Source organism: Mobula hypostoma, chromosome 15 (genome assembly GCF_963921235.1).
Source record: "Mobula hypostoma chromosome 15, sMobHyp1.1, whole genome shotgun sequence".
Classification (NCBI taxonomy): Eukaryota; Metazoa; Chordata; class Chondrichthyes; order Myliobatiformes; family Myliobatidae; genus Mobula; species Mobula hypostoma.
Window position 1 is genome coordinate 20,548,119 of NC_086111.1, and position 288,358 is coordinate 20,836,476.

The following is a 288,358-nucleotide window of genomic DNA, read 5'->3' on the forward strand; positions in this document are numbered from 1 at the left end:
CCACTTCCCTTGCTTGCTTAACTCTAGTCCTAGTCCTGTTCCTAGTACGTCAGTGTCTGTGTCTTGCATTTGGGTCCGCTCCCAGCAGCCCATTATGACACAGGGTGGGAGGAGTTTTTGATTATGTTGCTGCTTCCCAAGGCAACAGGAGTGTAGACAATGGCTATGGTGGGGGGGGGGGGTGAGGGCTGGTTTTCGTGATGGTCTGAGCTGTGTCCATAACTCTCTGCAATTTCTTGTGGACTTGGGACTTAGGCAGAGGAGCTGTCAAACCAAGTTGTGGTGCATCCAGAATGTGTTAGAAAATAGTAAGTGTCAATAGGAACATGCTGCATTTTGTTTTTAAGCTTTCTGAGGAAGTAGCCATCCCTCCTCTTCCCCTACATCTTTATACGGGCTATCTCCCCTCTACTCTTCCAGTCCATGGGTAAGGTCTCAGTCCAAACATCAATCAACAGACGCTGGGTTCCAGCAGCTAATTTGTTGCTCCTGATTCCAACATCTACAGATTAGGTGGAGGTGAGTCCGTGGTCAGATCAGCCATGATCTTATTGAATGGTACAGCAGGCTCGTCGGGCCAGATAGCCTACTCCTGCTCCGATTTCTAACATTCTTATCTACAGGTTATTGTCTCAAAGTACTGCAGTGAGGTAGTCAACTGTGGCTATGGAATCCTGGTACCTCGTGGCACCACAGCTTTCTCCTCAGATATTGCAACATTCGTGCTCTGTATGAAATAGATTGGAGGGTGGGACATGAGGTGAGATTGCGTGAAATATTGATAGGTTGCAATAAAGGCAGTGTGAAGATATGTTTGTTAAGAAGGCATATGGAATGTTGGCCTTCATTAGTTGGGGAAGTGAGGTAATGTTGCAGCTCTATAAAACTCTGGTTAGATCATATCTGGACTATTGTACATAATTCTGATTGCCTCATTATTGAAAGGATGTGGAAACTTTAGAGATGGTGCAGAGGAGATTTACCAGGATGTTCCCTTGATTAGAGAGCATGTCTTAAGAGGAAAGGGTGAGCAAGTTTAGAGTTTTCCTCTTTGGAATGAAGGAGGATGAGAGCTGACATATACATGATGACGAGGCATGGATCAAATGGACAGCTGGAGAGTCTTCCCAGGAAATGTGTAGCACAAATCGGCACAATTTTCAGGTGATTAGAAGAATGTATGGGGGGATATCAGGGGAAAGTTTTTTACACAAAGAGTGGTGGGTGTGTGGAATGCCCAGCCAGTGGTGGCTGTGGAGGGAGATACATTAGAGACAATTAAGAAACTCTTAGATAGGCACATAATGATAGAGCGGCGGAGGGCTATGTAGGAAGGATGGATTAGATTGATCTTAGAGTAGGTTAAAAGATCGGCCAAAGGGCTTGTACTATGCTGTAATATTCCATGTTGTATGAATACACATCCTGATTAGATTTTCTGCAGGGCCATTGCAATATTGCTGAGTGCATCTAGACTCACAGGCAAGACAGAAGGAATGCTGGTCTCTTCCTGTGGACTTCAGTGAACTTGTAATTTTAATGATACTTCCATAGTTGTGCGGTTATGTTGTTCATAAGCAATATTTTTACTTAAATGCTATTGTGCTGGTATTTGAGATAATGTCTCCGAATTACTGGTCTAATAGCCGAACCCCTTAATGTTCCCCATCCCCGTTAATGTTTTGCACCAGAATGTAGATCAGCTGGTCAATTTGGATTCCTAACCACTTCCCTACTGTAACCCAGGTAAATTAAACCCAAAGATGTCAAGTTAGGAAGCTCCACCTGCGGAGGTATGAAAAGAAGGTTTACCGATTTTAAAAAAAAGAGAATTTGGAAAAAAAGTGCTATGTGAGGAGGTGGACAAGGAGAAAACATAGCAACGATTAGAAGCTGAAGATATGAACTGTTAAGAGTGGAATTGGTAGTGAGTATCTTTACCCTACAAACTTGAAAACCTCAGGATGAAACCCCTGGAGTAGAGACAAGAGCGATAAAAGATTTATTAAAGCTACGGCTATAATATGCAGCAGCGATGATGAGATAATATCTGCAGAGATGAGTGACCAAAATCCCTACCGTGTAGTCAGGAATTAATTCCGTAAAATCATACCAAGGGATTTGGTCAAGATTTTGTACAAGTTTGTGAATTGACTTGCTGCGGATGATCAACTATTTCATCCAATAAACCAAGAAACAAGATGACGAGCCACCCAAGGTGAAGAACCAGCGTGGGAATGAAATGTGTAATGACGCGGAGGATTTAATGCAGTTGGATGTATCAGTTTATTTTCATTCAAAGAATCCAAATTTGATTTTCTGCAAGAACTGATTATTTTTGCAAAGACTTTGATAAGTTACTGAGTGAGATTTACTTTGTTTAAAAGTTGTGATGTTGGAGAATTGCTGTGAAAGGAGTTAAACTGTATTTATATGATTTTTGAATCTGAATTTAAACTTGTAGATATATTGCCTGGAACTGAAATTGAAGTAAACTATAATATATGAGAATAGGAATTATATATATATTAATGACTTGGATGAAGGAATTAAATACAGCATCTCCAAGTTTGCGGATAACACGAAGCTGGGCGGCAGTGTTAGCTGTGAGGAGGATGCTAAGAGGATGCAGAGTGACTTGGATAGGTTGGGTGAGTGGGCAAATTCATGGCAGATGCAATTTAATGTGGATAAATGTGAAGTTATCCACTTTGGTGGCAAAAATAGGAAAACAGATTATTATCTGAATGGTGGCTGATTAGGAAAAGGGGAGGTGCAACGAGACCTGGGTGTCATTATACATCAGTCATTGAAAGTGGGCATGCAGGTACAGCAGACGGTGAAAAAGGCGAATGGTATGCTGGCATTTATAGCAAGAGGATTCGAGTACAGGAGCAGTGAGGTACTACTGCAGTTGTACAAGGCCTTGGTGAGACCACACCTGGAGTATTGTGTGCAGTTTTGGTCCCCTAATCTGAGGAAAAACATCCTTGCCATAGAGGGAGTACAAAGAAGGTTCACCAGATTGATTCCTGGGATGGCAGGACTTTCATATGAAGAAAGACTGGATGAACTAGGCTTGTACTTGTTGGAATTTAGAAGATTGAGGGGGGATCTGATTGAAACGTATAAAATCCTAAAGGGATTGGAAAGGCTAGATGCAGGAAGATTGTTCCCAATGTTGGGGAAGTCCAGAACGAGGGGTCACGGTTTGAGGATAAAGGTGAAGCCTTTTAGGACCGAGATTAGGAAAAACTTCTTCACACAGAGAGTGGTGAATCTGTGGAATTCTCTGCCACAGGAAACAGTTGAGGCCAGTTCATTGGCTATATTTAAGAGGGAGTTAGATATGGCCCTTGTGGCTAAACGGATCAGGGGGTATGGAAGGAAGGCTGGTGCAGGGTTCTGAGTTGGATGATCAGCCATGATCATAATAAATGGTGGTGCAGGCTCGAAGGACCGAATGGCCTACTCCTGCACCTATTTTCTATGTTTCTATGTTTCTATATTTGGTTTTCTAATTAACTAGGGATAAGTAAAAAGGAAAGTTTAGACTGTAAACTTTTAAATAGGGAATAACACTATGGGCTGGGTGGTGGAGACAATAGACGTGAGGTTGATGATTGTGCTCTACAGACGGAATTGTGTCCACCTTTCCAGGATTCAGGTGGAACACGGCTTTTCCTGACCCAGGACAGACAATGAAATATGTTTGATGGCACAGTAGTGTAGTGGTTAGTACAATGCTTTATAGTATCAGTGACCAGGTTCAAATCCCGCCACAGTCTGTAAGAAGTTCTCACGTGATTGTGTGGGTTTCCTCCAGGTGCTCCAGTCTCCTCTCACAATCCAAAGACATACCAGTTGGTAGCTTAGTTAATTCTTGTAAATTGTCCCATGATTAGGGCAAGTTTAAATCCAGGGATTTCAGGTCTGCATGGCTTGAAGGGCCGGAAAAGCAAATTTGATATTGTATCTCAATAAATAAACAACTAATTAAATAAATAAATAGAAACAGCATCAACTCCATGCTCAGCTGGTTTCATAACCAACATAACCATCAGCTATTTGCTCCATTAATGACAATTGAAGGACAAATTGTTGGTCTAATTCAGATTAACATTTATTGATTACAGGCTTTGTGAATCAGCAATAACACCTCCTCACTGATGATCAACAATGTCACACCTCAGGGCTACGTGCTTAGTCCACTGCTCTACTCTCACCACACCCAAATTGTGTGGATTGGCACAGCTCAAATGCCATCTGACACAACTATTGCTGGCCGGATTTCTGATGGTGACGTGGAGGCGTACAGGAGCGAGATAGATCAGCTGGTTGAGTGGTATCACAACAATAACCTTGAAATCAATGTCAGTGAAACCAAGGAAATGATTGCAGACTTCAGGAAGAGGAAGTCGAGGGAGCACATACCAGTCCTCAGCAAGGGACCAGGATTGGAAAGGGTGAGCAGTTTCAAGTTCCCGGGTGTCAACATCTCTGAAGATCCATCCTGGGCCCAACATATTGATACAATTACAAAGAAGGCACGACAGTGGCTATATTTTATTAGGAGTTGAAGGAAGCTTGGTATGTCAACAAAAACGCTTGCAAATTTCTATAGATACAGAGTGGAAAGTATTCTAACTGGTTGCATCACTGTCTGGTATGGAGGGGCCACTGCACAGGAATGGAAAAAGCTGCAGAAAGTTGTAAACTCAGCCAGCTCCCTCATGGGCTCTAGGCTCCCCAGCATCGAGAATATCTTCAAAGGGCGATGCCTCAAAGAGGTGACCCCCATCACCTAGGACATGCCTCTCCTCACCACTACCATCAAAGAGGAGGTACAGGAGCCTGAAGACACACACACAGTGTTTCAGGAACAGCTTCTTCCCACCCCTGCCATCAGATTTCTGAATGGACAATGAACCGGTGAACACTACCTCAGTATTTTCCCCCTCTTTTTGCACTACTTACTTAATTTAGTTTTTTAATATATTTCTTATTGTAATTTGTAGTTTTTGTAATGTACTGTTGCCGCAAAACAAGTTTCACTACATATGCCAGTGATATTAGGTCTGATTCTGAGTCTGATTCACACCATTCATTCCAGGATTCCTGATCCCAACTGTACCTCCCTCATTCCATGGTATAGGAAGAGAAAATGAAGCCCAGAGCTTCAGAAGTACACACCTGCTTTAGTAACCAGTTCCTTGTTCTGGATTTAACAAAAAGCTACCTCAAGACCATTTGAATCAAAGCTTCAAGGAGCCACAGTCTCTTGAAGAGAGTCTGAGGGAATGAGCCCATGTCCGGACATTAGCAGAAGAACGTGCCCCTTTATATTTGGTTTCATGATTCCATCAGGGGCTGGTCAATTAGGGAGCTCTGAGCTCCTGAAGCATTCGGCTGGATTTACTCTCCCCACACACTGGAAGGAGAATGTTGCAGATGGGATTGGGAATCCTGGAAGGAAGTACAATGCGTCTGGTGTCCCAATGTTATTCATTCTGCCGACCAATAACCAGGAAAGTAATTCAATTCTAGGAATCCGACATGTGGGAGCAGTTTAGATATTTAGGGAACCCAGGGTCAGTAGGGTCAGAGATTGGTCAGACTAGAACTGGATCAAGTGTAGACTACAAATAGGTAGGAGATCTGGGGCGCAGATCACTGATTGGCAAATTGAGCAGGGATGTGAGCTAACGCTGGGTGGGGTGAGGGAGAGTGGGAGGTGGTGAACAGTTGGTGGGTGGGTCAATCTCAGAGTCAGGCAAGGTGGAAGGAAGAAGAAGTGGTGCAGGGACCTGCTTAGAATGGTCTTGCTTTTTTTTCAAAGGTAAAAAGTTCAAAATTCAAAGTAAATTTATTATTGAAGTATATATATATAAAACCCTGAGATTCATTTTCTTGCAGGAATTTGCAGAAGACAAGAAAATACAATAGCATCAGTGAAAATCTACTCACAAAGACTGACAAGCAACCAATTTTCAAAAGAAGATAAATTGTACAGATGCAAAAAAAAAGTAACTAATATAAATAATACCAAAAGTGTGAGTTGTAGAGTCCTTGAAAATGAGGCCTGTTATGTAACTGGCAACAATGAATATCAATCGAGTCAGGTTATATAAAAACAACCAAACAGTTATTAAACACGGATAAACAATAAAAAAAAACAAATGAAAACCTTAACTGGAAGTTAACTGCTATGCGGCCATTCAACAAATCGCCCCTTGGTACTGGTTCTTAAAGCGATAAATGCGAAAACAGTTCCTAAAGTGGTAAATTCGAAAGTCCAACATATTTATACATTCAATTGGGAGAGACTTCTCTAGAGAAGGATTTCTTCATAGACGCGACTTTCCTGATGGTTCTATCCAAAAGGATTCACGATGAAGGAAATAAACGGCTTAAAACAACTGACCTTTCTTCTGGCGAGCAAATCCTGCATGAACTACCTTGCTCTTTTGGCAGGAGTTACCTTACAATAGAATGTAACACTCCATTTCAAAAATGAAACTGCGTCATAAAACGAATACGCAACGGAACGGAGACACTGACTAACGTTCTAGCTGGAAAACTAACTGCGTCACCAGGGGTCTTCCCATTTATACCCATGGTGAACATGTCATCATGTGACCTCACATCAGCAGGAAAATTACATCAGATGACCTCCAAAAGACCATTACATCATTCTCACAAGAAAGTCACAAGATCTCCTTGAGATATGTAACACCTCCCTCCAAAAAAAAATTTGGTCTCTTAAGGAACAAAATTTTAACAATTAATAATTTACACAAAAAAAATACAAAGGTATAAAATTTACAACATACACAATATGCACAGTATTATCTTTCAGCACTTTACAAACTAATATACAGTAGGAGTGTTACAAATGTTAAAATACCACTCCATAAAAAAATTTTCATTGTACATTTAACATCTAGATAGACAATCAGTGATCACATTATCTTTACCTTTAATATGAGTGATCAAAATATTGTACTCCTGTAACATTAAACTCCAATTTAATGATCTTCTATTTTTGTTTTTCATCTTACTCAAAAACACTAACAGATTATGATCAGTATAAACTGCGAGTGGTTTATGAGTAGTACTAACATACACTTCAAAATGTTGTGAAGCCAAAACAAGAGATAATAATTCCTTTTCTATTGTTGAATATTTTCTTCGATGGGCATTAAATTTCTTAGAAAAATAAGCTACCGGACAATCAACTTCATCACCATCATCTCTTTGAAGTCACTGCTCCTGCAGCTTCAACACTAGCATCTACAGCTAATAAAAATGGTTTTTCAAAGTCAGAAGATTTGAGTACAGGTTGACTATATATTATAGTTTTCAATTTATTAAATGTTTCCTGACAAGTCCAAACAAATTTTTCATTTTTCTTCAAGAGATTAGTTAATGGAAGAGCAATAGTCGCAAAATTCTTACAAAAATTTCTGTAATATCCTACCATACCCAAGAATCTTCCAAGAGTTTTCTTACCAGTTGGAGTGGGTACTTCTAAAATTGCCGGAACTTTTGCTTGAACAGAAGCTAATTTTCCTTGACCCACAACATAACCAAGGTAAGTCACTGTGGCATGGCCAAATTCACTTTTAGCAAAGTTAATAGTTAAGTTAGCTTTCGAAAGTCTCTCAAATAGTTCCTCCACTGCAGTAATATATGCTTTCCATGTATTATTTCCTGTAACTAAATCATCAATATAGGCATCTGAATCTTTTAATCCATCTTTTAACGACCTGGATGTGGGGGTAGAAGGGTGGGTTGGCAAGTTTGCAGATGACACAAAGGTTGGTGGTGTTGTAGATAGTGTAGAGGATTGTCAAAGATCGCAGAGAGACATTGATAGGATGCAGAAGTGGGCTAAGAAGTGGCAGATGGAGTTCAACCCAGAGAAGTGTGAGGTGGTACACTTTGGAAGGACAAACTCCAAGGCCGAGTACAAGGTAAATGGCAGGATACTTGGTAGTGTAGAGGAGCAGAGGGATCTCGGGGTACATGTCCACAGATCCCTGAAAGTTGCCTCACAGGTGGATAGGGTAGTTAAGAAAGCTTGGAGTGTTAGCTTTCATAAGTCGAGGGACAGAGTTTGAGTCGCGATGTAATGATGCAGCTCTATAAAACTCTGGTTAGGCCACACTTGGAGTACTGTGTCCAGTTCTGGTTGCCTCACTATAGGAAGGATGTCAAAGCATTGGAAATGGTACAGAGGAGATTTACCAGGATGCTGCCTGGTTTAGAGAGTATGCATTATGATCAAAGATTAAGGGAGCTAGGGCTTTACTCTTTCGAGAGAAGGAGGATGAGAGAAGACATGATAGAGGTGTACAAGATAATAAGAGGAATAAATAGAGTGGATAGCCAGCACCTCTTCCCCAGGGCACCATTGCTCAATACAAGAGGACATGGCTTTAAGGTAAGGGGTGGGAAGTTCAAGGGGGATATTAGAGGAAGGTTTTTTACTCAGAGTGGTTGGTGCGTGGAATGCACTGCCTGAGTCAGTGGTGGAGGCAGATACACTAGTGAAGGTTAAGAGACTACTAGACAGGTATATGGAGGAATTTAAGGTGGAGCTTATATGGGAAGTAGGGTTTGAGGGTCGGCACTACATTGTGGGCTGAAGGGCCTGTACTGTGGTGTACTATTCAATGTTCTATTTTCTATGTTCTAAGAATCACACTATTAGTCATCCTCTGAAAAGTACCTGGTGCATTCTTCATCCCAAATGGAAGAACATTATATTCATATAACCCAGATGGGGTTACAAATGCAGAAATCTCTCTACCTCTATCCGTCAATGGAACACACCAATAACCTTTCAACAAATCAATCTTTGTAAGGAATTTGGCTTGTCCAACTTTATCCACACAATCATCTACCTTAGGGATTGGATATGCATCAGTTTTTGTCACAGTATTCACCTTCCTGTAATCTGTACAAAACCTAATACTATTGTCTGGCTTAGGCACCATAACACGCAGTGAACTCCAATTCGAATTAGAATATCTAATAATATCATTCTCTAACATATACTTAATTTTTTGTTCGGCAAGTTCACATTTTTCCCTGTTCATTCAATATGGATGTTGTTTTATGGGTTTTGCTTCTCCAACATCTACATCATGTGAAGCTACGGTGGTTCTTCTAGGAAAGTCTGGAAGTAAATCTCTATATTTAAAAATTAACTGTTTCATCTGCTCTCTCTGCTCTGGCTGTAAATGAGCTAATTTCTCATCAATATTTTCTAGAATTTTTGAATTTGGTAACTTGGCTGAAATAATGTTGGGTTTAAAATGAGTTTCAGATGAATCATCCATTAAGTTTTTATAAAGATCAGACTCATTATTGACCACAACAGTTATGGTAGCAGCTTCTCTCATAATACGATTTTATCATATTTATATGACACAGCTGTGTTGGCTTTCTTTGATCTGGGGGTTTTATCACGTAATCCACATCATTAGTGCACCCGTGGCTGACAAGGGAAGTTAGGGATAGTATCAATTCCAATGAAAAAGCATACAAATTAGCCAGAAAAAGTGGCTCACCTGAGGACAGGGAGAAATTCAGAGTCCAGCAGAGGAGGACAAAGGGCTTAATTAGGAAGAGGGAAAAGATTATGAGAGAAAACTGGCAGGGAACATAAAAACTGACCGTAAAAGCTTTTATAGATATGTGAAAAGAAAAAGATTGGTTAAGACAAATGTAGGTCCCCTACAGACAGAAACAGGTGAATTGATTATGGGGATCAAGGACAAGGCAGACCAATTGAACAACTACTTTGGTTCTGTCTTCACTAAGGAGGACATAAATAATCTTCCGGAAATAGTAGGAGACAGAGGGTCTAGTGAAATGGAGAAACTGAGGGAAATACATGTTAGTAGGGAAGCGATGTTAGGTAAATTGAAGGGATTAAAGGCAGATAAATCCCCAGGGCCAGATGGTCTGCATCCCAGAGAGCTTAAGGAAATAGCCCAAGAAACAATGGATGCATTAGTGATAATTTTTCAAAACTCTTTAGATTCTGGACTAGTTCCTGAGGATTGGAAGGTGGCTAATGTACCCCACTTTTTAAAAAAGGAGGGAGAGAGAAACCAGGGAATTATAGACAGGTTAGCCTAACATTGGTGGTGGGGAAAATGCTAGAGTCAGTTATCAAAGGTGTGATAACAGCACATTTGGAAAGCGGTGAAATCATCGGACAAAGTCAGCATGGATTTGTGAAAGGAAAATCATGTCTGACGAATCTCATAGAATTTCTTGATGATGTAACTAGTAGAATGGATAGGGGAGAACCAGTGAATGTGGTATATTTGGATTTTCAAAAGGCTTTTGACAAGGTCCCACACAGGAGATTAGTGTGCAAACTTAAAGCACATGGTATTGGTTGGTAGACAGGAAGCAAAGAGTGGGAATAAATGGGACCTTTTCAGAATGGCAGGCAGTGACTAGTGGGGTACCGCAAGGCTCAGTGCTGGGACCCCAATTGGTTACAATATATATTAATGACTTAGATGAGGGAATTAAATGCAGCATCTCCAAGTTTGCGGATGACACGAAGCTAGGCGGCAGTGTTAGCTGTGAGGAGGATGCTAAGGGGATGCAGGGTGATTTGGATAGGTTAGGTGAGTGGGCAAATTCATGGTAGATGCAATTTAATGTGGATAAATGTGAGGTTATCCACTTTGGTGGCAAAAACAGGAAAACAGGTTATTATCTGAATGGTGGCCGATTAGGAAAAGGGGAGGTGCAATGAGACCTGGGTGTCATTATACACCAGTCATTGAAAGTGGGCATGCAGGTACAGCAGGCAGTGAAAAAGGCGAATGGTATGCCGGCATTCATAACAAGAGGATTCGAGTACAGGAGCAGGGAGGTACTACTGCAGTTGTACAAGGCCTTGGTGAGACCACACCTGGAGTATTGTGAGCAGTTTTGGTCCCCTAATCTGAGGAAAGACATCCTTGCTATAGAGGGAGTACAAAGAAGGTTCACCAGATTGATTCCTGGGATGACAGGACTTTCATATGATGAAAGATTGGATCGACTAGGCTTGTACTCACTGGAATTTAGAAGATTGAGGGGGGGATCTTATTGAAACATATAAAATCCTAAAGGGATTGGACAGGCTAGATGCAGGAAGATTGTTCCCGATGTTGGGGAAGTCCAGAACAAGGGGTCACAGTTTGAGGATAAAGGGGAAGCCTTTTAGGACCGACATGAGGAAAAACTTCTTCACACAGAGCGTGGCGAATCTGTGGAATTCTCTGCCACAGGAAACAGTTGAGGCCCGTGCATTGGCTATAATTAAGAGGGAGTTAGATATGGCCCTTGTGGCTAAAGGTATCAGGGGGTATGGGAGGAAGGCTGGTACAGGGTTCTAAGTTGGATGATCAGCCATGATCGTACTGAATGGCGGTGCAGGCTCGAAGGGACGAATGGCCTACTCCTGCACCTATTTTCCATGTTTCTATGTTTCTATTTACCTTAGATTTGATCTCATAAGGACCATGAAATTTAGCTTGTAATGGGTTCGTTTGCACCAGGAGAAGAACCAACACCTTATCTCCAGGCTTAAATAACCTTATTCTAGCTTCCTTATCATACCAAGTCTTCATTTTCTCTTGAGCTAGTTTAAAATTTTCCTTTGCCAAGCTACAAACTTTATATAATCTTTCTTTAAATTTTAAAACATAATCTAGCAAATTAGGGTGTACCTCTTTATTAATCCACTGTTCCTTCAACAAGGCCAAAGGTCCTCGAACTCTATGCCTAATCACAAGTTCAAAAGGACTAAAATCTAATGATTCCTGTACTGCCTCCCTTACTGCAAAAAGTAATAAATGCACACCTTCATCCCAGTCCTTTTCATTTTCCACACAATATGTCCTAATCATAGTTTTTAATGTAGAATGGAATCTCTCCAAGGCTCCTTGTGATTCTGGATGATAGGCTGATGAGATAATCTGTTTTGCCCCCAGTTTATAAACTATCTGCTGAAACAATCCCAACATAAAATTACTACCTTGATCTGATTGTATTTCCTTAGGCAACCCAAAATAAGTAAAGAATTTTATAAGAGCTCTTGTCACAGTTTTGGCTGTTATATTCCTAAGAGGTATTGCCTCTGGAAACCTAGACGCTGTGCACATAATAGTTAACAAATATTGATATCCGGTTTTAGTCTTTGGCAAAGGCCCTACAAAGTCTACAATGATTTTTGAGAACGGCTCACCAAATGCTGGAATTGGTTGCATTGGGGTCGCTGGAGTAACCTGATTAGGTTTACCCACAATTTGACACGTATGACAAGTTCTACAAAATGTCACCACATCCTTTCTTTCTTTCTTTTTAAATCTTTTTATTGAGTAAGTATACAAAAAAGGTAAGCCATATAAACATTAATACAATGTTAAAGTATAATAAAATTCCAAAAGGTATCAATACCAAAAAAAAATACTACAAACAATGTAATTTAAACATAAGAAACCAAGATAACATAATAGTATACTAAATTTTATATATATCAATGGAAAAAAAGAAAAAAAAACCCCCCCAAAAAAAACCCACCGTGCAACTAACTAAAAGCAAGGCAAAGCAATGGGCTAACTTGAAACCAAACAGAGTTAAACTTAAAATCACGTCCTCAATCCCGACCTCCATTAAAAACAGTGAAAAAAAAACAAGGGTAAATATTACATTAAATGAAAATATCGAATAAAAGGTCCCCAAATCTGTTCAAATTTAAATGAAGAATCTTAAAGGTTACTTCTAATTTTCTCCAAATTCAAACATAAAATCGTCTGAGAAAACCAAAAAAAGGTAGTTGGAGCATTAAGCTCTTTCCAATGTTGTAAAATACATCTTTTCGCCATTAAAGTAAGAAATGCAATCATTCTACGGGCTGAAGGGGAAAGATTACTAGAAATTTTAGGTAGTCCAAAGATAGCAGTAATAGGGTGAGGAGAGATATCTATATTTAATACCTTAGTGTTTATAAATGTTTTGCTTCTTTATTGATTCCTTGGCTCTGTAGGGTTTTTGAGGCTTCTCTGAAACTTGGTAAACTTCCTGAATCTTTTAATAGAGCATCAATTTCTCTAATACTAAAGAAGGATAAAGACCCTGCTCAATGTGCATCTTATAGACCAATATCTTTATTAAATGTTGATTCTAAAGTTTTTTCTAAGTTATTAGCAAATAGACTAGAAAAAGTACTTCCTTCTATTATTTCGGAAGACCACATCCTTTCTTAAACTAGGCCAATAAAAATGTTTAAAAACCTTGTTCATAGTTTTCTTTACACCTAAATGACCACCCAAAGGAATACTATGAGCCATAGTTAAAATCTCATTTCGATAAACTTCAGGAACTACTACCTGGTGATTAACTTCCCATTCCTCACTAGCAGGAATTGTAGGCGATCTCCACTTTCTCACTAATACTCCCTTTTCAAAATAATATCCTACTGGCACTTTTTTAATTTCACTATCTGGAAGAGCTTGCTCCTTTAATTTAACTATCTCAGGATCTCTACCCTGCTCTGCTATCATCTCCTTCCGAGATAAAGACAAATTTTCATGGTCAGACTTACTACCAAAATCCTGATCAAATAATGTAGGTAAGAAAGTTTCTGATACATCCTCAAAATTCGAATCTTGAGTTGAACAGTCATGGGTAACAACCTCATCCTGAACATCAGTCTTTTTAGCCAAAGCTCTTGTTACAACACAGAAAGAATCTGTGTTAGAATCCCTCTGTGGTTGCTCAGAATTAGGATTTATTGTCAAATGCACTTCAGGAAAAACTTGTCCACCTGCTAAGTCATTCCCTAACAAAAGAGAAACATCATTCACAGGTAAACTGGATTGTAGTCCTACTTTAACAACCCCTTTAATTAATCCTGACCTTAAATTTACTCTATGTAAATGTACTGGCATAAGGGCACTCCCAACTCCGCCTATATAGTTTACCTCGCCGATGTCAGACTCATCACTAAACTTTAGCACACTGTCTAATATTAGTGATTGAGAAGCTCCAGTATCTCTAAGTATCCTCATTGGTACTGAATTGGATCCTTCTTTCAAGGATACAAATCCTTCTGTTATAAAAGATTCATATCCCCTCTTAACCTGGTCAGACTCTGACAAATCTTCATTAGTATTTATCCAACTCTGTGGATTTACAGGTGTTTCAATATGCTGCACACAAGCATCTGGAACTGCTTCCTTCTCTTTCTTTTTCAATCAAAAACAGCTATTACATGTCCAGGTTTCTTACAATAATTACAAATAATACCAAGATGTCTTTCCTTCACATGTTTCCCTTCATCCTTACCTTTCTCGCGAACTTCAGATTTAATTTCTGGTTTACCTTGACTCTCTGTGCTATTTTTCCTTTTAAAAGTTCTACCCGGAGAAAATTTATACTTATGAATTAAAGCATACTCATCAGCTAATTTAGCAGTCTCCTGCAATGTCGCAGTGTCCCTTTCATTTAAGTATGTTCTACTTCAACAGGAATGCTTCTTTTAAATTCCTCCAGTAAAATCAACTCTTTTAATTTATTATGCTCCCCATTCACATTTTTAGAGGAAACCCGTCTCTCAAAACCCACAGATTTCTCGTAGGCAAATTCCACATAAGTTTTTTCCACAGATTTCTTCAAATTTCTGGATCTTTCTCTATATGCTTCCAGAACCAACTCATATGCCTTCAATATATGCTGTTTAACCATATCATAATCCAGTGCTTGCTTAGCATTTAAAGCAGTATAAACTTGTTGTGCCTTGCCTTTAATTACACTTTGTAACATCACTGGCCATTGCTCTTTCAGCCACCCTAAACTCAGAGCAACAGGTTCGAAATGCTGGAAATATTTGTCCACTTCAACTTCATTAAACAGAGGAGCCAAAATAACCTCACGACTAGCAATAAACTGTTTCTTAGGACCAGAAGACTGATTCCCGGACTTTAGTTTCTCCATCTCTAGCTCAAATTTCTTCCAGTTTTTGGCTTCTCTTTCTTTAAATTCCTTTATTTTATGGGACTCTCTAGCCTCAAATTCCTTCTGTTTACTTTCAGCTTCTAACTGACTTTTTTCCCAATCAGCTACTAATTGATTTAACTTTATTTGTTCAAGATGTAACTGCATTTCCAGATTACTCATTGGAAACTTATCTAACACCTCATCATCAAACATTTTCAAACTTATATAATGCTCAGCGATTTTTCTTTGAATTAAGGCCTTTGTGGTACTCTTTGTAATTCCCTTAATATCCAACCTCCTAGCAATCCCCTATACAACAGGTTTTCTCGCATTCTCTAAAAACTCCGGGTCAGGTGAATTCATAAAGTCATCAATATTCATTGCAACCGAATACCACTCACACACCAATCAAACTAAAAAAAAAAATCGGGTATTTCCCTTTTCCAAATTAGAATGGCAATTAAACAAGCACTTAAGCTCAAAAATTTGAAACAAAATCTGGACGAGCCCCCCACAATCTATGTTATGTAACTGGCAACAATGAAAATCAATCGAGTCAGGTTATATAAAAACAATCAAACATTTATTAAACACGGATAAACAATAAAAAAAACAAACGAAAACCTTATCTGGCAGTTAACCGCTATGCGGCCATTCAACAAATCGCCACTCGGTACTGGTTCTTAAAGCAATAAATGTGAAAACAGTTCTAGCTGGAAAACTAACTGCGTCACTAGGGGTCTTCTCTTTTATACCCGTGGTGAACATGTCATCATGTGACCTCACATCGGCGGGAAAATTACATCAGGTGACCTCCAAAAGACCATTACATTATTCTCACAAGAAAGTCATAAGATCTCCTTGAGGTATGTAACAGTCCGTACAACACACACAAATTGCTGGAGGAACTCAGCAAACCAGGCAGCATCAATGGAAAAGAGTTGACGTTTCAGCCCGAGACCCTTCATCAGAACCATACATTGTGCTCAATGATCAGTTTAATGTTGAGATGAGTGAAGGTATCCACGCTGGTTCAGGTCTCTGATGGTTGAAGGGTAACAACTTTTCCTGAACCTGATGGTCTGAGACCTAAGTCTCCGGTACCTCCTTCATGATGGCAGCAGTGAGAAGAGATCATGACCTAGGTGGTGGGGGTCCTTGAAGATGGATATTGCTTTCTTGTGGCTGTTCTCCTTGAAGACATGCTCAATGGTAGGGAAGGCTTTTCCTGTGATGGTATAGGTTGTATCCACCACTTTTTGGTTGGCTTTTTGTTCTTGGGCATTCCTGTTTCCATACTAGGCCATGATGCAACCTGTCAGGAAACTCTCCACCATGCATCTATAGAAGTCTGGCAAAGTTTTAGATGCCATGCTGAAGCTTTGCAAACCTCTAAGAGTAAAGATGTTGCTATGACCTCTTTGTAATGGCAGTTATGTGCTGGTCCCAGACAGATCCTCTCATATTTTAATGCCAAGGAATTAAATGTTACTGACCCACTTCACCTCCAGTTCCCTAATGAGGGCTGGTTCATGGATCCCCATTTCTTCCTTCTGTAGTAAATAATTATCTCTTTGATGACATTGAATGAGAGGTTGTTGTGGTAGCACCATTCAACCAGAGTTTCAATCTCCCTGCTATGTTAATTCAGATTTGTCATCACCTTTGATTCAGCCAACAACAGTGGAGTCATCAGCAAACTTAAAAATGGCATTGACGTGTACTTAGTCTCTCTGTCATAAGTATAAAGAGAATAGATCAGTGGGCTAAGCATATAACCTTGAGGTGCATCTATGCCATTTGTGGAGGAGATGTTGTTACAGCCCAAACTGACTGAGGTCTGCACGTGAGGAAATTGAGGATCCAGTTGCACAAGGATGTATTGAGGCTACGTGTTGGAGCTTATAGTTTAGTTTTGAGGAGGTGATAGTGTTGAAAGCTGAGCTGTAGTCACAAAGAGCATCTTGATGTAAGCATCTTCACTGTCCAGATGTTCCAGAGCAGAGTGGAGAACTGATGAAGTGGAATCTGCTACTGACCTGTTGTGATGGTAGCCAAACTGGTGCATTTCCAAGTCACTTCTCAGGCAGGAGTTGACATGCCTTGACTAATCTGTCGAAGCACTTCATCACAGTGGATGTCAGTGCTACTGGACAATAGTCATTAAGGCAGGTTACCACATTTTTCTTGAGCGCCAGTATGATTGAAGCCTGTTTGAAATAGGTGGTACCTCAGAATGCCGAAGTGAGAGGTGAAAGATGTCAGTAAAGTCTCCAGCCAGTTGATTAGTTTTGTCTCCCCTGCTCGAGACTGTGAGCACTCACGAGCGGTGGACACCACCTCTGTGAGGGCTACAGATGGATGGATAACCCTCCCAGAGGTGGTGTCCAGTGCTGCGCCGTCCACCAGATGTTTAGAGAGCCAAGGTGAAGAGCCACTGACATTACAAAATGGAAACTGACCTGCAACAGGGCATGGCACTCAGTGACGCAATTTCTGGACGAGTGATGTCCTTGTCTCTAACCAGAGCTGTTGGCCCAAATAGCTAATCAATTCCCTGAAGTGGTGTTGGAGCATAACTTTCTGTCTCAGAGGCGAATGTATGAACATTGAGTCAAACTGACACTTGAAGGTAGTGTGACTGGGATAAAGTTATCAGAGAAGTGGGGCGGGAATATAAATGAGCCATGGTCGAATAGGAGAGCAGACCTGATGAGCCGAATGACCTAATTCTGCCCTTACAGTCTAAAAGAAATTAATGCTAAACTTAGACCGTGAGGTGTCTTATGGTCTAAGTTTAGCATTAATTCCTTTTAGGGTAAAAAGGGATTAAATTGAATCAATAAAATTCCAGCTCATCGCTTAGCCTTAGTTAAGCAGAAGTTTCCCTGTGACTGATCAACCCTTGTCATAGTGATTTGAATGTACACAGAGAATTAATTAGTGTAGTAATAAAGGTTCTCCAATAACTAGACATCATTAAGAAGATAGCTGCTAGCTGGCACATACATTAACTTCAGAGATTCTGGTGTCAGCTGAAAGCTCTGGGATTTCAAGCTGTTAAAGTCATTCCCATAGGGGAGCCACGGTGACAGAAGGCATCCATTATCCTTTGAGACAAGTCAAAGCATTTCCAGAGTTTGGCCATGGAGGTAAATAATAAGAACGCTCCATCACTTTTATCCTTGGGGTTGTCAAAGCAGTGAGTAAATTATATTAATCTCTTGTGGCTTTCACCTGTCTCTTATCTTCGGTCAGTACCCAGGTCATGAGTGAATCTTCAAGCTGTTCATCACTGCTTCCAACTCCCCAGCATCCCCTGAGGTTTTCCATTTCTGACCCTCGTGCCTTCTGATCATAGTGGCTCTGGCTTTTAGGATGATGTACAGGAGTACTTGTGAGTCTGCACATGCTCTGGTCCACAAGGCGTGGCACAGTAGCGTAGTATTTAGCACAACGCTTTACAGTACCAGCGGCCTGGGTTCAATTCCCGCCACTGCCTGTAAGGGGTTTGCACGTTCTCCGTGTTTCTGCGTGGGTTTCCTGCGGGTGCTCCAGGTTCTTCCCACGTTCTAAGGATGTGCCAGTTTGTAGGTTAATTGGTGATTGTAAATTGTCCTGTGATTAGATTAGGGTTAAATCAGGGATTGTTGGCTCAAAGGGCTGTATCCCAATAAGTAAATAAACAAGGTAACACGTAGTTGCCCTCAGTCTCAATTACTGAATACAAATTGCATTCTAAGAGGTTATGTAAATTGAAGAGGGTGCATTAACACCAGTTAATATCTAATTGGTGAGTGATTGGCTTAGTTGCTAAACCATCATAGAAAGTCAGTCATTAAATTCCCCTCTGGGGTATGCTATCCGGCGAGAAGGATTAGTCTAGTTGGTTATAGCGGAGCCCTTTGGGAGGTCGATACATTCATTACCAATGTATTGTGTCAAGACGTCAGAGCGTGAGAGATTGACAATTCTTTTCCCACAGAAGCTGCTCAACCCACTGTGTTCCCACAACAATTTCATTTTTGCTCCAGATTCCAGCAGCAGTGTTAATGTGCCCTCTTTAATGTACATGACCTCTTGGAATGCAATTTGTATTCAGTAATTGTTATCTTGTCTGTCTGTCTATCTGTCAGTCTATCTATCTATTCCCTTCTGTGGCTCTGTATATTTATTCCTGGGGAACCTCCCCAGTTATTACCCTTGTAACATTTCATTTACGTTTCTTGATTAATTGCTTGATGTACCTAGGTGAAGACCGTTAATCCTTTCCAAGCACCAACATTTAATAGCCTCGTGTTATTGTCAGAATTTCTCCCTTTTATACTTCATCTATGATAATTATTCCACATTTCTAATCATTCAGACAGTGTTTGAGGAAAAGAATATTTGAAGATCAAGACTTTAAATCTGGCAATGAACTCCTGGAAAGAAATAAACAGTCGACGTTTTGGGTCGAGACCCTTAATCAGGAATTGACTGTTTACTCCCCTCCAGAGATGCTGCCTGACCTGCTGAGTTCCTCCAACACTTTGTGTGTATTTCCCTAAATCTCTAGCAACCACAGAAGCCCTTGCCTTTAGGTTTATAATGGTTTACCAAGCAGGAGTGATCTGGCTCTCCAATATATCCCTGAGTTCTGGATTGCCTATAAAAGGCACCACCAATGTTGTCTCCTCAAAATCAAACAAATTCACTGAAAGGAAGAGCAAACCAATGCCAATGCCTTCCCCCAGTTCAACATCCACATCTGATGTCCTAGTTACATGCATTGAGCAGGCCAACTAGTTTAACTCCCAAAGCAGACATCCTATTCAACCGCCCCCCTCTGAAAGACAGAGGAGAAAATTTAAATATCATCTCAAACTCACCTTGAGGAAATGCAAAATTCCCACTGACTCCTGGGCACCCCTGGAACAAAAACCCCGAGGTACTCGAGTCAGCAAGACCAGAGTTCGAGGCCTAGTGATCAGGGCCTGGTCATCAGAGTCCAGAGTTTAAGGCCCAGCGTTCAGGGTCCCGTCTTCAGCAAGTCAGGAGTTTGAGGCCTGAAGTTCAGAATCATCATTTGTCAGCAGTGGTGAGTCCTAGGGTTGACACCGAAGGTTGAAGCCCAAAGCTTGATTGGAAGTCCGGAAGTTGAGGCCTGATGGACAAAGCCTTGGGTCTGCAAGGCTGCAGGTCACTGGGGAATCAAAGGCTCAATGTCAGTGAGTTTGTGAGTCCATTGGAGGCTGAAGCCCCGAAATTGAAAGACTTTCTGTTTGTCTGTGTGTGCATGGGTGGGTTGGTGTTAGGGAAGTAGGAAGGGGACTTGTTTTGCTATTGTTCTTTTGTCGTTGCTGATGTTTTTGCTGTTCTGCTGAACCTGGTGGATTTGCTATGTTGGCATCCGGATGTGTGGTGACACTTGCAGCCCGCCCTCAGTGCATCCTTGGGTTGTGTTGGTTGTAACGCAGTTCACCATATGTTTCAATGTACTTGTGATAAACAATGAATCTGAAACTGAATCTGACCTCGCAATGTGGAAAAGGAGCTTTTCCTGAGACCCTTAAGGATGTATTGGGAGCCCTAGTATAGAGGGAGAAGTTCACACCTGTCCATCCCATAAGGCACCACCTGCCTCACTGGTCTCATTAGTCACCCTATAAAAACCCCAAAACCAACGAGAAAGAAAGGCATATCTTCTATTTGAGAATCTGCCGAAGAGAAAGAAGATCCTTTGGGCGATGAACAATAGCAACCAGATCTTTCCATTAGGTGTCATCATTTGGAGAATTGAACATAAGAGGCAGGAAGTCACAGTACGGCTGAATAAAACTTTGTTTCAGCCATGTTTAGAGTATTGTGGTCACCCTATTTACTAAAAGGATGTGGAGAGCTTGGAGAAGATGTAGAAGGGTTTTACGAGGCTGCTGCCCGGATTAGAGCATATTAGTCTTGAGAGGTTGGGCAAACTTGTGTTATTTTCTCTAGAGTGTCAGAGGCTTGGCGGGGGGGACTTAATAGGAGTTTGTAAAATGATGGGCATGGATATGGTAGATAGAATCCTTCTATTAAGGTAGAAATATCAAATACTAGAGGTATTTAGGTGAGAGGAAGATAGTTTAAAGGGGATGTGCAGAACTAGAACTGTTAATGAGAACAGATTTGCACAGAATGCTTGTTGTTGTGGCTCTCCACGCCTTCATCTGTTTTTTATGAGGCTGTTACCAGTTTGATGCTCAACCCAGCATGGACGGGAGCCGGCCGGATTTGAACCCGGGACATCTCACTTCGAAGTCCTGGCTGATGCCACTATACCACCGGCTGGCTCACAGAGAGTGGCAATTGCCTGGAATGAGCTGCCAGAGGTTGTGGAGGAAACTGACATGGTAATGGTGTTTAAGGGGCTTATAAATAGATACATGAACATCCAGCGAATGGAGAGATATGGACAGTGTGCAGGCAGATGGTATTAGTTTCATCTGGTACCATGAGCCTAAGAGCTTGTACCTGTTCTGTGGTGTTCTGCATTACCTGTATCATGAGGTGTGTACATGATAGCTTACACTGGAAGTTTACCTCATCTTCCACCGCCTGAACAGATTGGATTGTTCCTTTGCTACTTACATAGGTCTATATCACCTGTGTGAGGGGTGATTGATAAGTTCGTGGCCTAAGGTAGACGGAGTCAATTTTAGAAAACCTAGCACATTTATTTTTCAACATAGTCCCCTCCTACATTTGCACACTTAGTCCAGCGGTCATGGAGTATACGGATCTTGGACCTCCAGAAAGTGTCCACAGCTGGGGTGATTGATAAGTTCGTGGCCTAAGGTAGAAGGAGATGAGTTATACAGCTCTCGTTACACGCACGTGCAGTTCAACTCTTTGAGTGATTATGCAGAAAGTTTGAAGTTAATAACTCATCTTCTTCTACCTTAGGCCACAAACTTATCAATCACCCCTGCTGTGGATACTTTCTAGAGGTCCAAGATCCGTATGCTCCATGACCGCTGGACTAAGTGTGTAAATGTAGGAGGGACTATGTTGAAAAATAAATGTGCTAGGGGTTTCTAAAATTGACACCTTCTACCCTAGGCCACGAACTTATCAATCACCTTTCGTACATAGGGCTTGCTGAGCAGAATAGTTTTCTAACAAGCTCCATCTTTGGGTGCTTTTAAGATTTGTTTCTCTAGACTTCAGTAATTGCAACAAATCATCTCCTAAATCTCTTTGCTCTTCACTATTCTTAGACATTTTCTGGTTGTAAATTGTTCTCATCCATCTTTCAAATGTCCAGTGAGAGTGACTTCACCGTTCATCATCCCACGCTCTTCACTCTCTTCATCTATCAGTGCAGCTTCCTGCATTCATTCTACACCACTTACTGGCTTGGTTCAGTGACAATCTCCCTGCCTTAAGCAGCACCTTTGGAAACATGTGAATGAGACTTCCCAGACTATAGGCACCCAAAGTGTAGCTGTATCAGAGTATTCGCTGCCAATGAGCCCAGATTTGTGACCAGATGTGACGGCATTTAGTGGCAACCTCAACAAATGTGCAGAGGCATTGTGAGCAGAGTGTGAATATGAATGTTAGGTCGTGCGTTTTGCAGCAGGGAAGAGTAAGCTGTAGCCAATGTACTTATTAATGAAGGCAGAGGATGAGGAGATCGGCCAAAATAATGTCGAAGAGAGAGGGCAGGTTTGCAGGGTCAAGTGAACAGTCGACACGTTGGGCTGCGAATCTTCATCAGGACTGTGTGTTTGCCTAGATTCTTGTGAAATGGAAGATTCAGTCAGCATGAGGTAGCCGAAACTCAACACTAAATAACCCTTCATCGTCAGATGACGAGCGACTTCTTGATGGAGTTTCTACTCTGTAGGAGGACACATTACGGTCGATGAGATTGGTAGGGTTCCTGTCATAGTGGGGCTCCCTGCAGAATAAAATCTCCATCCTGGAATCAGACAGTTGCTAAGCACAAGTGCTAATGGTATCATTAGGAGCCCAGCTCCAAGTTTAACCCAGTACTGCATGGGAAGAATCTTAGTCAAGACTTTGAAACAGTCCAGACAGACTGAGATACGGGGTCGCCCAAGAAGGTAAGTTTCAAATTTGTGGATTGGGAAAGCAATTTCTGGGTTTACAGAGCTTTCTCATTCCTGCTCCCTATTCGTACAACACAGCACAGTTACATCAATCCCCATCGACCACACACCACATCGACCGCACACCACACCCACAAGGAACAACATCCACAACATACCACACCCACACCCAACAATTCACCACACCCACTACACACCACACCTATGACACACTACACCATCAACACAGCACTCTATCTATCATCAACACCCACAAAGACTATGACTATGACTATGACTAACACACCACACCAACTGCATGCTACTAATACTGCACACCACAACTACAGTACACCACACCCAATACACAACACAACACAACCCACCACACTATATCCACAGCACAATACGCCCACAACCAGCAACATACAGAACCAACTACAGCCACAAAACACTGCACTCATAACCAAAATCTCTCACAACACACCACACAGACTATACACAACACCCCCACAATACACTACAATCACAACATACCACACCCATAACTAGCCATACCCAAAAAGCACAACACCCACAAACAACAACAGACACAAACCACCACACCCACCGTCCATCACACCTACAACACACCACGGCCGTTACACACTGCACCCAAAACACGCCATCCTTATGACCCACAATACCCAGAACCAACAGCACCAACTACACACCACATTCACAACACACCACACCGACAACACATCACACTGACTACACATCACACCCAAAACACCAACACACCACACCCTCCACACACCACGCCCATTACACAACTCACCCACAACCACAACACCCAGAACCAACAACACCCACAACCCACCACACCCACAACACGACACATCCAGAACTCACCGCACCCACTATACACTGCACCCACAATACACCATCCCTATGACCAACAACACCCAGAACCAACAGTGCCCACTACACACCACACCCACAGCACACCACAACACACCCACTACAAACCAGACCCACTACACACCACACCCTCAACCCACAGCACACCACACCCACTACAAGTGGCATTCAAAACAGTCCCCATCCATAACACCCTCCATCCTCAGCACAACACACTCACAACATTGATGCATAAGACCACTGAGATCTCTCTGTGTCTCAGACCTTCACAATTACTCACCATTTTGTTCGCATTTATTTTTCCTGCTAAAATAAAGGATTTCAGACTTGTTCTTCATATTATATTCTGTTTGTCAGATCATTGCCCACACATCTAGCCTCCCCATTACTCTTCTTGCCCTTGTCACTGTTCTCCTTTTACTTGTGAGTTGTCGGATTGGACTTTGACCCTTTAGGTCCAATTGTGATGAGACCGGTTCAGTAATATGCTTATCTGAAACTTATCCAAAGCTTTATATATCTCTGAATACAGTGCAATGAAAAGATAGACAGGAATCCAGAGATAACGAGGATTTGTGAGTGAAACTGTGACATGGAAAGAGAATAAAAGTCTGAAAGGGAGCAAAAGAGCTAAAGGCAAGTGAACAAGGAAACTAGAAGCAGTTCTGACTGAAGAAAATAGTGATTTAATGGAAAATATGTAAAAGGAGATATGAAAGGGACATCAAAATATAATTAACCCAGAGAAGGGAGAGGCACTTGGCATTGATTAAATCATAACTAAAAAGTAGTGTCTAAATATTACTGGGAAATGCTGGAAGCAGAATTAGTGACCTGCCGTGCTAGCCTGGTGATCTGTGGCCTCTGTGGATGTCACAGTTGGTGGATGATTACACTGAGAATAGTACACCATTGCTCTCCATATCCATCTCACTCCACTCGGCATTGACTGACCTTGGGGATGCCCAGAGCTCTACTCTTGGAGAGGTGAGTGGACTTGCTGAGGGAGATACTCAGTGATGGTAAAAATAACTGCAATTTTGGTGAGCAGAGGTTAATCAGAACATGTTGAATTCTGCCAAAGTTATTCTGTGATTGATTTCCCTTGATATGTTTTTAAATTTTATTGTGAAGCAGGGAAGTGTAAGCCAGCTAGTTCCCTCGATAAATTAATTAAAAAGCATGCTTCGTATATTTCCGTGAACTTTAGAGCAATTAATTCTGTGAAAGACTAGAAGATTGATTTGAAAAGGCATATACTTATAATTGGAAGTTATACTTATTGAGAACAAAACTAAAAGTACTATTAGGTCAAGAAAGTTCCTAGTTGGAAAACTTTAGTGAAAGATTAGCCTGTTAAAATTTTGAAGTCACAGAGTCATAGAAAAGTACAGCACAGAAACAGGCCCTTAGACCCATCTAGTCCGTGCTGAACCATTTAAATTGCCTAGTTCCATCGACCTGCAGCTGGACCATAACTCTCTATACCCCTCTTATCCACGTGCCTATCCAAAATTCCCTTCTGCTTACTGTGTAAGACTTACCCTGCTGGTTCTCCCAAAGTGCAACACCTGCCATTTTTCAGCCCATTTTTCCAGCTAGTCCAGATCCCACTGCATACCTTGATAGTCTTCCTTGCTGTCCACTACACCCCCCATACTGGTGTCATCTGCAAATTTGTTGATCCAGCTAACCACATTATCACCTAGATCATTGATATGGATGACAAACAACAATGGACCCAGCACCGATCCCTGCAGCTCTCCACTAGTCACAAGGCTCCAGTCAGAGAGGCAACCATCTGCTAACACTCTCTGGCTTCTCCCACAAAGGCAATGCCTGATCCAGTTTACTACCTCTTCTTGAATGCCGAGCAACTGAACCGTCCTGACCAACTGCCCATGCAGGAACTTGTCAACAGCCTTGCTGAAGTCCATGTAGACAATATCTACTGCCTTGCCTTCATCAACATCCTCAAAAAGACTCATAAGATTGGTTAGACACAAACTACCATACACAAGCCCATGCTGACGATCCCTTTCTATCCAAATACTCATTCGGTATATCTGGTCTCTTAGAATATATTCCATTAACTTTCCTACTACTGCTGTCAGGCTCACCAGCCTATAAATTCCTGGTTTATTCTTAGAGCCTTTCTTAAATAGCGGAACAACATTAGCCATCCTCTAATCCTCCGGTACCTTTGTTGTTGCTAAGGATGATTTAACGATCTCTGCTAGGGCTCCTGCAATTTCTGCACTTGCTTCCCTCAGGGTCGAAGCGAACACCCTGTCATGCCCAGAGATTTTGTCCATCCTGATGTGCCTCAAGACTGCAAGCACCTCCTCCTCTGTAATCTGTTTGGGGTCTATAAAGTTGTTGCTGCTTTGTCTCACCTCTATAGACCTTGTATCCATCTCCCAAGTAAATACAGATGCAAAAAAAATATTTAAGATCTCCCCCACCTCTTTTGGCTCCACGTATAGACTGCTGTTCTGACCTTCCAGAGGACCAACTTTGTCCCTTGCAATCCTTCTGTTCTTAACATATCTATCGAAGCCCGTCAGATAATCCCTCACCTCGTCTTCTAGAGAAACTTCCTGCCTTCCTTTAGCCCTCTTGATTTCTTTCTTAAGTGTTCTCTTGCATTTCTTATACTCCTCAAGTACCTCATTTGTTCCTACCTGCCTATGTATATCTGCTATGCACCACCTTGTTTTACTTTCTTTACCAAGGCCTCAATATCTCTCGATATACCAAGGTTTCCTAAACCTACTATCCTTGCCTTTTATTCCGACAGGCACATACAAGTTTTGTACTCTCAAAATTTCACTTTTGAAGGCCTCCCACTTACAGTACCAAGTACATCTTTTCCAGAAAACAGCCTGTCCCAGTCCACACTTGCCAGATCCTTCTGATACCATCAAAATTGGTCTTTCTCCAATTTAGAAACTTAACCCAAGAACCAGACATATCTTTTTCCATATTTCCTTTGAAAGTAATGACATTATGATTACTGGATGCAAAGTGTTTGCCTTACACAAACTTCTGTCATCTACGCTGTCTCATTCCCAAATAGGAGATTAAGTTTTGCACACAGTCTCAGTAGGGCTTGCATGTACTGATTAAGGAAACTTTCCTGAACACATTTGATAAACTCTAGTCCTTTTACAGTATGACAGCGCCAGTCAATATGTGGAAAGTTAAAATCACCTACTATCACAACCTTATATTTCTTGCAACAGTCTGCAACCTCTCTACGAATGTGTTCCTCTAAATCCCACGGACTGTTGGGTGGTCTATAGTATAGCCCCATTACTGCGGTCATATCTTTGTTATTCCTCAGTTCCACCCATAAAGCCTTGCCAGATAAGTTCTCCTGACCAAGCAGTGCCGTGATATTTTCCCCCACTAGTGACGCTACCCCTCCCCCTTTAATCCCTCCCTCTCTATCACTTCTAAAATAACAGAACCCTGGAATATTGAGCTGCCAGTCCTGCCCCTCCTGCAACCAAGTCTCAATAATTGCTACAATATAATAATTCAAGGTGTTGATCCATGCCTTGAGCTCTCCTGCCTTTCCTACAATACCACTTGCTGTCACGAGTGCAGAGCACGGGTGCACTCAAATGCAGGACACAAACACGTTTTGTAGCATTAAGAAACAGAGTTTATTAATAGTTACTAGGAAATCAGGGAAGCAAGGATTGTACAGGGAGACATCAAGGAGTGAATGAAGCGGAAGCGGGAATATGCATGGCTGGATTTGGGCTCGGACCCTGGACTTAGACTGGGCTTGGCCTGGGACTCAAGACCCAGAGTTGGACTTGGATTGGGACTTGGAACTCAAGATCCGGTCTTGGACTTGGACAGGAACTTTGAACTCGTGATCTGGACTTGGACTTGGAACTCGGAACGTTGAAATACAGAGCCGGAACTCTTCTTTGGATACAGGACACAGAGCTGGGACTCTCTGGGGACAGAAGACACAGTGCCGGGACTCTTCTTGGACACAGGACTCAGAACACAGAACGTGAAGAGACAGTTCCCCATTCAGGGTAGCGGCAAATGGCCGGACCTACCCAGCGGAGACGAGGACATGAAGAGACAGTTCCCAACACAGGGTAGTGGCAAACGGCCAGACCTACCCAGCAGAGGCGAGGACACAAAGAGACAGTTCCCAACTCAAGGTAGGTGAGGTAGCATAGCAGGCTCGCTGTGGTGTGGTGACAGGCTGGCTCCGGCTACAGAACCCAAGAAACATGGGGAAACAATGAATTAAAGGAAAACAAGGAGTCAACAGTCCCGATCGTGACACAACGGAAATTTAAAGGGAACCGGGAAATAACCGATCAGGGCCATGACACTTGCATTGAAATATACACAATTCAGAATATCAATTCGACCATGTACGACCTTTCGCTTCCTGACTTTGTCTGACATCTTACCAACATCTGTCTCCACAACTACTCTACTATCTGTTCTGGCACTGTGATTCCCATCCCCAACCCCGGAACCTCTAGTTTAAACCCACCCCCACCCCCATGCAGTATTAACAAACCTTCCCGCTAGGATATTAATCCCTCTCCAGTTTAGGTGCAAGCTGTTTCTTCTGTACGGGCCTTACCTTCCCTGGAAAAGAGCACAATGATCCAAGAATCTGAGGCCTTCCCTTCTGAGCTGGAGAGCCAGAGACCTGACCACTGTGACTTCCCTCTGTTTGGTCATCTGTTGAGGAACAACAGGTATGGTATTGTTTAAATGCAGGATGGAACGAGCATAAAATTAGAAGAATGTTCTTACAAGTGCATGTATTTTTGGTGTCATTTTTTAGGGAAGATATTTGCATTGGTGGAGGTTCAGCAAGGTTGATTCCTGGTGCTAAAATGTTGCCTTCTGAGGAATGATTAGACTGGTTGGATACTGCTCATTGGAGTTCAGGAGAACAAGAGGAAATCTTGTCGTCACAGGCTAGATTCTGGGACTTGACAGGCTGAAAGGATTTTCTGCCTTGTGAAGGAATCTTCTTTCAGAATAAGCAGTTGCACATTTACAGCTGAAGGTTGTGACTCTTTCGAGACCTTTACTCCAGTAAGACTAGGTGGCAGAGCATTCGAATATATCCAAAGTCAAGATGAATAAATAGATTTTGACCTTTTGGAGAGTTCAGCATTTTGAAGGACAGGAAAATGAAGATCAGATTGTGATTGCATTGAAAGATAGAGGGAGGAGAATAGCTTACTCATGTACCACAGAGAGGGAGAGGGAGAGATATCTGAACTGCAATCTTTCATAACCTGGAGAGTCATAGTATTCACAATACTATTGCAGGATAAGCTCCCTGTATTGCAAAACCTCTAGAAATAGCATCATTGAGAAACTGTCTGTTTACATATGGCATCTCACATCAATATGGGGCTAATTTAATTCAACAACAGAAACATTTGCTGGGAAGTCATGAAAATTATGAAGATTTTATTTCCCCACCATTGCGAAAGTGTGATTCACTCGAAGCAGCCTTCAATTCTGAAATCTAATTAAAATAACCCATTGCAAAGACTGAAAGTTGCACTTGGTCATCTGGTGTAATTCAGAATGAAGAGGTTGTGGCACGAGGAATTATATCCAAAAGGTGGCGTAGAAGCTACAGTGACTCCTTCAAGCTCAGCTGCTGAAACAGCTCAACTTCTGCCTTTAATGTCTCTCTTTTTCCCTCTTCAAGGTGGATGACCCTGACCTACACTCAAACTTTGGTTCTTTGTGGTGGTAGGACATGATTCCGGAGCTCATCGACTGGCTGTTTTTTGATATCTCAAGGACACAGCCTAGAAGATGAGCGCGCCTTCGGGGATCTGAGGCTTTGTGACCAACTGAGTCTACGCCAAAGCCACTGACTGAAGTGTAGCAGGAGAAACACAAAGAATAAGGTCAGGAGTAGGCCATTTGGCCCATTGAGCCAATCCAATAAGTTCATAACTGATCTGACCATGGACTCAGCTCCACATACCTGCCTTTTCTCCATGACTATTAAGTCCCCTGCTACGCAATAGTCTATCCGTCTGCATCTTAAATATATTTAATGAGCCTCTACTGCTTCCTTGGGCAGAGAATTCCACAGATTCACTGTTCTCTGGAAAAGCAGTTTCTGCTCATCTCTGTCTTAAATCTACTCCCCCAAATCCTGAGGGTATGTCTTTTGGTTCTAGTCTCACTTACCAATGGAAACAACTACCCTACCTCTATCTTACATAAGCCTTTCATTTTCTATATTTCTATAAGATACCTCCTCATTCTTCTGAATTCCAGCAGGTATAGTCCCAGGCAACTATCTCTCTTCAAAGATGAATCCCCTCATCTTTGGGATCAGCCTAGTGAACCTCCTCTGCACTACCTCCAAAGCCAGTATATCAGCCCTCAAGTAAGGAGACCAAAACTGCATGCAGTACTCCAGGTGGGGTCTCACCAGTACACTGTATATCCCTGCTCTTAAATTCAATTCCTGTCACAAAGAAGGCAAAAGTCTATTTGCCTTCTTGATAATCTGTTGCACTTGCAAATCAACCCTTTGCAATTCATGCACAAGCACTCCCAAGACTCTTTGCAGAACAGTATGCTGCAATCTTTCACCACTTAAATAAGAATCTGATCTTCTAACTTTCTTTCCAAAGTGGATGACCTCACATTTACCGATGTTGTACTTCATCTGCCAGATGGCTCATCTTAGTTTGAACTTCAGTTTACTGCATCATGATCCTGGTTATTTGTGGACTGATGTACCTTATAGACCATTGGGCAGAAAGTAAAGGTAAGATGTCAGGGGTGAGGTATTCTTTGGTGATATCACACCACATCCAAAATGAAGCAGCATTCCTCCAGACCATGGTGCAGCCACAATACATATATCACGCACAGGACACAAAACAGAATATTACCACAAATAAGTTAATAAAGTATAATTCAAAGTGTGTGTGTGGTGTGCAGCACAGGTAAACAGTAAACAGCAGGGTTGTGGCAGGCTGTTCATTAGTTTCACAGTCAGGGGAAGAAGTTGTTACCCAGTCTGCCAGTCCTTGTCCTGATGCTCCTGAACCTCCTCCCTGATGGTAGTGGGTTCTAGTAAAGTAGGCTCATAATAAAGTGGCCACTGAGTTTATATGTATATTGACTCCAGTATCCACATACTAAATGGACACCTTACAATAGACAATAGACAATAGGTGCAGGAGTAGGCCATTCAGCCCTTCGAGCCAGCACCACCATTCACTGTGATCATGGCTGATCATCCACAATCAGTACCCTGTTCCTGCCTTCTCCCCATATTCCTTGACTCCGCTGTCTTTAAGAGCTCTATCTAACCCTTTCTTGAAAGAATCCAGAGAATTGGCCTCTACTGCCTTCCGAGGCAGAGCATTCCACAGATCCACAACCGTCTGGGTGAAAAAGTTTTTCCTCAACTCCGTTCTAAATTGTCTACTCCTTATTCTTAAACTGTGGCCTCTCGTTCTGGACTCCCCCAACATCGGGAACATGTTTCCTGCCTCTAGCGTGTCCAATCCCTTAATAATCTGATATGTTTCAATCAGATCCCCTCTCATCCTTCTAAATTCCAGTGTATACAACCCCAGTCGCTCCAATCTTTCAACATATGACAGTCCCGCCATCCCGGGAATTAACCTCGTGAACCTACGCTACACTCCCTCAATAGCTAGAATGTCCTTCCTCAAATTTGGAGACCAAAACTGTACACAATACTCCAGGTGTGGTCTCACCAGGGCTCTGTACAACTGCAGAAGGACCTCTTTGCTCTTATACTCAACTCCCCTTGTTATGAAGGCCAACATGCCATTAGCTTTCTTCACTGCCTGCTGTACCTGCATGCTTACTTTCAGTGACTGATGAACAAGGACACCTGGATCTCATTGTACTTCCCCTTTTCCTAACTTGACACCATTCAGATAGTAATCTGCCTTTCTGTTCTTGCCACCAAAATGGATAACCTCACATTTATCCACATTAAACTGCATCTGCCATTCATCTACCCACTCACCCAACCTGTCCAAGTCACCCTGCATTCTCATAACAGCCTCCTCACATTTCTCACTGCCACCCAGATTTGTGTCATCTGCAAATTTGCTAATGTTACTTTTAATCCTTACCTGAAGTTCCAGGTGTTTTATTTGTAAGATGCAGATTTTGCAGGCAATGTCCAGCCTGAATTATCCCTGAATTGGGAAGGCAGGTGATACTCAAACACATAGGTGGGTCTGGCGTCATGTGGTGACTGGAAGCTGGAACCTGGGACTGGAAACATGGGCCAGTTGCATACACTGGGTTTTGAAGGCAGATTTCCCTCCCTGCAGAACATTAGCGCACCATATGGTTTATACAGTTCTCCAGAGGAGGCATGGTCACTGCTACCAAGTCCACCCTTTTGTTGAAATTCCAATTTTACTTAATTATGAAGACAGCCAGATTCATTTCTCCCAGGGTAGATATGTCAAATACTAGAGGGTATGGCCATACGCTGAGAGGAGTAAAGTTCAAAGGAGATGTGCAGAACAAGATTTTTTTTCACATAGGATGGTAGGTGTAGTGTACTACCAGGGGTGGAGGTGAAGCAGGGACAAGCAGAAAACAGAGGCTGCGATCTCCTCTTGCTGCGGCCATCGGGAAGGAGGTACAGGAGCCTTAGGATCAGAAACATTTAAAATCCTTCAACAATCTGGCTCCTGAACCAGTGTGGATAACTTCACTCACCCTCAACACTGAACACAACCAAAGACTCACTTTCACGGACTCTCCAACTTACCTTCTCAACATTCTTTCTTTCTCTCTCGCCCTCTCTCCCTCTCTCTCCCCTCCACTCTCTCTCTTTCCCTCTCCTCTCTCTTTCTCTTTCTTTACTTAATTATTTATTTATCTATTCTATTTATCTGTTCTTTTACCTATATATTCATTATAATTGCCTGTTTATTTATATGTTATTATTTTTTGTAATGGTACATTTTGTCATCTTTTGCATATTGGTTGTTTGTCAGTCTTTGTGTAGTTTGCTATTGATTCCATTGGAATTCTTTGTATCTACTGTGAATGCTTGCAAGAAATTGAATCTCAGAGTAGTAGATGATGATACATATGTACTCTGATAATAAATTTACTTTGAACTTTGAACTTTTGGTGGTGACATTCAAGGGCTTTTAGACAGGCACGTAACCATATGGACCATGAGCAGGCAGAAGGGAATAGTTTAACTTGGCATCATGCATTCGCCACCGTGTGCCAAAGGGACTATTTTTGGGCTGTGTTGTTGTACGTTCTATGTTCTGTCTGAGATTAGATTCTGCAGGTAGTCAAGGATTCAGAATTCCTTGGGAGTCACTGTTAAATGTCTGTGTCTTTGTGATTTACTGCACATCAGTGCAGCATAGCAACAGCTCACTATTATTTTAAGACCATTCGTTAAGTTTCATGAGCCTAGAAATTTGATTCATTAAGAGTAAATTGAATGAAAATTGTCAGATAATACTGCTGATCATTTCTTGGTAAAATTGTGCCCAGGCTGATAGAAACACGTTAACATAGAACAGGAACATGCTCTTCGGCCCACAATATCTGTACCAACCATGACGTCAATTTAAATTAATCCTGTCTGCCCGCACATGGTCGGCATTCCTCTATTCCTTGTATATTCATGTACCCGTCTAAATGACTGTTAAACATTGCCATTGAATGTGGAGAAGGAGATTGTCTAACCTGAGTTACTCCTGCTCTGGATATGTACCGAAGCACAGTGAAAATCTTCTGGCTGCATACTATCCCAACAGTTCATTGCATAAATAAGTTAGAGGCCGGCACACTAGCTGTAGTGGCCAGTGCGTTGCTTTACAGTGTCAGTGACCGGGGTCCAACTCCCGCCGTCGTCTCTAAGGAATTTGTACGTTCTCCCCATGGCCACGTGGGTTTCCTCCGGGTGCTCGGGTTTCCTCCCAGACTGCAAAAGAGATGCATGGGATCGTAGGTTAATTGGTCACATGGGTTTAATTGGGCAGTGTGGGCTTGATGAGCTGAAAGGGCCTGCTACTGTACTGTATCTCCAAATAAAATTTAAAATCAGAATAAATAAATATGATGAGAGAGTGAAGATGAAAGCAAAGTTAAGAATATAGTAGTGGGTACACCGAATGCCCTGCCAGGGGTGGTGGTAGAGGCAGGTACAACAGGGGCATTCAAGAACCTTTTAGATAAGCACATGGATGATAGGAAAATGGAGGGCTATATAGGAGGGAAGGGTTAGATTGATCTTAGAGTAGGTTAAAAGATTAAGACCATAAGATATAGGAGCAGAATTAGGCCATTTAGATCATCAAGTCTGCTCTGCCATGCAATCATGGCTGATCCGTTTATCCCCTCCTCAGCCTTCTCCCTGTAATCTTTGAGGCTTTGTCCAATCAAGGACTTATCAAGCTCTGCCTTAACTGCACCCAACAACCTGGGCTCCACAGCTGCCTGTAGTAACAAATCCCACAAATTCACCGCCCTCTGATTGACACAACATCGTGGGCCGAAGGGCCTGTAAGAGGCTGTAATCTTCTATGTTCTATGTAACTGTTTTTAACATCCACCCAGGTAGCACATTCCAGACACCTATCACTCTTTCCATGTAAAATACCTCTTTCAGACTTCTCCTCCAAGCTCCCCTCCTCTTCACCTTAAACCTATGTTCTCTAGTATTTGACATTTGCACCCTAGGAAAAAAATAAACTCTGACTACCTACCCTATCGAGACTGCTCATAATTTTACACACTTCTCTCAGGTCGCCCATCAACCTCTGCTGTTCCAAGTCAAGTCAATCTTATTGTTCTCTGCACAAGTAAGGTGAGGTGCAGGTGCAATGAAATTCTTGCTTACAGCAGCGTTACGGGCACATAGATCCGGGCATCCCGAGTAAACTATCCAAATTTGTCCATCCTCTCTGTCAGAGGTGTCCAACCTCTCAATCAATATGTCAGCCAAGGGAATGGGATGATGAATTATCTACTCCAACGCAAATTGCTGGAATAACTCAGCAATCCAGGCAGCATCCATGGAGAGGAATAAACAGATGACTTTTTGGTCTGAGATCTTTTATCACCCGATGACTGGTCTCAGCCAAAGAACACCAACTGTTCATTCCTCTCCATAGATGCTGCCTGACCTGCTGAGCTCCTCCAGCATTTTGTGTGTGTTGCCCTGGATTTCCAGCATCTGTAGAATCTCTTGTTTTTATGACCTACTCCTACATGTCCTTATACCACACCAGATAAGGACTAGGCGGGGAAACAAAAGGGTAAAGGTGCTGTGTTGAGAGGTGGGGTGGAAGGAAGGGCAGGATAAGGAATGGAGCAGAGCAGGGGAGGGAGAGTGTGAGTGAGAAAGAGCAGGAGAGCGAGAGTGAATGAGAAAGGAAAAAAGAGGAGAAATGGAGAAAATGAGAAAGAGACAAGTGGAAAAAGAGATGGAAAGAGAGAAAATAGGGAGGCAAATGAGAGAAAATTGAAAGGGAGATGAGAGAGATGATGGGAGTGGGACAGAAGGGAGAGAACTAGGAAGACTATGAAGACATTATGCTACTTGGCACATTGATCATGGATGATTTATTATCCCTTTCAACCCCATTCTCCTGCCTTTAATTATTATTTGTTTTTTTTGCTTGCACAGATTGTCTTCTTTCGTATGTTGGTTGTTTGTTAGTTTTCATTGATTCTATTGTACTTCTTTGTACCTAGTGTAAATGCCAGTAAGAAGATGAATCTCAGGTTAGTATATGGTAACGTCTACATACTTTGATATAAATTTATTTTGAACTTTGAACTTTCTCCCTGTAACCTTTGACGCCCATACTAAACAAGAATCTAGCAGCCTCCGCATTAATGCACCCACTGACTTGGTCTCCACAGCTGTCTGTGGCAATGAATTCCACAGATTCACCACCCTCTGGCTAAAGAAATTCCTCCTCATCTCTGTTGCAAAGGGATGTCCTTGTACTCTGAGGCTGTGCGCTCTGGTCCGAGACTCCCCTAGTGAACCAGTGATACCAAAACTATTAAAGAAAAGGAATAAAGATTAAAGGGTGTCCAGCTAGTCAGGCTACTGACCCCATCTGCACTGATATCCACAAACAAAGTTCCTATTTTCAGAGCACAAGGATCCTGGAAGCAAGTAACACAGCACAATACTTCGAATCAGTGCATGGACTGGGAACACTTCAACACCCAGCTGAGCCCAAAATGAGCTGAGTGCAGCTACTGAGGCTGGGCTGGCTGTAACAAATGAGGAATAATGTGCAAGATGCCAAGCATTGCTCTCCAGCATGGGAACACACAGTGGGTGGCTGCAGGGCTATCCATCTCCCAGTGTGCTGAAATGAGCCTGGTTACTGGCGGTCCAGGATCATTGTACAGTGCATCCAGACCTGAAGCATTTGAGATCCCAGCTCCTGATGCAATCCATCACATCTATGGATTTCAGAAAGGAACCCTTACCACAAAATACTGCTGACATCCTGAAATTGTCAGTGAACCACGCGAAGTGATCGTTGCAACTTAATTGTAGTAACATCTGCAACATTAACATAATCCATCCACTTGGATTGCTGTATACTACAATTTAATGGAGCTTCAAAGTGTCTGTGTTGGAGATTTGTAATTGCCCAGGTGTTTTTCTTTTCAGAATAAACTTTATTCATAAAACCATATGTCCTTAGTAATCAAAAACCTATCAACCTCCATTTTAAGCATACTCAAAGATTTAGTTTCCACAGTCTTCTGTGTTAATGAGTTCCACAGATTCACCAACCTCTGGCTAAAGAAACTCCTCCTCATCTCAGTTGTAAAAGGATGCATTTCTATTCTGAGGCTGTGTCCTTTGGGCCCGGACTCTCCCAATATTGGAAACATCCCCTCCATGTCCACTCCATCTTGGCCTTTCGACATCTGATAGGTTTCAATGAGATCCCTCGCCCCCTTCTTCTAAACTCCAGTGAGTACCGATACACAAGAAATGGAAAACAATGAATGGTTTTCTTTAGAGTTATACTATTATCCAGTGTTGCCAAGTCAATACATTCGGAAGGTTATCATGTCAATAGATGTAATTTACAAAGCACCATTGATCTGAGCCATTGTTACACAGGACATTGTCCTTCAATATACAGTGACAGAGAGTCCTTAGATTGCTTTCATCTTGAACTTCCAGTCAAGCTGACACCAATTAGCGATCTCCATCGAGGTCATATTTCAAATGCAGTGGACTTTTGGGATTGTAGTGATTGTTAGGGATCTGTTCAGGGTTTAGGGACAGCGATGTGGGAGAAATTAAAGTTCAGTGAGCAGTCTAATCCTCCACTCCATGTTTGAAGACCAGCAACATGGACATGGGACATCCATGGTTGGATGTCAGGCTGGCAGACCTGTGTGGATGAGGACTGGAATCCCCACTTTCCACTGGCCAGGGCAGCGAGTCATAGAAACATAGAAACATAGAAAATAGGTGCAGGAGTAGGCCATTCGGCCCTTCGAGCCTGCACCGCCATTTATTATGATCATGGCTGATCATCCAACTCAGAACCCCGCCCCAACCTTCTCTCCATACCCCTTGACCCCTGTAGCCACAAGGGCCATATCTAACTCCCTCTTAAATATAGCCAATGAACTGGCCTCAACTGTTTCCTGTGGCAGAGAATTCCACAGATTCACCAATCTCTGTGTGAAGAAGTTTTTCCTCATCTCGGTCCTAAAAGGCTTCCCCTTTATCCTCAAACTGTGACCCCTCGTTCTGGACTTCCCAACATTGGGAACAATCTTCCTGCATCTAGCCTGTCCAATCCCTTTAGGATTTTATACATTTCAATCAGATCCCCCCTCAATCTTCTAAATTCCAACGGGTACAAGCCCAGTTCATCCAGTCTTTCTTCATATGAAAGTCCTGCCATCCCAGGAATCAATCTGGTGAACCTTCTTTGTACTCCCTCTATGGCAAGGATGTCTTTCCTCAGATTAGGGGACCAAAACTGCACACAATACTCCAGGTGTGGTCTCACCAAGGCCTTGTACAACTGCAGTAGTACCTCCCTGCTCCTGTACTCGAATCCTCTCGCTATAAATGCCAGCATACCATTCGCCTTTTTCACCGCCTGCTGTACCTGCATGCCCACTTTCAATGACTGGTGTATAATGACACCCAGGTCTCGTTGCACCTCCCCTTTTCCTAATCGGCCACCATTCAAATAATAATCTGTTTTCCTATTTTTGCCACCAAAGTGGATAACTTCACATTTATCCACATTAAATTGCATCTGCCATGAATTTGCCCACTCACCCAACCTATCCAAGTCACTCTGCATCCTCTTAGCATCCTCCTCACAGCTAACACTGCCACCCAGCTTCGTGTCATCCGCAAACTTGGAGATGCTGCATTTAATTCCCTCATCCAAGTCATTAATATATATTGTAAACAACTGGGGTCCCAGCACTGAGCCTTGTGGTACCCCACTAGTCACCGCCTGCCATTCTGAAAAGGTCCCGTTTATTCCCACTCTTTGCTTCCTGTCTGCTAACCAATTCTCCAACCACATCAATACCTTACCCCCAATACCGTGTGCTTTAAGTTTGCACACTAGTCTCCTGTGTGGGACCTTGTCAAAAGCCTTTTGAAAATCCAAATATACCACATCCACTGGTTCTCCCCTATCCACTCTACTAGTTACATCCTCAAAAAATTCTATGAGATTCGTCAGACATGATTTTCCTTTCACAAATCCATGCTGACTTAGTCCGATGATTTCACCACTTTCCGAATGTGCTGTTATCACATCTTTGATAACTGACTCCAGCAGTTTCCCCACCACTGACGTTAGGCTAACCTGTCTATAATTCCCCGGTTTCTCTCTCCCTCCTTTTTTAAAAAGTGGGGTTACATTAGCCACCCTCCAATCCTCAGGAACTAGTCCAGAATCTAACGAGTTTTGAAAAATTATCACTAATACATCCACTATTTCTTGGGCTACTTCCTTAAGCACTCTAGGATGCAGACCATCTGGCCCTGGGGATTTATCTGCCTTCAATCCCTTCAATTTACCTAACACCACTTCCCTACTAACATGTATTTCGCTCAGTTCCTCCATCTCACTGGACCCTCTGTCCCCTACTATTTCTGGAAGATTATTTATGTCCTCCTTAGTGAAGACAGAACCAAAGTAATTATTCAATTGGTCTGCCATGTCCTTGCTCCCCATAATCAATTCACCTGTTTCTGTCTGTAGGGGACCTACATTTGTCTTTACCAGTCTTTTCCTTTTTACATATCTATAAAAGCTAAGGGTCCTGACGAAGGGTCTCGGCCTGAAACGTCGACTGTACCTCTTCCTAGAGATGCTGCCTGGCCTGCTGCGTTCACCAGCAACTTTGATGTGTGTTGCTTGAATTTCCAGCATCTGCAGAATTCCTGTTTGCAATGATACCATGATTACTTTTCCCTAAATGCTCCCCCATTGACAATTGTTCCAATTAACTAATTCTCATTCTGCAGAGCCTGATGGAATGATGCCTATTGTGGTGATCTGTGGAAGACACCCAATAAGACCATGATATTTATGTTACATCTTGACAGATTTTGTGCTCGATCCTCTCCAGGACGGCTTCCTTCCCCAGTGATGCCACGTCCTCTTGGTGAATAGAAAGGGAAACTGCCACCATTTCAACTCACAATGAGCTTTCTCAGACTTGGAACAAAATTTGTTTCTCTCTCTGCAGCTGTTACCTGAACTGCCCTGTGTTGCCAGCCTTTTCTTCTTTTCTTATTTTCAGATTTCTAGCATTTTCAGCTTTTTGATTTTCATTCTCTCTTATCAATATCCCAAATATTACCAACGTTGATCAAGTGATAAGCAAGGTTCTGATTCTTTGGGACTTCGAGAAAGAATTTTACAAGCAATTACGTCACTCAGTGCCTCACAGGAGTTGTCACAAACACTGAGACCAATTATAACTCGGGTTATATAAGAATGGGGTGAATAATCTTATTGTCCTGTTGCCCCTGACAGTGCTTTACCTGGGTGCATACAGCTGTGGAGGCAAAGTAAAATAGCCCTTTTTTATGTGCAAGTTGTAATCATAATGAGGGAAACACAGGTGGAATATGCAGAACTCCCTCCTATTACTGAGTGTGAGACTCTACTGCATGACATTCCTGACATCAAAGGGAAAACTCAAAAGAGTGTGTGGCATCTTGGTCTCAATGGGGAGGGAGGGAACGTCGACTCAGAACATCAGAGGCCTGTGTTGGGCATTTTCATGCCTTACAAGATGCAGATTGGAAGTATGTGTGGGGCACCACTCCTCGCACAGACACTAGAGCAATGTGGGGTTAGGTGCCTTGCTCAAGGACACAAACACACTGCCACAGCTGAGGCTCGAACTAGTGACCTTCAGATCACGAGACGAACACCTCAACCACTTGGCCACGTGCGCAACACAAATACGTAACTAAAATACAGGGTGTCAACATTAGGAATATGTCATGGTCCGGTCCATGAAGTCCGCATTCCGGTTCACAGTCCGGTCCGTGGACTCAGGAGTCCGGGTCTTCCAGCTGTCCCTCGTTTGGTTGAGTTAATCATAGGCACCTGATTCCCATCTCTGGGCTTGGACTATAAGGAGCCTTGGGGTCGAGTATGAGCTGCTGGTTTGTCTCGTCAGTCCCCCTTGAGCAACCTGCTGATGGAAGGCTAGTGAAACCATTTGTGATTTCTAGGCCTGGTTGGAGGACCACCGCTTCATGGAGCCTTGTTGCTACTTGTTGGAGCAGTCATCATGTATGGATTTGGCCATTTCTGTAGCCAGCCAAGGTTGCTGGCTGCCCTGAGACTCAGAGCCACTCTGCATTGAGCTCCTTTCCTGTCCCTTGCCTCTGTTGGGTAAGCCAGGCCGATTGCTGTTACCCTGCAGTTGGTTCTGTCCCTTCCTGTCCCTTGCCTCTGTCGGGTAAGTAGGCTGTTTGCCGTTACCCTGCGGTTGGGTCCGTCCCTCCCTGTCCTGCCCAGGAGATCCGCGTCCTGCCCAGGAGAAGCTCCAAGAACACTAGCCTCGAGGATCCCAAGCCTGCAGCCAAGCTCAAGACCCAAGACCCCAGCCTCAAGCCTCAAGAGCAAAGACCCTAGCCTGTCTCCAAGCCCAGGTCTCTAGACCCCAGCCACGTCTTGTCCTGAAGCCATGTCATGTCCTTGCCTGGTTCTGGGGTCCAAGCCCGAGGCAAGACCTAGGTTCTGAGTCCTTATCCAGTCTTGGGCTCAGAGTCGAAGCCTTGTCTCCTAGTCCATGGTTTCTAGTCCTGGTCCCGCTTTCCCTAGTCCAAGTCTGCGTTCTTGACCCTGCTCCTGGTCTGAAAACTGTCACGTCCCCACTCTAGTCAAGTCCTGTTCCTTGTACTTCAGTGTCTGTGTCTTGCACTTGGGTCCACTACCAGTACCCCATGTGACAGAATAAGGCTGACGGTGAAATAAAGGATGTCACCATTGGCAGATAGAGGTTTAGGATGGAATTGTTGATGGTGGCTACTCTTCCTGCTTCATACAATTTGCCTTGATGGTCTGCACTGCAATGCATTCATCTGTGCCGATCCCACTAAGATCTGAAGTATGAGAGGTATGAGAGTTAGAGTCGAGGTAGTTTTGTTTTCCCAAGGTGTAAGTAACAAAGACTAGAGAGGCATTGGTGTAATGTGAGAGGAGAAAATTTAAAGGAGATTTGTGAGGCAAAATTTTCACACAGAAAGTAAAACATGCTGCCGGAGAAAATTTATTTGTATTTTATTTATTTAAAGATACAGCGCAGAATAGGCTTTCTCAGTCCTTCAAGCTGTATTGTCCAGCAACCCCGACAATCCCGACTTAAACTTAACCTAGTCATGGGACAATTTACGATGACCAATGAACCTGACTGGTACGTCTCTGAGGTATGGGAAAAACTGGAGGACCCAGAGAAAACCCACACATTTCACAGGGAGGATGTACAGGGAGACTAGGATTGAATTCCAAACTCTGGACTGTAATAGTGTGGTGCCAAATGCTGTGCTACCATAGAAAGGGTGGAGATAGATTCAAAGATAATGTTTAAGGGGCATTTAGACAGGCATGGTGAACTCAAAGTGAGGAGGTCCTGAAGAGTGATTTTAGGGAGCTAGGAAGAAAGCAGAAGAACAGGACCTGCAGGGTAGTAATCTCTGGATTACTGCCTGTGCCACGTGCCAGTGAGAGTAAGCATCGGATGATTTGGCAGGTGAATACATGGCTGAGGGACTGGTGCAGGGAGCAAGGGTTCAGATTTTTGGATCATTGGGATCTCTTCTGTGGAAGGTATGACCTGTACAAAAGGGATGGGTTACACCTGAGCCCGAGGGAGTCAAATATCCTTGTGGGCAGTTTGGCTAGAGTTGTTCGGGTGGACTTAGAATAATTTGGCAGGGGGATGGAAACTGGAGTGATCGTGTGGAAGATGTGGTAGTTGGTTTACTAACAGAGGCAATGTGTAGTGCGACTCCTAGCAAGATGAGGCTGATGATAGGGCAACACTGCAGTCAACAGGATGAAATGTAACTTAAAAGGTGGACAAAATCAAAACATGTGAATACAGGACTAAAGGTGTTATATTTGAATGTGTGCAGTACATGGAATAAGGCTGATAAACTGGCAGCACAGTTAGGGATTGACAAGTATGATGTGGGCATCACTGAATCATGACTGAAAGAAAATTATAGCTGGGAGCTTAATGTCCAAGGATACACATTGTATTGAAAGGATAGGCAGGAAGGCAGAGGGAGCAGAGTGGCTCTATTGTAAAAAAATGAAATTACATCATTAGAAAGAGGTGACATAGGGTTGGAAGGTATTGAGTCGGTGTGGATAGAGCTACGGAACTGCAGGAGTACAATGATGCTGATACATACAGATCCCTAAACCATAGTAAGGATATGGGAGATAGAAAATGCATGCCAAAAGGGCAATGTAATGAAGGATTTCAATATGCAGGTAGATTGGGAAGCTTATATTGACGCAGGTCTCCAAGAGGGAGGATTTCTAGAATGCTCATGAGATATCTTTTTAGAGCAGCTCATTGTTGAGCCCACTAGGGGATCAGCTATTCTGGATTGGGTGTTGTGCAATGAACTGGAATTGATCAGAGAGCTTAAGGTAAAAGAACCCTTAGGGAAAAGTGATCATAATATGATCAAATTCACCTTCACATTTGAGAAGGAGAAGCTAAAGTCAGATGTGTCAGTATTACTGTGTAGTAAAGGAAATTACAGAAGCATGAGAGGGGAGATGGCCAGAACTGATGGGAAAAGAACACTGGCAGGGATGACAGCAGAGCAGCAATGGCTGGAATTTCTGGAAGCAATTCAGAAGGCACAGGGTATATACATCCCGAAGAGGAAGAGATATCTTAATGGCAAGGTGACACAACCATGGCTAACAAGGGAAGTCAAAGCCAACATAAAAGCTAAAGTGGGGGCATATAATAGATCAAACGTTAGTGGGAAGTTAGAGGGTTGGGAAGTTTTAGATACCAACAAAATGCAACTAAAAAGTAATTAAGAAGGCAAAAATGGAGTACGAAAGTAAGCTGGCGGATAATATCATAGAGGATACCAAAAGTTTCTTTAGATACATAAAGAGTAAAAGAGAGGCAAGAGTGGAAAATAATGCTGGAGAGGTAGCAATGGGGGACAAGGAAATGTGGACGGACTGAATAAATATTGTGGAAGACACCAGCAGTATGGTGGAAATTCTAGGTGTTAGGAATCATGAAGTGTGTGAAGTTACCTTTACCAGAGAGAAAGTGTCGCCTCTTTGCAACTGTACATCAATTAAATAAAAGCACACACGCGGGATATGGGGTTAACAGGTGTACTTACACTGCAGTGAGAGAGAGGGAGAAATACGCATACGTGGACAATAGATCATACATAGTGCAAAGGGGAGTCATTGCTCTAAAAGAAATAGATCCATGAATAACAGAAAGTTCTTGGAAAACTAAAAGGTCTGCAGGTAGATAAGTCACTTGCACCAGATGGTGTACACCCCATTTGGTAGAGAGGCCAAGTGGTCAAACTGGGCAGTCACTGCATTGAAATAGCCAAATGCTGCCAAGGAATAAAAGCAATCTGCTTGGCCAATACCATATCCAACAGGCTAGGCATCCATTCCCTCCGCTGCTCCATCATAGTCACAGACCTGGGCATAGCCATACAACATGAAAACAGGCCCTTCAGCCCAACTTGTCTGTGCTAATGGAGATGAGTATCCAAGCCTGCCTGTATTTGACCATATCCCTCTAAGCCTATGTGTCCATTTATTGTCTAATGTTTAATATCTTTTTAAACATTATAATTGTACCTGCCTCTACAAATTCCTCTGGCAGCCTGTTCCGTAAATGTGGAAAACATACCCCTCAGGTCCCCTTTCAATTTGCCCTATTTCACCTTAAATCTCTGCCCTTTAGTTTTAAACCCCTCAATCCTCAGTCACGCTGTGATTGTCCATTTGGTGAATAGCCCGCATGATTTTATAAACCTCTCTAACATCACCCCACATCTTCCTATGCTCCAGGGAAAAAAAGAACCAGCCTATCTAACCCCTCCCTGTAACTGAAGCCTCAGAATTCAATCTTTGCTACACGTTTTTTCTGCTTCATAACATCCCTCTTATGGCTATGCAACCAGAACTGCACATGATACTTTATGTGTGTTCTCACCACTGACTTGTACAGCAGCAGCAAGATGTGCCAACTTCTGTACCCTAATGAAGACAAGCATGTTAAGTGCCTTATTCACCACCCCATCTGCCTGTGTCACCACTTCCAAGGAACTACAGTACTGTGCAAAAGTCTTGGGTACATATATATTACTAGGGTGCCTAAGACTTTTATACAGTACTGTAGTAAATTTATGTATTGCAAAGTACAGCTGCCGCAAAAAAAAAAAAATTTCATGACATATGTGAGTAATGATCAACCTGATTCTGATATAGGTCTCCATTTTGGACTGAGAACGGGAGGGTCAGGGAGAGAGGAATCATGGTTCGGAAAAGGGAATGGAGTAGGATGTACTAAAGAGACATTCTGTAATGATCAATAAACCAACTGTTTGGAATCAAATAATCTTGCCTGGTGTCTCATCCCGATCTTGCCTGCACTATCCTCTCCCGGCACTCCTCTGCCACCTGTCCCACACACCTCCTGTGGCGCTTCATCTCGCCATTCCCAACATCCTTTGCTCCTGCCAGATTTACAAACTCGCTCTCTGTTCCGTGTAGGCAAATGCAGTACTGTTCAAAAGTCTTGGGCACCCTAGCCATATATACGTGCCTAAGATTTTTGCACAGTACTGTATGTTGCTGTACCTTTCAGACTCTCGAGAGCCCTGACATCTACTGTGCAAGTCCTGTCCTTGTTCAGCTTACCAAAATACAACACATCACATTTGTCTGAGTTAAATTCCTTTGGCCATACCTTGGTCCATTTCCCGAATTCAACCAGGTCCTGCTGTAATCTTAGATAACCTTCTTCGCTGTCCACTGTTCCACCTATTTTGGCATCATTGTGATACTTACTAACCATAGTCATGTAAATTGCAGGTGCAAATTGTTACTATGTAGCCAGCCTCCAAGTAACTCCTGCCAGAGAAGCGACTTGGATCCACTCCAATTTGCCTACCGGCGCAACAGGACCACAGCATCTTCCATCTCATTTGCTTTTCACTTAACCCTGGACAGCAAAGATCTATACATTACAATGCTCTTCATTGACTACAGCTCGGTATTCAATACCATCAAACCTAATTAGTAAACTGCAAGATCTTGGCCTCAATACCTCCCTGTGCAACTGAATCTTCGAATTATAGACAATAGACAATAGGTGCAGGAGTAGGCCATTCGGCCCTTCGAACCAGCATCGCCATTCTCTGTGATCATGGCTGATCAACCAATATCAGTATCCAGTTCCTGCCTTATCCCCATAACCTTTGATTCCGCTATCTTTAAGAGCTCTATCCATCTCTTTTTTGAAAGCATCCAGAGACTTGGCCTCCACAGCCTTCTGGGGCAGAGCATTCCATATATCCACCACTCTCTGGGTGAAAAAGTTTTTCCTCAACTCCGTTCTGAATGGCCTACCCCTAATTCTTAAACTGTGGCCTCTGGTTCTGGACTCACCCATCAACGGGAACATGCTTCCTGCCTGCAGCGTGTACAATCCCTTAATAATCTTATATGTTTCAATAAGATCCCCTCTCTGCCTTCTAAATTCCAGAGTATACAAGCCCAGTCGCTCCTATCTTTCGACATATGACAGTCCCGCCATCCCGGGAATTAACCTTGTGAACCTACGCTGCACTCCCTCAATAGCAAGAATGTCCTTCCTCAAATTTGCAGACCAAAACTGCACACAGTACTCCAGGTGTGGTCTCACCAGGGCCCTGTACAGCTGCAGAAGGACCTCTTTGTTCTTATACTCAATTCCCCTTGTTATGAAGGCAAGCATGCCATTAGCTTTCTTCACTACCTGCTGTATTTGCATGCTTGCTTTCAGTGACTGATGTACAAGAACACCTAGATCTCGTTGTGCTTCCCCTTTTCCTAACTTGCCTCCATTTAGATAATAATCTGCCTTCCCGTTCTTACCACCAAAGTGGATAACCTCACATTTATCCACATTATACTGCATCTGCCATGCATCTGCCCACTCAGCCAGCCTGTCCAAGTCACCCTGCATTCTCATAACATCCTCCTCACGTTTCACACTGCCACCCAGCTTTGTGTCATCGGCAAATTTGCTAATGTTACTTTTAATTCCCTCATCTAAATCATTAAATATATATTGTAAACAGCTGCGGTCCCAGCACTGAACCCTGCGGTACCCCACTGGTCACCGCCACCATTCTGAAAGGGACCCGTTAATCACTACTCTTTGTTTTCTGTCAGCCAGCCAATTTAAATCCATGTCAGTACTCTGCCCCCAATAACATGTGCCCTAATTTTGCCCACTAATCTCCTATGTGTGACTTTATCAAAGGCTTTCTGAAAGTCCAAGTACACTACATCCACTGGCTCTCCCTAGTCCATTTTCATAGTTACATCCTCAAAAAATTCCAGAAGATTAGTCAAGCATGATTTCCCCTTCATAAATCCATGCTGACTTGGACCAATCCTGTTGCTACTATCCAGATGTGTCGTAATTTCATCTTTTAAAATTGACTCCAACATCTTTCCCACCACCGACATCAGGCTAACCGGTCTATAATTCCCTCTTTTCTCTCGTCCTCCCTTCTTGAAGAGAGGGACAACATTAGCCACCCTCCAATCCACAGGAACTGATCCTGAATCTGTAGAACATTGGAAAATGATTACCAATGCATCCACGATTTCTAAAGCCACCTCCTTAAGTATCCTGGGATGCAGACCAACAGGTCCTGGGGACTTATCAGCCTTCAGACCCAACAGCCTATCCAACACCATTTCCTGCCTAATATAAATTTCCTTCAATTCATCTATTACCCTAGGTCCTTTGGCCACTATTACATCTGGGAGATTGTTTGTGTCTTCCCTAGTGAAGACAGATCCAAAATACCTGTTCAACTCGTCTGCCATTTCCTTGTTCCCCATAATAAATTCACCCGCTTCTGTCTTCAAGGGCCCAATTTCGGTCTTAACTATTTTTTTTCCTTTTCACATACCTAAAGAAGCTTTTACTATCCTCCTTTATATTCTTGGCTAGTTTACCTTCGTACCTCATTTTTTTTCTCAGCGTATTGCCTTTTTAGTTACCTTCTGTTGCTCTTTAAAAGTTTCCCAATCCTCTGGCTTCCCCCTCGTCTTTGCTATGTTATACTTCTCCTCTTTTATTTTTATACTGTCCATTACTTCCCTTGTCAGCCATGGCCTCCCCTTACTCCCCTTAGGATCTTTCTTCCTCTTTGGAATGAACTGATCCTGCACCTTCTGCATTATTCCCAGAAACACTTGCCATTGCTGTTCCACTGTCATCCCTGCTAGGGTATTGTTCCATTGAACTTTGGCCAGCTCCTCTCTCATAGCACCATAGTTCCCTTTGTTCAACTGTAATACTGACACTTCCCAGTTTCCCTTCTCCCTCTCAAATTGTAGACTAAAACTCATCATATTATGGTCACTACCTCCTAATTGCTCCTTTACCTCGAAGTCCCTGATCAAATCCGGTTCATTGCACAACACTAAATCTAGAATTGCCTTCTCTCTGGTATTCCCCACTTGCAAATCACAGTCAGTTTGAATTGGCAACAACATCTCCTCCACGATCTCCAGCAGCACGGTTACAATACAAGGTTGTGTGCTTAGCCCACTACTCTCCTTGCTTTACATTTATGACTGTGCGGCTAAGCACAGCTCCAATGCCATATTCAAGTGTGCTGACGACACCACTGTCGTAGGCCGAGTCAAAGACAGTGACGAATCAGCATTGAGGAGGGAGATTGAAAACCTGGATGAGTGATGCCACGACAATGCCATCTTCCTCACTGTCAGCAAGACCAAAGAGCTGATTATTGACTTCAGGAGGAGGAACCCAGAGGTCGATGAGCCAGTCCTTATCGGAGGATCAGAGGTGGAGAGGGTCAGCAACTTTAAATTGTCAAAACGTTTGGCTATGGCCCAAGTGCAGAGAGAGAGAGACTGAAGTGGGTTGACAGTTCACTGACTTTAATGAGAACTGTTGTAGAATTTTAAGGAAAAGAAAAACAATAAACGCTAGGCCAGTAGGGCTGTTAACTAAAACTCTCAAACTGAAAGTTAAAAACCAACACTGCGGCTGGAAGCAATAACTAAATACTAAATGAATGCCACTCCTTTACAGGTTCTGTCGAAACTATAGTCCTCTTTCCAGGACAAGAAGGAGAGTAAGCAGGGAATGTAAATGTTGCTGTGCTTTTGGTCAAGTCTTAACAAGACGACAAGAAGAAGGGAGTTAAATACCACCATAATGAAACAGCAATTACATGCAAGTGCAATTGCCAAACCTGTCGCAGAGCCTGCCTGTGCGGGTGCGTAGATCCTGTAGCAGAATCCTTGGCTGTGACATGGCCCCCTCCCTAGGCATAGCTCCCAAGGGACTACAGACCTGTCTCCACTGGAAGTCCTGGATGAGAGATTTGTCCAGGATGTCATCGACCAGGATCCAAGAACTTTTCTCAGGACCACACCCCTTCTAATTCACAGGATACTAGACCTTGCCTCACACCTGACAAGTTGTCAGGTGGTGCCGCATAGTGTAGACCAGGGAATCTTCCACCAAGCGGGGAGGAAGGGGAGGTGATGTGACTGGAGCCAGGGGAGAGGTAGTAACCACCTTGAGCTGGGAAATGTGGAATATAGGGTGGATCTTCATTCATGATAGTAGGCACAACCTTGTTGATAGTCTTTTCCACTATGAATGGTCCCATATAACCTGGGCAATCTTGTGGCACTCAACTTTCCAGGGAAGAGTCCTCGCTGCCAGCCAGAGTCGAGAGGCCTCACCTGTTGGTGGAGCTGATCAGCTTGCCAGGCATGTTGTTTCTGAGCAGAGAAGCCCACATGGCCATGTGGCTCGTTCCACATGTGGTTGTAACATCGGATCAACTTCCACATGAATCTCATAGTCAAGAAACGCAAGGGATGGAATTCCTTCCGGCATTCAAAGAGGGACATGCCAGTGGAGGATGACTGGAAGTTACTTGGAGCAGTTTCTGCCCAACCCAGCTGGGAGCTCCAGGACGTGGGGTTGGAAGAGGCTAGGAAGCACAGGGCTGTCACCAGCTGCTGATTCACTCTCTTAGTCTGGCCATTAGATTGGGGGGGTGGAAACCAGATGGGAGGCTAGCCATGGCCTTCAAAAAAAATGGGATGTGAACTGTGGTCCTCAATTAGATGCTCTGTCTTGAGGGAAGCTGTGCAGCCTAAACACATGCTGAACACTTCAGAGTGCACTGTAGCAGAGACAAACAGCCAGCTGGGAGGTCCCCCACCTGAGCCTGGATCGGACTGTCAAGTGGCCCTCACCTCTGCCTCTGTTCCCCAAATTACTGCAGCAGTAATGAACAAGCGAGGACGGATGGGTTCTGGACTGGTGTTGGTCTCTAACACATTGAATTGCTGGGAGTGAGTATCGGCCTTCGTAGGCGGAGGGTGAGGATGAAATTAAACCTGATGAAGAAGACAGCCCAACGGGCTTGACGGGAGTTGAGTCTCTTAGCATCCTGAATGTAGGAGAGATTCTTGTGATCGGTCCAAACTAAAGAGGATGCTCTGTCCCCTCCAGCCAGTGTTCCAGGGCCTTCTTGACAGCCAAATGTTCTCAGTTTCTGACATGATAGTTTCTCTCGGCCGGAGTCAAGCGATGGAAAAGAAAGAGACGGTGGTACAGCCGCTTATTCACTGAGAGAGTACAGCTCCAATGCCAATATCTGATACATCCATCTCAACAATGAATGTCCAGGATGGGTCTGGGTGTTGCAGTACTGTGGCAGCGGTGACGCGTTGCTTTAGTTCCGAGAATGCTTTGTCTACATTGTTTGTCCAGTGGAAAACCTGCAGAGGTCTTGCTGGCGAGCGCATTCATGTGGGCCATGACACAGCTGAAATTTCAGATGAATCAGCAATAAAAGCTCACAAATATCATGAAGCAACACAGGCTGTTTGACTGCAGATGGTTTGGGCCACTCCGTGACCACCTGAACTTTAGTTGGGTCCATTTGAACACTGGATGGGGTAAGAATATAGCCTGAAGATGACACCTGGTCATCATGGAACTTACTTCTCTGGCTTGGCGTAAACGTTATCCTCAAGGAGTCATCTGAGACCCCTCTGGATATGCAGGACACATTCCTGGTGAAAGTGGCAATAGATCAGAATTTGTTGTCCAAGTACACAAAACCAAACTGATTCAACATGTATCTGAGCATATCATTGACGAGGACCTGAAAAACAGCAGGGGCAGACCACAGGGTATCTACAAGGCGCTCATAGTGGCTAGTAGAGGTGTTGAAAGCTACCTTCCACTTATCCCCTTCTCTGATAGGAAGAAACGCGTTACGCAGATCTATCTGAGAAAATATGATTGCTCCCTGAATAGGTCCAAACGCGGATGCAAGCAGGGGAAGAGGGTAGTGGTTCTTCACAGTGATATCGTTTAGGGGCCGTTAATCAATGCAGGAACAAAGCTTGCCATCCTCCTTGCTCACCAAAGAGAAGCCCATCCCTGCTAGCAAGGTTTATGAATGGATAAATCCCCAAGGCCAATGACTCCTTGATGTACTCTTCCATGGCCATTGTTTCTGAACAGGAGAGGGATAAGTGCCAGCCCCGGGAGGACTAGTACCAGGTAAGAGGACAATGGCAGTCATATGGCTGGTGTGGAGGGAGGGAGGTACCTTATTTTTACTGAAGACCTCAGGAAGATCAGCATATTCAGCTGGAATGCCAGACAGGTCCACATCAGTAGTTGACACAGGAGGGGAGTCATGGACTGGAGCTTGAGCTGGACCCAGACAGGTAGACAGGCATGTTGGTCCCCACTCTTGGAATGCTCTTAGGGACCAATCAGTCCATAGCTTATGTTGGGATAACTAGCAGCGGCTCAGGCAAATCAACCAGATAGAAGTTCCCTATGGTTACCTTCAAGTACAAGTTGAAGGAGGTTGGTGGGAAGATGGATTTTACTGGTGCCCAGAAGTTGACTGTCCAGGGCCTTGACATTGATATTGTCTCTCAGTCTCTGAGACATAACTCCTCATTTTTGAGCCAGAGAGATGTCCATGAAATTCCCAGTTGCCCCAGTGTAGAAAAATGCCTGAAGTTCATGGGTCTGAGACTCCCACAACATGGAAACTGAGTACTGGGTGATTACAGATGGTGATCCAAACAGTAGGGAGCTTGAGACATTCTTTCCTTGTGCCACCCAGTTGCCTAGTTGAATGGGCAGATTAATCATGTTGTCCAGATTGTCTTGCTGATCACTGTCTGCACTGGAAAGCAGTGATGAAGGATTTCTCATTCCATCACATCTCCACTGCAAGCATGTGGAATTTAACTGCATAGTACCACACTGTCCTTCTACCATGGCACAGGTCCAGGAGCCGGCGGACAGCCTCCTGACCCTGTACTGGAAGGTCAAAAACTCTCCTCAACTGGGCAAAATAATGTTGAAACAACTGGGCTGCAGGGAAACCTCACTTCTGCAGAGCGTTGACTAGGCTGAGTGGTGGTCCATCCAGGAGATTTACCATGTACGCCAGCTTACATGCCAAACTGAACAAGTTGGGTCTGGAGAGCCTGCTCACAAAGGATAATGAAATTCCTGCAGCAGTTGGGATCACCAGAGTATCTGCCCAGTGGTGGAATACTTGGTTCTGGTAAGGACACAGGAGTTGGTTCTGGTCTGGATGCGGGACTTGGGGCAGCAGAAAAGGGGGATCTGCGAAATGCTGGGAATGGGACTGATGTGGCCAAAAGCTGCTGAATTGCATTTGTGAGAATGCTAATGGCCGTCAGCTGCTGCAACTGTCGGTTGAAAGTTCATGGACTACAGCTGTGACAGCAGAGATGGCTGCCTCCTGATTCCGACTGTCTGTGGTGAGCTGCTGTGACGGGTGACACCTATTCTTCCAGCTGACTCTGGGCTTGTAGAACTGAGATTATCTGTCAGATTGCTTCGGTCACTTCTCCCAACCCAGATTTGACTGCCTGTAACTTCTCCCCTACCTGGTCAATGAATCTCAGAGCCAAGGTCAGTAGTTCTCTCTCTGCTGGATCCATTTCTGCAGTTGAGACTTGCTGTCAAATTGTTCAGATGTGGCTCAAATGTGGAGAGAGAGAGAGAGATACTGAATCAGGTCAACAGGTCACTGACTTTAATGAGAACTGTTGCAAAATTTAAAGGAAAAGAAAAAGAATAAATGTCAGATAAACAAGTTTGTTTATTAAAGCTCTCAAACTTGAAGTTAATGCCAAAACTGCAACTGGAAGCAATAACTAATACTAAATGAATACCGCTCCTTGACGGTGTCAGACGAAACGGTAGTCTTCTTTCCCAGACAAGAATGAGGGTAAACAGGAAGCATAAATGTTGCTGTATTTTTGGTCAAGTCTCAACAAGAGTAGAGCAAAAAGAAGGGAGTTAAATATCACTATAATAAGACAGTAATTCACTGGAACGTGCATACATATGAGCACGATTGCTAAATCTGTTGCACAGTCCACACATGTGGGCACATAGATCCTGCAGCAGTCTGTGGTTTTGTCATAAGTTCCTCAGTGTTATCATTTCGGGGGACCTCACCTGGGCCCTGCACATAAGAGCAATTACAGAGAAAGCACAGCATTGCCCCTACTTCCTTAAGAGTTTGTGAAGATTTAGCATGACACCTAAAACTTTAACAAAATTTTATAGATGTATGGTGGACAGTATTGTGATTGGCTGCATCACAACCTGGTACGGAAACACCATTGCCCTTGAATGGAAAATCCTACAAAATGTGGTGGACACGGCGCAGTCCTTCATTGGTAAAGCCCTCCCCACCATTGAGCACATCTATACAGAACTGTCACAGGAAGGCAACTTCCATCATCAGGGACTCCTACCACCCAGGCCATGCCCTCTTCTCACTGCTGCCATCAGGAAGAAGGTACAGGAGCCTCAGGATGCAAACTGTCAGAGTCAGGTACAGTTATTATCCCTCAACCATTAGACTCTTGAACCAGAGGGGATAACCACTCAATTTCACTTGCCCCATCTCGGAAATGTTCCCATAATCTATGGAAACACGAGGAAATCTGCAGATGCTGGAAATTCAAGCAACACACACAAAACATGCTGGTGAACACAGCAGGCCAGGCAGCATCTAAAGGAAGAGGTACAGTTGACGTTTCGGGCTGAGACCCTTCGTCAGAACTAACTGGAAGAAGAGATAGTAAGAGATTTGAAAGTGGGAGGGGAGGGGGAGATCAGAAATGATAAGAGAAGACAGGAGGGGGAGGGATGGAGCCAAGAGCTGGAAAGTTGATTGGCAAAAGGGATATGAGAGGATCATGGGATGGGAGGCCTAGGGAGAAAGAAAGGGGGAGGGGAGCCCAGAGGATGGGCAAGGAGTTATAATGAGAGGGACAGAGGGAGAAAAAAAGAGAGAGAGAAAAAAACAAATAAATAAATAAGGGATGGGGTACGAGGGGAAGGTGGGGCATTAATGGAAGTTAGAGAAGTCAATGTTCATGCCATCAGGTTGGAGGCTACCCAGACAGAATATAAGGTGTTGTTTCTCCAACCTGAGTGTGGCTTCATCTTGACAGTAGAGGAGGCAGTGGATAGACGTATCAGAATGGGAATAGGACGTGGAATTAAAATGCTCCTCCACTGTCAAGATGAAGCCACACTCAGGTTGCCAGAGGTACCCCCACCATCTTACCAGAGGTACCTCACTACACTTACCAGAGGTACTCCACTACACTTACCAGACGTACCCCACTACACTGGCCAGAGGTACCCCACTACACTTACCAGAGGTACCTCACTACACTTGCCAGAGGTACCTCATTACACTTACCAGAGCTACCCCACCACACTTGCCAGGGGTACCCCACTACACTTGCCAGAGGTACCCCTACTACATTTGCCTCAGTCAGATGCATTGGACTATCTTACCCTCCACCTTATTAGTATGCTTGACTCCTCCCCCCTCTTCTGCACCCCTCTCCTTACCCCACCTTCTCGACCCTAACCCTAACTGTAATGCATCTTAAAACCTGTTTTGATCCCAACTTTTCCCCATTCCACCTCAAAACGTTCACTCTGCTTCTCTCTGCTTACATGCTGCTTAACTTGCTCAGTAGTTCTGTGTTTTATTCCCAATTAGTTCTACTCCCTGCCCTCTCCCTGAAATAACATCCTTTTCAGTCAGAGACTGAATTCACAGCTGAATTCACCCCAAGTTTGTCTTTCGCCATTCTTCCAATCTGTACATTGTGCTCTCTTTAATTAGTTAAAAGCCATTGATGCTTGGGTCAGAGAAGGGGACTGGGTTATTCCTTGCTAGATTAAAGCTTCTATTTCCTTGATTGTTAATGACTTCATATGGCTCACCCCAAACAAAAAGCTTTTAGGACCAAATATCTTCAGCTAATGATCTTTATACAGTATCCACAAAACCTGAATCTTGTCTGCCACCCTGCTCTTCAAAAAATATGCTGTTTATCCAAGCGGAGAGCTAGGTCCTTTCATCCAGGCAATAAAGTGCTGCTGATACTGTAATATGGTGGGATTCAGTGACTTTTGTTAAATAGCTTCCCCTTTAGAGCCATCTCATGCTAGTTTTGCATGGCTACAACCTTTCATTAGACTGTGACTGACATCCATTAATGTACCATTAATCAGAGAGCGGTGAAGGAAGCAAGGTGCCCTCAATGCTCGGTTTGCTCACACGTAGAGAGGATGGAGAGTTATATTCAAACCAACATTAATGTGACTGATTCGGGACAGAATGTTTAGGAAGTAAATGGCAGGTCACGAAGAGCACGCACAAAATGCTGGAGAAACTCAGCAGGTCAGGCAGCATCTATGGAGGGGAATAAACAGTTAGTGTTTCGCGTCGAGACCCTTCATCAGGATCTCATTTTGATGACAACTGTCCTGGTCTGTGACCTTCACTCTCTACTCTAACACATGCAAGGTCACCCCTGCTTACAAGTTTACATTTATCTCTTTCTCTCCCATATCTTACTTAGCCTGAAGGACAGTAGTATTGCAGGCATGTGTGTATGAGTATTCTGAGCTTAGGGTTACCTTCTAAATGGACTTTCCAGAGAAATCCACATCTGACCTTGACTCTGCGCTGCCTTGGGTGAGATTGCCCATGAAACCACATCTGTCTGACCTTGACCTGCGTGATACTTATCCTGGATGTATTTAATGGGTCAGTGTTAGTTTTTCCACTACACGAGAGACTGCTGATGCTAGAATCGGGAGCACCACACAATCTGTTGGAGAAGCTCAAGCATATCGAGCAGAATCGAGGGGGATGGAACCGTTAATGTTTCAGGTCAAAACGCCACATCTGCCTCTTCCCCTCCCTCAGTCATCCACATCTTAAAACCCTTTTCCCTCTAACTTTGCCCCCGTTTGACCAAAACGTTCCCCTGATGCTCTCCGCACACACGCTGCTTGGCTTGCTCAGTGTTTCTGGCATTTTCGAGTTCACTTTCAAATTACTTCAACTTCCTGCTTTTTCGCTGAAGTAACACCTTTTTCAGTCAGAGACAGTTTCTGTTTGAGCTTTACAACTGAATCCACTCTCAGATACTAACATCTTACAGGATTACAATGTCACTGGCCACATTTCAAATCACCTTCTGAAGGAAATCAGAGATGTTGCTGAGACCAAAAACTAATAAATTCAAAGGGTCAGATGATCCATAGGCCAGAGTTTTGAAGAAAATAGTCTTGGAGATAATAGATGCTCTTTGTAATTATCTTTACCATGGCAGCAAGGTGTGTAGATAGAGTCCAACAGTCTCTTTTCCATGGACTCAGTCTACGATTTTTCACTACCTCAGTAAAGCAGCCAAAATAATCAAAGACCCCACCCATCCCAGATATCCTCTCTTCTAACCTCTCTCATCAGGTAGAAGATACAAAGGCCTGAAAGCACACACTGCCAGGCTCAAGGACTGTTTTGATCCCACTGTTTTAAGACTATCGGACAGACTCCTGGTACGATAAAATGGACACTTGACCTTAGAATCTGCCTCGTTATCGTATGATCTGCCTGTGCTGCACCTTCTCTGTGACTGTAACAGTTTAGTCTGCATTATGTTATTGCTAACCCCTTGTTGGCAGCTTTCCCGATTGCTGTGTGGATTTCAATGTTGTGACTGTACTGGAGCAGCTTGGCCACAGGCACAGCTAGTTCTGGAGTGCACGTCACCAGTACTGCAGCTGTGATGTTTGGCCCCTGCAGAATTTGCTGCACGCAGTGTTGTCAGCCAATTCCTGATCTCACAGTGAATTAGCTTGGCTGAAGAATGGCTCCTGTCGCGGCGGGGATTATAGTGTAAACAGAGCTTCACTATCCACAGTTTGTGCTGGGAGTGTTTAATATTCAGCACAGGTGCAGTTTTACCGGATATCTAGTTCCTGCTGTAGTTGCTCTGGGATTGTTGTAGGCCAAGCTTCATTCTGTGTCTGCTCCAGGTTGTATTTGCTTTGGGCGTGTCTGATAAGGTTACAAAAAGGTTCACGGTATCACTGCCCGTGTAGAGAGACTGCACCTAATCTGTCCAGCATACAATGAGATTATGCCTTAACTTCCAAATTTGTGAATGGTTCTGCCCACAAATAACACAAAATTTCACTCAGATTCAAAAAATAAAATATGGTATATACTTCATTTTGTGCATTTTTCAAGGAACGTGGATGGTTTTCCAATTGTGTATCTTGAAGAATTTATTGACAACTTGTAAAGGCAAATCTATGGATTATTGAATCCCCAAATGCAATAAGATGTTCAAGTGCAAATTGCCTCTTTAAGCATTAGATTGATAACTTGGTAACTGATGCCTTTACTTGAGAAGCTGTGTTTAAGAATAAATAATTCTACACATGAAACCCATTCCATTAGGCACTGATGGAAAACACATATAACAGACTCTTAGATAGGTACATGCATGATAGAAAAATGGATAGCTATTTTTCTAGTCTATCATTTTGAGACAAAATTGTGGGCTGAAGTGCCTGTACTGTGTTGTAGTATTCTATGTTCTGTGATTTGATGTTGGACCACCTTTCATCCTAATCAATAAAATCAGCATTAACCCTGAGTTCTGTCAAAAGAGTATTGTCATAGACATTGGCCCAATTCTATTTCATCAAAACAATATTGTTGTGAAGTTTGATTGTATTTCATTCCCTTTTCACAGTATTAATGAGCTATCTGAGTATTATGCTATATTTCATCAATATATATTAATGTGCACAATGTCTCTGCAATCAGTATTTCAAATTTTAAAGTGATCTAGAGCAGGACAGCATCTGCAGTGTCAATACTGTGGACATCAGTGATAACCCCTGAATGCTCTGTAGCCGAATGCTGAATGGTCCAGATGCACCCAAAGCTACCAGCCAAAGGCCAACTGGTATGGAAACAGGAAAGTCTCCAGGAAGCGGTATGGCCTTCCAGGCATCAGGATCCTGAACCTACACGGATAACTTCACTCATCGCAGCTTTGAACTGATTCGACAAGCCACACACTCACTTTCTGTTTGTTCTGCCGTTCTCAGTATTATTTTGTTCTATTTGCACAGTTTGTCTTCTGCTGCCCATTGGTTGTTTGTCAGTCTTTGTTTATGTATAGTTTTCATAAATTAGATTGTATTTCTTTATTTTTCTGTAAGTGCCTGCAAGAAAATGAACCTGCAAGAAAATGAGATCTTTTGATCTTTGATCCTAAATCCACTCGTATTACTCTCCCATCTCTACATTTTGACAGCAGAACCATCCACGTAATCCAGAGCTGAGGAAGATAATCACCTTCCCATTTATCATCCGCCCATGCTCCAGAGAAAATAAACCAAGTTTGCCCAACCTCTCCTTATGGATTATGCCCTCTAATCCAGGCAGCATTTGGTAAACCTCTTCTGCACCCTCTTCCTCCAAGTGTGGCCAAACCAAAGTTATACAGCTACAACATGACTCTTATATTCTATGCCCCAACCAACAAAGACAATCATACCGTACACCTTCTTTATCACTCTATCTACTGGTATTGTGCTTTCAGGCAGCTATAATCTTAGCCCAATATCCCTCTGTATATCAAGGCTATTAATGGTCTTGACACTGTGTGCTTTCCTCTTAAATGTGACTTCCCAAAGTGCAATACCCCACACTTACCTGGATTACACTCCACCTGCCATTTCTCCACCAATGTGTAACTGATCTATATCCTGAAGTATCCTTTGACAAGCTCTGTCTCTGAGTTCAGCTCCCCCAATATGTTGTAATGTCTGATTTTTAATCAGTTTCTCTCTCTCTCACACTCTGTCTCGCTCTCTGGCATCCATCTGTCTTGAAGGACAATGGATGATGATTATCATCATCACAAGCCTGGGCGGAAGGTATGTAGATGCTGAGATGCCCAGTTGTAAAGATCCCTCTCTCAGCCTCACCAGTGTAGTCCAAAGGAAAGTTTATGAAGCAGTTTGTTTAGCACCAACTTGGCTGCAGGAGCTGCTGGAAGGATGGTCAATGACATCCAGCTGCCTGGGGGGTTCCACTCCAGATTTGCTGTCTGGGTTTTCTCCCGTGGTCTTCGTCTCTTCCAAGGCTGCCCACAGCCCACAAGGCAGTGAGGCTATTTACCCATAGCTGGGGATCTGGTTCACGGGCACCAGGGCATGTATACACACTGGTAGGCCTGCGTGCTACGTGTGCGGGGGCCAGATCTCCTCCCCGTCCTCTGTAGTTCAGCCTGAGACTGAAAGGAGTTCAGTTATATATATATAAGCCAATCTTATGTATTTATATTTATTGTGTTTTTTATGCTGCATTGGATCCAGAATAACAATCATTTCATTTTACTTGTGCACTGAACAATGACAATAAACAATCTTGAATCTTGAAACAGCTACAGTTTGAACCGTCAATTATGTATAATATCACAAAACAGAGGTCCCATCACTGCTGAACCCTGTGGAACACCACTTATCAATAGAATGGAACATATTATAAACCAATAGGCAAGAGGATTATCACTGAGGATTATTGCTGCAATAGAGAAGTATCCTGATGAAAGGTCTTGGCCTGAAACATCGACTGTTTATTCCCCTCCATAGATGCTGCCTGACCTTCTAAGTTCCTTTAACATTTTGTATGTGTTGCTCTGTAGAATCTCTTGTGTTTATCAGCATGAAACACTCTGCCCCAGCATCCTCATCTCTGATCTAAAGGAACACCTCTGTATTCTGTATTCTGTGGCTCTGCCCTCTGTTCCTAGACTCCCCCACTGTAAGAAATATCTCCTCCCTGTCCACCCTATTTCACCCTTTAAATATTTGATAGGTTTCAGTATCCATTATCCTTCTAAACTCCAGCTTGTATAGGCCCAGTGCCTTCAAACACTCCTCATACATTAACCCTTTCATTCCTGGGATAAATCACGTGAATCTCCTCTGGACACTCTCTAATGCCAGCACACCCTTTCTTAGATAAAGTCCTAAATCTGTGGGTGCTGGAGATCCAAGTAACACACACAAAATGCTCGAGGAACTCAGTAGGCCAGGCAGCATCTATGGAAAAGAGTATAGTTGATGTTTGAAGCCAAAACCTTTCATCAGGACTGGAGTAAAAAAGATGAGGAGTCAGATTTAGAAGGTGGGGAGAGGGGAGGAAGAAACACAAGGTGATAGGTGAAACTGGGAGGGGTGGGCTGAAGAAAACAGCTAGGAAATTGATTGGTGAAAGAGAAACAGGGCTGGAGAAGGGGAAATCTAATAGGAGGGGACAGAAGGCCATGGAATAAAGAAAAGAGGGAAGAGCACCAGAGGGAAATGATGGACAGGTAAGGAGAAAATATGAGAGAGGGAAAAGGGAATGGGCAATGGTGATGAAAGTGGGGGGGCATTACGGGAAGTTCGAGAAATCGATGTTCATGCCATCAGGTTGGAGACTATCAAGACGGAATATAAGGTGTTGCTCCTCCAACCTGAGTGTAGCCTCATCACATGGAGGCTGTGGACTGATATATCAAATTGGGAATAGGAAGTGGAATTAAAATGGGTGGCCACTGGGAGATCCCACTTTTTCTGGTAGGTGCCTGGAGAAGCAGTCTCCCAATCTATGTTGGGTTTCACCGATATACAGGAGGCCACACCAGGAGCACCGGACACAGTACATGACCCCAACAGACTCACAGGTGAAGGGTTGCCTCACCTGAAAAGTCTGTTTGGGGCCCTGAAGGGTAATGAAGGAGGGGGTGTATGGGCAGGTGTGGCACTTGTTCCACTTGCAAGCATAAGTGCCAGGAAGAATATCAGTGGGGAGGAATGAACAGACAAGGGAGTCATGTATGGAGCGATCCTTGTGGAAAGCAGAAAGTGCAGGATGGGAAAGATGTGCTTGGTGGTGGGATCCTCTTGGAGATTCTGGAAGCTATGGAGGATTACGTGCTGGACGCAGAGGCTGATGGGATGGTAGGTGAGGACAAGAGGAACCCTATTCCTGGTAGGGTGACAGGAGGATGGTGTGATAGCAGACACCTGTAATATGCTGTGGATTTCTATGTTCTATGTTCTATGTGCAAAATGGAAGAGGTGTGGTTGAGGGCAGCATTGATGGTGGAAGAAGGGAAGCCCCTTTCTTTGAAAAAGAAGGTTATCTTCATTCTGGAATGAAAAGCTTCATCCTGAGAGCAGATGTGGTGGAGATGGGGAGGATTTGAGAGAAGGGGATGGGATTTTTACAAGTAACAGGGTAGGAGGACGTATAGTCCAGGTAGCTGTAAGAGTCCGTGGGTTTGTAATAGACATCAGTAGATAAGCTGTCTTCAGAGACAGAGGCAGAGAGATGGAGAAAGGGGAGGGAGGTGTCGGAAATTGACCAGCTAATTTGAGGGCAGGGTGGAAGTTGGAAGCAATGTGGATGAAGTCGATGAGTTCAGCATAGGTGCAGGAAGCAGCACCAATGCAGTCGTCGATGTAGTGTCGGAAAAGTGTGGCATTGTCACCAGTGTAGGCTCTGAACATTGACTGTTCCACGTAGCTGACAAACAGGCAGGCATAGTTGGGACCAATGCGGGTGCCCATGGCGACACCTTTTGTTTGAAGGAAGTGGGAGGAACCAAAGGAGACATTATTGAGAATGAGGGCAAGTTCCACCAGACAAAGGAGAGTGGTGGTGGAGGGGAACTGGTTAGGTTTGGTGTCCAGAAAGAAGCGGAGAGCTTTGTGGCCTTCCTGGTGGGGGATGGAGATGTATAGGAACTAGACATCCACGGTGAAAATAAGGTGATGGGGACCAGGGAACTTGAAATCATTGAAAAGATCCAGAGCATTTGAAGTGGGAAGTGTCACAGATGTAGGTAGAAAGGGACTGAACTGGGGGTAACGGTGATAAAACTGAGATGAGATAAGCAGACATGAGTTCAGTGGGGCAGGAACAAGCTGAAACAATGGGTCTACCTGGACAAGCGGGCTTGTGGATCTTGGGTAGGAGGTAGAAATGGGAGGTGCAGGGTGAGGGAACAATGAGGTTGATGGCAGTGGATGGGAGATCCCCAGAGTTGAAATGGTTGGTGATTATGTGGGAGACAATGGCCCGGTGCTCCTTAGTGGGGTCCTGTTCTAGGGGTAAGAGGAGATGTCAGTCAGACTACTACAGCACATCCCTTGTCTGTGGGTTTAATAGTGAGGTTAGGACTGGTGCAGAGCGAGTGGAGAGCAAAACGTTCTGAAGGAGTGAGGTTGGAATTGGAGAGAGGAGTGTTAAAGTCGAGTCAGTTGATGTCCTGTCGGCAGTTGGCATTGAAAAGATCCAGAGCAGGCAGAAGACTAGAATGGGATGTCCAGGAAGAGGAGGAAGGCTGAAGATGGGGTCATCGATGAGGGGTGGAGAGTCCTTGACAAAGAAGTAGGCTCAGGGATGGAGGTGGCAGAAGAAGAGCTCAGCGTGGTGGGCACAGATCTCACTGAAGTGTAGATGCAGAGGTCCAAATGTGAGGCATTTACTGAGGACAGAGCATTCTGCCTCAGACAGAGGAAGGTCGGAGGGGATGGTGAAAACCCGGCACAGATGAAAGCTGGGATCAGAGGGGGAGAAAGGGTTGGTAATGTCAGAGGCGAGGGGAGGGTTGGAGTGTTCAGGGAAGGTGGAGTCTCGGAGGACCCAAGGCTTCATGGTCATGGTAGTCTTTCTCAGGGTAAACAAGACGCGAGCGTCTTTTTTCCTCAAAGCAAAATGTGTCCTCCATAATTTTGGAGGTCTATAAAGCCTTATGGAAAGCATTACAGCCAGAGTTCTTTCCCTGCCCTTCAGTCGCCCAATGGGAAGCTATTGCAGCCTAGGATGAAATGCGATGCTACCAAGCGGACCAATCACAGCTGTTGTGTTCTGTGTTGCTGCGACGCACGGTTACGTTTTGGGAGAGGTGCGCATCGCAGCAGTGCAGGCTCTCGCGTAGGGTTCCACGTCGGCTTTGTGCAGGGTTTGCGGTGACGCAGTACTTACGGCGACGCGTTGATGCAGAAGTATAAATCAGGCTTTATACCCGCAGTTGGAAACGCTGGAGGTGCGTGATGGGTTGCTGTTTCGGCAGTGGCAGTTGTCTGATGGTGACAGACATCTCTTGCAGCTGGTGGTCCCCCCGGGGGCTCCACGCCACGGTGCTGCAGTCAGGGCACAGGCTGGTGGGTGCTGGCCATTTCGGAGATGCAAAGATGTTGGGCATTCCTGCGTCTCTGCCCGAATGGGGCGCTGGTCGGGCCTCCTTCGTGCGATCTCATATCGGAGTGGGGGCGGTTCTTTAGTGATCAATCAGCTGGTCACCTCTATGGTGTGGTGCTGGCTGTCTGCATTGGTCCCACCCATGGCATTCGTGTCCAGGACCCAGAAGATGCTGGTGGACTTCTTCTGGGGAAACGGGAGACAATGGGTCGATGCAGCGGCCTGAGTCTTCTGATCGCGGAGGGCGGTCAGTCCTTGGTGAGCGTGTATTTGTGGGTCAGGTCAGCCTAACTGTAACCGGGGTGTGTGTTGGTCACCTCCCCTGTCTGTATGAGACTGGGTGAGGTTCACTCTCTGGGTCATGGTGCCCGGTGTGTTTTGTGTTTGTCACAATAAAGTGGTTATTGAGTTATCGAGCTTCCTCCTCTGTCATTATGGACCAAATGCTCGCCACAGTATTAATGCTGAACTGTTTAAACTGTCTAAACTACCTTTCGTCATGCCAGCTCTGCCAGTCATGCTTGCTTGGGCAATGAAATTCACAGTCTCTAGATGCAGAGACTGAGGATCCTTTAAAAATCTTTTTCCTATTCCAGAGGAGGTTTATTGAGTGATAACATCATCACGTCACTGCAAAAGTGCAATATTCTGCAATTCATAATACTTAATAGTTTTGAATTATAACACAGTCATCTCTAACCAGAATGCACCCAGGCCTCTGTTTTGTGCCCAGCGGTCTTTGAAGGCCACTAGTGTAGCTGTGGACACCGCATGGTCATTCCACAGCTCCACACCACATGGATGCAACTCCTTAAAGAGTTGCTGCATAATTCCTCATTCCATTGACATCAGCAATTAATCTCCCCCACTTCTGGCATGACCTACATTGGTGATAGATAATTGATTTTACCTGGTAATTGAGCTAATAAATATTTGTCAGGATCAACAGTATGAAAGCTATTCATTACTCTCTGCCTGTGAGGAGAGGAATTCATTCACATACTCCTCCAATTCGATAATTGGTTCATGATTTTCACAGGTAAAAATAAACTTTTACGGAGACAAAATACTTTTCTTTATTCTTTGCATAAGTACATTGAGGTAGTCCAAAGGAAAACTGAATGCAGAACATAGTATTGCAGTTTAGAGAAAGTGCGGATCAGGTGAAGTGTAAAGGCCACAATGAAGTAGATTGGGAGATGAAGAGTCCACCTTCAGTGAAGAGATATCTGATAACAATGGGTGGTGTGTGCCCTCAGCCTTTGTCCCGATGGAGGGGGTGCACTGGCTGCTTTCCCGAGGGACATTCAGGACCCGAATGTTCGAAGGGAGAAGATCTCTGTTGCAGCAGAGGTTCTCCACCACACCTTGTTTGCTCTGGTTTCCTCGCACCTCTCAAAGAACCTTGGATTGGTAGCTTAACTGGCCACTGTATATTGTCCATGGAACATATAAGAGTGTAGAATCTGCAGGGTGAGTTTTGATGGGAATGTGGGGAGAATAAAATGGGTTTAGTGTAAATTGTTGAGGTGACTCTGTTATAAGGGGGGCATTGGGAGTGGACCCAAATGCAAGACACAGATACTGAAGTACTAGGAACAGGACAAGGTTTATCAAGAAAGCAAGGGGAGTCAGGAAGAAATGACACTGGACATTGACACAGGCCCTGGATGAGACAAGGACACCGGGCCTGGGCTAGGACTAAGTCTAAAAAAGCAGGACCAGGACAAGGAACTTGGAACTAGGAGCCTGGGCTAGGACTCCGAGCCAGAGACTGGACAGGGACCCGGAACCTGGGTCTTGACTCGGGCTTGGATCCCAGATCTAGGCAAGGACAAGACATGGCTACAGGACGAGGAGTGGCAACAGGACTGGACATGGAACTCCTGCACAGGAGGGGGCACATGGACAGGATGAGAACACAAAGCCTTGACGTGGACAGGACGAGGTTCTTGGACTAGGCTTGGTCTAGGCGAGGTACTCCAGGGCAGGACGAGGCTCTTGGACTAGGGTTGGCTCGACTCTTGGACTTGGTTTGGTTAGGCTTCTGGGTATGGGGCCGGGACTCCTCCTTGGAGCGCAGGGCCGGGGCCCTTACCTGAATGCAGGGCCGGGATGCTTTCTAGGATGCAGGGCCAGGATGACTGCCGAGGATACTTGCCGAGGTAAACTGCTGAGGATTCGGATGAGGACGATCCAGCACAGGATAAGGAATCTCCAGCATCGGGCTAGGCGAGGTACTCCTGGGCTGGGTGAGGCACCAAAACTGGATGAGGACATGAAGCTCAGACTTGGACAGGGCTGGAACATGGCGCCTGGACTTGGTCTTGGAATACAGGAACACAGAGCCTTGGATTTGAGCACAGGAACAGGGAACATAGAGTCAGGACCCCTCCTTGGGAAGGACAGGACGTAGGGCCGGGACTCATACACAGAACAGGGACACTAAACACGGGGACGCAAAGAGACAGTTCCAAACTCAACGATAGATAGTTCCTTCTCTTGGCATGGCAAGGCTCCAGTCTCACTCCGGCAGTTGAACTTGAAAAGGTTTCAGGCAGAAGGGGAAAGGAAGGGAACAGTCCGGCAGGGAATCCTTGGTTTGAGAGGTATTTATGTGCCAGCCCGCAACGAGAATCATATGTCTCAATTAGGGCACCCAACAGAACAAGGGAGAAAACAGGAAAACCTGGAACAAGGATCGATGGACTGGACTGTGAACCGGAATGTGGACTTCATGGACTGGACCATGACAGATTCAGTGGGCTGAAGGGTCTGTTTTGAGGCAGAGTGACGCCATGTTAAAGGGCAAGTGATGGTCTGTCCAGGAAATGAAAGGTGGCTGTGGGAAAGGGTAGGAGCATTGGGAATGATTGAGGAGAGGAATATGGCAGGAGTGGTTCCTTCAGACAATGAAAGGGAGAAGGAAATCGCTTTGTGTGGGCATCACACTGGGGATGACAGAAACAGAAGCTCCGTTGTATGTACAGCAGGCCGGTGATGTAAACAGAGAGGCTAGGGGGAAGACCGGAGATTAGGATGCAACTTTCCAGAGCACTAGGTTGTGCAGGTGGTTGGTGAATAAGAAGGTCATAGTGGAACCAATGGTCAGGAAGGTAGCATCAGCAGGTCAAGCATCATACACAATGTTGGGTGAATTTACAAATAGCTCTACTGTAACTTTATGATGGGCCATTTTCAAAGGGCTGAATGCTGTAAGAGTACCTCTGTTCCAAATACTGCAAAATGTTCCAGGTATGTAAACTTCAGCCATTCTGGGCTCTTACGTAACTGGGGAGACCGAGTAATGGAGACACAGGAGTCTGCAAGTGTTGGAATCTGCAGGAAGAAAGCAAACTAATTGCTCTTTCAAAGAGTCCAGATGGGGGTCTCAACCCAAAATATCAGCTGTCCATTCCCCACGACAGATGTTACCCAACCCACTGGGCTCCTCCAGCTGTTTGTTTTTTGTCAAAGGAATGACGTACTGAGCAGCTGGACGTGTCTGGAATTGGAGAGAAACAGCTAGAAGGAGAACTGATTGTTATTTTGTGATCTGAATGCAAATACTTACAATGAGGACGTTTCCCTGCATTTACATTGCAGGCAGTGACCTGGCTGTTAGTGAGAAAGTACATCGATCATGGAATATGGAACTTCCAGCTTCAGCCCTGTGCTGTTGACATTTCACCGTGTGCCCTTTATTCTTGAAGCCCTTTTCACAATTTGACTGTGATGACCTTTCTACCAAACTGGTAGCCTGCAAAGTTTTTTCAAAGAACTTGACCGTGCATGAAGGAATCCTTGCACAGTGCGGCTAGTGTTATTTGACCTCTTTTGGTTAAAACTATTCTAAGCACATTGCATGAGTTTTTATAATTAGAAACCACTAGATACTTTCACCCCATCAGCGTCTGGATCTTGAGGAGAAACAGATTGATTTTCATACACTTCATTAATCGGCAATTAACAAGCAGTTCACAGGCATAATAAAAACCTTAATGGCAGACTAATGGTAAAAGAAAAAACAGAGGTGGGGAGAGGGGGTTGAAAGGCAAATCTTTTCTGCACAGCAGGTTGCCATAGTCTGGAACTGAAAGGCCAGTGGAAACAGGCTCAACACTAACAGGGAGCAGAGTGGAACAAGTGCATGGGAATGAAGCGATGCTGGGAACTAGGGGCATATTTTCTCATTGGCTGCTGCTGACCAGTGGTGTTCCGCAGGGCTCGGTGTTGGGACCTCTTCTTTTCACGTTATTTATTGCGGTACAGCATGAGCCACACTGTCCAGCAAACCCCATTAACCCTAGCCTAACCATGGGACAATTTACAATCACCAATTAGCCTACCAACCAGTACGTCTTGGGAGTGAGCACCCAGGAGAAACCCATGCGGTCATGGGGAGAAAGCACCAGTTCCTTACAGACTGCAGTGGTCATTGAATCTGGGACGCTGGTACTGAAAAACGTTGTGCTAACTCTACGCTGCTGTGCCTCCCTGTTGATTTGGAGGATGGAATTGATGGCCTTGTGTCCAAGTTAGTGGACAATACAAAGATAGGAGGAGGGGAAGGTGGAGATGAGGAAGCGGGAAGTCTGCAGAAGGACTTAGACAGATTAGGAAAATAGGCAGTGAAGTAGCAGATGGAATGTAGTGTGGGGATGTGCACTATTTTCTAAATGGGGATAAATTCAGAAATCACAGATGGAAAGGGACTTGGGAGTCCTCGTGAAGTACTCCCTAAAGGTTAACTTGCAGCTTGAATCGGTTTTAAGGAAGGCAAATGCATTGTTTGCATTCATTTCCAGAGGACTAGAATATAAAAGCAAGGAAGTAAGGCTGAGGTTTCAGAAGGCATTAGTCAGCTTGCACTTGGAGTTTCGGGCTGCTTATCTAAGAAAGGATTTGCTGACATTGGAGAGGGTCCAGAGGAGGTTTTAGAAAATGATCCTAGGAATGAAAGGCAGGTACTGGAGGAGATGAACAACATAATTAGCCAGTATGAAAATACGCAGGCTGTTGCCTCTTTATCACTTCATTTCAACCAAGGCAGCTTGAAGAAGCCTCTGAGCAACCACCACAAACATATCACCTGTGGAACCAGAGCAGCCAACACGCTTACCCTGCCATCCCATGCTCGTACTTTGCAAAGTCTGGCCAGCATATAGGCAGAGACTAAAGACTGCATCTCTTCTGTGAGGAATAAGAAGATATGGTCAAAGGAGGTTGAGGAGAATGTACAGGACGGCTTTGAGTCCGTAGACTAGACAATATTCAGGGATTCATCGTTGAGTCTGACTGAATATGCCAGACTTGTCACCGACTACGTCAAGACCTGAGTGGAAGTGTGTGTGGCTTTGAGACCATACTAGACATAGCCAAACCAAAAGCAATGAATGAGCCAGGAAAATTATGGCCTGCTGAGGGCAAGGTCTGTGGCATTTATGATCGGTGAACCAGAAATATATGAAAGCTATACAAGGAGACCAGGTATTTTAAGGATGTCAGGCCCTGACTGTGTACCTGGTAGAGCTCTGAAAACCCGTGCACACCAACTGGCAGCATGTTCAAGGACACCTTCAATCTCTCACTATGCAGTCAGAGTTTCCCTGATTCCGTGGTGACTGTGAGGTCATCCATGAATGCCCTGATAGGTGGTTGCCGTTGAGCGGAATTCATTCTGGGCCCGCTGCACTCTGGTTCAGCAGACTTAGTGAGCATGTTCATGGCTAGGGAGAACAGTAATGAACAGGTTCTGTTTTATGTGGAGCCAGTGATCACAATATGATTGAGTTCAACTTGAAATTTGATAGCGAGAAAGTAAAGACTGACATAGCAGTATTTCAGTGGAGTAAAGGAAATTACAGTGGTATGAGAGAGGAGTTGGCCAAAGTAAGTTGGAAGGAGATGCTGGCAGGGATGACAGCAGAGCAGCAATGACATGAGTTTCTGGGAAGGTGCAGGATAGAAATATTTCAAAAATTAAATACTCAAATGGCAAAATAGTACAACTGCGGCTGACAAGGGAAGTCAAAACAAAAAGAGAGGGCATACAACAAAGCAAAAATTAGCAGGAAAACAGAGAATTGGGAAGCTTTTAAAAACCTACAGAGAGCAACCAAAAGAATCATTAGAAAGGAAAAGATGAAACATGAAAACAAGCTAGTAAACAATATCAAAATGGATAGTAACATATATAAAAATTAAAAGAGAGATGAGAGTGGAATTAGGACCACCGGAAAATGAGGTTGGAGAAATAATAACAGGGGACAAGGTGATGGCAGTTGAACTAAATGAGTATTTTGCACCAGTCTTCACTGTGGAAGATGCTAGTAGTGTGCCAGATGTTGAAGGGTGTGAGTGAAGAGAGGTGAGTGCAGCTACTGTTACAAGGGAGAAGGTGCTGAAAAAGCTGAAAGACCTAAGGTCACCATAGGTCACCTAGGCAGATGAGATGTGGAAAGGATGTTTCCATTGATGGGGGAGTCTAGGACAAGAGGGCACAGCCTCAAGATAGATGGGTATCCATTTAAAACAGGGATGTGGAGAAATTTCTTCAGCCAGAGGGTGGGGAATTTGTGGAATTTGTTACTACAGGCAGCTGTGGAGGCCAGGTCGTTGGGTGTATTTAAGGCAGAGCTTGATAGGTTCTTGATTGGACACGGCATCAAAGGTTATGGGGAGAAAGCTGGGGAGTGAGGCTGAGGAGGGGAATAAAGGATCCGCCATGATTGAATGGCAGAGCAGAATCGATAGGCTAAATGGTCTAATTCTGCTCCCATGTCTTATGGTCTATGGATGTGGAAAGGATGTTTCTGTTAGTGGGGGAGTCTAGGACCAGAGGGCACCGCTTCAGAATAGAGGGACCGAGATGAAGAATTTTAGACAGAGGGTGATGGATGTGTGAAATTCATTGTTACAAAGGGTTGTAGTGGCCAAGTCATTGTATTTAACACTGTAACTAACTTCTACAGATGCTCTATTGAAAGTATCCTGACCGATTATATTGTGGCCTCATAAAGCATTTCCAGCTCACGAGAACACAGGAGGCTCCAGGGTGTCGTAGACATAGCCCGGTATATCCTGAGCATAGATCTACCCATCACTGACAGCATCTATAGGAGGCACTGCTTCAGGAAAGTGGCATCTATCATCAAGTATCTCCATGATCTGGGTCACGCTCCCATCTCACTGTTAGCGGGGATGACTGACCAGGTGTGAGCCACGGTGGCAGGGCCTCCGGCACTGAGTCTGACCCTGTGGTGCAGAAGGGTGGGACAGAGAAGAGGAGAGCTGTCGTCATTGGAGACTCTATAGTCAGGGGAGCAGACAGGAGATTTTGTGGACGTGAGAAGGACACCCGCATGGTTTGTTGCCTCCCGGGTGCCAGGGTCTGGGATGTCTCTGACTGGGTGCACGACATCCTGGTACGAGAGGGAAAGCAACCAGAAGTCGTGATACATGTTGGGACCAACGACATAGGCAGGAAGAGGGATGAGGTCCTGAAGTGTGAGTTTTGGGAACTAGGCAGAAGGCTGAAGAACAGGACCTCAAGGGTGGCGTTCTCAGGATTGCTGCCAGTGCTACGTGACAGTGATGGTAAGAATTGGAGGAGATGGCAGTTGAATGTGTGACTGAGGAGTTGGTGCAGGGAGCTGGGTTTTAGATTTTTAGATCATTGGGATCTCTTCTGGGGAAGGTGGGACCTGTACAGATTGGATGGGTTGCACCTGAACTTGAGGGGGAGCAATATCCTTGTAGGTAGGTTTGCTAGCATGGTTCGGGAGGGTTTAAACTAATTTGCGAGGGGGATGGGACCCAAAGCGATAGAGCAGTGAAAGAAGTGCTTGGAGTAAAGCCAGATCTAACATATAGAGAGGCTTTGAGGAAAGAGAAGCAGAATAAATGGTGTAAAGACAGTAAGGTAGAAGGGCTGAAATGTGTATACCTCAATGCAAGAAGCATCAGGAACAAAGGTGATGAACTGAGAGCCTGGATGCATACATGGAATTATGATGTAGTGGCCATTACAGAGACTTGGCTGGCACCAGGGCAGGAATGGATTCTCAATATTCCTGGATTTCAGTGCTTTAAAAGGGATAGAGAGGGCGGAAAAAGGGGAGGAGGGGTGGCATTACTGGTCAGGGATACTATTACAGCTACAGAAAGGGTGGGTAATGTAGTAGGATCCTCTTTTGAGTCAATATGGGTGGAAGTCAGGAACAGGAAGGGAGCAGTTACTCTACTGGGGGTATTCCATAGGCCCCCTGGTAGCAGCAGAGATACAGAGGAGCAGATTGGGAGGCAGATTTTGGAAAGGTGCAATAATAACAGGGTTGTTATCATGGGTGACTTTAACTTCCCTAATATTGATTGGCACCTGATTAGTTCCAAGGGTTTAGATAGGGCAGAGTTTGTTAAGTGTGTCCAGGACAGATTCCTGTCACAGTATGTGGACAGGCCGACCAGGGGGAATACCATACTAGATCTAGTACTAGGTAATGAACCGGGTCAGGTCACAGATCTCTCAGTGGGTGAGCATCTGGGGGACAGTGACCACCGCTCCCTGGCCTTTAGCATTATCATGGAAAAGGGTAGAATCAGAGAGGATAGGAAAATTTTTAATTGGGGAAAGGCAAATTATGAGGCTATAAGGCTAGAACTTGCGGGTGTGAATTGGGATGATGTTTTTGCAGGGAAATGTACCACGGACATGTGGTCAATGTTTAGAGATCTCTCGCGGGATGTTAGGGATAAATTTGTCCCGGTGAGGAAGATAAAGAATGGTAGGGTGAAGGGACCATGGGTGACAAGTGAGGTGGAAAATCTAGTCAGGTGGAAGAAGGCAGCATACATGAGGTTTAGGAAGCAAGGATCAGATGGGTCTATTGAGGAATATAGGGAAGCAAGAAAGGAGCTTAAGAAGGGGCTGAGAAGAGCAAGAAGGGGGCATGAGAAGGCCTTGGCGAGTAGGGTAAAGGAAAACCCCAAGACATTCTTCAATTATGTGAAGAACAAAAGGATGACAGGAGTGAAGGTAGGACTGATTAGAGATAAAGGTAGGAAGATGTGCCTGGAGGCTGTGGAAGTGAGCGAGGTCCTCAATGAATACTTCTCTTCGGTATTCACCAATGAGAGGGAACTTGATGATGGTGAGGACAATATGAGTGAGGTTGATGTTCTGGAGCATGTTGATATTAAGGGAGAGGAGGTGTTGGAGTTGTTAAAATACGTTAGGACAGATAAATCCCCAGGGCCTGATGGAATATTCCCCAGGCTGCTCCACGAGGTGAGAGAAGAGATTGCTGAGCCTCTGGCTAGGGAATGGTACCGGAGGATTGGAGGGAGGCGAATGTTGTCCCCTTGTTCAAAAAACGTAGTAGGGTTAGTCCGGGTAATTATAGACCAGTGAGCCTTATGTCTGTGGTGGGAAAGCTGTTGGAAAAGTTTCTTAGAGATAGGATCTCTGGGCATTTAGAGAATCGTGGTCTGATCAGGGACAGTCAGCATGGCTTTGTGAAGGGCAGATTGTGTCTAACAAGCCTGATAGAGTTCTTTGAGGAGGTGACCAGGCATATAGATGAGGGTAGTGCAGTGGATGTGATCTATATGGATTTTAGTAAAGCATTTGACAAGGTTCCACATGGTAGGTTTATTCAGAAAGTTAGAAGGCATGGAATCCAGGGAAGTTTGGCCAGGTGGATTTGTAATTGGCTTGCCTGCAGAAGGCAGAGGGTCATGGTGGAGGGAGTACATTCAGATTGGAGGATTGTGACTAATGGTGTCCCACAAGGATCTGTTCTGTGACCTCTACGTTTCGTGATTTTTATTAACGACCTGGATGTCGGGGTAGAAGGGTGGGTTGGCAAGTTTGCAGATGACACAAAGGTTGGTGGTGTTGTAGACAGTGTAGAGGATTGTCAAAGATCGCAGAGAGACATTGATAGGATGCAGGAGTGGGCTGAGAAGTGGCAGATAGAGTTCAACCTGGAGAAGTGTGAGGTGGTACACTTTGGAAGGACAAACTCCAAGGCAGAGTACAAAGTAAATGGCAGGATACTTGGTAGTGTGGAGGAGCAGAGGGATCTCGGGGTACATGTCCACATATCCCTGAAAGTTGCCTCACAGGTGGATAGGGTAGTTAAGAAAGCTTATGGGGTGTTAGCTTTCATAAGTCGAGGGATAGAGTTTAAGAGTCGCGATGTAATGATGCAGCTCTATAAAACTCTGGTTAGGCCACACTTGGAATACTGTGTCCATTTCTGGTCACCTCACTATAGGAAGGATGTGGAAGCATTGGAAAGGGTACAGAGGAGATTTACCAGAATGCTGCCTGGTTTAGAAAGTATGCATTATGATCAGAGATTAATGGAGCTAGGGCTTTACTCTTTGGAGAGAAGGAGGACGAGAGGAGACATGATAGAGGTGTACAAGATAATAAGAGGAATAGATAGAGTGGATAGCCAGCGCCTCTTCCCCAGGGCACCACTGCTCAATACAAGAGGACATGGCTTTAAGGTGAGGGGTGGGAAGTCCAAGGGGGTCATTAGAGGAAGGTTTTTTACTCAGAGTGGTTGGTGCGTGGAATGCACTGCCTGAGTCAGTGGTGGAGGCAGATACACTAGTGAAGTTTAAGAGACTACTAGACAGGTATATGGAAGAATTTAAGGTGGGGGCTTCTATGGGAGGCAGGGTTTGAGGGTCAGCACAACATTGTGGGCCGAAGGACCTGTACTGTGCTGTACTATTCTATGTTCTATGTTCATTCATAGACAATGCATAATGTAGAGTTTGATTTATTTGTTTAAAACCTGTAGGACTAATAGCACTCATCCGGTCCCCTGGGGTGGTACACTACGACAAAAAATGGAGGAACTATTCTATGTTCTATGTTCACCATGCCTGTCAGGCAGGAGGTACAGAAGCCTGAAGTCCCAAACCTCCATGTTCAGGAAAAGTTATTTCCCTACAAGCATTACGTTCTTGGACCAGTCTGCACCTCCCTGATTACTACCTCTTACACTACCATAGACTTGTCATAGATTAATTATTTTATTTTTGCTCTAAGATCTTGCTTCTGAACAGACTCCTTTTTTCTTTGCATGATATAATTTATCATTGGTGTGTTGTCAGTGCCCATATTCATGTGATACAATGCTGTATCTCACCGTAGATGTACACAAGACAATACATTCGACTTGATCACAAATGCAATGGACCAAATTGCCTCTGTCTGTCTGATGTGTATTTAAATTAACTTCAAAACATAACACGCAGCCACATCAAAAACCATTGTCCTGCATGCTTCACTGCCACAGGTCTCAACAGAAATGCATTTTGAATAAAAGAAAATTAACCAGTATTTCCTCTGCTTTCAAAGTTCAAAGATTAAAGTAAATTTATTATCAGAGTATGCACTTGTCACCGTATACTAACTTGAGATTCGATCTCTTCTCTTGCAGGCGTTTACAAGAAAATAAAGAATTACAATAGAATTTATATAAAAACTATAAATAGGGGAGACTGACAAACACTGTAAAAGAAGACAATTCATGCAAACAATAAAAAAAACGATACTGAGTTGGAGAATCCTTGAAGGTGGTTTGGATGTGCCTCATCTTAAAATGAGAGGTTATCATATCATTTGCTGCTGGTGTGAAAAGACAGAGAATCATCACATGTTCTTGTTGCCAGAACGTGTGTTAGGTGGAATGGCAGTGTGTAACAAGTCGTGTTGGACACGCTGGAGGCAGGAAACATGTTTCCGATGTTGGGGGAGTCCAGAACCAGTGGCCACAATTTGAGAATAAGGGGTAGGCCATTTAGAACGGAGTTGAGGAAAAACTTTTTCACCCAGAGAGTTGTGGATCTGTGGAATGCTCTGCCTCAGAAGGCAGTGGAGGCCAAGTCTCTGGATGCTTTCAAGAGAGAGTTAGATAGAGCTCTTAATGATAGCAGAGTCAAGGAATATGGGGAGAAGGCAGGAACAGGGTATTGATTGTGGATGATCAGCCATGATCACAGTGAATGGCGGTGCTGGCTCGAAGGGCCGAATGGCCTACTCCTGCACCCATTGTCTATTGTCTATTGTGTTTATGCATCATCTACCCTGGTTCCTCAGTGGAGGCTACTCGCTGCTTACAAGTTACTTTACAGAACGAATTGCCATTTGAAAGTCACTAATCCGTTGTAGGATTGGATTCAAGAGGTGTGAGTACAGAGACTGGAGCAGCGATGGGGTCGGAATGTTTGGTAACTCAACAGCTTACAGCTGATCAAGCAGAAAAGAGCTACAGATTGTCGTTGAGCAAAAAAAAAAGAGCTCCTCTGCTCTTATGTTTTATGGACATTGTGGACCGAAGGGCCTGTTCCTGTACTGTACCGTTATATGTTCCATGCGCTAGTAATGATGCACTGAGTCCAGATGAGGAGGGATTGATCAGCAGATGGGGGAGACAGGTAGGAGAGGGAAGGGTGCAGGCAGTGACAGAGGCTGAGATGTGACATGTGGAGGCAACAAAGTTCTGCAGATGATGAAATATGATTCTGAATTAAAATAATAGAGGGGTAATGGCCAATATAAAAGACTGGACGGAAAGAAGAGTAAGATGAAGGGTTTCAACCCAAAATCTAAACTGTCCATTCCCTTCCATAGATGCTGCCTGACCTACTGAATTTCTCCAGCAGCCCATTTGTTGCCCCACATTCCAGTATCTGCGGTCTCTTGTGTCCCCAGGAATTGATCTTGCTTTGCTGAAAGTTAGTCCTCTATGATTTCAGAGCTGGGGCTCTTAAGCTGTGAAGCACTCCGCCAGAGGGGACCTATTTGATAATGATGGTGATGGAGAAAAGGCACTTGTGATGTATAGGATAATAACCTCGTGGGGTCAGTTGTAACATGTGTTAATCTGAGGTTAGTGAAGTGCACATGGCCCCAACATTGGGTCATTATACTCCAGTGCTATCATTGGCATAGTTCTAAGGGACACAGTCTGGTTCTGTGATTGTACACCACTAACGTGAATCAGGATCCCAGACCCTTGGTGCCTTAGGTTGGAGTTAGTTAAGGCCAGATGTGTGACCTGTTTCTAGATTCAGCACATTGGTCAGTGCTGATGTGAGGCCTGGGAGAACAGGAGCAGAAGTACCTTGCTTTGAGGAACAGCATTGTCCCTAACCTCACCTCTTCTTTGTGGCCAACAGGTGCAGATAATCTTAGAAGGCCTTCAGCTCCTCGCAGGCCCCCAGGTTGACGTTAAGCAGGCCCACCTTGGCCGTTCACTATGGGTGTAGGAATTGGTCCATGTGTCCCATCAGCAGGTGTGCAATAGAGTCAGACAGCACAGAAGCCAGGTCCAGGCTGACCACCCAGCACTTATCTACACTAACCTTGTTACATGGCCCTTGATCCCCTGGTAGTGCAGCATCAGGTGCAGTTTATCCATACATCCCTGATGCTATCGTTCCTGCTTTACCTTGGCATGGAGAAGAAGACAAGCCAAATGCTCGTTTACTTAAAGCACCAAAGTGGCTCATAACATGTGGAGGAACCAACTAGAGAGCAGGCTATTCTGGACTGGGTTTTGAGCAATGAGGAAGGGTTAATTAGCAATCTTGTCGTGAGAGGCCCCTTGGGTAAGAGTGACCATAATATGGTGGAATTCTTCATTAAGATGGAGAGTGACATAGTTAATTCAGAAACAAAGGTTCTGAACTTAAAGAGGGGTAACTTTGAAGGTATGAGACGTGAATTAGCTAAGATAGACTGGCAAATGACACTTAAAGGATTGACGGTGGATATGCAATGGCAAGCATTTAAAGGTTGCATGGATGAACTACAACAATTGTTCATCCCAGTTTGGCAAAAGAATAAATCAAGGAAGGTAGTGCACCCGTGGCTGACAAGAGAAATTAGGGATAGTATCAATTCCAAAGAAGAAGCATACAAATTAGCCAGAGAAAGTGGCTCACCTGAGGACTGGGAGAAATTCAGAGTTCAAAAGAGGAGGACAAAGGGCTTAATTAGGAAGGGGAAAAAAGATTATGAGAGAAAACTGGCAGGGAACATAAAAACTGACTGTAAAAGCTTTTATAGATATGTAAAAAGGAAAAGACTGGTAAAGACAAATGTAGGTCCCCTACAGACAGAAACAGGTGAATTGATTATGGGGAGCAAGGACATGGCAGACCAATTGAATAATTACTTTGGTTCTGTCTTCACTAAGGAGGACATAAATAATCTTCCAGAAATAGTAGGGGACAGAGGATCCAGTGAGATGGAGGAACTGAGCGAAATACATGTTAGTAGGGAAGTGGTGTTAGGTAAATTGAAGGGATTGAAGGCAGATAAATCCCCAGGGCCAGATGGTCTGCATCCCAGAGTGCTTAAGGAAGTAGCCCAAGAAATAGTGGATGCATTAGTGATAATTTTTCAAAACTCGTTAGATTCTGGACTACTTCCTGAGGATTGGAGGGTGGGTAATGTAACCCCACTTTTTAAAAAAGGAGGGAGAGAGAAACCGGGGAATTATAGACCGGTTAGCCTAACGTCGGTGGTGGGGAAACTGCTGGAGTCAGTTATCAAAGATGTGATAACAGCACATTCGGAAAGTGGTGAAATCATCGGACAAAGTCAGCATGGATTTGTGAAAGGAAAATCATGTCTGACGAATCTCATAGAATTTTTTGAGGATGTAACTAGTAGAGTGGATAGGGGAGAACCAGTGGATGTGGTATATTTGGATTTTCAAAAGGCTTTTGACAAGGTCCCACACAGGAGATTAGTGTGCAAACTTAAAGCACACGGTATTGGGGGTAAGGTATTGATGTGGATGGAGAATTGGTTAGCAGACAGGAAGCAAAGAGTGGGAATAAACGGGACCTTCTCAGAATGGCAGGCGGTGACTAGTGGGGTACCACAAGGCTCAGTGCTGGGACCCCAGTTGTTTACAATATATATTAATGACTTGGATGAGGGAATTAAATACAGCATCTCCAAGTTTGCGGATGACACGAAGCTGGGTGGCAGTGTTAGCTGTGAGGAGGATGCTAAGAGGATGCAGAATGACTTGGATAGGTTGGGTGAGTGGGCAAATTCATGGCAGATGCAATTTAATGTGGATAAATGTGAAGTTATCCACTTTGGTGGCAAAAATAGGAAAACAGATTATTATCTGAATGGTGGCCGATTAGGAAAAGGGGCGGTGCAACGAGACCTGGGTGTCATTATACACCAGTCATTGAAAGTGGGCATGCAGGTACAGCAGGCGGTGAAAAAGGCGAATGGTATGCTGGCATTTATAGCGAGAGGATTCGAGTACAGGAGCAGGGAGGTACTACTGCAGTTGTACAAGGCCTTGGTGAGACCACACCTGGAGTATTGTGTGCAGTTTTGGTCCCCTAATCTGAGGAAAGACATCTTTGCCATAGAGGGAGTACAAAGAAGGTTCACCAGATTGATTCCTGGGATGGCAGGACTTTCATATGAAGAAAGACTGGATGAACTGGGCTTGTACTCGTTGGAATTTAGAAGATTGAGGGGAGATCTGATTGAAACGTATAAAATCCTAAAGGGATTGGACAGGCTAGATGCAGGAAGATTGTTCCCGATGTTGGGGAAGTCCAGAACAAGGGGTCACAGTTTGAGGATAAAGGGGAAGCCTTTTAGGACTGAGATTAGGAAAAACTTCTTCACACAGAGAGTGGTGAATGTGTGGAATTCTCTGCCACAGGAAACAGTTGAGGCCAGTTCATTGGCTATATTTAAGAGGGAGTTAGATATGGTCCTTGTGGCTACGGAGATCAGCGGGTATGGAGGGAAGGCTGGGGCGGGGTTCTGAGTTGGATGATCAGCCATGATCATAATAAATGGCGGTGCAGGCTCGAAAGGCCGAATGGCCTACTCCTGCACCTATTTTCTATGTTTCTATGTTTCTATGTTTCACGGTGGGGAGAGGTGCTAGAGATAGGCGAATTGAATTGACATTATTTCTTACATCCTTCACATACACGAGGAGTAAAAGTCTTTATGTTATGCCTCCATCTGAACGTGCAATGTGCAATTTATAGTGATTTGCAATAAATAGTATGTACAACAGGACAGTCAGTATAGCATAGACATACAATTGTACCAGCGAGAGTTAATCAGTCTGATGGCCTGGTGGACGAAGCTGTCCCTGAGCCTGTTGGTCCTGGCTTCACTGCTACGGTACTGTTTCCCAGATGGTAGCAGCTTGAACAGTTTGTGTTTGGGGTGACTCGGGTCCCCAGTACACCTTTGGGTCCTTTTTATGCACCTGTCTCTGTAAATGTCCTGAATACTGGGAAGTTTGCACCACTGTCTGTAGAGTCCTGTGATTGAGGGAAGTACAGTTCCCATACCAGGCAGTGATGCAGCCAGTCAGGATGCTCTCAATTGTGCCCCTGTAGAAAGTTCTTGGAATTTGGGGGCTCATGCCAAACTTCTTCAGCCATGTGAGGTGAAAGGCGCTATTGTGCTTTTTTCACCAAACAGCCGGTATTTACAGACTATGTGAGATCCTCGGTGATATGTATGCCGAGGGACTTAAAGCTGTTACTGGAAGACAAGCAAGCACATTGGCCAATAATTATCCCTCATCCAACATCACCAATGCAACTCATCTACTTACCTTCGTGATGGTATTTGGGGGACCAGAGGAGTTCCAGATCTGGACCAAGCAATGGAGTCTGCCAGTTTGTTGTTCTTTGCCTCACTCGCAGTCCACTTGCACAGACGCAGTTGTCACACAATTAGGCTTGGGTTTGTCCACAAGATAACCATAAAGCATCTGTGGAGGTGCATCACCCTGTGCCAGAAGCTGTCATGTCTGCAGTAGACATCTCCGCAAGAGTTTGGCTCATTACTGGCTCTAGAGAGGCGTTTCATTTGCACCTGAATCACTGTGAGCTAGCTACATCAGCAGCTTGCTTTCTGTTGCTTTCCATGAACCATTATAATTAAATCACACTAATACACCATACTGGGAAATAAATGACATTGCCTCAAATTTCCGAATACAGCCCTAATTGCATATAATTCGCTTCAGGCAATGAGAAGGAAGATCAATGGGTAGAGAAGAGGTCAGTAAATGAAAGCCTGCCTGGTTACTGAGAACCTTGTGTTGACAGGAAAACAAATTGCTCTACTCTGAGAAAACATTATACAGTTTTAGATATAACATTTGAGGCTTCGGTAAAAAAATTTGGGCTGAAGTGGTGCAGGGAAAGCAATGCAATGTCATGCTTGAACTCCTTGATTGCTCTCAGGGTCAACATTCATCTGCACTGAGCACAGGGAATCTTACTTCAAATATATTTATCTTGCCATTAAAAAAGGGCTTGCAAACAGACCCTGAGACACATTATTTGCATTTCAGTTTCTTGTGACAGCGACAAAACAACGAACTGCTGGAGGAAGTCAGCAGGTCCGGCAGCGTGCGTGGAGATAGAGACTTTTAAAAGTCAAAATAAGCTTTATTCATTGTAAAATATTATTTACGAGAGTAAACCATGCGATGCCTTTTCATTCTTACATGCATAGTCAATGCTTTCAGACATTCTATGACATTTCTTAAATCCACTGGGACTGTTGCCACTCCTGTTCAAAAAGGACAGGTTACACCTGAACCCGAAGGGGACCAATATCCTGGCGGGAAAGTTTAATAGAACTGTTAGGGAGGGTTTAAACTAATTTGGCAGGGGGATGGGAACTGGAATGATAGAGCGGAGGAAGGGGAAAACAGAAATAAATCTAAGATAGTGAGCAGTAAAGATGTCAGGAAAGACAGGCAGGTGATGGGGCAAATTTGTAGCCTTTGGGATGCCATGGTCTGGTCCGTGAAGTCCGTATTCCGGTTCACAGTCTGATCCATCAACCTTTGCTCCAGGTTTTCCTGTCTACCCTGTTTCTGTTCTTGTTGAGCTCTAATTGAGGCAGCTGATGCTCGTTGGGGCTGACTGCATAAATACCTTCAGAGACCAGGGCATGGCTGCTGGATTGTTCTTGTCCTTACTCCTTATATCCCTTCCTCTGCCTTCTGTTTCCTCGCCTGAAGACCTGCCTTGTCTTGCTGGTAACTATCACCTTGCCTGAAGACCTGCCTTGTCTTGCCGGTAACTCTCGCCTCACCTGAAGTTCTTGGCTCACCTTGCATTGCCAGAAGCCTTGCCTTGTCTTGCTGGTAACTCTCACCTCACCTGGAGTTCTCGTCTCACCTTGCATTGCCTGAAGCCTAGCCTTGTCTTGCTGGTAACCCTTGCCTCGTCTCGCCTGCAGTCTTGTTCTGGAGCCACCCTGTAACTAGCTCCCGTCCTGTCCCTTGCCTCCACCCAGGTAAGCCAGGCCGTCTTGCCATTACCTGTGGTTGGTTCTGTCCCTTGCTGTCCCCTGCCTCCGTCGGGTAAGCCAGGCCGTATTGCCATTACCTACAGTTGATCTTGTCCCTTCCTGTCCCTTGCCTCCATCGGGTGGAGATCTGCGCCCTGCCCAGGAATAGCGTGCCCTTCCCAGGAGGAGCTTCCAGTCTCAAGTCTCCAGGTTCTTGCCAAGCCTCACCTCAAGTTTCTAGCCTTTAGCCTCTAGCCTGAAGACTCCAGCCTCCTGCCTAGCCTCAAGCCTAAAGACTCCATCCTCCTGCCTAGCCTCAAGCCTGAAGACTCCAGCCTCCTGCCTAGCCACAAGCCTGAAGACTTCAGCCTCCTGCCTAGCCTCAAGCCTGAAGACTCCAGCCTCCTGCCTAGCCTCAAGCCTGAAGACTCCAGCCTCCTGCCTAGCCTCAAGCCTAAAGACTCCAGCTTCCTGCCTAGCCTCAAGCCTGAAGACTCCAGCTTCCTGCCTAGCCTCAAGCCTGAAGACTCCAGCTTCCTGCCTAGCCTCAAGACTGAAGACTCCAGCCTCCTGCCTAGCCTCACCTGAAGACTCCTGCCTCCTGCCTAGCCTCAAGCTTGAAGACTCCAGCCTCCTGCCTAGCCTCAAGCCTGAAGACTCCAGCCTCCTGCCTAGTCTCAAGCCTGAAGACTCCAGCCTCCTGCCTAGCTTCAAGCCTGAAGACTCCAGCCTCCTGCCTAGCCTCAAGCCTGAAGACTCCAGCCTCCTACCTAGCCTCAAGCCTGAAGACTCCAGCCTCCTGCCTAGCCTCAAGCCTGAAGACTCCAGCCTCCTGCCTAGCCTTGCCTGAAGATTCCAGCTTCCTGCCTCCTGCCAAGCATCACCTCGTCTCTAGCCTCTAGCCTCAAGCCTGAAGACTCCAGCCTTCTGCCTAGTCACAAGCTTGAAGACTCCATCCTCCTGCCTAGCCTCAAGCCTGAAGACTCCAGCCTCCTGCCTAGCCTCGCCTGAAGACTCCTGCCTCCTGCCTAGTCTCAAGCTTGAAGACTCCAGCCTCCTGCCTAGCCTCAAGCCTGAAGACTCCAGCCTCCTGCCTAGCTTCAAGCCTGAAGACTCCAGCCTCCTGCCTAGCCTCAAGCCTGAAGACTCCAGCCTCCTACCTAGCCTCAAGCCTGAAGACTCCAGCCTCCTGCCTAGCCTCAAGCCTGAAGACTCCAGCCTCCTGCCTAGCCTTGCCTGAAGATTCCAGCTTCCTGCCTCCTGCCAAGCATCACCTCGTCTCTAGCCTCTAGCCTCAAGCCTGAAGACTCCAGCCTCCTGCCTAGTCACAAGCTTGAAGACTCCATCCTCCTGCCTAGCCTCAAGCCTGAAGACTCCAGCCTCCTGCCTAGCCTCGCCTGAAGACTCCTGCCTCCTGCCTAGTCTCAAGCTTGAAGACTCCAGCCTCCTGCCTAGCCTCAAGCCTGAAGACTCCAGCCTCCTGCCTAGTCTCAAGCCTGAAGACTCCAGCCTCCTGCCTAGCTTCAAGCCTGAAGACTCCAGCCTCCTGCCTAGCCTCAAGCCTGAAGACTCCAGCCTCCTGCCTAGCCTCAAGCCTGAATATTCCAGCTTCCTGGCTCCTGCCAAGCCTCACCTTGTCTCTAGCCTCTAGCCTCGAACCTGAAGACTCCAGCCTCCTGCCTAGTCTCAAGCTTGAAGACTCCAGCCTCCTGCCTAGCCTCAAGGCTGAAGACCCCAGCCTCCTGCCTAGTCTCAAGCTTGAAGACTCCAGCCTCCTGCCTAGCCTCAAGCCTGAAGACTCCAGCCTCCTGCCTAGTCTCAAGCTTGAAGACTCCATCCTCCTGCCTAGCCTCAAGGCTGAAGACCCCAGCCTCCTGCCTAGTCTCAAGCTTGAAGACTCCAGCCTCCTGCCTAGCCTCAAGCCTGAAGACTCCAGCCTCCTGCCTAGTCACAAGCTTGAAGACTCCATCCTCCTGCCTAGCCTCAAGCCTGAAGACTCCAGCCTCCTGCCTAGCCTCAAGCCTGAAGACTCCATCCTCCTGCCCAGTCTCAAGCCTGAAGACTCCAGCTTCCTGCTTCCTGTCAAGCCTCACCTCATCTCTAGCCTCTAGCCTCAAGCCTGAAGACTCCTGCCTCCTGTCTAGCCTCAAGCCTGAAGACTCCAGCCTCCTGCCTAGTCTCAAGCTTGAAGACTCCAGCCTCCTGCCTAGCCTCAAGCCTGAAGACTCCAGCCTCCTGCCTAGCCTCAAGCCTGAAGACTCCATCCTCTTGCCTAGCCTCAAGCCTGAAGACCCCAGCCTCCTGCCTAGTCTCAAGCTTGAAGACTCCAGCCTCCTGCCTAGCCTCAAGCCTGAAGACTCCAGCTTCCTGCCTAGTCTCAAGCCTGAAGACTCCATCCTCTTGCCTAGCCTCAAGCCTGAAGCCTCCATCCTCCTGCCTAGCCTCAAGCCTGAAGACTCCAGCCTCCTGCCTAGCTTCAAGCCTGAAGACTCCAGCCTCCTGCCTAGCCTCAAGCCTGAAGACTCCAGCCTCCTACCTAGCCTCAAGCCTGAAGACTCCAGCCTCCTGCCTAGCCTCAAGCCTGAAGACTCCAGCCTCCTGTCTAGCCTCAAGCCTGAAGATTCCAGCTTCCTGCCTCCTGCCAAGCCTCACCTCGTCTCTAGCCTCTAGCCTCAAACCTGAAGACTCCAGCCTCCTGCCTAGTCACAAGCTTGAAGACTCCATCCTCCTGCCTAGCCTCAAGCCTGAAGACTCCAGCCTCCTGCCTAGTCTCAAGCCTGAAGACTCCATCCTCTTGCCTAGCCTCAAGCCTGAAGACTCCAGCCTCCTGCCTCCTGCCGAGCCTTGACTCAAGTTTCTAGCCTCTAGCCTCAGGCTTGAAGACTGCAGCCTCCTGCCTCCTGCCAAGCCTCATCTCTAGCCTCTAGCCTCAAGCCTGAAGACTCCAGCCTCCTGCCTCCTGCCAAGTCTCGCCTCTAGCCTCTAGCCTCAAGCCTGAAGACTCCAGACTCCAGCCTCCAGCCTCCTGCCAAGCTTTGCCTCTAGCCTCAAGCCTGAAGACTCCGGCCTCGTCCTGCCTGCCTGCCAAGACTTGACCTTGCCTAGTTCTAGGGTCCGAGCCAGAGGAAAGACCTAGGTATGGGGTCCTTGTCCAGTCTCTGGCTCGGAGTCCAAGCCCGGGCTCCTAGCTCTCTTGTCCAGTCCTGTTCCGGGTTCCCGGTTTTCATGTCCATGTCCTTGTGTCCATGTCCTTGCCCTCACCCTGTATCCTAGTCCTGACCCTAGTACTTCAGTGTCTGTGTCTTGCACTTGGGTCTGTTCCCAGCCACCCCTTTATGGCATGGGATGAGTTGCAGTGCAATAAAGTCACAGTGAAATCAAAGCGAAAAGTACCAAATACTGGTCTTAAGGTGTTATACTTAAATGCACGCAGCATAAGGAAAAAGGTGGATGATCTTGTCGTACAGCTGCAGATTGGCAGGTATGATATTGTGGGCATCACTGGAACGTGGCTAAAGGATGCATGTCTCTGAGAGCTGAACGTCCAAGGATACATGGTGTATCAGAAGGATAGGAAGGTAGGCAGAGGGGAAGGCATGGCTTTATTGATAAGAAATGATATTAAATCATTAGAAAGAGGTGATATAGGATTGGAAGGTGCAGAATCTTTATGGGTTGAGCTAAGAAATCGCAGGGGTAAAAGGACCCTGATGGCAGTTATTTATAGGCCTCCAAACAGTTGCAGTGATGTGGACTACAAATTACAACAGAAAATAGAAATGGCTTGTCAGAAGGACATTGTGGGGGATTTTAACATGCGAGTGGATTGGGAAAATCAGGTCGGCACTGGATCTCAAGAGAGAGAATTTGTAGAATGTCTGCGAGATGGCTTTTTAGAACAGCTTGTTGTTGAGCCCACTAGGGGATAGGCTGTACTCGTTTGGGTATTTTCTAATGAACCGGAGGTGATTAGAGAGATTGAGGTGAAGGAACCCTTAGGAGTCAGTGATCATAGCATGATTGAGTTCACTGTGAAATTTGAAAAAGAGAAGCCGAAATCTGATGTGTCGGTATTTCAGTGGAGTAAAGGAAATTACAGTAGCATGAGAGAGGAACTGGCCAAAATTGACTGGAAAGGGACACTGGCGGGAAGGACGGCAGAGCAGCAGTGGCTGGAGTTTATGCGAGAAGTGAGGAAGGTGCAAGACAGATATATTCCAAAAATGAAGAAATTTTCGAATGGAAAAAGGATGCAACTGTGGTTGACAAGAGAAGTCAAAGCCAAAGTTAAAGCAAAGGAGAGGGCATACAAGGAAGCAAAAATTAGTGGGAAGACAGAGGATTGGGAAGTTTTTAAAAGCTTACAAAAGGAAACTAAGAAGGTCATTAAGAGGGAAAAGATTAACTATGAAAAGAAGCTAGCAAATAATATCAAAGAGGATACTAAAAGCTTTTTCAAGTATATAAAGAGTAAAAGACAGGTGAGAGTAGATATTAGACTGATAGAAAATGATGCTGGAGAAATTGTAATGGGAGATAAGGAGATGGCAGAGGAACTGAACGAGCATTTTGCATCAGTCTTCACCAAAGAAGACATCAGCAGTATACCAGACACTCAAGGGTGGCAGGGAAGAGAAGTGTGCGCAGTCACAATTACGACAGAGAAAGTACTCAGGAAGCTGAATAGTCTAAAGGTAGATAAATCTCCTGGACCAGATAGAATGCACCGTCGTGTTCTGAAGGAAGTAGCTGTGGAGATTGCGGAGGCATTAGCGATGATCTTTCAAAAGTCGATAGATTCTGGCATGGTTCTGGAGGACTGGAAGATTGCAAATGTCACTCCGCTATTTAAGAAGGGGGCAAGGAAGCAAGAAGGAAATTATAGACCTGTTAGCTTGACATCGGCGGTTGGGAAGTTGTTGGAGTCGATTGTCAAGGATGAGGTTACAGAGTACCTGGAGGCATATGACAAGATAGGTAGAACTCAGCATGGATTCCTTAAAGGAAAATCCTGCCTGACAAACCTATTACAATTTTTTGAGGAAATTACAAGTAGGCTAGACAAGGAAGATGCAGTGGATGTTGTATATTTGGATTTTCAGAAGGCCTTTGACAAGGTGCCACACATGAGGCTACTTAACAAGATAAGAGTTCATGGAATTACTGGAAAGTTACATACGTGGATAGAGCATTGGCTGATTGGCAGGAAACAGATCCTATTCTGGTTGGCTGCCAGTTACCAGTGGTGTTCCACAGGGGTTCACGTTGGGGCCGCTTCTTTTTACATTGTACATCAACGATTTGGATTATGGAATAGATGGCTTTGTGGCTAAGTTTGCTGTTGATACGAAGATAGGTGGAGGGGCTGGTAGTGCTGAGGAAACGGAGAGTCTGCAGAGAGACTTGGATAGATTGGAAGACTGGGCAGAGAAGTGGCAAATGAAATACAATGTTGGAAAGTGTATGGTTATGCACTTTGGCAGAAGAAATAAACGGGCAGACTATTATTTAAACAGGGAAAAGACTCAAAGTTCCGAGTTGCAACGGGACTTGGGAGTCCTCGTCCAGGATACCCTTAAGGTTAACCTCCAGGTTGAGTCGGTGGTGAAGAAGGCGAATGCAATGTTGGCAGTCATTTCTAGAGGAATAGAGTATAGGAGCAGGGATGTGATGTTGAGGCTCTATGAGATACTGGTAAGACCTCACTTGAAGTACTGTGGGCAGTTTTGGTCTCCTTATTTAAGAAAGGATGTGTTGACGTTGGAGATGGTCCAGAGAAGATTCACTAGAATGATTCTGGGAATGAGAGGGTTAACATATGAGGAACGTTTATCCGCTCTTGGACTATATTCCTTGGAGTTTAGGAGAATGAGGGGAGACCTCATAGAAACATTTCGAATGTTGAAAGGCATGGACAGAGCGGATGTGGCAAAGTTGTTTCCCATGATGGGGGAGTCTAGTACGAGAGGGCATGACTTAAGGATTGAAGGGCGCCCATTCAGAACAGAAATGCAAAGAAATTTTTTTAGTCAGAGGGTGGTGAATCTATGGAATTTGTTGCCACGGGCAGCAGTGGAAGCCAAGTCATTGGGTGTATTTAAGGCAGAGATTGATAGGTATCTGAGTAGCCAGCGCATCAAAAGTTCTGGTGAGAAGGTGGGGGAGTGGGACTAAATGGGAGAATGGATCAGCTCATGATAAAATGGCGGAGCAGGCTCGATGGGCCGAATGGCCGACTTCTGCTCCTTTGTCTTATGGTCTTATGGTCTATGGTCATGTGACCCCCTCGGGTGTAATGGTCAACGTTTCTGGTCAAGACTCTGCATCAGGACCAAGAGAGCCAATATCACCAAGTGAGGGAGAGAGGTGGCCACTGGTAGTTGGGTCCAGGTGAGAAGGGGTTGTTTGGCAGATGGAGAGAGCAACAAAGGCTGGGAGGTGATGGATGGAGGCAATAAGGGGATCCTGATGGAATCTGATAAGAAGGAAACTGAGGAGTTGAATGTGATGAAGGAGAGATGGTGAGCAGATGGGGATAGTGGGGGGAGGGTGGCAGAAACTTGGCAACAAGTGGGGTTTTGGAAAGAAGTGAGTGGGTGAGAGGGCCTAAATGGATCAGAGAATGAGAAGGTCTGCAGGTTCCCTGAATTTGAAGAGTTCAATATTCATATTCCACCTGAATGTGAAGCCCTGTTCCTTTAGTTTGAGTTTGTCCTCATCCCAGCGGTGAAGGAGGCTATATATATATTTTTTTTTTCGTGTGTATGTGTGTGTGTGCTTGTTATTTTGAATGTGCTATGTAAAGTGTGTTTTGCACCTTGGTCACAGAGGACCGCTTTTTGTTTTGCTGTATTCTTGTATGGTTGGATGATAATTAAACTTGAATTTGATTTGATTTTTTTTTACTTGGGAGTGGTGGGAGTTAGTGGCAGTTGATAAAATTGACAAGCTCCACACCTTTACAAGAGACAACACTAATGCAGTCACTGATGTAGTAGAGAAAGAGTTGGTGAGTGGTTTGGAATAAGGACCGCTCCCTTGAAAAGGCAGGTCTAACTGGGAGCCATATGAGTGGCCACAGCTATACCTTTGGGAACTTCCCAAAAGGGAGGTTGTAATCCAGGTAGAGAAAGCCTGTGGATGTTGGTTCTGTGTTCTAGACAGAAATGGAGCATCCCAAGTCCTTCCTGATAAGGAATGGAGATATATAGGGACTGGGCATCCATTTGAACAATGAAGCAATAGGAAGAAAGGTATTAGAAACATTTGACATGGTAGAGAGGCTATGTGGTGTCTTGGATACAGATGGAACGGACAGGAGAAAGGGTGAGGAAACGATAAAGTCAGGGTATAAGGAGGTAAGTTCAGCAGGGCAGGTGCAGGCAGAAACAGGGCAAGTCCTGCTTGCGGATATTGAGCAGGAGATAGAAGTGGGCTGTGTAGGTTTGGGGAATGTTCAGGTTGGAGGCTGTAGAGGGGGAGATCTCCTCAATGAGCTCTGTAATGGTAGGGGGAGATAGTGACCCAAAGTTCATTGGTGGGGTAATTCGCCAGGGTTTGGTATGAGGAGTGGCTGAGAGCTGTCACTTAGCTTCTGTAAGGGAGACAATTTCTTCTGACATTACTCCTATTTCAGAAGATGTCCTTTTTTTTCAAAGAATGTGGTTTCCCTTCCACCACCATCAACGCTGCTGTCACCCACATCTCCGCCATTTCCCACACATCTGCCCTCACCCCATCCTTCCATCGTCATAACAGGGATAGGGTTCCCCTTGTCCTTACCTACCACATCACGAGCCTCCATTTGCACCACGTCATTCTCCACAGCATCCAGCTTTCATCTCCAACAGGATAGTACTGGTAGCACATGTTTCCCTGCCCTCGCCCCACTCCGCTTCCCATAGAAATTTCTCTCTTGGTGATTCCCCTGTCCACCTTTCTCTCTTCCTCTCCTGGCATTTATCCCCGCAAACATGACAAATGTTACACCTGAGCCTATGCTTCCTCCCTCAGGTCCCTGAATAGCCCTTCCATGTGAAGCAACAGTTCACCTGTGAGTCTGTCAGGATCGTTAACTGCATCCAGCGCTCCCAGTGCAGCCTTCTCAACATCCAAGAGACCCGACACAGATTGGGGGACCACTTTGTCAAGCACCTTTGCTCGGTCTGCTGCAAATGGAAGGTTCTCCCAGCACCTACCCATCTCAATTTAACTTCCCATTCCCATTCTGACATGTCTGTCAATGCTCTCCTCTACTGCCATGACGAGGCTAAACACAAGTTGGAAGAGCAACACCTCATATTCCATCTGGGTAGCCTCCAACCTGGTGGTATGAGCATTGCTGTCTCTAGCTTCTGGGAAATTTTTCTCCCTTTCCCTGTCTCTTTTTTTCTGTTCCCCATTTTGGTTCCCCCTTACCAATTCTCTCCTCCTCACCTACTCATCATCTCCCTTTGGTTTCCCTTCTCCTTCCCTTTCTCCACCGGTCCATTATCCTATCAGATTCTTTCTTCTTCAGCCCTTACTTCATTCCTTTCTTCCCCCTGACTTGGACTCATCTATCATCTGCCAGCTTGAACTCATTCCCCTCTCCCCACCTTCTTACTGTGGCTTCTCTCCCTTTTTTCCAGTCCTGAAGAAGGGTCTTGGCCTGAAATGTCGACTGTTTATTCCTTTCATAGATACTCCTTGATCAGCTGAGTTCTTCCAGCATTTTGTGTGTTTTGTCAGAACTTCCAGGATCTGCAGACTCTCTTGTGTTTATTTCAGAGAGTTTGCATTTCCCAGAGGCTGGTGTTTCATTGAAATTCTCTAGCTCAGAGGGATGTGAAGGTAGATAAACTCGTTGTGTTGACACTGCATTTCTCAGTCTGGCTCTCAGTAGAGGATTTAAGGTGGAGTTAGATACATTTCTGAAAGATTTGAAAGTTATTGAGAATTGGCTCAGCAAAGGGAATGACGGCTGGTCTAGATCAGCCATGATTACAGTGAATGGCAGGGCAGGCTTATTGAGCTGGTTGCTCTATAGTTTTTAGAGATATAGCTCGGTACCAGGCCATTCTGGCCCAATGAGACCGCACTACCCAACTAAACCCAAACAACAAATCTAACCTGTACATCTTTGGACCATGGAAGGACAGTGGAGTGATACACACAAAATGCTGGAGGAGCTCAGCAGGCCAGGCAGCATCTATGGAAAAGGGTACAGTCGATGTTTCGGGCCGAAACCCTTCAGCAGATTCACCAGCCTCTGTGAAAAGCAAGCTTCTCGCTGAAGGGCCTTGGCCTGAAACATTGACTGTTTACTCTTTTCCATAGGTCCTGCCTGGCCTGCTGAGTTCCTCCAGCATTTTGTGTGTGTTGCTTTGGATTTCCAGCATCTGCAGATTTTCTCTTAATTGTGATAGGAAACTGGAGTACCTGGAAGAAACCCACTTGGTCTCTGGGAGAACATAAAAGCTCCTTACAAACGGTGGAGAGAATTGATCCCAGGTTGCTGGCGCCGTAATAGTATTATGCTAACTACTATGTTAACCATGCCACACTGTTTTCTCATATATTTTGCAGATCGTCTATCAGTGCTTCAGTGAGGGGAACATATAATGGATCCCATGTGATAACATATGAATAAAACAAGAGAATAAAGACTTGACAGGTTGGCAGATAAGTGAAGTAGCAATCCTCACACGTCAGTAATAGGCATACTTCAGTTATTCCATCAGTGCTTCAGTTTAGAGTTGAAATACATTTTAAAGTTGTATTATTAAATAATGTTTTTTTGCATCAGTATGGTAGAGACAAAAAGAGTAGATCTCGCAGTTCCAAAGGTCTACAGAAAATGTTGGCCATCCACAGAAGTCATCTCTTCATTTACAAACGTTTGTATATCTGAGTCTTAATATTGATCTCTGGCCATTTCAAACTATCTAAAAGCCTCCAATGTAATACCATGGTCAATGTTTTACACATCTTTTTCCTGATACCCAAAAATCTTAAAAGAAACAAGAAAGCTGCTCTCTCTTCTGACTTTATCAAAACAAAATAATTAGTCTCTGGAGCAAAAAGATTGCAGATGCTGGAAATCTGAAACCAAACCAGATAATGCTGGAAGCAGTCAGTGGGTCAAACTGCTCCCTCAGAACGAGAGACAGGGTTGACATTTCAGGTCAAGAAGTTTTTTTGTCAGAACTGGAGAAGAGTGAGGGCAAGTAGAGGAAGGCAGATGGTGGAGAGAAGAGAGGGAGAGGCAGTGATGGGTTGTAGATGAAAGGGGTCTAGGCAATAATTATTTTAAAGCTGTCATTTGGAATCAGAACAGAGAACATAGAACATAGAACAGCACAGCACAGTACAGGCTCTTTGACCCACAATGTTGTGTTGATCTTTTAAACTTCTCTAAGATCAATCAAACTCTTCCCTCCTACATGGCCCTCCATTTTTCTATCGTTCATCTGCTTATCTAAGGGTTTTTGAAATGTCCCTGATGCATTTGCCCCTCCCACTACCCCTGCAGAAAAGTAAGGTAAATTGAAATTGTAAGCTGCATTACAACTATGAGAGAGAAAAAAAGTGTCACCTGAAACTGTAAATATAATCGTAGGTCCCAAAGCTACAATATGTACTGTTTCTCCTGTCTGGAGAAATGCTAATGCATGTGAATCTCCTTCCCTAAGGAAAATGCTAACACGGAGCTGACAGGTTTTCCAGTGGCTTGACTCTGAGGGACTCCAGAATGTAAATGGAAAGATTCTGACCTTTAACCCAAGAAGTGTTAACTCACAATAAAGAGTAAAAATTAGCTTTATTTGTCACATGTACATCAAAATATACAGTGAATTGCATTGTTTGGTGTCACGTCAAATCAGCAAGGGTTTGTTATGAAACACACACAAAATGCTGGTAGGACGCAGCAGGCCAGGCAGCATCTATAGGAGGAAATACAGTCAATGTTTCGGGCTGAGACACTTTGTCAGTGTGTTTTGCTTGACTTTCCAGCATCGGCAGATTTTCTCGTGTTAGGGTTTGTCATGTGTCCTGTGAGCCTCTGCAGCGACCCGTAGAGCATTGGGCTTCCAGGTTTATCAAGTACCTGTTTTTATTAATTGTTGTGTTAACTGGAGTCATTAAACCCTTGTGTTTTTTTTTATTTAATCTCGTCAAGTTTATTGTGAGTGGCCTGGGTTTTCCAGGTTCTGTGATTATTTACAGCAGACTCTCAACTAGAGTTCATTGCGGCGTCCTTCTGTCACGGTTAACACTGGCAACGACCGAACACAGGCCGAATGACTGACTTCCATGTGGAGACGGAGCACGAGTATATACAGAGGAATACCAACAGAACATCAGTGGCATAACCGAGCAACACCGCGAGGGGTGAATCATTCTCAACACAAGGACCCCGTGATGAACGCTAATCAGGAGCCCGCTATAAATATTCACAGAATGTGGAAAACCCCTGCCAGTCACAATAAACGTGACAAACATAGAAACATAGAAACATAGAAAATAGGTGCAGGAGTAGGCCATTCGGCCCTTCGAACCTGCACCGCCATTTATTATGATCATGGCTGATGATCCAACTCAGAACCCCGCCCCAGCCTTCCCTCCATACCCCCTGATCCCCGTAGCCACAAGGGCCATATCTAACTCCCTCTTAAATATAGTCAATGAACTGGCCTCAACAGTTTCCTGTGGCAGAGAATTCCACAGATTCACCACTCTCTGTGTGAAGAAGTTTTTCCTAATCTCGGTCCTAAAAGGCTTCCCCTTTATCCTCAAACTGTGACCCCTCGTTCTGGACTTCCCAACATCGGGAACAATCTTCCTGCATCTAGCCTGTCCAATCCCTTTAGGATTTTATACGTTTCAATCAGATCCCCCCTCAATCTTCTAAATTCCAACGGGTACAAGCCCAGTTCATCCAGTCTTTCTTCATATGAAAGTCCTGCCATCCCAGGAATCAATCTGGTGAACCTTCTTTGTACTCCCTCTATGGCAAGGATGTCTTTCCTCAGATTAGGGGACCAAAACTGCACACAATACTCCAGGTGTGGTCTCACCAAGGCCTTGTACAACTGCAGTAGTACCTCCCTGCTCCTGTACTCGAATCCTCTCGCTATAAATGCCAGCATACCATTCGCCTTTTTCACCGCCTGCTGTACCTGCATGCCCACTTTCAATGACTGGTGTATAATGACACCCAGGTCTCGTTGCACCTCCCCTTTTCCTAATCGACCACCATTCAGATAATAATCTGTTTTCCTATTTTTGCCACCAAAGTGGATAACTTCACATTTATCCACATTAAATTGCATCTGCCATGAATTTGCCCACTCACCTAACCTATCCAAGTCACCCTGCATCCTCTTAGCATCCTCCTCACAGCTAACACTGCCACCCAGCTTTGTGTCATCCGCAAACTTGGAGATGCTGCATTTAATTCCCTCATCCAAGTCATTAATAGATATTGTAAACAACTGGGGTCCCAGCACTGAGCCTTGCGGTACCCCACTAGTCACTGCCTGCCATTCTGAAAAGGTCCCGTTTATTCCCACTCTTTGCTTCCTGTCTGCTAACCAATTCTCTATCCACATCAATACCTTACCCCCAATACCGTGTGCTTTAAGTTTGCACACTAATCTCCTGTGTGGGACCTTGTCAAAAGCCTTTTGAAAATCCAAATATACCACATCCACTGGTTCTCCCCTATCCACTCTACTAGTTACATCCTCAAAAAGTTCTATGAGATTCGTCAGACATGATTTTCCTTTCACAAATCCATGCTGACTTTGTCCGATGATTTCACCACTTTCCAAATGTGCTGTTATCACATCTTTGATAACTGACTCTAGCAGTTTCCCCACCACCGACGTTAGGTTAACCGGTCTATAATTCCCCGGTTTCTCTCTCCCTCCTTTTTTAAAAAGTGGGGTGACAAGATTAAACAGAAAACACAAGAACGTAGATTGACGACAATTAATGAAAGCAGGTGCTTGAGAAGCCTAGAAGCCCAATGCTCTACGAGTCACAATAGAGGCCTGTAGAACTCATGACAGGATTGTGCTTCCGGCACCAACATAGTATGCTCACAGCACACTAACCCTAACCCTAAACTTACATCTTTGGAATGTGGGAGGAAACCAGAGCACCTGGAGGAAATCCACATGGTCACGAGGATAACCTACTGCTCTTCTCAGACAGCGGTGGAATTCGAACTCCGACTAGTGAACACCAGTCCTCTAAAGCAATTGCACTAATTGCTATGCTACTACTAAGTGTTTGTCATGTTTGATTTAGTTGGAAGAAATGATGCTTCGTATAACCCTGTATCATTTCATTGTTACATGAAATTGCATCAGTTGCAGGGATAGCCGTGCACTTTCTTGAATCTTGTATAGGGCTAAGTGACATTAATTCAGGGTATTTGGGTCTGGGATAGTCCTTCATTCCATTTAGCATTGTGTAGAGCAGAGTGAGGTTAATTCAGGGCAGCGGTTGGAAATTGCAGCTGCCACCACTGATGTCAAGCTAAACAAAATGAGAATATAAGACCATAAGACATAGGAGCAGAAGCAGGCTATCTGGCCCATCATGTGTGTTCCACCATTCCAACGGGGTTGATTAATTACCCCTCTCAACCCCCATTTTCTTGACTTCTCCACATACCTTTGACACCCCCATCATGAACCTATTAACTTCCGCTTTAAGTATACCCAATGACTTTGCTTCCACTGTACACAATGCTACAGATTCACCACCCTACAGCTAAAGAAGTTCCTCTTCATTTATGTTCTAAAGGAATGTCTTTTCATTCCGGCTGCCCAAGGGCTCCACTCCAGACTTGCTATCTGGGTTTACTCGCATAGCCTCCATTTCTCCGGAGGATGTCCATAAGGCAGTGGGGCTGTTTACCCATAGCTGGGGACCTGGTTCACGGGCACCAGGGCGTGTCCACACACTGGTGGGCCTCTATGCTACATGTGCAGGAGTCAGACCTCCTCTCCATCCTCTGTAGTTCAGCTGAGTCCGAAAGGAGTTGAGTTTCCGTGTGTCACCAGCGAGGAGGCACTACATGAAGCATGCTGTTGGAGAGGCTATGCACTGACAGGACGGACTTACACATTCAGCTCTGCTTTTCGCAAGACCGCTAGCCAGCAGTGGAAGCTGAAAACGACAGTGACAACCAGTACCCTCTACACTACCACACTAGATGCATCATAACAACCATTTTGACACCATCAACCTTGAGATTCATCTTCTTGCAGACCACCCACAGGAACATAAAGAAATAAAATAGAATTCATGAGAAACTGTACTTAACAAAGGTAGTATCCCTGAAGGTGAGGCTACAGGCTGTTAGTCTGTTCATTGCTCAAGCCGAATTGACCACAGTTACCACCCTCCAGGATAGAATTCCAAAGGTCTACCACTTTAAATCAAATGAGTGTGGTACCCAGGTTCATGTCATGATTTGCCTGATGCAGGTGCCGCTCGAGTTTCCATGGGTATAAACTCTGACCTTTCTTTCGCATGATGATACCGTACACAATGCCCTGCAGAAGCGTTTGCACTTACCCCCAATTCTTTTCCTGAGTAACCAGTCAGTGCTACTTAGTCCTCGTCAGCAGGCATCAAGCCAAATCGGTGTGCTGAAATGACGGCTAATGTGATGAGTCTATATCTGAACAAGCCGAGTGCTGTAATCCCCACTGGCCCAATCACAACCTCTCTGGGATAATAAACTGGTGGGCTTGCTAGTCACGGTCGTAGCCGAACTGTCTGTGCTGCAGAATGAAGACTTTATCACACTGAGGTGCCTAAATAGACAGAGCAGCCAGTAGGTCACAATCTCCATTTATTCTCTTCCCAGGCTTGACTCTGTACAGTATGCTGAATCTGAGTGTTAACTGAAAAATCTGTTAGCGATTAACTCATGCCTAATGTTGTTTATTTATAATTGCAACAGCAAACTTTCTTTTTTTTAGTGAGGGTACACAATGATGGTCACATCAACACATTTAAAATTCAAGAAATATACTTTGTGGCCACTTGATTAGGTACCTCGACATAATGACGTGGCCACTGAACGTATATTCACAGTGACCTGCATCTGTAGACCATTCATTTCCAGTTTTGACATGTTGTGCATTCAGATATGCTCTTCTGCACCCACTATTGTAATGTGTGGTTATTTGTGTTATTGTCACCTTCCTGTCAGCTTGAAGCATTCTGCTCTGACCTTTCTCATCATCAAGGCGTTTTCACCCACAGAACTGCCCTGAACTGGATGTGTCTTGTGTTTCACACCATTCTCTGTAAACTCTAGACACCCCTGTGCGTGAAAATCTCAGAAGATTGGCAGTTTCTGAGATAATCAAACCACCCCATCTAGCACCAACAATTATTCCAAGCTCAAAGCCACTTAGATCACATTTCTTCCCCATTCTGATGTTTAGCCGGAACAACAACTGATTTCCTTGACCATGTCTGCATGCCTTTATGGATTAAGTTGTTGCTGATTGGCTGATTGGATATTTACATTAATGAGCAGGTGTACAGATATAACTAATAAAGTGGCTACTGTGTATCAATGGCACCAAAATCTATCAGAAGCAACTGTAGTGCATGAAGAACCCTTGTCCTAAAGACAAACTCCCTGCTTCATCCCTTCCAAATGTATGGCATTCACTGTGCATTATCAATAATGCTATTATTCTGTCTTGTGCTTCTGTGTTACAACTGGAATCTGAGCAAAGGTTCATATCTGGAATATTAAATATTTGACACTAGGTTACAGCCTAGAATCTCATTGACGTTATTTTGTGTGTATAAGGACAAATGCTTGGCCTTAGTTAGCAGGGTGCCATCTAGCTAGTGGGTTTGGGTGTGAGCAAGGTGCATTAATCCCACTTGTTCAGAAGCTGTTGAAGGTTTTTTTTCCATTAAAAGCTCCACTTTGCAGTGAGTCAGTAACTCACTTGTGTCTGCACAATGTGCGGTCAATGTCCTGCTACTCCAGATGTCCGCTTGTCTTTCAGCATCATGCTGCATTTGTGTCATTCATTTAAGTAGACTCATGCTATGTGCCTGTGTAATGACAGCTCAAATTTCTGAACTCTTTCTACAACAAAGTCCTAAAGTCTAAGAGATATACAGCATAGAAGTAAGCCCTTTGACCGAACTCATCCATGCTGATCAAGATGCCTTCCTGAGTAAGATCCATTTGCCGGCATTTGATTCATATCCTATGCCAACATCTCTGAAAGTCAATATCTCTGAAGATCTATCCTGGATCCAGACCTATTAATGCGTGTCAGTGGCTGTACTTCATTCAGAATTTGAGGAGATCTGGTGTGTCACGAAAGACTCTAGCAAATTTCTGCGGAAGTACTGTGTAGAGCATTCATACTGGTTGCATCACCGCTGGGTATGGAGGCACCACTGCGCAGGATCAGAAAAAGCTGCAGAGAGTTGTAAGCTCAGCCAGTTCCATCACGGCATGAGCCTTTCCACCACTGCGACTTCTCCACCACCATCAGATTACTGTCAGGACCATGAACCCATCAACACTACTACCTCACCTTTTGGTCTCATTTTGTACTCCTTATTTTTTTTATATATATTTCTCATCGTAAATTATCTTAATTTCTGCTGCCACAAAACAAGAAATTTCATAACATAGACCTGATTCTGATTCTGATTCTAAATCTTTCTTATTTATGTGCCTGTCCAAATGTCTTTTAAACTCTATAATTGTACCCATCTCTACTACTTCCTCTGGCAGCTTGTTCCATATACCCATCACTCCCTTTGTGAAAATGTTGCCCCTCAGATCACCTTTAAATTTTTCTCCTCTCATTTAAACCTATGCCTTCTCTTTTTAGACTCCCTACCATAGGAAAATGATCATAACTATTCATTAATCTATGCCCCTTATGATATTATATTCCTGAATAAAGTCATACGCCAGCATCCTTTACTCCTAGGAAGACAATGCTAGGTTTTCCATGTTCTCCTTATTACCCAAGCAACAAGCTTGTGAATCTTTTCTACATTTTCTGCACAAAGGAGTAATAATAAGAGTTGTTGTGGTGGGAGATTTTAATTTCCCAAGTATTGATTGGCATCTCCCTAGAGTGAGGGGTTTAGATGGGGTGGAGTTTGTTAGGTGTGTTCAGGAAGGTTTCTTGACTCGATATGTAGATAAGCCTACAAGAGGAGAGGCCGTACTTCATCTGGTATTGGGAAATGAACCTGTAGGTTTTCTATGTTTCTATGTTTCTTTTACTTAGTCATATCCATCCTATAGAATGGTGCTAGAACTGTGCACAGTGTAGCCTTTTGTATAGTTGTAACATGATGTCCCGACGCTTGTACTTAATGCCCTATCTGATGAATGCAAACATTCCATATGCCTTCTTCACAACCTTGCCTACTTGCGTCAACACTTTCAGGGAACTAAGTCTCTCTGTTCTACAACACCTCCCAAGGCTCTTTCACTCACTGAGTATGTCCTGCCCTGGTTTAATTTCCCAAAATTCATCACTTTTTACTTGTCAGAGTTAAATTCCATCTGCCATTCCTTTGCTCACTTTCCCAGTTGAACTAGACCCTATTGTAGACAACCTTCTACAGTGTCCACCACATCACCAATTATAGAGTCATATGCAATCTTACTAATCAAGCACTTACATTCTCATCCAAATTGGTGACAAATGGCACATGACCCCCTACTGTTCCCCATGACACCTAAATGATTAGAAACCTCCAATCTAAAAGACAACCCACCACTACCAGCCTCTGACTTCTTCCATCAAGTTTCTTGTGTATCCATTTGGCTGGATCTCCCTGAATTCCATGTAATCTCAAGCACATACACAAAAATGCTGGAGGAACTCTGCAGGTCAGGCAGCATCAATGGAAATGAAAAAGCAGTCGACGTTTTGGACCAAGACACTTTTACAGGACTGGGAAGGAAGGGGGGAGTTGCCAGAATAAGAAGGTGGGGGGGGTGGGAAGGTGAGGGTGGGGGGAAGCAGTGCAAGTTGGAAGGTGATAGGTGAAGCCGGGTGGCAGGGAGAGGAGATGAAGTAAGAAGCTGGGAAGTGACAGATGGAAAGGTAAAAGATTGGAGAAGAAGGAATCTGATAGGAGAGAAGAATGGACCATGGGTGAAAAGAAAAGTGATAGGCAGGAAAGGAGAAAAGGTAAGGTGGGGGGGGGAGCAGAGTGGGGAAATGATGCAGAAGGAGGGGGGAGGGGAAATGTGATTATAAGGTGTTGCTCCTCCAATCTGAGAGTGGCCTAATCATGGAAGAAATGGAGGCCATAGACCGACATGTTGGAATGGGAATGGGGATTAAAATTGAAATGTTTGGTCACTGGAAAATCCTGTTTTTTTGTGGATGGAGGAAGATTCTCAACAAAGCAGCCCCCCAGTCTATGTTGGGTCTCACCAATGTAGAGGGACCCACATCGAAAGCACCAGATACAGTAGACAGTCCCAACAATCTCACAGGTGAAGTGTTACCTCACCTGGAAGGACTGTTTGAGGCCCTGAGTGGAGATGGATAGGTAATCTCACCCTTTAGATCATATAGGACCTTGCCAAAAATCCTTGCTAAAGTCCATAAAGAGATACTCTCTGGAATTCAGAAGAATGAGAGGGGATCATAGAAACATACAACATTTTGAAAGGAATAGATAAGATAGAAGTAGGAAGTTGTTTCCATTGGTAGGTGAGACTAGAACTGGGGGGCATTGCTTCAAGATTCAGGGGAGAAAATTTAGGACGGAGGCGAGGAGAAACAGTTTTTCCCATAGAGTGGTGAATTTGTGGATTCTCTGCCCAGGGAAGCAGTTGAGGCCTCTTCACTAAATATATTTAAGATACGGTTAGATAGATTTTTACATAGTAGGGGAATTAAGGGTTATGGGGGAAAAGGCAGGTAGATGGAGCCTAGTTTACGGACAGATCAGCCATGTACTTATTTAATGGTGGGGCAGGCTCAATGGGCTGGATGGCATACTCCTGCTCCTATTTCTTGTGTTCTTATGTTCTTATGTTCCATGTCTATGCCCTGCCTCATCAATCTCCTTGGTTACCTCTTCAAAAAAAATCAAACTCATGAGACATTAATTTCTATATATAAACCAACGCTTGCCTTTAAAATGCAGATACATAGTCTGAAAGCAGCACAAATGTGCAGCTGATACAGTTATTACTCAACAGTTGCAGGGACTGGGTTTGTGGCTGATCTCAGAAGCTGTCTGTGTGGAGTTCGTACATTCTCCTTCTGACAGTGTGGATTTCCCCAAGTGCTCCAGTTTCCTCTCACATCCCAACAAAGTGCAGATTGATGCTGCCTGGATAGGAGAACACGACTTATAAAGATAGGTTAAGTGAGCTAGAGTTTTTCTCTTTTGAGCGACTTGATAGAGGTGAAAAGAAGATATGAGGCATACTTTGAGTACATAGCCAGACAATTCTTCCCAGGGCAGAGATGGCTAATACCATGAGGCACAGTTTTAAGGTGATTGGAGGTATATCAGAAGTAATTTTTTTTTATATAGAGTGTGCTGGGTGCATTGAACATGCTGCCAAGGGCGGTGGTAAAGGCAGATCCACTGGGGGCATTTAAGCAACTCTTAGGTAGGCACCTACTGGAGATGTTAGCAAGTAGAGAGCTATGTAGGAGGGAAGGGTAGGTTAAAGTAAGTTAGAGTAGGTTAAAAGGTTGGCACAAAATTGTGGGCTGAAGGGCCTGTACTGCACTATTGTGTTTTATGTTCTATGTTCGATGTAGGTCAGTAGATTAATTGTCTGCTGTAAGTTGCCCCTAGTGTGTAAGTAAGTGATAGAATCTGGGTGGATTTTGATAGGAATGTCTGGAGAATAGAACAATTTTAGTGCAGATTGTTGGTTCAGTCCAGTCTGTATGAAGGGTCTTGGCCCAAAATGTTGACTGTTTATTCCCCTCCATAGATTCTGCTAGGTGCTGCCTGACTTGCTGAGTTCCTCCAGCATTGTGTGTGTGTGTGTGTTACTTTGGATTTTCCAGCATCTGCAGATTTTCTTGTATTTGTGATACTGCCTGATATTAGATTAGATTAGATTAGATTCAACTTTATTGTCATTGTGCCGAGTACAGATACAAAGCCAATGATATGCAGTTAGCATCTAACCAGAAATGCAAAGAATAGTGTTAGTTGCAAAATAACTGCGAATAAAAAGTAAGTGCTACAGCACACAAATATAAAAGTACTGAGACAGTACAATATGGGTGCAATACTGCTTAGCGCAGTGATGTGAGGTTCAGCAGTGTCACAGCCTCAGGGAAGAAGCTCTTCCTGTGCCTGCTGGTGCGGGAGCGGAGGCTCCTGTAGCGCCTACTGGATGGGAAGAGAGTAAAAAGTCCAGGGTTAGGGTGAGATGCATCCTGGATAATGATTTTTGCCCTGCTCAGGCAGCATTTATGGTAGATATTCTCAATGGTGGGCAATTGGGTGTCGATAATCCACTGGGTAGTTTTCACCACACGCTGGAGTGCTTTGCGGTCCGATACAGAACAATTGCCATATCACACTGCGATGCAGTTGGTGAGTATGCTCTCAATGGTACAGCAGTAAAAGTCCGTCAGTATCCTGGGACAGAGGTGAGCTTTCTCGATGCTCCACAGGAAATAAAGGCACTGTTGAGTCTTTTTGATCAGGATGGAGGAGCTCAGGGACCAGGTGAGATCCTCAAAAATGTGAACACCAAGGAATTTGAAGTTTGATACACGCTCCACTACAGTTCCGTTGATGTAGATGGGGAGTGAATGTGGCTCCTAGCATGCTTGAAGTCCACAATGATCTCCTTGGTCTTCTGGGTGTTAAGGGCCAGGTTTTTGTCAGCACACCACATGGCCAGGTGGTGGACCTCATCCCTATAGGCTGTCTCATCATCCCCTCTGATTAGGCCAATCACCATGGTGTCATCTGCGAACTTGATTATGGAGTTAGAACCATGTACAGGAATGCAGTCATAGGTGAAAAGGGAGTACAGAAGAGGGCTCAGCACACAGTCTTGAGGCACGCTGGTGTTCGGAGTGAGAGTGGAGGAGGAGAGGTTCTCTACTTAACTGATTGGGGTCTGTTAGTCAGAAAGACCAAGGTCCATTTGCAGAGGGATAAGCTGATACCAAGCTGGCAAAGTTTGGTGATCAGCTTGGAGGGGATCACAGTATTGAAGGCTGAACTAATGTTGAGATCCTCCATCATTTTGTGTGTGACAAAGACTTGTCTGATCTTAGAGCCTAGTTCTGTGTGGCATGACCCTATAACTAATAGATTAATATAATATGTAACATGTTTAATGCCTCCATTGTCCCGCACTCCATCCAACAGTCACAGCTTTTCTGAGGATTGGAAGTGGTAATAATTAGCCTGTGTGGGTTTTTTAAAAGGGTTGTACAAATTCTCTTCCAGAATGTTCTGTTAAAGCTATTGTTCAGGAACTGGAATTCAGGAAAACAATTGCAGTGCAGAGAGATACTGACTGAGTAGATCTATTACCTTACTTACCCAGCCTGCAGATAGAACATCTCTCTATCCATTTATCAGTTTCCGTTAATGTCAAATTACTAAACATAGAGCGATTTTTGGGTTTAGCTCATTTACATTTGGCAAATGACTTCAGTCACCAACCTTCAAATCTGAATATAAATTGTAGATTTAATTTAAAATTCAGTTCTGAACAATAGGATCCTAAAAGCCTTGAATCCCAGACCAAACAATGCTGATTAAAATTCATTTATATGTCTGTGGTGTGTGCATAGATCAGGAGGTGTGAAAGTTGTGTGTAGTTTCAAAGGAACCATTGTGGATACATTGTAAATATGGAATTGTCCTTTGATCGGCCAGCCAGACCTTTATATGATGCCTGCTGTATCTTGTTTTGTCGAATAAAGAAGCTGCTTCATATCTACCAGTACTTTTCTCCGGTGTCTTTGCAACAATATTTGGTGTCAGAAGTGGGATATCTTCATGTGAGCTATCAGGTGGCCAGTGATCTTAGCAGTCTAAGTGTGTATTTGTAACATTAGCATTCACACTTGGATCTGTTCAGGTCAGTGGTACACAGGAGCACGAGGTATCACATACAAAGAGAGCTGAACTGGTAGATATAAAAGTAGTGTGTGTGCATGCATAGGTATTTATGTAAGAGAGAAAACTTTGTGTGTTAATTTGGTGAGACAGAGCCACCAGTTATGAAGGGTTGATACTGAAGATTCAGGTCACCAGTGAATACTTGTTCCGGGGCCACATTTTAGCATAAGTGCCAGTGACATGCAAAGGAATACAGCAGGCATCGTGAGTTCAGGCATACAAAAGTGGCAGATTGCGGAGTACATACTCTGCAGTTTTAAATATGTGCTGTTTAACTGGTACTCATCATTTATATTTTGCATAGTGTCAGAATTAGTGTGGAGATATTTCAGGGAGAGGCTTTACCCAGATATATCTGTCAGGATGGCTCCTATTGAGGTCAGGCAACGACAGGTGGAGAACTCTTGTGATCCAAGCCAGCCCGTGACTCTGATTATGACCATTCATAAGCCCTTCACCCTCAGGGAGAAACAGAGCATTTTGTTCAAGTTACCCTCACTCAAAGTCACATGTGGCAATTTGGAATTCCGGCACAAGCTTAAGGAAATGGTTGAAATTCACCAGATTCATCCCAAAGGTATACACATGTTGGTAAAAAAAAGAAATGCCTAAGGAATATGTGGGACAGTATGGCCTGGGGGTACAAGATGGTACATGGGCAACTTCTGGTGAACACCAGCAATGAAGAAAGATATTGCTTTTTAAAGGTGAAATGAGGTAGCGCCTGGGGTTGGGGAAGGTGAGAGTAACTGGGGAATGATAATGGCAGTGACTCAAAGAGCTGATGAGACAGCCATGGATTATGCAGAATGGAAGTATTGAGCATATGAGGAGTATTTAGGGTTGGATAATCCAGGGAGGGACGACCCAGTCTTCCTGAAAATGATGAAGGAAAGCCTGAGCTCAGTCTTCCGGGAAGCTTTAGATTTAGGGACAGCGGTGGGATCAACCTGCTCTGCAATACTTTCGTGGCCCGGTGAGATAGACCAAAGGAAGTGCAAGAGAGATTGTAAAGTGGCTATAGTGGGTGCAGCGCTGCCATGACATCAGAGAGGTTTTGTTTGTTTGTGGTAGCTGGGCACTCAGCAAGGAACTGCTGGAATAGACATGGGAGGGTAAAGGAGTTGATATGCTTGCTACAGCTGTGGCTAATCGAGATATGGTTGGAGAGTGTCCAAACAGGAAAGAAAACCAGGTGAAGGTCACAGCAGACACGCAATCTCTCACCCCATCAGCACCCAGTCTGAGCCATCTGACTCTCGATCAGATCATAAAGCTGGTGAATATCGCTTTTAGGTCAGGAAAAAATGTGGCAACACCACCCCCCACCCCCCACTGACAGCGCTGGCGAACTGCAGATGTACACAACAGCATTGTTAGGGGGCCGGCAATGCGATATGTTAGTTGACACAGGGGCATCAGTATCGATAACTGACATACCCTTGCCAACAACCAGCCAGGCTATTTATATTATGGTTGTAGGAGGAAAAACGGTGAAAAGCCGAAAGAAGTGAATCGCAGATACTCAAAATCGGCAGGGTGCAGCTTCCGGTGTATTTCTGGGTCTGTCCAAATAATGAGGGCACGATCTTTGGAATAGACATCCTGATGGAAGCAGGGGCCATTATAGATTCAGGAAAGGGAAAAATAATATGGACAAGCCAGGGACAGTGAACACACTCACTGACAGCTGTTCAGGGTAACGTGAAGGATCTAAAACACCGGGTGATACTCAGAGAGATTGTGTCAACTACTAATTGGCCTATATGACCAGTAAAGAAGGCAAATGGCCCTTAAGATCATGCCAGGATTGCATCCCATTGTGGTCAACCCTGCAACAATCCTGAATGGCCTCTCTCCAAAACATAAGGTTTTTTTCAGTCCTGGGTATCGCTAACGGATTTTGGGGGGCTCCCCTTAGCACCCGAGTCCCAAGACTGACTTGTCTTCAGTCTGGGTGGGAGCAGTATTCGTAGACCAGACTCCCCCAGGATTCCAAATTAGCCCAGCCACTTTTCCTAAGGTCATGGCACAGACTTTGGAAAATCTCAATCTACCCCCCAACTGGTCAACAATCTTACAATATTGGGATACTCTGAGGTTATGGTCGACAGCTTGCCTCAGCATTCCTCGTGGTTAGTGCTACTTATTCTTCTTGTTTTAAAGTGTTTGTGTGGAATTATAGTGAGATGTTCACGTTCGTTTATTTTTATATTTTAGCTCAGGGTTGTACGGTTATTTACTTGTGTGTTTGTGGAATTACAGCGAGATGTTCAAGTTCATTTATTGTTATATTTTAGCTTAGGGTTGTACAGTTATTTGCTTGTGTGTTTGTGGGCCACCCTGACTGTAACGAAGGTGTGTAATAATCACCTCCCCTGTCTTTATGAGATTGGGTCAATTCTCACCGAGTGATGGCGCTCTGTCTGTTATTGTGCTTGTCACAATAATATCAGCAGTTGAGATAAACGAGCTTTTCTCGTCTGTCATCATGGACCGAATGCTCGCCACATTGGTGTCAGGAGTGGGATTAGAAATTAGCAGCGAGATTGAAGAGCTACAACGTTGGATGCAGCACCTTAAGACCTAGAGAATAAGTTGAGGGACCGAGCACTGGGTTCCCAAAGACAGGGCAGTGACTCAGAGGGAGATTCTGGGAACCGAGCATCGGGCCTTCCCAGGGAACCCTGATGAGGCGAGAGTACCCAGACTCCCCAACGCAGGGGCACAATGGAGAGCATCACCTGCCTCCCTTGTGGCCCCCGCTGGGGAACCCAAGACGCTGCAGCCATGGGAGGCAGGCAAAGCAGCAGGCATCACCAATGCTGTCAGAGAAAGAGGAGGACCAATGGGCCCCAGAAATAAACTCCACGATGTCTGCGCTGAAGCTCTCCAGATACAATGTTACCGGCTGCCTGGAGGCTTACCTGGCGCTGGTCGATCTTGCCACGTGCCCCACCGAGATGGCAGTGACCCTTGCCCTAGTGCTGGAGGGATATGTCCTGCAGGCTCTCCTCGACCTAACGCCAGCTGAGCAGTGTGATTACAGAGCTCTCATTGTGGGGCTGGAGTGACATTCCGAGCAAAGGCTGTTGGTGGAAGCAATGAGAGAAGAACTGAGCAGCAGGCAGTGCTGTGTGGGAGAAAGCCTGGGGTCGTTCACAGCAGATCTCCGCCACTGTGCTTCACGTGGCTACTCCCAGTTCCTTCTCATGGCCCAGGAAGGGCTTGCTCTCCATACCTTTGTAAAGGCGCTGGCGCCAGAGCGCCTTTGCTGGCACGTTTGTCTGACATCACCATCATCACTGGCCGAGGCAGAGAGATCGGAAACAATTTATCCCCCCCAAGGGTTTCCAGCGTCACTCTGCACGCCACGAGCCCAAGTTTATGTCAACAAGGCGGAGGATGAATTTGACCAGGGGGAGCACAAGAGACAGATCCAACCAGCACCGCAGCAGGCCCACCCTGGGCTGCAGAGAAATCCCTGCTACTGGTGTGGCAAGGCAGACTGCTCTGCATCAGCACCATGCCAAAGCCCAGCACGGCCATCAGGAAACATCGAGCGGGCGGCACCACCAAAGTTTCCTGGCAAAATCCCTCTGTTGTTGCCCCTCTGGTGGGCCGTTCGGGTGAAGAGCAAGGCTTCTGTGTGGACTGCATGGTGGAGGGCATCAGATGCCGTGCGTTGGTGAACACGGGGTTAACCATCGTCTGTCCGGGTGTCCTCCCCATCCTTGACAGGGTGGACAATGATGGCGGTTCAGCTGGCTACGGTCACCGGCGACTGTACGGCAATGAGAGGGAAGAGGTGGCTGAGCATCGCAGAGGGGAAGAATACAATGGTGCACAAGGTGTGGCTGGCCAACAGTCGGGACTTCTGCTCCATTGGCCTGGATCTGCTGTCGCGCTGGGGGGCCTGTGTGGATGTGCCGGGGCCAACACTCTCCCTTGGCGCTGAAGTTGTTAGTCTCCGGCAGGGCAGCTCCAGAAAGCAGACCAAGCGGGCACCACAATAACCACCACAGGTCTCACACGGCCTGCCACAGTGCAGCGCACCCTGCAGCAGCCCTAATGCAACACAGCAGAAACAAGGCCAAGCAGCAGAGGTGGCATCTGACGGCGAGGTAGATCTCCCCACCATTGGCCATCAGCAGCTGCACAGTCAACAGGAGGTTGATCCCGTACTGGCCCAGGTGAGGGGATGGCTAAGTGTGGAACAATGGCTAGAATGGGTAGAGGACTCCATCTTGAACCCAGGGACCAAAGCCCTATACACTCAGTTGGGCACACTGGAGGTGGATGATGGGTTGCTGTTCCAGCAGTGACAGTTTTCCGAAGGTGACAGGTATCTCCTACAGCCTGTGATCCCTCAGGGGCTCCATGCCATGGGACTGCAGTCAGTGCATGGGCTGGTGGGGGTAGGCCATTTTGGGGTGGCAAAGATAATGGGCAGGCTATGCGAACGTTTCTATTGGCCTGGGTACGGGCAAGATGTGGAGCTGTTCGTGCACTGCTGCAAGGCTTTCACATCCCAGAACGGGCTGGGCTATCAGTCTAGGGTGCCTATGCAGCAGTACCTGGTGGGGGCCCCGGTATGGGTCAACTGCCCCAACCGGAAGAGGGGACTATCCTCCAAGCTTGGAAGCCACTGGAAGGGGCCAGGCGAGGTGCTCAACGGCACCTCCAATGTGGTATACTAGCTGCAGTTGTCTGAGCGGTGGAAGGCAGTCGTGCTGCACCAGGACTGGCCCTTGGCCACCACTGACCTAGCAAGGCTGAAGGCACTCCGTGTGCCCTGCTTTACCAAGCAGTGTCTACCCTGAGGGGAAGGTTACAGATACCACTCCCCCCCCACCGTACCTCAGGTGGTGACATTGACCCACCAGGACTTTTGGACTTTATTGTGGACTCTGGGGCTGCTTATTGTTCTTGTTTTAAAATGCGTTTGTGGAATTAAGGTGAGATGTTCAAGTTCATTTATTGTTATATTTCAGCTCAGGTTATACAGTTGTTTCCTTGTGTGTTTGTGGCTCACCCTGACTGTAACCGAGGTGCAAAACGATCACCTCCCCCATCTGTATATAACTGGGTTGGTTCTCACCGATCGATGGTACTCTGTTATTGTGCTTGTTGCAATAAAACTGGTGGTCAAGATAAATGAGCTCTACTCGTCTGTCATCATGGACTGAATGCTCGCCACAATAGTAGGTGATCTGGTAATTACTTCAGAAGGTGAAGCAGGTCATTTAGTGGGGATAGCCAGTATTTCAGAGATACTGTGAGACGAGCGGTTTAAAATCAGTCCACACAAGCTCAGATAGGAAAGGACACTGTACACCACCTAGGCTACACCATTTCCCAGAGGAAGAAGGACATGTCAGATGACAGGCATTGGGCAATCAGCCCAGTAAACATAAGGGGAGTGAAGAAGGTAATGGGTCTAATCAATTACTGCCGTAATTTCTTACCAGGGTTCTCAGCACTAGTGGCCAAGATACGGGCCTTGATTAAAGTTGGGAATCCCCCTCTGGGGGAAGTAAAACGGGGGCCAGATAAGGAAAGGGCTTTTACAGATCTCAGGAAAGCCTTGAACTCTGTGCCTGCACTAGGATTACCAGATGCGGCTCAGCCCTTTCACCGACACTGCAGCAGTGAGGGAGGGCACTGCAATGCTATCGTGGTGCAGGACCACCGGGGACACAAGGAGGCCAGTGGCATATTATTCAGTGACACAGATATCCGGTGCAGCAGGACTTCCCTGCTGTGTAGCAGCTTTAGACAGCACCGCGTGGGCAGAGCAAGCAAGCGAACCAGTTGTAATGATGGGCCAACTCATACTACACACACCCCATGCCACTGTTAAAGCTCCTGAATACGAGAAGGCCGAGAGCAGTAAGCGACAGCAGGCGGACAGCAGACGGACAGTTCTCATCCCCAAAGACAGGTCAGTAATGATAGTTAGGGACACTGGAATGAATCCCGTGAGCACCGTCCTAACAGAGAGGGAGGCACACGAGTGCCAAATGGAAACGGAGTAGGAGAAGTAGATTCCGGAGCAGTGACAGGGGGTTGCTCAGCTCGAGTGGCGGAATTGGTGGCCCTGATAGAAGCAATACGCTACAGTTAAAGCAGGCCAGCAAATATATACACAGACAGCCCGTATTGCCTTCGGGTTGGTGTCTGGATATCTGACGCTGTGGCCGCGACGAGAATTTGTAACCTCAACAAGTGCAGGTATTCAGCACAGGCACCTTGTACAACAACTGCTGGAAGCAGTGAGCCTGCCTGCAGAGGTGGCACCCAGATGGACAGGACCACAGAGGGCACTTCTAACAAGTGACACTTGTGACTGTGTGCAGACTTGGTGTGGCAGTCAGTGGAAACACTGGTTTCAGGTTAAACCACATGACTCACCTTCTTGTTGCCCCCACAGACAGAGCACGGGATCAATAATACCCAGTAGTCATGTAATTACAGAGAACCTACGAGATGAACACCAGCCGGCCACAGCAGACCTGACCACAGTTGGTGGAAACATACCCACAGCAAACGTGAAGGCAGAAGACTCCTAGAGCGAGACAGAAACCTGTGAATGGCATGCTGAAGTGTGAAGGTGATGGTACTCTGTAATGAAGGCTGGTTGCTGAATGTAGATGATTAATTGTACAGCATAGAAGAGAAAAGATAGTGGGGAAAATAGATGGGGAGGGACTTAAGTTAAAGCAGAGACAGCAGGTTCCACAACTTCGACAGCATGGCAGACTGAAAAAGATTGCACATGGCATCTGAAGGCAGTCACCCCACCCACCCCCCAGCCTGAATGAAAAGTGAATACAAGTGAGCTGGGCCCTTTCAGCAGTTGGGCCAGTGAGTCATTGGACAGTTTAGAAGGGGTGCCACCGGGGAGAAGTCCTTGCAGTCAATCAAATAGAGACTACCCCAACTTCTTCCTGTACATCGATGAGAGGGCCTGTAAGCCTCATGCACTTACCTTGCTGGTGCCCCTGGAAAGAGAGTTTTAGCTAATAGAGAATGAAGGGGTGAAGACAAGGAATGTGATTAAACTGCAATTGGCCAACAGGCATACAAATAAAGCTGCATTTCTAAAGACTTTTGTTCAAATTTCTGAACAATCTTTGCTCAGCATCATTTTGTCGGTAGCAATTAAGGATGATAGGGTAGATGTAGATGACATAAAATATTTGGGGGTGCGGGAATTCCCAGGCAGGGCATTTTTGCTGCTCTATTTGAGTACATTCTCTTTAAGGTTGGCCTTTCCTGGTACAAATTAATTTTTTCCCATTATGGACCAAGAGGAGATACTGCTAGAGAGCGATTTTTGGGTTTAGCACATTTATACTTAGCAAATAACTTCAGCCGCCAATCTTCTAATCTGAATATAGATTGTAGATTTAATTTAAAATACAGCTCTGAACAATGGGTTCCTAAAAGCCTTGAATCACAGACCAGACAATGCTGGTAAAAATTCATTTGTGTGTGGTATGGGTGCGAATCGATGGGTGTGATGTGTGTGTGTAGTTTCAAAGAAAGCATTCTGGTTACACTGTAAAAATGGAATTGGTCTTTGATGTTTAGCACATAGAACTTTTTGAGCCTTATGTTGGACCAGCCAGATCTTTTTGGCCAAAAGGGCCTCAATATGATATCTGCTGTACCTTGTTTTGTTGAATAAAGAAGATGCTTCATATCTACCAGTACCTTTCTCCGGTGATTCCATTCATCCTCTGACCTTCCACGTTCCAGGTGATAGAGGTACCGAGAATTGCCGGACTTGGGGTTTGAATGATTGGCAGTCAGAACCAGAGTGCAAATGGGCAGTTGTGGTTTGGGACAACTGCAGAATCAGGGAACAGGATGACTGGGGGTTCAAAGACAGGGACCAATTGGGAAGTTGGGTGTGGGGCTCTTGAGGAATCAGAGGTAGGGCTATTGGTGAGTTGACTTGGTGTGGAACTGGGCAGTCAGGGGTGGAGTAATCAAGGAGTATGGGTCCGGGGTGATGGGAGTGTTGGGGGTGGGATGATTTGGGAGCTGGGAGCCAGGGAAGAACAGAGACACAGGACCATTAGGCATTTGGGGACCAGAGTGATTAGGTAGGTGGAGGTCAAGTCCAATCTGAGAGCGACTTCCTTACTGTCTCAAATATCCTCCAGTCCAACTACAGTGTTAAAGACATTTCTCTCTGTTACCTGTTTTTAATTATTATTAACACTTCACCATCATCTCCGATGATCTCTGACTGTGTCAAGCCTCTCTTCAATAGGATCAAGACAGTGGTAGAATGCTGGAGGAACTCTTCAGGCCAGGCAGTATCTATGGAAAAGAGTACAGTCGATGTTTCCGGCCTAGACCCTTCAGCAATAGTACGATCACTTGAGTCAAGTGTTACGTTTTCCTGCGGGTTCTATATTGGTGAATCCAGGATGTTAGACTGGACTCCTATAATGGACAATGCCCCTGTGTGACTTTGGGAGGCAGATACACAGGCGGCCACCACATGGTCCTTGACAGATTGGGGTCATGGTCCAGTGACATGGAATGCAGGGTGAATGCGGGCGTCTCTCTGCTGCGGCATCGGTGTTATGATGTCTTCCGCTAGCTGCACCACTAAGGCCCTGGTTGAATTGCTCTTTGTCTGGAGCCTTTTCCTCGATTTTACTGCCGTGGGTGACCCTACCAGCACCTATGGGTCACGTGGCTAAATTCCAGGCTCTCGGGTTCTCGGGAAATCCCAAGCCTCTCCACCACGACCAGGCGATGATCATCAGACAAGAGGGTGAAGATATCTCCTCGAAACATGCAGCAACAGACTCCACAGTAAGACGAGATTCTTCTATTTCTTTTTTGATCTGCTAATCAAATGTTTAATATTTATTCACCTGTTTTAGCTGAGTTCAAGATTCCAAGTGACTGGCTAGGCTGCCAATAAAGTGGTGATCATTCATCACAATGTGAGTATCATTCTTGATTACCTGTCCAAAGTCTCACACTCAGAGACGACACCAGCATGTCTCCACTACAAATGACAGTCTGACAGACTGCTGCTGGGTCAGTGGTTAAATTACTCGACTAGTAGCTCAGAGGCTGTGCAAGAACTCTGGAGGCTGTTCCAATCTTAGCAACGCAATATTGGAATTAAAATCCATTTTTAATTAAACCACCTGGAATTTTTAAAAAAAACCTACTGTTAAGAAGGAGGACCACAAAACAACTTGATTGCCATAAAAAAAATTAATGCACTCAGTGGCCAGTTTATTAGGTACCACCTGTACTTGTTAAAATGGCCACTGAGTGTATGTTTGTGGTCTTCTGCTACTGTTGCTCATCCATTTCACGGTCAGAATCAAAGTTAGAATCAGGTTTAATATCACCGGCTACGTTGTTAACTTTGTGGCAGCAGTAGATGGACACAATATATGATAAATGCAGAAAAAACCTGAATTACTGTAAGTATATATGTATATTAAATAGTTAAATTAAATAAGTTGTGCAAAAGCAGAAATAAAAGGTAGTGTGGTAGTGTTCATGGGTTTGGTATCCATTTTGAAATCGGATGGCAGAGAGGAGATGCTATTCCAGAATTGCTGAGTGTGAAACTTCAGGCTTCTGTGCCTCCTTTCTGCAACCTATTTCAATCTTGTGCAGTTGCCCCCACCCACCCCCATACCAGAAGATGATGCAGCCAGTCAGAATTCTCTCCACAGTACACCTGTAGAAGTTTTCGAGTGTTTTAAGTGACAAACCAAATCTCCTCAAACTCCTGATGAAATATAGCCGCTGTCTTGCCTTCTTTATAGCTGTATCAATATGTTGTGACCAGGTTAGGTCCTCAGAGATATTGGCACCCAGGTTCGATGTGTTGTGCATTCAGTTATGATCTTCCGCACACCACTGTTGTAATGTGAGGTTATTTCAGACACTGGCACCCTCCTGTCAGCATGAAACCGTCTGACCATTCTCCCCTGACTTCTCTCATTAACAAGGGGTTTTCGCCCACAGACCAGCTGCTCACTGGATGTTCTTTTTGATTTTTTCACACCACTCTCTGTAAACTCTAAAGACTGTTGTGTGTGAAAATCCCAGGAGATCAGCAGTTTCTGAGATATTTAAACCACTCTGTTATGGTCAAAGTCGCTTAGATCACATTTCATCCCTATCCTGGTTTAAACAGCCCCTGAATCTCCTGACTATGTCTGCATACTTTTATACATTGAGGTGATGCCACCTGATTGGCTGATTGATCTGCATTAATGAGCAGATGTGCCTAATAAAGTGGCCATGGAGTGTGAAAAAAACACAAAGTACAAAAGATACAATCAAAGGCATAATCAGAGACCAGTCCACAGTAGTTCAAGGGATGGTCTATCGTGTTCACTTGCTGAGGTAGGATCAGGGTTGTGCATATCAGTTTAAGAATCTGATGGTCTGATGGTTGCTGGAAATTACAGTAGCTGTTCCTGAAACTAGTGGTGTTGGACTTTGGGCTTCTTCACCTTCTGTCTGACAGTAACAGTGAGAAGAGGGCACGATCCGGCTGGTAGGGATCCTTGATGTTACGTGTTGCTTCCCAAGGCAACACCTCAGTTATATGCTGTCAGTCCATCCATCTAGCTCTCCTGGATTTCATGGGGCCTAATTTTCCAGACCATCTTATAATGAGGGATCTTGATGAAGGCTTCCTAAACAGAGAGAAAAAAAAAACCTTCATCTACCTTTTTGGTTACTTCTTCAAAAAGGTCTAAACGTTTCATGAAGCACAACTGTATACACAGCCACACTGACTCCTAATCAGACTCTGTCTGTCCAGATACTGATAGGTGCTGCCCCTCAGAATTCCCTCCAGTAACTTCCCTATCACTGATGTTAGGCTGACCAGCCTGTGGTGTACTGATTTGCCCTTGCTATCTTTCTTAAACAATGGAGCATTAACCTTCTTCCAATCTTTGGGGACTTCACAAGTGGTTAATAATGAATTAAATATCTCCATGGGCCTCTAATTTCTCCTCTGGTTTCCCACTTAGCCCAAGTACGTACGCAGTCAGGCTCTGGGGATTTATCCACCTTAATAAACTGCATGGCTGCTAATACCTCCTGCCTGGTAATACGAATGTTCTTCAGACCACCTCCATTTTTTCCCTTATCTCATACTTTTTCTCCTCTGTAAACAGAGGAAATTATTTATTAAAAATCCCACCCATCTCCTGTGGATGAAAACATCTATGAAGAATTGGACCTATTCTCTTCCTAGCGACCTTTTCCCTCTTAATACTGTTACGTACCCCATAACTGGGTTGCCAAACCAGCAGAAATGGATCACTCAGTTGGAGTCTGGATTACTACAACCAGGAAAGTTTTATTAAAGAAACAAGCAATGCAGTACTCATAATCAAAAGGATAATGAATGCAACAGTTCAGCAATGATAAACATACATGTACACAGAATTCAGATAACAGGATCAATCAAGCTCTATCGTCGTCTAGGGGTAAATGACCAGTTTCAAAGTGACAAAAAGTCCAGTTCAATTTAGTTCAGTTTGCAGTAATCATTGCCATGGCGATGGACAGTGGGGGGGGGGAGGAGAGAGAGCAAAACGAATGAATATTCAACACAGCTTCCACACATAGACCTTCGCAGTCAGCTGTCGGGCGAGTCCTTTGTGATGTCATCTGAGGTCACCGACCGTGACCCCTCCGTTTCCAGATACGATCGTTTCCCTGCGCTGAACCTGGCACCCAGGCAAGGGTGGACACACACCAGGTTCCTGCTGATCGTGCCTTTCCACCCTGTGCGTTTATGGCTTGATCCCACGATCAGCCGTCCAAAAGCTTCCCACCGACTTGTGAGAGGCGCACCACTTCCAGGGTCTCGTTACCTCGGGTGTCGTGTGTGTCCTGCCTTAGCGAACCTGTCCCTTTTTATCCCCCTGCTGGGGTATCGCCTGTCCATCACTTCAAACAGTTCAGGGTTCAAAGGGGGAGCCGCTCTAGACAGCTCTCTCTCCCGTCCCTTCATTACACATCTCCAAATGCTGCTCCATTGTCTTCCTTATCTCTCTCTCTCCCGAAGACAGGTGGCAGACCAACTGCTGATCACACAGGACAGCTAACATCTATGTGTATTCTTGTCACAATACAAATATAGACCCTTCCTTGCCAAATCCATCTCTTTACCATCCTGATTACCCCTTTAAGAGTACTCGTAATCAGCGCAGTGTTCTAACCCCTGAACTCCTAAACCCAATGTATGCTTTCTTTTTCTTGACCAGAACCTCATTACTTTGCATCAACCAATATTTTTAAACTAACCAAGTTATCCTTCACTCTAACAGTGATGTGCTGCTCCTGGGCTCTCTATACCACACTCTTAAAAATCTCCCTATTGCCATTCATTCCTTTCCCTTCAGACTGGCTCACCCATTCGATCTCTGTTAGACTCTAATTTATTTATGAAAAATTACCTGGTTTAGGACCCTATCCTGTGGACCTGTCCTATCCTTTACCAACAATATCTTAAAAATACTAGAATTATGGTCACTAGAGCCAAAGTGCTCCATGACCACCACTTCGGTTACCTCCCTTGACTTGCTGTCCAAGAGAAGATTCAATATTGCACCTGCCCGAGTACAGTCCTCTATATATTGATTCAGGAAATTTTCCTAGACACATTTCACTAATTCCATCTTGTTGAGCCCGTTAATACTCTAGGTAGCTCAGTCAATACCAGGGAAATTAAAATCTCCCCCACAGTCGGTGGAAGTTGAGGAGCAGGTGAGTAGAGAAATTGCTTGCAGTTGTAAGATTAATAATACAGCTCTGAGTAATTCTTACAACTACGACATGAGCAGTTTCTCTACTCACCTGCTCTTTGATTTCCCTCTGACTACAGCGTTCGGGGGTCTATAATACAGCCATTCTAGGGTGACCCTCCTTTTCTTGCTTTTAAATTTTGTCCATATGGCCTTCCTGGACAACTCTCTAAGAATGTCATCTCCAAGTGCTGTTGTTACATCCTCCCTTATCGAAAAGGATGCACTCCGTCCTTACTTAGCTGAAGCTCTTTCATATCTGTAGCATTGTATCCTAGAACACTGAGCTGCCAGTCCTGTCCTGCTTTCAGCCATGTTTCTGTTATGGCTACAACATCCCAGTCCTCAGAGCCAATCCGTGCTCTAAGTCTATCTGCTTTACTTGCTAATCATCATACATTGAAATACTCTATGTATCTCCTCTACCTAATAAAGTGGCCACTGTGAGTGTGTGTGTGTGCTCTTCTGCTGCTGTAGCCCATCCACTTCAAGGTTTGACATGTTGTGCATTCAGAGATGCTCTTCTGCACACCACTGTTGTAACACGTGGTTATTTGAGTTACTGTCATCTTCCTGTCAGCTTGAACCAATCTGGCCATGCTCCTGTCACCTCTTTCACTAACAAGGCACTTTCAACCACAGAACTGCTGTTCAATGGATATTTTTAGTTTTTGCTCCATTCTCTGTGAACTCTAGGGACTGTTGTGCATGAAAATTGAAGGAAATCAGCAGTTTTGGAGATACTCAAACAACCCTGTCTGACGCCAACAATCATTACACGGTCAAAGTCGCTTAGACCACATTTCTTCCACATTCTGATGTTTGGCCTGAACAACAGCTGAACCTCTCGACCATGTCTGCATGCTTTTATGCAATGAGTTGCTGCAATGATTGGCTGATTAGTTATTTGCATTAATGAACAGGTGTACAGGTGTACCTAATAAAGTGTCCACTGAATGTAAGTACCAAGTAAATTTTATTATCAGGGTACATATATGTCACCACATCCAACCCTGAGATTCACTTTCCTGCATGCATACTCAGCAAATCTATAACAGGATCAATGAAAGATCAAGTAGAGTGCAGAAAACAGCCGACTGTGCAGATGCAAATATGAATAAATAGTAATAAATACCGAGAACATGAGATAACAAGATAAGGATTTTTAACATGAGATGGTGGGAACATCTCGATGGATGAGCAAGTGAGTATACTTTACTTTACTTTATACTTTATTGTCGCCAAACAATTGATACTAGAACATACAATCATCACAGGGATATTTGATTCTGCGCTTCACACTCCCTGGATTACAAATATTAAATATTAAAAATGTTAAAAATAGTAAAAATTAGTAAATATTAATTTATTATAATGTAGTTATTCCCTTTTGTTCAAGAACCTGATGGTTGAGGAGTAGTTAACCGTTCTTGAACCTGGTGGAGTGAGTCCTGAGGCGCCTGTACCTTCTACCTAATGTCAGCAGTGAGAAAAGAGCATGGCCTGGGTGGTGAGGAGCTCTGATGATGGATGCTGCTTTCCTACGATAGCATTTCATGTAGTTTAAATGCTTTTTCTTTCCCTGCTTTTACTGTGTCCCCGGCTATCCTGATTACTAAATTTAATCTCACCAGCTACTGCTTCATTCAATGACTTGCTCCAGCTTGGAGTCCCAGCCGTGCTCTGCGGCCACAGAATCTCCTACCTGTTCCCTCACTACCAAACCTCCTATCACTATCACCCTTTCTCTCTGAGCCCCAGAGCTGGTCGCAGTGCCAGAGAACTGAACACTGCTGTTAGCCCCCAGAGGACCATATCCCTCCACCCCAACCCCCACAGTATCCAGAGAAGTCTGGATCTGCAGAAGTGTGTTAGAGTGTAAATGATGAAATTTGTTAACAAAGCTGAATAATGAGTCTGGGTTCTCCTGCAGCAATACTATGCAAATGCAAAAGTGAATGTCCCGAGAACAGCTTTAGTATGTTCAACGTGTACAGCAGAGGGAGTTCAGTTTCATACTGGACACAAGCTGCTCCCACTCTGCTGTCAATAAATTTGATGGCAAGTTGCTTTTCTTTCACAGCAGTAAAAATGACTCAGTGAGGGCAATGAATCAGCCAGTGTTGAGATTCCCCCATGAAACACAATGACCAAACCAGACGAATATAGAGACATGATCAGCAGAACAGGGCTTAGTCCTTTGACTTTGATTATTAATCTGCAACCTAATTCCATATATCGACCCATATTCTGTTTGGTTAACAAAAAAAATGACATGTAGACATGGCTCCTGTCTGTCTAGTGTTGGTCTGAGCTGTATTGGGATATTATCTGCCTGCTCCTGCCCCATGGAACTCATGTTCATATATCCTCACTCTATTTTATCCCTCTTGGTTCAATCCCTTCTCACCTACATCGAGGCACCTCACACACTCTCGATCTCTTCTTTTACTTTAAGTTCCTGGGCCCTGATTGCCTCATTTTCACTATGGGCATCCAGTACCTTTACCCTTCTGTCCCCCATCAGGAAGATCTCAAAGTGATCTGCTTCAAAAAGGATGAACGGTCTCAGCCCAAAATGTCAACTATTTATTCCTCTCCATAGATGTTGTCTGACCCGTTAAGTTCCTCCAGCACTTTGTGTGTGTAATTAGCTCTGGATATCAGTTATCCTGGACAAGGCAATAAAGGGAATCACTGACCAACAAGCAATTCTGATCTGGTTTACGTCCCAGAAAACTAACCAAGACATTGGGACAGAGCAAAATAAGAGCTTGGTCACCTTGCCTTCCCATGGTCACTTCTGGTCTTGACATGTAGGCTAACAGCACGGAGTGACTGAGAGCTCCTGTGAATCTGCAGACCAGTCTCAGGGAGACTAGAGGAAGACTGTGAAATTAGCATAGCATATTGTTAGTATTTAAGAAGTTTCTATCAGATGTCTCAACAGATGACGTCAGACCTTCAAGTTAGTATTCATGTTAGGATCCGCAGACCTGTGAGCTTTGCTGATTACTGATTGTCATCACACAAAAAAAAAGGTATGACAGCACCTCTACTTTCTTAGAGGTTTGCATAAATTCGACTTGTCATTGAAAACTTTGACAAACTTTTATAGATGCACAGTGCAGAGTATCCGACCTATTTCTATCATGGCCTGAATGGAAACAGCAATGCCCAGGAACAGAAAAGTCTACAACAATGGGTGGATACAGCCTAGTCCATCACAGTGAAAGCCTGCATCACTATCGAGCATTTTTTTAGGGAGTTCCGCACAAGAAAGCAGGATCCATCATCAAGGACCCCCACCATCCAGTGCATGCTCTTTTTTTGTTACCACCATTAGGCAGGAGGTACAGGAGCCTTAGGGCCCTCACCACTTGGTTCAGGAATTTTTATTACCCTAAATAATCAGGCTCCTGAACTGCCGCGGATAATTTCATCCACCACAACACGTAACTGATTCCAAAACCTACTGACTCACTTTCAAGGGCTCAACAGCTCATGCTCTCAGTATTATTTATTTTACTTTTTATTTCCACAATTTGTCTTCTTTTGCACACTGGTTACTTTTCAGACTTTGATTCTGTGTAGTTTTTTCGTCAATTCTATTGTAGTTCTTTATTTTCCTGCAAATGCCCACAAGAAAATGAATCTCACGTTAGCATCTGGTGACACCCACAGCGCATACTTTGATAATAAATTGACTTGGACTTTACTTGATCACGATTGGCATTGATTGATGCTTTACATTTAGATGATTTTCTTCAAGCATTCTTACCACTCGGGGAATTGAACTGAAGCACCTCCTTCAGCCTGCCGGCTGTACCTTTCCACTTTCGTATGTGGAGGTTATTTCAACTCTGTGTAGCCCTGGGAAACAAAGGTTTCCCTGAGGTAACCTCTGTTGTTTGTTTTTTTTTGGTCCTTTGCACTGATTGAGCAGAATTTTGTTGCTAGCCTTGATAATTCAAGTGCTTGTCTGGATCCTTCATAAACGCTGTAACAGACTCTACCTCCATCTTACCTTCAGGCAGAGCTTTCCAGACTCCACATACTCTCAAGGCAAAAGAAAATGTTCCTCATCCTTCTACACCTTCCACCCCAACGCCCCCCCCCCCCCCGGCCACACCCCCCTTACACTAAACCTATGTTTTCTGGCTCTTGGCACCTTTTCCACGGTGAATTGCTTCTTACCATCTATTCTGCTTATGCCTTTGTAATTTTATATAACCCTCTTAAACCCGCTCAGCCTTCTCCACTCCAAGGAAAGAAGCCCAATCTATCCAGACTCTCTTTACATCTGAAACAATCCACCCCGATAAATCTTGCCTGCACCCTTTCTAAAGGAATCTTTCCATTGCTCTGGTGTACATGGTAACCCAGCTGTGGCCCAGCTGACATTTGACAACATAGAAAATAGTAACAGACTCTTCAGCCCACGGTCCCTTTGCCAATTTAAGCTGCACGTTGGCCTGCCTGTGGTTTATATCCCACAATTCCCTGTTTGTTCGTGTACCTGTCGAGCTGTTGCTATTGTATCCCAGGCAGTGTGTTCCAGACACAAACCATTCTATTTAAAAATCTTGGCATGTAAGTCTCATTTAAACCTTTCTGCTCTTCCTTTAAAGCTGCGTCCTCTAGTATTTGATTTAAAACTGTACCCTCTAGTATTTGAAGCTCAGAATCAGAATTAGGTTTATTATCACTGACATTTTTTATACAGGCATTCATTAGTCTCGTGAGACCATGGATTTGTGCTTTGGAAGGTTTCCAGGGCGCAGGCCTGGGCAAGGTTGTATGGAAGACCAGCAGCTGCCCATGCTGCAAGTCTCCCCTCTCCACGCCACCGATGTTGTCCAAGGGAAGGGCATTAGGACCCATACAGCTTCGCACTGGTGTCGTCGCAGAGCAATGTGTGGTTAAGTGCCTTGCTCAAGGACACAACACGCTGCCTCAGCCAAGGCTCGAACTAGCGACCTTCAAATCACTAGACGAATGCCTTAACCACTTGGCCAGACGCCAACATCATTGACATACACTCATCCTAACCCTAATGCACTTTATTAGTTATCTCCTGTATTGAGTGGCCTCTAAGTGAATGTTTGTGGTCTTCTGTTGCTATAGGCCACCCACTTCAAGGTTCGACATACTGTGTGTTCAGAGATGCTCTTCTGCACATCAGTGATGTAACATGTAGTTATCTGAGTTACTGTCATCCTCCGGTCAGCTTAAACCAGTCTGGCCATTCTCCTCTGACCTCTTTTGATCTGTTTTCACCCACAAAACTGCTGCTCACTGGATTTTTTTTTTCACCATTCTCTGTAAACTCCAGAGGCTGTTGATCCTAGCAGTTTCTGAGATATTTGGCACCAACAATTATTCCACAGTCAAAGTCACATAGATCACATTTCCTCCCCATTCTGATGTTTGATCTGAACAACAACTGAACCTCTTGATCATGTCTGCATGCTTTTATGTACTGAGTTGCTTCTACATGATTGACTAATTAGATATTTGCATTAATGAGCAGGTGTGCAGGTGTACCTAATAAAGTGGCCACTGAGTGTATGTCATGAAATTCGTCATTTTGGGGTACAGTGCAATACATAAAAAAGTTACCATAAGTTACAAAAAGAAAAAAAAATATATATATATAAAATATAGGAGGGGTGATTGATAAGTTTGTGGCCTAAAGTAGAAGGAGTCAATTTTAGTAAACCTAGCACATATATTTTTCAACATAGTCCCCTCCTACATGTACACACTTAGTCCAGCGGTCGTGGAGCATATGGATCACTTCTTTGTAGAAGTGGTCCACAGCAGGGGTGATTGATAAGTTCGTGGCCTAAGGTAGAAGGAGAAGAGTTATTAACTTCAAACTTTCTGCATTATCACTCAAAGAGTTGAACTGCACGTGCATGTAACGAGAGCGTCTTGGACCTCCAGGTGGTTCACAGCAGGGGTGATTGATAAGTTCATGGCCTTAGGTAGAAGGAGATGAGTTATACAGCTCTTGTTACATGTACGTGCAGTTCAACTCTTTGAGTGAAAATGCAGAAAGTTTGAAGTTAATAACATCCCCTTCTACCTTAGGCCACGAACGTATCAATCACTCCTGCTGTGGACCACTTTCTGGAGGTCCAAGATGCCAACTTCTACAAAGAGGGGATCCGTATGCTCCACGACTGCTAGACTAAGTGTGTAAATGTAGGAAAAATAAATGTGCTCGGTTTTCTAAAATTGACTCCTTCTATCTTAGGCCACGAACTTATCAATCACCCCTTGTGTATATGTGTGTGTGTGTATATATATATATATTTAAGGCTCCCAGTATTCCTCACGGACAGTAGCAAAGAGGAGAGGGCATGTCCTGGGTGGTGTGAGTCCTTAACGGTGAATGTCTCCTTCTTGAGACACCGCCTTTTGAACATGTCCTCAATGGTGGAGAGACTAGTGACTGTGATAGAGCTGGCTGAGTTTACAACACTTGATGGCTTTATCTGAACTTGTACATTGGCCCCTCAATGCCAGGTGGTGATGCAACCAGTCAGAAGGCTTTCCATAGTACACCTGTAGAAATTTGCTTTTTGTGCAAGGCGGGAGGAGAGAGAGCAGCGCACCGCGCAGGCGCAGCCCCCCGGTGAAAAATGATATCGTATCCGTTAAATAGGGGCCGTGAACAATTCTGATTTGATGGAGAGGGACGTGAAAGCACAGAGGAACATCTGGAGAAATTTCTGAAACGCTCATTCGCTGCTGTCGTTACTTTGTGGTTGGGAATCTTTTGGAGGGAAGGCCTCAAAATCCCTGGCTTTGCCTGCTGTTGGCGACCGAGATTGAGGTCGAATCGTTCGGACAGAGATGGCGCTCAGTACTTGGTGTCAGACAGCTGATCAGGGCTCGAAGTTTTCGGATGACTCAGAGTCAGACTGTGGTCGGCATGGCAGGGAGAGTTCTTCCTTCTCCTATCTGCATGAGATGTGGGACATTTGAGAGTCTTCGAACTTTTACTGTGCTCATGGAAGTGTTGAAATTGCAGGGGCCCTGGCAGAAATATTTAAAATGTCGCCGTCTACGGGAGGAGTGCCGGAGGATTGGAGAATGGCTCATGTTGTTCCGTTGTTTAAAAAAGGATCGAAAAGTAATCCGGGAAAGGATAGGCCAGTGAGTTTAACGTCAGTAATAGGTAAGTTATTGGAGGGAGTACTAAGAGACAGAATCTACAAGCATTTGGATAGACAGGGGCTTATTAGGGAGAGTCAACATGGCTTTGTGCGTGGTAGGTCATGTTTGACCAATCTGTTGGAGTTTTTCGAGGAGGTTACCAGGAAAGTGGATGAAGGGAAGGCAGTAGATATTGTCTACATGGACTTCAGTAAGGCCTTTGACAAGGTCCCGCATGGGAGGTTAGTTAGGAAAATTCAGTCGCTAGGTATACATGGAGAGGTGGTAAATTGGATTAGACATTGGCTCGATGGAAGGAGCCAGAGAGTGGTGGTAGAGAATTGCTTCTCTGGAGTGGAGGCCTGTGACTAGTGGTGTGCCACAGGGATCAGCGCTGGGTCCATTGTTATTTGTCATCTATATCAATGATCTGGATGATAATGTGGTAAATTGGATCAGCAAGTTTGCTGATGATACAAAAATTGGAGGTGTAGTAGACAGTGAGGAAGGTTTTCAGAGCTTGCAGAGGGACTTGGACCAGCTGGAAAAATGGGCTGAAAAATGGCAGATGGAGTTTAATACTGACAAGTGTGAGGTATTGCATGTTGGAAGGACAAACCAATGTAGAACATACAGGGTTAATGGTAAGGCACTGAGGAGTGCAGTGGAACAGAGGGATCTGGGAACACAGATACAAAATTCCCTAAAAGTGTCGTCACAGGTAGATAGGGTCGTAAAGAGAGCTTTTGGTACATTGGCCTTTATTAATCGAAGTATTGAGTATAAGAGCTGGAATGTTATGATGAGGTTGTATAAGGCATTGGTGAGGCCGAATCTGGGGTATTGTGTTCAGTTTTGGTCACCAAATTACAGGAAGGATATAAATAAGGTTGAAAGAGTGCAGAGAAGGTTTACAAGGATGTTGCCGGGACTTGAGAAACTCAGTTACAGAGAAAGGTTGAATAGGTTAGGACTTTATTCCCTGGAGCGTAGAAGAATGAGGGGAGATTTGATATATAAAATTACGATGGGTATAGATAGAGTGAATGCAAGCAGGCTTTTTCCACTGAGGCAAGGGGAGAAAAAAACCAGAGGACATAGGTTAAGGGTGACGGGGAAAAGTTTAAAGGGAACATTAAGGGGGACTTCTTCACACAGAGAGTGGTGGGAGTGTGGAATGAGCTGCCAGACGAGGTGGTAAATGCAGGTTCTTTTTTAACATTTAAGAATAAATTGGACAGCTACATGGATGGGAGGTGTATGGAGGGATATGGTCCGTGTGCAGGTCAGTGGGACTAGGCAGATAATGGTTCGGCACAGCCAAGAAGGGCCAAAGGGCCTGTTTCTGTGCTGTAGTTTCTATGGTTCTATGGACTTCTTCATCAAGTTATGGTATTGCACTGTTGCAACTATATGTTATAATTACGTGGTTTTGTCAGTTTTTTTCAGTCTTGGTCTGTCCTGTGTTTTGTGATATCACACCAGAGGAAATATTGTATCATTTCTTAATGCATGCATTACTAAATAACAATAAAAGAGGACTGCATGTCTTCATAATATAATATAGATGTTGCATGACCTGCTGAGTTCCTCCACATTTTGTGTGTGTACCCCATAATGTTCCTGCTCATATGTCCTAGTGAATGAAGGCTATTATCCCATATGCTTTCTTCACAGCTTGGTTACCTATGCTGCCGCCTTCAGTGATCTTTGCACTTACACCAAGCTCTCTCTGCTCCTCTATACTCCCCAGCAGTCTATCATTTATTGTCTATGCCCTCTCTTGACATCCAGGCTTCTGGATTTTTCTGGATCTGTCATTTTCTGTCATCATTTCTGGAACACACTGACACTGACATCTCACTATTTCAGAATCAGAATCAGAATTGGGTTTAATATCACTGGAATATGTAGTGAAATTTGTTAACTTTGTGACAGCAGTACAATGCTATACATGATAATAGAGAAAAAAGAAAACTACAAATTACAGTGTGTATATATGTTAAATTAAGTAGTGCAAAAAATAGGAAATAAAAAAAGTGAAGCAGTGTTTATGGGTTCAATGTTCATTCAGAAATCGGATGCTAGAGGGGAAGAAGCTGTTCACAAATCATTGATTTTTACATCTAAGCACTTGCTATTCTTTGGTAATTGCTCCTAGTCTATTTTGCCAGCTCCTGTCTTAGTTGTATTGCAATATGCCTTCATCCAACCCAGAAAACTATAAGACCATAAGACACAGGAGCAGAATCAGGCTATTTGGCCCATTGCGTCTGCTCCACTATTCCATCATGGCTGATTTATTATCCCTCTCAACCCCATTCTCCTGCCTTCTCCCTGTAACCTTTGACACCCTGACCAATCAAGAACCTATCAACCTCCACTTTGAATATACTTAATGGTTTGGCCTCCAGAGCCACCTATGGCAATGAATTCCACAGATTCACTACCCTCTGGCTAAAGAAATTCCTCCTCATCTCTGTTCTAAATGAACATCCCTCTTGTCTGACAATGTGCTTTCTGTTCCCAGACTCCCCTATTATAGGAAACATTCTCTCTCGAGACCTTCCAATATTTAGAAACATAGAAACATAGAAAATAGGTGCAGGAGTAGGCCATTCGGCCCTTCGAGCCTGCACCACCATTTATTATGATCATGGCTGATCATCTAACTCAGAACCCCGCCCCAGCCATCCCTCCATACTCTCTGACCCCCGTAGTCCACAAGGGCCATATCTGACTCCCTCTTAAATATAGCCAATGAACTGGCCTCAACTGTTTCCTGTGGCAGAGAATTCCACAGATTCACCACTCTCTGTGTGAAGAAGTTTTTCCTAATCTCGGTCCTATAAGGCTTCCCCTCTATCCTCAAACGGTGGCCCCTCGTTCTGGACTTCCCCAACATCGGGAACAATCTTCCTGCATCTAGCCTGTCCAATCCCTTTAGGATCTTATACGTTTCAATCAGATCCCCCCTCAATCTTCTAAATTCCAATGAGTACAAGCCCAGTTCATCCAGTCTTTCTTCATATGAAAGTCCTGCCATCCCAGGAATCAATCTGGTGAACCTTCTTTGTACTCCCTCTATGGCAAGGATGTCTTTCCTCAGATTAGGGGACCAAAACTGCACACAATACTCCAGGTGTGGTCTCACCAAGGCCTTGTACAACTGCAGTAGTACCTCCCTGCTCCTGTACTCGAATCCTCTCGCTATAAATGCCAGCATACCATTCGCCTTTTTCACCGCCTGCTGTACCTGCATGCCCACTTTCAATGACTGGTGTATAATGACACCCAGGTCTCATTGCACCTCCCCTTTTCCTAATCGGCCACCATTCAGATAATAATCTGTTTTCCTATTTTTGCCACCAAAGTGGATAACTTCACATTTATCCACATTAAATTGCATCTGCCATGAATTTGCCCACTCACCCAACCTATCCAAGTCACCCTGCATCCTCTCAGCATCCTCCTCACTGCTAACACTGCCACCCAGCTTCGTGTCATCCGCAAACTTGGAGATGCTGCATTTAATTCCCTCATCCAAGTCATTAATATATATTGTAAACAACTGGGGTCCCAGCACTGAGCCTTGCGGTACCCCACTAGTCACCGCCTGCTATTCTGAAAAGGTCCCGTTTATTCCCACTCTTTGCTTCCTGTCTGCTAACCAATTCTCCACCCACACCAATACCTTACCCCCAATACCGTGTGCTTTAAGTTTGCACACTAATCTCCTGTGTGGGACCTTGTCAAAAGTCTTTTGAAAATCCAAATATACCACATCCACTGGTTCTCCCCTATCCACTCTACTAGTTACATCCTCAAAAAATTCTATGAGATTCGTCAGACATGATTTTCCTTTCACAAATCCATGCTGACTTTGTCCGATCATTTCACCGCTTTCCAAATGTGCTGTTATCACATCCTTGATAACTGACTCCAGCAGTTTCCCCACCACCGACGTTAGGCTAACCGGTCTATAATTCCCCAGTTTCTCTCTCCCTCCTTTTTTAAAAAGTGGGGTTACATTAGCCACCCTCCAATCCTCAGGAACTAGCCCAGAATCTAACGAGTTTTGAAAAATTATCACTAATGCATCCACTATTTCTTGGGCTACTTCCTTAAGCACTCTAGGATGCAGACCATCTGGCCCTGGGGATTTATCTGCCTTCAATCCTTTCAATTTACCTAACACCACTTTCCTACTAACATGTATTTCGCTCAGTTCCTCCATCTCACTGGACCCTCTGTCCCTTACTATTTCTGGAAGATTATTTATGTCCTCCTTAGTGAAGACAGAACCAAAGTAATTATTCAATTGGTCTGCCATGTCCTTGCTCCCCATAATCAATTCACCTGTTTCTGTCTGCAGGGGACCTACATTTGTCTTTACCAGTCTTTTCCTTTTTACATATCTATAAAAGCTTTTACAGTCCGTTTTTATGTTCCCTGCCAGTTTTCTCTCATAATCTTTTTTCCCCTTCCTAATTAAGGCCTTTGTCCTCTTCTGCTGAACTCTGAATTTCTCCCAGTCCTCAGGTGAGCCACTTTCTCTGGCTAATTTGTATGCTTCTTCTTTGGAATTGATACTATCCCTAATTTCTCTTGTCAGCCACGGGTGCACTACCTTCCTTGATTTATTCTTTTGCCAAACTGGGATGAACAATTGTTGTAGTTCATCCATGCAATATTTAAATGCTTGCCATTGCATATCCACCGTCAATCCTTTAAGTGTCATTTGCCAGTCTATCTTAGCTTTGATAGGTTTCGATGAGATCCCAATCCCCGCCATTCTTCTAAACTCCAGGAAGTACAGGCCCATAATCCTTCAATTAATCCTCATTCATTAACCCTTTCTTTCCTGTAATCATTCTCATGAACGTCCTCTTGACTCTCTCCAATGACAGCACAGATTTTCTCAGATAAGGGGCTCAAAACTGCTCACAATGCATCAGGTGCAGTCAGACTAATACCTGATAAAGCCTCAGCATTACATGCTTGCTCTTATATTCTCTCAGAACAAATGTTAACATTGCATTTTCCTTTATTACCACCAACTTAATCTGCAAGTTAACCTTTTGGGTCTTACTTTAATAAAAATCCCTCTCCATTTTTCAGATTGTAATTTGTTTATATATTCTCTGATATTAAATGGAACCATTGAGCTATTGAACCATTCTCTATAAATACCTTGAAACTTACAGTGGCCACTCTCTCCAAAATGCTGTGCCACTGGCCTTCAAACACTTGCCCTAAGATTAGTTCTGGTGCTACCCTTCTCCCTTTAGACTACTGGTTCAAAACAACTCCCGCGGCTGCACTTTAGAAATTCCACCTGCTCTGAGCCTTTCATCGTAAAATGATTTCAGTTGAAGTTCTGTCCTGCCACCCCCTCCACAGTGAACAAAGGCTCTGGAGGAGTTCAGTGGATCATGCAGCACCAATGGAGGGAAAGGGACAGTTGGCATTTTTGATTGTGACCACTCACCTTTGTGTGTTAACCTCCACTATCTGCAATCTCCTGTCTCTCCAACCGATTACCTGTGATTCAGCTACACATAGCATCTCTATCTCACGCTAACAGTGAGGCCGCCTCTTGGCTGAACCCAGAAAATTGATGGTCTCACTTTGTGTCCTTTGATTCTACTCAGATGGCCATATTTGAAAAATCTAAAACGACTGTCCAACCTTTATTAAACAGAATTCAAGAGAAAACTAGCCTAATGGTAACGCAGATGACTGTCAATGTTCCACTTTCATATGCGCTGACTCAGTTAGAATCTGGCCTGTCTCGGGATTGGGGGGTTGGGTGCAAACAGAGTCAAGCCAGGTTCTAACTGAGTCAGCAGGTATCACGTGTACAATGTGTTGTAGGTACACCCAGTGGTATGACTTCGGCATATTCCGGGTATTCCCTAACTGGAAACCTTGGATGAATTATGAGGTCAAGTCCTTTTTAAAGGCTAGAGCTGCGGCTTTTAGGTCCGGGGATACCAGTCGCTACATGGAATCCAGGCGTGAACTCCGGAAAGCCATTAAGGGCGCCAAGAGGCAATATCAAGCCAAGTTGGAAGCCCAGGCTAACCAAAGGGATGCCAGTAGACTATGGCAGGGTCTAAGTGAAATCACTGGGTGCAAAAAAAAGGCTGGAAATATCAATAACTGTGGTGCTTCTCTTCCTGATGAACTTAACGTGTTCTATGCAAGATTCGAACGGAAGAGGAGCGTCCCGCTCCCTCCGGGTGAACCAGACATGGTGGCATCGAAATTCATCATCACCGAGGAGGAAGTTAGAAGGGCCTTCCTGAAAATAAATCCAAGGAAGGTGACGGGCCCAAATGGCGTCCCAGGATGGGTTCTCCGGGCCTGTGCAAGCGAGCTAGCTGGAGTGTTTGCTGACATCTTCAACTGCTCTTTGCTTCAGCCTAAGATCCCCTCGTGTTTTAAAAAGGCAACGATAATCCCAGTGCTGAAGAAGAGCAAGGTGGCATGCCTGAATGACTGTCGACCTGTGGCTCTGACATCAATTGCTATGAAGTGCTTCGAGCGATTGGTTATGGCACACATCAACCACAGCCTACCGGTCAACCTCGACGCTTTGCAATTCGCCTACCGGAGCAACAGGTCAATGGCAGATGCCATCTCTCTGGCCCTACGTTCCTCTTTAGAACACCTGGAGAATAAAGATGCATACGTAAGGCTCCTTTTCATTGACTACAACTCTGCCTTTAATACCATCATTCCAAATAAACTGATTCCTAAGCTCCGGAACCCGGGCCTTAGCGCTCAGACCTGCAGCTGGATCTTCAACTTCCTCTAGGGGACAAGCTCTCCTCTACAATCACTCTGAGCACCGGTGCCCCACAAGGCTGTGTACTCAGCCCCCTGCTGTACTCACTGTACACCCATGATTGTGTAGCCAATTTTCCATCAAACTCAATATATAAGTTTGCTGATGACACAACAATTGTAGGCCGTATCTCAGGTAATGATGAGTTTGAGTGCAGAGAGGATATTAAGAACCTGGTGGCATGGTGCGAAGACAATAACCTATCCCTCAACGTCAGCAAGACGAAGGAATTGGTTGTTGACTTCAGAAGGAGTAGCGGACCGCACGACCCAATTTACATCGGTGGTGCGCAAGTGGAACAGGTCAAAAGCTTTATGTTCTTCGGGGTCAATATCACATATGACCTGACTTGGTCCAACCAAGCAGAGTTCACTGCCAAGAAGGCCCACCAGCGCCTTTACTTCCTGAGAAAACTAAACAAATTAAGCCTGTCCCCTAAAACCCTCACTAATATTTATAGATGCACCGTAGAAAGCATTCTTCTAGGGTGCATCACAACCTGGTATGGAAGTTGTCCTGTCCAAGACCGGAAGAAGCTGCAAAAGATCGTGAACACGGCGCAGCACATCACACAAACCAATCTTCCGTCCGTGGACTCACTTTACACCGCACGCTGTCGGAGCAGTGCTGCCAGGATAATCAAGGACACAACCCACCCAGCCAACAGACTTTTCGTCCCTCTTCCCTCCGGGAGAAGGCTCAGGAGCTTGAAGACTCGTATGGCCAGATTTGGGAACAGCTTCTTTCCAACTGTGATAAGACTGCTGAACGGATCCTAACCTGGATCTGGGCCGTATCCTCCAAATATCCGGACCTGACTCTGGGTTTTTTTGCACTACCTTACTTCCCATTTTACTATTTTCTATTTATGATTTATAATTTAAATTTTTAATATTTACTAATTTTTACTATTTTTAATATTTTAAGTATTTAATATTTGTAATCCAGGGAGTGGGAAGCGCAGAATCAAATATCGCTGTGATGATTTACATTCTAGTACCAATTATTTGGCAACAATAAAGTATAAAGTATTGTTATACTACACACTCCATTAGTTGAGAATTGACAGCCTTCAAAAGATGGTGCTCATTGGTTTATATTTGTAAATAACAGCATTTCTGTCAGTTTTTAACACATGCTTTAAATTTATGCTCACACATTCCTGATGGTTTATGTGGTGTTTCCTAAGGCATGTTGTTTGATATAGTGGTGAACCACAACTCTTCCAATGTTTGGGAACTACCAGCCTTCAGGAAGGGCTGTACTATAGGAGATCTCTACTGTTTGCCCCTGTAAACAGCAACAGGAAAAAATTTTCAGGCTCCTGGTGGCTTTGTGGGAATACAATTGCAGAGCAGATGGGCTTGAACTGTCCTGCGTACTGTGTGCTGCCCTAAAGATTTGCAACAAAACTTTGACAAATATCTGCCCATTTTACATTGGACATCACAGTTCTATAGGTCACTTGTTCTTCCTCACACTTATAAACAACTGACTCTCATTCAGATCTATAAATTATGGTTCAAATAATTCTTCCACCTGATGTCAGAGAATGTATTCCTCTCAAGCAGGCCATTCAGGCCATCTAGCCTGGGTCAATGTTTATAATCTGTGTAAGTTTCCTCCCTGTCCTTTTCATGTAACCTCATCCACCTATCCTTCTATTCCAAAAGACTCTATATATTTATCTAAGCAACATACATCAAAGTTGCTGGTGAATGCAGCAGGCCAAGCAGCATCTATAGGAAGAGGCGCAGTCGACGTTACAGGCCGAGACCCTTCGTCAGGACTAATTTATCTAATATATTTATCTAATTCCTTTTGAAATATTTTCATGTTTGCCCTCACCAGCTTTCCGTGGAATTGAATTACTCTTCTTCAAAGTTCAAAGTACATTTGACATTAAAGTATGTGTGCAGTATACGTTTGTCTTCCCACAGACAGCCATGGAACAAAGAGAAACCATGGAACCTGCTCAAAGGATAACATCAGATGTGTGCAAAAAAAAAAAAAAATTGCACCAATGGCAAAAAAAATGAGTGAATAATACAAGATATAAAACACCAACCCACAAAAGTCGTCAAAAAAGTCCAGGCATATTCAGTTTCAGCTCATTTACAGTTCAATCTAGCACTGTGTCACGTGAGGGAGAGAGAGATCATTCAAACGCGGAGACTGTCCTCCGGGAGCAGTGACTGAGAGGGAGGGAAAGAGACCGTCACATGCAGACACCTTCCTCCGGTGGTAGGTGCCGCTGAACACTGCTGGTATTTCACTCTCGCCTTGACGATTTAAGTCTTCATTAATGTATCAGGATATCGGCAAGAGATTGAGTCAGTCGTGGGCTCAGACCCCATCTCCAGGCTTCTTGGCGTCGAGGCTGCACGTCACCTTTGGAAACAGAAAAACGTCAGATCGGTCAATCAGCCCAAAAACACACCACCAAAGTGTGATCACAGGCTCCAACAGTAGCGGAACCATTTTTGAAAGGAAAAAAAATGTAAAACAAGTGGAAGAGTAGTTTTGTAACCTTTGAGGTCGTCACCCTTTGTCATGTTCTTCGCTGGCACCGTCTTTTCCCTGCTTCTTTGTCTCTTCTTGGTATTATAAATTGCCTTGATATCATATCGGCTGATATCTTTTCTTTAAGGACATAGATTTTGGTCTTCTTCAGATGGAAATATCTTCTCTACATTTATCATTGAGTCATAGATTTGTAGAACACTACAGCACAGAAACAGGCCATTCGGCCCATCTAGTCCTAACGAGCTATTGTTCTGCCTAATCCTATCGACTAGCAACTGGAATTTCCCTCTCATCCACGTACTTGTCCAAATTTCCCTTAAGTGCTGAAAATGAACCCTCATCCATCACTTCCACTGGCAACATGCTCCACATTCTTACCAGCCCCAGAGCGAAGAACTTCCCCTTCATATTCCTTGTAATCTATGACTTCCAGTTCAAATCTCACCCAACCTCAATGGAAAAAGCCTGCATCCTATTCAAGACTATCATAGTCATAGCGACCTCACAAAATCTGAGCTTCCTTCCATTCCTCCCGTCTTGATTCGATGCATGGGTTTCTGATTCATATCATTCATTGACAAATTAGAAAATGCCACATGGCTTCAAAATGTCAGTTATATCCACATTACATGTTATAATTGCCTTTCCAATATCTCTAGCCACAAGGGAAATAAGTAGAGGGTCATATTTAATGGAGTCAGAGTTCTACCAGTACTGATTCAGAATGCGTTGTCTGGCTGGTTATTGGAACTTCTGAATTCATAATAGCAAAAAATGCCGAATAATCTGAACGTGGATAATGCGAAATGCATCTTCTATGAACATCTTCCAAAATTCATATTAGCCTGAGGTTTAAACATATACTGGAGTTCATCAGTGACAGAGAACAGAATTGAAAACCAAATAACATTTCTCTCCTGCGCATCATCTTTCCTTAATATAACTTCATAAGGTGTATTATTAAATAAACTGAAGTGTATATAAACAGCTATGGTAATTTTTTTGCCTTTTATTTGAATAATACTATTTGCCACAATTGAGATTCTGACTGATATGATTTGACCTTCCAGCTCTTTTGCAAAGAGCATGAAGATAAACTGGACCTTATAAACAAATGAAAATTACAGTAAGGTTAAATTCTTTAAAGAAATTTAAATCGGACTTTAAAAAAATCACAATCTGAATAAAATTGGATATTGCCTGGATGAATCTGTCAGTGTTTATATGATGTTGGACAGGTTATGTTTATTGGACAGGGCTTGAGACATGTATATTTATTTTAAAAAGTGACAAGTAAATCACAAGCAACCCTGTTTATTCCTTTGCAGTTAAACGAAGGTGATTGTTGCTGACAAGAAAGCTGAATATTTTGAAAAGCTTGTCAATATATCATCAGAAACAATCAGGACCATTTTGTACACTGAAAATTTACAATAGGTAGGGTAGATGCGAGCAGGCTTTTTCCACTGAGGTTGGGTGAGGTCATAGATTGCGTGAAAAGTGTAACGGTTTACGGGAACATGAGGGTGGAAAAAGCTGTTGGTGGAAGTGGTGGGTACGAGTTCAATTTCAGCATGTAAGAGAAATTTGGACTAGTACATGGATGGGAAGGAGGACTATGATCCAAGTGCAGGTCAATGAAATGAGGCAGAATAGTTTAGCATGGACTAGAGGGGCTGAAGGGCCTGTTCTGCGATGTTGTTTCTATGATACATGAAGAGAAAGAGTTTCCATCTGAAGGCGGCCGAAATCTTGGGTCATAAACATAAGTTAGCAGCTGATAAAGAGTCACAGAGTCATAGAAAAGTACAGCTCAGAAACAGGCCCTTTGGCCCATCTAGTCCATGCCAAGCCATTTAAACTGCCTACTCCCATCGACCTGCACCAGGACCATAGCCCTCCAGGTACCTATCTAAGCTTCTTTTAAATGTTGAATTTGAGCTCATATGCACCACTGTTCTCTGAGTGAAAAAGTTTCCCCTCATGTTCCCCTTAAACTTTTCACCTTTCACTCTCAACACATTACCTCTTGTTGTAGTCCCACTCTACCTAAGTAGAAAAAGCCTGCTTGGATTTACCCCATCATACCCCTCATAATTTTGTATAGAAGTCCTAATAATTCTTTCCTTATAATTCAGGTACTCCAGTTCCGGCACCATCCTTGTAAATTTTCTCTTGACTCTTTCAACCTTATTTATTGTACACCTTCCCTGTAGGTAGGTGACCAAATACTCCACACAATACTCCAAATACTTCACTCCACCCCCCAATCTTGGTGACAAACAACAGCGGACCCAGCACCGATCCCTGCAGCTCTACACTTGTTGCAGACCTCCAGTCAGAGAGGCAATCATCTACTACCACTCTCTGGCTTCTCCCACAAAGCTAATGTCTAATCCAATTTATCTCATCTTGAATGCCCAGCAACTGAACCTTCTTGACCAACCTCCCTTGTAAGACCGTGTCAAAGGCCTTTGCTAACGTCCATGTAGACGACATCCACCGCCTTGCCTTCGTAAATTTTCCTGGTAACTTCCTCAAAAAGCTCTCTATGATTGGTTAGACATGGCCTACCACACACAAAGCCATGCTGACTATCTCTAATCAGTCCATGTCTATACAAATACTCATATATCCAGTCCCTTAGAATACCTTCTAATAACATTCCCAACACTGATGTCAGGCTTTCTGGCCTGGTTTATTTCTAGAGCCTTTCTTCAACAGCAGAACAACATTAGCTCTCCTCCAATCCTCTCCTGTCACATAGGATGATTTAAATATCTCCGCTAGAACCCTTGCAGCTTCTGCACCAGCTTCCCACAGGGTCTGAGGGATCTTATTGTCAGGCCCTGGGGATTTATCAACCCTAGTTTGCCTCAAGGCAGGGTAATCAGGGCAATTTATATACTTCTGGATTAGATGCTGCTACTGAACATGTTCCACAGCTCACTAGTAGTTAAGAAGTTAAGAAATCTGACTAAAAATACCAGTAAATTTTTTCTGAAGTAAATTGTGTTAAATTATCACCACAAACAGTGAAGTGGTGAGTGATGGCGAGGCAAGTTGGGGGATGAGCCGAGATGGTGGTGGGCAGAATCATTGCGGATGGAGTTCTGATGCCCGTATAGCTGGCTCAGGAGCAAGGCTGGATCACTCTGGGCACCGAAAGGAGTATTCAGAGCCCAGGCAGAGGAGGTTTGATGCCCGTACAGCTGGCCCTCCAGTGAGGTTGGAACGCTCTGGGTGCCAAGCTGATTTGAAGAGCTTGAGAGTGGCTTTGGGCAGGGTGGTGAAATCGGAGGAGTGAGTAGCTGGGCGGTGTGGTCTGCACCCCGAGTGATTAGCAGTAGCCGGGCCCTAGTGTGAGGTATGATCCGCTGTTTAGACAATTTAAACTCCAGCTAGATCAGAGGCGAGAGCTGATTTCACTCGCTCTTCGCAATGTTCACTCCTTTGTCCAGGGCACCGGAGCCTTTCGCTGTTCTGTTGTTTGGTCAATTTAAACACCGGCCCAGATAGACTGAGTAGACAAGATGCCGGGCTCCAAAGTGTGAGCCAATTTTGTTTGTTCTCTGTGACGGTGACTCCCCTATCCGTGGCTCTGAGGCTATGAAGACTGCCCTGGCTACTGTGCGCCGTGCCCGCTAATATGATAAACTGATATGTGACGCCTCGGGCCTACTTCAAGCTGCTCTGGGGTTCGGACCTGAGGACCCAGTTTAGTTTGGAATGTCATCATTCGCTTCAATTGTTTGCAGGATTTGTACTATTTTTCTTTCTCTTGCGCATCAGGTGTTAGTCTTTTTTTTAATCGGGTTCTTTTGGGATTCTTGCTTCATGGCTACCTGTGAACAAACAAATCTCAACGTTGTATAATTTATCCATTCTTTGATATTAAATGTACTTTGAATTGTATGATACCCAGAAGCGACAAGGGAGTAATTCAGTAGCACAGGAAGCTGATGAAGCAAACACTGGACTATGATGTGCTGGTTGTTAGTGCAAACAATGCATTTCGCTGTAGACTTAAGTGTATACATGGCAAATAAGTTTGATTTGTGACTCTTGAATCTTGGTTAGTTAGTGGTCAAAATACAAATTATCTTACAAGTAAAATTACGAACAGTCATGCAGTTGTGCTAAAAAAGGATATATAAATTCACTAGGTATGGTCCAGGGTTCAGGTTTTATCAAACAGATTTCTACTGTTGTGTTCTGTGTTGTTCTGCCAAACATTGTGGAGCTGCTCCGTTGGCATCGGTATGTGTGGTGACATTTACAAACTGCCCCCAGCACCCCCTGGAGTGTGTTGATTGTTAATGCAAACAACATACTGCTGGAAATATCCTGACTGGCTGTATCTTGCTCTGGTATGACAATTCAAATGCACAGAAATTTAAATGCAAGACACTGAACAGAGTCTGCCCAATACATCATGGGCACATCGCTAGGTACCTTTCACCATCAATCCTCATCATCCAAGCCATGCCATTTTTATATAGCTACCATCAACCAGGGGGGACAGAAGCCTGAAGTCCCACATCACCATGTTCAAGAACAGCTACTTCCCTTCAACCATTTGCTTCATGTACCAACCAGCAATACCCTATACCTTAGCAACACTAAGACCATTTTGCACTAAAATGGACATCTTATATTGTTCTAATTGTGATCCTTTATGTAAAAGTTGTACATATAACTTATGTTTATGTTGTGTTTTTCTTGTATATGCTGCTTTATGATGCCCATGATACTACTGCAAATAAATTTCTCATTGTACCTGTACACACAGGCACTTGTGCCTATGACAATAATTTCAACTTCATCTTTGAATTTGACACTGATGCTCTGAGGATCTTGCATTTTGCATATTTTCATCTCACATCTGACCTCTTTAGTTTCAGCACCTCAAATTTGTCTGGATAAACTCCCAATCACTGATCTTTATTGTGCTATATCATTTGATAACCTTCCTCACTCTTCAGTCAGTATCTAAGTTGCAAATATTTGGAAGTAAAGGAATGCTGATGAGGCTTCTTCCTGCTATTGAAGGGTGTGCAAGATTGGCTAGAATGTTAACTTCCGATCAGATACAAAACCAGTAACTTCATGCACTTCATCTCTGTCAGCTCAGACATTATTACACACTGTCAGCTCACCTCTGGAAGCCCAGACGCTATTACACACTGTCAGCTCAGACACCATTACACATTGTCAGCTCAGACACCATTACACACTGTCAGCTCAGACACCATTACACACAGTCAGCTCAGACACCATTACACACTGTCAGCTCAGACACCATTACACACTGTTAGCTCAGACACTAATACACAGTCAGCTCAGACACCATTACACATTGTCAGCTCAGACATTATTACACACTGTCAGCTCAGACACTAATACATACAGTCAGCTCAGACACCATTACACACTTACAGCTCAGACACCATTACACACTGTTAGCTCAGACACCAATACACACTGTCAGCTCAGACACCATTACACATTGTCAGCTCAGACATTATTACACACTGTCAGCTCAGACACTAATACACACTGTCAGCTCAGACACCATTACACACTGTCAGCTCAGACACCAATACACACTGTCAGCTCAGACACTATTACACACTGTCAGCTCAGACACCATTACACACTGTCAGCTCAGACACCATTACACACAGTCAGCTCAGACACCATTACACACCGTCAGCTCAGACACCATTACACACTGTCAGCTCAGACACTATTACACACTGTTAGCTCAGACACCATTACACACAGTCAGCTCAGACACCATTACACACTGTCAGCTCAGACACCATTACACACTGTTAGCTCAGACACCAATACACATTGTCAGCTCAGACATTATTACACACTGTCAGCTCAGACACTAATACACACAGTCAGCTCAGACACCATTACACACTGTCAGCTCAGACACCAATACACACTGTCAGCTCAGACACTATTACACACTGTCAACTCAGACACCATTACACACAGTCAGCTCAGACACCATTACACACTGTCAGCTCAGACACTATTACACACTGTTAGCTCAGACACTATTACACACTGTCAGCTCAGACACCATTACACACAGTCAGCTCAGACACCATTACACACTGTCAGCTCAGACACCATTACACACAGTCAGCTCAGACACCATTACACACAGTCAGCTCAGACACCATTACACACCGTCAGCTCAGACACCATTACACACTGTCAGCTCAGACACTATTACACACTGTTAGCTCAGACACCATTACACACAGTCAGCTCAGACACCATTACACACTGTCAGCTCAGACACCATTACACACTGTTAGCTCAGACACCAATACACATTGTCAGCTCAGACATTATTACACACTGTCAGCTCAGACACTAATACACACAGTCAGCTCAGACACCATTACACACTGTCAGCTCAGACACCAATACACACTGTCAGCTCAGACACTATTACACACTGTCAACTCAGACACCATTACACACAGTCAGCTCAGACACCATTACACACTGTCAGCTCAGACACTATTACACACTGTTAGCTCAGACACCATTACACACAGTCAGCTCAGACACCATTACACACTGTCAGCTCAGACACTATTACACACTGTCAGCTCAGACACCATTACACACTGTCAGCTCAGACACCATTACACACTGTTAGCTCAGACACCAATACACACTGTCAGCTCAGACACTATTACACACTGTCAGCTCAGACACCATTACACACAGTCAGCTCAGACACCATTACACACTGTCAGCTCAGACACCATTACACATTGTCAGCTCAGACACCATTACACACTGTCAGCTCAGACACCATTACACACTGTCAGCTCAGACACCATTACACACTGTCAGCTCAGACACTATTACACACTGTCAGCTCGGACACTAATACACACTGTCAGCTCGGACACTATTACACACTGTCAGCTCGGACACTAATGCACACTGTTAGCTCGGACACTATTACACACTGTCAGCTCGGACACTATTACACACTGTCAGCTCGGACACTAATGCACACTGTTAGCTCGGACACTATTACACACTGTCAGCTCGGACACTATTACACACTGTCAGCTCGGACACTAATGCACACTGTTAGCTCGGACACTATTACACACTGTCAGCTCGGACACTAATACACACTGTCAACTCGGACACTATTACACACTGTCAGCTCGGACACTAATGCACACTGTTAGCTCGGACACTATTACACACTGTCAGCTCGGACACTATTACACACTGTCAGCTCAGACACTAATACACACTGTCATCTCAGACACTAATACACATAGTCAGCTCAGACACTAATACACACTGTCAGCTCAGACACTAATACACACTGTCATCTCAGACACTATTACATGCTGTCAGCCCAGATATTATTACACACTGTCATCTCAGACACTATTACATACTGTCAGCTCAGGCACTCTTAGCCACTGTCAGCTCACCTCTGGAAGCCCAGACACTATAACACACTGTCAGCCCAGACATTATTACACACTATCATAAAGGCGCAGGTGTATTTCCAAAGCCCTATTGGAAATGATGAACAAAACAGCAGGCACTACTGAGCCAAGTTTAATGACCAACATTGCCTCTTGATCTGATGGGGGGGTGGGGCTGAGAACATAATTGTACAAATGAATCTTGTTAGACCTGTGCCTTTCATGGAAATGTCCCAAGCATTTCTTCACACTAAGAATTTTGGAAGTCTGAAATCTTTGATGAAAATGAAAGACTAGCTTTACCTGTCATACGTACACTGAGAGAAGCAGTGAAATGCATCACTTGTGTCAAATCAGATCAGCGAGAGTTGTGTTGGTGTTGCCACACTTACGGTGCCAATATAGCAGGCCCATAACTCACTAACACCAAGCCTAACTGCATCTTTGGAATGTGGGAAGTAACCAGAGCACCTGGAGGAAACCCATGCAGTCTCAGGAACATATACAGTAAATTCTTTAAGGACAGTGCCAGGAATCGGACTGTGATCTTACAGCTGCTAGTGTTATAATGTTACACTAACCACTATGCTTCTGTGCTGCCCTTTATGCTACTGTGGGGGAGAAGGTTCCAGAAATCCACTGCCATATCTTGGAAGAATGCCTCTTGATAATACCCCTGGGTGGGCTGTTTCCAATTTGAAGCTGAGGTCAGCTGTGGGGGCTGCAATCTGCGAATGAGAGGGGAGAGGTTCAATTGGATGGTTCAAAACTGAAATTAATAGCATTCATTAGGGCTGGCCAGGATCAGAGATCTTTAGTTATAAGGAGAGATTGGAAAGGCTGGAATGTGCTGATGCTGGAATCTGGAGCAACAAAGAATCTGTTGGAGCAACTCAACTAGTTGATCAGCCTGTAGAGAGGAAAAGGACTTAGTCCTGATTAGAGCTATGAACCAAAATGATGTCCTTTCCTTTCCATCCAGACACCCCGCTGGATACAGTGAATTCTTTCAGCTTGTCTGCTGCTTGAAGTTGACTGGATTTGTTTTCCTTGGGGTGACGGACACTGAGGTGTGACATGGCCATGGCATATAAAATTATCAGAGGCCTAGACTTGGCGGATAGTCCAAATTATTTTTTTCATGAGTAGCAAAAGCAAGCAGCATACTGTAGGTTTAAGGTCAGAAGAACGTTTTAAAGGGGATTTGAAGATAAAGCTTTTCACACAGAGAATGGTTGATATCTGGAATGCACTGCTAGAGGATGTGGTGAAATCAGATGTAATATTTTTTGGAAATATTCAGACAAGGATACAGCCCAAAAGCAGGATTAGTGTGGATGTGCAGACTGGTCAGCATAGGAGTTGTGAGCCTGTTCTGTGCTGTACAACTCCATGATTGATTTACAAAGCATGTTTATTAAAGGTTTCAAAATCAAAGAAAGAGTTAAAGTGCAAATCTGGTGTATTCTATGAGTGCAGGACAAACAGAGCGATTGTTTTACTCCCATTACACATGCAAAGTGCTGGAGGAACTCAGCAGGTCATGGAAAGGAATAAATAGTTGAGCAACATAGGATATTATTCTGAGATGGGATATTGGTTTGAATATAGACTAGAACTGATGGCATTTACAATCAGGAGCACATTGTAGATATACGGGAGATTGCAGATGCTAAAATCTGGAGCAAGAAGCAAAGTGTTGGAAGAGCTCAGTTAGTCCGGCAGAATCTGTGGAGGGAAATGGTGCAGATGAAGGGTCTTGACCTCAGATGTTGATGGTCCATTTCTCTCCATAATTCTGCCAGGGCGTTTGAAGTCTCTGGGCCTGCACTCACTGGAGTTTAGAAGAATGAGGGCAGGCATCGTTGAAACCTATTGAATGTGGCCTGCGTAGAGGTGGATGTAGAGTGGGGAGTCTAGGACCAGAGGGCACAGCCTCAGAATAGAAGGACATTCCTTGAGAACAGAGACGACGATTTTTTTTTTAGACAGAGAGTGGTGAATCTGTGGAATTTATTGCCAAAGACAGCTATGGAGGCCGAGTCATTGGGCATATTTAACGCAGAGGCTGACAGGTTTTTGATGAGTCAGGGCATCAAAGCCTCCGGGGAGAAGGCAGGAGAATGGTGTTGAGAGAGATAAATCAGCCATGATGAAATGACGAAGCAGATTTGAGAGGTCAAATAGTCTACTTCTGCTCATTTGTCTTCAGGACGTACTGTGTTGCTGACAGAGAAATTGTATTCTTCCACAGGTGGCTGGTGTACTGTTTTTTTTTTGCCTTCCCCCACTCTCCATCTCCACCTCAACAAGTAGAGCCAACTCAGTCAGCAGAGGGAACCCACACATCTCAGGTTGCTCAGTCTTTCACGTACCTTCAAAAAGGGAAGCATCGGTAAACCTGGACTCAGTACCCCTGCTACAGCAGCTGTACTCAGAGGAGGGGTCAATGAGGTTTGAGATCGAAAGCACCTTCCCAATTGTCTTCAGAATGCTCAACGTCGGGGGCGACACTGGAACGGATAAGCTATTATCTGGAACCATGTCACCAGCTACTTGCTGTGTACTATGCTCCATTCATTATTTGTGTTCTAATTAATCCTTCAATATATACTGTCTCCATGGAGATGAGCCTTGGGATAACACAGCAATACTTGCTACATTGCTATTTAATTTCATGAGCATAACTCTGCAAACGAAGTGTAGATTAAACCTCACAACTGTGGCAAGCCTCTTTTCCTGCTGACTGTAATTGTTTTCTCTCCTTGTTGATCTGTTTACAGCGAACGGCGTCACATCACTTCAAATAAGCAGCAATATTAAGTGTGAGATTTATTGTGTTGAGACAGCGAGGTCCTCCCAGTACATTACTCATGGCACCTTGCGACTTTGGACTGTTTTACAAAGTGTGCCCGGGAAGGTGACCAGCAGAGTCAAACACCTTTCATAGCAAATGATAAGCTGCAACAATTCTGTCCTTACCCTACACCCCCATCCACAGGTACAGGCTGTTAATACAGGCCATCCCTGGTGAACCAGAGGGATCCATTTTTACAGATGTACATCGGTTGGTTGTTCACAGAGTCAGAGCGTGGAACAAGCTGCCGGCACAGATAGTGGATGTGATTTTGATTTCAACATTTAAGAGAAGTTTGGATAGGTACATGGAACGGCGGAGCATGGAGGGCTATGGTCCAGGTGCAGATCGACAGGACTCGACAGGATAAATGCTTCATCACAGACTAGATGGGCTGAATGGCCTGTTTCCATGCTGTACTTTTCTATGACTATGACTCTATAACACAACAGCATAGAAGCAGGCCCTTTGGCCCATTTAGTCTGAGCCAAACTATTACTATGCCAAGTCCATTGACCAGCACCGAGACCACAGCCGTCCATAACTATCTCGCCCAGGTACCTACCCAAATTTCTCTTAATTGTTGAAATTGAACCTGCATCCACCAGTTCCGCTGGCAGCTCGTTCCACACTCTCACCACCTCTGAGTGAAGAAATTCCTCCTCATGGTCCCCTTAAACATTACACCTTTCAGCCTTAACCCATGACCTCTAGTTCTCGTCTCACCCAACCTTAGTGGAAAAGGTTTGCTTGTAATTACCCCATCTATATCCATCATAATTTTGTATACCTCTGTCAACTCTCCCCTCAGTCTCCTACGCTCCAGGGAATAAAGTCCGAAACTATTCAACCTTTCCCCATAACTCAAAACCTCAGGTCCTGGCAACATCCTTCTCAATTTTCTCTGCAATCTTTTAATCTTATTGATATCTTTCCTGTAGGTAGGTGACCAGAACTGCACATAGTACTCCAAATTAGGCTTCACCAACATCTAATGCTTCAATATAGCATCCCAAATCCTGTCACAAGCAAGAGAAAATCTGTAGATGCTGGTAATCGAAGCAACACACGCAAAATGCTGGAGGAACTCAGCAGGTCAAGAAATACCTATGGAAAGGAGTATAGTTGATACTTCGGGCCAAGACCCTTCATCGAGACTGGAGAAAAAAAGGGATTTGGTGTGTGTTATTCCCAAGTCCTGTACTCAGTGCTTTGATCTACTTGTGACACCACATTCAAAGAATTATGGATCTGCATTACCAGATCCATCTGTTCTATTGTACTCCACAGTGCCGTACCTGCTCACTGTGAAAGTCCTACCCTGGCTTGTCCTCCCAAAGTTAACATCTCATACTTGTCCGAATTAAATTCCATCTACCATTTTTCAGTTGGCCCAGATCCCACTGCAAGATTGATAGGCTTCATTGCTATACCTGAGTCCATAAGTCAGAAAATACACAAAAATAATTTGATATGGTAACCAATCTCCTTAGTACATTTACACTTTGGGCTGGACTAAACCAGGTCAAGCACCAAACACTGAAATATAGTACGGAGTGCCACCACTTTCTCACATCACCTCAATCAAGAGAACATGGCCATTCTACTATATTTGCTGTATGGAGCTGAAAACTGCTGCCCAAGGTAATTTACAAGAAAGATCACAAACTACACAACATCTTCTACATCCCCACGATTTCAACCAGATCTTTTTTTGCCGATGAATCTCTTCTCTGACACTTTGTCATTTTGTAATTTAAGAAGGATAGAAGTCAAACACATGCACACTGAAGTCTTTCACATGCTAATGAACAGTTAATCTGTATTAGTGATGTTTGTTGAGAGATAATTATTGATCGCAATTACTAGTCTGCTGCAGTGGAACCTTTTACATCTCTCTTTTACCAGAATGCTGTCTGGATTAGAGAGCTCGTTTAATGAGGATAGTTTGGGTGAGATGGGGTTTTTCTCTTTGGGGTGAAGGAGGATGAGAGGTGACTTGATAGAGGTGTACGTACAAGAGAATAAGAAGCATAGATAGAGTGGATATCCAAGTGGTTTTTCCCAGGTCAGAAATGGCTCATACAGGAGGGCATAATTTTAAGGTGATTGGAGGAAAGTATAGGGAGGACGTCAGAGGTCGGGTACGCAGAGGGTAGTGAGTGCATTGAATGCTCTGGGCAGGGGTGGTGATACATTAGGGACATTTGAGAAACTCTTAGCTGGGCACATGGAGGATAGGAAAATGGAGGGCAATGTTGGAGGGAATGGTTAGATTGATGTTAGCATAGGTTAAAAGTTTGGCACACCATTGTGGGCTGAAGGGCCTTTACTGTGCTGTAGTGTTCTGTGTTCTATGTTCTTGAGAGGGTAGATAAGGTCTTGGTTTAAAATTTAGTACTTCCCAGCAGTGTAGGACTGCTAGAGTATTTCACTGGAATGTCAGTCAAAGTTTGACAACTAAATGTCGGGAGTGGGAAGTGTGCTGGTTTAAACTATAATTCTGGTTGAATTACTAGTAAAATATACAAATAGAAATACCGAAAGATGTGGAAGTAGGTAGGGGAATGGTTAAACTACCATTTCAGAAGGCTGTCTTTTATTGAAACTTGCCATTAATTGGACAAACTTCACAAACAAGAGACAATCTGCAGATGCTGGAAATCCAAGCAACACACCCAAAATGCCGCAGGAACTCAGCAGGCCAGGCAGCATCTATGGAGAAGAGTACAGTTGACATTTCGGGCCGAGACCCTTCATCAGAACTGAAGGAAAAAAGATGAGGAGTCAGTGTTCGAAGTTGGGAGGAGGGTGAAAACGGGACGTGGGGGGTGGGGGAGGTGAGGGGGGTGAGATGGGGTTGGTGGATGGATGAAGAGCTGGGAAATTGATTGGTGAAAGAGATACAGAGCAGGAGAAGGGGAAATCTGATAGGAGAGGACAGAAAGTCATGGAAGAAAGAAAAGGGGGAGGAGCCCTACCCTCCACCATTCCCCATTCCTATTTCCCTCTTACATTTTATCTCCTTACCTGCCCAATACCTCCCTCTGGTGCTCCTCCCCCATTTCTCTGAGAGCTCCTGTCCTCTCATATCAGACTCCCCCTTCTCCAGCCCTGTATCTCTTTCACCAATCAACTTCCCAGGTCTTTACTTCACCTCTTCCCCTTCCTGGTTTCACTCTCTCCTCCCCCACCTTCGAACTCTGACTCCTCACCATTTTTTCTCCAGTGCTGATGAAGGTTCTCAGCCCGAAAAGTCAACTATACCCAACTTCTAACTAACGTTGCCTTTGCCTTTTACCATAAGATAGCATGCGCCACATTGAGAAGGCAATTGCTCACAATCTGGGTGGCTTCTCCAGAGATGAAGATCATTGAAACTTTTCCTTCACCAGTTTAATTCAATGACAGGCAGGGCAAGAGCCAGTTCCTCACAGAATCAGAAACTCGGGCTCTCAGAGACGTCTGGTGCTGACTGTGTGGAGTTTGTAGATCTCTCCATGTCTATATGGCATCCCCTGGGCTGTCCAGTGACCTCTCACACCCTAAGATGGCACAGGTTGCTAGGTTACTCGCTCACTGTAAACTGCCTCATGTGTGTAGGTGAGAGTTGAAATCTGGGGAAGCGGAAGTGGATGGAAACATGGTAGAATTAAGTGGGACTAGTGTAGATGGACACTGAGTGCAGCCTCAGTGGGTAGAAGGGCCTGTTCTGTGTGACTCTGTGACCACCGTTCTCTCAATCTTTTGCAGTTAAAGGTGACGGTATTTTACGATTCTGGAAACAGAGGCAATGTGTAGTGAAGAGAGGCTGATGATAGGGCAAAATTGCAGCCAGCAGGACGAGTCGCAACATAAAAGGTGGACAAAATTGAAAAGGGCGAATACAGGAGTGAAGGTGTTGTATTTGAATGTGCACAGTGTACGGAATAAGGTAGAAGAACCCGTAGCACAGTTGCAGATCGGTAGGTATGATGTTATAGGCGTCACTGAATCATGGTGAAAGAAGATTATAGCTGGGAGCTTAATGTCCGAGGATACACATTGTATCGAAAGGACAGGCAGGAAGGCAGAGGGGACAGCATGGCTGTGTTGGTAAAAATGAAATAAAATCACTAGAAAGAGATGACATAGGGTCGAAAGATATTGAATCATTGTGGATAGAGCTAAGGAACTGCAAGGGCAAAAAGACCCTGATGGGAGTTGTATACAGACCCTCAAACAGTAGTAATGATGTAGTCTATAAATTACAACGGGAAATAGAAAATGCATGCCTAAAGGGCAATGTTACCATAGTCATGGGGGACTTCAATATGCTAGATTGGGAAAATCAGGTTGGTGCTGAATTACAGGAGGGGGAATTTCTAGAGTCTCTACGAGATGGCTTTTTAGAGCAACTTGTGGTTGAGCTATTCTGGATTGGGTGTTGTGCAATGAACCAGAATTGATTAGGGAGCTTAAGGTAAAAGAACCCCAGGGGAAAGTGATCTTAATATGATCACTTATCATATTCATAGGAGGAGAAGATGGCGATACGATGCAATGCGCAGCGGCCACTCCGGTGATGAATATCTGTTATCCGTCAAGTAGGGTGCCATGCACAATCCTGATTTGAGGGAGACAGACGTGAGAGCACGGAGGAACATCTGGTGAAACTTCTGAAATGCCTGTTTCGCTGCCGCAGCTACTGTGTGATCCTGAATCTCAGGAGGGGAAGGCCCCAAGTTCTTGGCTTTGCTTGTAGCTCGGAGGCCGGGGTGGGGTCGAAGCGTTCGGCAGAGATGATGATCGGTGCTCGGTGTCGGAGGGCTGGTCGGAGACTTGAAGTTTTCGGTTGGACTCAGAGTGGGCTGTGGTTGGGTGCTTCCAAGGTGCTACATAGGCAAGTTTGCGGTGCTGAAGGTTCATGGCAGGGAGAGTTTCTCCCTTCTACTGTCTGTGTGAGATGATGGGGCTATCAGGACTTTGAGACTTTTTTTTTACCGTGCCTATGGTCTGCTCTTTATCAAATTATGGTATTGCTTTGCACTGTTGTAACTATATGTTATATTTATGTGGTTTTAGTCAGTTTTAGTCTGGGTCTGTCCTGTGTTTCTGTGATATCATACTGGAGGAACATTGTATCATTTCTTAATGCATGCATTTCTGAATGACAATAAACGAGGACTGAGTGTCCTCATAATCTAATCTAATCTAATTCACCCTGAAATTTGAGAAGAAGCTGAAGTCAGATGTATCATTATGAAGGTAGAGTAAAGGAAGTTACAGAGGCATGAGAGAGGAGTTGGCCAGAATTGACTGGAAAAAAAAACATTGGCAGGGAAGACAGCAGAGTGGCAATGGCTGGAATTTCTGTAAGTAATTCGAAAGGCACAGGATATATACATCCCAATGAGGAAGAGGTATTCTAAAGGAAAGCTGACACAACCATGGCTAACAAGAGAAGTCAACGTCAACATAAAAGCCAAAGAGAGGTATATAATACAGCAAAAATTAGAGGGAAGTTAGAAGATTGGGAAGCTTTTAAAAACAACTGAAGGCAACTAAAAAAGTCAGTAAGAAGGTAAAGATAGAATACAAATAATATTAAAGGGGATACCAAGAGTTTCTTCAAATATGTAAAGTGTAAAAGAGAGACAAGAGTGTATATTGGACCACTAGAAAACGATGCTGGAGAGGTAGTTATGGGGGAACAACAAAATGGCCGATGAACTGAATAAGTATTTTGCATCAGTCTTCATGGTGGAAGACACTAGCAGTATGGTAGAAATTCCAGGTGTCAGGGGTCATGAAGTGTGTGAAGTTACCATAACTAGAGAGAAGGTTCTTGCAAATCCAAAAGGTCAGAAGACAGATTAGTCACCTGGACCAGATGGTGAACACCACAGAGTTCTATTCTGAAAGAGGTGACTGAAGAGATCATGGGGTAATCATTTTTCAAGAATCACTATATTCTTGAATGTTCCCGGGAGTATGGAAAATTGCAAATGTTATTCAACTCTTCAAGTAGGGAGAGAGATAGAAGAAAGGAAATTATAGGCTACTTAGTCTGACCTCAGTGGTTGGGAAGATGTTGGAGCAGATTATTAAGGATGAGGTCTCAGTGTACTTGAGGGCACATGATAAAATATGTCATAGTCCTCATGGGAAAATCTTGCCTAATAAATCTGTTGGAATTCTTTGAAGAAATAACAAACAGGATAGACAATGCAGGCTTAGATTTTCAGAAGGCCTTTGACAAGGTGCCGTACATGAGGCTGCTTAACAATCTACAACCCAATGATATTACAGGGACGATTCTAGCATGGACAAAGCAGTGGCCGATTGGCAGGAGGCAAAGAGTGGGAATGAAGGGAGCCTTTTCTGGCTGGCTGCAGGTGACAGTGGTGTTCCACAGGGGCCTGTGTTGGGACCAATTATTCTTACGTTATTTGTCAATGAGTTGGATGATGGAATTGATAGCTTTGTTGCAAAGTTTGTAGATGATATGAAGGTAGGTGGAGGGCAGGTAGCTTTGAGGAAGTAGAGAGGCTACAGAAGGACTTAGACAAATTAGGGGAATGGGCTAAGAAATGGCAGATGAAATACAATGTTGGGCAGTGTATGGTCATGCACTTTGTGAGAAGAAATGAAAGGGTTGACTATTTTCAAAATGGAGCGAAAATACAAAAACCTGAGGTACAAAAGTTCTTGGGAATCCTTGTGCAGGGTTCCCTCATGGTTGATCAGCAGGTTGAGTCTGTGGTGAGGAAAGCAACTGCAATGTTAGCAATCATTTCAAGAGGACTAGAATATAAAAGCAAGGATGTAATGTTCAGACTTTATAAAGCACTGGTGAGGCCTCACTTGGAGTATTGTAAGCATTCTTAGGCCCCTTATCTTAGTTAGGATGTGCTGAAACTGGAGAGAGTTCAAAGGAGGTTCACAAAATAAATTCTAGGATTAAACAGCTTGTCATATGAGAAGCGTTTGACTGCTCTGGGCCTGTATTCGCTGGAATTCAAAACAATGAAAGGTGACCTCATTGAAAATATTGAATGGTAAAAGGCCTTGGTAGAGTGGATGTAGAGAAGATGTTTCCTATGGTAGGAGAGTTTAAGACTAGAGGACACAGCCTCAGAATAGAGTGGCGTCTTTTTAGAACAGAGATGAGGTGGAATTGTTTTAGCCAGGGGTGGTGAATCTGTGGAATTCTTTGCCACAGGCAGCTGTAGATGCCAAGTCTTTATGTATATTTAAGATAGAGGTCGATAAATTCTTGATTGTTCAGGCCACGAAGGGACACGGGGATAGGGGGGAAGGCAGGAGTCTGGGGCTGAGGGAAAAATTGGATCAGCCATGATGAAATGGCAGAGCAGACTCGATGGGCCAAATTCTGCTCCCATGTCTTATGGTCTCATGGTCTTATGTTATATTAAGGTGATTCCATGGAATGCTGACTTGAGGATAATCCATTTGATTGGGACTCGAATTCCCAAGTTAATATCCATAACATTAAACATTACAATTTATCTATAGATAAAACGTCAAAATGTGATTAGTTTTCTGGCTTTCCTCCTGAAGATGTAATGATTTTATTCTATTAGGAAGGATTATTCTATTTTAATTTTGTGACCTCAGTTTATTGTAAATACTCTACATACATTTTCTCCTCACTCCTTCCTTCTTTCCTGTTCAATAGTTTTCTCTGTTGCATACTTTCTGTTCAATGGGTATCTGTGTTTTTTTCCCCAAAGTCTTTTTCTTTCTCCTTCTGTTCCAAATTTAATTTGGCATGCCATTTTTCTCATCTCCAATTCTGGTCGAGTGTAAATTTTTCCCAGCTAAATGTGAAGAAAATGGGACGCTGTCATTATTACTGTGCCCTAACCACCGAGGCATTAACTCTCACTGGCATTGGTCTCTAAATTGAGCCAGATTATTTTTAAGCCTGGTGTCACACTGAATCCCAACTACAGCTTCATGCTCTGTAAGTTGACTATCGGCATAAAATCACCCAACTCTGTGTTACGTACCCCGTAACTGGGTTGCCAAACCAGCAGAAATGGATCACTCAGTTGGAGTCTGGAGTACTAGAACTAAGAAAGTTTTATTAAAGAAACAAGCAACACAGTAATCAAAAGGATAATAAATGCAACAGTTCAGCGATGATAAACACACATGTGCACAGAATTAAGATAACAGCATCAATCAAGCTCTATCGTTGTCTCGGGGTAAATGATCAAATTTCAAAGTGATTCAAAGTTCAGTCCAGTTTAGTAGTTCAGTTCGCAGTAATCGTTGCCATGGCGATGGACAACGTGGGGGGGGAGAGAGAGAGAACAGGAACAACTGATCATTCAGACACGGCTTCACTCACAGACCGGCGATATGGCTCACAAGCAGCTTTTGGGCAGGTCCTTGGTGATGTCATCTGAGGTCACCGACTGTGACCCCTCCTCCAGATGCGGTTGATCCTCTGCAGTGAACCCGGCACCCAGGCAAGGGCGGACACACACCGGGTTCCCGCTGATCGTACCTTTCCATCCTGGCCGTTGTCTGGTACTTCCCACCGACTCGTGAGAGGCGCACCGCTTCCAGAGTCTCGTTACCTCGGGTGGCGTGTGTCCTGCCTTAGCAAACCAGTCCCTTTTTATCCCCCTGCTGGGGTATCGCCTGTCCATCACTTCAAACAGTTCAAGGTTCAAAGGGGGGAGCCGCTCCAGACAGCTCTCTCTCCCCCGTCCCTTCATTACACATCTCCAGACGCTGCTCCATTGTTCCTTATCTCTCCTTCCCCTGGGGACAGGTGGCAGACCACTTGCTGATGTCACTGATGCTAACCCAGGCCAGCAAACATCTTAATTTTATGTGTATTCTCGTCACATCTGCAAGAGCCTCAGTTCATCTATCAATGAAGGCCTCATCTGCCCATGTGTTACCCATAGAATTCACAAATCAGGGCAGGCTCTTTGCTTCTTGAACTGGTAAAATAAAGAGCTTGTTCTTCAAATTCCTATCCTTTTTTTTTCAAATCTCTTCAAATTTCCTTGCCTTTTGACTTTTCTCCCCATTTTGAATATAGTCTACACTTTTATTTCTTCTACCAAAGTGCATGATCATACACTTCCTGACACTGTATTCCATCTGTCACTTCTTTGCCCATTCTCCTAATCAGTCTAAGTCCTTCTGTAGACTCTCTGCTTCCTCAACACTACCTGCTTCTCAACCAATCTTTGTATCACCCACAAACTTGGCCACAAAGCCAACAATTCCATCATCCATATTGACATTGACATGTTGACCTATGTCATTGACATATAACGAAAAAAGAAGCAGTCCCAACATCAACCCCTGTGGAACACCACTAGTCACCGGCAGCCATTCAGAACAGGCTCACTTTATTCCTACTATTTGCCTTCTGACAATCAGCCAATGCTCTATCCATTTTATTATCTTTCCTGTAATACCATAGGTTCTTATCTTGCTAAGCAGCCTCATATGTGGCACCTTGTCAAAGGCCTTCTGAAGTCCAAGTACATAACATCCATCGATTCTCCTTTGTCTATCCTACTTGTTATTTCCTCAAATAGTTCCAACAAATTTTTCTGGTAAGATTTTCCCTTAAGGAAACCATGCTGACATCAGCCTATTTTATCATGTGCCTCCAAGTATCCTGATACCTCATCTTTAACAATTGACTCCAAGATCTTCCCAACCACTGACAGCAGGCTAACTGGCCTATAAGTTCTTTGCTTCCTTCGCTTCTTGAAGAGTGGAGTGACATTTGCTATTTTTCAGTCCTCCAGAAATATCCCAGAATCTATTGATTCTTGAACTATCATTACTAATGCCTCCACAATCTCTTCAGCTAACTCTTTCAGAACTCTGGGGTGTAATCCATATGGTGCAAGTGGCTTATTTACCTTCAGACCATTCAGCTTCCAAAGCATCTTCTTCTTAGTTAAATCAACTGCACCCACTTCTGCCCTTTGACATTCTTGAACATCTGGCATACTGCTGGTGTCTTCCACTGTGAAGATTGATGCAAAATACTTATTCAGTTCATCCACCTTTCCCTTGTCCCCCATTAAATCCTCTAGCTTCATTTTCCAGCAGTCAGATATCTCTCTTTTATTCTTCATATACCTGAAAATACTTTTGGTATCCTCTTTAGTAATATCAGCTAGCTACCTTCATGTTTCAACTTTTTCCTCCCTATGGCCTTTTTAGTTAGCTTCTGTTGTTTTTAAAACTTTCCCAATCCTCTAACTTCCCACTAATTTTTGCTCTATTATATATATACCCTCACTTTTGCTTTTATGTTGGCTTTGATTTCCCTCGTTGCTATGATTTTTTTTTATTATATAATTTTTATTAAATTTTCAAAAAGAAAACATGAAAAGATAAAATCTACCCACCCCCCTCCCCTTAACCCTCCCCCCTCATATATATAGTCCTACCTAAAAGAAAGAAAGAGAAAAAAAAAAGAGCTGCCTGGGTATTGGAAGGTTTCCACATGCTCCATGGGATTCAAAATAAATTTGGTATAATTATTCGTTACTTTCCCCAAGTAACCAAATTCTTTGTCGTAGCACTTAAATATGACATCCTATCTTTTGTAAATAAGGGTGCCAAATATTCAAGAATGTTACATAATTATCTCTTAAATTATAAGTAATTTTTTCAAGTGGAATAGAACTAGCCATTTCATTATTCCAACGATCCATACTTAAATACGAATCAGATTTCCAAGTAACTGCTGTAGTCTTCTTAGCTACTGTCAATGCAATTTTTATAAATTCTTTCTGATATTTATTCAATTTAAGTTTTGGTTTTATCCCTTCAATATCACCTAATAGAAATAATACAGGGTTATGTGGAAGTTGAATTCCAGTAATTTGTTCCAATAAGACTCTTAGATTTATCCAAAAGGGTTGAATTTAAAAAATTTTAGAAATTTCTTTGGAAAGGTAAAATGTCAAGAATATCATTGGAAAAACTGACATGTAAATTTAGGTTAGGAGGGTTACAACTTCCAAACTTTAAAAATTACTATCAAGCAAATCAACTTAGTATCTTTTTTCGATGATCAAAAACCAGCATGGATTAAAATAGAACTAGACAAGATAGGAGAAAATAAACCTGAAGATTTTATATATAAATGGGAATCTAAATGGATACGGGAAAAGAAAGAATCTCCTATATTAACACACTTGATTGATCTATGGAATAAGATAAATGTTGATAAGGAAACACAGAAATCTCTATTAGCAAGGAGACCTTTGTTTCAAAACAGACTTATTCCTTTTACAATGGACAATCAACTTTTATATAATTGGTACCAAAAAGGGATTAAATTTATAGGAGATTGTTTTGAGAGAGGTATATTGATGTCATTTGAACAATTAAAGGATAAATATAAAATATCTAATAATACTTTCTTCTGTTACTTTCAGTTAAGGGCTTACTTAATAGGTAAGCTGGGTCAAACAATGTTTTTGCCAAAAGCTAATGAAATTTAAATTTTAATTCAAAAAGGGAAAATTAAAAAATTTCTTTCTTGTATGTATAATTTGATTCAAGAACAGACAATTAAACAAGGAACCCATAAGTCAAAGCAAAAATGGGAAACAGATCTGAATATTAATATTGATGAAATAAATTGGTCAAGACTTTGTCTGGACAGTATGACAAATACAATAAATGTTTGACTTAGATTAGTACAATATAATTTTTTACACCAATTATATATTACACCACGAAAAATAAATAGATTAAATTCAAATCTATCTGATAAATGTTTTCGGTATAATCAAGAAATTGGTACTTTTTTACATTCTACTTGGTCTTGTTTTAAAATTCAACCCTTTTGGATAAATTTAAGAGTCTTATTGGAACAAATTACTGGAATTCAACCTCGTTGCTATGATTGCATCACCTTGCCTTTAGAATACTTCCTCTTTGTTGGGATGTATCTAATCTGTGCCTTCTGAATTGCTCCCAGAAGCTTCAGCCATAACTTTGCTGCTGTCATCCCTGCTAGTGCCCCCTTTCAATGAACTTTGGCCAGCTCCTCTCATGCCTCTGTAATTCTCTTTACGCCACTGTAATACTGATACCTCTGAAGCTATCTTCTCCCTCTCAAATTGTTAGGTGAATTCTACTATATTATGATTACTTGCCTCTAAGGGTTCCTTTCTAATCAAATCTGGTTCATTACACAATGCCTAGTCCAGAATAACTGATCCCCTATTGGGCTCAACTACAAACTGCTCTGAAAAGCCATCACATAGGCATTCTACAAACTCCCCCTCTTGGGATCCAGCACCAACCTGATTTTCCCAATCTACCTACACATTGAAATCCCCCATGACTATTGTAACATTGCCCTTTCCACATGCATTTTCTATCTCCTGTTGTAATTTGTAGACCACATCTTTGCTATTGTTTTGAGGTCTGCATATAACTCACATCAGGGTTTTTTTTTACCCTTGCAGTTTCTTAGCCCTACCCACAACATTTCTACATCTTCTAGTCCTATGTCACCTCTTTCTAATGGTTGGATTTCATTTTTTACCAACAGAGCCAACCGTCCACTCTGCCTTCCTGCCTGAGCTTTCAATACAATGTGTATCCTTGGATGTTATCTCCCAGCTATAATCTTCTTTCAGTCATGAATCAGTGATGCCTACAATGTCATATATAGCAATCTGTAAATGTGCTGCAAGTTCACCTATCTTATTCTGTATAATACGTGTGTTTAAATATAAGACCATCAGTCCTGTATTCCTCACCGGTTTTGATTTTGTCCCCGTTTGCATTGCAGCTCATCCCATTGACTGAAAAGCTGCCCTATCTCAGTCTGTCCTTGCTAGCATTGCCTCTGTTTGTAAGCCAACCACCCCACCCTCAGCCCCATCAATCTGGTTCCCATACCCCTGCCAGATGGAAGTCAATCTCAATTGCGGGCTGTTTCCAGGGACACACATAGAGATGAACATCAAATCCTGCTGGAAGATCATCAACCTGATTTTGTAAAAATTAGTTTCTTTGTCATTTTTATGAAGGACTAGCACATGGGGATCTTTGGGCCTGGGGTTGATGCTGATTATCGAGGCCCGACAGTTGAATTATAGGTCTAGAAGTTAAGGCCCGCTAGCCAAAGCCCCGAGTCTGTGAATCTCTGTGAGACTACTGGGTAATTCAAAGCCCAATGTCTGAGAGCCCAAGTCCGCTGGAGACTGGAGGCAGAAAAAAATGGCCTGTCCTGGGGTTAGGGGACTATGTATGTGCGTGAGTGGAAGTGAGAAATGGGACTTATATTGCTGTTTTTGTTTTGTTGCTTGTTGTTTTCTGTGTTATTCCACTGAGCATTGTGGGTATGCTATGTTAGCACTGGAATGTATGGTAACACTTGCAGGCTGCCCCCAGCACACCCTCGGTTGTATTGGTTGTTAAAGCAAACAATACATTTCACCACACTGTATGTTTCAGTGTACACGCGATAAATAAACTTGAATCATGAATCAACACTATTTAATTTCCAGGTATTTTTGAAGTAAAATAAAATTGCCTTGATGGGATGTAGTGTCACTATGTTCAGATATGGCCCAAGTGTAGAGTGAGAGACACAGAAGTGGGCCAATAGTTCACAGACTTTAATCTGAACAGAGTTAGAGGGAAAAGAAAACAATAAACGTTAGGCCAAACAGGGCGGTTAACTAAAATTCTCAGATTGAAAACAAAGCCAACTCTGCGGCTGAAAGCAATAACTAAATACAAAATGAATACCACCAGTTTTCAGAGTCAGTTGACTCAACAATCCAAATTCTCAGGCAAGGCCGAATGCAAGCAAGCAGTGAAACGTTGCTGTGCTTTGCTCAAATCTCGATGAGCACGATGACGAAAAGGATTGAGTTGAATACCATCACAATGAAATAATAATTAGCTGACACGTGCATATTCACAAGCACAATTGCTGTATCTGCTGCACTGCAGAATCCGTGGTTGTGACATGTAGATTGAGTTTGCTGGATTTCTGCTTCGGTGGTGCAGCTTGGAAAACACCATCACCCTCATTCTGTCACCAGAACAAAACATTGAGAGTACCAGGCAGAATTCACAAGGGCTTTCCTTCTATATTTGAAACTTGATTAACATTTCATCAAACAAAAAGAGATTTTTCTATCCTCCCCTTGTTGAGTTCTGGTGTGTCTTCTATCTCATCTGATTGCTCTCAGCAGGGGCTGCATATTTTAAGAGATCAGAGCATAGAATCCCAGAGAGATACATCACAGAAACAGGCCCCTCAGCACTCTGAGCCCAAATACCCACCAGAATTAGTCACACAATAATCCTGCTTTATATTCTCCCCCACATCGTCAGCTATCTCTAGATTCTATCACTCATCTACACGCAAGGGGTCATTTCCAGCAGCCAGCTCTTGTGTCAATGGAAGCTGGGAGGAAACCACAACACCTGGAAAAAACCTATGTGAGCCCCAGGAAATACGTGTAAACTCCACATGGACAGCACCTGACTAGACCTGGGTCTCTGGCACTGTGACGCAGCCGCTCTACCATCTACGCCACTGTATCGCCACTGGTCTCTCTCTAACCGTAAACTGGGAACAGCTCTTGTGCACTGAGTGACAATTCATCAAGTCAAGTCAAGTCAAGTCACATTTTATTGTCACTTCGACCATAACTGCTGGTACAGTACACAGTAAAAACGAGACAACAGTTTTTAGGACCATGGTGCTACATGAAGCAGTACAAAAACTACACTGAACTAAGTAAAAACAACACAAAAACTACACTAGACTACAGACTTCCCCAGGACTGCATAAAGTGCACAGAACAGTGCAGGCATTACGATAAATAATAAACAAGACAATAGGCACAGTAGAGGGCAGTAGGTTGGTGTCAGTCCAGGCTCTGGATATTGAGGAGTCTGATGACTTGGGGGAAGAAATTGTTACATAGTCCGGTCGTGACAGCCCGAATGCTTCGGTGCCTTTTGCCAGATGGCAGGAGGGAGAAGAGTTTGTATGAGGGGTGTGTGGGGTCCTTCATAATGTTGTTTGCTTTATGGATGCAGTGTGTGGTGTAAATGTCTGTAATGGTGGGAAGAGAGACCCCGATGATCTTCTCAGCTGACCTCACTATCCGCTGCAGGGTCTTGTGATCTGAGATGGTGCAATTTCCGAACCAGGCAGTGATGCAGCTGCTCAGGATGCTCTCAGTACAACCTCTGTAGAATGTGGTGAGGATGGGGGGTGGGAGATGGACTTTTCTCAGCCTTCGCAGAAAGTAGAGACGCTGCTGGGCTTTCTTTGCTATGGAGCTGGTGTTGAGGGACCAGGTGAGATTCTCTGCCAGGTGAACACCAAGGAATTTGGTGCTCTTAATGATCTTAATGAGGAGTTGTCGATGTTCAGCGGAGAGTGGTCGCATCGTGTCCTCCTGAAGTCAACAACCATCTCTTTTGTTTTGTTCACATTCAGAGACAGGTTGTTGGCTCTGCACCAGTCTGTTAGCCGCTGCACCTCCTCTCTGTATGCTGACTCATCGTTCTTGCTGATGAGACCCACCACAGTTGTGTCATCGGCGAACTTGATGATGTGGTTCGAGCTGTGTGCTGCAACACTGTTGTGGGTCAGCAGAGTGAACAGCAGTGGACTGAGCACACAGCCCTGGGGGGGGCCCCATGCTCAGTGTGATGGTGTTGGAGATGCTGCTTCCAATCCGGACTGACTGAGGTCTCCCAGTCAGGAAGTCTAGGATCCAGCTGAGAGGTGTTCAGGCCCAGTAGGCTCAGCTTTCCAATCAGTTTCTGAGGAATGATTGTGTTGAATGCTGAACTGAAGTCTATGAACAGTATTCGAACATGTCTTTTTTGTGTCTTTTTTGTCCAGGTGGGTTAGGGCCAGGTGGAGGGTGATGGCAATGGCGTTGTCTGTTGAATGGTTGGGACGGTACGCAAACTGCAGGGGGTCCAGTGAGGGGGGCAGCAGGGTCTTGATGTGCCTCATGACGAACCTCTCGAAACACTTCATGATGTTGGATGTGAGTGCAACGGGACAGTAGTCATTGAGGCAGGACACTGAAGACTTCTTCGGCACGGGGACGATGGTGGCGGCCTTGAAGCACGTAGGAACAATGGCGCTGCTCAGGGAGATGTTGAAGATGTCAGTGAGAATCTCTGCTAGCTGGTCTGCACATCCTCTAATCACTCTGCCAGGAATATTGTCTGGTCCAGCAGCCTTCCATGGGTTGACCCTGCACAAGGTTCTCCTCACATCGGCCAAGGTAAGACACAGCACCTGGTCATTTGGAGGAGGGGTGGTCTTCCTCACCACCACGTCATTTTCCACCTCAAAACAAGCGTAGAAGTTGTTCAACGCATCTGGGAGGGAGGTATCACCAGCACAGGCAGGTGATGTTGTCTTCAAACAAAGCAAAGAAACTTTAATTTAGCCGAGAAGCTTTCTGCCTATGATTACTCTGATACCCTGCATGCAATTTACTTGATGTGAATCAAAATAAAGACCACACAGATGAAGTTACTCAGGGAATCGGAGATCAAAAGAAAACCTGCCTGCAAAACCAGAGCATGAAGGAAACTATAGGAAGAGGCATCCCTCCCCAGGGCCCCAAACAGTCCTTCCAGGTGAGGCATCACTTCACCTGTGAGTCGACTGGGGTGATATACTGCGTCCGGTGCTCCCGATGTGGCCTTTTATATATTGGTGAGACCCGACGCAGACCGGGAGACCGCTTTGCTGAACATCTACGCTCTGTCCGCCAGAGAAAGCAGGATCTCCCAGTGGCCACACATTTTAATTCCACATCCCATTCCCATTCTGACATGTCTATCCACGGCCTCCTCTACTGTAAAGATGAAGCCACACTCAGGTTGGAGGAACAACACCTTATATTCCGTCTGGGTAGCCTCCAACCTGATGGCATGAACGTTGACTTCTCTAACTTCCGCTAATGCCCCACCTCCCCCTCGTACCCCATCTGTTACTCATTTTTATGCACACATTCTTTCTCTCACTCTCCTTTTTCTCCCTCTGTCCCTCTGAATATACCTCTTGCCCATCCTCTGGGTCACCCCCCCCCCCCGTCTTTCTTCCCAGACCTCCTGTCCCATGATCCTCTCGTATCCCCTTTTGCCTATCACCTGTCCAGCTCTCGGCTCTATCCCTCCCCCTCCTGTCTTCTCCTATCATTTTGCATCTCCCCCTCCCCCTCCAGCTTTCAAATCCCTTACTCACTCTTCCTTCAGTTAGTCCTGACGAAGGGTCTCGGCCTGAAACGTCGACTGCACCTCTTCCTACAGATGCTGCCTGGCCTGCTGCGTTCACCAGCAACTTTGATGTGTGTTGCTTGAATTTCCAGCATCTGCAGAATTCCTGTTGTTTGCATGAAGGAAACACTCAGCAGGACAGGCAGCATCTGTAGAAAGAGGAAGAGTTAATGTGTCAGGTCTGAGACACTCCCAATAAGTCTGCCCTGTATCTCCGTGAGTAAAAGTCCGTGTCCTCTGCTGAGTTGGACACACCCTTGTTTGGCTGTGCTGGAGGGTGACTGAATGCGGAGAAGATTGAAACAGGCTTCCAAATGAGTTCCCTGGTGTTTACATTCAGGTGACTGGCCAGTTGGGATCAAAGAATTCATCATGAAAGGCAGTGATGGTTCAGGTTGGGTGTAATCAGGGAGGGTAAAATTGGCTGGAAATATGGGGGGTAGTTAGGGAGAAAGGAGGCTAGGATCAGATCATATTCAATTCATCTCACCAGGAATGAACCAGCAGCAGTAAGTATTGTTATAGACTGAAGTTATGTATCTGTAGTATTCAAAGTCAATGTATATATTTTATCAAAATACATATCTTTGATCAGCCACTCTGGTGATGAATATCTGTTCTTTGTCAAGTAGGGTGCCGTGCACAATCCTGATTTGATGAAGGCAGACGTGAGAGCATGGGGGAACATCTGGTTAAACTTCTGAAATGCCTGTTTCACTGCCGTCGCTACCGTATGATCCAGAATCTCCGGAGGGGAAGGCCCCGAATCCTCGGCTTTGCTTGTTGCTCGGCGGCCGGGGCGGGGTCGAAGCGGTCGGCAGAGATCGTGCTCGGTGCTAGGTGTCGGAGGGCTGGTCAGAGGCTCGAAGTTTTCAGACAGACTCAGAGTCGGCTGTGGTCGGGTGCTTCCAGGGTGCTGCATCGGCAAGTTTGTGGCGCTGGAGGTTCATGGCAGGGAGAGTTTCTCCCTTCTACAGTCTGAGCGAGATGATGGGGCTATTGGGACTTCGAGACTTTTTTTTTTACCGTGCCCATGGTCTGCTCTTTATCAAATTATGGTATTGCTTTGTACTGTTGTAATTATATGTTATAATTATGTGGTTTTGTCAGTTTTAGTCTTGGTCTGTCCTGTGTTTCTGTGATATCATACTGGAGGAACATTGTATCATTTGTTAATGCATGCATTTCTAAATGACAATAAACAAGGACTGAGTGTCCTTATAATCTAATCTAATCTACATGCTACCATATACTACCTTGAGATTCATTTTCTTGCAGGCATTCACAGGAAAATGAAGAAATATAAAGACATTCTGACAATGGTGAAGAAAAGAAAGCTGAGATGGTCCGGCCACGTAACAAGATCCAGTGGCTTGCAAAGACCGTTCTACAAGGAACTGTGGAAGGGAGAAGAAGGAGAGGCAGACAGAGGAAAAGATGGATGGATAACATTAAAGAATGGACAGGGAAAACAACTGCGGTGACCCAGGCTCTGGCACACAACCATGACAGATGGAACAGGCTGGTGCAAAGCTTGTCATGACGGGGCCCCGACGCCTCCACCGGGAGGTCAGGGCGCAAGGAAGGAAGGAAGGAACAGAATTTATGAAAAACCGCATAAACAAAGACTGACAATAACCAATGTGCGAAGGAAGATAAATTGTACAAATAAAAAACATAAATAATGTTGAGAAGCATAACTTGTAGAGCTCTTGAAAGTGAGTGCATAGGTTGTGGAACCTGATCAGAGTTGTGATGAGTGAAGTTATCCGTGCCGGTTCAGGAGCCTGAGAGTTGTAGGACAAAAACTGTTTCTGAACTTGGTGGTGTGGGAACTCCGGCCCAATGGTATTAGCGAGGACAGAGCCTGGCCTGGAGGATGGGGCTCCTTGACTGATAGACGCTGCTTTCTCATAGAAGTGCTCTTTGTAAATGTGCTCAATAGTGGTGAAGGCTTTTTGTGTGATGGGCTGTGCTGTATCCACCACTTTTATAGACATTTCCATTCCTGGGCATTGGTGTTTCCGTGCCAGGCTATGATGCAACCAGTTAGGATATTCTCCTCTGTGCATTTGTAGAAGTTTATCAAAGTTTTTGGTGACATACTGAATCTACACAAACTTCTAAGAAAGTAAAGGCACTATCATGTCTTCTTTGTGATGACACTTACATGCTTCTACCAAAGCAGATCCTCTGATATGATAATGCCAAGGAATTTAAACTTACTGACCCTCTCCAGCTCCAGTTCCCTGATGAGGACTGGCTGATGGACCTCAGCTTCTACCTCCTTTGACGGAGAATGGGAGGGTCTTTGTCACGGTTCATTCTGAGCAGCTGAGTAACTGATGGCTTGGAGCAACAGGCTGTTCATAAGATCATAATAACATCAGACATAGGAGCACAATTAGGTCATTCAGCCCATCAAGTCTGCTCCTCCATTTCATCATGCTGATCCTTTTCCCTCTCAACACCTTTCTCCTGCCTTCTCCCCATGCCCTGACTGATCAAAAAACTATCAACCTCTGCCTGAAATACACCCAGTCACCTGGCCACCACAGCCATCTGTGGTAATGAATTCCACAGATTCACCACCCTTTGGCTAAAGAAATTCCTCCTCATCTCTGTTGTAAATGGACATCTCTCTATTCTGAGGCTGTGCCCCCTGGATCTAGAACGCACCCCCAACCCCACCATCCACTGTAGGAAACGTCCTCTCCACATCCACACTATCTGGGTTTTTCAACATTTAACAGGTGTCAATGAGATCCCCTCATTTTCCTAAATTCCAGTGAATACAGGACCAGAACCATCAAACACTGCTCATCTGATAACTTTTTCATTCCCAAAATTAGTCTTATAAACCTCCTTTCAACCCTCTCCAACATCAGCACATTGTTTCTTAAATAAGGCTACAAAACTACTCACAATACTTCTAGTGAGGTCACACCAGTGCCTTATAAAGCCTCAGCATTACAACCTTGCTTTTATATTCTAACCCCCTTGAAATGAATGCTAACACTGCATTTGCTTTCCTCACCACCAATTCAACCTGCAAACTGCAAGCTAACTTCGGGGATTCCTGTGCAAGGACTCACAAGTCCTTTGCACTTTATACTTTTGAATTTTCTCCCCAGTTAGAAAATAGGCTACCCTTTAATTCCTTCTACCAAAGTCCATGACTATATACTTCCCAACACTATATGCCATCTGCCACCTTTCTGTCCCTTCTCCTCATCTGTCTAAGTCCTTCTGTAGTCTTCCTGTTTACTCAACATTATCTGCCCCTCCACCTATCTTCATATCATCCACAAACTTGGCTATAAAGTAATCAATTCCATCATCCAATCATTGACGTACAACATAAAAAGAAATGGTCCCAACACCAACTCCCGAGGAACACCACTAGTCACCGGCAGCCAATCAGAAAAGGCTCACTTTATTCCCACTCTTTGCCTCCTGCCAATCAGCCACTGCTCTATCCATGCTAGTATTTTTCCTGCAATACCATGGGTTCTTACCTTGCTTAGCAGCCTCATGCGTAGCGCCTCAAAGATTTGTCATGCTGACTACAGTCTATTTTATCATGTGCCTTCAAATACCCTGATACTTCATACTTCATACTACCGTCTAGGTAGTCTCCAGCCCCTTGGTATGAACATAGAAAACTCCAACTTCCGGTAATTCCCTCCCCCTCCCTTCCTCTATCCCTATTTCACTCTGCCCCCTCCCCCAGCTGCCTATCACCTCCCTAATGGTTCCGCCTCCTTCTTCTACTACCCATTGTTTTCCTGCCTATGATGTCGATGCTTCCCCTCCCCCACCCTTTTGTCTTTCAAATTACTGGTCTTTCAACTGAACCTACAAGCATTTTTCAAATCCTTCCCACTCCTTCATTCTTCAGTCCTGACGAAGGGTTCCAGCCCGAAACGTTGACTCATCGTTTCAACTGATGCTGCCCAACCTGCTGAGTTCCTCCAGCGTACTGTAAGTGTTGCTTTGATCCCAGCACCTGCAGATTATTTTGTGTTTACTTCATCCTTAACAATTGACTCCAACATCTTCTCAACCACTGAGGTCGGGCTAGCTGGCCTATAATTTCCTTTCTTCTGCCTCCCTCCTTTCTTGACAAGTGGATTGACATTTGCAATTTTCCAGTCCTCCAGAAACATGCCATGATCAATTAATTCTTGAAACATCATTACTAATGCCTCCACAATCTTTCCAGCCATCTCTTTTAGAAAACTGGGGTGTAGTCCATATGGTCCAGGTGACTTATCTACTTTCAGACTGTTCAGCTTCCCAAGCACCTTCTCCTTAGTAATAGCAACTACACTCACTTCAGTTCCCTGACACTTTCAAACTTCAGGCATACTGTTAGTGTCTTCCATAGTGAAGACTGATGCAAAATACTTATGCAGTTCATCCAGCTTTTCCTTGTCCCCCATTTGTACCTCCCCAGCATCATTTTCAAGCAGTCCAATATCTACGCTCGTCTCTCCTTTACTCTTTATATTTCTAAAAAAAACTTTTGGTATTCCCTTTGATATGATTGGCTTGCTCACCTTTGTATTTAATCTTTTCCCTCCTTATGGCTTGTTACGAAATGTAACGTTTTAGAAACAAACCAGCAGCAAGAGATCGCACACTGAGTCAGGTTTTAATGTTAAAACCACTATCTTTATTAGTATCTACTTATCATATAGTAACTCAAACAAAATAAACAGAAGTTAACAGTGTTAGGTGTGTATACATGTATAAATATAGCTCCCAAACTATTGCGCTTGGGGGAATAAGGCTTGAAGTCTTAAGATGGTAAAGTAGGAAAGTTCAGTAATCCAGGAAATAAATGATGGGAGAAAAGTTATTTGTAATCCAGGGTGAAACGTAGAGAAAAAGGTAAGAACGAAGTATTCCACAGGTTCCACATCAGATAAAACGAGATAACAGTCACCGTAGATCTTGTCTGTCGTGACGTTCCAAATCCACATACGAATTATCTCTGAAAGTGACCTGTCAGAAGAATATCGTCTTCCAGTTATTACCGCAGAACATACCCAGGCAAGGGCTACACAAGTGGCCCCACAAGATATCCCCAAAATCCACTCCTATGGATTATACAAAGTGACAGTCACACATTCGTTGTGCACCGTGTGCCAATCTTTTGGGCTCAAAAGCGTTCCAAACCACTGCAGTGACCAGCCGAAGTCCCGGCAGCTGGGCTCCTCTCTCTCTCTCTCTCTCTACTACGACTGAAGGTCTCTCTCTCTCTCTCTCTCTCTCTCTCTCTCTCTCCCTCTCCCTCTCTCTATCTGTAAAAATCTGAAGCAAACTGCTTCAGCCTGTGACTGACATCAAAGGCCTGCCTCACTCAGGCACTTAAAGCGACAGTTCACGGTAAACAAAACCTGTGGGTTCGTTTTTATACAGAGTGAACCAGAGAGAGTTTTGCTGCAACCCAGGCACTCGCCCACAACCATGAGAGACGGAGGCAACTGGTGCAGCGCTCATCTGTACAGCGTCTCTACGACCCAAGAAGGTTGTGGGATCGTTAACCATAACCGGCCTTTTCCGTTGCCCCCGTTGGCTATGAAAAGCTTTGCAACCTCTAACTTCCCACTACTTTTGTTCTATTACATATGTTCTCTCTTTTGCTTTTATGTTGGTTTTGACTTCCCTTGTCAGCCACAGTTGAGTCATCCTGCCTTTAGATACATCTTTGGAATGCATCTATTCTGTGCCTTTCAAATTGCTCCCATTATCTCCAGCCGTTGCTGCTTTGCCATCACCCCCGCTTATGTCTCCTTCCAATCAACTTTGGCCAACTCCTCTCTCATGAAAAAGGATCTAGTGCTTTCCCGGCAAATATGATGAATAAACTCTTCTCGGGCTTCTGGCTGGGTACAGGTATTGATTTTTAACTGACATTTCGATGACAATCTGCCATTTTAATCAGGGATGATGACTAGGCATGTCTAGTCTGGTGATATAAACAGCCCCTGTCATCTGTCCCTCCTGGCTGGTTAGTCGTCATCCAATCAGGTTTCCGCTGTCCTATCTTGTCTATAATCAAATTCCAGTTCTTACTTCATCTTCATCAAAATTCTTTTTCTCTAGTTTTATTTCATTGGCTTCCTTCACCAGGGAGTTCCAAATGCCTTTTTGTGTAGCACAGTAGTTTTGTGTTGTCGAAATTAATCATATTGCCATTGTGAATGTTCTGCTACGGCTAATTTCTCCGAGTAACCCAAATGGATAGACCTCATTGATGCATGTTTCCACCATGCACCCCGTGTGGCCAATGTATGCTGCTCCGCATTCACAGGGATTCCTGATTGGATGAGGACAACCAGTCTGGAGGGACAGATACCAGGGGTATTTATACCACTGGACCAGACATGCCGAGGCATCGTCCCTGATGAAAATGGCAGAGTCTGTTAATAAACGTACCTGAACCCAGCTGGAAGCCAGAGGAGAATTTATTCATCCTCTCTCGTGCCTCTGTAATTCGCTTTACTCCACTATAATTCTGATACATCTGACTTTAGCCTTTCCCTCTCAAACTACATGGTGAACTATATTATATTATGATCACTGTCTCCCAAGGGTTCCCTTCCATAAGCTCCCTAATTCTGTTCAGTTCGTTGCACAACACTCAATCCAGAACTGTTGACTCCCTAGAGGGCTCAACCTCAAGCTGCTCCAAAAAGCCATCTCGGAGGCATTCCAGAAATTCTCTCTTGGGATCCAACATCAACTCGATTTTTCCAATCTACCTGCATATTGAAATTCCTCATGATTATTGTAATATTGCTCTTTTACATGCCTTTTCTATCTCCCACTTTGCAGTTCACATTGTGGCTACTGTTCAGAGTCCCATATACAACTCCTGTCAGGGTCTTTTTACCCTTGCAGTTGCATAACTCTACCCACAAAGATTCATTTTCTGATCCCGTGTCATCTCTTTTTAAGGATTTGATTACTAACAGAGCCACCACACCCCTCTGCCTACCCGCCTGTCCTTTCGATACAATGTGCATCCTTGGATGTTAAGCTCCCAGCTATGATCTTCTTTCAGCCATGACTCAGTGATACCCATAACACCATACCTGCCAATCACTAACTGCACTATAAGATGATCTACCTTATTCTGCATAATGTGTTCATTCAAATATAAAACATTTTGTCCTGTATTTGTCACCCTTTTTGATTTTCTTCCCCTTTTACACTACAACTCATCCCACTGACTGCAATTTTGCCCTGTCATCTGCCTGTCCTTCCTGACATTCTCATGACACGCTGTCTCTACTTGTAAACCAACTGCTCCATTCTCAGCCCTATCACTCTGTTCCTATCCCCCTTCTAAAATAACTTAAACCTTCTCCAACAGTTCATGCAAACCTGCCCGTAAGTATATTGGTTCCCCTCAGGTTCAGGGGCAATCTGTCCCTTTAGAACAGGTCATATCTTCCCCAGAAGAGATCCCAATGATCCAGAAATCTGAAACTCTACCCCTGCACCAGCTCCTCCGTCATGCGTTCATCTGCCAGAATGGGGACATACACTGAGACATCAGGTGTTGCTGGGAGATCCTCAACTCATTGTAGGGGGCTCTTTGGTCAGCCTGAAGTTTGTTCATCTCCTGGCATATTGAGCTATCTGTAGAGGAATGCTGCTTCTTGGAGCATTCCAGGCTGCTGGAGTACGTGCTTGGAATGCATTAGACCCTAATGCAGCCAACACAAAGGCTCTGTGGGGAAGGACTGCAGTCTACTGGACATTGAGGGGCTGGATCGGGTGTGGAAGCCCCTCAAACAACTGAAGTCGATGTCAGCCAAGAAGCCACATGGTGCTCTGTGAAGATGCAAATGCGCCTAATGTATAGAACCAACAACCCTGTGAACGTGTGGACTGATCAACACTGTGAATGTAAAGAGCCAAGTATTGTGTACTTCTCTTGTGTTGGGCACATAGCCAAGTGGTTAAGGCGTTTGTCTAGTGATCTGAAGGTCGCTGGTTCGAGCCTCAGCTGTGGCAGCGTGTTTGTGTCCTTGAGCAAGGCACTTAATCACACATTGCTCTAGTGTCTGTGCGAGGAGAGGCGCCCCACACAGACTTCCAATCTGCACCTTGTAAGGCATGAAAATGCCCAACGCAGGCCTCTCATGGTCTGAGTTGATGTTCCCTCCCCTCCCCTTGTATGAATGTTTTATTGTGTATAAAGTTTATTTTTGAAATAGTGAAACTCCTGCAACTGGCTCTGTAAAATATTTCTGGTATCTGGGATATAACTCTTACGTTTTTAAAAACATCCTTTCATTCAACTTGATACCATCCTTCTCGTAGGTTCTTTCTCATTATAATCTTCTGTTACTTGAGATTTATGAAAATCTATGAACGATATAGCTTGTCACTATTAATCTATCATCGTACACTTTTCTCCTACTCCACCTTAGCCAGCTCTCTGTTCACCCCATTAACATTATAAGTGGAGTAGTTTCAAACCCAGGTTTCTTACCTTCAAACTGAATTTGAATATTCTCCCTTGATATGATTGGCCTTTCCCAGGGGGCCTTTGACTTTGAGATTATGAATTCATCCTGTTTTATGGCACAAAATGTGAGGATATTTGGTAGCCAAAAGTGAATACTTAAAGGACAGAAATTTATTGGGCCTTTGGTAAGATGAAACTAAATATTGCTTCAGAAATGATAGACCAGATTGTTTGCCTCTGTTTAAAATCGTTCTGGCTTAATGATTGAAGGCGTGGTACCAATGTGGAACAGAGGATGGACGGCTGGCCTGAGCTCAGGGTGTTAGCGGCTATCACTGCTTTATTACATCTCTATTACAATTCTGCCATCTTCTATCTGCCAGCTCCATCTCAGTCAAGATTATGGTGCAGATTAACTGTTTCTGAGTTGTTTTTCAGTTTGTACCGATGCCTTAGACGTCAGGCTAGGTTTCAGAGTCAGGCACATGGTGAATCAGGTCAGGTTCTCTGTTTTCGAAGGCCAGTGATTTAGATGTCTGCTAAGGACATCTGTGGTTGGATGTTGGGCCAGCAGGCCAGAAAAGGTGAGGACTAGTGGCCACTCCAGATCAGCAAGTCATTGGCAGACTCCAGGATTGGGGTTCCATGTGGGTAGGAGGCACAAAGCCCATTAACTCGCAAGGTTGGTGAATCGGTGAGACCAGAGTTTAACGCCTGGTGTTCAGGCCTAGTGCCCATCGTTGGCCCGGAACCAGTTCTCATTCCATGGCATCATGACCACTGAAGATCGAAACCCAAAGGTCAATCAGAAGTTCAGAAATCGAAGCCCGATGACCAGAGCCCCATGTCCATGCACATCTGTAAACACAAAATAATCTGCAGATGCTGTAAAAGATCAAAGCAACACTTTCAGTACGCTGGATGAACTCAGCAGTCGGGCAGCATCAGTTAGAAACTATGAGTTGACGTTTCGGGCCGGAACCCTTTGTCAGGACTGAAGAATGAAAGGTGGGGAAGGATTTGAAGAATGCTTGTAGCGTCAGTTGATAGACCAGTAATTTGAAAGACAAAGGGGTGGGGGAGGGGAAGCATTGACGTCATAGCCCTGAAAACAATGGGTAGTAGAAGAAGGAGGCGGAACTATGAGGGAGCTGGGGGAGGGGGCAGAGTGAAATAGGGATAGAGGCAGGGAAGGGGAGGGAATTACCGGAAGTTGGAGAATTCTATGTTCATACCAAGGGGCTGGAGACTACCTAGACGGTATATGAGGTATTGCTCCTCCAACCTGAGTTTAGCCTCATCATGGCCATAGAGGAGGCCATGTATGGACATATCTGAATGGGAATGGGAAGCAGAGTTGAAGTGTGTGGCTACCGGGAGATCTTGTCTGTTGTGGTGGACAGAGTGGAGTTGCTCGATGAAGCGGTCCCCCAATCTGCGTCGGGTTACACCGATGTAGAGGAGGCTGCACCGGGAGCACCGGATGCAATAGATGACCTCAACAGACTCACAAGTGAAGTGTTGCCTCACCTGGAAGGACTGTTTGGGGCCCTGAATGGTTGCAAGAGATGACGTGTATGGACAGGTGTAGCACTTACGTTTACAGGGATAAGTGCCGGGTGGGAGATCCGTGGGGAGGGACGTGTGGACCAGGGAGTCGCGGAGGGACCGATCCCTGCGGAAAGTGGAGAGGGCTGGAGAGGGAAAGATGTGTTTAGTGGTGGGGTCCTATTGAAGGTGGTGGAAGTTGCGGAGGACAATGTGCTGGATCTGGAGGCTGGTGGTGTGGTAGGTGAGGACAAGGGGAACTCTGTCCCTGTTGTGGTTATGGGAGGATGGGGTGAGGGTCGAAGTGCGGGAAATGAAGGAGATGCGGGTGAGGGCATCATTGATGACGGTAGAAGGGAAACTATGATCCTTAAAGAAAGACGACATTTGAGATGTCCACTAAGCACATCTTTCCCTCTCCACCCCTCTCCACTTTCTGCAGGGATCGGTCCCTCCACGACTCCCTTATCCACACGTCCATTCCCACGGATCTCCCACCCGGCACTTATCCCTGTAAGTGTAAGTGCCACACCTGTCCCTACACCTCCTCTCTTGCCACCATTCAGGGCCCCAAACAGTCCTTCCAGGTGAGCAACGCTTCACTTGTGAGTCTGTTGGGGTCATCTATTGCATCCGGTGCTCCCAGTGCAGCCTCCTCTACATCAGTGAAACCCGACGCAGATTGGGGGACCGCTTCATCGAGCACCTCCACTCTGTCCGCCACAACAGACAGGATCTCCCAGTAGCCACCCACTTCAACTCTGCTTCCCATTCCCATTCAGATATGTTCATACATGGCCTCCTCTACTGCCATGATGAGGCTAAACTCAGGTTGGAGGAGCAATACCTCATATACCATCTAGGTAGTCTCCAGCCCCTTGGTATGAACATAGAATTCTCCAACTTCCGGTAATTCCCTCCCCCTCCCTTCCTCTATCCCTATTTAACTGTACCCCCTCCCCCAGCTCCCTCATTGTTCCGCCTCCTTCTTCTACCACCCATTGTTTTCAGGGCTATGACGTCAATGCTTCCACTCCCCCACCCCTTTGTCTCTCAAATTACTGGTCTATAAACTGATGCTACAAGCATTCTTAAAATCATTTCCCCATCTTTCATTCTTCAGTCCTGACGAAGGGTTCCGGCCCGAAACATCGACTCATCATTTCTGACTGATGCTGCCCGACCTGCTGAGTTCATCCAGCGTACTGAATGTGTTCCAGGAACAGTCCTCTGGCGAAGTTGAAGGCCTAATGCCTGTGAGTGTGAGGCCACAGGAAGATGGAAGCCTGAGATGGCTTGTTCCGGGGGTTGGAGAACTGTGTGTGAGTGTGAGTGTATTGGAGGAAGGGGGGAAAGGGGCTTGTTTTACCACTGCTGTTTTTGTCTCTTGTCATGTTCTGTGTGGTTCTACCAAACATTGTGAGCATGCAACGTTGGTGCCAGAAAGTGTGGCAACTCTTGCAGGCTGCCCTTGGGTGTGTTTGTTGTTAATACAAATGATGCATTTCACTGTATATTTTGATGTACGTGTTCAATAAATCAGATTCTGAATCTGAATTCTACACAATGTCAGGAAGCCGTATAGTTTGCCCATACCAGTTCTCTAATGGTACTAACCAACTTCAATCATTACTATGAATGGAGAATGATTCCTGAGATCAGTGTCATTTCTTTATGCCCCCACAATGGGAGAGTGATCACGTATCATGCCCCCTGTCAAATTCACATCAAATGCCCAGCATGAGATCCAGCCTTGCAATTCTCCTCACCTTGTCTGTCATAGACTGAGAAACAAGAATGTTTACTAATGGTTAATTGGAGCATGTGCACTTTATCTGGTTGCAGATTCTTTTAACTTGAAGTTACTTTGATAGTTGTGGATTTTAGTGGACATTTTTAATTCCAGTCATGACTGTAAGAAAGTTAAATCTGGCCTGTTGTTTGACTAATTTGCCTCCATTTACATTGATCCAATTTGTGGAATACCAATTGCATCTCACATCTTTCATGCGCAGCACGGTATCAATCCTAGATGACAAAATGCTTCACCCTTGATCAGTTGTTCCCTGTTGGATGCATCTTAAATGCATTCTTTTCAGCAAAGTGCAAACAGAACAAAGTGAACAGGAAGATAGAAGTATTACTTGATGCCAGAATGAAACCTGCCTTTGCCTTTTCCTGCTGTTTATCAACCTGGGAGAATTCGCTATAATTTAGGTGTCACTAACGGATAATGGACAACACTTAGACCTCCAAATGTCATGGATTCAAATCCCACTTCAGGGGATTAAATATGATCCATTAACAGGTGTACTGCGTTTTGGACAAGATGTTAAACAATTCCCCTCTGTCTTCTAGGGTGAAGAAAATAAAATTAATAATGCTGTTTTTGATAAGACAGCAACCAGGCAAACTCACTAACACAGTTAAGCTGTTTATTTTTACCATTTGTGGTCCTTGATCCTGATGCAGGGTCTCAAATAAACTTTGACCATTCCTTCTCCTTTACAGGTGCTGCTGGACCTCCTGAATTCCTTCAGCGGCTTGAATTTAGCTCCATATTCCAGCATCTGCTGCCTCACGTGCCTCCATTTTACAACACGGTATTCTGTTCAGATGGGTTCTTCTCGTTTCAAAACAACAATAATACGAAGCATGAACTCCTTGAGTTATCGTGGAATCCTGTCCAACTTCTTCCTGAGACAATATTAGCGGGCAATGCTTATAACAGGTGAATTTACCTATTGCTCCCTGTGGTGAATTGACAACTGACTGAATTGCAAAAGATTGAAAAAGAAAGAATTGCATGGATCATCTGTGTGCTCTACTCATTGGAGGAAATTTTGTAGGTTCAAGTCCCATTCCTGATATACTTGGTGGCAGCAGCCATAGGTTTGGGAGGTGGTTTTGGAATAGACTAGGTTACTAACAGCAGTCCAATTTAGCACTGTGCAACAGCAATTAAGTCATAAGGTCATAGAAAAGTACAGCACAGAAATAGGTCCTTTGGCCCATCTAGTCCATGCTGAAACACCATTTAAACAGCCTATTCCTATCGACCTGCACCAGGGCCATAGCCCTCCATATCACTACTATCCATGTACCTATCCAAAGTTCTCTTAAACGCTGAAATCAGGCTTGCATGGGCCACTTGTGCTGGCAGCTCATTTCACACTCTCGCAACCCTCTGACTGAAGAAATTTCCTCTCATGTTCCCCATAAACATTTCGCCTTTCACACTTAAGCCATGATCCCTGGTTGTAGTCCCACCCAGCCTCAGTGAATTAATCTTTTTAGAATGATAGTTTGGAGCTGATGGAAAGGCTTTCTATGTCCTCCATGGTGTTGAGTTTTTTGATTGCCGTTGAAGCTGCACTCACTGAGGCAAGTTCAGAGCATTCCTTCACACTCCTGACTTGTGACTTACCAGTGTTAGAGAGCTTCTGGCTGCTGGGAAGTGAGACATTCACATCATCTTTAGCCTTCGGTCTGGTACTGTGTGCCCAGCGTTTATAAAGCAAGCCCAGTTAGACATCTGATCAATGCCAAGTCCGTGATATTGATGGTGATGGATTTGGCAATGTTAATTCTAATTGGAAGTTGTTTTATATTTTAATTATTGGAGGTGATAATTGTGTGGTGCAAATGTCATTTTCCATATATTGCCCCTTGTCTGAATCATGTAATAACTGTAAAATATTCTGAAGAGTTACAAATATAATTGAACATTGTGATCATCAGAAAATGTCCCCATTTTTGATCTTATAAAGGAGGAAGGTCATTACTGAAGCATCTGAAAATGATTGGAACTAGGCCAGTGCAGTTCAGAACCCCCGTTGTGATGTCTTGGAGTTGGGATGATTTAACACTAACATCACAGCCACCTTCCTTTGTGCAAGAACATAAACATTACAGTACAGTATAGTGGCTTCGGTTATGAAGAAGATCTAATGCCGGGAAGAAGCTTTAAATAGAGTAACTCACCTCCTGTGGATTGCAGGAACTCGACCTGAATGTGACCTGTCCGTTGCCCTCCATAGATGCTGCTCGATTCATTCGGTTACTCCACCACTTCCTACATTGCCTCAGATTCCAGCATCTTCAGTCTCTCATCTCTCCAGCTTATCTGGTATTTCCCACAGTGAATAACATATACAAGTGGGTGGAAAACCAAGATTTAAGACGTTTGTTACTGTTGTCATCTTAACATAGAACATAAAATATTACAGCAAAATACAGGCCCTATAGTCTGATAATCTTTTAACTAATCTAAAATCAAGCTAACCCTCCTTCCTACATAGCTCTCTATTTTCCTATCATCCATTTACCTACCTCAGAGTTTCTTAAATGTTTTTAATGTATCTGCTTCTACAGGTTCTTGTTTGTGGGTATTGTTAATAGGTACTTAATTAGTAGGGGTGTCAAATGTTACAGGGAGAAGGCAGGAGAATGGGTTGAAAGGGATAGTAAATCAGTCATGATGGAATAGAAGAGCAGACTCGATGGGCTAAATGGCCTAATACTGCTTCTAAGTCTGATGGTTTTATGGTCTAATTAAGAATCTGTCAACCTCTGCTTTAAATATACCCAACATCTATGGCAATGAATTCACAGATTCCACTCTCTGGCTAAAGAAATTCATCCTCATCTCTGTTCTAAAGGAATATTCTTTCATTCTGAGGCTGTGTCTTCTGGTCTTGGACTCTCCAACTGTTGGAACCATCCTCTTCATGGTCATTCTATCCAAGTCTTTAAATATTCAGTAGATTTTAATGAGATTCCATCCCACCCCCCCCCCCCAACTTTTCTGAATTTCGTGAGTATAGGCACAGGACCATTCAAATACTCCTCATTTGTTAATCCTTTCACTCCTGGGGACTCTTCTGGACTCTCTCCACTGCCAGAATATCCTTTCTTAGATAAGGAGCCCAAACCTCTCACAATTCTCCAAATGCGGTCTGACCAATGCCTTATAAAGACTCAACATTACATTCTTGCTTTTTATTCCAATCTTCTCAAAATGAATGCTGTCATTTCATTTGCCTTCCTCAACCTGCAAGTTAACTTTTAGAGAATTCTGCAATAGGACTTCCAAGTCCCTTTGCATCTCTGATTTCTGAATTTGCTCTCCTTGTACCAAAATGCATAAACTTGGTAACAAAAACATCAATTCTGTCATCCAGATCATTAACATATAACATGAAAAGTAGTGGTCCCAAGACTGACCTATAGAGAACACCATTAGTCACTGGCAGCCAACCAGAAAAGGTCCTCTTTATCCCTACTCTGCTTTCTGCCTGTCAGCCAGCCTTTTATCCACGGTGGTATCTTTCCTGTCATACAATGGGCTCTGGATTATTTACAGGTTCATACGTGGCATCTTGTCAAAGGCCTTCTGAAAATCTAAGTAAACAGCATCCACTGATTCTCCTTTGTTTATCCTGCCTATTATTTCCTCAAAGAATTCCAATAGATTTGTCGAGCAAGATCTCCCCTTAACAAAATCTTGTTGACTTTGGCCTATTTTATCATCTGCCTCTAAATATCCTGAAACCTCAACCTTATTAATGGACTCTAAAATCTTACCAACCTCTTAACAATTCAAGCTAACTGGCCTACAATTTCCTGTCTTTTTCCTCTCTCCCTTCTGAAAGAGAGGAATGACTATAGTGATGCCCCATTTCTCTGGAACCATTCCTAATGGAAGATCCTGGCAAGAGTTTCAAGTGCCTCAGTAGACTGAAGATGTTCTGCTAAGATCCGCAAGAGGAAGCCCAGATCCACTAAGAACCTCGTAACTTGGATTTGTCATCACAGAGAACATTTTCAGATTAAGGAAGAGACTGTCCAGTTTAAGGAAGGATATCATTAAGCTGGAGTGGACGCAGAAGAGATTCACAATGATTTCACTGGGACTGGGGGACTTGAGTTACAAGGAAAGATGGGATACAGTGAGGCCTTTCTCCCTGTCATGTGGGAGGCTGAGGACTGACCTTGTAGAGGTTAGACATTCATGAGGAGAAAAGATAAGGTGGAGAGCCATGTTTTTTTTTGCAGTGTAGAGGAATCTAAAACTAGAGGGCATAGATTTAAGCTGAGAGGAGAAAATATAAAAGAAACCAAAGGTGCAACTACACAGAGGACGGAGGGTATATGGTATGAGCTTCCAGAGGAAGTGGTGGAGGCAAGTACAAAGATACTTAGACAGATACTTGTCAGGAATGCAGCGCTTTGATATGATAATTAATGTGTCTTCTATTCTAAATCTTACAAAATAAAGACTGACATTCATCTCTGCGAGGGAATTGAGGATTTGTCCATGAGTGTTTGCAAAGGCAGAAGTCCTGAATTTCCCCTCGGATGACTGTGCCCTGACGTGAGAAAGCTCAATGAATCCAGTAGCTGACGGCCAACTTCCTCGGAAAATCTTCCCACTGACCCTGCTCCGCTCTAGATCTGGCACAGACTTAGTAACTCAGTTGGGCCACATTTCTTATAATCACATTTTAAAAATTATTTAACTTAGAAGTGTCAACGTAAATTCAAGAGCAATTAGGAATGGCCATTAAATACTGGCCTATCAGCGATGCACCAATTTTGATAATAAATAGATAAGTTGTTTATGTTTAATGATATTAAAAACTTGTGATGGAACATCAAATTTTTACTATTTTTTTTATGTTTCTGAAAAACCTTTAAGCTGTTTTAGAAACAGCCAGTCCAGTCCAGAGAACAGTTTAACCCGCTCAAAGGCATTTCTGTCCGTTTGTAGTGGGATGTCTCTGCACTCAGTGGACATCCCTTATTAGCTCAGACCTGGCTACTGTCAATTCAAGTCAAGTTTATTGTCATGAGCACAAGTACTGTGAAGTACAGGTATCGTGAGCTATTTGCTTGCGGCATCATAAGCATGTAGATACAACACGTAGAACCCAAGTTAGAAATAAATGAGACATTATCTATAGTAAGCAGTGAAGCGTACTTCTGGGGCGCCTCAAGGCAACTCGCGTGGCAACAAAACTCTCAAAGGATATGATTAAATATTCTCGTTTCAGCCTGATACAACTAAAAACTACAACTGCTTCCAAAGTCAGTACATTCAGCAATGATGTCTTAATGCGTTTAAACAAACTATTGCTGCTTAAAACCGATGGAAACAATGCTGATTGGAGACGGATTCATCCTCGTAGGATTCCACGCAGGAAACGTAGCTGCAGGTCAGGGATACAAGTGCGTTTAAGGAAATGGGGTTTTAAACTCCCAATACTGACTATCTTCCTGGCAAACATGCAGTCTCTGGTGAATAAAATCGACATTATCAGAGCTCGGGTGCTCAATCAGAGGGACATTAGGACTGCGTGTGTCCTTTGTTTCACGGAATCCTGGATAACCCTTTCCATACCAAATGCAGCGATTCAGATCGATGGGTTTACCATACACCGTCAGGATAGATCTATAGAGTGTCTCAAAAGCAGAGGTGGAGGAGTATGCCTCATGATCAACTCTTCTTAGTGCACTAATATATCAGTGCTGTCCCAATTCTGCTCACCAGACCTGGAATATCTCACAGTTAACTGCCGTCCTTTTTATCTACCACGGAAGATTTCCGGGATCATTTTGGTAGCGGTATACATTCCACCTCAGGCCAATATCAAGCAGGCTTTAGATGATCTGAGCAATGGGATCAATATGCACAAAACAGCGCACACTAGCACCATCACCATAGTTTTGGGGGATTTTAACCAGGCCAGTCTGAAAAAAATCACTAAGCAATTACCATCAACAGATCACTTGCAATACCAGAGGAAGCAACACACTGGACTACTGTTACACCACCATCAAAAATACCTACCATGCTATTCTGCGCCCTCACTTCGGGAAGTCTGATCACCTAGCTGTACTTCTACTCCCTGAGTATAGGCAGAGACTGAAGACTGCAGCACCAGCAGTGAGGACAAAGAAAGTTTGGACAAGGGAAGCACAGGAACACCTACAGGACTGCTTTGAATCAGTGGACTGGGCTGTATTCAGGGATTCATCTTTGAATCTGGATGAGTATGCAGCAGTTGTTATCAACTTTATTAAAACCTGTGTGGATGAGTGTGCACCTACATAGACTTACTGTACATTCCCAAACCAAAAGCTGTGGATGAACCAGGAGGTATGTCGTCTGCTGACGGCTAGATCTGTGGCATTCCAGTCTGGCAACCCAGGTCTGTACCAGAAAACCAGGTATGATTTGCAGAGGGCTATCTCAAGGGCAAAGAGACAATTTCGAACGAGGTTGGCGGCAACATCGGGTGTATGACGACTCTGGCAGGATCTGCAACTTTACTTCCTACAAAGTGAAACCCAATAGCGTGAATAGCAGCGATGCTTCACTACCAGATGAACTCAACACCTTCTATGTCCGCTTTGAAAGGGAGAAAATAATGACTGCTGCAAAGATCCCTGCCGTACCCGGTGACCCTATTATCTCTGTCTCGGAAGCCAATGATAGGCTGTCTTTAAAGAGGGTGAACCCTTGCGAGGTGGAAGGTCCCGATGGAGTACCTGGTAAGGCTCTGAAAACCTGTGCCAACCAACTAGCGGGAGTATTCAAGGACATTTTCAACCTCTCACTGCTACAAGCGGAAGTTTCCACTTGCTTCAAAAAGGCAACAATTATACCAGTGCCTAAGAAGAATAATGTGGGCTGCCTTAATGACTATCGCCCGGTAGCACTCACATCTACAGTGATGAAATGCTTTGAGAGGTTGGTCATGACTAGAATGAACTCCTGCCTCAGCAAGGACCTGGACCCATTGCAGTTTGCCTATCGCCACAATAGGTCAACAGCAGATGCAATCTCAATGGCTCTCCACATGGCTTTAGACCACCTGGACAACACAAACACCTATGTCAGGATGCTGTTCATTGACTATAGTTCAGCATTTAATACCATCATTCCCACAACCCTGATGGAGAAGTTACAGAACCTGGGCCTCTGTACCTCCCTCTGCAATTGGATCCTCGACTTCTTAACCGGAAGACTACAATCTGTGCGGATTGGTGATAACATCTCCTCCTTGCTGACGATCAACACTAGCGCACCTCAGGGTTATGTGCTTAGCCCACTGCTCTACTCTCTCTATACCCATGACTGTGTGGCTAGGCATAGCTCAAATACCATCTATAAATTTGCTGATGATACAACCACTGTTGATAGAATCTCAGGTGGAGACGAGAGGGTGTACAGGAGTGAGGTATGCCAACTAGTGGAATGGTGTCGCAGCAACAACCTTCACTCAACATCAGTAAGATGAAAGAGCTGATTGTGGACTTCAGAAAGGGTAAGACGAAGGAACACATACCAATCCTCATAGAGGGATCTTGGGTATCAAGATCTCTGAGGATCTAACCTGGTCCCAACATATTGATGCAGTAATAAAGAAGGCAAGACAGAGACTGCACTTCATTAGGAATTTGAAGAGATTTGGTATGTCAACAAATACGCTCAAAAATTTCTATAGATGTACTGTGGAGAGCATTTTGACAGGTTGCGTCACTGTCTGCACAGAACGGAAAGAAGCTGCAGAGGGTTGTAAATTTAGTCGGCTCCATCTTGGGTACTAGCCTACAAAATACCCAGCACATCTTCAAGGAGTGGTGTCTCAGAAAGGCAGCGTCCATTATTAAGGACCTCCAGCACCCAGGACATGCCCTTTTCTCACTGTAACCATCAGGTAGGAGGTACAGAAGCCTGAAGGCACACACTTAGCGATTCAGAAACAGCTGCTTCCCCTCTGCATTCTGATTCCTAAATGGACATCGAACCCATGAATACTATCTCACCTTTTAAATATATATTATTTCTGGTTTTTTGCACGATTTTTAATCTATTCAATGTACGTATACTGTAATTGATTGATTGATTGATTATTTTTTTCTTCTTCTTCTATATTATGTATTGCATTGAACTGTACTGCTAAGTTAACAAATTTCACGACACATGCCAGTGATAATAAACCTGATTCTGAAGAGCGAGAAACAAGATTGTGTAAAAATATAAGACATAGGTGCAGAAAAAAAGACAATCAGAAACAGGTCTGTGGTAATGCAAGAGGTGATTTGAGTGTTCTGTGTCTGAGGTACAGTAGGATTAGGGTTGGGCAAGTGGATTCAACATTCAGATACAGATTTATTTATCACACGTAGATCAAAATATACAGTGAAATCCTTTGTTTGTGTTAACAACCAACACACCTAAGGTTGTGCTGGGCTCCAGCATAGCATGCCCCCAATGCTTGGCAGAACAATACAGAACAGAACAAGCAACAGCAAAGTAAGCCCCTTTCCTCCCTCCCACCCATCCACATACACAATCCTCCAGTCCCAGGACAGACTGTCTTCAGCCTCCAGTGGACATGGACTTGGAGACCTTGGGTCTTTGACTTCCACAGCAGACTTGTGGAGATTCACAAACTTGGGACTCTGGCCACCAGACTTTGACTTCTAGACTTCCAGTCGACCTCTGGGTTTTGATCTTCCGCCTTGACTCCAGTACTCACTGATGACGATGAATGAGGACCCTGAACACTAGGCCTTGAACAGTGGACTCACTAATAATGGGACCCTGAACATATTTGCTGGAATGTATCTGTCTCTGAACCTACTAGTCTGTTACTTGAAGCTTCTGAACTCTTGGCTGGTGGCAGCAGCACATTGTAGGCGTAACACAGATGGTGGGGACTGCTGATGATAGGTGCTACCTACTTGAGACATCACCTCGTGTAGATGCCGTCAGTAGTAGGGAGGGCTGTACAGCCTAGAGCTTTTTTTGTGTGTTCGAATTACTGTACTAGGACCAGCATGCTGCAGGAAGGTGTGTAAGAACGGGTTTAGTTAGTGAGATATATCCTCAGGTGGCTCCACCGAAATTCTGGGACAGAGTGCTTCTCTCTTTGGCTCTGCTCCTTTCCTTTTTTTCCCTTGCCATATTTTACCTCCTGCATCTCTGGACATTTCCCTGTCAGACAGGCATGAGAGGATAACAATTCCTTAGAGTTTCATGTTTCTCAGGACATGAATAAAGCGATTTGACCCATTGAATCTGTACTGGATCTCAGAGCAATCCTATTCTCATACTGACTTCTCTTGTTCAAACACCTAAAACCACCGCCCACCATCTGATTCTCCTTCCACCCACCCACTCCAGGGACAATGTAGGCGAACAGTTAAGGATGTCTTTAAACTGGACAGGATACAAAACGCATTTATAAGGAGTTTACTGGGACTGGAGGGCTTTCATTATCAGGGGAGGATAGACAGCCTAGGAATTTTTTCCCCTTGGAGCGAATGAAGCTGAAGGGTGACCTTGTTGTGATTTATAACATCATAAGGGGCATTAATAAGGTGAAAAGCTGCAGTCTTTTTCCTAGGGCAGAGTAGTCCCAAACTGGAAGGCATAGCATTTAAAGTAAGAGCGGAAAGGTTTAAAAGGGAGTTGAGGGCAATATTTTCATACAGAGGGTGGTGAGTATATGGAACAAGCTGCCCAATGAAGAAGTAGAGACAGAAAGATTTAAAGGGATATAGACCAAATTCAGGCAAGTGGGACTAGCTCAATAAGATAATTTGGTTGGCAAAGACGTGTTTCGCCAATGTCCTGTTTCTGTACTGTATAGGTCTAAGGCTCTATGACTGTTTCAAGAGGTACATTTAATGTCGGAGAAATGTATACAATATACATCCTGAAATTCTTTTTCTCACAAACATCCACAAAAACAAGGGTGCTCCAAAGAATGAATGACAGTTCAATGTTAGAATCCCAAAGAACCCCCCCCGACTCCCCCCACCCACGCACAAGCAGCAGCAAAGCAATGACCCCCTCCCACCAGCAAAAAAGTATTGGTGCCCCCCACCAAGCACTCACGCGTGCAGCAAGCATCAATAAAGACACAGCTTGCACTGCCCTAGAGACTATTCGTTCCCCGATATGCAACGTAATCTTCACTGTGGAAGACACCAGCGGTGTGCCAGATGTTGTAACGTGTGAAGGAAGAGAAGTGGGTGCAGTTACTATTACAAGGGAGAAGGTGCTCAAAAAGCTGAACAAGCTAAAGGTTGTGACAAGAATACACATAGATTAAGATGTAGCTGTCCTGTGCTGGCACCAGTGGGATCAGCAGTTGGTCTGCCACCTGTCTTCAGGAGAGAGAGAGATAAGGAAAACAATGGAGCAGCATTTGGAGATGTTAATGAAGGGGAAGGAGAGCTGTCAAGATCGGCTCCCCCTTTGAACCCTGAACTGTTTGAAGTGATGGACAGGTGATACCCCAGCAGGGGGATAAAAAGGGACAGGTTCGCTAAGTCAGGACACACACGACACCCGAGGTAACAAGACCCTGGAAGCAATGCGTCTTTCACAAGTCGGTGGGAAGTACCGGGCCATAAACGCACAGGGTGGAAAGGCACGATCGGCGGGAACCTGGTGTGTGTCCACCCTTGCCTGGGTGCCAGGTTCACCGCAGGGAAACGATCGTATCTGGAAACGGAGGGGTCACGGGCGGTGACCTCAGATGACATCACAAAGGACTCGCCCGAAAGCTGACTGCGAAGATCTGTGTGGAAGCCTTGAATATTCATTCGTTTTGCTCTCTCTCTCCTTCCCCCCACTGTCCATCGCCACGGCAGCGATTACTGCAAACTGAACTGAACTAAATTGAACTGAACTTTGCGTCACTTTGAAACTGGTCATTTACCCCTAGACAACGATAGAGCTTGATTAATCCTGTTATCTTAATTCTGTGTACATGTGTGTTTATCATTGCTGAACTGTTGCATTTATTATCCTTTTGATTAGAGTACTGTGTTGCTTGTTTCTTTAATAAAACTTTCTTAGATCTAGTGATCCAGACTCCAACTGAGTGATCCATTTCTGCTGGTTTGGCAACCCAGTTACGGGGTACGTAACAAGGTACATAAGTCACCTGGACCAGATGAACTGTACCTTAGAGTTCCGAAGTAGTTAATGTTAGAGATTGTGACGGCATTAGAGATGATCTTTCAAAATTCATTGAATTGGACTCTGGCATGGTGCCAGAGAACTGGAATATTGCAAATGTCACTCCACTCTTCAGGAAAGGAGTGAAGCAGCAGCAGGGAAATTATAGACCAGTTAGCCTGACCTCAGTGGCTGGGAAGATGTTGGAGTCAATTGTTAAGGATGAGGTGACGGAGTACTTGGTGACACAGGACAAGATGGGACAAAGCCAGCATAGTTTCCTTAAGGGAAAATCCTGCCTGATGAGCCTGTTGGAATTCTTTGAGGAGATTACAAGTAGGATAGGTAAAGGGGATGCAGTGGTTGTTGTATATTTGGACTTTCAGAAGGCCTTTGACAAGGTGCCACATATGAGGCTGCTTACCAAGTTTAGAGCCTGTGGTATTACAGGAAAGTTACTAAGATGGTTAGAACATTGGTTAACTTGAAGAAGGCAGTGAGTGGGAAGTCCTTTGCTGGTTGGCTGCCAGTGTCTAGTGGTGTTCCGCAGGGGTCACTGTTGGGGCCACTTCTTTTTATGTTGTATATAAATGATTCAGATGATGGAATAGATGGCTTTGTTGCCAAGTTTGCAGATGATACGAAGATTGGTGGAGGGGCAGGTAGTGTTGAGGAAACAGGTAGGGTGCAGAAGGACTTAGACAGATTAGGAGAATGGGCAAGAAAGTGATAAATGAAATATAATGTTGGAAAATGTATCGTCATGCACTTTGGTAGTAGAAGTTAATGTGCAGACTATTTTCTAAATGGGGAGAAAATCCAAAAATCTGTGATACAAAGGGACTTGGGAGTCCTTGTGCAGAGCACCCTAAAGGTTAACTTGCAGGTTGAGTTGGAGTTGGTTGTGAGGAAGGCATTCATTTCAAGAGGTCTAGAATACGAGAGCAAGGATGTGATGCTGAGGCTTTATAAGGCACTGGTGAGGTCTCACCTTGAGTATTGTGAACAGTTTAGGGCTCCTCATCTCAGAAGAGGTATGCTGGCATTGGAAAGGGTCCAGAGGAGGTTCACAAGGATGATTCCGGAAATGAAAGGGTGATCATACATGGAATGCTTGATAGCTCTGGGTCTGTACTTTTTGGAATTCAGAAGGATGAAGGAAGATCTCATTGGAACCTTTTGAATGTTGAAAGGCCTAAACAGAGTAGATGTGGAAAGGAGGTTTCCCATGATGGGAGGGTCTAGGACAAGAGGGCACAGCCTCAGGATAGAGGGGTGTCCATTCAAAACAGAGATGCAGAGAAATTTCTTTAGCCAGAGAGTGGTGAATTTGTGGAATTTGTTGCCACATGCAGCTGTGGAGGCCAGGTCACTGGGTGTACTTAAGGCAGAGATTGATAGGTTCTTGATTGGACATGGCATCAAAGGTTACAGGGAGAAGGTCGGGTAATGGGGTTGAGGAGGAGTAAAAAGTATCAGCCATGATTAAATGGCAGAGCAGACTCAATAGGCCAAATGGCCTAATTCTGCTCTTATGTCTTATGGTCTTTTACCACAGGCTCTCGCTCCCTAATAAGGGAAAAAGAGGTGTCCCTGTTTCACAGCGAGAGGGGAGACATAACAAAACAACTCACTGATAATGGTGTTAAAAGTCTGTTGCGTCACTTTTTCCGAGCTCTGTGCCGCTGGGCACACAGCCAACAGCAAGCCTGCTGCTTCTGACCTTCCTTGTTCTCCCATGATGCATCAGTCGTCATCGGCAGCACCAGTCTTGAATCCACCCGCCACCAGAGCCACGAAAATCCAGCACCCTGAAGGTGCACTAGTCTTCTAGGCCGCGTCCTTGGCATATCAAAAAGCGGCCGGTCCTGAGGCCCTGAGAGCAGGTCCCATTCCTGCAAAGAACCAAAGTCAGAGTGTAACTCCAGGTCAGGCTCTTTAAAAGAAGCTTGAAAGGGGGAAGAAAGAGATAATCAAGATAGAAATAGAGCTGTTTCCAAAGACGCAAGCAAAGGAGTCGCCATTTTGCGCCATCTTGACTTTGCTCAGCCCTCCTTCTATCATCCATATCGCTATCTAAAAGTTAAATGTCCCTAAGGTGTCTGCCTTTACCACCAGCCCTGGCTGGCAGCACATTCCACACACCCACCACTCTCTGTGTGAATAATTTATACGGGCTTGTATTGAAGCACGTGTTTTTTTTCCCAAATGGGTGACTAGGTTGCTAGATATTAACGAGTGTGTGGTTGATGACAGCAGAATGTTGCAGTACTGCCCTGAAAAGGAGACAGGACCTCAGGTTGTTGGCATTGCCTTTTGTTGTCAGGTTGGCTCTGATACGATCTGCACTTGCAGAAAGAAACTCTGCCAGAGTGCCTTGCTGACCTTGTGCTTGTAACCTTATAATGGGAAATCATTTGACTTTGATGAGAGCTTCATGGAGTTTTTATTACAGTCTGTCTCTGGCCTCACATCCTTGTAAATCCTCTGAACTGCGGGTCAGTTCAGTGAGGGAACTCCATATGAAGCTTTGCTGGCCTGAAGTTACATCTGACAAGTTTTGCCCAGCTTCATGTGGAGAATCCATTCTCATAGGTCCTGACCTGTCATTGCCTTCTGGGCATCTTTGCTGGAAGGAATGATAAGAGCCAAAAGCATACTATGCAAGGAACTCATGGAGTAAAGCAGCATCTGTGGAGGCAGAGGGTTTTTCAGACTCAGATTTATTTATCACACGTACAATGAAACATTCAGTGAATCTGTCACTTGCACTTACGACCAGCACCCTCGGGATGTACCGGAGACAGCCTGCAGTGTCACGTCACATTCCGGCACCAACTCAGAGCACCCACAATGCTCGGCAGAGCAACACAGGACACAAGAAGCATCAATCATCATCGGCAGCACCAGTCTTGAATCCACCCGTCTCCAGAGTCACGAAAATCAGCACCCAGAAGGTGCACTAGTCTTCCAGGCCGCGTCCTTGGCATATCGAAAAGCGGCCGGTCCTGAGGCCCTGAGAGCGGGTCCCATTCCCGCAAAGAACCAAAGTCAGAGCATAACTCCAGGTCAGGGTCTTTAAAAGAAGCTTGAAAGGGGGAAAAAGAAATATGAAAAAAGAGATTTGAAAACCTGCCAATCTGCATGTCTTTGGGAAGTGAAAGAAAATGGAGTACCCAGAGGAAGCTCACATTGTCACAGGAAGAACCTACAAACTCCCCACTGACAGCATCTCAGGTTAGAATTGAACATGGGTTTTTGGAGCATGAGGCAGCAGTCACTGTGGCACCATCATAAGCAGAGGATCCTCATGCTTTCATGCAAGAAGGTAGGGAGAAGGTTTGGATCTTCCAAAGCTGATGAGAAGATTGGCATGCAGGAATGGTGAAGAAGGAGCTGTCTGCAGAAGGGAAATGAAATGCAGGCAGTGATTTGGGATTTAAGTTTAACTGAAGAAAAGAACAAGGGTGTATCTATAGATTCTGAAACTTGTGAGGTGCATCAGGCAGTGTCGGGACAAGTCTTCTTATGCTTGCCCCACTTTACAGGAAGTACATAACTGGCTGGGTAAGGGACAGGTGAGGCTAACTAGACAAATTACTCTTTGGAGGGAATGAATACTGGGGAAGAACATGCATTTAAAGAGGAATTAGCTGTGTGATAAGAACTTAGCTTAAAGGCAGAGAATATGCAAATGGTTGATTTTCACATACAAAATGCTGGAGGAACTCAACAAATCAGGCAGCATCCATGAAGAGGAATAAACAGTCAATGTTTTGAGCTAAGACCCTTCAGCAGGACATGGTCCAAAATGGCGACTCTTTATTCCTCTTCATTGCTGCTGCCTGGCATGTAAAGTTCCTTTGTAACTTCAAAACATTAAACTAATTCAAAGGAAGACCCAGGTGTCCAAAGCATGGGTCTAACTTTCAGCTTACTTTAAGTGTGGTCCGCACATGTCATGTGGTAGTGTGATCATGTATGCAATTCATATATTTATACATGTAATGAATTACTTAAAGGAACAAGAATGTTTAATCAAAGATTACTCAAATATTGTTGAAATATTAAATACTAAACTCTGGATTTCCAGCATCTGCAGAATCTTTTGTGTTAATAATTTTCACATTAGATGTTTACTGTAGGTACCTTGAGCTTTGTACTGAGATCACTACTATGTACAAACATTTTGGACACAGGCTACTACCTGTGTTACCACACTCTCACCTGCACTTGGACTTAGTTTCATGGGATCAGTGTGCAGATATTGCCAACAGTTTTAGAGTGTGCTGAACATTGAGGAGATTTCCAGCATCTGCAGATTCTCTTGTGTCAATGATGTGCTGCTCCGCGATGAAGTCTCTCCCAAGTAGGCCTACCCTAAAGAAGTTTAAACCTTCTCTTCGATGTGAGTTCAGTGAGACCCTCTGTCACTGCTCCATCTCTGTGGTCTCCACTGCTCTCTGACTCTTCAACCATGGGCTCAGCCACACCTGAATCTATCACTTGTCGGCTTCCACCCCATCGTCTCAGGCCTAATGATGTGATCACTATGGATGATTTCTGACTCATGTGGTACAATACCTTTCCTGACAGAGGTGGGGGAGGGTCACTTTGCTTGGCAGAACACACTTGTGGCTGTGAAATACTCTCAGGTTCTGGGGCCTGCTCTGTGCTGATTGTAGCAGTTGACTCTGAGACTGCAGGAAGTGGTTCTGACACCTCTGGACATCTTTCTTCTCAAACAACTGATTCTGCTCTTCTCAGCTGATTGATGTGTCATCTCCAGATGACACCAGACTGTGTAGGAGAGTGGTCCATTCTGTCCTTAATCTTTCAAAGAACCCACTTATGACCATCTTTGTAGTCCCTCGCCAGGACTGCTTGTCCAGGAGTGAAAGATCGAACTTTCTTGTTTGAGGAGCCCTCAATTTGTTTCAGATGTTTGTCATGCATTATCTTCTGAGAATAGGTTTGAGGAGATGAAAGTGTGAGCACAAGTGATGATCCAGGACCAGCATAGCTGTGTCATGGACCGGATCAGGGTCCCTTTAAATTTAGCTTGTTTATGTTATGATCCGGACCGTTGATTCCCTGTTTTCCCGCATCCCTCGACTTTGGTGATTAGAGGCAATTAACACTCGGCTGAACCGGTAGTTTATAGTCTCCGGCTTTCAGCCATTCGGTGCGGGAACATCTGCAAAGTCACGGCGTGCCAATGTCATTTGGCCGGAGCAAGCCTAGTCTCTATCAATGCGAGTGCCAGTAATTCGCCTTTCCTCACCGGAGCAACCTTGTCAAGTTACCTCACCAAAGTGAGCCTGCAAAGTTTCCTTACCAAGGTGGGTCCGTCAGTTAACCCGCCAGAGGGAATCAAAACCGCTGTCTACTGTTCCCGGGCCGAGTCGAGAGCTCGGCACTACCCGGAGGTCCCAAGCACCATATCCTGGCTCCAGTGGCATCCAAGTACCACGTCCAAGTCCTGGCCCTGGCGGCATTCAAGTACCACGTCCAAGTCCTGGCCCTGGCGGCATTCAAGTACCATGTCAAGTCCTGGTCCTGGCAGCTTCCCAGTTCCGAGTCAAGTTCTGGCCCTGGCGGTCTGTGATTCCTGTCCTACCCCCTTGTCTGAATCCCTTCTCTGCCGCTCTCGCTTCTATCCCTCGTCTGCAGCCCCTGCCTGCACTTCGGTCTAGTTCCATCACCGGAGCTAGATAGGTACTGTCTGGTGTTCATTCGTGTTGGTCTTGTCTTGTCTTGTTCTCGACTCCGTGGGGTAAGTCTGGCCGTCTTGCCGTTGCCCCGCGGGGAGTCATGTCTTATCTTGTCCTGTCCTCGCCTCCGCGGGGTAAGTCAGGCCGTCTTGCCGTTGCCCCACGGGAGTCATGTCTTGTCTTGTCCTGTCCTTGCCTCCGTGGGGTAAGAAAGGCCGTCTTGCCGTTGCCCCACGGAGGGTTATGAGTCCCAGCCCTATGTCCTGTACCCAAGGAGGGGTCCCGACTCTGTTTTCTGTGTATGTGTCCATGGTTCCATGTATCTGTTCCCCGAGACCAAGCCTCTGTGTTCCCATGTTCATCCTCTCCCTAGCCCATGTCATGTCTATGCCTGGTTCTGGGGTCCGAGCCCGAGGCAAGACCCAGATACTGGGTCCTTGCCCAGTCTCTGGCTCGGAGTCCATACCCTAGCCTCTTCATGTCTCCTCTAGTTCTGGGAGCCGATTCCGTGTCCTAGCCCAGACCCTTGGTCCCAGCTATTCCCCAGTCCTTGTCCAGTTTGCTACTCCTGCTCCTGCCTAGCTCTCCTGATATCAGACAATAAACTAAATCTAAGTAACCTCACAAGATGTGTCTTGCATTTGGGTCCACTCTTGCTCCCAATGCCCCCGCCATTGTGACAAGCTGGTGAGTCGTCGGTTATGGTGTGTGCTGCATTGCAATTTATTTCCTTTTCCAAGGTAAATGGGACAATTCATCAGCATTTCTATGATGAGTTTTTCTCTTGAATTTGGTCTTGTAACTATGTCTTCCAAGAAACTGCATTCGGGCTGCTGTTGGTGGAACGTACTTCTGCTGATTGAAGATAGACTCCAGTGGTTGATGATCAGTAATGAGGGTAAGCTCTTTTCCCAAACAAGTTCTGGCTGAAATGCTTTGCACCCCAATCCAGACTCAAGGCCCCTCTGTATGTAACTTTTCTCTGCAGAGGTTGGCGAGCATGATGCAGAAGCAATGAGACATACACTTCCGTCACTCATAATGTGTGACAGGACTGCACCTATACCAAAAGGTGAGGTATCACAGGCAAGCTTTACTGGACAATGTGTATCATAATGTCTGAGTACATAAAATCCATTTCCTTTCTCTTTTGAAAAGCCAACTCACACTGCTTTCTCCATTGCCATTTCTTCCTGATCTGTACTAATAAGATCAAGGGATGGATCACAGTAGCCAGATTTGGCAGGAACCTGTTATAGTAATTAATAAACCCCAAAATGGACTGTAACTGTGACATGTTCTTTGGCTCGGGACATCCACCACTGATTGAATTCTCTCAGCACACTTGTGTAATTCTTGTGGATCAATGGTGTGACCACAGTAAGTGATGCTTGGTTTAAAGAATTCACACTCGTTACATTGTCCTCTGAGTCCATAATCTTCTAATCTATTTAACACTGTCTTGAGATTTTGAAGATGTTCCTTGTCATCCTCACTGGTAACAAGGTCACCCAGGTAACTCTGAGTGCCTCGACAGCCTTGCAGTATTGGGTCCAGAGCTTTCTGCCAGAGTGCAGGTGCAGATGTTACTCCAGAAATAGTCCTATTATAGTGATAAAGCCTTTATTTATGGTGTGAAACATTTTGGGCTCTTCTCCCATCTCCATCTACAGATAGGTCTCAACTAAGTCCACTTTGCAGATAGTCCTCCAGAAAGGTCTGTAAAGATATCTTCTATCCTGGGCAGAGGGCGTTGAACTACTTGAAACACTGGGTTAAAATCACCACAGACCCTGACAGACCCATTCTTCTTGGCTACTGAGACCACTGGCATTGCCCATGGGCTCGACTCTACCTTGGATAAACTTCCTTCAGCTTTCATGTGATCTAACTTACTGTCTACTTTATCAACAGACGGTATAAGGTACTAGATGGGCTTTGGAAAACTTGTGTGTGGCAGGTTCATTTAACACTATTTTATGCTTGATATATTTGATTTTTCCAATGACATCCTTGAACACTGTTGTGGCATTATCCATTACCTTCCTTAATTCGCTTTCAGTTGACTCTATCACAGGGGAAGTGGAAAGCAAATAGTGAATCAGTCTCCAATCAAGTTGTAGTTGTCTCAGCCAATCATGGCCCCACAATTTTGACCTTCCTGTTTCTACCACATACAAGTCCAATGTGGCTTGTTGGTTGTTGTATTTCACTGTTACAAATGTCATTCCTACAGGAGTTATCTTTTCTCCAGTATAAGTTCTTAGTCAGATATCTGCAGGCTTCTGTTCAGTATCTTTGAAATGCTGTTCAAGTTCATCTTGTGAAAAAATTGAAACAGCTGAGCCAGCATCCCAGTCTACTTTTACGTGTGAGGTGGTTCATGGTCGGCTGGTGGCGCACTGACATCAGCGCCGGACTCCGGAACGGAGATTCCCGGCTTCGAATCCAGTCGGGCTGCTCCCGAGTACGCTTTCCATCCGTGCCAGGTTGAGTGTTGAGCTCGCAACTCGACCTCATAACATAAATAAAAATACTGCGAAATGTCTGTGGGAGGAGTGGCGCCCCATACAGCCTTCCGATTCACACCTTGTAAGGCATGAAAATGCCCAACACTGGCCTCTCAGGCCTGAGTCAACGCCATCATCACCATCATCATCATGGTTCATTTTGGTAGGTCAAATATGATGGCAGAATATAGAATTACCAGTAAGACTTCTTGGCAGTGTGGAGGATCAGAAGGATCTTGGGGTCCGAGTCCATAGGACACTCAAAGCTGCTAAGCAGGTTGACTCTGTGGTTAAGAAGGCATACGGTGCATTGGCCTTTATCAATTGTGGGATTGAGTTTAAGAGCCGAGAGGTAATATTGCAGCTATATAGGACCATGGTCAGACCCCACTTGGAGTACTGTGCTCAATTCTGGTCACCTCACCATAAGAAGGACATGTAAACCATAGAAAGGGTGTAGAGGAGATTTACAAGGATGTTGCCTGGATTGGGGAGCATGCCTTATGAGAATAGGGTGAGTGAACTGGACCTTTTCTCCTTGGAGCGACGAAGGATGAGAGGTGACTTGATAGAAGTGTACAAGATAATGAGAGGCATTGATCGTGTGGATAGTCAGAGGCTTTTCCCCAGGGCTGAAATGGCTAGTACGAGAGAACATAGTTTTAAGGTGCTTTGAAGTAGGTACAGAGGAGATGTCAGGGGTAAGTTTTTACGCAGAGAGTGGTGAGTGTGTGGAATGGGCTGCTGGCGGCGGTGGTGGAGGCAGAAGCAATAGGTTCTTTTAAGAGACTCCTGGATGGCTACATGGAGCTTAGAAAAATAGAGGGCTATGGGTGAAGCCTAGGCAGTTCTAAGGTAGGGACATGTTCAGCACAGCTTTGTGGGCCAAAGGGCCTGTATTGTGTTGTATGTTTTCTATGTTTCTATGTTTCTATTAATTTGCTGTTAATTTCTGGAGTAAGCCATATTGCTTGACTCTTGGTAGTTTTTATATTTTAAATCTGAAGGCTACTTATTCCTGTGTCACTCTCGTCATTATCAGATATTTCATCCACAGCATGCAGATTGGTGCCCTTTTTGAATTTTTATCTTTTTCTCTGCCCTATGCAGTCCTTTTATTTTCGTCTGCCTGACATGCTCTTTGTATGTATGTATCCTAAATGTAAGTTTACAGAAACTTACATTTTCTGTAAGTTTCACCTGTAAACCTGCATTGGTCTGGTCTGTGTAAGTTCCTGCCACAATGGTAAAACAATTTGTTTGGCCTGGCAGGTTTCTGTTTTGACATTACAAATTTGTTCACTCACACTTTCATTCCTGTCTGCAACCCATTTGTGTCTCTGGCTGCCGTTTCCATTGATATAATAATTTAAACTGCCCTTTTAAATGTGAGCTGTACTTGTCGGAGCCATTTTTGAATGTTTTCTTGTAAAAGAAACAAAACAATATCTCACTGCATCATGAACAGACAATATCTTCAATTCGGCCAAGTAAGCTGAAATGGACTCCCCTTGCTTTTGATTCTGCTTATGTAGCCTGAAGCATTCTGCAGTCAGAAATAGTTTCAGTTCTAACTGTTCCTGCATTATATTCATGATATCAGCAAAGATCATTTCGGCTGGTTTGGTTGGAGCATTTAAACTTCTAAACAAACTACGTGCCTTTCCACCCACTGCGCCCAGCAACACTGGCACTCATTATTTCAGTTGCTTCAAAATATTGTTTAATTCATTCAGTATATATCATCCAGTTATCTGTAGTAAGATGGAACACATCTACATTTCCAATGTAGCTGGCCATTTCTGCTTTTATTTATTTATTATTATCACTCAGTACTTATTGTTTATGAAACTGCAGCCATAATCGGTGCTTATTACAGTAATTTCACCCATTACCTGACTTTTTTTTTTAACTCAGACGTCTCTCTCTCTCTCTCTCTCTCTCTCTCTCTCCCCTTCCAAAGAAAAACATGTCGTGCTTCAACAGGTAAGTAGTCATCTCCGGGTCAACTTAAAACTCTCTTGTTGCCACTGTTATGTTTTGCAACTCCAGGAATGAACCAAAAAGAATACTGGAGCTGGGATGATGCTATCTACTTAGTTTTTATTTAGAGAGGCACTTACATATGAGGTGGTGGCACAATGACGTATGCCATTCACATACTTCTTACATATAACCCATCATTAATTACTTAAACTAAAAGGGAATGCTTAATCAAACAATACATAGGCAATATTACATCAATATTACTGAAATATTAAATCCACTACACACTGAGGCTCTGTGAGAGTAGAAATAGATGTCATAGGTTAAGGGTGAAAGGTGAAATATTGAGGTGAGTCCGAGGGGGAAGTTCTTCACTCAGAGATTGATGGAAGTGTGGAATGAGCAATCAATGGAAGTGGAGGATGATTTCAACATTTTGATTTCAACATTCAAATTTACATAAATACATGGTTGGGAGGGACATGGACGACTGCGGTCCAGGTGCATGTCAATGGACTAGGCAGAGTAATAGTTCAGCACAGGCTAGATGGGCGACGGGCCTACTTTTGTACTGTAGTGCTTTAAGACAGTGAGTTGAACAGGAATTTCTCCATGGTAACAAGCTCAATGCGTATTTAGTCTGAGTACTAAGCAGTGTACCAACATAGAGACCAAATGGCATGGTTTTAAAGAGCAGGCTTGGGGTGTAATTAATCATAGATCCTTGCACATGCACAAAATATTGGTTAGGCCATAAGCAGAGCACTGCTGACAACTCTGGTTACCACACCATAGGTAAAATCAGATTTATTATCACTGACTTACAGTATACGACATGAAAATTGTTTACTGGGCGCTGTACAATGCAAAGATGTAAAATTACTAAAAAAGTGCAAAAATAAATAAATAGTGCAAGTAAGGGGATAACGAGGTAATATTACGGGTTCATGGACCATTCAGAAATCTCATGTCGGAGGATAAGTTCTGCTCACAGTACTCCAACTGAGACGTCACCAGTACCTTGTAAAGCCATAAGATTACATCCTTGTATGTAAACTCATCCTCTCTAAACGAATGCTAAAATTGCATTTGTCTTTCTTACCACTGACTCAGCCTGCAAATTAATATTTAGGGAATTCTGTGTGAGGACTCCCAAGTCCTTCTGCACCTCAGATATTTGAAATTTTTCCTGTTTAGAAAATAGCCTATGCTTTTATTCCTTCTACCAAAGAGCATGACCGACCAATAAAATCCTGACACTGTATTCTATTTGCCAGTTCTTTGCCCATTCTCTTAATCTGAGTCCCTCTGCAGTCTCCTCAATACTATTTGCCCCTCTTGGCTTTTTTAGTTGCCTTCTGTTAGTTTTTAAAAGTTTCCCAATCCTCCAATTTCCCACAAGTTTTTGCTCTATTATATGCCCTCTCTTTTGCTTTAATGTTGGCGTTGACTTCCCTTGCTAGCCATGGTTGCATCATCCTGCCTTTAGAATATCTTTTCTTCTTTGGGATGTGTCTTGCACCTTCTGAATTGCTCCCAGAAACTCTAGCAATTGCTATTATGTTGTCATCCCTGCTAATGTACCCTCCCATCAGCTTAGGCCAGCTTCTCTCTCATGCCTCTGTAATTCCCTTTACTCCACTGTAATACTGATACATTGGACTTTATTTTCTCCCTCTCAAACTGCAGGGTGAATTTTATCATGTTATGGTTACTGTCCCATGAGGGTTCCTTTACCTGAAGCTCCCTAATCAAATCCAGATCATTACAGAACACCTTAAGAGAAAAGCTAACCACTTAGTGGACTCAACTACAAACTGCTCTGAAAAACCATCTTGTAGGCATTTTAAAAATTCTTTCTCTTTGGGATCCAGCACCAACCTGATTTTCCTAATCTACCTGCATATTGAAATCCCCATTGACTATTGAAACATTGCCCTCTTGACATGCCTTTTCTATCTCTTGCCGTAATTTGTAGCCCACTTCCTGGTTACTGTACAGAGGCTGCATATAACTCCTTCAGTGCCTTTCAACCCTTGCAGTTTCTTAACTCTATCCACAAGGATTCTACATCTTTCGATCCTATGTCACCTCTTTCTAATTATTTGATTTCAATTTTACCAACAGAGTCACCCTAACCCCTCTGCTTACCGGCCTGTTCTTTCGATACAACGTGTATTCTTGGATGTTAAGCTCTCAACTGTAACTTTCTTTCAGCCATGATTCAGTAATACCAAAAATGTCATACCTGCCAATTTCTAACCGTGCTACAAGATCATCTACCTCATTCTGTATCCTGCGTGCTTCAAAAAGTAACTCCTTCAGTCCTGTCTCCATCTTTTTTGGTTCCCCCCATCCCACTGACCGCAATTTTGCTCTATTATCTCTATCACATTGGCCTCTTACCTCTTCACACCTGCCTATCACCTCTCCATGGGTCCCCTCCTCCTTTTCTTTCTCCTACGGTCCACTCTCCTCTTCCATCAGATTCCTTCCTCTCCAGCCCTTTATCTTTCCTACCCACCCGGCTTCACCTATCACCTTCTGGCTATCCTCCTTCCCCTCCCCCCAACTTTTTATTGTGGCATCTTCCACCTTCCTTTCCAGTCCTGAAGAAGTACCTTTAGCAGAAACATCGACTGCTTATTCATTTCCATAGATGCTGCCTGACCTGCTAAGTTCCCCCGGCATAAAAAAAAAGCTTGGTGACATGGCGGGCACGGAACTCATTGACGTGTGAGTGCAAGGGGAGAAAGGTGAGGCGCTTACTGAGGACAGAACGTTCTGCCTCAGTGAGGGGAAGGTCAGAGGGAATTGTGAAGACCCAGCATGGATGGGAGCTGGGAAAAGGGTTGGTAGTGTCTGAGGAGAGGGGATTGTAGGGGTGTTCAAGGAAAGTGGGGAAGTCGGGGTGAGAGGAAGGTGGAGTCCCCAAGGACCCAAGGGCTGGCGGTGAGACCTGAGAGACATGGGATGACAGAATTGTGGTGGGAGGATGAGAAACTGGGTTAGTTGTGGACATAGATTGGCTTGAGTCACTCAGACTGAGGGACGATGTGCTTAGAAGTATAAGTAAGGAGATCTCAGAGCCACTGACACTGAGATTCAGTGGCCTCATCCAAACAGGTGATTTGGCAGGTCATCTTGAGAGCCACCATCTATGGGTCACACAAATACTTACTAACCCATCCATCTACATTTTCACCCATGTCATTTATATACATCACTAACAGCCGAGGTCGTAGTACAGGTCCCTGTGGAACGCCACTAATCACACGCCTCCAGCTATTCTCCTTCCCCTTCCCTCAACTTCTTATTCTGGCTTCTTCCGCCTTCCTTTCCAGTACTGAAGAAGTGTCTTAGCCCTAAACATTGATTGTGCATTCACTTCCACAGATGCTGCCTGACCTGCTGAGCTCTCCCAGCATTTCGTGTGTGTTGCTTTGCTCTATAATCTGCCTGTCCTTCCTGACAGTTTCACTACACACTGCCTCTGATTGTAAACCAACACCCCCATCCTCAGCCTTATCACTCCAGTTCCCTTCCCTCTGCCAGATAGTTTAACTCTCTAGTAAACCTGCCTGCAAGGACATTGACCCTCCTCGGGTTCAGATGTAACTCATCCCTTTTGTTCAGGCCATACCTTCCCCAGAACAGATCCCAATGATCCAGAAATCTGGAAATCCTGCCCCCTGCACCAGTTTCACATTCATTATTGCAAATCATCCTTTTCTTATCCTCACTGGCTCATGGCCCAGGCAGTAATCCAGAGGTTGTTACTCTGGTGGTCCTCCTTTTCAGCTTTCTACCTATCTCCCTAGATTCTCTCTTCAGGACCCCATCACCTGTGTCATTGGTGCCAATATGTACCAAGATTTCTGGCTGCTCACATTCCCCCTATAGAATGTCCTGGAGCTGATCTGAGACATCCCTGACCTTGTTCTGTGTTAACACTTCAGCAAATGATGGCATGGTTATTATTTCCTTCAGGGCAGTGAATGAAAACACAAGTTCAAGACCATAAATACAAGTAGGACAAAAACAGCAGCACCTTCTTATCAAGGGAAAAAGGTCTAAAATAGCATTTGATAAAATGACACACCAGGCATGTTGGTCCCTCCTTTCTGATACCATGAGTATTATAATTATACAGCTATTAAATATGACTGAAATTAATGAGTATTTATCTACAAGACTAAAAGTGAAAAGCAATGAGTCACAGTAAACACCAGGTATGATAGTACAGTGCTGGCATTTTGAAAGAATTAGGCCTTTTTTAGACAAACACTCATTCAGTGGCCACTTTGCTGGGTACACCTGGACACCTGCTTGCTAATGCAAATATTTAATCAGCCAATCATGTGGCAGCAACTCAATGCATAGAAGCATGCAGACATGGTCAAGAGGTTCTGTTGCAGTTCAAATCAAATATCAGAATGGGGAAAAATTGTGATCTAAATGCTTTTGACCGTGGAATGATTATTGGTGCCAGACAGGGTGGTTTGAGTATCTCAGAAGGTGCTGATCTCCTGGGATTTTCACACACAATGGTCTCTAGAGTTTGCAGAGAATTGTGCAAAAAACAAAAAAAACTGCAGTGAGAGGCAGCTCTGCGGGTGAAAACACTAATGGGAGAGAGCAGAGTAGAACGGCCAGACTGGCTCAAGCCGACAGGAACTCAAATAACCACACCTTACAACAGTGGTGTGCAGAAGAGCATTTCTGAATACGCAACATGTTGAACCTTGAAGTGGATGTAAGGCAGCAGCAGAAGACCACGAACACACCTATAACTAAATGCACGGCGGTCAGAGACCTGGCTGATTAAGAACGGATCTGTTCTTTCAAACGATTCATGCCAAAACCCTTCACAAGGACTCTGATCATGGAACTTGGCCCAAAATGTCAACTGTTTATTTTCTCCATAGATTCTGCCTGGCCAGCTGAGTTTCTCCAGCATTTTCTGTGTGTCGCTCTGCATTTCCAGCACCTGCAGAATCTGCGATGGTTTGTTCTGTTTGGTGCAAAGTCAGTCACTGAAATGAATACAAAGAATATAATGCTTTCTGTCTGTAGAATGAAAATGAATTGTTATTACACTATAGATGTTTCAAACACTGTCCAACATTAAGCTTTGGATAAAGTAAACCCTTCAATGATTTGTTCCCTACTGTTGCTTGCAAGCTAACATCATAGAGTTGATTGTACTTGCAGGTAAAAAACATGATCAGTGTTTCAGGAGAGGACACAACACAAGCAACACAGCAAGAGATAAGAGCAGCAGGGTCACATGCCCGTCTGTTCGGTATTTTGCAGTTATACAGGTCCCTGTCAGTATCAAACCTCCGTCAATCCCGACTGCTCATACTGTCAGACCGTACATCCTTCTACCCATCAACTGGACTGACCTTTCACACAGCTCAGCATCATATTGCAGATAATCCACACTAACCACTCACTCTTAAAGAGACACAGCCTTTCCTAAACTATGATGATCAGTCTATTGATCATTATTCATTTGTACTATTGTAGATGTGAAGTAAAGCCGAGGCTAAACAGAGAACTGAGAAGTGAAACCTATGGGGATATGAAGTGAGAATCTGGAGAAAGTCTACAAAAGTTGTGTGCTGAGGAAATTGGGGAACTGAGCCGAGAGCAACAGTGAAGCCAGATGCCAAAGATACTTGAGATCCTTAAGGAAATTTTTATTTGATTTATTTGTTTCCAATTAAAACTTATTAGGAAACATGCTGTTGGGAATCAAAAACATAAACAGAAATGCTGGAAGAACTCAGCCTGTCAAGTAGCATCTGTGGAAAGAGAAACCAGTCAATGTTTTGGGTCAGGAACCTTCCTACATAAAAAAGGTTCGGAAACACTGGTCTAAAGCGAGATCTTCCAGAGAGAAGATCTTCCTGAGACAGTTGATTACGAGTAGCTCCATATCATGACAGAATTTACAGTACAATAGGACTATGCAATGGGAAGAGGTTCGGGTGAAGAATCAGGGAGACTCAGTTCAGAGGACTTTCAATTCAGTGGCTAGGCCGACATCAGAAGACCAACTAGCAAGTGTGAAAAGGATGCTGAGCCTAGAGGAGGAGATGAGTGCACAGGGTCTGATGAAGAGGCCAGAGTCTACAAGCTTTCTGTTTTGTACAGACTGGCCAATTGCCATAATCAAGCACAGGTTCAATTGGATACAAAATGAGGGCAGTTCAAAAGCACAGAGAATCCTATCACAACAGACATGGACTGTCTTCACAATCAGTCAACGTTGGGAAGATAGATTGAAACTATGGCAGGCTTGAACACCTGGGAGACAGGAGAAATCAGGCAAGACAACTTAGTAGCTTCAAAGGAACAACAAGAAAGAGGTAATGTTTGACATCTACATATGGGCAGAGTGGGAGGGACAATAGTCAGGAGAGTGCAAAAGTGGAAAACAGAGTCTTAATAAGTGACCAAAGTACGAATACAAAGTACAGATGGGTTCATAGCATCTGTTATGTAGACTGGTAATTACTGATGCAATTGATCAGAGTTAGTTATTAGTCTTTTTGTGAAGCCTTTGATGATTACAACCATCAGCAAGAAGATAGTGTTTAGCAATATGTAACGCAATGATTTCACAGTTATGAAGGCAGTTATGTTGAAGCAACAATTGCAGAATGTGAAACTAGAACTCCATGAGATCTATTCAGAGGAGAGATTCACTGAGATTATTACTCTGATCACTCACACTGTTGACTCATCTTCCACACAGACAACTTCACACATGCAGCTCACTAAGGTACAGCTCACTTGCACCCCTCACTCTCACAGACCCACATGTACTCCCCTCACCCTCATGTCTCTCCCTCTCACACTTTTACTCGCATATCTGTCACCCTCAAATTCTTCACCTGGACACTCTCCATCCTCTCACATTTCCACTCCCATATCCCTCACCTCATACACTGACTGACTTTCACTCCCATATCCCTCACCCTCATACGCCTCACCGGGACACACTCCTCCCTCTCACACTTCCACTCCCACACCCCTTACCCTGATATCCCTCACCCTCACACTTCTCAACTACGCACACCTCACCACTCGTTCTCCCTCATATGTTGAGGGAGCGTGCCTGAATAGTCCACAGAATGTAGATGACACTTAACAATGTCAGGCAGAGGCCCAGGTGGAAAGCAGGGAGCAAACCCTCAGAAACAGTTTCAAAGGTACATTTAATGTCAGAGAAATGTCTACAATATACATCCTGAAATGATTTTTCTTCGCAATCATCCCCCAAAACAGAGGAATGCCCCAAAGAATGAATGACAGTTAAATGTTAGAACCCCAAGGTTCCCCCGCAGCTCGCTTCCCTCCCGCGTGTAAGCGGCAACAAAGCAACGATCCCCCCTCCACCACCAGCAAAGAAAGCACCAGCATCCGCCACCAAGCACTCAAGCGTGCAGCAAAGCAACAGGAAAGACACGGACTTGCAGTACTCCAGTATTAGACATACCACTCGTTCTCTCGCTCCCTAATAAGGGAGAAAGAGATGCCTCCATTTCATGGCGAGAGGGGAGACATAACAAACAACTCATTGGTTTATGACATTAAAAGTCCGTTGCGTCGCTTTTTCCGAGCTTTGTGCCCAAAGATCTTGGCATGTTGGATAACGGCCAGTCACGACACCCTGAGAGCCAGTCCCATTCCAGCAAAGAACCGAAGTCAGTAACTCCAGGTCAGGGTCTTCAAAAGAACCCTGAAAGGGTAAAATAGAGATAGTAAAGATAGAAATAGGGCTGTTTTCGAAGCTACAAGCAAAGGAGTCACTGCCTAGCACCATCTTGACTAAGCTTCGCCCTCTGAAATGGCCGTGCCATCTTCTTTGTGGCCAAATTTCATGGTTTTAAAGGGATTGGCTGGAGACTAATAGACTGTACATTACTTGAGTGTAAAAGACAGGCCGGGATGGTCATGGGAGCCTCCTAACCTCAGCAGAGGACTGCAAGAGGGCCCAGTGCTGCAGTTCTGCAGGGATGGACATATCACACAGGAAACAGATCCTCAAATGAACAAACCACTGTTCCCTGTTTATCTACACCCCTTGGGGTTAAGGGCATGGAACAGTCTTGGGTATTGAAGGGGCAGAAGTACCAGTTAGTATTGATTTCACACTAAAAGAGCGTGATAAGTACAGTATAACTGTACAGTAGTATTCAATAATGCCTCCACTTGATTCTTCACGAGTGAATTGATGTAAAGTGGTAACCAGAGGGGATAATGGAAAGTAAGTAACAAATAACTTAATTAAAAATTATGTGGTTAAAATGTAAAGCAAGGGCTCTTTCTGTTTTTTTTCTCTGAAAAATAAAACGTAGAGGCAGAATTAGGTCCTTTGTCCCATCGAGCCTGCTCTGAAGAGATGTTGCATAGTATGTCTGCAGGAAGCTCACAAAGGAATGCCAGACTGAAGTGTATAGTTATAGAGCTGTTGGGATTGGAGGTCTGCAGAAAGAATACACAGGGAATTCAGATTGGATCTAATGGCAAAGAATGGTCCAACTTCTATGAGGTTATGGGTGAACAGAGAGGTTATCTGGGGTACTCAAAGGGCTGAGCTATTGTTGAGTGCAAGAGTTGATTAAGTTAAGCTAACAAATACCATATATGGACATTTATTGAGTAGTCTTTGTCTGAGGGATAAAACGAAGGATGTGAGAGAAAATTTCCCACAAGTTTAAACATGCATAGGAAGGCAGGAAAGTGGAGAGCAGACCAAAGGCTAGATCTCATGTGTCCCTGGGCTCTGAGCTATGCATCAACCTTTACCTACATTAGAATTTTGTAATTAATGAACTCTTGCAAAAAAATGCAAAGCGTTTTTTTGATGCACTCATGCTCTGGCCTGATTTGTCATGACGACTTGCAAGCAAAAACATTTCACGAATTATTTAGAGATAGAGCAAGATATTCCAGCCCAATAAGTCAGCACCACCCAATAACATCTACCAACCTACCAATTAATCCACTGACCGGAGTGTGTTTGGAATGTGGAAGGAAACCAGAGCACCAGCGGAATGTGGAGAACATACAAACTCCTTACAGGAATTGAACCCTGGTCGCTGATGCTGTAGTAACGTTATGCTAACCACCATGGTATTATACTAACCACCATGGTATTATACTAACCGCCATGGTATTACACTAACCACCATGGTAATATGCTGACCCATGTGGCAATAACAAACTCAGTTTCAATTGGCTGCTGCTTATTTTGTCTTCTCCAATGTTACTGACCGAGGCAGCTGCTAATAGTGCCCACAAGGACACTGTGGTCAGTTGGTCAGTTGTAGTATGGAGCAGGTGTCTGAAACACGTGGACAACATTTGGCTGGGCAGAGCAAAATGCAGGAGAGACCCTCTGATTCAGAGGGAGGTGACCAGTGGATGGACTGTAACTGTGGGACGATGTGTTTGGAAGGATCAGTGAGGAGGTCTTGGAGCCACTAATACTGCTGGATTCATTGGCCTCACACAAACAGGTGACTTGGCAGATGAGCTTGAGAAATACCATCTATGGATCACACTAAATCTTACTAACCCATGCATCTACATTTTCATCCAGGTCATTTATATACATCACAAACAGCAGAGGTCCCGGTACAGATCCCAGTGGAACACAACTAAACACAGACCTCCAGCCAGAATGAGCCCCTTTGAACACCAGCAGGTTACTAGAACTGTACACAATACCCCAAGTTAGGCCTCACCAATGCCTTATATAACTTCAACATAATATCACAACAGCTGTACTCAATACTTTGATTTATGAATGCCAATGTACCAAAGGCTTTCTTTATGACCCTTTTGGGTTGTAAGGAGAGCTTTTGTCATATTGGCCTTCATAAATCAAATCTATCTGTGACATCATGGACTTCATAAATCACAAATCTATCTGTGACCTCACGGGAAGGTAATTCCAGAGATTTTTTTTCAGTTTAAGTGACAAGCACATTATTTGGTAAATATGTCTCCTAATCTGAGATCCTCCCACTGATGAAAATATCTCAACATCTGACCTGTCAATCTCGATGAGGACCTTACATGTTAAAATGAGATCAACCCTCATTCTTCTAACCTGGAAGCAATAAAGACTAAACTATCTAAACTCTCCTGGTAGGACAATGTTCACAGACTTGCTTTCAAACTGGACTCCTGTTTGCAACTGAAATAAGATATAGAAGGAATAATAGTGTGCTGACTCCCAAAGTCAAAGCTGAACTAGTGTCATATAGTACAAGTATGCACGGATGCATTGACAGAACTAGTTGCAGTGGCATCACAGGTATATATAGCATCAGGTAAGTAGCATTCACAAGAAAAACATAAATTGTAAACTTCAAGTTCGACTTCAGATTTATTGTCATTCAACCATACACATGTACACCACCAAACAAAATAATATTCCTCTGGACCAAGGTGCACCACACAGTACATATAACTCATACACATAACAGTTGAAGTAATATTACCAATAGTAAATTAACAATCAGGTGTATTTACAACACAAGTTAAAAAGTAAACATTATAATGCTATTGGTGCTTCACGCGTGTTAAGACCTGGGTGGTGGTATGGAGTTTAGTCATCCCATGGCCTGCGGGAAGTAGCTGTTTCCCATCCTAACAGTTCCTATTCTAATGCTCCAGTACCTCCTGCCTGATGATAAGGGCTCAAACGCATTGTTGGACAGACAGGAGGGAGCACTGACAATGCTAAAGGAGGGAGCACTGACAATGCTAAGGGCCCTGTGTATACAGCAGTCCTGATAAGCTTACTGATGGATGGAAGAGCGATCCCACGGATCCTCTCGGAGAGCTCGCAACTCTTTGTAGGAACTTGCAGTAACGTGCTTTATATTTAGAACAAAGTAGAAAAAAAGTCCGTTTTACTGCAAAGTGATCAAAGTTTAAAGTTCAAAGTTCAAAGTAAATTGATATCACAGTATGTGTATATCACCATATGTTACCCTGAGACTTATTTTCTTGCAGGCACTCACAGTAGGACAAAGAAATACAATAGAATCAGTGAGAAACTACACACAAGGACTGACAACCAACCAATGTGCAAAGGAAGGTAAACTTTGCAATTACAAAATAAAAACAGATCATAAAAACAATGCATACTGTAACTAGATACAATAAAGAACTGAGAATGAGATCATGAGTTGAATGGCCCTTGAAAATGAGTCCTTTAGGGTCTCTTGGTTGTGCTCAGCTCAGTGTTGAGGTGAACGAAACTATCCACGTTGGTTCAGAAGTCTGATTGTTGAAGGGTAACCTGTTCCTGAAACTGAGCATTGTATTGCAAAATTGGAGTTATTATAGCTTTTCCGGTTGGTTCAGTAACCAAATATTGAAGTGAAACAGCCATTCCCAAATCTGAAGTTGTGCGATTGAGGCTTTTGGACCTTCTGCCCAATGGTAGCTGAGAGAAGATGGCATGGGCCATTTGGTGGGAATCTTTGATGATTCACGTTGCCTTCCTGAGCAACATTTCCTGTAGATCCAGTTGATGGTGGAGAGGGACACGATTGTGAGAACGTTCTGCTACCTTGGTTTGTGAGAACGTTCCACTACCTTGGTTAGAGAGAAGGTACACCTAGTGCAGACAGTTTTGGCAACCATGATGATCAGTCTATTGATCATTATTCATTTGTACTATTGTAGATGTGAAGGAAAGCCAAGGCTAAACAGAGAACCGAGAAGTGAAACCTATGGGAATATAAAGTGAGAATCTGGAGAAAGTCTACAAAAGTTGTGTGCTGAGGAAATTGAGGAATTGAGCCGAGAGCAACAGTCAAACCAGATGCCAAAGATACTTGAGATCCTTAAGGAAACTTTTATTTGATTTATTTGTTTCCTATTAAAACTTATTAGGAAACATGCTGTTGGGAATCAAAAACATAAACAGAAATGCTGGAAGAACTCAGCCTGTCAAGTAGCATCTGTGGAAAGAGAAACTAGTCAATGTTTTGGGTCAGGAACCTTCCTCAGAAACCATGAAGTTAGCGATGAGAAGGAACAATATCAACAAAATTGTACCTTCAGAGGCATAAAGAATATATTGAGAGCAATCCTCAGTGATATCCAGGTGTGGGTCTGCCAGCAAGGTCTGTGCGCATGTCTATCTCACTGAAGGACAGCAAATGGATCGGTTATTGTGTCAGCATTGCAGTCTGGTACTGAGGCAGAAGCTGTTGGCCAGTCAGTATCATTTAAAGAGTCTGGCAGGCGGTTGGCAATATGACTTACTAAGCAAAGTGAGAAGTTCATCAGAGAACTAGTCTGGAGCAGGGGTTCCCAACATAGGGTCCACAAACCCCTCAGTTAATGGCAGAGGTTCAAAAAAGATTAGGAACTCCTGGTCTACAGTGAGATCTTCCAGAGAGAAGGACATCCTGAGACAGTTCATTACGAGTAGCTCCAAATCATGACAGAATTTACAGTACAATACGACTATTTACCAACTTCAAAGGAAAGAGGGTCAGAGGAAGAATCAGGGAGACTCAGTTACAAGAGTTACAGTTCAGTAGCTTGGCCGACATCAGAAGACCAACAAGCAAGGGTGAAAAGGATGCTGAGACTAGAGGGAAAAGTGAGTGCACAGGGTCTGAGGAAGAGGCCAGAGTCTACAAGCTTTCTGTTCCTTACAGGATAGCCAATTGCCGTAATCAAGTACGGGTTCAATTGTATACAGCACGGGGGCAGTTCAAAAGCACAGAGAAACCTATCACAACAGATACGGACTGTCTTCACAATCAGTCAACATTGGGAAGGTAAATTGAAACTATGGCAGGTTTGAACACTTGGGAGACAGGAGAAATCAGGCAAGACAAGTTTGTAGCTTCAAAAGGAACAACAAGAAAGAGGTAATGTTTGGCATCTACATGGGGTCAGAGTGGAGACACAACAGTCAGGAGGGTGCAAAAGTGGAAAACAGAGTCTTAGAAAGTGACCAAAGTACAGATAGTAGGGAAGATGGATTCATAGCATCTGTTATGTAGACAGATAATTACTGTTGCAATTGATCAGAATTATTAGTCTTTTTGTGAAGCCTTTGGTGATTACAACCATCAACAAGACAGTGTTTAGCAATATATAATGCAATGATTTCACAGTTATGAAGGCAGCTATGTTGAAGCAACAAATAGACAATAGACAATAGACAATAGGTGCAGGAGTAGGCCATTCAGCTCTTCGAACCAGCACCACCATTCACTGTGATCATGGCTGATCATCCACAATCAGCACCCTTTTTTCTGCCTTCTCCCCATATCCCTTCACTCCGCTACCTTTAAGAGTTCTATCTAACTCTTTTTTGAAAGAATCCAGAGAATTGGCCTCCACTGCCTTCTCAGGCAGAGCATTCCACAGATCCACAACCCTCTGTGTGAAAAAGTTTTTCCTCAACTCCGTTCTAAATGGCCTACCCCTTATTCTTAAACTATGGCCTTTGGTTCTGGAGTCCCCCAACATCGGGAACATGTTTCCTGCCTCTAGCGTGTCCAATCCCTTAATAATCTTATATGTTTCAATCAGATCCCCTCTCATCCTTCTAAATTCCAGTGTATATAACCCCAGTCGCTCCAATCTTTCAACATATGACAGTCCCACCATCCCGGGAATTAACCTCATGAACCTGCGCTGCACTCCCTCAAAAGCAAGAATGTCCTTCCTCAAACTTGGAGACCAAAACTGCACACAATACTTCAGGTGTGGTCTCACCAGGGCCCTGTACAGCTGCAGAAGGACCTCCTTGCTCCTATACCCAATTCCCCTAGTTATGAAGGCCAGCGTGCCATTAGCTTTCTTCACTGCCTGCTGTACCTGCATGCTTACTTTCAATGACTGATGAACAAGGACACCTAGATATCGTTGTACTTCCCCTTTTCCTAACTTGACACCATTCAGATAGTAATCTGCCTTCCTGTTCTTGCCACCAAAGTGGATAACCTCACATTTATCCACATTAAACTGCATCTGCCATGCCCACTCACCCAACCTGTCCAAGTCACCCTGCATTCTCAAAACATCCTCCTCACATTTCACACTGCCACCCAGCTTTGTGTCATCTGCAAATTTGCTAATGTTACTTTTAATCCCTTCATCTAAATCATTAATATATATTGTAAATAGCTGCGGTCCCAGCACTGAGCCTTGCAGTACCCCACTAGTCACTGCCTGCCATTCTGAAAAGGACCCATTAATCCATTAATGATTAAAAGGATGATTAAAAGGACCATTAAAAGGACCCATTAAATGTAGGATGTGAGACGAGAACTCCACGAGGTCTATTCAGAGAAGTGATCCACCAAGATTATCATTACCTGGAGTGCATTTTGCAGAGATTTCAAGTACAGCTTGCCATGAAGTGCTCTCTGACAAAGAGTTTGTATGAATTTACATGGAGCTAAATTCAAAAATGTGAATTGACATGAAGAAGTATCTGTTTAATATATATAAATAGGGAATGGTATGTATGTTTTTCCATTTTTAAAGGGTGCAGTTCAATATATACAAATGTACTGTATGTCTATATTTAAGAACTACAACTTTTGATTCACGATAGTAATGCTTACATCAGGCTGTAGTTCATTGACTACAGCTCACTGTTCAACACAATTATACCTTTAGTTCTAATCAAAAAAGCTCCAAAATCTGGGCCTCTTTACATCCCTCTGCATTTGGATCCTTGACATCTTTGATGGGAGACCACAGCCTGTGTGGATCAGAATAAACATCTCCTCCTCAGTGACGATCAACTCTGGTGCTCCTCAAGGATGTATGCTTAGCCCACTGCTCTACTCTCTGACTGTGTGGCTAGGCACAGTTCAAATGCCATCTATAAATTTGCCAAGGTCACAACTGTTGTTGGCAGGATTTCAGATGGGGACAAGGAGGCGTACAGGAGAGAGATAGATCAGCTAGTTGAGTGGTGTTGCAGCAATAAACTTGTTCCCAACATCAGTAAAACCAAGGAATTGATTGTGGACTTCAGGAACAGGAAGTTAAGGGAACATGCACCAATCCTTATCGAGGGATCAGAAGTGGAAAAGGTGAGCAATTTCAAGTTCCTACGTGTTAACATCTCTGAGGAACTAACCTGAGCCTAACCTATTGGTGCAATTATTAAGAAGGCACAACAGCAGCTATATTTCATTTGGAGCTTGAAGAGAATTTGTATGTCACTAAAGACACTTGCAAATTTCTACAACTGTACCATGGAGAACATTCTAACTGGTTGCTTCACCGGCTGGTCTGGAAAGGGCCACTTCACAGGATCAGAAAAAACTGTAGAAAGTTGTGAACTCAGCCAGCTCCATCATGGGCACCAGCCTCCCCAGTGTCGAGGACATCTTCAAAAGGTGATGCCCCAAAAAGGCAGCAGCCAGCATTAAGGATCCCCATCCCCCAGAACATGCCCTCTTCTCATAGTATCATCAAGGAGGTACAGGAGCCTGAAGGCACACACTCAACATTTCAGAAACAGCTTCCTCCCCTCTAACATCAGATTGCTGAATGGCCAATGGATCCTTGAACACCACCTCAGTATTCTTTTCCTCTCTCTGCACTACTTACTTAATTTAATTTTTGCATTTCTTCTTACTGTAATTTATAGCTTTTATTGCTGTATATTGCAATATACTGCCGAACAACAAATTTTACAACATATGTTGGTGATATTAAACCTGATTCTGATTCAGATTCATTATGCTTCCAGACACTGCGGTTTGGTGCGAATTGATGGTCTTCAATAAAAATTGGTAGTCACCTCTCTTGTTTGTCTTGTGAGCAGCAACAGAAGGGTCTATAGGATGTACAGGGCCAGTAGACTCACTGGAGTAAGGGGATCATATTAAGAACAGGGGCCATTTAGCCTTGCTAGTGTGGCGGAAATCGATTTCTGGGGATTTCCTTCAGTGTGGGTACTTTTGGGTATCACCATTCCTTTCTAGTCCTGATAGATGATCTTGGCCCAAAAGATCAATTGTTTATTCCTCTCCATAGGCGCTGCCTGACCTGCTGAGTTCCTCCAGCATTCTGTGTGTGGTGTCCTGTATTCAGTGTCCGAACGGATGCCAGCTGCCTTCTTCAACATTCTGTCTATCTGCGTCACCATTTTCACTTGACAACACTCCCCAGGACCCTATCATTTACTGTGCAGGGCATGCCCTGGTTTAGCCCAAAATCTGTCATTTCTCACTTGTCTGAATTATATTTCATCTGCATTTCCTTTGACATCTAGACTCATCCCCTCTACAATTTCCGAGCAGCTTTTACAGTTGATGAGTTCCCCAGATAAAGTGAGCAGGTGAAAATAAAACATAAACTACAAAGAGGAAACAACATCCAATATAAATTTTACCCAATGCTGCAGATTGTACGCCAGCAGCTCCCATGCCTCGGTCAGGATGGCATGTTGGACAGTTGCTGTGCAACTGGGTCTGCACTTTGGACTGAAAACATTTATGCCTGTTGTGTGCAGGTCTTCCCCAGCAATGAGAGGAGCCCTTACACCCTTTGGGTAACTACAGTCAGGGGAGATGTGCTCACGTTGCACAAGGAGCCACTGCTGATTGGCAGAGTTTTCCAGGTCAGGCTTTCCGAAGATGGCCTTCAAAAGGCAATGCCTCAAAAAGGCAGCATCCAGCATTAAGGAGCCCCATCATCCAGGACGTGCTCTCTTCTTGTTACTACCACTGGGGAGGAGGAGCTGCAGCCTGAAGACACACACTCAATGTTTTCACAACAGCTTCTACCCTTCAGACATCAAGTTTCTGAACACCAACCCATGAATACTACCTTGTTCTCCTGTTCTCTTTTTGCACCACATGCTTAAATTATTTATATTATATCCTATATTTCCAGTTGTAATTTATAGTATTTTTTATGTATTGCATTGTATTGCTGCAGCAAAACAGCAAATTTCATGACATATGTCAATAATATTGCCTGATTCTGATTTGATAGTCTACGTAGATCAATAATTTCTCTCTTATTGATCTGCTGTGCGACAAAAAGCGAACTTGGATCTTGACACCACACGGACTGTTTAGCACCAGAGGAAATGCATCTGAAAACTAATCATGAGGGGAGAAACAGGGTTCAAAACCTGGATTGTGGCTCAGTACAGGATGTAACATTTGGTTTCCCTGCACAGTCACTGTGTTTTAGAGTGAGGTTGTAAACAGCCAGTTCACGCGTCCTTGCTGAAAGAACAACATGATTAGAATCTAATTCATTGTGTGATCAGCAATGACACAGGAGCAAATCAAAAAAATATTTGAGATGTCTGTTAAAGGAAATGTTAAAGGAAACTAATTGCAGCTACACCTCCCCATACCTTTACTGAGCTCATCTTATTTTCTCCTGCTCTCTGTCAGACTACGGACATAATGCAGCTGAAGAGCTATTTGTGAACATGATTGTCTTATGATGTGAGAAGTACTTGTCATGTTGAATAGGAGAACAGAGTGATAACACAGTCTGCTCGTGATATCCAAACGGAACATTGAAAGTAGGTATAAATATGTCCCATTTGCTTGAAATCAACAAAGGCATCTGCTGAGAACCATTATGGCTGCTTTGCTCTGCAAACATCACCAGTCAGACAGTATGGAATCAGGCTCTTTTGCCCATCAAGTCTGTTACCATAAAATCGTAAGCCATAGGAGCAGAATTAGGCCATTCAGCCCATTAAGTTTTCTCCGTTATTCTCTCATGGTTGATTTATTACCTCTCTCAACCCCATTCTCCTGCCTTCTCACCGTAACCTTTGATGCCGTGACTAATCAAGAACCGATCAACCTCTGCTTTAAATGTACCCAATGACTTGGCCTCCACAGCTGTCTGTAGCAATGAACTCCACAGATTCACCACCATCTGGCTAAAGAAACCCTCCTTGTCTCTGTTCTAAAGAGCATCCTTGTATTCTGGGGCTGTGCCTCCTGGGAGCCTTCCTTCTGGTCCTAGAGTCCCACACTATTGGAAACATCCTCTCCACATCCACTCAATCTAGACCTTTTAATATTGGAAAGGTTTCAGTGATGACCCCCTTCATTCTTCTAAACTCCAGCAAGCACAGGCCCAGAGCCATCAAACTCTCCTCATATGTTAACCCTTTCATTCCCAAGATCATTCTTGTGAACCTCCACTGGACCCCTTCCAATTCCAGCACATTCTTTCTTTGATAAGTGGCCCAAACAATTTAGCACCAATTAAACAGTGAACACCATTAAGCACCCAAGGACACTGCCACTTTACCTTCTTGGGGCAATTTACAGTGGCCTATTACTACTAACCCACACTTCAGAGGGAGAATATAAATACTCCACACAGACAGCACCAGAGCTCAGAATTGAACCTGGGTTGCTGGAACTGAGAGGCAGAGGCTCTATTTACTGTACAACTCCACTTGAAATACAGAGCGATAAGCTTTGCTGGATGAAATGTCATGATTTATCTTAAGGGTTTTCTGTCATCTCATTTGTCTCATGATGGAATAAAGAAGCAAGCATTGACAAAGCAAACCAATAATCACTTTAATCCATGTTATGAGAAAAGTAAGCCCAGGAGATTACTGAGAACCATAAGTTCCACATGAATCTGTTAAAACATGCCATGTCTGGATGAATCTTTTCTAATGTTTTACTTGATGTCTTGATCCAATCTTTACATTCAACCAGTGCCATGAAACTAAAATGAAATCAGAAAAGGCTGGAAACACTAGGGTAAGGCAGCATCTGTCATAGAGTCATAAAGTTATTGAGTTATACAGCACAGAAAAAGTTTGCATGGTCCAACTTACCCATGGCGACCAAGTTGTCTGAGGAAGTTTCATTTCCTGCATTTAGCTTGAATCTCAACCTTTCTTGTCCATGTATCTGTCTTTTAAACACTATGTTTGTGCCCACCTTCACCACTTCATTGAGCAGCTCGTTCCACACACTCACTGCACTTTGTGGACAGAGTTGCCACTGACATCCTATTTAAATTTTTTCTGTCTGACCTTAAATCCATGTCCTCTAGTTTTAGACTCCCCTACCCTGGGGAAAAATAGTGACCTTTCACCTTAAAATATGTCTCTCACACCTTATCTTTACCTCTCAGGCTTTTCAAGCCTCTATAAAGTCACCCCTCAACCTGCTGCTCTCCAGGGAAGGCAATCCCCACCTATCCATTCTTTCCTGATGACTCGCACTGTCCAGCCCAGCAACAACCCCTCCATGAATCCTTTCCGCGTCGTTTCCAGCTTAATGACATCCTTCCTATCCCCAGCTACTGCTACTTGGAATACTGCTCATCGGAGTGGTAGTGGTTGTGCAGCCACTCAGGTTGCGTATGATGTTCTCCTAAGGAGACCACCTGCTCGCGACTTTGTTTAACACTGATGCAGGGATAGTCACCACATGGTCCTTGACAGATCAGGGTCAGGATCCAGTGGCATGGAATCAAGATGCCTGTGCATCCTTCACTAATGCAGCCGTTCTTCACCTTCACTGTTGTTGTGATGTGACATCATCTTCCACCAGCTCCACTGCTGAGGTCTTGGTTGGATTACTTCTGTTCTGGAACTTCCCCCTTGATCATTTGCCTTGAGTGACCCTGCCAGAAGCTAAGCTCTAGGTGGCTTGCTCAGGAACTGACAAGCCCCTTCCCAACAACAAGGTGAAAATCTTAGAAGAGTATCCTAAGTGCGATCTCACCAGCATCTTGTGCACCTTTTACTCAGTGCCCTGACTGATGAAGATAAGTGTGCCAAACACCTTGTGGAGGGAGATTAATGAGTTAATGTTTCAGGTCAATGACCAAACATTAGCACTGAGGAAAGTTAGAGTGTTGCAAAGAAAGAAGACACATGAAGAAAAAAATTTTGGGCTGGAAACCAAGACAGACTGAATGTCACAGATGGTGTTTCCTAAGAGAGGGTGTTCACTGTTACTGTCTGCAATAACAGGAGATAAACCAGAGCCTATCTAGACTCCAAATTACTCATCTAACTCACTTCAGTCCACTTTTTGCTGTTTGGTAAACCTTGCAGAGCTCACTCTCGTATTTCAGTCACTGTCCTCTACCTCAAAGAGTTCATTTTTGCATGAATTTTTTTGGCAACTCCACTGTAAGAGACCATTCAGCCCATTGAGGCAATGCTGACTCCCGGATCAATCCATTTCCCTATCTTACATTTCTGTCACTTTTTCTTTCCCAAATACCCATCAACTTGAAGGATCTTGGGGTCCATGTCCAGAGATCCCTCAAAGATGCCACACAAGTTGGTAGGTTTGTTAAGAAGGCTTATGGTGTGTTGTCCTTCATTAGTCATGAGATTGAATTCCAGAGCCTTAAGGTAATGTTGTAGCTTTGTAAAAGTTAAGTAAGACCACACTGGAATATTGTGTTCAGTCTGGTCTCCTCATTACATGGATGTGAAAGCTTTAGAGAGAGTGTAGAGGAGATTTATCAGGATGCTGCCTGGATTAGAGAGCATGTTTTACAAGGATAGGTTGAGCGAGCTAAAGCTTTCCTCTTTGGAGCAAAGGAGACTGAGGGGTAACTTAATAAAGGTATACAAGATGAAAGTGGCTTAAATTGAGTCGATTGCCAAATATTTTTTCTCATGATAGAAATAACTAATCAAGGGGGATAATTTTAAGGTGATTAGGAGAGAGTATTTGGGGAGGAGTGTCAGAGTTAAGTTCTTGACACACAGAGTGGTAGGTGCATTGAACAACCTGACAGGAGTGATGGTAGAGGCAGATACATTTGAGGAACTTAAGAAACTCTTAGATAGGCACATGGATGATAGAAAAATGGAGGAGGGAAGAGTTAGATTGATCGTAGAATAGGCAAAAAGGTCAGCACAATATCATGGGCTGAAGGACTGTACTGTGCTGTAGTGTTCAATGTTCTGCACTCAGCGGCCACTTTATTAGGTACACCTGTACACCTGTTTGTTAATGCAAGTATTTAATCAGCCAATTATGTGGCAGTAACTCAATGCATAAAAGCATGCAGACATGGTCAAAGGGTTCAGTTGCTCAGATCAAATATCAGAATGGGGAAAAATGGATCTAAGTGGTTTTGACCGTGGACTAATTGTTGGTGCCAGACAGGAAGGTTTGAGTTTCATAGAAACTGCTGATCTCCTGGGATTTTCATGCACAAGAATCTCGAGAGTTTAAAGAGAATGGTGCAAGAAACTAAAAACACTCAGCAAGTGACAATTCTGAGGGCAAAAGCACCTTGTTAATGAGAAAGGTCAGAGGAGAATGGTCAGACTGGTTCAAGCTGACAGGAAGGTGATATTAACTCAAGTAACCAAGTGGTGTGCAGGAGAGCATCTCTGAATGCACAACACATTGAACATTGAAGGGGATGGGCTACAGCAGTAGAAGACCATGAATGTACACTCAGTGGCCTCTTCATTACGTACAGAGGTATCTAATAAGGTGCCCATTGAGTATATGTCCTAACTACGCTTGATATCGGCATTCTAAAGCCGGAGGGTGAACAGCCAGAAGTCTTGGTACATGTTGGCACCAATGACATAGGTAGCAAAGGCGAGGAGATCCTGAAGAGAGATTTTAGGGAGCTAGGTAGAAAGCAGAAAAACAGGGCCTCCAGGGTAGTAATCTCTGGATTGCTGCCTGTGCCATGCACCACTGAGGGTAAGAATAGGATAGTTTGACAGGTGAATGCATGGCTTATGAACTGGTTTAGGGGGCAGAGGTTCAGATTTATTCATCATTGTGATCTCTTCTGGAGGCGGTATGATCTGTACAAAAGGGACAGGTTACATCTGAACCTGAGGGGGACCAATATCCTTGCAGACAAGTGTGCTAGAGTTGTTTGGAATGTTTTAAACTAATTTGGCAGGGGGTGGGAACCAGAGTGATTGTGCTGAAGATGAGGTAACTGGATTACAAACCGAGGCAGTGTGTAGTAAGACTCCTAGCAGGAGAGACTGATGGTAAGGGCAAAACTGCAGTCAACAGGATGAGTTGCAATGTAAAAGCTGGACAAAATTGGAAAGGATGCATACAGGACTGAAAGTATTATATTTGAATGCACACAATTTTTGAAATAAGGTAGATGAACCTGTAGCACAGTTACAGTTTGGCATATAAGATATTATAGGCATCACTGAATCATGGCTAAAAGAAGATTATAGCTGGGAGCTTAATGTCCAAGGATACATATTGTCTCGAAAGGACTGGTGGGTAGGCAGAGAGGGTGGTCTGGCTCTGTTGATAAAAAATGAAACCAGATCATTAGAAAGAGGTGACACAGGATTAGAAGGTGTTGAATTATTGCGGGTAGACCTAAATGTCTGGAATCAATTTGGAAGGTGCAGGAGATATATACATCCCAAAGAGGAAGAAGTATTCTAAAGGCAAGATGACACAACTGTGGCTAACAAGAAAAGTCAAAGCCAACATAAAAGCCAAAGAGAGGGCATATAATAGAGCAAAAGTTAATGGGAAGTTAGTGGATTGGGAAGCTTTTAAATACCAGCAGAATGCAACTGAAATAAGTCATTAAGAAGGAAAAGATGGAATACAAAAGTAAGCTAGCCAATAATACAGAAGAGAATACTAGAAGTTTCTTCAGGTATATAAAGTGTAAATCAGAGATAAGAATGAATATCAGACTGCTGTAAAATGATGTTTGAGTGGTAGTTATGGTGGACAATGAAATGGCAGATGAACTGAACGAGTATTTTGCATCAGCCTTCACTGTGGAAGACACTAACAATATACCAGAAGTTCCAGAATGTCAACAGGCAGAAGTGTGTGTTGACTACAGCCTATTTTATCATGTACCTCTAAGTACCCCAAAACCACTTTCTTAACAATCGACTCCAACATCTTCCCAGTCACCGAGGTCAGACTAACTGGCATATAATTTCATAGAAAAAAAGCATAGAAACATAGAAAATCTACAGCACAATATAGGCCCTTTGGCCCACAAAGCTGTGCCAAATATGTCCTTTCCTTAGAACTACCTAGGCTCACTCATAGCCTTCTTCTACCTATTAAAAGGGAGAAGGTGCCTTGGGAAATTGAAAGGTCTGAAGGTAGATAAGTCACCTGACCAAGTGGTATACACCCCAAGGTTATTAAAGATGTGGTTGAAAAGATTGTGGAGGCATTAATAATTATCCTTCAAGAATCACTTGATTCTGGAATGTTTCCTCAGGAATGGAAAATTGCAAATGTCACTCCACTCTTCAAGAAGGGAAAGAGGTAGAAGAAAGGAAATTATATGCCAGTTAGTCTGACCTTGCTGGTTGGGAAGATGTTGGAGTCGATTGTTAAGGAAGTGGTTTCGGGGTACTTGGAGGCACATGATAAAATAGGCTGTAGTCAGCATGGTTTCCCCAAGGAGAAATCTTGTCTGACAAATCCTTTGGAATTCTTTGAAGAAATAGCAAGCAGGATAGACAAAGGAGAATCAGTGGACATTGCTTACTTGAATTCTCAGAAGGCCTGAATTCTCAGAAGTGCCACATATGAAGATGCTTAACAAATTAAGAGCCCATGGAATTTTTTTTCTGGAAAGATACTAGCATGGGAAAAACAGTGGCTGATTTACAGGGGGCAAAGAGTGGCTGCCAGTGACTAGTGGTGTTCCACTGGGGTCTGTGTTGGGACTGTTTCTTTTTACGTTATATTTCAATGATTTGGATGACGGAATTGATAGCTTTGTGGCCAATTATATAAATGATACAAAGATATGTGGAGGGCCAGGTAGTTTTGATGAAGTAGAGAGGCTACAGAAGGACTTAGGCAGATTAGGAAAATTGGGAAAGAAGTGGTAGATGAAATACAGTGTCAGGATGTGAATGGTAGTACACTTTATGAGAAGAAATAAAAGTGTAGACCATTTTCTAAGTGGAGAGAAATTACAGAAATCTGAGGTGCAGGATCTCCTAAAGCTTAATTTGCAGGTTGAGTCAGTGGTGAGGAAGGCAAATACAATGTTAGCATTCATTTCAGGAGGACTAGAATATAAAAGCAAGGACGTAATGTTGAGGCTTTACAAACCACTGGTGAGGGCTCACTTGGGGCATTTTGAGAAGTTTTTGGCCCCTTATCTAAGAAAAGGTCTGCTGACATTGGAGAGTGTTCAAAGGAGGTTCACAAAAGTGATTTCAGGATTCAAAGACTTGTCAAATGAAGAGCGTTTGATGGCTCTGGGCCTGTACTCACTGGAATTCAGTAGAATGAGGGGTGACCTCATTGAAACCTATCAAATGTTGAAAGTTGATAGGGTGGATGTAGAGAGGATGCTTCCTATGGCAAACCCAACTGCTCACTAGAGTGCTGTCCTAAATACTGCCCAAAACTGTTTGAACCAGGCTGAGATAAAGGACAAGGCAATGCACAATAAATTCTTCTATGTCCTTATTTTCACCAGATATTTCAAACAGCTTCTGTCTAGATGAAAAATAAGTCTGCTAAATATACTCTACTGTCTGAAGATACTCAATCAGAAGCAAGAGAAAATCTGCAAGATGCTGGAAATCCAAGAAACACATACAGAATATTGGAAGAACTCAGCAGGCCAGGCAGCATCAATGGTAAAAAGTACAGTCGATCTTTCAGGCCAAGACCCTTCGGCAGGACTGGAGTAAAAAAAGCTGAGGGGTAGATTTAAGAGGTTGGGGAGGGGGGAGAGAAACACAGGGTGATAGGTGAAAGCTGAAGGAGAAGGGGTGAAGTAAAGAGCCCCCTTCGAGTTTCACCTGTCTCCTTGCGTTTCTCTCTCCCCTCCACTCACCTTTTAAATCAGCTCATCAGCTTTTATTCTCCAGTCCTGCTGAAGGGTTTCGGCCCAGAACGTCGACTGTACTTTTTTCCATAGATGCTGCCTGGCCTGCTGAGCTCCTCCAACACTTTGTGTGTGTTGTCTGAAGATACTGTTGGAATGTGCAACATAGAACAAAGGCTGGATGAACAAACTCTTCTCAGGCTTCCAGCAGAAGTTGGAAGATCTCAGCAAGTCAAATAGGACTTGTGGGATCAAAACAGATAGTCAGTGTCTCTGGGCGAGACCCTACACCAGTACCGAGAAGGGGGAGAAAAAAGTGGGCAATATATGGAAGTATCGGTGGGGGTGGGGGCGTGGTGTGAGGGTACAGGATACTGAGTTTGGTAGGTGACAAGTCGAACCAGATGGGAAGCAGTTGAAGAGTAGTTTGGGGGCAGGGTGGGACAGATGCAGAATGGTGGAACAAGATAGGAAGAGGATTATGAGTAAATGCCACAACACACAGTCTGCTGAAAGAACTCAGCAGGTCGAAGAATAGATGTAGCAAACCGCTAGTGCTTTGATAGATGGAGGTAAATGATGAGAGAGAGGAAAAAGTGTGAAGATGTGAGACAGCGGCTGGAAGTTGGATTCAGATAAGTAAAGTGAGTGAGAATAGGAACCTTTACAGGAGAAAGGAGTGGCTAAGTAGAACCAGGTAAACCAGGTAAATGGTTGGCATGGTTGCATTGGGGAAAACTTGGAGATCTTCCAGCAAATTGTTTGTTGATCTAGATTCCAGAATCTGCAGTCCCTTGTGTGTCTCTGTGTAGATTGGATTTGATGAGGGAAGAGTAGAGAGATGAAGGGATGGGAAAGAGGAATAAAGGAAGAAAGAAACAGGTGAGAGTGTGTTGAAGGAGGACATTCTGGACGTGCATTACCTGAAGATGGCAAATTCAATGTCTGTATAATCAAGTTGTAAGCTATCCAGACAGAATATAGGATATTCTTCTAGTTTGCGTTTGGCTGAGGACGGATATTTCAGGGTGGGAGTGGGAAAGAGAGTTTAAATGACCTGCAAAGAGAAGCTCCAGATGGATGTTGCAGAAGGAGTGCAAGTGCTCCCCAAAGCAGTCACCTAGTCTACTTTGGTTTGACCAATGTAAAGGAGATCGCATCATGAGGACAAACTGCAATAGACCAATTTGGAAGAGGTGCAGTTGAACTTCTGCCCTGCCTGGAAGGGATGTCAGGGCCTGAGGATGGCGGTGAGGGAAGAGTTAAATGGACAGGTGTTATTACACTATATCGATTACATACACTATATAGGATTGCAAAGTGTAGGGCACAGAAATAGCCCACTTGGGCCAAGCCACATATACTGCACTTGAACTCATTCCCACATCTTCTGCCCACCCCTGTCCACAAATTCTTCAGTTCCTTTCTCCCTAATCCATTTTCCCCTTCAACTGCTCATCAGGGCAGCAAGATGCATATTCCAAAAATATTTTCAAGGATCAACTTCAGTCACCTTATACATTTCCATGTGTTAGGAATTATATAAAAATAAAGTGAAAGCTTAAAGAATGGATATGGAATAAAATGCATAAATACATAAATGGCAGCATGTATTTACAAGCATGGGGGTAATAGATGGGGGGGGGGGATGGTGAGGCTAACTAGAATTGTTGATCAGATTCATTGCCTGGGGGAAGAAACTTTTAAAATGGTGTAAAGTTTTTCTTTGTTTTAATAGTCCTACAGCACTTTCCAGAAGAGAAATTTTGTAAAGGGCAGTTTGCAGGGTGGGTAGTGTCCACTTTGAGTTTTTTTCTGCCCACGTCTTTGACCTGGACACATACAAGTCCTGCAGTGATAGTCTGCAGGTGCCTCAGTTTGTGTTTTTGCTCTTTAGCAGAACCTCCACCACACTCCCGTCTATAGTGTTCAAACAGTGAAATGCGCCATTTGTTTTAACAACCAACACACCCAGGAGTGTGCTGGGGGCAGCCCGCAAGTGTTGCCAAACATCCTGGCCACAGCATAGCATGCCCACCATGCTTGGCAGAACAATGCAGAACACAACAAATTAGGGCATACCAATGGATAAAGCAGCAACAGCAAAACCAATTCTGTTCCTCCCTAACTGCCCACCCGCACACATACACAGTCTTTGAGCACTGCCCTCCGGCAGACTTGAGGACTTGCAGACATTGGGCCTTCGACTTTTCCAGCAGACTCACAGATTTGGAGTTCTGGCCATTGATCCTCAACTTCTGCACTTCTGATTGATCTTTAGGCTTCGATCTTCACCGTTCTGATTGGAGCACAATAACAGGGTCTTTCCGAGTTCTTCTGCCCTGATCAGATATCCTTAATACTGACAATATAGCCTTCATGCTGACAGGGATCGATCTACCTGTGTTCTTGCTTTCTACATCTATTCTAGTACCTATACTGTTTTTTTGACCCTACTTTAGAATCTCCTAAGTTGAATGCCCTCCCACCTCACACTACGGTTTGTCCATCCATACCCCAATATCCAATTGTTCATGCAGGCAAAAAGAGTTGTTTACCTGTGGGATAAGAGCAAGTACTGTTATCTTCTGTGTTCCCACGTCTGGCCTACGCACTTGCACGGTACTGTCCTGCTGATAAATCTATTTTCCCTATGAGGCTCAATAACCTTCTTGTGCTCTGCACTTGTTACTTCAGTATGTTATAGCTGTGATTAGTGTAGGCTTCATACCATTGCGGACATAACAAATATAGATGTCAGTGTAAGCATAGGGCTGTAATTACACAAAATTATAGTTTACTCAGCTCTGGGTCTTCAGTATTCCTTTCACCATATTCAACGTGTTTCTGTCTCTTACTAAAAATAATTACCTGTTCTTTCTACCTGGACAGAAAGACGATCAGCTTAGTAAACTGTGCGTAGTTCTGATCTTTAAATTGTGGAAAGAATATGGGTGCATTAAAAAGTCTGTGGCATTGTTTTTTAACCATTGGAACTGTTAGGATCTTCCAAAAGGCTGGATCCTATTGATGATCTAAAAAGTTGTTACAATTATGAAGGGGTTTGATAGGATTGACTGCCAAGAAAATGCATTCATTTGTAGGAAATGTAAAGCCAGGGAACATAAGCTTGACGTAGATGCCAATATATCCATAAGGAATTGGAAGGAAACCCCCAAACAGGTCATCTGATTAATCATTTTAGTTAGCACCAACCCCACTTCCCAATCTATTACCTCAGTCACTGCACTGTAAACACTTTAACCACTTTTTTATAGTGCTTACATTGTAAGTACCTGCTGGTATTTATGTATTTATGCACATTTATTCCATATTCATAATTTAACCTCTAACTTTATATGTTATTCTTTATAATTGTTGAATGTTATTTTATTTTTGTTGCATATCACACCAACACACCACAGCAAATTCCTAATAAATGTAAATGTATATGGTGAATAAAGTTGATTCATCTTTGATATGATAAGATAAATACAGGCCAGTGAGCCTAATGTCACTGGCAATGAACTATCAAAGAAAGTTCAAAGGAATAGGATGTATGCACATTTGGAAAGGAAAGGATTGATCAGGAATTATCAAGATAGCTTTGTGCAGAGAAAATCCCCATCACTGATTTAATGAAGGCAATGCAGTACATGTTATCTATGTGAATGTCAGTAAGGCATCTGACAAGGTCCCACATGGTAGGTTGGTTCAGAAGATTAAAGCATATGAAATCCAAGGCAAGATGGCTAATTAGATCTAAAACAGAGCCCCATTTTCGGCTAGACTATGGGATCAGTACCAAAGCCCAAACTTCGTTTAGAAGTCCAGAAGTTGCAGCTTATTGGCTGACGCCTGGAGTTGTGGAGGTTTGTCTTAAAGTTGGAGGACTGTCTGTGTGATGGAGAGAGGAACAGGACTTGTTTTGCTATTATTTTTTGTTGCTTGTTGTGTTCTATGTTGTTCTGCTGAGCATTGTAATAAATAAATCTGAATCTGAAATCTGAAAGTTGTCTTATTGATAGGAGGCAGAATGTATTGGTGGATAGATGCCTTTCTGACTGTAACCAGTGGTGTGCTTTTTAGTTTGTGATATATATTGACAATGTGGGTGGAGATACAGGAGACGTGATGAGTATGTTTGTAGATAATATGAAAGTTAGGAGTATTGTCGACAGCAAGGAAAGCTGCAGCGGGCTACAACATGGTAGAGATTTGGTGGAACATTGGGCAGAGCATTGGCGTATGGATTTAGTCCTGACAAGTGTTGTGTGTTCATTATGCGATGCCAAATAAAGGTAGTACATATACAGTAAATGGGAGAGCAATAAGGAATGCTGATGAACGGAAGCTCCCTGGGATGCAAATTCATTGAAAGTGGTAATACAGGTAGACAGAGTGATGTAGAAGGCATATAGCATGCTTGGCTTCATAAATCAGAGTAACTTCACAAAACACTGGTGAGGCTGGACTTCTGAACAATTCTGGTTGCTGCACTATAGGAGGGACATGGTATACTGGAGAGAGTACAGAGGAGGTTCAACAGGATTGGAAATTTTTCATTATAGTCCAGACCAGAGAGGCTGGGCATGTCAGGGTTTATGAGCATTACCACCGGTAATGGGCAGTCTGTTCCACTGGGATGACATTCACTTGAATTGGGACTAGTGTCCCAGCAAACCTAATAACAATGAATAAGGCTTTAAACTAACTAGTGGTGGAGGGGGCAGGGGACGGAAAGAAAATTTAGGTTGTTGAAGAGAAAGGAGAAGGTGATAATCAGAACCTCTCAGGAAGGGACATACCATACAGATATAAGAGTCAACCCTCCAATTAAAATCAAAACAGGCCCAAGTGAGTCAGATTGAGTGGAGCTAAGAACCAGTAAAGGGCAGAAACACTTTTTTTTATATATAGAGCTGTGTTTAAGCCTTTCTGTGGTAATAGCAATGTAGGGAATCAGGAAACTGGAGGCATAGGTACACCTGTACACCTGCTTTTAGCACCTGCCGCTAGTGTCCCTCCTCCTTCCCTTTCTCCCATGGTCCACTCTGCTCTCCTATCAGATTCCTTCTTCTCCAACCCTTTGCCATTTCCACCTATCACCTCCCAGCTTCTTACTTCATCTCCTTCCCCCATTCAATTGGCATCACCTATCTACGTCTAGCTTGTCCTCTTTCCCCTCTCACCACATTTTATTCTGTCCTTTTCCCCTTTCCTTTCCAGTCCTGGTGAAGGGCCTCTATGAAAAATGTCAACCGTTCATTCATTCCCTTAGATCAGTGGTTCCCAACCTGTGGTCCATGGATCCCTCGGTTAATGGTAGGGTCCATGGCATAAAAACACTGGGAACCCCTGCATTAGAACTGTCTGACCTGTTGAGTTCCTCCAGCATTTTGTGTGTCTAATTCAATGCATGAAGGCATACAGACATAGCTAAGAGGTTCAGTTATTGTTCAGTCAAAACATCACAATGGGGAAGAAATGTGATCTAAGTGACTTCAACCGTGAAAGGGTGGTTTAAATATCTCAGAAACTGCTGATCTCCTGGGGTTTTCACACACAAGAGTCTCTACAGCTTACAGAGAATGATGCGAAAAATAAAAACAGCCTGCTGAGCGACAATTCTATGGGAGAAATGCCTTGTTAATGAGAGAGGGCCAGACTGGTTCAAGCTGACAGGAAGGTGACAGTAACACAAATGACTGTGCATTACAGTGGTGGTGTGCAGAAGAGCAGTTCTGAAAGCAGAACACATTGAACTTTGAAGTGGATGAGCTACTGCAGCAGAACACAAGCATACCCTCTGTGGCCACATTATTAGGTACAGGAGGTACCTAATAAAGTGGCCACTACGTATACGTAACAAGGGTAATACAAAAAAAATCAATAGAATCTTCAATCTATGTACCAGGGTCAAACCAAAGTAACAGTGATGGTAAGGAAGATTAATTTACAGAGTAATTAAGAGGTAATTTTCCAGATAAGTATGATAAGAATCTTATCTAGGGAATATGCTAGTTTAGATCCAATATTGTGCAATGAGAAAAGCTTAATTAATAATCTGATTAAATGCCTGTAGTGGATAGTATTCATCTAATTATAGATCTTCAGATGAATATTGAAAGTGACTTAGTTCGCTCTGAAAACAGCATCCTACATCTGAATGAAACAAACTGCAAAGGTTTGAATCTTGAGCTGTTGATTGGAAAGCTACTGTTCCTTTCAAAATTATTATGGACATACAATAGCTAATCTTAAAAGAATTAATGCTTGGTATGCAACAAATAAAGAACCCTTTGAGGAAAAAAATTAGTAGGAAACGTGGTCTATCCAGAGGTGTCAACAAGAATTAAATATAGTATTGTAATGTGGATAAGACGACCAGTATTAGGGAAAATTTAGAGTTCAGTAAAGGAGGTGAAGGTATTGAGGTATTAAGATAGTAAGCCCATTCTGTAAAAGGTCTGGAGTTTGTAAAATGTGTGCAGGATAGTTTTTTGCAGCAATACATAAAGGTACCAACTAGAGAAGGGGCAGTGTTGGATCTCCTGTTAGGGTATGAGACAGGGCAGGTGATGGAGGTATTCGTTGGGGAGCACTTCGGGTCCAGTGATCACAATGCAATTAGTTTCAGAGTAATTATGAAGAATAGGACTGGACCTAGGATTGAGATTTTTGATTGGAGAAAGGCAAACTTTGAAGAGATGCGATAGGAATTAGAAGGAGTGGATTGGAAAAATTGGTTTTATGGGAAGGATGTAACAGAGAAATGGAGGTCATTTACAGGTGAAATTTTGAGGATTCAGAATCTTTATGTTCCTGTTAGGTTGAAAGGAAAGGTTAAAAGTTTGAGAGAGCCATGGTTTTCAAGAGATATTAGAAACTTGGTTCAGAAAAAGAGAGGAATCTTCAATAAATATAGGCAGCTTGGAGTTAATGAGGTACTCGAGGAATATAAAGAATGTAAAAAGAATCTTAAGAAAGAAATTAGAAAAGCTAAAAGAAGATACGAGGCTGCTTTGGGAAGTAAGGTAAAAATAAATCCCAAGGGTTTCTACAGTTATATTAATAGCAAGAGGATAGTGAGGGATAAAATTGGTCCCTTGGAGAATCAGAGTGGACGGCTATATGCGGAGCCAAAAGAGCTGGGGGAGATTTTGAACAATTTTTTTTCTTCTGTATTCACTAAGGAGAAGGATATTGAATTGTGTAAGGTAAAGGAAACAAGTAGGGTAGTTATGGAAAGTATGACAATTAAAGAAGAGGAAGTACTGGCACTTTTAAGGAATATAAAAGTGGATAAGTCTCCAGGTCCAGACAAGATATTCCCTAGGACTTTGAGGGAAGTTAGTGTAGAAATAGCAGTGGCTCTGACAGAAATATCTCAAATGTCATTAGAAACGGGAATGGTGCCGGAGGATTGGTGTATTGCTCATGTGGTTCCATTGTTTAAAAAGGGTTCAAAGAGTAAACCTGGCAATTATCGGCCTGTGAGTTTGACGTCAGTGGTGGGTAAATTGATGGAGAGTTTTCTTAGAGATGGTATATATAATTTTCTGGGTAGACAGGATCTGATTAGGAACAGTCAACATGGATTTGTGCGTGAAAGGTCGTGTTTGACAAACCTTACTGAATTTTTTGATGAGGTTACTAAGAAAGTTGACAAGGGTAAAACAGTGGATGTTGTCTATATGGACTTCAGTAAGGCCTTTGACAAGGTTCCACATAGAAGGTTCGTTAGGAAGGTTCAATCATTAGGCATTAATATGGAAATAGTAAAATGGATTCAGCAGTGGCTAGATGGGAGACGCCAGAGAGTAGTGATGGATAACTGTGTGTCAGATTGGAGGACAGTGTGTAGCGGTGTGCCTCAGGAATCTGTACTGGACCCAATGTTGTTTGTAATATATATTAATGATCTGGATGATGGGGTGGTAAATTGGATTAGTAAGTATGCAGATGATACTAAGATAGGTGGAGTTGTGGATAATGAAGTAGGTTTTCAAAACTTGCAGAGAGATTTAGGCCAGTTAGAAGAGTGGGCTGGAAGATGGCAGATTATGCTGAAAAATGTGAGGTGCTACATTTTGGTAGAACTAATCAAAATAGGACATACATGGTAAATAGTAGGGCATTGAAGAATGCTTTAGAACAGAGGGATCTAGGAATAAAGGTGCATAGTTCCCTGAAGATGGAATTTCATGTGGATAGGGTGGTGAAGAAAGCTTTTGGTTTGCTGGCCTTTATTAATCAGAGCATTGAGTATAGGAGTTGGGATGTAATGTTGAAATTGTATAAGGCATTGGTAAGGCCAAACCTGGAGTATTGTTTACAGTTCTGGTCACCAAATTATAGGAAGGATGTCAATAAAATTGAGAGAGTACAGAGAAGATTTACTAAAATGTTGCCTGGGTTTCATCTCCTAAGTTACAGAGAAAGGTTGAACAAGTTAGGTCTTTATTCTTTGGAGCGTAGAAGGTTGAGGGGGGACTTGATCGAGGTGCTTAAAATTATGATGGGAATTGATAGAGTTGACGTGGTTAGATTTTTTCCAATGAAAGTGAGGAAGATTCAAACAAGAGGACATGAGTTGAGAATTAGAGGACAAATGTTTAGGGGTAACATGAGGGGGAACTTCTTTCCTCAGAGAGTGGTAGCTGTGTGGAACGAGCTTCCAGCAGAAGTGGTTGAGGCAGGTTCGATGTTGTCGTTTAAAGTTAAATTGGATAGATATATGGACAGGAAAGGAATGGAGGGTTATGGGCTGAGTGCAGGTCGGTGGGACTAGGATAGGGTAAGAGTTCGGCTTGGACTAGAAGGGCCGAGATGGCCTGTTTCAGTGCTGTAATTGTTATATGGTCATATGGTTATTGAAAAGGCTAGTGAGAAGCATTAAAACAGAGTGTAAAATCTTCTACAGATATGTTACAAGGAAAAGACTGGCAGAAGTTAATGTGGGTCTCACTAACAGAAACAGGAAATTATACAGAGTTATATAGAATGGAAAAAGGACTTTCTACTTAACTTTTCCTGCTGATCGAGGTGCTCCCCCATAGCTCGTCCTTCTTCCATGTTTAACCCATATCCCTTGAAATATTTCTTAATTATGTATCCATTTAAATGTGTTTTAAACCCTAATTTTACCTGCCTCTTCCACTTCTGGCATTTTGTTCTGTATACCCACCATCCTCTGTATGAATTCAGATGGTGGTGGATACTTGGGACAATATCACTTCTAAATCTTTCCCCTCTTACCTTAAATCTACGCCGTCTAGCTTAGATTCCTCCACCCTGGGAAAAAAAGACTGTGTCCATCAATGGCCCTGATTTATATAAACCTGTAAAATGTCACCTCTCAACCTCCACCCCCCACCCCCCAGGGAAAACAAATACAAAGAAAACAAATAATAAATAAATAAATAAATAAATAGATAAATCCATAATACCAAGAACAAGTTGCAGAGTTTTTGAAAGTGAGTGTTGAGGTGAGTGATGCTTCAGGTAGCCATGTTCTCAGATTATCTATTCTGAGTGGTCAGTGTTGATGTATTAACTTTCGAACTGGTGTGTATTCCCTTTCGGTTTGATTCTTATGTTTACCCCAAACCATTTTACGTGGCTTCTAATCTTTTACTTACTTAGTCTTTTTTTTGGCTGTATAAATACATTAAATAAACAGAAAATAGCTTCAAATTCAAAAAACACCGTTATCTCAACCGTAAAGAAAATTGTCCAATTACCACTGTGTGTGTCCTGGATACAAAACTCTGAACATTGCATAATGAAATAGTTGAAATATCACAAACCGCCTGTCAGCTCTAATTTACACTCCTGTCAATATTACAGCAGACATCACTCTTGGAAGCCTGTGTGTTAATCATCTATTTCTGAGTGAATGATGCACTTCTGAAGTACAATTCCTTCAAAGGTTTGCTTCAGTGGTCCCACTTATGACTACATTTTTGGAAGTGAAGAGACATATTAACTCAGAAAAGTGACCAGGAATTGGTATCCAGGAAGGAAGAGGGAGAAGCTAATCATTTGTCCAGTCCTTGGGCCCCACAGTGGCATGTGAAGATTGCTCAGGAATATAATGGTGAGATAGAATTAAAGAAAACAGAGCAGAATAGAGTTACTGGCCTGAAACCACTCCCTTTCATCCCTGAGAACACTCCAGACTTTGAGGTTACTCTCTAATCACTGGGATCATTTCCTCTCCACTCCAATTGAACTGCTACTGTCCAGATTAGAACCATAGCCACAGAGATATATGCATCGTGAAAACAGGTCCGCCAAATTCTCAAATCAGTGCTGACATTAATCCTACATTAGATTCAGATCCAGATTCAAATTTATTTATCACATTTACATCAAAGCATACAGTGAAACTGCACAACCTGGGGTGGCCCACAAGAGTGGGCATGGACAAGAGGTTCAATTGTTGTTCACACTAAATTTCAGAATGGGGAAGAAATGCGATCTAAGTGATTTTGGCCGTGGAATGATTGTTAGTGCCAGGTGGAGTGGTTTGAGTATCTCAGAAACTGCTACAGTACATAACAAAATAGACCACAACAAGCAACAACTCAACATGATAAAACAAGTCCCTTTCTTCCCTCCCACGCACACACATAGACCATCCTACAATTTCAACATTAATCATAAATGTAAGGGATTCTGCAGATGCTGGAAATCCAGAGCAAGAAGCACAAAATGCCCGAGGAACTCAGCAGGTCAGGCAGCATCTATGGAGAGGAATAAACAGTCAATTTTTTGGACTGAGACTCTTCATCAGGAATAGCTTCTTCTCCCTTCCTTTCCAGCGCTAATGAAGGGCCCTGTCCCGAAATGGTGACTGCTTATTCCTCTCCATAGATACTGGAAGAGCTGCCGAGTTCCTCCAGCATTTTGTGCCTGTTGCTCCAGCATTAATCCCTTATTTCTATTCTTTCCACAATTCCATCAGTTCATCCCAGATTCCACCACTGATTTACACAATAGGGGCAATTTACAGTCACCAATTAACCTGCCAGACTACATCCGCTTGAGCTGCAGAAGAAAACCAATGAGGTGTCAGGGACAAAGGGCAAATTCTGTGCAGGTAGCACCTGAGGTTAGGATCAAACCTGGGTATCTGGTGCTGTGAACTACCACCCGCTCCGTTGTGTTGCTTGGTGTTACGGGACGGAATAATGACTAATAATAGGATTGTGTGATGGATGTTAAGGCTTGAACAAAAGTAACCTGACACTCAGTGGCCACTTTATTTGTTACCTCCTGTAACCAATAGGTGGCCACTGAGTGAATGTTCATGGTCTTCTGCTGCTGTAGCACATCCACATGTGTTGTGTGCTCAGAGAATCTCTCCTACACACCACTGTTGTAAAGTGTCGATATTGGAATTACCGCCATCTTCCTATCAGTTTGAACCAATCTGGCCATTCTCCTCTGACCTCTCTCATTAACAAGGCATTTTCACCCACAGAACTGCTGCCCCCTGAATTTTTTTTTTGCACCATTTTCTGTAAACTTGACTGTTGTGTGTGAAAACTACAGGAGAACTGCAGTTTCTGAGATACTCAAACCACTCCACTTGGCACGAACAATCATTCCACGGCCAAAATCACTCAAATTGTATTTTTTCCCCATTCTGATAGTTGGTGTGAACAACAATTGAACCTCCTGTCCATGCCTGCATGCTTTAATGTATTGAGTTGCTGTGACATGATTTGCTGATTAGATATTTGCATTAATGAGCAGATGTACAGGTGAACCTAATAAAGTAGCCACTGATTATATACAGTATTGGTCTCCTGATGCCTGGACAGCTACATTAGCATAGAACAGAGATGTGTGAAGGGCCATTTGCCACACAGCCTATACTTGGTTTACTGTGAGTCTTTGTTGACTGACCCAGTATCCTTATGCCAGAGTGGATCTGTATAGGATTTGGTGTATATATGCCCAAGGAGGACATAGGAAAACTGGTTAATGTTTTGCGAGGACAGTTGGCAGAGCAGGCTTGATCTCCAATAGGATAATGCATCCGCCAGTAGCTGATGAAGGAAAAGACTTCAACTATCTTTTGAAAAAGTAAACGCAAGAGATTTTGCAGATGCTGCAAACCTAGAGAAACACACAAAATGGTAAAGGAACTCCACAGGTCAGGTCTTCAGCCCTTTGCCTTTTCAAGCTATCACCGCCCAACTTCTCACTTCATCCCCCCGCCCCACCTGCTGAATCTGGCTACTTAACCCTTCCTTTCCTGTTCCAATGAAAGGTCTCTGCCCAAAATGTAAACTGTTTATTCCTCTCCATAGATGCTGCCTGACCTGCTCAGTTTCTCCAGTGTTTTGTGTGTGTTTCTCTACGAGTAACTTCATTTGCCTATCTGTGAATCATTATCTAACTTTACAGGAAAAGGTGTTTTGCTTCTACCAAAGGCAGACAATTCACTGGCTATAGTGAGGGGCCAGTGTTCTCTCTGTAGGTGTACTCTCCCAGCTCAAAGGGCCTGGACACTTCTTCAGTGAATCAAAGCAAGTTTTCAGGGTCAAAGTAGTCATAATGCCCAGAAAGAGATCAGACTCAGAGTCTGATGAGAAAATGTTGCCAGTATCCATTGGGAGAAGTCAACCTGGTGGACGACTGGGCCTACATTTGGTGTGCAGGGACACGCATAGTCTGAGTGCTGTGGATTCAGCTGGCCCCATTGCTGGGCTGATTTCATTCACCCTAGTCTGCAGAAGTACCTTCTTGATATGTTTTCAGGAGAGGATTAAGCCACACTGTGAAATGTCTCCATGGGCAGCTGGGAACTGAAATTAACCCGAGGCATCTTAGAAAGTGGGGATCAAGAGACAGTTCCATCAGTGACCAAAGATTGCATGGCTCCAGTGCAGTCCATCCACAAAAGTTCTACTTTATTGCCATTCAACATGTATACAGCTAAAAGAAACTTTTTTCCTCTTGGTGCAAACCACAGTACCAACAATTACACACAGCACATATGGTAATGATAAAGCATTTTACAGTCACTAAATAATAATAGCTGAAGTGTTCTGAAGATTGATGATCCATAGGTTGATGTCCTTGAGCCATGTTTCAATAAGGATAGGCACACAATCTAAATATGCATTAACTATTCCCAGCTGCACCTGATTCAAGGCATCATGGAGTTACTGGATCCTTTGCAGAGCAGAACTGAATCAAACAACTTCAGGGAGTCATATCTTGCTCCCTGTTATAATCTGATAGACAGTAACCCTGTTCTTCTGCAGAGAGTACGATCCATTAGAGTGAATATAGCTGGTACCCTCAGTCATCTTTAAACCAGTGAGGGGTTTCACCAAGAAGGTACTTAGGAGACAGTTTTTATTCTGTTTTCCCTGTTACACGAGGTTATACAGAAAGTGAAAGCCCAGTTTATTTCCCACTAATTTAACAGTTTCATTCAACACCTGTACTGTAAATAGGAAACTTAGGGCAAGTTTGATATTTTATGGAAAATTCTGCTGGATAAAGCATGTCTAGTTAGAACCCTGACAGTTTGAGCTGCACAATCCTTGGTAACCTCTATACACTTTGAAGATGCATTCTACTACTAGCTTGATGGAGGTGTACAAGTTGATAAGAGGTATAGATCGAGTAGGTAGTCGGTCATCCAGTTTGTTTTTCTGGGGGTAAAAGTTGCAGAGATGGCCTGCAGATATTGGCTTTTTAACCTAGCATGGAATCCAGTGTACCCTGCTTCTGACACCTTCTCCGCTGGGTGGCTGTAACAGGTGATGTCACAGCATCAGAGCCTGGGAGACCTGGTCCATGCAATGGCCAAGGCCAAGCAGCTCCTCTGCCATCGGTCTCACTAATGAACTGGACTTAAGGTATTTTGTATTATTAATATCCAACAGGGTCTTGCGATCATAATACAACCGTGTAAGCCAAACATTTGCACCATTTTATGGACATAGAGTGGCCACTGCAGCTATGCATCATCGTACCAGAAACATGTCTAACAACAGTGCAACTTCAGTGGAAATCCAGAACTAGGACTTGCAGAGTGTCCTACAACCAAATGGTTATGTGGGAACCAGACCAACTACCATGGTTCCAAAGTCAAGTTAGAACTCTAGATAGTCTACAGGGTGAAATTCTCCAATCGACACATGGGTTAGGGGAACATCAAGAAAGATAGGGTCTAACGCAAAGCTTACTCCAAGTATAGCAGAGGCTAATGAAAGAGATACATGTGACCAAGTAGTAGTTCAGTACGTTAACTGACTCCAGGTCCATAAACCAAAGTCACACTGTCAGTGTAAAAGCCACAAATGCTCCGTGGAATACCCTTCTGTTCTGATGCCAGGTTTCAAACTAAAAAGTCATGCTGCTTGATCTGCCAAGTTTTCCAGCGGTTTGTTTGTTGTACTCTGGATAACACCCTCTGCAGTCCCTTGTGCCTCCGTGAAATATTCTTTAGGTTTATAACATTCCTTAAATCACTGGAAATATAGACATTGATGGTGAACGTAGAACATAGAACATTACAGCACAGTACAGGCCCTTTGACTCATGATATTGAGCCAAACTTTTAACCTACTCTGAGACCAATCTAACCCTTCCCTCCTATATAACCATCTAGTTTCCTATAACCCTGTGCCTACTTAAGAGTTTCTTAAATGTCACTAATGTAACTGCTTCTACCACCACCCTTGACAAGGCAATCCATGCACTCCCCACTCTCTGTGTAAAGAACATATCCCTGAAATCCCACCTATACTTTCCTCCAATCATCTTAAAATTATGTCCCCTAGTATTAGGTATTTCTGTCCTGGGAAAACATCTCTGGCAGTCCACTCAATCTATATCTCTTATCAACTTGTACACTTCCATCAAGCTGATAGTAGAATGATTCTTCAAAGTGGATAGAAGTTAAAAAGATTGTGCAGCTCAAACCATCAGGGTTCTAACTAAACATGCTTTATCCAGCAGAATTTTCCATAGAATATTAAACCTGTCCTAAGTTTCCTTTTTACAGTACAGGTGTTGAATGAAACTATTAAATTAGTGGGAAATAAACAAGACTTTCTCCTTCTCTATAACCTCATGTAGTATAGAAAATAGAACACAAGTAAACTGAATCCTAAATACCTCCTTTATGAAATCCGTCACTGATTCAAAGATGAGTGAGGCTGCCATCTACAATTCACTCTAATGGATAGTACTCTTTGCAGAAGAACAGGATTATTGTTTATGAGATTATAGCAGGGAGGAGGATGTGGCTGCCAGAAGTTATTTGACTCAGTCCTTCTGGTCAAAGAACACAGTAACTCCACGATGACTTGAATCGGGTACAGCTGGTAACAGCACATACTTAATGCATGGGTAGATCAGGAGTCTTGGCTTCCAGCTAGCTGCTCTTGTTGCTTATGAAGTTGGAGATGGAGTAATGATTAACGTCACTTGTCAAAAGCAGAAACTTAATTGAAAGTTTAAGTGGCCATTTTTTAATGCCTGAGCCTTTGACAAGGTTTTGCACATTTGCGTAAAGTGCATAAACCTTGTCAATTTCCCAGGCTTAAAACATCTATATCGGGGGTAGGCAACCTACGGCCCGCAGGCAAATATTGGGATACTATGCTTATCCGGCCCGCGAGCGATTTTTCCTTATTCTGAGTGTTTCATGGGACCACACTGATGGACATGCATGGCATCTTGTTACACTGGCCCCAGGTTCCGTTTTGTTTCAAACCAAACACTGGTATATACAAATGACGGGAAGGCAGACTACCTTATTAATATGAATTAGATACGCTCTGTACCGTTGCAGGTTTTCAGATGGGATCATTCAAATTTGTAAACAGAAACAGCATCACTGTGTTTTAACAAGAAATCCATGCTAAATATCCAGGTATTTACATGTGCTACAATACTTTTTGAATGACTTGCGTTTCGAAATAAAATCAAAGAAAAAAATTCCAATGACAATGAATGCAAAACGCAGGAAGGTAGACACTGAGTCCCGAAATTTCCAAGACACTTGGGCACTAGATTTCTTCTTCCTCGAGCAAGCTGAGAAACCAGTTTGTCTCATTTGCCTAGAAAATGTTGCTGTGAAGAAGGTGGTAAATATCAGGCGACGTTACGAGACCCTAACTTAGTGGATCACGCAAAAAAAGATGGCATCATTGTTTGGCAGCACTTATCTGTGTGAGCAGTTATTTTCAAAAATGAAACACACCAAGAACCATTGGAGAACAAGATTGACTGATGCCCATCTGGATAATGTCTTGGTCTTGGCATCAACAAGTCTGACACCCAATATCGAGAAGCTTTCAAACAACAAACAGCATCAAGTTTCACAGTGATTTATCAGCTGTTTACATTAAAATTTTCTTTTTATTATACTTAGTTTACTAACATTCAAAGCATCATGTTCAAATGTTTTATGTTTAAAGTGTCATAAAGGCCGGCACTGGTGGCAGACCCAAATGCAAGACACAGACACTGAAGTACTAGGAACTAGACTGGACTAGAGTTAGGGACGGGACAGGACACAGACTAGGAGCTGGGACAAGAACTCAGACATGGGCTAGGACTTTGGCTAGGAAAGCGGTGCCAGGACAAGGAACTGGGAACTAGGAGCCTGGGCTTGGACTCCGAGCCAGAGACTGGACAAGGACCCAGAACCTGGGTGTTGACTCAGGCTCAGACCCCGGAACTAGGCAAGGACATGACGAGGCTTAGGTTCTTCGAAGTTTGGGTTCTTCAAGGTTTGGGTATGGACTCCGAGCCAGAGACTGGGCAAGGACCCAGAACCTGGGTCTTGACTCGGGCTCAGACTGCAACTAGGTGAAGACTTGACTTGGCCTTGGGAGACAGGAACCTCGGAGCCTTGGGCGAGGACTGGACACTCGGAGCCTTGGACTTGAGAGACAGGAACATGGAACACAGAGTCGGGACCCCTCCTTGGGAACAGGACGTAGGGCCGGGACTCATACACAGAATGCTGAAATGACGAGACGGTTCCCAACACAAGGTAGCGGCAAATGGCCAGACCTACCTGGTGAAGGCGTGGACACAGAGACAGGTCCCAACTCAAGGTAGCGGCAAATGGCTGGACCTACCTAGCAAAGGCATGGACACAGAGACAGTTCTAAACAACGATAGACGGTTTCTAATCTAGACACAGCAAGGCTCCGGTCTTGCTCCAGCAGTAGAACTTAGATTAGATTAGAATATGAGGACACGCAGTCCTCTTTTATTGTCATTTAGTAATGCATGCATTAAGAAATGATACAATATTCCTCCGGTGTGATATCACAAAAACACAGGACAGACTAAGACTGAAAAACTAACAAAACCACATCATTATAACATATAGTTACAACAGTGCAACAATACCATAACTTGATGAAGAACAGTCCATAGCACAGTAAAAAAGTTCAAAGTCTCTCGAAAACCCCACTTCTCACGCAGACGGGAGAAGGAAGAAAACTCTCCCTGCCATGCCTGACCACAGTCCAACTCTGAGTCGTCCGAAAACTTCAAGTTCTGAGCAGCCCTCCATCACCGAGTACCGAGCACCATCTCCATCTGAACTTTTCGACCTCAGCCTCGGTCAGCAGCAGCAGGCAAAGCTGGGGATTTTGGGGCCTACCCTTCAGAGATTCGCGATCGCACAGTAACAAAAGCAGCGAACCAGGCATTCCAGAAATTTCTCCGGATGTTCCTCTGTTTCTCACATCTGTCTTCATCAAATCAGAATTGTCCACGGTCCCTATTTAACAGATACGATATCATTTCACCGGAGAGCTGCGCGCGCTGCGTCGCGCTGCCATCTTCTCCTCCTGCCTACAGCAATACAGGACTTGACAGCAATACAAGCGAGGACACAGGTGAGGTTGCAGGCAAGGCTTCAGAAGGAAGGGAAAGGGAAGGGAAGGGAACAGTCCAGCCTCAGGGTAACGGCAAAGACGGCCTGGTTTACCCAAACGGAGGCAAGGACAGGAAAGGGCAGATCCAACCGCAGGGTAATGGCAAAGACGGCCTGACTTACCACATGGAGACAAGGACAGGATACTGACCAGCACCCACACTCGAATCCAGGGCCACATATACTCCCAGCCGCAAGATGAGCATCAGGTGCCTATGATTAAGCCGAACTGAAACAAGGGACAGCCAGAAGACCCGGAGTCCGGAGTCCATGGACCGGACCATGAACCGGAACACAGACATTACAGACCGGACCATGACATAAAGATTCTTTGTGTCCTTTTAATAGATTCTAAAGATGCCTTGATTGAAATAAATTGCAACTAAACTGAGTTCTTTGATTACTAAATCACCCAATAATTACAAGCCCCCAAAGAACAAAAAAAGTTGTGTCTTATAGATTCAAACTCAATTCTGGATGTCAGAATACCTTATAAGGGGAAACTATAGTGTGGGGGAAAGAATAGTGTGGGTGTTGGTGAAATATTAGCCAACCCAATTCTGGAATTGGCACAGTGGCAGGGGCCTCTGTGAAGAGAGTTAGAACAGTGCCTACCCACTCCTGAGAGCATCAGATTGTGAAAGAATCTAAGGCAATGTACATAATTACTTGACTAACCTATTCATCAGACTTCCTACACTAGTTACTGAAGTCAGATTACAATATTCACACCCTTTCTTATTTGACCAGGTTTCACAATGTGAGTAATTTTAAAGGGTGGCTCAGCAGAAGGCTGATTTCATTAGCAAATGTAATGAGCCAGATTGAAAGAATATCAGCCACCAAGAGGAGAAGATACACAGGAGCATCACAATCCATGAGCTCCACTTCAAGCCACACACTATCGGGACTGGAAATCCATCACTGTTCCTTCAGAACCAGGTTTAATATCCTTGGCATATATCGTGAAATTTGTTGTTTTACAGCAGCAGTACATTGCAATACATAATAACATATACCTATACATTACAATAAATATATATAGATATATGTGTAAGTATTGCTAAAAGAGAGGGGGAAAATGCTGAGAAAATGTTCATGGGTTCAGTGTCCATTCTCAAATCTGATGGCAGAGGGGAAAAAGCTGTTCCTGAAAAATTGTGTGTATGGCTTCAGGCTCCTGTACCTCCTCACTGATGGTAGCAACAAGAAGAGGGCATGTACATTTCCTGTCATGTAGATCAAAATCCTGTAACTCTATATTCAACAGTGCTGTGGGTGGACCTTCCCCAATAGAATGCATCAATTCAAGGAGGCAACTCACCACCATCTTCTCAAAGGCAGTAAGGATTTGGGCAGAACCCAAAACCCTTATGCTCGTTGATAATATGGCTGTCAACCTGAAAATTTGTATAAAAGTATCGAAATAAATGCATTTTTGTGTGCAAGCAAAGATAACTAGGCCAAATTAATTACACTCAGTGTCTATTTTATTAGGTGCAGGAGTGGAACCAGTGTGTTTTTTTTGTTGCTGTAGCCCATCCACTTCAAGGTTTGACATATTGCGTTCGGAGATACTTTTCTGCACACCACTGTGGTAATATATGGTTATTTCAGTTACTGTCGCCTTCCTGTCAGATTGAACCAGTCTGGCCATTCTCCTCTGACCTCTCTCATTAACAAGGCATCTTTGTCCACAAAACTGCCGCTCACTGGATTTCCTTTTCACACCAGTCTCCGTAAACTCTAGAGATTGTTGTGTGTGTGTAATTCCCAGGAGATCAGCAGTTTCTATGATACTCAAACCACTCCATCTCGCACCAACAATCATGCTATGGTCGAAGTCACTAGATCACATTTCTTCCCTTTTCTAATGTTTGATCTGAACAACAATGGAACCCCTTGACCATATCAGCCCACTTTTATGCATTGGAGTAGCTACCACAGGACTGGCAGATTGGATATTTGCATTAACGAGCAGGCGTGCGGCTGTACCTAATAAAGTGGCCACTCTGTTCTGTTTGATTGCTTAGTCTACTATGAAACAGTGGAAGCAATACTGTTGATCGACTACGGTGAAAGTCTATGTGCTAATAGCATATTTAAAATAATGGTGATTTAATAGTGATCAAAGTGAATTGAGTGCTTTCCTACTCATTATCGATGTATTCAAGCCTTGCTGTTTTGCGACTTTAATTTACATTATAGGCATTACTATTACTTTTCTGAGCATAAATGAATGAGGTTATCAGATTTCTGAATGATGCATGATGCTGAATGACTGACTTAACAGGTAAAACCAACAACCAGAGTCATAGAACTGAAGCAAAATCCAAAAGATTGACCATTAAATGTTCCATTACATTTTGCTTATTCAAGGTGTCAATGGACAGTGGTCCTGCCATGGTTGAAGACTATAATTTCTAGCTTTTTGCCAAAGCCTTCCACATATAATCCAGGCACAGTGGTGTGTTACTGAGGAAGATGTGTGACTGGATATTAAGCAGTCTCCTTTCTCTGGTGGTTATACAATATTATCACATACACTGCCTGGAAAAAGAGCTGCTGAGTTTCCTTAATGGTCAGATCAATCAACACCCATCCTTCATTTACATTGTAATTCTGACCATCTGCCCATAATCAACTGTCATGTAACATAGTTATAGGAATTAGTACACTTCTGATCACTCTTGGATGTGAATCATTGCAGATTATTCTGATGTAGCGAAAGGTGATAGAGAAATATGAGTTCTTTGTTTAATTCCTTTACATCTTGTAAGGACCGTTGTAACGGAGCAGTCACCAGGCCTGCCAGCAGGTTCTCAAGGACAGAGTAAACCTCACTTACAGCGAACTAAATGTGGTTTAAATAAATATGACATGCAAGAATATATAAATTCTGTATATTACAGAATGTATACCGTATATACAGTACACATATGTATACTGTAGGTGGGTTTTATCTATGTTTGAATCAATGCTTTTATCTGAGTGTCTGCTTTTGTTGCGTTGCTCTATGTGAGTTTTATATACTTTGTTTTGGTATTAACATGTGTGCAAATCTCACTGAGAATATGCGGGCATTTGTTTATCTGTGCACACGCGTTTGTTCTAGATTTTCGTTTTGTGCACATATATGTACTAGTTTTTCTTCCTATTTGAGTGTATGCGTATTTCTCTATCTAATACTCCAAAGCACTGTTCTGTATTTGTAAGCATGTGCTTCTTAATGCCATCTTTCGCCGTCAGGAGCTCTGTCCAAACATTTCCATAAGAGGCTCTCAACTTTTTCTTATGATCGGTGAAAAGAGGCACCCGTTCAACCCACGACTGACTTCTTTGCATAGTTGGGCGTTGGAGGTGGGGCGGTTGGGGGAGAGGGGGAGGGAGAAATACAAAATCGCTATAAATGGGAGCCTTCGATCGTCTGAGGTAACTGATTCAAGAACGAAATTGACAGCACAGAGGCTCAGCCGGAAAGAAGACGGTAGAGCTGAGAGCAAAGCAGTCTGCAGTCTGATACAGTGAGAGTACCCGAGGGCTGTCGGAAACGGGTCAGGTAACAATAAGCACTAGAATGAGTCTCATTCGCATTTATATTCTCACGTTAGCGTATGAGGGAGAAGGTGTACGTGCAGGTAAATGATAGATATTTGGACTTAAGTTGCAAAAGTAGAGAGAAAGAGAGAGAGAGAGAGAGAGACAGTGTGTGTGTGTGTGTGTGTGTGTGTGTGCCTCTGTATTTATATATGCGAATACGGGTGTATCTAAGGGGTGAATTATGTGATTATCTGTATTTGTAAACATGAGTTGATGTGAAATGTTTAAGTGTGAAGGTGTGTAAGTGTGTGTTAAATACGTGAGAATGAATATGGGCGTTTCTGTAAGTGAATGTGTATGAGCGTGGAAGTGCATCTTAAATGTGTGAGTGAATGTGGATCTGTGTAGGTGAGTGTGCGCGCATTGTGAAAGTTTGTGTGTGTGTGTGAATAATATGGATGTGCTAAATCTGTGTGAACGTGGCTTTGTGAATGTGTCTAAATTTTTGTGCGTGTGTATGACTGTGTGTGTGTATGGGTGTGTTTGTGCTCGCACCCAGTACTGGGCTTCTCTCAGCCCTACGGGCAGTGCGCCGCTCTCCACTTGGAAACTCTCTGGTGCCGGCCGGCGCAGTACTAAGCGGTCTCCGATTTTTCTCCTTCACGCAGAGATCGAGGCTTTTCGCTTGTACCGTCATGAGGTCGACGTGGTTCCTACTGCTGGTCTCTCTCACTCTTCACAACAGATCGGGGGTAGCGGACAAACGCACGGCGGCAGAAGAACTGCTGGAAAGAGCAGCGGAATCGCAAAACGAGCGGTTTCAAGGAGCCGAGACTGCTCTGATTCGCTCCTTGCTGATGGAGATGCAGCAAGAGCCGAATGCTCACGGTACACACAAATCATATATCCAATCCGCCTGACATTAGTTCCGACCCCCCCCCACTTGTAATTTAAGGAACTGTATTTTTAAAAACGTCCAGTTTTCTTAAGTTTCCAGCATTTAGTTGAATTCGCGTAGCACACAGAGAGTTAGATCGAACTTGAAGGTTTATTCGGTGTTCCTGGTTACGAGACACGAATGTTTGAAAACAGAGAAAGAGAGTGAATGATTGTAAGCCAGTAACTATAATTTGTATGACGATAGTGGGGGTCGGAGACCAACTATCAGCTGGAACAGGTTTAACAGGAATGCAGGCGACTCTCGGAAGCAGGGGGTCCTTTTATTTACAAAAATGTATTGGGATCGAATCGGCCACCAGTGACCTTGGACCTTAACGGAGTCCTTGTGCGAGGAGGGTTAAAGTTGGCGCTGCCTTTAAAGATAGAACCATTGGTAATTACCCGAACCGGGTCACAGATTCTCAAATCATGCGGCATAGGAGCTGCCCATTGCCTCTGCACAGGTTCAGGTACCTAGCATTTGTTTACCCTATCTCTCTTGCCCCTGGTTCCCACTCATCCCACACCTTTCAAAACCCATTTCTCCCCGGTACCGATTGCTGGCTGTAGGGCAAGGGTGAGGACCCTTTGTCGTTACTGGCCCGCGCTCCACGTCCACAATCACACCCAACTTCACCCCGCCTCCAAATTTTTTTCCACGGGACCGTTTGAATGGACAACGGTCTGAGTGGCTGGTGGCGCCGATATTGACACTTTTTAAAAATATAACCAGAAAATGCCGGAGGAACTCAATAGGTCAGGCAGCATCGGTGGAGAGGGATCCTATATCAGAATTGTGTGTGTAAGAGGGAAGGAGACAAGTTCGGCAAGGTGACAGGGAAGGCTGGCTGGGGCGGGTAAGAATCAAAAACTGAAACATTAATTATTTCTCTCTCCACAGATAATTCAGGGACAGCTGGGGATTTTCAGCTTTTTTTGTCATTATTTAGTATAGCGTTAATAATTAGTTATCTGCTTCTTGTGTGCAGTTTTGGTTGTCCCGATGCAGGAAGAGTGTGAAGAGTTGGACGTGTGTTTACCAGGCCTGAGCAATAAGGAAAGTCTGGACAGAGATGTGTTGTTTTCTCTCCAGCGCCGGAGGGGTGACCCGACTGAAGTTTAGAACATTCGGACAGGCAGAGATGGGTATACAGTTAGAATCTTTGCCAATGGTAGAAATGTGAAATACTACAGGTCATGCATTTGTGAGAGGAAGAAAGTGTAAAGGGGATGTTTGAGCAAGTTTTTTTTAAAACACAGATTGATTGGTGCGTAAAATGCACTGCCAGAGGTAGTGGTGGAAGCAGATACAATAGCGGCGTTTAAGAGGCTGTTAGATGGACATATTAATATAAAGGAGGGATACTGATCATGAGCAGGCACAAGAGATTTGCTAGAATTTAGCATTGCGGTTGGAGGAGACATCAAGGGCGGAAAGATCTGTCTGCTCCAGTGCTAAAAATGCCGATTTATCATTGTTTTGCGTGGAAATTGTTCCATTATTCCACCTGGCGTCTGATTAGTTGTGGGGACATTAAACTGTAACCGGAGTATGAAAATTCCAGCTGTTGATGGCCCTCATTCTACCAGCCTGGTTCTGTCGGTGTAGGGGAGATTATACACTGGACACGACTCACAGCAAGTTTCCTCCCTTATTAGTTGGTAAAGATTTATGGCAGGGTTATGGCAGACTCCTTACAGTCAATTCCCGATGCGGGCGGTTTGATATGTAAAGCGGAGACACAATAAACTACAGACGCTGGAATGTGGAGCAACGGACAAGATGCGAGAAAGACCTGTAGCATTGAAGAGTTTGGATCCTAAATGTTTCCTTGTAAAGATGTTGCCTGACCTTCTGAGTTCCTCCAGTAGATAGTTGATCCACATTCGAGTGTCTGCAGTCTCTCGTCCCTCAAGAGTCTCCACCCGAGAAGTCCACGGTCCATTTCCCACCATAGATGCTACCCGACTCTTAGCGTTCTTCTAGCATTTTGTTTGTTGACTCGTGTGTAAAGTGGAATGTATTGGATGGAATTTAAGGCTGCTCCAGAACGTTGCAGGGTCCTTTTCAACATCTACATGTAGATTGGGTGAACCAAATTGGTAAAGATGCTGAGGAAGAGGATTTCTTGGAATGTATGCGGGATGGTTTTTTGAACCAACATGTCGAGGAACCAACTAGAGAGCAGGCTATTCTGGACTGGGTTTTGAGCAATGAGGAAGGGTTAATTAGCAATCTTGTCGTGAGAGGCCCCTTGGGTAAGAGTGACCATAATATGGTAGAATTCTTCATTAAGATGGAGAGTGACATAGTTAATTCAGAAACAAAGGTTCTGAACTTAAAGAGGGGTAACTTTGAAGGTATGAGACGTGAATTAGCTAAGATAGACTGGCAAATGACACTTAAAGGATTGACGGTGGATATGCAATGGCAAGCACTTAAAGGTTGCATGGATGAACTACAAAAATTGTTCATCCCAGTTTGGCAAAAGAATAAATCAAGGAAGGTAGTGCACCCGTGGCTGACAAGAGAAATTAGGGATACTATCAATTCCAAAGAAGAAGCATACAAATTAGCCAGAGAAAGTGGCTCACCTGAGGACTGGGAGAAATTCAGAGTTCAGCAGAGGAGGACAAAGGACTTAATTAGGAAGAGGAAAAAAGATTATGAGAGAAAACTGGCAGGGAACATAAAAACTGACTGTAAAAGCTTTTATAGATATGTAAAAAGGAAAAGACTGGTAAAGACAAATGTAGGTCCCCTACAGACAGAAACAGGTGAATTGATTATGGGGAGCAAGGACATGGCAGACCAATTGAATAATTACTTTGGTTCTGTCTTCACTAAGGAGGACATAAATAATCTTCCAGAAATAGTAGGGGACAGAGGGTCCAGTGAGATGGAGGAACTGAGCAAAATACATGTTAGTAGGGAAGTGGTGTTAGGTAAATTGAAGGGATTGAAGGCAGATAAATCCCCAGGGCCAGATGGTCTGCATCCCAGAGTGCTTAAGGAAGTAGCCCAAGAAATAGTGGATGCATTAGTGATAATTTTTCAAAACTTGTTAGATTCTGGACTATTTCCTGAGGATTGGAGGTTGGCTAATGTAACCCCACTTTTTAAAAAATGAGGGAGAGAGAAACCGGGGAATTATAGACCGGTTAGCCTAACGTCGGTGGTGGGGAAACTGCTGGAGTCAGTTATCAAAGATGTGATAACAGCACATTTGGAAAGCGGTGAAATGATCGGACAAAGTCAGCATGGATTTGTGAAAGGAAAATCATGTCTGATGAATCTCATAGAATTTTTTGAGGATGTAACTAGTAGAATGGATAGGGGAGAACCAGTGGATGTGGTATATTTGGATTTTCAAAAGGTTTTTGACAAGGTCCCACACAGGAGATTAGTGTGCAAACTTAAAGCACACGGTATTGGGGGTAAGGTATTGATGTGGATAGAGAATTGGTTAGCAGACAGGAAGCAAAGAGTGGGAATAAACGGGACCTTTTCAGAATGGCAGGTGGTGACTAGTGGGGTACCGCAAGGCTCAGTGCTGGGACCCCAGTTGTTTACAATATACATTAATGACTTGGATGAGGGAATTAAATGCAGCATCTCCAAGATTGCGGATGACACGAAGCTGGGTGGCAGTGTTAGCTGTGAGGAGGATGCTAAGAGGATGCAGAGTGACTTGGATAGGTTGGGTGAGTGGGCAAATTCATGGCAGATGCAATTTAATGTGGATAAATGTGAAGTTATCCACTTTGGTGGCAAAAATAGGAAAACAGATTATTATCTGAATGGTGGCCGATTAGGAAAAGGGGAGGTGCAATGAGATCTGGGTGTCATTATACACCAGTCATTGAAAGTGGGCATGCAGGTACAGCAGGCGGTGAAAAAGGCGAATGGTATGCTGGCATTTATAGCGAGAGGATTCGAGTACAGGAGCAGGGAGGTACTACTGCAGTTGTACAAGGCCTTGGTGAGACCACACCTGGAGTATTGTGTGCAGTTTTGGTCCCCTAATCTGAGGAAAGACATCTTTGCCATAGAGGGAGTACAAAGAAGGTTCACTAGATTGATTCCTGGGATGGCAGGACTTTCATATGAAGAAAGACTAGATGAACTGGGCTTGTACTCATTGGAATTTAGAAGATTGAGCGGGGATCTGATTGAAACGTATAAAATCCTAAAAGGATTGGACAGGCTAGATGCAGGAAGATTGTTCCCGATGTTGGGGAAGTCCAGAACGAGGGGCCACAGTTTGAGGATAGAGGGGAAGCCTTTTAGGACCGAGATTAGGAAAAACTTCTTCACACAGAGAGTGGTGAATCTGTGGAATTCTCTGCCACAGGAAACAGTTGAGGCCAGTTCATTGGCTATATTTAAGAGGGAGTTAGATATGGCCCTTGTGGCTACGGGGATCAGGGGGTATGGAGGGAAGGCTGGGGCGGGGTTCTGAGTTGGAGGATCAGCCATGATCATAATAAATGGCGGTGCAGGCTCGAAGGGCCGAATGGCCTACTCCTGCACCTATTTTCTATGTTTCTATGTTTCTATCCGCAGTTCCTTCCCCCTCGCAGATGCTGCTCAGCACGTTGAATCCTCCAGCAGAGTTTTAAAAATATCCCTCTAAAACTTACTCGTTTCAGACGCCGATGGATTCTTCATGCAACAGCAAATGGAATTCGAGAAACGACAGCACCCAGGAAAACGAGAGGAGGTGGAATACGGTTACCCGGCGGTAGAGAAACAACAGCGCCCAAGGAAACGAGAGGAGGTGGAATACGGTTACCCGGTGGTAGAGAAACAACAGCACCCAGGAAAACGAGAGGAGGTGGAATACGGTTACCCGGTGGTAGAGAAACGACAGCGCCCAGGAAAACGAGAGGAGGTGGAATACGGTTACCCGGTGGTAGAGAAACAACAGCGCCCAGGAAAACGAGAGGAGGTGGAAGACGGTTATCCGGTGGTAGAGAAACAACAGCGCCCAGGAAAACGAGAGGAGGTGGAAGACGGTTACCCGGCGGTAGAGAAACGACAGCGCCCAGGAAAACGAGAGGAGGTGGAATACGGTTACCCGGCGGTAGAGAAACAACAGCGCCCAGGAAAACGAGAGGAGGTGGAATACAATAACCTGGCGGTAGAGAAACGACAGCACCCAGGAAAACGAGAGGAGGTGGAATACGGTTACCCGGTGGTAGAGAAACAACAGCGCCCAGGAAAACGAGAGGAGGTGGAATACAATAACCTGGCGGTAGAGAAACAACAGCACCCAGGAAAACGAGAGGAGGTGGAATACAATAACCTGGCGGTAGAGAAACGACAGCACCCAGGAAAACGAGAGGAGGTGGAATACGGTTACCCGGCGGTAGAGAAACAACAGCACCCAGGAAAACGAGAGGAGGTGGAAGATGGTTACCTGGCGGTCGAGAAACAACAGCGCCCAGGAAAACGAGAGGAGGTGGAATACAATAACCTGGCGGTAGAGAAACGACAGCACCCAGGAAAACGAGAGGAGGTGGAATACGGTTACCCGGTGGTAGAGAAACAACAGCGCCCAGGAAAACGAGAGGAGGTGGAATACGGTTACTCGGCAGTAGAGAAACGACAGCGCCCAGGAAAACGAGAGGAGGTGGAATACGGTTACCCGGTGGTAGAGAAACAACAGCGCCCAGGAAAACGAGAGGAGGTGGAATACAATAACCTGGCGGTAGAGAAACGACAGCACCCAGGAAAACGAGAGGAGGTGGAATACGGTTACCCGGTGGTAGAGAAACAACAGCGCCCAGGAAAACGAGAGGAGGTGGAATACAATAACCTGGCGGTAGAGAAACAACAGCACCCAGGAAAGCGAGAGGAGGTGGAAGACGGTTACCTGGCGGTAGAGAAACAACAGCGCCCAGGAAAACGAGAGGAGGTGGAATACGATAACCTGGCGGTAGAGAAAATACAGTCCCAAGGAACGAGAGGCATGGATAGATCTTCCTCCTCCTCGGCCCTATTGAAACGACAACACCCGGGCAAGAGGTTCCTGGTTTACGTCTAGGGCCAACAACCTGGCGGGGCGTCCGGAAGACTGGCAGAGAATTCTTCCCCTGAGATCTTCAGGACCCTGTAACTTGTAGTACAGCGAACTACTTGGTGACACGAGTAATACTGACATGAAGGGACATCAGCCGGGAGGGGATGTGTTTCATATGGAAAACCTGGAGGACGAGATTGCGATGTTTAAATGTTGTAAAGTAATTTTATGCACCCTAAATTCTTATAAACCTCTGTGTCCCGAGCAAAAATGTGTTTGAAGTGTGTGTTTACAGCTTTACCATCACATTCCTCAGCATATCCCTCACACGCTCCATTATTCGTCCAAGGGACAGGGAGCGAGAGAGGGAGAGGAGGAAAGGAAAGGGGTGTGAGGAGGAAGGCTGAGGGAGCGAAGGAAGTCGCGAGGAAACGGAGTGCAGAGTAAAAGGTGTGTGGAGGGCTAGAGGAGAGGTAGTTGAGGGAAACGGAGAGGGTAGAGGAGAAAACATAGCGAGAGGGAGAGAAAGGGAAGAAAGATGGGGATCCTGGACGGAGGAGAGAGAGATAGAGCTGAAGGTCAGAGTGGAGCGGTGAGGGAGAATGGGAAAGGAGAGAAGAAAGCAGACATGGAATGGAGGGAAAGAAAGAGAGGGGAGACAAGAGATTGAGAGATGGAGAGTGAAAGAGAGGGAGGGGGAAAGAAAAAAAGGGAGATGAGGAAAAACAGGACAAGAAAAAGCAGGGGAAAACAGGAAATGGGTAACCAAAAGAGATAGACCCAGGATGAAGGGAAAGAAAGGAGAGAGTGAGATGAGAAAGAGAGAGAAGAGAGGAAAGGGTGTGGGTGGGGGAGAAGGGGAGAGGAGAAAAGGGAAGAGAAGAGAGGAGAGGGTGAGAAGGGAAAGGAGAAAGGGAGACTCCAGAGAGGAGAGAAGAGCATGGAAAAAACAATATGTTGAATGGTGAGAAGAGAGTAGATGGAAGACAGGAGAGGGGCAGAGACTAGGAGTTGGGAGGGGTATGGAATGAGATGGATGTTTGAAAGGAGAGAAGAGGTAGATGGAAGGAATATAGAGGGCAGTTGGGAAAGAAGGGTAAGAGAGAAGAAAATGGGATCTGAAGGAGTAAAGCAATGTAAAAAGAGAAAAGTAATTATGATCTTTCATGTCTTAAGGTTGGAAGTAGGCAAACTGCTGAGTTAACTTGCCTCTGATGTCACACTCTGCCAGAAGTTGCACATCTCCTCACCCTCTCCAGGTTCAGAGTACTGTCTGAAGTGTGTCTTACTGGACACCACAGCAATCAAACCCTGTAAAATACCATCCTGCTTCTCATCTCCAATGAAACCCATGTTGAAAATTATTTTCCTGCATGAAAGCTCAAATGCCATACTGGTGAACAGAATGGATGCTTGCTTGCTAACTCCGTGCCCCCACGAGGAAGGGAAGGGGAAAGGATCAGAGGTCTGACCGGTTATGTTACACTTTAGAAAGTGCTCCCTCTCTTTTTCTGCTCTATCTTTCCCTATTTGTGGTGGGCTGTGACCTGAAGACATGTTAGGGCCAAGGAGATGGCAAGTCATAGGGAAGAATCTCTGAATGAGACTGATTGGCTATGTCCTGCTATCCCAGGGCTATCCTGAGAGTGACGTCTTCTGCCCCTATACCAAAGGGCCGAGTGGACTGCTCTGGTCCCTATGGTTTCACCTCATTTTATCCAATTGCTCCAAGTTCACCAAAAGATCGCGGTGGAAGGACTTCGGTTTTGGGGTTGAATGGAGCTAAATCCCTGTTGGACTGGGTGCTGTGAATTGAAGAGGTCTCCTGTGACCAGCAGTAGTTGAGGGGTAGGGAAATACTGAAGGCTCATTTAAAAGTTCTTTGTAGTAAAGTGAATGACATAGAACTCCAAAAACAAAATGTGACGATCACTCTCACACTCTGCAGAACAGTTCCTGTCTACAAAAACCAGACTGTAAATTGTTGGTCCAGAGATGGAGAGGAGAAGATGACTTATTGAAGGTAGACTTTTTCAGAGATCGATAATCTGTGTTCTTCAAAATCCGGAGATAAGGTTAGCCTACTGGAATGCCTCTACTACCCCAGTAGGCTAGACTTACCTCCAGCTTCCAAGGAATACAGTAAGATAGGCTGGAGGAGAGGATTTTTATTTTGTTGTATCTCAAGTAAGTCCCCAAACAGTTAAAATCTCAGCGTCCATCTCGTTATTCTCCAGATCCCAGCACATCATCATCGTTAGCATCATTTTGTGGGTTATCATACCAGAGAAGAAAGTCTTAAATAAGAATCTAATCTTCATATCACCTTAAGGAACAGACCCAATTTTTAGGAATACCAAACTAATAAACTAACTGAAACCAGAGGCACCCCTGACTATTAAAGACCAGCAGCCTCTGCATACCTCAAGACAACCCCAAAGCACAGCCTCATCATTTTAATGTCCAGATGCCAGCTTCATATCTCTTTACCAGCCTGCTCTTGAGCTAACCATTAATTGCTTGGTTCTCTCCATGACTGTTGGCACAGGCTGGGCTATTTCACTAGTAACTCAGAGCCATGAAAAGCAAATCAGAACTATGACTTTAAATCCGACCATTGTACCACATGAATTTTATTTCCAAGAAATAATTAACCAGATTTGGAATAAAGGAAGTAATCATGTGCCCATTAAACATTCAGAGGGAAATATAGGATGTTAGGTTTTCAATAACAAAGTAGACTATTAACTGTCTTCATAAATGGCCATAAGACCATAAGGCGTAGGGGAAGGCTATTTGTCCCATCAAGTCTGCTCCAGTATTCGATCATGGCTGACTTATTTTTCTTCTCAATCCCATTCTCTTGCCTTCTCCCTGTAAACTTTGACACCCTCACTAATCAGCAACCTATTAAGCTGAGTTTTAAATATTCCCAATGGTTTGACCTCTACAAAAGTCTGTGGCAATGAAGTCCCCAGATTCACCACCTTCTGGCTAAAGAAATTCTTCATCTCAGTTCTAAAGGGATGCCCTCCTATTCTGCCCTTACCAATGTCTTCCAGCTCCTTTGAATGCATGAATATGGGTGACGGTGACATAGTGGTGCTGGAAGTAGAGCACAGGAGTTCCAAAGACCTGGGTTCAATGCCAACATCTAATACTGTGTGGATTTTGCCATGTGACCAAGTAGATTTTCTCTGGGTCTATCTAATTCTGATGGAAGATCACATTCTTAATGATCAGTAATGAGTTAAAATCTGGTATGAACTGGTTGCTTAACTGTGGCATGCCCAGATTCTTTGATTTCATATAGAGTATCCCAATTCCACTGGGTTGATTAGCTGTAAGTACAGTAGCTTCTTTATGGAAGACTATTCACTTATACTCACATTAACCGTACCAATGGAAAATGAACACATTCAGGAAGAATTGCTTACACTGGCTAGAAGGTGTAATACCAGAAGAGGAGACAATGGAAGCAAGCCACTTCTGGAAGTGGGAAAGGGAGGGGAGGGAGTTTGGAGGAAAGAGAGGATGGTATGGGGATTGTTTCTGGGGATGGGGAAATGCAGCTAGAGGAGTGAAGAAATGTGGGGATATGGAGGGAGGATAGGAGTGGGATGGAAGGGACAGGGAGAAAGGATAGGAAGGAGATGGGGACAGGGAGAGATATTGAAGGAGTGAGGGAATGTGGGAAATAATAGAGGATAGGAAATGGAGGACAGAAACAGCAACAGGAGGAGGAAGAAGATGGCTTAAATGTGCCTGCATGTATGTATTACCAGCAGTCACTGTGGAATTTGTCCTCTGTTTTGGAAGTGTGGTCCACTTCTGAACAGTAAGACAGAGGTCAATAATCTCTGATACACAATACATTCTCTCAGGTGTGTCGGTAGCAGCTCAATGCTAAAATAACAAGAGCAAAATGGAGATACACAGTATAAAGCATTGAAACAATGCTACAAAGAGCATACAGCACCTAATCTGATCATTTGATCTGACAGATATATCCGTTTTCTGTTCATTGAGTTTCTCCCTAAATGACCCGTATACTTCAAACATTCACAGGCAGGAAGAGTTTTTCCCAATTTTCCTGATGGAATTTGCAGTGATTAAAAAGTGACTGGAATTAATTATTCTGGCTTTTTCCTTTCCATTTCTGATTAAGGATGTTAGCCTGAAAGGTCAAATGTTTATTCCTCCCCATTACTGCTACCTGACTTGTTGCATTCTTCCAGCATTCCGTGTGGATTTCCAGCATCTGCAGAATCTCTTGTGTTGACTATTTTGTAATGCATGACTTTGGTCTGGACTAATCCTCAAGCAGAAACATTGTCCTCTATCAGCCCATCCTCAGTCTTCTCTAGTTCCATTTTCTTTAAACTTTTTTGACAGCCATAACTTTTCAGTTCTGGTATTGTTCTGGCAAATATCTATGGTATCTTTTCTAGTACTTCTATTTACTATATATATATCAAGCAGGCAATAAATATTTACAGTTTTCTAAATTGTGTCTAACTGGGGTTCTGTACACATCTCAATCTTTACTTTTTAGCTTTATAGAGGAATCTGAAGCCTTCTTATGGCCCTGCCTCAGTTCCACTGTTGTTGAAGGTCCATGTCCACACTTTGGACTTTTCTCATGCACTGCTGGCTGCCCACTCTTGGTGTGCTCCCTATAAACTTGTGGTCAGACAGAACTCTGCTGTCAGCCTCTGAGCTGGCAATATCCTCTTCACATATCACTCCTGTTCTTGTTGGCTTACACTGACTTTGTTTTTAAATCCCTCTATTGCTTCTCTACTTGGTGTTTCTGTACAAACAAACAGAGAAATTAGGTGTAGGAGTGGGTCCCTTGAAACCACAAGGCTGTGTGCCATTAATAAGATGCTGGCCAATCTGGTTTTAACTTCCTGCAGCTTTACAACTCTCTGAGATCTCTTTATTCTTCCAGTCCTGGGCCATTGGTTGTCCCTAAGTTGAATTCGTTCTTCATTTGCCAAGGTTTTAAAGGAGGAGGAGGAGAAGATGGCGGCGAGACGCAGCATGCGCGGCCACTCCGGAATGATACTTGTATTTGTTAAGTAGGGTACCATGCACAGTTCTGATTTGATGGAGACAGACGTGAGAGCGCGGAGGAACTTCTGGGGAAATTTCTGAAACGCTTGCTTCGCTGTCGCTGGTACTGTGTGGTCCGGAATCTCTGGAGGAGTAGGTCTCTGAGTCCTTGGCTTTGCTTGTTTTGGTGGCCGGGACGAGGTCGAAGGCGCTCGGCAGAGGATGGTGCTCTGGAGGCTGTATCGGAGGGGCTGGTCGGAGGCTCGAAGTTTTCAGACGGACTCAGAGTCGGCTGTGGTCAAGTGCTTCCAATGCATCGGCAGTTGGCAGTTGTCAGCGCCTGGAGGTTTATGGCAGGGGAGTTTCTCCCTTTTTGTTGCCTGCTATCGTGGACTATAGGAGTCAATCAGGACTTGAGACTTTTTTTTACCGTGCCCATGGTCTGTTCTTTATCAAATTATGGTATTGTTTTGCACTGTTGTAACTATATGTTAAAATTATGTGGTTTTGACAACGTTAGTCTTTGGTTTGTCCTGTTTCTGTGTGATATCACTCTAGAGGAACATTATATCATTTCTTAATGCATGCATTTCTAAATGATAATAAATGGGGACTGAGTGACCTCATAATCTAATCTCCAGTTATCCTTTATCTCCTTCTGCCTCATTTTCCTTCTTTATGATACTCCTCGAAACTTATTCATTTGCCAAGTTTTCGGTTAAGTGCCCAAAAAAATTACTTGGTACTACTTCATTGATGGCAGGTACAATGCAGTAATAATACTTCTTATGGGGAGCACAGTGAGACAAGTTTGTTCAAGGGGTTAAAGGTTAACAATGGACCAAATGGGGCATTAGACTAAACAGTGCTTAAAGTCTTAAATGAAGTGAGATAGAGAATCAGATGAGTTTAGGGAACGTAGATATTGGCTTTATTTGTCATTCATAGAAATGATTGCATTTCTATGAATGACCAATGACGCCAACATCTAGGAAGCACAGGGGTTGGCATAACAATTTACAGAGTGAGTAATCGGAGTTCAATTCCTGCCACTATCTGTAAGGTGCTTGTATATCTTCCTCATGACTGCATGGGTTTCCGCCGGGTGCTCTTGTTTCCTCCCAGATTCTAAAGACGTATGGTTAGGGTTGCTGAGTTGTGGGCATGCTATGTTGTTGCTGGATACATGGTGACACTGGTAGGCTGCCTCTGACTGTATTGATCACAAGGACACACTTCACTGTATGTTTCCATGTACATGTGACCAATAAAGCTAATCGGATCTTGCAGTATTGATGGTCTAAAGCAAATCCTCAGGAAATGAAATGAAGAAATTGGGAATTATTAGCTGATTAACCTTTGCTCTACTTTGTATTTCTACAAGTCGAACACCCTAACTAAGTGGATGAAAAATTGAGGAGAAGAGGGTGTAATTGTAATTTGGTTTGCAGGAAGCTGGTCTGATTTGTGTAGCTTCATACTCTTCCTGATTTTGGACAAATATTAAACAACATTTTAAGTCTATTGGGGGAAAGCATGGGGAGGGGAGATGTCAGAAATAACTTTTGTTTTACCCAGAGAGTGGTGAGTGGGTGGGACACCCTGCCAGGGTGGTAGTAGAGGCATATTTGGGGCATTTAAGAGACTCATAGATAGGCACACAGATGACAGAAAAATGGGGGGGCTTTGTAGAAGGGAAGGGTTAGATTGAATTTATGGTCACACCACCCCCTCTGCCTACTAAACTATCTTTCCCTTCCAGTCTTTTTATTAATTTTCAAAATTATAAACATAACAATAATATTGATAAACAGAGAATGGGATTACATTATTACTAGCTAACGTTTGCAAATATAAAATTGCTGATAGTACAAGTATGTTAGATCTCCCCAACTCTAAATATAATTGAACATGGTAAAGATAACTGGAAAAAAAGATTTTAAAAAAACCCCAAACTAGAAAAGAAAAAAAAACACACTAAATTAAGTTAAGCTTAAATTTAGTCTAGTCTAGTGTTTAGTTTAGTCCACTAACCTGTCTTTCCAATACACCGTATATACTTGGACATTCAGCTCCCAATGGCAGCCATCCTTACGCCAAGTTTCAGAGATGGCCACAATGTCATACTTGCAAATCTGTAGCTGAATTTCAAGATCATCCATTTTCTTTCTTTCTTTTCAGATTAGATTATGAGGACACTCAGTCCTCATTTATTGTCATTTAGAAATGCATGCATGCATTAAGAAATGATACAATGTTCCTCCAGAGTGATATCACAGAAAACAGGACAAACCAAAGACTAACACTGACAGAACCACATAATTATAACATATAGTTACAGCAGCGCAAAGCAATGCCATAACTTGATAAAGAACAGACCATGGGCATGGTAAAAATAGTCTCAAAGTCCAGAGTCAATTGACTCCCGAGTCCCCGATAGCAGGCGGCAAAGGGAGAAACTCCCTGCCGTAAACCTCCAGGCACCGACAACTGCCGATGCATTGGAAGCACCCGACCACAGCCGACACTGGGTCCGTCCATCTGAAAACTTCAAGCCTCCGACCAGCCCCGCCGATACAGACTCCTGAGTGCCTTCGACCTCATCCCGGCCACCGAAACAAGCAAAGCTGAGGATTCGAGGCCTTCTGCTCCGGAGATTCCGGACCACACCGTAACAGCGGCAGCGAAGCGGGCATTTCAGAAGTTTCTCCAGATGTTCCTCCGTACTCTCACATCTGTCTCCATCAAATCAGAATTCTGCATGGTGCCCTACTTGACAAATAACAGATATCATTCATCAGAGAGGCTGCGCGCGCTGCGTCGTGCTGCCATCTTCTCCTCCTCCTTTTCAATATTTTTATTGATATTATATAAATTGCATGAATACAAATACAAAATTCATAAGGATACAAGTAAATAATATGAATTACATTACATTTAAGTCACAGTATCCTATGTTCCAAATCAATCATGTAGAAAAAAGATTGAATTATGAAATGAAATAAAATAAAATAATAGTATTTTATTAAAAAATTCTACCCCCACTACCGAAATGAGCTGGTTGGTAAAAAAAAAAGAAGAAAAAAGAAAAAAACCTTACCATATGATATTATAATAATAGTGGCTCAGATCCATACTTTTAACCGTTCAAAGGTCATGAAAATAATTCAGAAAGGGTCCCCATAACATTAGAAAATCACGTTTAGAATCAGAATTGGAACAACGAATCTTCTCTAGATCAAGACACTACATAACGTCAGATAGCCATCGAACATGAGTGGGCGGGGCGGCCTCCTTCCACTTGAGCAAGATCACCCTCCTGGCCATAAGAGACATAAAGGCCAATACCTGTGTAAGGGGGTTTCGTCTTTTATGTTACTGCGGAGGCTATTTAAAATAGCTTCTTTGTTATGTTATACTGGGGAATGCTTCTTTGTTACGTTAAATGCTGAGAAAGTCTGTAGCTGGACATTTGCTTGGGTTAATACAGATAGCAGGGTGTTATTAACCAATTGGGATAGTTGCTATGATTTTGGTGTATCTGGAAGATTTGTATGCGAGGGGTTTTGGGGAGAAGCTGGGAGAGAGAGACAGAGAATGGACCAGGTGCTGTGATGTCCACTAATGGGGTTGGACCCCAAGTACAGCATTCGGCGAGGAGACGGAGACGGACTCGTGTGGAGCGTCTGGTCGACCACCGTTGTTGGACCCAGGCGGCCAGTCGAGGTGGTCCGAGGGGTCGCAGGGTGAAGAAGAAGGGTCCCGAGCTCCAACTGTGCACGAAGAGACTGAACTTTGATAAGTGTGGCGCCGTTTATTTTCCTTTTATATTTTATTCTCTATTAATTATATAGTTCCAGTAATATCTATAAACTGTAAATCATTTAATCGTATCTGGTGTATTGTCTGTTATTTGGGCAGGATGGGGTACATCACACAGCATCCACACAAACTAATTACCCAGTTTGGCGCTGAGGCTGTTTCCCTAGACGACAGCGAGCCGAGCGACCCTGAGGGTGGCCGGGTGGCTACACCCGCAAATTAGATGGCTTCAATTTTGTAGCACTATCTTCAACAATACCAAACAAGGCAGTCAAAGGATTGTGCTTAAAGCTGACATTGAAAAGTACAGAAAAAGTTTGAAATACAATTTTCCAGAATTTTTCAAGGCTTGGACATGTCCAAAACATATGAATTAGTGTGGCCACTCCATCAGTACATCTATGACAGTAAGGGGAAATATCTGCATAGAAACGGGACAGCTTGTCTTTAGACATATGAACTCTGTGTACCACTTTGAATTGTAATTAAGAATGATGAGCACATAATGATGAAGAAATAATGAATTTTAAAATAATCTTCCAGCTCTCTTCAGATATGAAAATCTGTAAATCCTTTTACCAATCTCCTTTAATTTTATCTAAAGAGGACTTTTTCAGTCCCAACAGTAGACCATAAATGTAAGATATTGAACTGTTATCAAAGGGTTTCAGATTAAAAATTGTATCTATTATATTCTTATCTGGACTTGTAGGAAATGTATGTAATTGAGATCTTAAAAAATCTCTAATCTGTAAGTATCGAGAAAACTGAGTATTGGAAAGGTTAAATTTCATTGAAAGTTGCACAAAAGAAGAGAGATTCCCTCCATGAAACAAATCCTGAAATCATTTAATACCCAATCTATCCCAATCTTTAAAATATAAGTCAATTAAAAATGGTTTAAAAACACAATTAAAATATATTAGATTCAATTAGATTATGAGGACACTCAGTCCTCGTTTATTGTCATTTAGAAATGCATGCATTAAAATATGATACAACATTCCTTCAGAATGATATCACAAGAAAAACACAGGACAAACCAAGACTAAAACTGAAGAAAAAAACACATAATTATAACATATAGTTACAACAGTGCAAAGCAATAACATAATTTGATAAAGAGCAGACCATGGGCAAGGTAAAAAAAACTCTGAAAGTCCCGATAGACTCATCATCCCAAGCAGGCGGCAGAAGGGAGAAACCTTCCCTGCCATGAACCTCCAAGCACCGCTAACTTGCCGATGCAGCACCATTGGAAGCACTCGACCGCAGCGGACTCTGAGTCCGTCCAAAAACTTCGAGCCTCCGATGTGCCCCTCCGACACAGCCTCTCCGAGCACCATCCTCTGCCGAGCGCTTCGACCTTGCCCCGGCCGCTGAGCAACAAGTAAAGCCGAGGACTCGGGGCCTTCTCCTCCGGAGATTCTGGACCACACAATAGCAGCAGCAGCGAAGCAGGCATTTCAGAAGTTTCACCAGATGTTCCTCTGTGCCCTCACGTCCATCTCCATCAAATCAGGATTGTGCACGGCACCCTACTTGACAAATAATAGACATCACCACTGGAGTGGCCGCTGCGAGCTGCGTCGTGCTGCCATCTTCTCCTCCCACCGAGGAGGGACTCGAGAGGGAGAATCTCAATAAACCAAAATGTTTTCTAAACTGTAACCAAATCCTCAATGTATGTTTAACCACCACATTGTCAGTTAGTTTATTTAAAGATAAAGGAAGCAAGGATCCAAGTAAAGAAATAATGGAAAATTTTATAATAGAGTTGACTTCCAAAGAAACCCATGTAGGGCAATTCTCATGGTTAATGTAATATATCTAGAATGTAATATTTCGTATATTAATTGCCCAATAATATAACCTAAAATTGGGTAAGGCAAATCCTCTGTTCTGTTTGGTTTTTTGAAGGTGAGCTTTATTTATATGAGGTTTTATATTCTTCCATATATAGGAAGAAAGAATTGAATCCAAAGAGTCAGAAAAAGATTTAGGAATAAAAACAGGCACAGCTCGAAAAAGGTATATAAATTTAGGTAAGGTATTCATTTTAATAGAATTGGTTCGGCCAATCAGTGATAAAGAGAGAGGTGACTAATTAGAAAGTGTTTTTTTAACATAATTCAATAAACTTTAAAAATTTCCTTAAATAAATCTTTATAATTCTTAGTAACTGTTACTCCTAAATTCATAAATTGTTTTCTTAAAATTTTAAAAGGAAGGTTAATATCAGTTGGTATTAAATTGTTTAAAGGAAACAGTTCACTCTTCTGTAAATTTAATTTATATCCTGAGAGCTGACTAAAATTAGTCAGTAAACGGAACACAAATGGTAAGGAGGTTGTAACATTAGATGTAAAAAGCAATAAGTCATCAGCATAGAGTGACACTTTATGAATAGTACCTCTCCTTAAAATACCAGTAATCTCTTTAGACTCTCGAAAAGCAATTGCTAAGGGTTCTAATACCAAACCAAAAAGCAGAGGGCTCAAAGGGCAACCTTGTCTAGTTCCACATTGGAGTTTAAAGGGTATAGAATCCTGAAAATTAATAAGAACCCGAGCGGAGGGAGATAGATAAAGTAATTTAATCCAATGAATAAAATTAGGTACAAAATTATATTTTTCTAAGGATATAAATCGATAGTTCCATTCAACTCTGTCAAAAACTTTCTCTGCATCCAAAGATATCACACATTCTGATATTTCCTTAGATGGAAAGTACGTAACATTTAACAAACACCGTATATTAAATGGGAATATCAATTTTTAATAAATCCTGTCTGATCATCCGAAACTATAGAAGATACAATGTTTTCAAGTCTGCAAACCAACACTTTAGATAAAATTTTATTATCAAAATTGAGTAAAGAAATAGGTCTATATGAAGAACATTCAGTAGAATTCTTATTCTTTTTGAGAATGAGCAAAATGGAAGCTTCGTAAAAAGACTACGGTAATCTTCCTACCTTAAAGGAATCTGTAAGGGTAGAACATAAAAGTGGAATAAGCAAGGAGCCAAAAGCCTTATAAAATTCTCCAGAGAATCTATCGGGTCCTGGGGATTTTCCAGAATGCAATTCTCCAATAGCCTGAGCAATTTCCTCCTGGGAAATGGGTTGATCCAATTGCCTACGATCATCTAATGAAAGATTAGGAATATTTAATTGATCTAAAAAATTATTCATTGCAATATTATTATTAACAGAGTCAGAACTATACAATTTAGAATAAAATTCCCTAAAAGTGTCATTAATTTCAAGGTGGTCAGTTGTCATGTCCCCATTAATTTTACGTATTTCTTTAATTTGCTGCTTGGCTATAAATGGCTTCAATTGATTAACCAGTAGCTTACCAGTTTTATCTCCATGAATATAAAATTGACTTCTATCTTTTAAAAGTTGGCTTTCAATTGGATACATTAAAAGACAATCATATTTAGTTTTAGTTTCAATACTACTCTTATATGTTTCAGGATCGGGTACCGAAGCATATTTATGGTCCAGCTGTTTTAATTGATTGGCAAGTTCATTTCTCTCTTTGTTAGCTTCTTAAAATGATGTTTGTGGTATAAGAAATAATTTGACCCCGGATGTATGCTTTAAAGGTATCCCATATAATAAGACTAAACGTCTCTTCCAACGTATTTTCTTCAAAAAAAGAAGAGTAATTTGATTCTCCATAGATTTTTAAAAGTCCTCATCGGATAACAGAGTTAAATTAAATCACCAAAATCTACTCATAGGGATAGGACCAGGAAGATTAAAAGATAGAAGTACAGGAGAGTGGTCAGAAATAGCAATCTCTTTATATTCGATCGATTGAACTAATGGAATCATTTGACTGCCAACTAAAAAAAAATCAATCCTGGTATAAGAATGATGAACATGAGAGAAAAAAGAATACTCCCTATCTGTCGGATGATGAAAACGCCAAGCATCAACTATACCACATTTAGTTAGAAAGGATTGGATAAACAAAGCTGATTTATTATGAGTGGCTGGTTTGATAGGTAAGTGATCTAATACTGGATCTAACCAGCAGTTAAAATCTCCTCCCATCACAAGAGAGTAAGTACACAAATCTGGCAAAAATGAAAACAGACGTTCAAAAAATCCTGGATCGTCTACGTTGGGGGCATATACATTAGCAAAAACAAACAATTTACTGTCTAAACTCCCTGATAAAATAACAAATCAACCATTAGGATCCGAAACAACTTTATGCTGAACAAAGGAAACTGTATTATCTACAAAAATCGAAACTCCACGTGATTTTGCATTAAACAAAGGATGGAATTGCATATCCTTCCACTGAGTAAAAAAATGTAAGCTATCACAGCTGCGTATGTGTGTTTTTTGTTAGAAAATAATGGCTGCTTTTAATTTTTTAATATAAGCAAACACTTTGTTCCATTTGTTGGGGTGATTCAGCCCCTTCACATTCAAACTAAATAAGTTAATATTTCAAACCATTTTAAATACCAATCAACATGTAATTAAAAGATCTGGCCATAAGTTATTAAAACTATAAAGCAAACCGTAAGGGTAAAGTATTCAAACAAGCAGTCATATAATCAACCCAACACAGCTCCCAGAGAAAAATAGGCCCTACCCCCTCTCCCAACTAAAGCGAGAAAGCTGACCAATAGGTAGTCAGCGAGCTAACAACTAAGTTCCCTCCCCAAAAAATCCTGTTGACAAAAACTCCAGTCCTACAAGATTATTATGTCCCTACCAAGACATAACATAAAAAGAAAAATAACCCAGTATTCGGAAATATAAAAGGATCAGTTTAACCACATTCAAAGAAAGCTGTATTAAAATAAAGCCTCAAAAAGGGAAATAAAGCCTCAAAAAGGGATATAATAAAAAAGTATCAAAAAAATAACAAAAGACAATATATGAACAGCCAAAACGTAAGCTTTATGAAACCTTATTTCAAATTCATATTAACAGAGGAAAAAATTGATCAAACGAGAAATATAACAGTTTTAGAGTTTATCCTTCAGAAAATCTTTTGCTTCTTCAACTGACTTTATTCTTTTTCGCAAACCGTTCTTCAAAACAATACTCAGACGGGCGGGAAACCAAGGGGATGGTTTATATCCTTCATTATAAAATTCCGATATAACTTCTTTATACTTCATGCGATCAGCCATAACTTCAGGCGAATAGTCTTCCACAAATCTAACCTTGTAACTTTGGAAATCGATCATTCCTTATCAATGGGTATGGCGAATTAAAAGGTTCTTCATACGAAATTCATGAAAGCTTAGAATGACAGATCTGGGTCTCGCCGCCGCCGACAATGGCTTCGAAGTCGGTGAGCGATATGCTCGATCAAGCTTTGGCTTGGAAGTGACTAAAGCAGGGAATAGCTGTCTCAGAAAGCTTTCAAGAAACTTCACAGGGTCAGCGCCTTCAATTGATTATTCAAGACCCAGAATTCGCAAGTTATTTCTCCTGTTTCTATTTTCTAGACTGATGATCCTTTTCATCATTTTATCATTAGATAAAGATAACTCTTTGCAGAGTTTAATTGTATTGTCAACGTCCTCTTCAAGTGTCACCAGCTTCGCAGTATTTTCCTGAATTCGGTTCTCATGCTCAGACAAAGTTTGTTGAATTGCATCCAATTTGCCGTTAAGTCGTTGAAACTCCTCAGAAAATTCCGATTTTTGCCGTTTAAGGAAGTCATTGATTGAATCCAAAGTGACTGGGGATTCATCTTCTGTCTTTCTTCTTTTGCAGAAGCTTTTGTTCTTTTCCCAGCCATAGTAAAGCAGCATTAAAGTATTATAATAAGGTTTCAAAAAAAAAGACTGGTAGGAGACAATTAAGTAAACAGGGTAGGAGCAATCTAAAACAATGTAACTCCATCAGCTGCCAACAGGGCTCTGACCAATTTTATTTCTTATGCTGCGTTCATTCAAATATAATATTTTCAGTCTAGTATTTCTTGCTTTCTATTTTAACTGCACTACACCTAAATATTGTCCTGTAACTCGTCCCACTGGCTGTTATTATGCCTCATCTCCTGCCTGTCCTTTCTATCATTTCCTTTGCACATTATCTTTGATTTACTTCTATTTCCCCTTCCTCAGCCCTATCACTCTGGTTCCCATTCCCCTGCCAAATTAGTTGAAACCCTCCTGAACAGCTCTATTAAACCTGCCTGCTAGGATATTGGACCCTTTTGGGTTCAGATGTAATCCTCCTTTTTGTACAGGTCGTACCTCCCCCAGAAGAGACCCCAATGATCCAAGAACCCAAAGCCCTGCCCCCTACACCAGTCTCTCAGCCTCGCATTAATATGCCTGATCATGCTACTCTTGCACTCGTTAGCACGTGGCACAGGCAGCAATCCTGACATTACTACCCTGGAAGTCCTGCTTTTCAGCTTCCTAACTAACTCCCTGAATTCTCTCTTCAGGACCTCCTCCCTTTTTCTACCTATGTCATTGGAACCAATGTGTACCAAGACTTCTGGCTGTTCACCCTCTCCCTTCAGAATACTCTGCACCCGATCTGAGACATCCTGTGCCCTGGCTCCTGGGAGGTAGCACACCATGCGGGTATCTCTATCAGACCAACATAACCTCCTGTCTGTTCCCCTCACTATGGAATCCCCTATGACTACCGCATTCCTCATCTTCCACTTTCTCTTCTGCACCACCCGAGACCTGATTGCCGTGGTCGTCCTCTGTCAGATCAGCCCCCTCAACAGCATCCAAAATGAGATAACGATTACTGAGGGGAATGGCCAGGGGGTGCTCTCTACTATCTGAGCTCTTCCCTTCCCTTCCCTGACAGTCACCTACTTATCGAACTCCAGCAGCCTCGGGGTGACTAACTCTTGCTCACTTTGCCTAATAAGCTGTCGGTCATCAAGCTGCAGCTCCAAATCCCTAATACGGTTTCTCAGAAGATGCATCTCGATGAACCTGGTGCAGATGTGGCCATCTGGGAGACTAGAAGATTCCCAGGATTCCCACATCTGACACCCAGAGCAAAGAACTAACCCTACAGACATGCACAGTAATAAACAATTTAGCAGAGGAAGCTCACATCAAACGAAAATCCATTTTGCAAATATTCCATCTCACTGATTGAATGGACAGATTTAAAGTACTAATATTTACCTGCTTCTTGTTTATTTTCTCCATATTATTTCTGTCAAATATTGTTTTTAATATTTTCTATTGCAATATATTTTCTTTTCTTGTGTCAGCTCAGGCATTTTCTTCTGTTTCAAATCTTACCCTACATGGACTATTCCTCTTCCCACCCATCCCCTTCTCGCAATTCCTCCGTCTCTGCCGCATCTGCTCTCAGGATGAGGATTTTCATTCCAGGACGAAGGAGATGTCTTCCTTTTTTAAAGAAAGAGGCTTCCCTTCCTCCACTATCAACTCTGCTCTCAAACGCATCTCCCCCATTTCATGCACATCTGCTCTCACTCCATCCTCCCGTCACCCCACTAGGAATAGGGTTCCCCTGGTCCTCACCTACCACCCCACCAGCCTCCGTAACTTCCGCCACCTCTAACGGGATTCCACCACCAAGCACATCCTTCCCTCCCCCCCTTCTGCTTTCCGCAGGGATCGCTCCCTACATGACTCCCTTGTCCATTCATCCTCCCCATCCCTTCCAACTGATCTCCCTCCTGGCACTTTTCCTTGTAAGTGGAACAAGTGCTACATCTGCCCTTACACTTCCTCCCTCACTACCATTCAGGGCCCTGGACAGTCCTTCCAGGTGAGGCAACACTTCACCTGTGAGTCGGCTGGGGTGATATACTGCGTCCGGTGCTCCCGATGTGGCCTTCTATATATTGGCGAGACCCAACGCAGGCTGGGAGATCGTTTCGCTGAACACCTACGTTCTGTCTGCCAGAGAAAACAAGATCTCCCAGTGGCCACACATTTTAATTCCACGTCGTATTCCCATTCTGATATGTCTATCCATGGCCTCCTCTACTGTCAAGATGAAGCCACACTCAGGTTGGAGGAACAACACCTTATATTCCGTCTGGGTAGCCTCCAACCTGATGGCATGAATATTGATTTCTCTAACTTCCGTTAATGCCCCTCCTCCCCTTCGTACCCCATCCCTTATTTATTTATTTAATATATTTTTTATTCCCCCCATTTTTTTTCTCTGTTTCTGTTTTCTCCCTCTGCCCCTCTCACTATAACTCCTTGCCTGCTCTCCACCCTCCAGGCTCCCCTCCCGCCTTCTCCTTCTCCCCAGGCTTCCCGTCCCATGATCCTCTCCCTTCTCCAGCTCTTAGATCCAACCCTCTCCTCCTGTCTTCTTCTATCATTTTGGATCTCCCCCTCCCCTTCCCATTTTCAAATCTCTTACTATCGCTTCTCTCAGTTAGTCCTGACGAAGGGTCCCGGCCTGAAACGTCGACTGTACCTCTTCCTATAGATGCTGCCTGACCTGCTGTGTTCACTGGCATTTTTTGTGTGTGTTCCCCGTAATTTCTGTTGTTTTGCTCCTCAAGTTATGAATTCTTCTCAAAAAGCTTGTGCAATAGTGTATAACAGATGATAGAGGCTTAAACCAGTCTACACCTTCAATTAAAACGAAAGTGTACTTTACATTGAAGTAGATTTCAAAATAACTTGTATTTTTATTTCTTCTTCTGCATCTATGCGAGCAGGAGGTATGAGGATGCATGATGGCCAGTCAGTCTGTAGACTTGGAGTTTGAGCCCGCAGTTCAGGGTCCTGTCATTGGCCAGTCGGGGATTGATTCCAAAGATCAGAGCCCAAAAGTCGATCGGAAGCGTGGAAGTCGATGCCCTGGAGGCTTGTCCTGTAGTTGGAGGACTGTCCATTCATGTGAGTGGGTGGGAGAAGAGAGGCTTTTTTTTAATGTTGTTGCTTGGTTACTTGTTCTGTTTGGTGTTGCTCTGCTGAGCATTGTGGGTATGCTATGTTGGCACCAAAATGTGTGGAGACATTTGTGACAGGCGTGTTGGTTATTAACGCGGATGCATTTCACTGAATGCTTTGAGATACATGTGACAAATAAACCTGAATTTGAATTTGAATCTCCTACTTTTTTCAATCTTAGACTTTGTGTAGAATATATCTATGCCTTTCTTCTCCCTTTTTGGATCTTACCAAACTGCCATGTTCCTGTGGAATTTGTTGTCCATAACATGTTCCATCTTTCCTGACCAAGGTGGTGCTCTGAAATTCTATTACATTGAGAGACAGTTTAAAAAGAACTAAGCTCTTCTTTTTCGTTAATAGTATGGACCCTGTTGTGAAGGCAATCTGCCAGGACACCCACCAAGCAGGGGACCGAGACATATTAGATGAACCACTGAAGGACTAGCCAGGGAAATGCCACGCCGGGTTATCTGCAAAGGGTGAAGACTGTTCTGCCATTTAATCTGCGAGATTTATGCTGTCTCTGCCTGTCACGTGGTCCTACTTGCTGGCCTGTGAAACTGATCATTTCATGCGGCCAGTGGGAGGTCAAACCTTCCACTCCCGTACATGATATATTGAATAGTGCTGCCTAAAATACTGTCTGAAGCTGAACTGAAAATGCAATTAATCTCTCACAACCTACAGATTCACAGCATGTGGAGGAAATAAATTCCTGTTGCAACAAGGTTGTGCTTTGAATCTGATTGCCGTTTTGTGGAACTCCACTGCGTCAGCATTTAGTCCTTAGGTCAACACCGGAATGAATGCATAGAACAGAGATCATAGAAAATAGAACAATTTAGAATAGGATGTTGTGCAGATCTAATTAAATTAAAAATTAAAAGCCTAACTGAACTAGTTCCTTCTACCTACACAATCTCCATATCCATCTATTCTCTGCATATTCATGATTCTCTCTGAGCCTCTTAAACACCTATTATATTTGCCCCCACTATCACCTCAGTTAGAGCGTTTCAAGCACCTACCACTCTTTGTGTCAAATAATTTACCTCACACATCCCTGTTACATTGATGCAACCATGAAGATGCACCAAGATCTTTGTTTTCTTAGGAGGCTTGGCATATCACCCGAGATTCTGACAAACCTTGAGAGATGCAAAATGGAAAGCTTTCTGACTGGTTGCATCTTATATGCAACTCCCATGCACAGGAACATAATGGGCTGCAGGGATTGGTGGACTCAGCCAGTCCTAGCAAGAGAAGAGCTCTCCCCACAATCAAGGACATCTGCCAAGAGTAGAGCTCTCCCCACCATCGAGGATATCTGCCAAGAGTAGAGCTCTCCCCACCATCGAGGACATCTGCCAAGAGTAGAGCTCTCCCCACCATCGAGGATATCTGCCAAGAGTAGAGCTCTCCCCAGCATCGAGGACATCTGCCAAGAGTAGAGCTTTCCCCACCATCGAGGACATCTGCAAGAATTGAAGTTTCAGGAAGGTGACAGTCATTATTAGGCACTGTCACCATTATGCCCTCTTCTCGATGGTAAAATCAGACAGAACGTACAGGAGACTAAGGCCCATACCTTCAGGTTTCTTCTCCACTCCTATCAGATTTACAGTATTCAGTTCTGGTCACCTCACTACAGGAAGGATGTGGATACTATATGGTGCAGAGGAGATTTACAAGGATGTTGCCTGGATTGGGAAGCATGCCGAATGAAAATAGGTAGGCCAAACTGGGTCTTTTCTCCTTGGAGTGACAAAGGATGAGAGGTGATCTGATAGAGGTGTATAAGATGATGAGAGATATTGATCATGTGGATAGTCAGAGGCTTTTTCCCAGGGCTGAAAAGGCTAACACGAGGGGGCATAGTTTTAAGATGCTTGAAAGTAGGTACTGAGGGGATGTCAGGGGTAAGTTTTCCACACAGAGAGTGGTGGGTGCATAGAATGCACTGCCAGCAAAGGTGGTAGAAGTGGATGCAGTAGGGTCTTTTAAGAGACTCTTAGATAGGTACAGGGAGCTTTGAAAAATAGAGTGTTATGCGCTGGGGAAATTCTAGGCCGTTTCTAGAGTAGGCTGCATGGTCGGCACAACATTGTGAGCTGAAGGGCCTGTAATGTACCGTAGGTTTCTGCGTTCTATGTTCTTGAAATGAGCTGACAAAGCCTAACACAACTTCAGACTATTTATTATGCTCTCTCCCACAAGCTGGCACTGGTATTGTTTTGTTTATTTTGTCATATAAATTAGATATCATTTATACTAATTTAAGTTTGTCAACTTTTGTTTGCCAAGTTGGTTGAGTATTTTCCTGTTGCTGCAAAAAACTATTTTTCGTGGCACTTGTACTCTCTGTATATACAATTTATTCGGCACACCTGTACACCTGCTCATTAATGCAAATATCTACTCAGTCAATGACGTGGTAGCAACTCAATGCATAAAAACATGCAGCCATGTTCAAGAGATTCAGTGGTTGTTCAAAGCAAACATCAGGATGGGGCAGAAATGTGATCTAAGTAACCGTGGAATGATTGTTGGTGCTAGACAGGGTGGTTTGAGTATCTCATAAGCTGCCGATCTCTTGGGCTTTACACACACAGCAGTCTTCAGAGTTTACAGAGAATGATGCAAGAGCAACAAAAGACAAGACTCCAGTGAGCAGAAGTTCTGTGGGTGAAAACACCTTGTTGATGAGAGGTCAGAGGAAAACGGCCAGACTGGTTCAAGTTGACAGCAAGATGATGATAACTTAAATAACACTCATTACATCAGTGGTGTGCCACAACAACGACCTCTCACTCAATGTCAACAAGACCCAGGAGCTGATTATTGACTTCAGGAGAAGGAAACCAGAGGTTCATGAGCAGTATTCATCACGGGATCAAAATTGGAGAAGATCAGCAACTTTAATCTTGTCGGTGTAATCATTTCAAAAGTCCTGTACTGGCCCCCCTTGCATGTAAGAGGAATTACAAAGGATGCATGGCAGTGCCTCTGACTCCTTAGAAGTTTGCAAATATAGAAACATAGAAACATAGAAAATAGGTGCAGGAGTAGGCCATTCGGCCCTTCGAGCCTGCACCGCCATTTATTATGATCATGGCTGATCATCCAACTCAGAACCCCGCCCCAGCCTTCCCTCCATACCCCCTGACCCCTGTAGCCACAAGGGCCATATCTAACTCCTTCTTAAACATAGCCAATGAACTGGCCTCAACAGTTTGCTGTGGCAGAGAATTCCACACATTCACCACTCTCTGTGTGAAGAAGTTTTTCCTAATCTCGGTCCTAAAAGGCTTCCCCTCTATCCTCAAACTGTGACCCCTCGTTCTGGACTTCCCCAACATCGGGAACAATCTTCCTGCATCTAGCCTGTCCAATCCCTTTAGGATCTTATACGTTTCAATCAGATCCCCCCTCAATCTTCTAAATTCCAACGAGTACAAGCCCAGTTCATCCAGTCTTTCTTCATATGAAAGACCTGCCATCCCAGGAATCAATCTGGTGAACCTTCTTTGTACTCCCTCTATGGCAAAGATGTCTTTCCTCAGATTAGGGGACCAAAACTGCACACAATACTCCAGGTGTGGTCTCACCAAGGCCTTGTACAACTGCAGTAGTACCTCCCTGCTCCTGTACTCGAATCCTCTCGCTATAAATGCCAGCATACCATATTTGGCATGAAGTCTAATACTTTGACAAATGTCTATGGATGTATGGTGGAGAGTTTATTGGCTGGTTACATCACAGCCTGTGTGGAAACACCAATGTCTTTGAATGGAAAATCCTACCAAAGAGTACTGCACTGAGTCCAGTCCATCATGGGTAAATTCCTCCCCTCCAGTGAGAACCTCCACATGAAGCACTGTTGCAGGAAAACTGCACCCATCACTAGGGACCCCACCCAGGTCATGCTCTCTTCGTGCTGCTGCCATTAGGAAGAAGGTACAGGAGCCTCAGGAATCACACCACCATAATGAGGAACAGTTATATATTATCCCTCAACCATCAGGCTCTTAAACCGGAGGGGATAACTTCCTTAAACATTACTTGTTCCATCACTGAATTGTTATCAAACGTTATGCATTCAATTTGAATGACTCTTCATCTCATGATCTCACTATTTATTGCTTATTTACTATTATTATTATTAATATTATTCTCCCCCTTTGAATTTATGCAGTTTATTGTCCAGTTTCTGTACTTGTTCACTGATTCTATAATGGTTCTTGGATTTACTGACTATGCCCACAACAAAACAAATTTCAGGTTCTATATCGAAGGGTCTCGGCCCGAATCGTTGACTCTTCCTAGAGATGCTGCCTGGCCTACTGTGTTCACTAGCAACTTTGATGTGTGTTGGTCAGGTTCTATATGCTGACTTATACCCCTATGTACTTGGTGGGCAGAGCAGTGGTAAATGTTGGGGTAGAGAAGTGGTAAATGTTGGTGGGCCTGACCCTCAACACAGTTGCCCCTCAGGGATGTGTCCTAAGCCCCCTCCTATGTTACTCTCTGTATACCCATGACTGTGTCGCCACCCACAGCTCCAATCTTCTAATTAAATTTGCTGACTATACTACATTGATTGGGCTTATCTCAAATAATAACGATGCAGCCAGCAGAGAAGTCATCACCATGACACAATTGTATCAAGGAAACAACCTCTCCTTCAATGTCGCAAAAACAAAGGAGCTGGTTGTGGACTAGAGGAGGAATGGCGGCAGGCTAACCCCTATTGACATCAACGGATCTGGGGTTGAGAGGGTGAACAGCTTTGGGATCAATTAAATTTTTCGGCATACACATTACCGAGGATCTCATGTGGTCTGTACTTACCAGCTGTGTGGTGAAAAAGCACAACAGCGCTTCTTTCACCTCAGGCGGTTGAAGAAGTTTGGCATGGGTCCCCAACTCCTAAGAACTTTCTACAGGGGCACAATTAAGAGCATTCTGACTGGCTGCATCACTGCCTGGTATGGGAACTGTACTCCCCTCAATCGCAGGACTCTGCAGAGAGTGGTGCGGACAGTCCAGCACATCTGTGGATGTGAACTTCCCACTATTCAGAACGTTTACAAAGACAGGTGTATAAAAAGGGCCCGAACGATCCTTGGGGATCCATGTCACCCCAACCACAAACTGTTCCAGTTGCTACCATCCGGGAAACAGTACCACAGCATTAAAGCCAGGGCGAACGGACTCCAGGACAGCTTCTTCCACCAGGCCGTCAGACTGATTAATTCACGCTGATACAATTGTATTTCTATGTTATATTGACTGTTCTGTTGTACACACTATTTATTACAAATTACTATAAATTGCACATTGCACATTTAGACGGAGACGTAACGTAAAGATTTTTACTCCTCGTGTAAATGAGGGATGTAAGTAGTAAAGTCAATTCAATTCAATTCAATTCAAATGTTGGTGAGGAGAGGAGTGGTAAATGTTGGCGGGCAGCAGTGTCATAACATTGTGTTGGAGGATGGGTAATTCTGTTGTTGGGTGATTTGGTTAATATTAGCACATCAAACATGGAACGTTACAGCACAGCAAAGCCTCTTGAGCCCATGATGTTGTACCTACCTTCTAAACTACTCCACATTCAATCAAACCTTTCGCTCTATATTACCCTTCAATTTTCTATCATCTATGTGCCTCTTTAAGAGTCCTTTCAGTATTCATAATGAATCTGCCAAATATTATCATTTAATTTGAATTAATTTATATGGTTTCCTTCTAATCTTATTTTATATAAATGTGAATTGGCGGTTGATGATTTTTTTTCTTTATATATATATAGATGATTGTAAGACGTATTGCTCCGGACATCAAAGTTGCTGGTGAACGCAGCAGGCCAGGCAGCATCTCTAGGAAGTGGTACAGTCGACGTTTCAGGCCGAGACCCTTCGTCAGGACTAACTGAAGGAAGAGTTAGTAAGAGATTTGAAAGTGGGAGGGGGAGGGGGAGATCCAAAATGATAGGAGAAGACAGGAGGGGGAGGGATGGAGCCAAGAGCTGGACAGGTGATTGGCAAAGGGGTTATGAGAGGATCATGGGACAGGAGGCCCGGGGAGAAAGACGGGGGGGGGGGACCAGAGGATGGGCAAGGGGTATATTCAGAGGGACAGAGGGAGAAAAAAGAGAGTGAGAGAAAGAACATGCGTATAAAAATAAATAACAGATGGGATACGAGGGGGAGGTGGGGCATTAGCGGAAGTTAGAGAAGTCGATGTTCATGCCATCAAGTTGGAGGCTACCCAGACGGAATATAAGGTGTTCCTCCAACCTGAGTGTGGCTTCATCTTTACAGTAGAGGAGGCCATGGATAGACATGTCAGAATGGGAATGGGATGTGGAATTAAAATGTGTGGCCACTGGGAGAATCTGCTTTCTCTGGCGGACAGAGCGTAGGTGTTCAGCAAAGCGGTCTCCCAGTCTGCGTCGGGTCTCACCAATATATAAAAGGCCACATCGGGAGTACCGGATGCAGTATATCACTCCAGCCGACTCACAGGTGAAGTGTCGCCTCACCTGGAAGGACTATTTGGGGCCCTAACTTCCGCTAATGCCCCACCTCCCCCTCGTACCCAATCTGTTATTTATTTTTATACACACATTCTTTCTCTCACTCTCCTTTTTCTCCCTCTGTCCCTCTGAATATACCCCTTGCCCATCCTCTGGTTCCCCGCCCCCCGTCTTTCTCCCCGGGCCTCCTGTCCCATGATCCTCTCATATCCCCTTTGCCAATCACCTGTCCGGCTCTTGGCTCCATCCCTCCTCCTCCTGTCTTCTCCTATCATTTTGGACCTCCCTCACCCCTCCAACTTTCAAATCCCTTACTCTCTCTTCCTTCAGTTAGTCCTGACGAAGGGTCTCGGCCTGAAACGTCGACTGTACCTCTTCCTACAGATGCTGCCTGGCCTGCTGCATTCACCAGCAACTTTGATGTGTGTTGCTTGAATTTCCAGCATCTGCAGAATTCCTGTTGTATTGCTCCGGAAATTGGTTCCTAATGGTTTTTTTCTCTCTCCTTTTGTCTTCTTTTTTCTTTTTCTTTTTCTTTCTCTTGCAGTTAGTGGGTTTTTTTTTCTTTTAGTAGTTGGTGTTCTCTTTTTTCTTCTTTTCTTTATAAAAATAATTTTTTTCATTATCATATTATTCTTTTTTGATAAGTTGTTTCTTCAGCTTTATTAGTTGTATATATATATATATCAATTTGCTGTAATCTTGCACCATTTTAAAGCTGTTGAAGATTATGTACTAATAAAAAGATTTTAAAAATGAAAAATGAATCTGCCTCTTCCATAACACCTGGCAGTGCATTGCACAGGCATACCTCTCTCTGTGTAAAAAAGCTTACTTCTGACATCCCCTACTTCCTTTTCTCCAATTACCTTAAAATTATTCCTCTTATTAGTCATTTCTGTCCTGGGAAATAAATCTCTGGCTATCCATAAGACCTATGTCTCTTATCATCTTGTACACCTCTCATCCTCTTTTGCTCAAAAGAGAAAAGTTTTATCTTATTCAATCTCTAAGATATGTTCTCTAATTCAGTCAGCTTCCTGGTAACTCTCCTCTGCACCCTCTGTCAAGTTTCCACATTCTTCTTATAAATGGATGACCCGAACTAAACATTACATTCAAAATGTAATCGAATCCAAGTTTTATTGAGCTACAACTTGAACTCAATCCCCAAACTAATGAAGGTCAATGCGTGTTAACCACACTATCAATTTGTGCTGCAACTTTGAGGGATCTCTGGGCGTGAACTCCAAGATCCCTCACTTCCTCCACACTGCTAGAAATCCGGCAATTAACCGTGTTTTCTGCCTTCATGTTCGACTTTCCAAAGTGAATCATCTTAATGTTTTTCAAAAGTCCCCGTGTATCCTCTCTCTTAATATCAGTATGTTGGTGCGTCTCAGAGATCTATGGCTGTTCAACCATTCACTACATTTATGGGTGACATTAATTTTTGTACACAGTGGATTAGAGCTTGTGGGGTTATGGTTTGGAAACAGGCACAGAGCAGGATCTGCCATGCTGGTTGGGCAGGTTCCAGGACTCTCTGGTCTGCTTGACCTTTATATTTTTAAGTGGTACTCAGTTGGGATTGGGGCAGTAAACCTTAGCCGATTTCCTGTATTTATTCCAGTGCAGTGACAGTCCAGTACTGGCCAGCTGTGATTGTCCTGTCCACATACTTCCAAGTGCAAACAGGATGAAGGAGAACTATTAGAAATGAAAATCAAGTAATGACTATCATGAGGTCATCACTTTCTACTGCGCCAGGGCACACATAATGTTGGATACTGTCACTTGCACTCTGGCACTTTGTCTCACACAGTGTTGGACTAAAGGATGGCAGCCTCCTGAAAGGGCTATGTTGCTTTCATTCAGTGATGAAATACTTTCCCTCATAGAACCCTACAGAAGTGGTGGATGCAACCTGATCCATCACAGGTCAAGCCCTCCCACCACTGAGCACATCTGGAAGGAGCAATACCACTAAAAAGCAGCATCCACCGTCCAGGCCATGCTCTCTTCTCGCCGTTACCTTCGGGCAGGAGCTACAGGTTTAAAATAGCGGCAGGCATGAGGATTAGGAACAGTTATTATCCTACAACTATCAGCAATGTTCCCTTTAGTTTTTTTTTACAGCTGCACGAACCAACCATTGCTCTGACAAGGAGCTTCTTACACAGCCTGTAAAAACTGTGAGGCACGTTAAATGGTTTAATAGTAAGAAAATTCAAGTTGTGCAGCAACAGCAATGTGTGGGGGAGCAATTCAGTTACTGCGTGGCCATACACCTGAGCAGCTTAGAGAGAACAGTGACCATCAGGCTCCTGAACCATAGTGAATAACTTCACTCACCGCAACACTGAACTGATTTTTCAACCTATGGACTCATGTTTGCTGAGGATAATGAAAATTATGATGATTACTATTATTATTATTTTTTTGCATTTGCCCAGTTTGTCTTCCTTTGCAGGTTGGTTATTCGAACGTCTTTGATTTTGTGTAGCTTTTCATTGATTCTATGTCAGGCGGGAGGAGAGATAGCAGCGTGCCGCGCGCGCGCAGCCCCTCCGGTGAAAATGATATCATATCCGTTAAATAGGGGTCGTGGACAATTCTGATTTGATGGAGACAGATGTGAAAGCACAGAGGAACATCTGGAGAGGTTTCTGAAATGCAGGTTCGCTGCCGCTGTTACTGGGCGATCGAGAATCTTCCGAGGGAAGGCCCCTAAATCCCCGGCAATGCCTGCTGTTGGCGACTGGGATTGAGGTCGAATCGTTCGGATAGAGATGGTGCTCGGTACTCGATGTCGGAGAGCTGATTAGAAGCTCAAAGTTTTCGGGTGACTCAGATTCGGACGGTGGTCGGGTATGGCAGGGAGAGTTTTTCTTCCTTCTCCCATCTGCGTGAGATGTGGGACATTTGAGAGACTTCGAACTTTTTACTGTGCCATGGACTGTTCTTCATCGGGTTATGGTATTGTTGCACTGCTGTAACTATATGTTATAATTATGTGGTTTTGTTAGTTTTTTCAGTCTTGGTCTGTCCTGTGTTTTGTGATATCACACTGGAGGAAATATTGTATCATTTCTTAAAGCATGCATTACTAAATGACAATAAAAGAGGACTACGTGTCTTCATAATCTAATCTAAAAAAGAATTATACTGTACTGTGCATAAGTCTTAGGCACTCTCGATTTTTTTATATGGTTTCAGATTGCATGGCCTCCACCGAACCTTGATCTCAACATCATCTCGGTGATCTCAACATCATTGAGGCTAGCTGGGATTAACTGGAGAGACAATAAAACAGCCAGAGTTCACAGAAGAGCCGTGGAAAGTTCTCCAAGATGCTTGGAACAACATATCAGCTGGTTTTCTAATAAAACTGCACGACAGTATAGTTAAGAGAATTGATGCAGTTTTAAAGACAAAGGCTGGTCACACCCAATATCGATTTGATCTAGTTTTTTTGCTGTATCATGCTCTTTATAATTTTTTTTGACATGTAGGAAGTTCTCATTTCATTATTTTTTAAAATATTTTCACTTTACAGAACTTTTACATGTGCCTAAGACTTTTGCACAGTACTGCATGTACTTTGCTGATACGTTTAATTTGAACTTTGGCAGATCAAGATGAGGAATAGAAAGGGCACACTAGTTCCTCGCAGTCTGTGGAGTTCTGAGCGTGGATCCCAGAGGGACTGGTGCTGAAAGTAAACTCCTCTGACCTCAGTTTATCAGTAATGAAAGTGCTTCTTACTCACTCATTGATACCTCTCACCTTGAGCATGGAATGGGCGGGAGAGTAATATATGCTTTGCTTCCTTAATTATTACTTTCCTTTACAAGTAGCATTCTTAAAAACACCAACTATTAGTCACACATTAAGAAATCTCTTCCAGTTTCTGTCATTTCTAGCAGGAACCTTTTGATGGAATAAAAGTATCAATTAGTGAGATGTATGTGACATGGACTCTGAGCTGATTTGCCATTTCACAGTGTGACTCACTCTCCCAAGGATACCGTGAGAAGAACACACCAGAGCTGAAAATTCAGCTCATACCGTGACTCACTAAATTACCGTTCAGTTTTGCAGTTGCATCTGTCAACACACACTCCGTCTAATTACCCTGCCTACAGATTTTGTTTCATCTGAGGTGTCTCGCCTGCTGCAATCAACTATTCACCAGCATACAAGCTGCTCATTGTCTTTGCCACATTCCTGCACTCTGTTCCATTGGTATTGATCCATGCTTCTATTTCATCAGTACAGGTGCAGCGCAGGCCCTTCAGCCCACAATGTTGTGCTAACCCTTTAACCTACTCGAAGATCAATCTAACCCTTCCTTCCTACATAACCCTCCACTTTTCTAACATCCATGTACCTGTCTGAGAGTTTCTTAAAAGCCCTTAATCTATCTGCCTCTACCACCACCTCTGGTGGAGCATTCCATACAATGACCACACAGTTTATAAAAAATACCTCTGAGCTCCCCCTGCCCCCCAGCAATACTTTGCTCCAATCACCTTAAAATGATGCCCACAGGTGTTAACCATTTCTGCCCTGGGAAAAAGTCTGGCTATTCACTCGATCTCTTCCTATTATCACTTTGTACACCTCTGTCAAGTCACATCGCATCCTCTTTCACACCAGAGGGAAAAACCTTAGCTCACTCAGCATATCCTCGTAATCCAGGCAGCATCCAGTTAAATCTCCTCTGCATCCTCTCTAAAGCTTCCACATCCTTCCTACAGTGAAGCAGCCAGAACTGAGCACAACATTCCAAGTGTAGTCTAACCAGAGTTTTATAGAACTGCAACATTCATTCCACATTCCTTGCTAATTTTACTTATCCAAAATGTACTGACTTTGAATTTCAATACACTAGGTGTTCCAGGTCTATCGGATGTGTCAAGGGAAAAATAATTCTGGTTGAGTTTTTAGCACAGATTTCCAGATAGATCTAACAATTGACTAACCTTCTCCACAACCAGTAAGCTGGTTTATCTGGTGTGGGAAGTAAACATGAAGGTACAATAGGCAGAAAAGAGGCAAAGGAGACTTCTATTGCTATATTGCAGTGGTTCTGGGGTGCCAAAGGAAGTCATGCTTATATTTACCAAGTTTGGATGGGATTTTATTTAGTGTACTCTTTGCAGATTACATTTCTATATCTAAGGAAGGAAATGTGGCCTTGGGGTCATAGAATCATATAATTACAGAACACAGAAAAAGGCCATTCAGCCCCTATGTCTCTGCTGACTATTGTACCCATCTGTATTAATTCCATTTTCCAACACTTGCTGTGCCTTAGGGAATTCAGTGCTTGTCAGGATCCATAGAGCATAGAACATAAAACCTGAACAGTACAGCACAGTACAAGCCCTTTGGACCACAATGCTGTAGCAATCTTTTAACCTTCTCTAAGATCAAATTAACCCTTCCCTTCCATATAGACCATCCATTTTTCTTTCATCCATGTGCCTATCTAAGAATCTCTTAAATGTCCCTAATGTGGATGTGGAAACCATAGAAAGGGTGCAGAGGAGGTTTACAAGGATGTTGCCTGGATTGGGGAGCATGCCTTATGAGAATAACTCGGCCTTTTCTCCTTGGAGCAACGAAGGATGAGAGGTGACCTGATAGAGGTGTTAAAGATGATGAGAGGCATTGATCGTGTGGATAGTCAGAGGCTTTTTCCCAGGGCTGAAATGGCTAGCACGAGAGGGCATTGTTTTAAGGTGCTTGGAAGCAGGTACAGAAGAGATGTCTCGGGTAAGTTTTTTACGCAGAGAGTAGTGAGTGCGTGGAATGGGCTGCCGGCGACAATGGTGGAGGCAGATACGATAGGCTCTTTTAAGAGACTCCTGGACAGGTACATGGAGCTTAAAAAAATCAAGGGCTACAGGTTACCCTAGATAATTTCTGAAGTAAGGACTTGTTCGGCACAGCTTTGTGAGCTGAAGGGCCTGTATTGTGCTGTAGGCTTTCTATGTTTCTATGTTTTATGTTTTATGTTCTATGTTCTATGTTCTATGTATCTGTCTCTACCACCACCCCTGGCAGGGTGGTCCACACACATGCTACTCTGTGTGTAAAACCTACCTTTGACATTCCCCATATACTGTCCTCCAAGCACTTTAAATTATGCCCCTTTATATTCGGCATTTCTGCAGTGGGAAAATGGTACTAGCTGTCCACTCTACCTCTGCCTCTTATTATCTTGTACACCTTTATCAAGTCACCTCTCCTCTTCCTTCAACTCAAAGATAAAAGCTTCAGTTTGTTGAACTTATCCTCATAAGGTATGCTCTCGAATCCAGGCACCATCCTGGTAAATCTCCTCTGCACCCTCTGTAAAGTGTCCACATCCTTCCTATAATGAGGTGACAAGAAGATCGTTTCAGATGGTGATGGGAAGACATACAGGGGTGAGATATCACAGCTACTTGAGTGGTGTCACAGCAACAACCTCACACTCAACATCAGTCAGACCAAAGAATTGATTGTGGACTTCAGAAAGGCTAAGACAAGGGAACACTCACCAGACCTCATAGAGGGATCAGAGGCGGAAAGTATGAGCAATTTCAAGTTCCTGGGTGCCAACATCTCTGAGGATCTATCCTGAGACCAGCATATTGATGTAGTTACAAAGAAGGCAGAAAAGTGGCTACATTTCATTAGGAGATTTGGTATGTCACCTAAGACTCTCAAATTTCTATCGATGTACCGTGGAGAGCTGCATCACCATGGGGGCGGCGGGGGGAGGCACTGCAGAGAGAAATAGGCCGCAGATCATTGTAAGATCAGTCAACTCTATCATAGGTGTGAGAAGGGAGGGGCAGTGAGTCCAAAGGGAATTCCTGTGACTCATTGGAGACCAGGGGAGACTGAATGACACAACTCATGGCTGAGTGGGGTGGGGAGGGCTGAGGAAGGTAGTGCAGGCTGCTTAATCCCAGTTGGTCTGTCTGGAGGAGTTGCCAATAGAGAGGCAGGAATGAGGTTGGAAGAGAGAGCAGCAAAGATGATGCTGGAAGCATGAGATATAGAACACAGGTTGCTATTGAAAGTGAGCCCATAGGTTGTAGAATGAGTTCAGTGTTGCAGAGAGTGATGTTATCCACGCTGGTTCAGGAGCCTGATTGTTGTAGGGTGATAGCTGATCATGAACCCGATGGATTCTGTACCTCCTGCTCAATGGTAGAGGTGAGAATAAGGCATGGCCTGGATGGTGGGGGTCCTGAATGATGAATGCTGCCTTTTTGTGGCAGCGCTCTGTCACGTAACCCATGATGGGAATAAAGAACCAACAGAAATGGAAAACACTTTGGAGTCCAGTATTGCTATTAACTAATAATATTTATCAGTAACTACGCAATACAGTAATAGAAATGTAAATATATCAAACAGGTTAGCAATGATTATATATATAAGTAAGTATACCAGTAAGTGTGGAAATATATGTATGAAAAAAACAAGCTTCTCTAAGTCTAGGAGTAAAAAGATACAGTCTTACGATGATGAGTAAAGTTCAGTTCAGTTCGTGGTATTGAGTTGAGTAGGGATGGAGAGAGAGAGGGAGAGATTTGAGTCTTCAGGTGAGCTGACGCCGTCGATCTTCTCGTTGACCTCCAAAATCCTTTAAAAGTCACCAAATGTGACCACAACAAAGGGGACCGGTTTTCTGTGGTGGAGCTATCACCCAGGCGAGGGTGGACACATGGACAACTCCCCACCAGTCAACCACTTTCCTTTTCACTACAAGAACCACTGATTGATCTGCCTGATCAATCCTCCAAAAACCCACTTTTTCAGTGGGCACATAAAGTCCAAAAACATGTGTCTGAGGTCTGTATCATCTGACCTCCTATTTATCTCACCGTACTGGATACCAGCAGTCATTCAAATAACTCCTCCTTCCTCTCTCTGTGTAAGAAATGCAAGCAGGCGATGTCCCTGAGAAGTATCAACATGCCGCCAGAAAATCATAACACCGAGTGTCCATCAAATAACGCCCTCGGTCACCATAGCAACTTACGAGCTGCTCGGTGCTGTCTCCAACTCAGCAGAAATCCAAAAGTTAGCCAGTTCTTTCTCGTGCCTTAAAGTGACAGTCCAACAGTTAGTCTTCATCTCTCTCTCTCTCTCTCTCTTTCAAAACAACATGTCGGTGTTAAATAACTCTCTCTCTCTCTCTCTTTACAAAAGCACAGTTCATAGGGGTAATTCAGCACAGTTTATAGGGGTAATTCAAGATCCTGTCACACCCCCTTTCTTCAGAGAAAAAAAATTCTACGAAGGCGAAGTTTTCTTTGTCTAGATGTAAATTACAGAGTTTGAAACAATACATGTATGATCATCAGATGACAGCAAAAACGTGTACAATTTTTCAACTTAACATTTTGGGTAACTAATCAGCTATAATATTGTCAGTACCTTTCACATGTTTGATTGTCAGATCAAATTTTTGCAATATCAGACTCCAATTTAACAACCTTCTATTCTTATCCTTCATGTTAATTAGAAACACCAATGGCTTATAATCCATGTAAACCACAAGTGGTCCCTGGGCAACAGAAAGATTTCGAGGCCTCTGATCATAGGCCTCAAAATGTTGTAAAGCCAGAATAAGTGCTAACAATTCCTTTTCAACAGTTGAATAATTTTTTTGGTGCCCATTAAATTTCTTTGAGAAATAAGCTACTGGATGTTCAATGTCATTCACTCCTTCCTGTAACAGTAGTGCCCCAGCAGCTTCATCAGTAGAGTCTGTTGCTATAGAAAATGGCTTGGAAAAATCAGGTGCTTTGAGCACAGGATGATAACACAGGATGGTTTTCAGACGTTCAAATGCTTCCTGGCAAAGATCATTCCATACAAATCTTTCACTCTTCCCCAGGAGTTTTGTTAGGGGGAGAGCGATGTCAGCAAATTTCTTACAACACTTATGATAAGACCCAACCATTCCTAAAAACCTTCTCAAAGCTTTCTTGCCAGTTGGAACAGGAACTTCAGCAATAGCTTGAACCTTGGCCTGTACAGGAGCCAGTTGACTCTGGCCTACCACATAACCAAGATAAATAACAGTAGCATGACCACATTCACTTTTAGCAAGGTTCACAGTGAGATTGGCCTTGGAAAGTCTGTCACACAGTTTTTCTACAGCTGTAACATGCTCTTCCCACATGTCATTCCAGACCACTAAATCATTGATATAAGTCCCTGTGCTTTCTAAACCTCCAATCACAGAATTTATTATTCTTTGAAATGTCCCTGGAGCATTTTTCATCCCGAAGTGTAAAACATTATACTCATACAGTCTAGATGGTATCACAAATGCTGATATCTCTTTAGCCCTCTCTGTTAAAGGAACACCCCAGTATCCTTTTAACAGGTCAATCTTTGTAAGGTATTTAGCTTTCCCCACTCTATTAATACAGTCATCCATTCTCTTTCCTTGTTCCTTCTTGTTTCTAATTTTTTCTTCAACCATTTTATTTTTCTCAAAGTTCGCTCTGTAGGGATTCTGTTTCATGGGCTGGGCTGAATTTAGAATGACATGATGCACTGCACCTGGGCACCGCTTCAGAATGTCAATTAGTCCTTTCACTTGTTTTTGCAGTTTAGGGTCCAACTGATGGACCTTATCAGTAATATTTTTCAAAACAATGGAATTCTGACATCTTGGTGAGACTAGATTCAGTGGGTAAACATGTTTTTCCATCCCATTATCAGATTCCATGACTCAATTTTGTTCCATAACAATTCTCCCAGCTGCAATTCTAGCAAACAAGTGCTTTATTTTGATTCAACCATTTTGTAAACTTCCCTTGGCAAGGACACAAAGCTTATTAAATCTCTTCCAGAATTCTAAAACATAATTGAGCACACTGACACATGTTTCCAAATCAGACCGTAGTTCTCTGAGTAGAGTCAAAGGTCCTTTTGGCCTGTAACTGAACACAGGTTCCTACAAATTACCCTCCAATGCCTTCTGAATCGAATCTCCAAAAATAAATAAGAGGAGGGGAACCCCCTCATCCCAATTTTTTCCATTTTTCACGCAATATGTTTTAGTCATGGTCTTAAGAGTTGAGTTGAATCGTTCCAAGCTTCCCTTGGACTCCGTGTGATATGCAGATGGCACCATGTGCCTAGCTTCCAATTCTCTAACTATCCACTGGAATGTACTTGAAGTAAAGTTACTGCCCTGGTCAAATTGAATTTCTTTAGGCAGACCTAGCAGTGTGTAAAACTTATTGAATGCTGATACCACAGTCTTGGCCTCAATGTTTTCAAAAGACATTGCTTCAGGGGACCTAGACACAGCACACACAATTGTTAACACATACTGATAACCAGCTGCAGTCTTTTGCAATGGGCCTACACAAGCCATTATGACCCTAGAAAAAGATTCACTAAAAGCAGGTGTCGGTTTAAGTGGTGTGACTTGAATAACCTGATTAAATTTCCCCTCAACTTGACAGGTATGGCAAATCTTGTAAAAATTTACAACGTCCTTTCTTAAACTAGGCCAGTAAAATTCCTTCAAAATCCTGTTCACTGTCTTTTTCACTCCACGCAGTCCACCTAAAGTCATACTGTGAGCCAGGTTTAAAATTTCAGCCCTGTAAACTTTCAGAACCACCACGTGACTTGCAGGCACTGTGGCTGGTCTCCACCTCCTCATAAACACCCCATCTTTAAGGTAGTATCCTACTAACTCTCTCTGAACCTCCTCTCCTGTGAGAGCTATATCCTTTAAAGCCATCATCTCAGAATCTCGCTTCTGTCCCTCTATAAATTCCTTCCTCAGTAAAGACAAACCTTTCTCATATGACTTATTCTCATCAGCTTTACTACCCTCTAAGTCCTGCTGAAATCTGGAAGGTAGGAAAGTCTGTGACACATCATCATACTTTAAACCTCTGGTTTTGCTATCATAGGCCTCAACAGCAGCTTTGCTCATCAGTTGAACAACTATATCAACCTTACCTTGGAGAGGTGTCAACATTCCTCTATTGTTTACTAAACTGAGTACCATCATCAGGCTTATGAGAACCATGTATACATTATGAAAGAAACCAAACAATCCACCCATCTGATTACGACCTTCACTTCGACTTGCTTCCATAACATCACACTGAATAACATGATGATGACCTTGCAGGTGTCCAAATGTCCAAACAAAATTCAACAGAGTAGCACATCCTTTCTCTGCAGGCCTTTGTCCTGCAAGCAGGGTCAAAGGTGGCGCAACCAATCCAACGCTTCCCAGCACTTTATCCAAAAGTTCAGGAACAGCACTTTTCCCATTATTTCCATTAAACACTTACCTCACCAATTTCCACCTCATCTCTAACTTTTAAAACACCATCTAATACAAGTGACTGAGGATCCTCACAACCTCTTATTCATTGAACCAAGATCATCTGTCAGAAAAAACTGCATTCCTTATCAACTAAGTCAAACACCTCTGACTTCAACTGAGCTTCAACACAAGATTCAGTACCCTGTGAATTCACAGGTACTTCAACAACCTGAACACATTCAATCGGGACCGCTGCCTCTTCTGGGCTGTCATCACTTGTCTCAGTTTCAAATTTAAGGTCACCCCAAACTTCCCAGCTATTCTCTGGCAAACTATCATCTGGAGTTAACTCAACCTCGTGGGTTAAAACCACTTTGTCTGCTTCCTTATCAGACCCCTGCAGGCTAGTGGCATCCTCTGCATCTGGGTGTGCCCTTACATCATCAGGAAAACAACTATTAAATTCATCACACAAAACAAGCCCTTCCGAGCTGCAAAAATCATCAGGGTCTGACACGAAACCTCTTTGCTGCAACTTCTCTACCTTTTCCAGCTTGAACCGCCTCTGCTTGTCTGCCACGTGATCTTCACGTTGCCATTTCTCCCTCTCGAGCTGTCTCTGTTTTTCTGCCTCTCTAACCTCCCCCTTGAACTGTTTTAATTTCAATTGCTCCATCTTTAATTTTTCCAACAGAAGCTGAAGCTCATCCTCAATAGGTCTACCTTCCATAAACATTTTCAACACATCCTCAGAAAATTGCTTCATAAAAATATAATATTCAATTATTTTCCTTTGAATTTCTACCTTAGTCATACCCTTCTTTACCTCAATTCTCAATTCTTTAGCAATATCCCACACATCATCCTTTTTAGTTGTCTTCAAAGTCACCGGGTCTGGCAATTTCAGAAAGTCCCTAACATCCATTTCTGCTGTTTTTCTACACAACCAAATCAAAAGGGAATTTCTCCAATCAATTCAAGCAAGCCTCCCGACCAATTTGTTCATATCCCAGACGAGCCCCCAATTTTGTCATGTACCCCATGACAGGAATAAAGAACTAACAGAAATGGAAAACACTTTGGAGTCAAGTATTGCTATTAACTAATAATATTTATTAGTAACTATGCAATACAGTAATATAAATGTAGATAAATCAAACAGGTTAGCAATGATTATATATATAAGTAAGTATATCAGTAAGTGTGGAAATATATGTATAAAAAAAGCTTCTTTAAGTCTAGGGGTAAAAAGATACAGTCTTACGATGATGAGTGAAGTTCAGTTCAGTTCGTGGTGTTGAGTTGAGTAGGGATGGAGAGAGAGTGAGGGAGAAATCTGAGTCTTCAGGTGAACTGACGCCATCGATCTTCTCGTTGTCCTCCGAAATCCTTTAAAAGTCACCAACTGGGACCACAACAAAAGGGACTGGTTTTCTGTGGTGGAGCTACACCCAGGCGACGGTGGACACATGGACAACTCCCCCCCCAGTCAACCCTTTTCCTTTTCACTGCAAGAGCCACTGATCGATCCTCCAAAAACCCACTTTTTCAGTGGGCACACAAAGTCCAAAAACATGTGTCTGAGGTCTGTATCATCTGACCTCCTATTTATCTCACCGTACTGGATACCAGCAGTCATTCAAATAACTCCTCCTTCCTCTCTCTGTGTAAGAAATGCAAGCAGGTGATGTCCTTGAGAAGAATCAACATGCTGCCAGAAAATCATAACACTGAGTGTCCATCAAATAACGCCCTCAGTCACCAAAGCAACTTACGAGCTGCTCGGTGCTGTCTCCAACTCAGCAGAAATCCAAAAGTTAGCCAGTTCTTTCTCGTGCCTTAGAGTGACAGTCCAACAGTTAGTCTTCATCTCTCTCTCTCTCTCTCTCTCTCTCTCTTTCAAAACAACATGTCAGTGTTAAATAACTCTCTCTCTCTCTTTACAAAAGCACAGTTCGTAGGGGTAATTCAGCATAGTTTATAGGGGTAATTCAAGATCCTGCCACAGCTCATTGCAAATATGCTCAGTTGTGGGGAGGACTTTGACTGTGACGGAGTGTGGCTCTGTAGACACTTTTCCATTCCTGGGTTTTGATGTTTCTATACTGGGCCGTAATGCAACCAATTAGGATACTGCCCACTATGCGCTTATAGAAGCTTGACTAAGGTTTTGTGAAATACAGAATCTACACAAACATCTCAGAAAGTAGAGGTACTGTCGTGATGGCATTTTTGTTCTAGTTCCAGTACAGATTCTCTTATGTGATAACCCCAAGACCCTCTCCACCTCTGATACTCTCCACTGTGCATCTGTAGACATTTGCCAAAGTTCTTGTGAATGTGCCGAATCTATGTAAAATTCAGCACATCCAGTGGCCTGTTCCTTTATACAGGTGAATAAGTTTGTCCACTGCAGTGTTTGACCATATCTCCTAAACCATTGTTGTAAGAAGAATGAAGTTCTGATGTTCCTTTAACCACCCACAATCAGAAATACAATCCTAATCTGGTGAACAAATGAAGAGCATTTCTGCATTTTTCAGCTCTTATTGTTTGGTCTCATTCCCATCCAGTTTCTTTTAGTGGTCCTTCTTCCTACAGCCAAGCCATTGGGTATATTTGAAGTGGAGGTTGATAGCTTCTTGATTAGTAAGGGTGTTGAGGGCTACGGGGAGAAGGCAGAGAATGGGGTTGAGAGGGATAATAAATCAGCCATGTTGGAATGGTGCAGCAGGCTCGATGGGACGAATGGCTCAACTCTGCTCCTTGTTCTGTGGTCTTAAGGTCTTTTGTCACCTTTACCTTGCAAATGCAACCTCAAAAACAGTTGGTGTCCTGGTTCCTGTTATTTCATTCTTTATTTCATTTGAGGAGTGGGTGTCACCAGACAGCCTGTTCTTGTGAATCTGCTCGTGACGTGTTACCTAGAGCTGTTACAACAGATCGGATGGTGCTCATCAGTTAAATCCAGGAATGATGGAGAAAGGGCAGTTTATTTTCTTGTCAAAGTAATATGTGACTTGTAAAGGAAGATTAAAGTTGGTGTTATTTCAGGTACCTACAGGCGATACTTACTGATGTTCTCCTGGTGCCCTGGCACTTGATGTTCCTGGTCTAGATAAATTTCTACAAAATGTTGACACTCCCACCCAGAGATGTAACAGTAAATCCATTGTAAAGATTAGCTTTATTTTCAGCGTCAGGTTCAGCATTATATTTAGATTATGAAGACACGTAGTCCCCTTTTATTGTCATTTAGTAATACATGCATAAAGAAATGATACATTATTTCCTCCGGTGTGATATCACAAAACATAGGACAAACCAAGACTGAAAAAACTGACAAAACCACATAATTATACATATAGTTACAACAGTGCACAATACCATAAATTGATGAAGAAAGTCCGTGAGCCCAGTGAAGTTCAAAGTTTCTCAAATGTCCCACATCTCACGCAGATGGGAGAGGGAAGAAAAACTCTCCCTGCCATGCCGACTACAATCCGACTCTGAGTCATCCGAAAACTTCGAGATCTGATCAGCTCTCCGACACCAAGTACTGAGCGCCATCTCTGTCCGAGCGATTCGACCTCTTTCTCGGTCACCAAAAGCAGGCAAGGCAGGGGATTTTGAGGCCTACCCTCCAAAAGGTTCCCGACTACACAGTAACGACAGCAGCAGAAGGGCGTTTCAGAAATTTCTCCAGATGTTCCTCTGCGATTTCACATCCATTCTCCATCAAATCAGAATTGTCCACAGCCCCTATTTAACAGATATGATATCATTTTTCACCGGAGAGCTGCGCACGTGTAGCGCGCTGCCATCTTCTCCTCCATGTACATGGAAAGATACAGAGAAATGCGTTCTTTGTGTTAACAACCAACACACCTAAGGATGTGCTGGGGTCAGCCCACGAGTGAGACCACACATTCTGGGACTAACATAGCATGCCCATAATACTCAGAGCACCAAAAGCATCCAAACAACAACAGCAAAACAAGCCTGTATCTTCTGTCCCACCTATCCACACACACAGACAGTCTTTCAGCTCCAGAGCCTCCAGTATCCAGGCGTCAGTCATCAGACTTCTGGACTTTCAGTCGACCTGCAGGCTTTCGATCTTCAGTATTGTTCCCTGGACTAACTGACGATGGGACCCTAAACTCCGGGCTTGATTGTTGGGTTCACTATCAGACTGGCCCTCGTGCCTCCAGGTTGCATGGACACCTGATTCTGGGACCCACTGACCTGTGACAGCCCAACATCCACAGATGTCCTTTGTCATCCGTCCACGTCGTTGTGGAGCATGGAGCGGAGGCCTGGACTCCAGATATCCTTGGTCACCCAAACACATCGCTAGCCTTCGGACGCAGAACAATGCCTTGACTATTTTTGTCAAATGAGACGTTTGTCACATATACATTGAAACTTACAGTGAAATACATTGTTTGTGTCAATGACCAGCACAGTCTGTTAATGTACTGGGGGCAGCCCACAAGTTCCACCATACATCTGGCACCAACATAGCATGCCCTAAACCAATGGTCCCCATCCACCGGGCCGTGGACCGGTACCGGACCACAAAGCATGTGCTACGAGGCCGCGAGGAAACAATATGATTTGGCGATATGAAACGATATGATTTAGCTGCACCTTTTCTCATTCCCTGTCACACCCACTGTCGAACTTTAACGCACGCGAGGTCATCAGTGACCCAAGACACAAATGACCTAAGACGTGCAAAGGAATGGGTCCGTGACCCATTTGTGAATGTCCCCGGTGAATCATCCATGTCAGCACGGGAAAAAGACCAATTCCTCAAACTTGCAAATGACGGTGGGCTGAAAAGTATGTTTGACATAACATCTCTGCTGGCATTCTGGATCAAAATCAAGGCTGAATATCTTGAGATAGCCATGAAAGCACTGAAAATGTTGCTTCCATTTCCAACATCATATCTCTGCAAAGCAGAGTTTTCTGCAATGAATGCAACGAAAACTAAATTGTGGAATAGACTGGACATAAGGAACCCCCTTCGAGTATCGCTGTCTCCCATCACCCCTCGATGGCACCGTCTTGTTGCAGGAAAACAAGCCCAGGGCTCCCACTGATTCAGCAATATCGGTGTGTTACAGGGATTTTGTATGTTCAT

At 43.8% G+C, this 288,358-nt stretch overlaps 1 protein-coding gene across 2 annotated transcripts; it reads left to right on the forward strand.

Annotated features, from left to right (window-relative positions):
• The first annotated feature begins 240,436 nt into the window (after window positions 1-240,436).
• trh (thyrotropin-releasing hormone) lies at window positions 240,437-247,825 on the forward strand. Of its 2 annotated transcripts, none has more exons than XM_063067833.1 (3): window positions 240,437-240,594; window positions 241,244-241,463; window positions 246,168-247,825. In XM_063067833.1, exons 2-3 carry the CDS (start codon window positions 241,271-241,273, stop codon window positions 247,562-247,564), a joined length of 1,590 nt encoding a protein of 529 aa, XP_062923903.1. In that variant the 5' UTR covers window positions 240,437-240,594; window positions 241,244-241,270; the 3' UTR covers window positions 247,565-247,825. The 2 variants fall into 2 exon arrangements, with proteins under 2 accessions (XP_062923903.1, XP_062923902.1); XM_063067832.1 differs by having other exon boundaries at window positions 240,530-240,673.
• Window positions 247,826-288,358: the final 40,533 nt, after the last annotated feature.

Coding starts and splice junctions, on each gene's coding strand:
- trh (XM_063067832.1), top strand. CDS start 240,650: ATGAGGGAGAAGGTGTACGTGCAG. Junction 240,674..241,243: donor GGGAGAAGGTGTACGTGCAG/GTAAATGATAGA, acceptor TCCTTCACGCAG/AGATCGAGGCTTTTCGCTTG. Junction 241,464..246,167: donor GCAAGAGCCGAATGCTCACG/GTACACACAAAT, acceptor TACTCGTTTCAG/ACGCCGATGGATTCTTCATG.